General features: G+C 41.5%; 4 protein-coding genes, 1 long non-coding RNA gene and 1 other non-coding gene across 6 annotated transcripts; 3 read left to right on the forward strand and 3 right to left on the reverse strand.

Annotated features, from left to right (window-relative positions):
• The first annotated feature begins 42912 nt into the window (after positions 1 to 42912).
• On the forward strand, positions 42913 to 93591 carry LOC131556482 (bifunctional heparan sulfate N-deacetylase/N-sulfotransferase 3). Its single transcript, XM_058803050.1, has 14 exons — positions 42913 to 43048; positions 49396 to 50513; positions 65559 to 65646; positions 66224 to 66378; positions 69161 to 69346; positions 71788 to 71916; positions 80863 to 81045; positions 82564 to 82660; positions 83500 to 83623; positions 86483 to 86657; positions 87020 to 87190; positions 88252 to 88361; positions 88817 to 88919; positions 90076 to 93591. Exons 2-14 carry the CDS (start codon positions 49542 to 49544, stop codon positions 90193 to 90195), a joined length of 2613 nt encoding a protein of 870 aa, XP_058659033.1. The 5' UTR covers positions 42913 to 43048; positions 49396 to 49541; the 3' UTR covers positions 90196 to 93591.
• A 2358-nt stretch (positions 93592 to 95949) lies between these two features.
• LOC131557335 (small nucleolar RNA SNORA24) lies at positions 95950 to 96080 on the forward strand. The gene has a single exon (XR_009274732.1). It is a non-coding gene; the product is annotated as a small nucleolar RNA SNORA24 (small nucleolar RNA).
• A 2584-nt stretch (positions 96081 to 98664) lies between these two features.
• On the reverse strand, positions 98665 to 131272 carry PRSS12 (serine protease 12). The gene is made up of 13 exons (XM_058804316.1): positions 131215 to 131272; positions 123682 to 123820; positions 121599 to 121777; positions 119959 to 120109; positions 117107 to 117285; positions 116766 to 116907; positions 115623 to 115828; positions 112540 to 112681; positions 108738 to 108943; positions 107978 to 108056; positions 105956 to 106078; positions 102816 to 103096; positions 98665 to 101197 (listed from the first exon to the last, which is right to left on the reverse strand). Exons 1-13 carry the CDS (start codon positions 131270 to 131272, stop codon positions 100890 to 100892), a joined length of 2193 nt encoding a protein of 730 aa, XP_058660299.1. The 3' UTR covers positions 98665 to 100889.
• A 13987-nt stretch (positions 131273 to 145259) lies between these two features.
• Positions 145260 to 162339, forward strand: METTL14 (methyltransferase 14, N6-adenosine-methyltransferase subunit). Its single transcript, XM_058803710.1, has 11 exons — positions 145260 to 145366; positions 145456 to 145544; positions 146717 to 146804; positions 150885 to 150965; positions 151337 to 151424; positions 153875 to 153965; positions 155410 to 155551; positions 156821 to 156913; positions 157623 to 157739; positions 159945 to 160155; positions 160924 to 162339. The coding sequence occupies exons 1-11, from the start codon at positions 145301 to 145303 to the stop codon at positions 161235 to 161237; spliced, it is 1380 nt and encodes a 459-aa protein (XP_058659693.1). The 5' UTR covers positions 145260 to 145300; the 3' UTR covers positions 161238 to 162339.
• LOC131556827 (uncharacterized) lies at positions 156094 to 164062 on the reverse strand. The gene is made up of 3 exons (XR_009274664.1): positions 163806 to 164062; positions 163601 to 163711; positions 156094 to 156281 (listed from the first exon to the last, which is right to left on the reverse strand). It is a non-coding gene; the product is annotated as an uncharacterized LOC131556827 (long non-coding RNA).
• Positions 164063 to 174974: 10912 nt separating this feature from the next.
• Positions 174975 to 218718, reverse strand: SEC24D (SEC24 homolog D, COPII coat complex component). Its single transcript, XM_058803007.1, has 23 exons — positions 218651 to 218718; positions 215296 to 215478; positions 214269 to 214395; positions 212748 to 212896; positions 211131 to 211403; positions 210259 to 210380; positions 207462 to 207573; positions 206029 to 206156; positions 192107 to 192245; positions 190809 to 190924; positions 188373 to 188497; positions 185837 to 186028; positions 185149 to 185242; positions 183652 to 183768; positions 183184 to 183351; positions 182629 to 182725; positions 181883 to 182028; positions 181216 to 181354; positions 180687 to 180805; positions 179847 to 180026; positions 179522 to 179713; positions 178978 to 179067; positions 174975 to 178573 (listed from the first exon to the last, which is right to left on the reverse strand). Exons 2-23 carry the CDS (start codon positions 215432 to 215434, stop codon positions 178433 to 178435), a joined length of 3105 nt encoding a protein of 1034 aa, XP_058658990.1. The 5' UTR covers positions 215435 to 215478; positions 218651 to 218718; the 3' UTR covers positions 174975 to 178432.
• Positions 218719 to 232360: the final 13642 nt, after the last annotated feature.

Consider the following 232360-nt stretch of genomic DNA (forward strand, 5'->3'; position numbering starts at 1 on the left):
AGCACAATAAGTTGCAAGCTTTTGTTTTATGTTTGCTAAGGAAAAAGTTTATCAAACTGTTTTGTTGATCTCTATAGATTTATTCTGTGGAGAAAGCCTGCCAAAATGTCGGTCAAAGCTTAAGGCAAAGCCTACAGCCATCCTAATGTATTAAAACAGGAAATAAAAAAGAGGGTGATGAAAACCCTGATCCACTGAATAACTAGAAAGACTCTTTTTTTTTGTTCACAGTGTTGTGGTATATCCTGGTCTAAGATTCTTACTTGTGATGTCAGTGCTGAGTGAGGAGTATTTGTAAATTGTGCCTGTACCAAGGTTCATTTGGGATGTTTACCACTGCTCACAGTGCTCACCTGGCTTCATGCAAGGGCATCAAAAGGAGCCCTGGTTCCCATGGCCACAGACATTCCTGGCACAGCTCAGAGCTGCAGGGAGAAGCTCCATCAGCTGTGGAGCTCTAGTCAAGTGCTGCTCCTCTCATGGGGCTGATGAAGTCTGTGGTGTTCCCTTCTCCTTAAGGATGGGATGTCACAGTGGTACAGTTAATTTTTGTTGGAGAGGACTGCACCTACTTTCCTTTTGGAATGACAAGTTGGGGCGTGTCATTTATCTCAGGCCCTGTATTAAACCTGTGGGCCTCCTCCAGCCATAGAATTTGTGGTGAGTTGTAGGGGAAGAAAGTGTGTGTGATAGATGTGCTTGTTCACTCTACTGCTCTTGCAGCTTCTCGTTTTTGTGACATTTGGTTCACCAAGCCCTCATTATCTTGTGTTGCTGAGACATGCAGCCAGTCCCTTGCTTAAGATAACTTAGGCTGCCTCAGACAGCTGGGAGGGAGCAGGGAGTGGAGACTCTGGCTTTTGGAGCATAATTACAAGTTCATGTCCAATTCACTTTGTCATGGTGTCCACCTGAAGGAGCACTCTGGCTTCACTGTGATGTGTCTGTCATCTGTTGATTGCTGTCTTCTCCCCAGTCAGAAACAGAATCCCCTGATGGTTTAGCTTGAGTTGAAGGGATGTGAAAAATTGATGGCACCAGCAAAATCAAGGCTGTAGTAAAAATCACTGGTTCTCAGCAAGCATTCATTAGTGTTTTCTTTTCACAAATCAAAAACTTTCCCAGATAATGAGAGCTGAATTTTATGTCATTCGTATTTTTCCATGTCACATTCTAATTGTTTTCTTATCAACTCTGCAAATAATTGGCATGCCAGTAGTCTCTGAATATTTGTGTCAACTAATAGCAGACCATCGTGAGTTCATCTCCCTAGACTGATAAACAAAGACAAAAAGAGGAATTTACTTACTTTTTACACCAGTTTTTAAGTGGAAGAGGTTAACTTCTGATTTAGAATTGATTTCAAGGTTCAAGGGAGACCAGGTTACATATGTGTTAAGGCAGAGATTTATCTGATAAAACCTGAATAAGGATTTGCACAGCTAGGTCCCCAATTACCCAGCTGATTGCCCTGTCAATTAGGAGTCCCATGCCTGGATGGCCATTCTGTCTCTCTCCTATCTGGACTCCTGATGTTCCTTGCCTGCCTGCTCTTTCCTACTGTTGTTGAGGCAAAGCCAGAAATCTTTGCTCATGCCTCTTTTCTCAGAGCCCTGCTTCACAGGAGGATGTACTCAGTGATATCCAGCAGCTGTCTTCCTGCTGATATATTGACCTCCTTTAAAATTCATTTCAATTACTGGCATAAAACATCAATTTCCTCCAAATTCTTGGAAATTCTTATTGGCTAACAAAGATATGCCTATCTAGTTTCTAAATCCTTTTTCATTGTTTTGCAAAAATACATGTGAGGTGTGTGTTTAATTGCATTAAATTTCTTGAGATGGAAGAGCTTACTTAATTTAGTAAATTACTCTGTGGATCATAATAAGAGGATTGACCTACTCATGCTCTGACTTTCTGATGGCATCAGCAATAAAAAGCACAGAGGACCTATTTTAATCATTAAAATTGCAAAGGCATGTCAGAATGCTCAAGTATAACAGGTCTTCTGAGTGGATGGCATATTTATGTAAGTGCTTTCAAAGGAAAAATGCTTCTTATGGTTGTATCATTACACCAACAAAACATGAGGAATGCAGCAACAAGGTTCTCAATCTTAATTATAAATCCGTTCTGTTACAGGTACAATGTAACTTGTATTTCTAGTTTTCTTCCTATAAAATTAAATTATCTTTGTTGATATAAAAGTATAGTACATATCTGTCAAGTAGATTAATTCAAAGCAGTAAGAGGTGCAGATTCCAATTCCTTCTTTTTTTTTTTTTGTGTTTTTAGCTACACATATCTGAACAGTGAACTACCATAGTATTTTTATTGTTTTAATTCAGTTTCTCAAGCATTAACTTACATCCTTCAGAAATGAACTACCTGAGATTGCCATCTGAGTTGTGGGCCAATAATTATTTACCAAGTAGAATTAGCGACACATATGTATTTGTGTGGAGGTGCAAGACATTTTGCAGTCCCAGGTCAGCAATTGTAATCCAAGGGCTCAGATCCTCTCCCTTCCAGAGCAGGGCTCCAACACAGCACAGTGGGGAACACGCCTGGAGCCACAACTCTTCAAGCAAGCTGGGGTACAAGGCATTGGCCAGGAAGCAGAAAGAAACCAAAAATTAAGTGCAAGAGAAAAATCAGAACAAAATGTACAATCAAGAAAATACCTGAAAAAAGTCTTGCTGCAAATTCCAGAGGAGGACAGTGCCAGTTCTGTCTGTGAATACCTTCTCTAATGAAGAGCTCATTGTGAATTTATTGTGTGCCTGCAGTGCATTATTTGAAGTGCATCTCTGTAGTTCATACATGCATTTATGATACTGGAGGTAGTGACAGAGTAGGTGTAGGGGCCTGGGAATATATCTGTCTGAGTCTCTGGCGCATACTGAACATCTGGAATAACAGGCATCTCAAGCACTCTTACATTGCCCAGTCACTGAGAAAGATTTCAGCATCATGGTCTAAGACAGTGTTTCAGAGCAAATAACCAAATAAGCCAAGTTTAAACTCTGAGGTGGTATTTATTACTGTATCTAGATAATTTACAGTGCTCAAGGATGGCAATGCACTGGATGCTCTATGAATAATTAGTTTGGTGAACAAACAACTGAAATTAGGAGAAAAATCTATTTATGGAGGAAGTTCTTTGTGAATTCCAGCAATCCTGTGTTTGCTGTAACAATGTAATCACAGAACAATGTAATTAAGGTTCCATAGGAAAACTGGCTCTTTGATTCCAGCAGGGCTCTGGAATGTACTTGACAACATCTATGTGCCATCAGAAGTACCACACTTGCACTTGCTCAGTGACTTTGGAAGACCAGTTACTGCAAATAGTGTGAATTAAATGTGCTGGAGAAGGTAACTCATGAGAAAAGGTCTGACTGTGTGTGCAGGGGGAGCCTGCGGTGTCCTCAGCCTGGGCAGCGTCTGCAGCAGTACTGTCTCACTTGCAGAGTGATCTTTTCAAGCCTTGGGAGAGGACACTGCTCCTGGATCCTGAGGTGAAGTCAGATTATGGCCAGAGTGTGCATAAGGTCTTGGGAGAGGGAATTTCAGACCTACGAGAGAAGAGCAGGGCTGAGAAAGACTTTACCAAGCAAAAGGGTTTGGTGTGACCTCTCTGTGAGGCCTCAGGGACCTGTGACTTCGTGTTGCTTAAGGCAGACAGCAGGCTGAGAAAGTCACGTTACAGGGTAGTGATGTTTTATTTAGATTGGTTTCCGGAGAGAAGAGCTGTAATAATAGCTCTGGGTCGCAGTGGATAGAAAAATAACTGGGTTTTTAACTGGCTTCTGGTGGCTGAGTCTATTCACAGGCCTCTCATGGACACAGGCACTGTCACTCTCGAGGAGGATTGTGTTTCAGCAAACACAAAGCGAGTAATTTGTGCTGTTTTGGGGGTGCTATCCCCATGGGAGGCTTCAAATGAAGGTTGGTGCACTGCTTGTGTGTAGCATTTGTGTAACTCTTGGATGTAATGATGTGTTTAGCTGGAATTCCAAAACATGGCTCCCAGATCTAGTCAGCAGAATCACCTGAACAAAACCATCTGTGTCTGGGTACAGCTGAGTTCTAGCATCAGAGAAGCAATGCAAGAGTAGGAAGTTGTGGCTGTCCTTAATATTGAATATTGCCAAGGAGCATTTTTTGAATTTTTTTTTTTTTTTACATAACTTTGTTTTCAGAAGTCAGTCCCTGGAATATCTGTTCTTTTGTGGTGAAATTCTCTTGCCTTGATTCATGATACAAGCCCTTCTCTCATGCATCTCCATAACCCAATTATTTGCATAGCACCAAAGAGTTTTGCATATTAACTAAATCCAATGCTTTCCAAGGTTTAGGGAACTGTAATTATTTTCAGTTAAAACTTTTCTTGGCTTTGTAACTGAAAAAAGAAGATGTAAAAGCCTTTCCTTTTTTGTAGTTGGCAGTAATTCTTAGAATTAATCCTTGCTGTATTACTTCAGCAGTCTCCCCAATTGGTTTTTGGGTAAGTGAGGGTGAGCAGTGAGTAAATAGGTAACTATAGGAATAGTTTCTTCCCATTCTCACCCGCTTTGTTAACATACAAGAGAAGTACGTAGTCAGTCTCAGCAGTGTATTCACTGTCCAGTGTTTCAGGAATTATTTCCATGCAGAAATATGGGATTCAGGTATTCCAGAGGGCTTTCACCAGGTTTCTGCAGGACTTCAGTGGTGTCACCATTCAGAATTTGTTTCTCTCCTGTAGCAGAATACTCTGATGGGACCTCATCAGAGTAAAGCATCTCCTCAGGTGCTTTTTGCCAGTGTCCCTGAGAGGTTTCTATAGTCTCTTATCCTTCCTTTGACATTGATCCATACCCTGAGATGGGGAATTATGTGATCAGCTCAGCTGTTTTGCTGCCCTCAGGAGGGCATCCCATCCTGATACCTTCAGTTTGCACTAGTAATTAGAAATGCTGTAGTCCTAAAAAACTCTGGAAATATAATTAAAATCAAACATTGTACTTCCTGGGACAGAAATTGGCAGTGGTACTTTCTGTTCCCTAGGAAATGTCCAAAGCAATAAAAATGAGCCCTTCTTTGTGGACAGATGGGAAGCTTCCTGTGTAGGACAGAGGAGTGTGCATGGCTGTTTTTACCTTAATCTTACCAGGAGGGACCAAAAGGGAAACGCTGTTCCAGTGAGGGAGATGTTCAGTCTACTTTTATCTTCTGTGTGAAATATGCAGTTTGTCTGTCTGAGGGATAATTAGACACCAGATGACAAAGTGAGCTAATTTAATAAAAAGTCTGAGGAATAAAATTTTAGTCTGCAGCTGTGACTAATTTTGTTCTGTTTGCAATAAAAATAATAACTTTCTTGTGACGTGGCCATTTTAGCATCTATGTTGCAAATAACTGGCATAGCAGCTTGATAGAAAAAGACATAAAGATCCTTCCTGTATTGCAACCATTTTGATCAGGAGATAAAAATCACCATGTTGTGGAAGTAGTATCTGGCTCATTGAATCAATCTGACACCAATTCATGACTGTGCAGGGAAATGAAAATGGAAAACAAATAGTCCTAAAGTCCTGTTAACAGGAGATACCTATCACTCTGAGCTTTTCATTTTCAGGGATAAGAATACCATAAGAACTGAACATGACTCTCAGTTCGTAAATCAGTTTTGAAACAAAAATTTTTTGAAGTCTACCAGGAATCTTTACAGAACTGCTGTATAAACCAGTAATACAGATGTGCAATAAGCAGAACAAGATTAAATGTTGTATCTATAACCTTAAACTTAGTTGAGGTTTTGGAAGGGTGTCATCACTCTTGTGGCCTGTCAAAGGCAGAAACATTGTGATCTCTCTCTCGTTTGTTCTTAAGATTTGTAAAATTAGGTGCTAGTAAGCTTTGTCAAGGAGCTGAAGTGCCAATCTACCAAAATAATGGATCCTGCTCCTGAGAATCAGTGATGAGTATTTTATGACTCCATATGTGTGGTGAATTGCACTTGCAGTATCCCTCTGAGTTTCACAGGAATTCAAGCTGAGAGAAGCTCCATAGATTCTGCTTATTGCCTCTCTGGTGGTTAAAGGAAAACATATGTCAAATCAGGCACTGATAGGATAATATGTTGCCAGCAGCAAGATATTTTGAGCTAACATTTATTTATATACAGTATAGAAATGTTAGGCACCAAGCATGTTACTGGTTCCCTTTTTAATTTGGGGTTTTATTTTTTACTGAGATATTGTTCTGCAGTCCCTGTGCATGGTGTTCCTGCTGGAAAGGTAAAGCCAAAGCTTCGTGCTGTTTCTTTGTCCTGGTTTCAGTTTGTCTGTCTGCTTGGTGCCCTGTCTGCTGCTTTGCCTGACCAGGATCACCTGGACTGGGACTGCAGCTGGAGCCACTGGGGCAGGCCATGGAATGATGTTGGGGGGTTTGTCTTCTTCAAGTGTCTTCAAAACACTCAAGCATAAAGGGTTCTGCTGAACTGGGGGCTTGATTTCTGCCTACTTACAGTTTCCTGGGGAATGTGTAGTTTTTTTCCTCATTTCTTACCTCACTTGTTGAGTTAAAGCCTTTAGCTCAAGCTGCTTATTTCTATTCTGGCTGTGGTAGAGGCAATTGATGATCGTGCGTGGGGCAGATGTGGTAACCCTGATCCGTACACAGATGTTTCACTGTCTGTCTTGAGGGGGAAAAATTTACTTTCTCAGTTGTTTCTATATCAATAAATAAAACTATTCTCCAGATCATTAGGCATGACTAGAAGAGCAGTATGTGATGGTGTTATGCAAGAGCAGCATACCAGCACAAGACTCATGACATCTTCTGAGCTCAGCTGGAGGGCACTGAGAGTGCATGGAGTTCTTTTTCATTTTTCATCCCACTGTACTTCCCTGGCATAAACAGAGTCCAGCTATTGCTCCCAGTTTGTCAGTGACTTTCATCTAGAGTCTTCTGGCAGCTTTGTCCATGGGACAAGAGGGATCTGCTGCCCTGAGCACACCTTGCTGTTATGTCAGTGATGCTTTGGGAAGGCTCCATCTCTCACAGTATTCATGTGTGGGGGTGGTAGGTTCAGTGAAATCTAGTCTTGCTTCCTGTGGGATACTCTGAAGTACACTAAAGATATTTGTTTTAAAGCTTCACTTTAAAAAGCATTGGTTTCACTTTGGTTGGTGGCAGACATTTTTGAAGATTTTAAGTAACCGAGCAGATAAAGAGCTTCCTTACCTGTCACACACAGACGTGACTTTGTCCTGGTACAGCATTTGGAAGGGAGCTGATGTGTGATCCAAAAGGGGAGCTGGAGCTAGGGAGCTGTGCCAGCATGATGACAATGGAGCAGCTGAGAGATCCCTAGAAAGAGTCACATGAGGAGAAAGAAATGCAGACTGGCTGGCCATGGTGTGCCAGAGGCACGGAGAAAGGAGTTGCTGGGGAGATGACAATACAGTTCTGACAGCACAGCACTGTTGGGGGCTGAAACCCCTGTTTGCTGTTTCAGAGGCCAGAAGGGCCTTTTCAGGGGGAACTGGTGAAGGAAGTGTGGGAGGCCTGTTCTGGCTGGGAGTGACATCACCTGGCTCATGCATGTGCCACACACACTGCCAAGGAAGCCACTCCTTCCTGCTGCTTTTATGCTTTTCAGGGGTCATGGAGCCTGCAGTTTGAGGGAGTTAATCAGCTGTAGTATCTGGAGGGCCTCAGGCTCCAGGATGGTAATTTCATTGCTGGGACCTCCCACACAGCTGTGAGTTTGGATGCTTGGGGCTCACAGGAGTGGGAGTAGCCATGGTCATGCACTCCATTCAGGTTTCTCTTTTCTGCAAAGACAAGACCTTTCATAGCATGAGTTTGGTAACTTTAGGACTTCCTTTCAGCTCCTGCTGTTTTGGGGTTTCCATTTACAAACTTAGAACCTTCTTCTTGGTTTGTAAAAGTGATGTCTAATCCAAATGCAGAATAGAAGCAGCTTGTATTGTAATGCCCAGTTGTTTTGGTTTCTTGTCACATCTGACTTCTCCTAATTCTGTGACTGTAACTCAGATTACCCCTAAATTACAAATGTTTGACTAACTCATCAAAAGGGATTATAAATTATACATATTTACAGTCAGAAAGAGTGAGGTAAAATGTCCTCTTTTTCCCATTTCTCTTTCAAACTCCAGTTTCCCACTTTCCAGAGTCTGCTGCCCTGTCCCTGTGTGTCTGATCCCCTTTCTGCACCTCTGCCACCAGCTGTGCTTAGGTATGGGCTACCAAGAAGTGATTCTCAGGGCCCTAGTTTAGGAAGGCTGATGATCTGTGTGTGCAAGTGTCACCCATCTCACAGTGTGTGAGTCTGTAACTGGTGTGTCCTAAAGCAGCTGTGTTACTCTTTTGAAAGCTGAGTCCAGCAGAAACAAGCTGTGGGTTATTTTACAGTCCAAATGTGATGCCTGGAGAATGGGGAGCTCCTGAATAACTCTCAGGTACCTCAGATGTGAATCACTGATGCCTTCCAATACTCAAATCATGACTTAGCATGTCTTGAGGGCAGTCAGCTGGGGGTTTTACTGCTCTCCAAGGATTTTACCAGAAATACTCTCTTCCCGAAGCAGTACCTAGAGGAACAATGTTAGCATGTCATGGAAATTACTTTACTGTAATATATCAAAGAATAATGTGCTCAAGTTATGTGCATGCAAGCTATTAGTGCTTCCTCCCCTTCACACAGCAAGCTGTTTATCTTTCAGAAGGCTGGAAACTCCTCATTTTGCTTTCCAGAGATTTCCTTACGGAACAAACAGTGTAAATAACACCTGCAATATGAAGCTTTGGGGATAAAAAGAGTAGCTTTAGGCTGTGATGTCTGTATTCGTGTGTTATTATTATGTTTACACTCAATCCCAAGGAGCAGAGAATGCAGGGAAAGAGTGCATTAGGACCACCATGCATTGTCTATTCACAGGAGGAAGAAGCAGCTGCTGCTGAGATTACTGAACCCTTGCTCTCTGCCTGTGTGGAAGCATAGCTAAGATTACCTGTGAGTTGCTGTTCTCACAAGGATTTAAATACAGGGCTTTGGAGTATCTTTCTTGCCGTTATTTATAGTGAAGTTACACATAGAGCCCCAGTTGAAACTGAGAACCATTTTTACTAAGCACTGTACAGATTTGTCAATGCAATGCTGTGTCTCAAAATAAAAGTGGGAAGCAGCTCTACAGGTGATTTTTGTAATTGTCCCAAAAGCCACTGCTGAAAGCCACAAATAGATCCTGCCTCATCCTTCTCAGCCGAATGCTCTCCCCACTAGAACAGGATGTATTTTGGGCGTATTTTAACGTTCTAGCACAGTGATGCCAAGCCCTCTGATTAATTACATTTTATGTAATTTGTGATTGCTGCAGTATCTTACATTTTTCTTTGAGTGTCAGTTTCTGTACTCAGGCAGCTGAAAAAAGAGCCTCAACATTCTTTAAAAACAAAAGTTGTAAGCATTTTGTCATTGCTTGAAAACTCTTCTATTAGTTGGTTTTGAAGACCAGAATGTTTGTATTCCTTCTTTTCATATTTAAATATTTTTAAAATCTGTAAATACTAATCACTAATTATTGCTGAAATTTTTCAGCTAATTCATGACTGTGTGGTCATTTGCCATGGCTGCATTGCTGAAAAAGAACCCGGCCCTGTAGGGAAAGCAAGCCCATATTTTTGGCATAACTGTTGGATCAGTCTCTATTAAAAGGTAGGACTGCTGAGGCACATTTAGTTTGCATTCCCATTGCAGTGAGACATTCCTGATGGTCCATCACAACTACCATACCATCTGCTTTTTCCAGGCTATTTATTCCATCCTTGTCTAACCTCTTTCTGCTTTAAAAGCAAGCACATTTTCTCAAACCTGTTACCACTCACTAAATTACTTTTTAAGCATGTTCTGGAAAAATTAATCCAGCCTCGACCTTGTCAAGTACTCTGTTGCTGGACCAGCTGTGGCTTCTGAGGGAAGAAAATCTTACTGTGAATTAGGGTTACAGCATGATACATCCACACTGGAAGAGTGTCTCTTGCACTTTCATCAGTCAGTCATCAATTTGCACAGGCTGCTTAAACTTCTTCCTAATTTTGAGTGTGTGAGTTCCCATCATGCTCTACAAGTGAAAATGAGGTTAATCCTTGACTATGTTCTTGAATCAGTGCTTGGAAAATGAGGTGCTCCTCCTTCATCCTATCCTGTAGTATTTTATGGTTGTGTTCTTAGGAAAGTTTTTAATTGTTTTTTTTTTAATTGTTTTCAGGGAGACGTGTGGATTTCATAGCTTTAAAAACAGCAATCTTTTCAAACCTCATTGAGCCCTTGCCTTTGGTGATTGTGGTGATGGGTTCATTATGCAGCACTTCGTGTCCGTTTTACGTTTCTGGTTTTCAAACATCCTGCTTGATCTTGTGTTTTAAGAAGGCCTATAAAATGCAGAGCTTTGTAGCCTGGTATCTCAGCTTCCCTAAGATGTATCCTCTTTAATCAGGGCAGCACTGATCTCCTTGTCCTGCTTCTCATTACTGTTGTGGCTGGCAGTGCATTATAGTGAGCACTGCGCAAGCAGAACACAGAGACCAGCCCCAGAACTTGTAAATCGTCCTTCATATGGAAATGTCCTCATTCCTTTAATCATTTAAATCGATCCTTTTAGAATTTGCTGTCCCATTTCCCCAAAAACTTTGTGTGTGTCTGTTACCAGTGATGAGAAATGAACAAAATGTTTTGGGCAAGTGCACTGTGGATTTGCATAACAAAACTGCAGAGCTGTGTTCCTACCCCATTTCTTCACCATTCTCAGAGGGTTTGAAAAGGATTTAAAGTCCTGCAACACTGACATGCTACTATCAACCTCACTGTGAGAAATTGCTTTTAGAAGCTCTGTAGCACAGACACAGGAGGTTTTAATGGCACTGTCCCTTAGTGACATTCTCTTCTCTTCCTTGGGTGATTAACTCATTTAAATGCACAGAAAGTGCAAAGTTTGAAGTTAAGATTATTGGTTATATTTTACTTTGCTTTTACTCTCAACTAATTCCATCTGCTCTCATGCTTCCCTTCTGCCCCAAGCTTTCTTGGGCTTTCTCTGTCTCCTCCTAGACATGTTTGTTTTCTACATTTTATGGTATCACCACATTTGTGTCCTGCCTGTTTTCCAGATGGCTGTTAAATATATTAAAAGCTTTATTCTAAGGCCAGGATAAAACCCTATGACTCTCTTTAAACATACATGGTTTATGGCTTATTTACACTGTGTTTTTTCTCTTCTGGGCTATAGCTATGCATCTTGTTCATGCTGCCAGGGATTTCTGAGTGCATTTTATCCTGCTGACTTTGACTCATTAATACAAGGCTGTACAGTTTCTGGCACTCTTCTTTCTTCTTACTGTGGTGAAAGTTACTGGAAATGGTAAATTTTTTGCTCGTATTTCAGTGAAGAAATAAGAGCAATAGGCCCATGTGTGAAAACCTTCATTCTTGCAGCTGATCCATCCATTCTTGCTCCAAAGGAGCCCAGTTTCCCTTACACCTGAGGAGACAGTGTCTGATATTTGGGAAGGCGCTCAGGATGTTAGGCTATGCCTCACAAACTGCAGTGAAGACACTGCCTGTCCTCAGGCAGCTGCCAGCACACCTAAAAGCCCTGGATGAACAGTAGGATATGCTGGGCAGACATTAGGGAAATTCCATGGCCCTGTGGTGTTCCCAGGTACAGCCCTAGCTGCTGGATTGGGGCTGTGGGGCTCTGTCTGTCAGAGAAACACCCAGCACAGATACAGACCTGTATCCCACACAGACAGCATAACCTTGCCTCAATATGTGCATGCTTGCTCTCCCCCCCTCCTCCTGCTCTCTAATAGTTTTCCCTAAGATTCCTGAACAACAGAGCAGATGGAAACCTTATTTAAATTTAGAAACCGTGAATACCACATGCTGAGCTCAATGGAGCAATTCAAGTTGTTTTCCTTTAAATGATTTTTTTTTAAATGCTGGATTCCATTTAGAATTTTTAAAACAGCACAAACATGGGATGCAAAGCATTTGAAGGTACCTGTATTCCTTACCGCATAATGCCTCACTTGGATACAAGTGTGAAAATGTGTCCTAAACAGGCCCAACTTCACAGCTAGTCATCCTAAAAGACATTAACACTCCATTATTTATTAGAGCCATTATAAAAGAAACTCCAGCACCGTCCCCAAAGAGAGAAAATCTGTCATGGTTCCCAGGAAAGAGAAGCAAGGATTATCCTTGAAAGCAGTCAAAGGAGAGAATAGTTTTTTACCAACTTGTCAGAGGAGTTGCCATGGGCACCAGCCAGGAGCCGAGGTTTAAATGTCAGATTTCCCTTCCAGTACTGTTTTTTTTCATTTCCTTTGCTGTATTTTTGCATTCATTCCATTATTCTTTCTCCTTTTTCCCCCCTTTTATAAGAATTTCTCTAACCATGTCCCTGTTTTCCCAACACCCAGTTTTGCTTCTTTTTATGCCTGTCCTTGGACATCATGCCAATCCCAGGTATAAAAGTCTGTTTGGGTTTTTTTTCTTTTAAGTAAGACAATTTATTCTTGGATACTGGTTTGAAAGTCATTAGCATATCAATATTTGTCCATCAAAAATTTAAAAAGCCAATAAAATTGCATTAAGAGACTGAGGCAGTTAAAGGAAGAAACTGCAGCGGGGAGCAGCTCAATTCACTGTGCCCGTGTGTGCGTGTATGTTGGGAGACGTGGTACATTTCATTATTTGCTAAAATACTACAAAGAGAGGGATGGGGGAAGGAAAAGAGCAGAAGGGAAAAGCTCACATCTGTGGTAATGTCTCTGCAGGGGGAAAGAAGGCAAATCCTACCATTTGTGGAAGGTATTCATGTGTTGTCGGCTGGTTAAACTGCACATCAATTGAATTAATGTATCCCTTAAATCTAGATAAAAGCTCCGAAGCGGCAGTTTAGAAAACACTTTTTTTTTCTTTTTTTTTTTTCCTTCCCTTTCCTTAATTCCTCTAAGCTGCCACAGGACATCTGGGTTGGTTTTGTTTTGTATGCTGGGTTTTGTTTTGTCTTGTGTGTCTTCACTGTCAAAATCCCCAAACAGGCGCAGCTGCCTTAAAAAACCAACTCCATTTGTGTTTCGCGTACTCGTTAATAGCGTTAGCATGTAAATGAACACACCCGGGCTCCGAAGTGAGCAGCTCGGCGGTGGGCGGGCACTCACACCTCCTTTGGAGCCATTGTCTCAGCCTGTCTGGCTGCGGGCTCAGCCGGGCCGGAGCGCAAGCGCAGCCTTTGACAGAAACTAGGCAGGAGTTGCAAAAAGAAAAGGGAATTTTTGTAACTAGCGCTGTCATGGACTAGGTACCTGTAAGCTCCGTTTGATCACTAAGTTTGTTCTGGAGAGCAAAGACGAAATTGAAGCAGTAGTAAATGTTCAGCTTTGGATCCTGATTTTGGCCTGAGAGTTTATTTTCTCCCTCTGGCTGTGGAAAATAAGTGTGTGTGGTTTTGAAAGCCATTTCTGATCTCACCTTGCATTTAGGGAGCTGAGCATGCTTCCATATGAATTATTGACACATAATCAATAGGTCAGTACTGACTTGAACACTGAGTTATTAATAGAACTAATAGGATGCAGATTTTCAGGATGCCTGTTCTTAATGCAGACTGAAGTTCCCCCAGTGGTTTTGAATTACGGGATTTTTTTATTCCCTCTTGGGAATCATTTCCGTGTTCCTGGTGCATGTGGCAATGGTGCTGGGTGGTACAGAGAGGTGCATGGTCATGGGGTTTGGATTATTTGGGTACAAAACCAAATCAGTGTTTGGAGGCCTGTACTGCCTGGTGTACAGCCTGAGGTGATTGCTATCACATCCAGTCACAAGCTCTGTTATCTCCAGACCATCCAGCCCTTGAAACAAATGCTTCAGGAAGCATCCTGTGCAAGAGGGAGGAAGGTGTGGAAGTTCAGTGCCTACAGCAAATCATCAGGAAGATTAGAACATGGTATCAGTGATGTTCATTGAAGAGCATGAAAGTTTTCATTTGCTGAAATCTGTGAGGTGGGAGCATTGATGTAACCAGTTACTTGATTTAGAACAGGAGTGTCGTGGGTGTACTTGGCTGAAGAAAAGTGCTGAATATAACCTTTCTGTCATGAAACAGTGGGAAGGACTGGGGCCCTTTAGCCTGGGTTTCCATGAAGATGCAGAGTTTCAGACATCTGATGAGAAGTCTGGCTTAATGACAGCAATAGCCTGTCTACCTTTATGTACAGTCAGAAATTATTTATGACCCTGATTCATGAAACCTCCACTCTTACGCCTAGGAGTCATGTTAAAAACAACTCAGAAACCTCTTCTAATTTGTTGGGAAGACTTGGTTTTAAGATTTTTTGCAAGTATGCACCACCATAGTAATTAAAAACTTATATGTATAATGATAGCCTTTCCTTGACATCTCTGAAACCTCTCTCAGAGTGGATATTTTGGGTATACTGGAGGTTTGGGACTAGGTCTTTACCTATTTACTAATAGTTTCTTTCTGAAAAAAAGAAATTAATTCATCCTGCTTGGAAGGATAACTGAATGATTGATTCTGGTATTTTATTTGCCATCTAAATCTAAAGTAATCATCATCTCCCAGTGCAGTGCAAATAGTCATGCCTTTTAATGCTTGTCCAATCCAAAAAATCTGTTTTCATGACTCACTGAATAATATCTTAATTTCATTTTCATCCTAGTATAAACTTATTCTGAAATAAAGTAGATCAGAATATAAACTCAAAGAAAATACAAAGAGATTTTTTTTTTTTTGCTCAAGCCTTCCTGTGTCTTTACACATAAATTAAAATCAAGCTCTGTATGTCATGTGTGCCATGCTAGTGAAATCCATGTGAAGTACATTCTGCTGGGGCATCAGCCTTGTCGTGGAGAGATTGTAGCCCTTCCAAGAGAGACACACGAAGTAGGAGAGTGTTGGTGACCGTAACTTCCAAGATTTTGAAGTCAGAGACTTCCTTTTTTCCTGTCAGTAGATGAAGGTATATCTCAGACTGCATATATGCTAAATCGTGTTTATATAAATTGAGGTATGCAATTCTCATTTTCAGTACGAAAGTGTTGTTTTTCTCCTTGTCTTCCTACCCCACCGCTGTGATCTTGGAAGGGCTTTGCTGTGCAGCAGATGGCAGTGCAGGTGTAGCCATACGTTACTTTTGCAGCCTTGGCCTTCAGCCGTGGCGGAATGTGGAGCAGGGAGTCAGATTACCAGAAGGAAACTAAAGCTGACATACGAACACAGATTAATATTTCCAAGATGAGGCTTATTACCCTGTTGTTAGCACCAGACAAAACCAGGAATTAATATCCTCATCCAACACTTGAACAACCTAAGTGATGAAGTAATGAGAAAATGAGGGACGACTCCTGAAACCTTGGTGAAGGTGTGTGTCTGGTGCATGGGATTCATCTTAAACTTTTATTGTGCAATGCCATGTACATTAGAGAACTTAAGGAAAATACCTGCTAAAAATGGCTTAAAATCAAAAGCTGCACCAAGTCACCTTTTCAGGGATGTTAGAAAGCCCCTGGGTCCAATAGCTGCCTTCACACTGTAGTGGCCCTGGAACCCCCAGTTAATATTGAGGCTCTGCAAAATGTGATTGCTGAACAGGCAGTAAGCACGGGGCTTAAATCATGGTGAAATGATTCTCACATAAATTCCCCAGCCAGACAGTCTCCAACTCAGCTGGCTCTTACGACTGGTGCTTGATGTCAGGAGTGGGAATCTCCCAGTGTTCTTCTACTGTTGTGTGTTGGTCAGCACATGAGGAATTCCTTGTTCATGGCTCAGGACAAGCTTCTAGAAAGCCAGGTTCAAGGAAAAAGAGAGCAGGCTAAGCCACGCTAACATGCTGATCAGAAGTAGAAATTGGCCTTCTTCAGGGCTCCATACATCTTGGTATTCCCTTTCCATCACTGGACATAGGCACATGTTTGGGAAGAGTAAAACCAGGACAATTTCTTACCCGTGTTTCAGCCCTCACCTGATGTGTGCCTCCAAAATGCACTAAAATGATATGGTTTCTTTGTGGTTAGTAATATGTAAGGGTTTCCATGGACTTCTCAAGTCTCCCCTGGAGTCCCATTCAAACTTCAGGATTCACAGTGCCCTTACTGCTCTTACCAAAAACTTCTGTTTAGATGCAGGGCTCTTCCTGCAAAATTAGGCCATTAACTGTGAAAATATAAAGCAAAATACAGGTCTTGCAAAACATGTGAGAAAGGAAAGCCACCTGAAACTGTAGCCCCAAACTCTCAAACAGGGGGTCTGTGTGTTAGCATGTAGTATCCTTAGTATTTTAAATGTGCTTCCTCCTATTGGGTTGACAGTTTGCCCATTAGAGAATGGTGCCATCATGCTCTAGGTAAAACCTTTGTGCATATGCTACAGAAATTGCCAGAAAATTTAACAGACTTCAGTTCACAACAGCTGCCCTTTATTATGATCCCAGTGTTAGAGAGATTAAAAGTACAGAAATGAGAGTGAAGAAAAAATATAAACTGATGGAGGTAGGGGGAGCAAACAGAACCACTGCAAGATCTGTCTTTCTGAAAACTGCCTGATTGCTTTTCAGGTCTATCCTTTTTTTCCCTGTTGACAAGCAAAGCTTGGGAATAATAAGTGCTGCATGAATTAAATGCATCACACTTGACTGACTGGATACCATGTACTGGATTTTCCAAACAACTTGGGTTCTATCAGTGTGCCACTATTGATTTTGGTGCCTTGACAGAATATAGCAGAGAGACGAATGAAGGGGGGGCAGGAATCCTACAGGGATTTTTTGGGATGCTGTAGCTGTAGGGGGTAGCTAAGGTAGGGCCATATTTCCTCCACGTAAAGTACCCCAGAACGTGCAAGCACGGCTTTGTACAGCTCAGTCAATAAATGTTAAATGTGTGTGTTGGTGCTGCACACTGTTCTTCTGAGGCTCTTTAGGAAAGGCTTATTGACAGCAGAGCAGGAGGGTGGTTATTTTTGTCCACCTACACCATGTCTGTTCCAAGGCAGCAGCAGCTTTCCCTTGGCAGTACAGCTGTGCTCTGTCAGAAGTACAGGGATGAGAATGTCATCTCATTGAAATGGAGGTGGGCAGAGATGTTGCACAGGTCTGTCACCAAGTGCTGTTTATTTCACTATGTTTTTATTGCTCATACAAAGACTAGCTTTGAGAAGTTCCAAAAAGCATTTTATTTCCATTTCCTTGTCGCTTTTTCTGGGTTTTCTCTGCTCCACTTTACTTAGAAAGATCCTGTCCTTGGCTGGGCCTAGGGGGAGAGCTGTGACCAGAATTACCCAAGAGCTGGCTTGTATAGGGAGTAGCAGGGACTCCTGATGGAGCAGTGGGGGCTGCCAGTTGTTTTCCTGCTGAAATACATGATAGAGTAGTGAATACTGAATATTCTGTGGAGTGTACTATGGATTGCTCCTGGGCATGGAGCTGTGGTAAGGCTGCTAAGGGAATGGGAGTTTTCAGCTGAAGCTTTCCTGTTTGCCTTGTGCCACACTCAGGTAGGATACAATATCTTTCTGCCTTGTCATTGATCTCTTCATGTTGCCAGTCCTCTCGGGCAGGGCTGTTTCTCCTGTGCTTGCCCAGGACTTGGAATGAAGTTGTCATGAGGGATCTGTAGAAGCTGCTGTAACTCAAAACATCCTTGCAGAAAAGGGAGTTGTGTAGGAATGGCTGTGCCAAGCAGGTACAGTAATAGAGTTCAGCACCTCCTGCATGTGGGCAGCAGAAAGAATAGAGTTTGCACCATGCTGCCCTCTTCTCTCTGGTTTCTGGTGTGCCTTTTGATTTCTTCCTTTTGATTACTTAATTTTCATTATGATCAAGGCACGATATAGGGTTAAAGGACTTCTCTGTAAGTGAAATCCAGTTGTGTTCATCCCTATTAACATCTGTAGCACATTTCACCTGAGTGAGCATGGTCATTTTGGATAAACTGGTTTTCAAAGGTAAATACGTGTTGCTGAAGGGAATGGATGCAGTAGTTACTGTTCCCCAGAACAGGTGACATTTTCTACAGAGGGCTTCCTTAGGGAGAAATGTTAAACCTTGAGATTTCATGTCTCCTAAGAGAAGACTTTAGGTATCTTCTACTGTACACTCCAAGTATAGAAAATAGCTAACAGTAATGAACAGTTACATTTAGTAATGTACTGTAATGATCAAGTTTACCTCTGATTACTGAACCTTTCAGTATCTGAGGTAGTTCTTACTACTGTAGGAGTCTGCTCCAAACCCTCGTTTCTGTAGTGTCAATTTACATACAGTAATTCCTCACAATTCCCAAGCGATGAATTTTAGGAGAAGAGCATCACAGAGCTCTCCAGCAGGTACAGCCTCCTTTGGCTGTGGTGGCTGTTCAGGAATGCAAAGTGCTGCTGGGAGGAGTTCAAGTTCCTGCCTTTTCTATGGTGCAGAAATGTGCCATTACCATATAAAAGGCCATTTCAGGGCTGTTGCTGCAGCTCCTTTACAGCATGCCCATGGCACAACGACAGGTTTGGGCCCCTTGGAGTTGCTTTCCCTCTTAGTTGCTGACACCACAAGGCAGAAGTGGCCCTGCCAAGTACACTTAAGGACCAGCCTGAATTCCCAAATCTCTTCTAGGGTAGTAGCAGCATTCTTTTAGCTTCAGTACTGTGTGGTAGCTGTTGGAGAGGGTGAGCTAATGAGACCTGGTCCGACAGGAATCTTTCTTCCTCTTTCATCCCATGCAGTCTGGTCCAGAATCAGATTTCCAGCCTGTCTAGAAGGCTTTTGGAAAGGTGGAACCTCTTTTTCAGCCCAGCACTGAAAGACAGCTTAGACAGCTTGTGATTAAAAGGTTAAGATTTAAAAAAGGCGATAAAAGCTGTGGTAAAATATGGAAAAATTTTTAAAATATTTTTCCAAGCAGTTTCTACTTTAAAGTTGTCTGTATATTTTACTTCTAGTATTTTGCGATGTGCCTCATTGAAAAAAATAGTTTTGTGGGTTTTTTTTTTAATTTTACACATTCTTAGAATTTAGAGAAGCTCATTATTTCAGTCTATGTAAGAGTTATAACTTGTTTGAGGAGTTATGGACCCTGTGTCACCTTAGAAAATTTGATACACACTAACCAGACATTTTAAATTTGAATCTCCTTTTAATTTTGTCTTTAAAAAAATGAGGATTTCTTTGCCTGTCTTTAGTTGGAGGTGTTTACCTTTGCTGAATTAATAAAATGCCTCCACCTTCAAGAGCAAAGTGACAAAAGGAAGCTCTCAGCATCTCTGGTTCCAGTAAAGAAAACATGGAAATAAAAACAAAGACATTTCCAATTACAGAGCAACTGTTCTTGAGACGTGATTAAAGCTGTTCAGATTTCCAGTAATGTATATATAATATATTCCTGTATCTGCAACATATTGGTAGGAAACTTTAAACAGCAGATGCTCTGTGGGATTCTTACACTGAAGTCCAATCTATATAGAAGACAGAACTTATAATGAGACATAATGTAGCTGTGAGACAAGACTCACAGGCAGTTTCCTGCACAAAAGAGTGAGATTTAATCACTTTGGGCTGCTTCTGCATCTACTGCTAAGCCATGTTAGTTACTCTGTCAGAGGGGGAGATGCTTGTCAAGATTGTAAGCAAATGGAATTGCTGCCAGCCATTTACTCAGAGACAACAGATGATTCTCATAGACCATTTGTTTTATTTCTGTGCTTTTTGTCTTGTGCTTTGCTGTCTCTGTAAAATCCATGGCCTTTTATGTTAGGACAACAGGATATTAGCAATTATGGCTGTTACAGTGCTCCACACATAAGCAAAGCCCCCTCTCTGTCAAGTAAGTCATCAACTGAGAGCTCAGTTCAGTTATTTTCTCTATCACTTCTAAAAGTTTTCAATCTAATGGCTTTATTTACCTCAAGGAAATAACTTCAGAATCTTTGAAATCTTTGATTGATAGAAGTAATTGTTCAGGTACTTGGAGAAGCCAGTCTTGTGTTACATTTAATGGCCTACAGGTGAGTGACTGCTGCTTCCTAACTGCCAGGCACACAGAGAGCAGGGGGATGAACTCCAGGTTATCTCCATGCTTGTATTTTCTGCAGCTCACATAAAATATTAGCCCCCATTAGCATAGTGTTGCCAGCCTCAGCTAACACTCTGTGCAGCAGCATGAAGGAAAAGCCATACCTGGCAGATAATGAGCCAGGTAATTACTCAGGGACTTGCTGGGCACTCATTGCCAGTCCAGAGGCAGGACATGGACTGTCTGACCAGCAGCTCTTGTACCACCCTGCCAAGCTCCACCCTGTGCAGTAACTGGCAGTCCTCAACAACATTTATCCAGCCCTCCTCATCCTGTTGGGATTATTTGCAGCCAGCAGTCCCATCTTGATTTCCAGGTTGATTGCACAGATTGTAACCCAGGGCAGATTTGGCAGAGGGACTATTGGCACTAAGGCAAGGAGAGGCAGATGGGGGAAAACGTCATTGACCCAATTGCCTTGTCTGAACTAGATGGAAAAATTATATCCTTGTCCTATCACTCCCCACATATCAAACAAATTTAGGATTCCTAAGTGAATTCTGTAGCATCACTTCCACAGCCCAGGGATGAGTGTTACTGAGGTGAATTTGTGCAGTAATTTGAAGACAGCCTCACCGTCACCACCTTTTCTTTTCTCTCTGAATACCCTCAGCCAAGCATCTTGCCTGGCTCAGACTCTTGCTGTGGCCCAGCTGCACCAGTCAAAGGCCCAGCAATGGATTCCGTGCTCAGCCTGCATCCTCTGATGTTGATGTACTCATTTCTCGTAGGGCGTCATTCAGGACAGCAACCCAACTGGAATCTTTTTCCAGGATAAACATCACACATACCAGTATACTCCGAAAAAGCAGGAAACAGATCTAAGACAGTTTTTTTTAAACACCTAGTTATTGCCAATAGTAGGACCATATTCCAGGTGATTAGCATCCTGCAGACCACTTAGTCTTAGCCAAGAGCCATGACAGAAAGATTGAAAAGACAAAAAACTTTAGGCTTCCCTGGCAGTGAATCAGGAATGGTGTCACCAGTTTCAGTGCAGAAAATGTGGGAAGAGGAAAAATATGATCCCAAAGGATTATGGCCAGAGAAAGGAGAGAGGGTGTGTGGGCTGGAGACCCCATTTACCAGAAAACATGAGAGAGCACATTTTCCTTTTAAAGCAATAGTTTTCATGAGAAACTCATTTCAGTGCTCATAGATTTGTTCTCAGAAATGTAAATGTGCATTAGGATTGTGGGACAGCATTCAAATGCAGAAAATAAAGTTCTCCAAAGCAGAGGGAGATCAGTAGTGCCTTCTTGGCCAAGAAACCTTGCTCTTGATTTCCGTAAGATTTAATGGGCTACTGAATTGTCGGGGTATCCATAAATCAGGGTAGTGCTTTGTGATTGATTCTTTTTCTTTCATTTTTAGCAAATACCATTACAATAATTCACACTCAGAAGAACATTTTCCCCATTGCATCTAATATAATTTCATCAAGTTAGCACAGTCCAGATTAAAATGTGAACATGATCTGTGTTTAATATATCAAAAGCAAATGAAGTCTGGATTTGAAAAGGTGTTAGAGCTTTTCCTTTCATAAAATAAAATTAGTTCTAATTTGTCTCTGAAGTTTAAACTGAAATGAATTTATCGTTGTAGTATAAACCGATAGCTTAATCCAAACTTAATACATTTTACACTGAGAACTTTTGAAGGAATATTTTTATTATTCTTACAAGCTGAGGGACAAATCACTGCTGAAATTACTAGAGCTACAATGGGTAACCCCTTTGGAGTTTATGCCCATGGAAGAGGCCAGGGACAGGGAAATAAATACACAGTTATATTTTTAGTAAACACACAGATAAATTTTTACCGGTGTTTAAGGTGGGACATGAATATTTTGAAGACATGTGAGGTCCAGTATTGGGTGTACATATGGAATAGCACTGCAGTGATGTTTTACTTGAGGGTTACAAATTCTGTCTTCTGTGTTTGCATTCTTTTGTTTCTGTTCTTCATACTGTGTAATGAATGACTTTACTAAGCCTAATGTGCACACAGTTGGCAAACATGATCTATAAGCATTTGTCTAAATGGCTGAAAACCAATTTTGAGTTTGGAAATGTGACTGTTTGTTCGAGGAGTAATTCAGTTTTAATGGAAAACCACAATACAAGCCGTCAAACTAACTGACAAAATCCAATCAGAAACCATCAGATACCTAAACAAGCAGACTGGGTTAGAAAATACTGAAATGTGATCATCAGGTGACTGTTGATCACTTAATTCTGAATTTAATCCTGAATTTTAGCCATCTGGTTTTTTGAAAAGTTTGCTCTCTCAGCCTCAGTTTTTCTTTAGTAAAGTTGGAGTAGTGATACATCCTCTGCTTACAGAGGTGGTAACAGGATTGCTTCTCTCCACACTGCTTCGCCTGTGGAAAGTCCTGTTAAAGTGTTACCTGAATATTTTCAGAGGGCTCTGGTGTTATCCTGTTACCCACTGACAGAGGCAAGTGGTAGATAATTGGGTTCCAGCTTATCTTCATGGGATAAGAGATTCCTCATTTAACTCCAGCAACAGAAAGATTAAGAGTCCTTGTTATTCCAGGAGAATCAAGTCGTGTAGGACAGGAGAAGTGAATAATTGTGAGTATAAAGCCATGGTTGTAAACCAGTAGATCTGTTGCAATAAAGAAGTTTCAGACAATGAAATATTCTCTCTAACTTTTATGGTCACAGTTACAATTCAGTACATGGAGACACATTACTCTGCATCACGTGAAGCAGAATAAAACAGCCCATTAGTTTCATCAGAATTTTGCAAGCTGACTTCATATATTCACACCTGTCATGGGAAGACAGATGGTGAGGCTCCTGTGAGAGCAAAGCTAGTGGAAAGGCACTTGGAGCTCATCTGCACTTCCATGACCTCCATGGGCTGATAGGCACTGCTCATTGTACCTGTGCAGGATTTGGTGGGTTTGTACTGCACTGCTCTGTTTGCTGGCTGTACACAAGACTTCTACTTTAAGCTTCTGTTCCAATAGAACCTGCTGTTACTTTACAACCTCCTTGCTTTACTTTTGAAAAAGACTGGCCAGAGAGGAAGAATAAAATTTAATTTTCATTTGGGGGTGTGCCAAGTTCCCATTCATGTCCAGGGAGGTGAGGCGCCCTTAACTCCTTCTGTTGTCATGGCCTGTGATACAACTGAAAAGTTTCTCCCACTGGGAACTTGGGGATGTTGCTGGCAGCAGCTCCTACACCTAACTAATAATGTTTCCTGGGGACCCAGAGATGGTTTGTTCTGTCTCTATCAGGCAGAATTTTGTTACAGGAGATCAGTTAGTTCTGCAACTCTCATTGCTTTCTTTGTCAGCTTTTATTTGGGAAGCACATGGAAAAGCACTTAGCCAGCTTCCACACAAGGCTGGTGTCTTTTCAACTGTGCCATCTCTGTAGGAATCTATGGCTGATGGAGTGTAGCAATGCTTTTCCCACAGCTGCAGAACATTTCTAAGCTATTCTCTGCATTTATCTGCAGTGACCTTAAAAAATCACTCCTTCCCAAGCTTAATTACTGTAATTCTGATTTAGTTTGACTTCCATAGGGGTCTCTGTGCTCTAGAATAGCATTTATCAGTACATTTATTCCTTGGAATAAATTGATCTTTATGGGATACTGTAGGATGCTGTCTGCCTACAGATTGTCTGGTAGGCTGTAACTTGGACTGTTAATTTTTAAAACCTGTAACAGAGAAGCAATATTACATTGCAGGGCCACCTTTCTGCAGCACCTCCCTAAAAGCTCTTTTTGTTTTGGTACTTTCCATATTTCTCAGGTTTCCAGTGTCCTTTCTGTAGCAACCAGCTCCCTGTTGCTGCAGGGATGTTGAAAAAGTGATTTTCTTCCAGGTGGTTCTGTCTGTTTTGAAATCACTGGAGGGAAAAATTTCAGGGCATCTCCCCATAGTCCCAGCTGGACCTCCCTAAAGACCTGATTTTTGTCTCCTCCTTTCTGGGTCTTTACTCTGCCGCCACTCTACTGCATTGTTTACCAATTTAAAAATAATCCTTGTCAGTCTCTGAAGTGCGACCAAAATATGCTTTTTTTGTGGCATTGAAGCAAACCCTTAAATAACTGTGACATTGTATTGGTGATGAGAAAAGAAAGCATTTACATAAGGAGCAGCTTGCCAAACCTTAGCAATTTCTTCAAGAGTCAAGAGGAAAATAAAGCCTCTCGATTCTCCTAGCATAGATTTAAGTGATTAGTCTGTGCTATTGTTCAGTGTGAATGTTTTCAGGAGGATTGTAGGAAAAATGTTTCTTGTAATCTCGTAATGAAAAAACACAGGTATGGGTCAGGCACTGTCAAAAGTGGGAATGTATCAGTAGGCTGCACAGGTCAGCTAGCCATGGTTAGGGAAAAGCAGTCAAATTTAGGTTTTACATTGCCATTGACATGGGTGTCTGAGCCTTGCCAGGGAAAATTGAACATATTTTATCCACAGGGTACAAATGTGCACCAGATCCTGTTTTCCAGACTTCACAGTATTGAATTATAGTGCTGTTTTTCACTTGTAAACTTTTCAAATTTATGAACCAGACAAGCTTAAATGACTCTGTAAAATAAATAAATGAGATCTTTCTCATTTCTCAATTGTTTGACAATTAAACAAAATTACTTCTTTAAGTCATTGTTTTAAGAGATCTTGGTATTCTGTAGGCAAGGATTGGTAGGGCAAGATGCTTCATCATAAATACTGAAAAAAGCTGTATTTTGGAGAAGGGTAAAAAGAACATTAATAAAATTTGTAGGTGGTACTGAGGTGACAGGTACTAGAAACACCACAGGAATAGAGACATAAAAGAACAAAATAGTGCCTAGTGAGAAAAGTATATTGCACTGGAAATGCAAAATGAGAATCAACCTGAAAAAAAAAATGCAGAGAGATCTCCCCTGGGAAAATTATTCCTGAGCACACAGGCTCAATGAGCAAGAGAAAATTGGAAATGGTAGTGATTAAAGAGGCCCTGAGGTGAGGCTAGTCAAAAAATTAGCAGCAGCAGTATGATGTGGATGTAGAAAGAGGGAATTTTAGGATACAATGTGCTCCAAATACAGTCATTCCCTGGCCAGGGAGCTGATGCAGGGTTGAGGTATTGCAGCTCACTGATGGCAGCAGCAGGTTGATGTTGGCTTTCTCTGTTGTTGCCTGGAAATGCATACTCTGGCTTTCTGCAGTCCTGAGTTTCCTCACTCCTGCTGGGTGAGGAAAATAGAGATTAATTGCTGATGATGTGAAACACAACAGCAACTTTCCTAATTACTATTTTCAATCAAATCATTGTGATTTTCCTATGAGAAGGGGAATAATTAGAACAAGCCGAGACCCGAACTACATTGCTTTAAATGTATCCACTTAGTACTTCAATCTGTGAGGAGAGCAATCATTTCTCTTTGTCTTTTGATGGAAAACTTCCTTCTTCCTCTCCACTTCACATTTTGTAGTAAAAAACTTCTCTTGTTATAAAGCGTAAGTCATCTCAATAGTAAAGGATTGCAATCACCAGCATTCTCCTGTAAGACTGAGGCAGACATGCACTCATCCAGTAGAAAGGGCTGAATGTGCAAATCCCAGATCCAGCCTTTCATAGCAATAAACTCCCTGGTCCCTGGTGGGAAAAATCAGGTCACAAATTGAGTTAAAGAAACACTCAAATGTCATCCCAGCTGTTTATTTGCAACTTCTCTTATAACTGGGAAGTGTGTCCTGAGCCAAAGCTGTTGAAATACATCAGTTCAGGGGGCACTTGTGCACGTGCCTCATGTTGGACTCTGGGGTGCTGCATTGAGGGCTCCTTCATGGAGTGGTCACCTGTGGCTTCACTGGGAAGCACCTTCACATCCAGGTAAGAGCAGACATCAGCAGCCTGCCCAAGTAAACACTGCCACCCCCAAACACCCAAAATGTGCTTCTTCTCCTCAAAGAACCGGTTTGCTTAGATATCAGCAGTCTCTTGCGGATAAAGGAAGCCATTTAAATTTCATCCTTGACTTGTGGTTTCTTAAGTTTACAAAGTCCAGAATAAATGAATATGTAAGCACTTAATTTTTGTTGGTTTGTTTGTTTCTGTACCTGGGGCTGCTACAGCCCAAATTATTCCAGGGAGTCTGTTCTGCTAAGCTTGGCAGAGATGTTAGTCCTCAGGAAGTCCAAGGTCAGTGCTCAGGCTTTGAAGGGGTGTGTGTCCTTCCCTCTATCTTGTGCTCAGTTCTTATCCTGCAGTGAAAAAAGAGCTATCTGCATCTCCAGTTTATGCTTTTTTTTGTTTGTTGTTTTTTGCACTGGGGAAAAAAATGAAACCAAACCAAATTTTGGTCCCAAGGACTTTGATCTATATCTCTGCCAAAATAAATGGAATCACACTGGAAGAATATTTTTCCACTGCATTGTGCTGTTATGGATTTATTCTCCCCAGCCACTCATGTCATTCAGCCTACCACATTTCTTGTGATGCCTGTCAGAGGAGAGAACAGCAGCCCCCTGTATATCCTGACTGAGCAACATGACAGTCAGTGGATTTTTAATGAGATAATGCAGTTCATGGAAGAGCTGAACCACAGCTGATAAGTGAATGTAAAATACAGCCCTTGCTCTTTTAATCCCTCCTGCTTACTTTACATGAGAACAGAGTCTTTGTAAGCACCATACTAGAAGCTCATTATACAAGAGGAATAAAATTCAGCTCCTTGTTTTTATGTTATTTTTGTTGGAGACATATCCCATGTAGGGGTCTCAACTATAAAGAAGCCTTAATGTAAAAGAAAGAAACAATGGGATCAGTGACAAGCCTAATTGGCTTTTTCAGATGTTTAAAACATGAGGCCAGCACATTTATATATGTGATGTACATGAGATGAGTTTCTGGTAAAGAATTAACAATCTTATAATGGTGTACTGTGTATGTGTGGATTTCCAGGCTTTGGTTTGGGCTAAGACATTAACTGAGGGTGAATAGTCCCCAGTAATTATTAATTCCATTGGAACTAAGAGCATGATGTGTCTCTAGTAGCAGTGCTAAATTTCACTCAGAAAAATCTGGCAGAAGTCTCCTTAGGTGAAGAGGAAAATAATTTGTTACCTGAGATTCTGGGAACCTTGCAGAGAAAGGTACCCCTGTTCTGCAGAGCACGGGACATGGGTCTGTTTCTGTGGGATGCAGGAGGTGAGGAGCCCTGTCCCTGTCCCCTCAGAGGCAGGAACACACAGTCACACCCTGCAGCAGGGATGGTTCTCAGCCCCACATCTGTCCCATGTCCTGCAGGGTGTTCATCAGCACCCCCAGGAAACACAGGAGAGTGGATAACAGGGAATGTCGTCCCTAATGGAGTAATTCATCCTGTATCCACTTGGTCTCCCAGCATCTTCCACTATATCTGCATGTCACCACAGAATCACACTTGCATCACTTTTTTCTTGCTGGTATTTTGTCTCCTGAGCACATTTCTGGAGCTTTGTTGTTCCCTGATGGCTTTGTGTGTGCTGCTTACCTTGATCAAGGTTTGTTTACAGTTGCAGAGTAGCCTCTGAATTTAAGCCACCACAGCCCTGACAAACATTAATTTCACTTTCCAGTGTTTACTTTTAATTTTTCTTGCTTTTCTGTATCAGGTTCCCTTAGTGTAAGAGGATCTGAGCAGTGGGGAGTTTGACATTTGCTCACTGACATGCAAAAGCTCCAATGAACTTGGGTGGATTTTAGATTCAGCTCCCATAGGGAAAAATCAGGGATGCTATTTATTCTCAAATGCAGTTATTTTCACTGCAGTTTGGATGCAGGAGCATAACATCTGTGGAAATACAGCCATGTGTTATTTGAAAACATTTTGTTTGAATCAGACACATATTTTCATTCTTTTCTTTGTCAGAATAGTTTAATTAGATTCAGGTGTCCTTTTAAAGAATGTTACTTGCTGCCCAATTGGTTAACTCACCACATCTGTGAGTTTGATTAATGGGGAGGGGGGAAAAAAACCTGGTAACTTAACTCAAGGTGTGTCCTGGGTGCTTCTTGAGCAGTGCCCCAAGAGCTGAGTTGAAGCCAGCAGTACTGGGAAAGGTCAAAAACCCATTTCCAGAGCCCTGTCTGAAGGCTGTTAGAAATTCTGCTGCAATCTGCTTTTATTGCGCATTAGTTTTAATAAGGATATTATTGGTTTGTGAATACCCTTTCCCCAGATGCTGCTGCAATGTAGTTTTTATTGCATAGCAGTTTTAATGTGATTTTACTGCTTTATAAATACACTTTTCACCATTCTTGCCTTGCTACTGTGGCTGTACCAATATGTTTGCACATTACTGTTACTGCTGTCTTAAAATCAAGGTTAAAGCAATCACAGTAGGGCTGTGCAGAATGAATGATAATTGAAAATGTACCTAGCAGGATGCTCTTGATATTCTATAAACAAACAAAGCAGTATCTTTATTCATTATTTATCACTTGTTCTTTGTGACATTTCTTTACAGGCTGTATCTTTTTCCTTTCACAGAGCTGAGCCAAAACATATGTCAGGCCAGAAGCATACATTTACCTCTCTCCTTTTTCCCACGCTGAATCACAATTGCTTTGATTTTTCCCTAATTGTGCTTTCCTTATGAATTTACTCCATTTCCAAAGCGTATCATACAGAAGGTTTTAAATATTGGCACAAGATTTTAGTACCTAATTGTTCTATCAATGCCCTAGTATTCCAAGATGTATTAAAAAATTTAACTCAGTAAAAATTGCTGACCCAAAATTTTAGGCTTCTGGGTAGAAATAATCTAGATTGCCTGACTAAAGGCATGCATCCCCCATGGTTGTAGTTTAGGATCCTCTTTACAACTGATAGGCTGGAGAACACCTGTTTTCACAGGATACAGGTGCACTGTCCTGGTTTTTTCTGTTTCATGAATATTTATGAAGTAGTTCCAACCCTTCTCTATCTCTGTTAACAGCTGTAGGTATGTACCTCTGGTCATCATTGATTTGAGTCTTTATGTCTTTAGCAAGCCATATGAACTAACCTGTCATTTCTGCTGGTGTCTGTCTCATTTATTCCATCCCTAGATTTACAAGTAGGCTTTGTTTTTATTGTTGCCTTTATTTCTTTACCGAACCAAAAGTTGCCTGGAGTTCTCTTCCTTTTTCACAGGATGGCTTTAACCTTTGATTTTAAACAAGTTATAACTATGTTTTTCTGTATGACTTTTCTTCCCATTCCATCTCTCTCATATTTTCTTCTGCTTTGGAAAGTGAAGCCCTCAGAACTACATATGGATGTGTGTGTTGGTTGGAATGCTTTTTTCTTCTCTCATGCTTGGCAGGGTCAAGATCCCTGTACCTCAGGCAACAGCCTGTGCCTAGTCCAGTGTTTTATCCAACCTTCTGCATCACCCTCAAGGCACAGCTGGCTTACTCCAGGTGAGCTGTGGTACCTTCTAGGTTTGAAAGGGCCTTGCTGAAGTCAGTGGAAAAATGCCAACTTCCCTGAATGAATTCTGTGTTGAAAATTACTTTCTGGAACCCCAAACTGTTTTATTTCTACCTTCCTTTAAAAAAAATATTTTAAAAAAGATCCTTCAGAGCACAATTATTTTCTATGCTTTTTTTTCCTCTTGGTTTGATTGCTTTTGATTGGTATATAGCTTTACAATTCTATGAGGTGTAATGTCTCACTGTCCTTTGCTCTTTCTTACATTCTGGTATAAATCAATGAGGTTCTGCTATGTACATATCTTCTGATCTGTGAAGAAACTAATTTAATTCCAAATTAACTGCTCTCAAAAGTACTTTTTTCCTTCTTCATTTCAACACATTGCAAAGCTACAAGTAACTGTGGACCAATTTTAATCAGAACAGTGGAAGGAGATAAATGTCAGTATATGTCAGATCATCTTAATTTCTGGCTGGTTTAGTGAGCGAGGAGGGCATTACTGAGATCCCTTCCATATTCATAAATTCTGTCTGGCTTCTCACTGCTCTTCAGAAGCCCCCTGATCTTCACCTTAACTTCCTTAACCCAGAGTCCTCCAGCTTTTCTGATCCTCCTATTTCATCCCCTTCAGTTATTTTGTTCCTAATTTTGCCTGCACTGCCTGGGAACATTAACATGACTTCAGGCAGGTTTCTTTTCCTGCCCTTGGCGTGTCTGTATTTATGTCTTCTCTGATATTTGCATTCTTCAGCAGAGACAATCAGTTTTGTTCTCTGTTTGTTAAGCAGTTAACAAAGTGAAGAGGTTCAATGTCAAGGGCTTACAGGCAATAATTTTGGCAATAAATATTAGGATAAAATGTTCAAACACTTCTACACCAAGATATTTTCTTCACTCCAACCTTGTTTTGAGTTTAAACACGAACATTTCATCAGCTTGTTACTTGTAGAGGGTTTGCCGTCATATTCAGTAGGGGTAAGACAAAACAATTAGGGCGTTCATGTACAGCTTAATTTCAGTGGTCACATGTTCTGTTCTTCTGTTTCCTGCTAAGTGCCTCTGCCTTGTTCTTGCAGCCTGCAGGAGGGAAGCCTACCTTAGAGGCAGCCTTGACTATTTGCATAAATCACCAGCCTTCCACATCCGTCATCATAATCAAGTTTGGAGCTGTTATTCCTCTCCTTTTACCTCCGTACCCATTCAGAGCAATTTAGACACCATCCCCACTTGCTCTTAGAGGGAAGCCATCCCAACATTCTGTCAAGCTGGAAAGGTAAAATTCTGTGCAATAAAGGAAATATCACCATGCACATATTTACCATATGAATATAGGAAATTATTTAAATTCTATGCATGGCATGAAAGTACATGGACATACAAAGATGTTATTTCCTACAACTTTCTATACTGACCTTAACTCTGAGTTATCTATCTCAGAGTTAACCTGTCCTCTGGTTCATACCTTGATCACGTGCATCCCTCTTTCTATATTAAAAATAAAAACAATGGAAATAGCTATTTCTCCACCTAATTATCTCCAACTCGCTTAGAAAAAGCAGGAGTTATTTCACAGCTGCATCCCTATTTGTAGTGTTTCCACAGATATTCCCCAAAAACCATGACATTAAATAAATTATTTTTAAGGAGATACATAGTTCATGAACATGAACAAAGACTCTCTTAAGTATTCAAGGGGGGGAAAAAAAAATGTTGTAGTAATTTCCTTTCCTGCAGTGAACTTTTCTTCTGGCTACTCTTGTTGAGCATAAGTCAAATATCAAACAGAAAAAGAGAGTGATCAGCTTTAAGCTAAATATTATTTATGTATTTTTTTTTATGTGTTTTAGAGGTCAAGAGACAGTAGAATTCCTCTTCATTATTTACTCTTGCCTTAAATTCCTCAAAGATAGGAGAAAATAGGATTTTGGGCTGGTTTAGGTTTTTTGGGTGTGGGTTATTTTTACTGAGTGTGATTTAGTCTGATTGCTTCTGCATAGAGTAGATTGAAATGAAGACAAAGCTTCATTAGCATCATGACATGTACTTGTGCTTAAGTTTCATAATTGTTCCAGGTCTGACAGTAGAAAAGACATGCTTTTTGGTCACAGGCAAAGAAAACTAATTAAGTTTTCATTGAAAATGACATCAAGTGTCTACGAGAAGGGGTTTATTTTTCCAGCTTTTGAATTATCTCCAATTCTGGTATAGTTCAAAAGTTTCAGACCAAGGAGACTGAACCAAGCAGAGCAGAACATTCTTGTAAGAACATCTCCTGTGCCTCAGAGATTTGTTTGTATATCTGATGGTAACATATTTTGTACTTACTCTGGTCCCAGCATCACAGCCCGCTTTTAAAGCAAAGCAGCCTGTAAAACTCAGAGGCTGCCAAGGTTGGCTAAAGCTGTCAGGTTGGCACAGCAGAGGCCCCTCCAGTTGTACCTGAGAGCAGAGAGACTGGATGGCTGCTCACAAGGCACCAGGCTAAATTCAAGATTGAGTTAGGAACATCAGGGCTTGGGTTTCAATCATATCAGCTATCAGCAGGTGAAGAGCTTTGCAGCCAAAGAGCTGCACTCTGAAGCATAAATAACCTGCAGGAAGCACCACAGGTAATTTGCCTCTAAAATGGAAATTAGAAAAAAAGAAGAGAAAAGTTTGATGATTTTCTAGGGCACAGTCCTGCAGTAACTATGGCAATATTGTCATTAAAATCACAGGGGTTTTGCTGCATTGAACAAGGTCTACAGGAGCAAGATAATAATGTAAGGAAAGGTAAAGCATATATGAGGAGAATCTAATTTGTCCTCAAGGAAGTCAAGCAAGTCAAACAATTATCTCACCAGTGATTTTTGAGAATGTACAGAAGTTGAGTTTAAGGCATTTGTGACACAACACCCACACAGCAGCAGCAAGTGTAGAGTGAAATCCTTTGGTGTCACAGAATCACTGAATGGCTGAGGCTGGAAGGGCCCTCTGGGGGTCATCTCATCCAGCCCCCCTGCTCCAGCTGTGTCAGCCACAGCAACAGCTCCAGGGATGGAGACTCCACAGTCTTATCTGTGCCAGTGGTTCCCCCACAGTGAAAAATGGGTGCCCATTGCCTCTGCTCCCTTGGACTCTGTTTATGTACAGGGGTGTCTCAGATGAGGTCATTTGTGCATCACAGAACTGGAGGAGGCAGCAAAGATTCAAGTGCCCAGCTGGTGTGACAGACTACAAGAGAGCCATAGCAACAATTTCCATCCAGCACGTTTTTTATCAATCTTCTTACAGCTCACAAGACTCATTATGGATTCTCCCACTTCAATCCCTTCACTCAGGCTGTCCCAGCAGCACCACCCAGTTTCACAGAACAGATCCAGTGTCACTGGTTCCCTGCTATTCTGGACTTTGCTTACTCTTGTCAGTTTGTGTCCTTTTCCACCTGTGTCCAAGCTTCATCTTTTCAGTCTTATTGCCTTCATTTAAAATAGGAATAGAAAAATAGAAAACGAATATATTCTACTATTTGCAATTCCCAGGAAGAAAGACAGTTATTTCTCATAGAGGTAAATGAAATTCAGCAGCAACATGGACATAGGCTGTGCTTATTCTCAAAAGAAATCTCTTCCTGGATTTCTACTATGTGAGGAGATATTGAAAATGAGCCTTTAAGACTTGAACTTCAGTCTCATGGACTGACAGGAGCGGTTTCATTATGTAGGAATATTTGGATAAGGCTTAGTAGATGTTTTTCAGCCACTTGACAGACCAGGTTGTCCTTTTTTTTGTGCCCTACTTTGTATGGAAAAAAAAAAAAAAAACAGAAAAAAAAAAAAGTCCTGGGAATATGAGGTTGGGGGAGCTCATTATTTGTCAGGAAGTGTGGGTGACTGCAAAGTGCAAACTTTGTGGAAAACATGATGCTGATGTTTTTATTCACTTTGATTAAGAAAGATGCCAGTAACTCTGATGAACGTCGGAGAAATGCACATTATGAACATTTTTGAACAAAGACGCTCCCAGTAATGCTGCTGTCTTGTAATAGGATCAAAGAAAGGGTTGTGGTTTTTGACAAAGAGTAGAAGTCCTTCATCTCATTCCTTAGAGGCTAATTGATGAGCCACAGAGACTCATGATGAGGAAGGATCCAAGGATGTTCTCCAGAAAATAGGACCAGTTCCTGAAGAGCAGATTACATAACTGAAGGTTAGCAATGAACACATGCATGCAGGTTGCCATAGGGTTGGTTGTATGTGCAATTTGTTCTTAGCTCAACAAGAGTTTTTAAGGCTCTTGCCAGTAGTTTCAGTTTGGGAAGGACAAAATAGTATCAGATGCTGTGACTTAAAAAGCTTGTCATTGCAAGTGTAGAGGCCTTTCTGATTTGTGTTCTTTTTCTTGTGCTTTACATTTTCTATCATGTCTACACATGTGAGACTGTGCCTACCAGCACAGCTGGAAAAGGGAAGAGAATAAATCTGGGTTCCAGTACTGCCACCCAGCACTGAATGATCTCTGGACACCCACTGGAGATGCCACAAAAGGTTTGAGTATACCCAGACCTCCAGCTAAAAAAGATCTTCTCCCTCTTGTGCACAGTAAAGTGCAAATGGCAGTTCAGAAAATGGATAATTACAAGTAGCACAAGAGGAGAGCTAACTCCTGAAGTCCTACTGCTCCTGGTCAGTGGTGGAAGAAATGAGTTTAACTAAACAGGCACTATAATTTAAATACCCATTTTGCCCGTAGCCATCTGAGCATGAGATGATAGGAGGGTTCATGTGATTTAGCTTCTCCCAGTTCTCCTATAAGAATATTGCCCAAGCTGCCAATTCAGGGCAGGAATAACAGAGCATTCAACATGGTGACAATTTCCCTGCTCCCCAGTAAGTCTCAGATTTTTCCTTTCTTTGCGTCATGGAATATTTTTAAACAGAAAGCTCTTGGTAACAATCTGATTTCAAAACATAAACCTAATGTACTCTGTAAATGTCTAGAGATATAAAAATATTTTATATTCTGTCTACCCTATGAAAATTAACATTGCATTATACTGACTCTTGGCTTGATTTAACAATTTGAATTGCCAGTTGTTAGGTAAAGTTGTATTTCTGTTCTCTTCTTTGACCTGGTAGAAGGCGAATTGTAAATGGCACCTCTAATTAAAAAAAGAGAGAGAGAAATGAAAAGCTTATGTGGGTAACAACAGCATGTACAAGCAAATGCTACAAAATTAAATTAAGGCTGAAAGACTAAACATTGCACTAGGGAATGTCTACTGCAGAACAGGGGGACATTTTCTGTGCAATAGTTCTTCGAAGCATACAGGAGTTGGCATCACTCTTGTTAGATCATGTTGGGAGTGAAGCCTTACAATTATATAGAAAAGTATTGTTCTTTTTATTTGAAGGCTGGGAAAAGGGATGTGATTGATTGTTTTTAAAGGAAAAACCTATTCAGCTGTATGTCTTAAGGGCATCATTACCCTCATAGAGCTTTTTGCTTCTAGAGCTGATGTTTGAAGCTAGCTCCTGTCTGCACCAGCTGGAAATCACACTGTCTGATCCCTGGTCCTATAATACAAAAAAATTCTCTGAGGTCAGTGTAGCTTTGTATGCGGGGGGTATTCATAATGAACCTTTCCTGATTGCTGTTCAATGGATTTTGTGAAGTGAGTGTTCTCAGCTGAGAGCCCAGTGGATGCCTGCAGGAAGGAAAGCACGTGGCAGCACCACAGGGGGTTTGTCTGCTATCTTAGCTGGGATACAGGAACTGAGCAGGTACCTGGTATCTGTGGCCCTGAAATCACAGAATATTGTCTCTTGTAAGCAAAGCTGTACTGAGTAAAATAAGAGTGGAGACTGTAATTAAAAATTTCAGAGAGAAATTAAACTGCTGAAAGGTATTTTAATATTCTGGTCTGAGAATAAGAGGTAGGGACATTCTTCATTACACTGCCAGTTCTTGAAGAGGAGTTGTAGAAATGCTTTTGTAAAGACTGATTTATTAAAAACTGCAATGCAGTTTGTCTCACATGAGTGCTGTCACTGTGTTACCTTCGGAAGAAAGAGCTTGAACATGGATTTTATTCAGTGTTTATATGGCTAGAGTGTAAGATACTATGGGAGGAGACAAATTAAATTTGAGTTTGATCAGTTCATACTGAAAGCTAGAGAAAATGGAAGGAGAATGGGGAAAATTAGCTTATTTGTTGTTAATTTGCTGCTTTGTTGGTTTGAGCAATGGGTAATGTACCTGTCCAGTTACTTAAGGACAAACTGTTTTGGGGTAATTCTGATAGGAGCTGAACCTGTATCAACAATTCATGGGTTTTAAAACATTTTTCCCTAGAAGGAAGCATCAATTCCATACCACAGCCATGCATAAAACTTGTCACAAGATGGAGACCCTTGACTTTCTGTCCAGTATCAACAAAGTTAAATTCTTGCTAAATGTATAAATGGACAGACTTGTCTCCTAAGTGGCTACAAAGGCAGAGAGTGCAGAGCATACAATGAGATGTTGGAAGGAAAGAGGGAGAGGATTCGGTCTTTTGCTTAAATAACGTTATCAGCATGTGGCAGAATTTGGGAAATGACACCTGTCCTGGAACACAAGAGCAGAGTCATTTGGAAGTGATAAACTGGAACTGTATCTTGGAGCCAGCAAGGGAACCTCCCGCAGTGCTCTGCCAGGGCCACTCTGCTGTGTGTGGCGTTAGCAAGTGGAAAGTGGCAAGAGCGTACTAAAATACATTTGCACAAGGCATGAGATTGAGCACCAGAATCTACAAAGATGGATTTTTCAGGAGAATGTGTCCCTGTCCAGCACAGTAATTCATCTTCATCGAATAAGATACAGAGTGGAGTCAAGCATGCATAAATCATTCCTTGTTTGCGCTGTTTGTACTGGGCATGGATGGGATTAGAGTGCTTTGGACACTGTTTATGTCAAAGAGGAGAAACATTGCAGTGTTAAGATAAAGAAGGAGAATGCTGCTTTGCTACAGGCAAAACATGCACCTCCATCAGTCTGCAGTCTGCTTCAAACAGCAAATAGTGTTTGGAAGAGCAAAATACTAATTCTAGAAAAGAATTAACTAACAATGTTCTGTTTGAATTGAGAAGTTCTGATTGTGCCCCTCAGTGAAAAATACCAGCCTCAAAAGTGGACTGGGGGAGGAGCTCCTCAGCAGAATCCCGACTCCTCAGTTCTTTGCTGGCTGTGGTGCTCACTCATGATGAACTTGGGCCTCCTCTCTGAACTCAGTGTGGCTCAGCCTTCCCAGAGCCTCCTGGGTGCAGCCCTCTGATCTCCTATGTGTACAGTGGCACCTGAGTTGTTTGCAGAATCAAGACTTCAAACACTATCGAGATAGTTATAAATCATGTTGTAAGGCACAGGGAGTTGTTACAGCATCAGTCGTGCTGGTGTGCCAGAGATATTGGCTGTGCTCCCCCTGCTGCACTGAAGGATGGCAGGAGCATCCCTCCTGTTCACACGTCCTTAGAATCACAGAGGCCAGTGACACTTGAGAAGCAGGTAGTGGGCAGGGAGCTGCAGCCTGATTTCATGTGAGTCCCCTGAGTTGTCCAGCTGCCTCTGTGCCCTGTTGAGTTTGTGGTCCAGGAGTAGGCACGATGTGCAAGGGCTGTGGCACACAATGCGTAAATCAAATTAAGTGGTAAGGCTGACGTGCCAAAGCAGTATTTTGTAGGCACAGCTCCTAGGAAACTTCACAGGGAGTTACATACAAAATTTCTGGCATTATAAATCATTATAATTCACTGCTATTATATGGCTACCAGCTGCTAGCTTAAACCTACTACAATTTCTGCTCTATAACAACCAAGCTGAAAGGTAGAATTATGATGAGAATCACCTTTTTCATATATTTGCACAATATCTAGTGCAGTGGGGCACTAATAACAATAGGAAGGTTTAGCTTTTAATTTTAATCTTTAGTCCATCTGGGTTAGTATTTGCCTTTAAGGTGACTTAACATTTTGCATGTAATTACAGTCTCTGGATCTTTGAAAAGAACTGTTTCTCTTGAGTTTTCTGAGTGGAATAAAATACACTCATTAGCCTGTAACCTTTTTTAAATCCCTCTCCCATATGGTATTCATGTGGCATCACATATAACAATATAGGATAATACCCTGGATAATATGGGCTATCATGAATATTGATGAACAGGGTAATTAAGATCTCTGCGCATGATGCATAATTATATAGGGGCAATCTATTGACGTAATTTCTTATGATTAAATCAAAATAATATATATCAAACATAAGAGTTCTACCAGCTTATCTGATATTGCAATCCATTTCATGTTTGGGGAGAACTGAAATATTAATAAGCAGAAAGATCTGGTATTCAAATGAATTCTAGCAGGAAAGAAAACAATATCACCTTTTTTTCTTTACCTGTTGACTTGTGGGACAGATGACAAGCTGATATGTTTCCCTGGAGGCTAACATCTTATGTTCCAGAATACAGGCTTTCATTAAAAAATGATGACTTGTGAGGAGGTGTTCATATTCATGTGAACAGAGTGCAGATGCTCATCTTCTCTAGTGCCTACAGACAGCCTGAAACAACCAGTGTGACAAACAAACCACCACAGCTGAAACAGCTGATAGCAACTTCAACATCAGTGATGAGGATTTATTTGTGTTCTTGCTGAATTTGATCTCCCAGCACCATAAAAACTCTGGGGTCACTGATTGATAGATGCTCTTAAGCCATCAAGGCCAGTCTAGCACTGTGATGAACAATGTCTGATTGTCACTCAAGCTCCATCTCAAAGTTAACCACTCTTTTTGCCCTCACTACTCAGAACAGGTCTGCTTCACTCTGGTGATTTAAGAGCTTCTTCTAATTTCCATCCTAACTTTCTGCACCAGTTTTACCCAATCATTATTATGCCAAAAATCTCTTTTCCTTAAATACTTGTGAGCTACCACTGCATATTGATGTCTCCCCCTCGAGTGCTGCAGCTATATCACCTCTCAACCTTCACCTCGACAATCGTGGGACAGGCTGTGTATTCACCTGATCTTCTCTGCACCTCTGCCACTTGGAATCACTTTCCCTGAACTTTAACCAGCCTTCCAAGGGAGGGTGTACCTCAGCCATATGAAGTAGCATCAATACTTGCACATATCCACCTCTCCTTTTCCTCTCTGAGCACTGCCTGCGGTGTTTTCCAGACACATCTCTTTGGCAGCTGACAGAGACACTCCCTAACTTTGACTGGTCCCCACGTCCTTTCTCACCTCAGTGATTCTCAGCTGATGAGCTCTCAGTCTGGAGCAGACAGTCATGTCATTGATCCTGCAGTGTTACCTTGCATGCTGAGTAACTTCCCATTCCTGTGCAAACTTCTCTGGTTCTTGCTCTTTGTTGCTACAGGGAAGCGGGGATGTGCTTTGGGTGCTCAGGAGCATAGAGGGCAGGAGGGATTTTTTTTATATAGAAGGAAGGGAAGGGTATGAGGAAGTTGAAGGCAGTGCTAAAGCATGCTGCTTTTTGCAAGAAAAGTCAGCTAAATTACTCATTTTCTCCAGAGTTACTTCTACTAAGGGAAAGGAAAGATGAAACTATGACAATTTTTCCAGCTGACTGTGAATGGCATTCTGCTTTGGCAAGTGTTTGGATTATTGCTCTACTGAAGAGCTGGGTATAGCAGTTGAATGTTTTCCCTCTCTGCAAATAACAATACTATTTTAGAACTTTTCCTTTGTTATTCATGTGGAAAATGAATTGATTTTAGGGTAATAATACAAATTCTTCTTAGCCCTATTTTATTATATATTCTAAAATCAATTTTTAACAGAAGTTTTAATTGCATATTACTTTCTTTAAAAGGGCAAAGATGCTGCAGACTGTTAACTGTGCTTATAGCGACTGTTTCTTTTTAATTTTCTTTCATCCCCATTATCCTTTTCCTGTAACAAATTTCAATATTGCTAAGGAGCTTTCACTCAAATTGACATACATTCAAAACAACTCACTAAAATTAATACATTCTGAGTCACTGCTGCTTTTTTTTTTTTTTGTATATTTATTAACTTGGAACCTTTGAACCTGATATAATGGGAAGGAAGAGTCTTTTCACTCTTTTCATAAGCAAATTTCCTGGTAAATTGCAACAGAAAATGCTCAGTCCTCCTCATTAATGGATCCGTCTTAGACTTCACATGGCATGACTTGAGCAGTAATGGGTGGGTTTGCAGCTTGCAACAGACACACCTAATGAATTCCTGAGCTGCCCATTTGATCATTGTACAAGATGACAATTGTCTCGATACCCTGATTAACATGGAACAAAACATATTTATAACAATAGTTTATTCTAAGCCTGGAGATAAAAGCGCCTTGCTGCTGCCAAGCAGTCAGCGCCCACGGCATGTAATTAGCAACTTCCTTCCACTGGTTTGAAAGGTATTACTGCAATGTATGCAGATAGTGGGATTTTTTTAGGCTAAGGTATTGAAAATTAAATAGAAAGTTGTGAAAAGAAACAATAAGTGGGTTTTCCATCTGAAAGATAGTGGCTTTATAGGGAAAAATCCATATAAAGTGTGGCTGGCTTCCTGTGTTGTTTGCTAGAGAATAGTCCTTACACACTTCACAAGTGAAGGTTATTGTAATAACAATACTGGGAAAATGTAGTTCAGTTATAAACTTGAACAGTGTTGGGGTTTTTTTCTTCTCTGACATAGCCTCTTAGCCGATTACATTTTTGACCACGAGCATTTCTTAAATCTTAGGCCACGTTTTTCTCCTCATTATATTGATGAAATGTGTAAAGAAAACCTTTCCCAGTTGAACAAGTTTCTGATTAATCCAAAGGGCATTTTAAATCTACAGTAAGTTTGCCTTTTGACTAGTAGCATTTATAATAGCTTTAAAAAAGTAATCATGAAATTACTAATAACAGGCAATTGCCTTGATGCTCCTTGCTTTCAAATACCTATCTCAATTTAATTGCTTCCTGCAAGAAAATTCTAATAAAAATAATACAAATAAAAATGAGTGTTTGGTTAAAAGACATCTCTAAACTTGGAAATGGCAAGACTGGATAAAGTATTTCTTTATTAATGGAAAAGTGTTGCTATTACAAGTAACACTCCAAACCATGACCTTTCTGATGTGCAGTATAATCAGTCTGTCCATTCTATGAGCAGTTTGTGCTGGGAGTTGTAGTAATGATCACCATACAAAAAATAACCAAATTTTGCACAGGTTTGAGTGGGACCAAGAGTTCATTTGCAGATGTAGAACCATGCGATGGTTAGAACAGTTTCCTGCAGTAATTGCCTGAAATTAGTGAGACCCTGAGACAAGGTGGGATTCAGTTCATTTGAGGAGGAGAGGTTGCTGATGATGCACAAGGACATCGTTCAGGTGAAGACTTGAGTTGGAAGAAAAACATGAAAGGGAAAGGGAGCATTCATGTGTAGAGGCCAGCATTAACAAATGCAGAAAGCTGAGTCCTTAGTTCATGGTGGAGAGTAGCAGTTGTCTAGATGTGTCTCTGTTTGCCTGCAGTTCAGTAGGTTTTCCTCTTCCCTAATTTCTTGTCTGGATTTACTACTCATTTTCCTATTTTTTTGAGAAGTGCTGTGTGCCAGGCAGAAATCTTGGCCAAAAGTGCAGTCAGCGGTGCCTTAAGATGTATTTCTCTAAGAATGGCTAAGACATCACTCCCAGTTCAGGCTGCACTGACAGCTCAAGACCAAAAAACCTGAAAAGTAGCACCAAGAAAGATGAAAGTTGTTAATATTCCTGCCAGGAGGGCTCAGTGCTGCAGCTGCTGATGTGCAGTGCTGCAGCCCTCAGCTGTGAGGTGTCTGGCACATCTCTGTGAGCAACCAAGTGCTTCTGAGGACAGGTGCTCTCCAGGTGTCTGACCAGGCTGGCCAGTGATAACCTAAAAACAGCTGCTCAGAGAGAAGGGTAGGAGGGAAAATGTGGCTTTGAACTCACAGCTGAGAATTTCAGGCACTTGTGACTGACTTCCACCCCATGCTTCCTAGCCTGTTGTAGGAAAAGTCTGTCATAATAGAGAGTCCCCAAAACAAGACTATGTCAGGATATTCACCTAGTTGAGAAGCTTAATCGGGGAGGAAGTCCCTTTCTGGAGAATACTGAGAGGGCAACAGGATTTCAGATGACTCTCTATTCCAGGGATTAATAACCTCACACATAGTAAGCCCTTGTGACAAGTTCTCTTTTCTACTCTAAGTCTAGCTTATGGACCTTGCACTGTTTTGTAGTCTAGAAGACAGTAAAATTTGGGGTATTTAGTGTGTCATGAGAATAAAAGGGAGTAAAAGAGGAGCAAGTAAATAACAGTATTCCTGAATTAAGAGCTGTAAATTCTCCTGATGTTTGGAAAAGCAACATTCAGGTGGCTGTAGCTTTTCTCCTTTAAGTTTTTGCCTTGAGTTAGTCACAGAGAGGAAGGTTTGGACAGACAAGCAGTCAGTGATGGAGTTAATCCGATGTATTGAACTGTGAGCCATTAGGTGAGCTAACAATCACTGGGCAATTGTGAGGTAAATTAGCTAGATCAAGAGGGCACTTGTAAAATTTATTCATTTTATTTCCCATTTGTGAAAGCCAATTTAGTTCACACAGGGAATCGTAACTCCTTCACCTGTAGTAATGGAGCAGTTCCATCTTCAGAGCGAGGGATGCAGGGTGTCAGTGAAAAATACAATGGGACTAACTGTGTTTAACATAGGGTTAGAAAATTCAATAAAGAAAAGCAGCGAGGCTGCAAACACATTAACTGGCATTCTCTCAAGTTTTTAACCCTACGTTGTCTTGACAAAATGTAATTGACCTCACGGAATTTCCACCCTTGTGTGCTACCTTTAGACCGGCTCAGAAATCGGCCATACCTAAAGCTGCACCGACAGCGAGAGATTTGGCGGGAGGGTGTGAGTTAAACTTCGCCTCAGCGCGACTGCAGCAGGGGCTTCCTAAATTGGTTTTGGAGGAGAAAAAAAGATTTTTTTTTTTAAATCATACTTTATTTAAGACACGGACTAAGAATCCCACAAGTGAGGCGGCGGCGGCCCCCGTGTGGGAGGGGGGCGCCGCAGGTGCCGTGAGGGGCGGGCGCCTCGGGCCGCTGCGTGCGGGCGCAGCCTGAGGGCGCGGGGCCGCAGCCGCCACCGGCCCGGCCGAGCCCCGGAGGAGGGCGGGCGATGTGGGAGGCGGTGCGGCGGAGCCCCCGCCCGCCCCTCGCCGGCGAGCGCGGCTCCTCCTCCGGGAGGGCGCGGCGAGGCTGCCGGGCGGTGCTGCACCCCCGGCGGCAGCCCCGCCGCACCTCCGCGCCCCGGGCGGCTCCGTGCCCCGGCGCCTTTCCCGGAGCAGTCTCTGCGGAGGGCACAGACGGCGGCGGGATCTGAGGCACCTCGCGGGGACATGCTGGCGGAGCGCGCCCGGAGGTAACGAGCGGGGCCGGCGGTGTCCGCGGGCCCGGCGCGGCGAAGCCGCTCAGCTCCGCGCCCGCCGGCTCCGTGCCCCCGGCAAAGTTGTGCCCGAGCTGCCCGCAGGCTCCCGCTCCAATGCAGGCACCGCCCGGGCCGGGAGCGCGGCGGGACGGGGCGGGTGCCGGCACTGAGGCTCCCGCTGCCGAGGCAGCGTTTGCGGGGTTGTTCTGTGGGCTTTCTTGGGGTTTTGGTTTGTTTTTCTTGTTTCCCGGCGCACTGAGCATCTGCCTGGCGCGGTCCCCGCAGCAGCCCTTCAGGGGCTGGGCTTTTCCCGTTCGCTCTCCTCGCGGAGCTGTTCAGCGGGATGCTGTTGCCCTCTAGTGTCTGCGGGAATTGGTTATGGCTCTGTTGGGGCACACAATTAGTCAGCCTAGTGCAGTAATTATTCATAACTTCGGGTGGTTGTAGCTGCTTGGATTCCCCAAATCCTGTCAGAAATTGATGTATGCTGCTGCTCGGTTCAGCTGTCATGTGCAGCCCTCGGGAAATGGCAGAAAACTTGTATATTACTCAATTCGATGCCTGATATGCTGGATAATTGCTTCAGGTTTTGGTGTGGTGGGGTTTTCTCTTCCTAATGGAATGGTAAGTGAAAGAAAGGGTTTCTCTCACTGTCAGCATCCCCAGTCAGGTGTCATGGAAGAACTGGTTCTGAACTCTGCCTTATTATTAACTCTTCACACTTGGCAGTTGTGGGAGAAAGGAGAGGGGAAGTAATGGTATGGTCATGGACCAGTGTGCTGGACATTTATCTCAGACACCTTGAGCAAAGCATTTGCTCTTTAGATAGTGATGTTTTTGCAATTGCTGAAAAGTAACAGCGTTTATCTCAGAAAAATTGTGTGATGTCAAGAGCTTTAAGATATTTCTGTACAAAGTGTTGTATGAAGGCAAAGAGTAATTTGAAGACTAAACTAAACTTTTGTGTTCTGTTGAAGTCTTTACAACCTTCTTTTAAACGATTTTAAACGTTGTATATTTAATATTTAGAAATATTTTTCCTTGACAAACTGTAATGCTTGAATCCCTATCCTATAAGGGTATCTAGTGCTGCATTAAGCAATGCAGCATGGAGGTTAGGATACCGCAGGTACAGTAGAAACTACAAACTGCTTACCTGAAGGACTTGAAAAAGAATTTCTATCCATCAGAATTGCTGTGCTGCCTGAACCATTCCCTTTTTTTCTAACAGCTGTGAGGGAATGTAAACCTTTCAATAATCACACATTCCAGGGTTTGTTGTTGATACTAAAGGGTTTCAAAGGCTTCCCTTGACAACTCATGTCTCATATCACCTTTTTACGAGTTGAAAATGTCTTTTTAATATGCAGTTGCGAGGTCTCATTCTCAACCTGGATTTACTCATTTGGGCTGTTAATGCTTGAATATTTTAGTCAGTAGAGTAATGCTGTAAGTAGGGGTACTCAGAGGTTATTTTGGTGTTTTCATAACTGATTTAAAAGTCTGAGCCTTGCTGTTCACCCCAGGTTTGGTTGTGTTCGGTTGTGCTTTGCTGTTTCCTACCACATCCTTTGTATATCCAAAGATTTCCAATTTAGTAACACTAAAATGACTTCAGAATATTTCCTGTGAAGTTGTATTTCATAGTGAGTGGCCAGAGCAGACCTTTATGTTCAGAGCAGTTAAGCAGCATTCTAATCAGTAGAGATTTAAATGTCTGTAGTAAAATGCTTAACAATATGCCTCCTTTTTTTCTGCTCTTTGTTTAAAGCATTTAAAACTCATTTTTCATGTAATGCATCCCCAGCATGTCACCAGCACTGTGGTAGTGTCCAGGCTGGTAAAGAACAGAATGGGACTATAGTGATGGGGATTATTAGAAGAAAGTTATTAAAAATATGTCTCTAGATAAATGTAGTATACCTCAATAATATTGATGACTACTCAGTCCAGAACTTTTTAGTAGTTCTTGATGACAAGGGTTTTTGTTACCCTTTAAGAGTATGTTTTTTACCTTTAAGTATGACCCAACTTTATTGTTTCTAATCAAGGGCCGCAGCAAACAGTTGCCTTAGCACAGGCCTGAGGTAAGACTAAACCAGAGTTTTCTTACTGGGCTTTGATAAATTTGATCTGATAAACTGAGAACAATTTCTTGCTTATTTATGGATATTTTAGTTGAGCCTATTGCTTTAATCTTGATATTAGGACAGCAGAAAAAAGTTGCTTGTCATTTTAAAAATTGTGTTGATACTCATGATTCAACTTTATCAGACATTTTTTAAGATTATGTGCACTTTGCAGTTTCTGGATTGAGAACCTCTGTTAAGAATTTAGTAGGCTGCATTTCCAGCCTGTATTGTCTTGTGGAAGAGTTTTCATGAGGGTTATCAGGGGGAAATGATATACAGAAGCCAAGAATTTGGTCATTTATGCTTAGCAATGAAACAACAAACTAAAGAAAGCTGCAAGTGGTAGGAACTCACGGTGTCCTTTGGGTCTTTGGGATTCCTCACAGTATTTGTTCTATGATCAGTGCTACTTTGGTAGTGAATTTAAAAACCCTGAAACAGCGAGCAGAACAAGTTATAAACCCCCCAAACCAATCCAAATTGAAGATGTCTATTCAAATGCATCTGTTTCATGCTGGCTGCCTGCAGATGCCTGTAATTGTGACTGCCCAGCAGTATGTTCAGAATGGTAAATCTACTGCTTAATAAGGTGGTATTTCTTTCCTGTACCAGGAAGATTTTCACATGAGCAGGTTCTGGGCTGCAGAAACAATTTCTGCAGCAGATGACAAGAGCATTGAGCCTTGCTGTCTGTGTTCATAACAAAATGCAAAACTTGCTTCCATGACTCAGCTTTCTCTCAGCAAGATCTTCTCCATAGAGAGTCTGTAAGTTAAAAACCAAATTCTGAATATTCAAAGATGCTAATTTTCACCTTAAGAGAGCATTTTGATACCTCCTGCTTTGAGCAGTAGAGGTAAAAGGTCCTGGTCTGAATTTTAACACAGTGGCATGAAAATGTAAAATAGGAGATGAAATGCAGGTTCTTCTAAAGAAATAAAGTTCTAGATAGAAAAACAAAGAGGCAAATTTTATTGCTTCAAACCATGGAAAAATACCACACAAGTTATTTTATAGGTAAAATTTATTGCAACATCAGCATTACAGAACTCTGGATTTATTAATATCGGATTCCTGTTTTCAGGTGATTTGAAGTGATTTGGGGTACAGGTGGGACCATATTCCTCTGTCACTGAATTCCACATGGCTGTAGAAATCAAAAAGAGCTGAGACTGCTGATGCAGGCAGCTCTATCTATGGTCAGCTCTATCTATCTGTGTTTTTCATGTTTTTTCACTGAAACAATGCTAAAAAGCTTGAACTCTTGTGAAGACTTTCTAGACTTTTTTTTAAATTTAAGCCTTTTTCTTATACTTAGATATTTTTTATTGATGTTGATGTTATCACGACTTCTCCTTTCTTTGGTAAATATTGCATTCTTTGGTCATGAAAGGAAGACTCCTCAAGCACTCCTCTTCTGAAATGCTGCTTCTCACAGCTTACTCACTGTAGATACATTGAGAATTGCACTTTTTGTCTGGTTATACTGTAGGAAATGATAGCAAGCAGGGAGCATCTTCCCTGAAGCCACTTCTAGAGATGTGATAAAGGTCACTGTCATGATCTCCATAGGTCCCTCAGTGTGTGGTGTGGTGAATCCCAAGGATGTCACTGTCAAGGCGGTGCATTGTGAGTTGTTTTAGCATGCTGCTCTAATACAGCACTAGAGTATCCAGCAAGGACTATTGCTCAGGAGAAAATGCTGCTGTCCCTCAAGGAAAGCAACTGTACCTTATCAAGGCTTTGAGACTGTTGATATTGTAAAATGCATGTTCTCTTTGACATTTTTGTTTTCTTCTTTCTGTGTTCTTTGGAACTCCTGCCATGCAAACCAGTCCTTAAGCAAGTGAAAATTACCTAAGCCTCAAGCTGATACTAGAGAGTGTGAGAGTGTGCATTTAAACCTCGTGCCTTGCTCTGTTGCATCCCAATTCCTGACTGCCTTCAGCGGGGAGTGTGCCAAGTCTGGCTGTGTCCTGTGCCTCAGAGAATTCCTCATTCCTCACAGTCGAACCTCACCTCTGTCTTGGCAGGTCCAGCCACTCCTCCATACAGCTGCACTCTGTAGCCCCAGGGGGCACCTGCAATTAGGAGCCAGGATACAATGACAGGGCTTTTCTTGAAGAAAACACGGGTGTCTGGGCTGGCTCCAGATTTTCCTCTCTAAGGAATGGGATTAGGAACCGTGTCCTTGCTGCAAATGTTTCTTGGCTTGCAACCCTTGTGAAATATCCTGTTCAAACAGCTCTGTCTCATCAGCCCTTCCTTGCTATGAGCTTAGGTCAGTGTCAATTCTCATTTTTTCTGTATACAGACCAGCCAGATCTGTGGTTATCAAAGAGAAATAGGTGTGTGTACAGCTTTTCTACAGAATGCAGTCAGTGTTAAATTTAGGCACTAAAATTATGTGTTTCTTGGCATTCAGGCCAAGAAATGCATTTTGGAAATGCATTTTGGAAATGCAAAATGAAGAGAACCCTTCGTGTGTGTAATGAAAAATCATCTGTCTGGAAACCTCTCTCTGGTGTTAACTCATTCAGGATAAAGCTTCTCTTTGTCACCTGACTTGTTACCATGTTAAATAGCTCTGTTATGCCATCCAGACTGATATTCTTGAAGCTAGTGTGGCAAGGATTGGACGTTGCAGTTATTAAGAATGTTGAGTTCTTCTGAAGGTACCTTCATATTGTTGCTTGGTCTTTATACATAAGATAAAACCCAGGAAGTTGGAGTTATGTTATTTTGGTCTAACACTAATTAGTGAGCCTGGGTGAAAGGCAGGTCTCCTGCCCAAAAGCTTTGAGTTTGTGCTGCTGCAGCTAAGGTTCAAGGCTGAATTTAAGACTTCCCAGAAGAGGAGGGGTTGATAAACAGTTATCTGTGAATAGAAGGTGAGGAGACTAAAATCCATCTAAAGCAGAATCTATCCAGACAGAAGGAATCTTGCTCTGAATCTTAACTATGAATGAGACAGCTCTCAGCACTTGCTGGTCATGCTGAATTTTGCAGTTTTGATGAATAGAATGACTTGGAGTTTTTCTCCCTTCATCTGATTTTTCTCATTTATTATTACTTTATGCTCATCATGACACTAGGAAGATCTGTCTTCAGGGTTTAATTAAATTTCTGGACATGACATAGGTATTGTTAAGTATATAACTTTTTTTACCCTTTTTGAAAATCTGGAGTGAAAGACCAGTTTGCTTACAATGTAGGATTAAAAAAAACCCAACCAGGAATGGAAGGATTAACCTCTCAGTATGGAAATGACCGCATTAATGCCACACCTTATCCTAATCCCATTTCCAAATGGGCCTGGGTGCAAACTACACTGAAGTTACAGTGGCATGTTCTAGATCTTGACACACTAAATATTTTTCAAAATCTGCTTTGAATCTTTGTTTATGACTTATGATCATTATTTTATGCTTGTCACACCAGCCAGTTGTTTTACTAGGGAGTTTTGACAGCAGTTGTACTGCTGGTTTGAAAAATTACTCTTTCCTTAAGTACAAGGTAGAACATAAGTATATCCTTAGGTGATCTGCATGTTAGGTTCAACTTTTGATTTATTACTTTCTCTTTTCAAATGTAAGAGCTTGATTGTTCTATGGGTTTTTTTAATGCAAAGAAATGCTTCTAACAGCTTACAAATCCACAGTCCAGAAAAATGCTTTGTTTTCCTCTAATGTTGCAGGAAGCAAGTTTTGCTTAAAAAAATTCCTCTAATAGATGTAATATAGAGTGTATCAGTACATGTTTGTACAGCAGTTAAGATGTGCATGTTCTTGCTTCTTTGAAAAACTAATACAAGATAGAATTTGTTTCATCATGTTGCCCCAGCTTTTTACAGTTATAAATTTTCTTCAATTCTTTGGTTGTTAGCAGTTGTCTACTTGGAGTTAACTTTTTTCTTTAGGTTAAAAGAATTTCTAAAACACTGTAAATACTTTCCTTTTATGTCTTGCTTTTCAGTGCCTCTGCCTGCTTTATTTAATCCTCTTGAGTTGAGGAACCTGTCAGATTTAGAGACCTTCAAATGCACATGGCAAGTAGTGGGAGCAGAAAAAAATATGTTATTGCAAAATGTTGAGCTGTTGGTCTCCAAACGTCTGGCTGGCAGTGATTTCTTTGCTCCCCATTAGTTTAAGCAGATGATTCTTCACAAGGTGGTGTCTCATTTAAATCTCTGATTTTCTTTTCTTCTAGACTGTACCTTCAGTAAAGCTCTGTGGAAGATAGATGTGTGTGCTGCAATGGTGACATAAATATTTCAGAGGACTGGAACAAGTTGTTGAGAATCTGTGTTTGTTTTTCATGCTGCTGTTGAGAGCTGTCTAAGGCAAGTAAACACCATGAGTTTTATCCTGAAACTTCACAGACATTTTCAAAGAACAGTAATTTTGCTGGCCACTTTTTGTATGGTGAGCATAGTTATTTCTGCCTACTACTTGTATAATGGCTACAAACAGGAAAATGAACTCCCTGAAACCTCTTCAGAAGTGGAATGTGGTGATGCTCAACTGTTGCCTTACAAGCTGATGGAGGTGAAGACCATGAAGCCTGTTGATCCCCTGAGGACAGACCTTGTAGTGCTGGTGTTTGTGGAAAGCCAGTACTCAGCATTAGGCCAAGATATCATAACCATTCTGGAATCTAGCAGGTTTCAGTTTCACATTGAGATTGCATCTGGGAAAGGTGACCTCCCGGTGCTTATAGACAAGAACAAAGGCAAGTACGCTCTCATAGTGTATGAGAACATTCTTAAGTACGTGAACATGGACTCGTGGAACAGAGGCCTTCTAGATAAGTACTGCATAGAATATGGTGTGGGTGTGATCGGATTTCACAAAGGCAATGAGAACAGCTTGCAGAGCTTTCAGTGGAAGGGTTTTCCTTTCCATGTCCACAGCAATCTGGGTATTAAGGACTGTTGCATTAACCCTCATTCCCCACTGCTCCATGTGACTAAACCTTCTAAGCTTGAGAAGGGGCCCTTGCTTGGAAATGACTGGGCTGTTTTCCAGATTAATCACACAACTTATCAACCAGTGATATTTGCAAAAGTAAAGACGTCAGAAAGCCTTTCTCCACCTGCTGCTCTCTATGCCACAGTAATTCATGACTTGGGGCTTCACGATGGGATTCAACGAGTCCTTTTCGGCAATAACTTGAATTTTTGGCTGCACAAGCTGATTTTCATAGATGCCATCTCTTTCCTCTCTGGAAAGAAGCTCACACTGTCCTTGGATAGGTACATTCTGGTTGACATAGATGATATCTTCGTTGGCAAGGATGGAACAAGGATGAACACCAACGATGTGCAGGTAAAGTATGTGCACAAAATAATGGTCATTACAGCAACGTGATTTTTGTAATCTGAAAGTGGGTAGCTGTTCATACTTGGAACTTCAGGGCTCCACCCTGGAGCTGTTCATATTTAATGCACGTGTTGAGAGTTTTACAAGCAGGAGGTAAATGCAGTGAGCAACAATAAATGTCAGCATAAACTTTGAAGAGTGGACAGGGTTACTGGCTGTTTGAAATAGTTTGGGATGTCAGGAGTTGCTTGCAGCATTTCACCTCTCTCATCTCTAATTTATGGCACTTGCTTGCAAGGAGGGTTTGTGTTATTCATGGTCTTAAAAGCTCATTCTGTCACTAAATGACTTGACAATTTCCATTTTTATGTTTAGAGTTGTGCATTCCTGAAGGTCCTTTTCCACTCTCTTGTGCTGTTCAAGTGAGGTGATAGTTGTTGGTCAGTAGCGCTAACTAATCTTAACATTATTTCTTCCTGTAAGTATTTCTTCTGTGCTTTTTGTGAGGAGTGTTGTCCCAAATCAGGTAGTAGGTGGTCACCTTTCTCAGCTTGGTCTAGAAGCTAATAATCTGTATCATACTGATTGTTGCCCTAATTGTGCTAAAAATAAGGGAGAATGTTTTCTTAGAACTTGGTTAGTGGAATGAGGAACTGCAAGAAGGAAAGACGAGGACAGCACCGCGTGCAGTGGGTTATTTTTGCTTCATTTTTAACCATGTTTTTTGTTTTTTTCAGTGTTAATATATATGTCAAGCTACAGCAGCTCTGCATACAGTGCTTCCTTAAACAAAAGGCTTGACCCTGCAGTTCAACTTTTAATTTTCTTTAAAATTGCAGCATATGCTCTTTTCCGAAACATCCTCTGTACACGCAATTGTAAATGAGATTTGCCTCCTTGTTAAGTGGGTGCTTTCCTTAGGCAAACAAATCAGGTGGGAGAGAACAGAAATTAAGGTGAAGCTTCCTAAATGGTTTTCCTGTGGAGAGTACAATGGCAGTGTTTGAATTAGATAAGGGAGCATGCTTGGAGAGTCTCCTAAATGGAAACTCAGGTGGCAGGAAAAGGGTCAGATCTGACAAACATCTCTGGCAGAACGTGTGTTGTTCTCCAGCAGCACCACTTTCTGGTAACAAAGTGAGTGAAACAAAGCCTGAATAAATCCATCACTGTGTTGTGCAACAGCAGTCGGAGACAGCATGTTTTGTATTGTTTCTCTTTGTAAGTGACACCTTAGGATTGTCATTTTAAAATAAGTTAGGGTATTAAATTGCCAGAGTTATATACCAGAAACAGGAGACTATTGAGACAAATTTGATTACAGCAGATACAGAAGGATAAACCATATTGTTTGGGAAAATAATTTGCAGTATGTCAGAAAGCAATCTTCCCAAAATAAAACTGTCAAATTAAATAGAAGTAATATCAAAGTGGAAATAACTTTTAAGTAGGATAATTTCTTTTATACAGGACTGTGTTCTGAAACAATGGAACCTAAAAAAAGTGTTCCCTTCTGATTCTTCATCTACGTGTAGTTAAAATGTTGTATTAAACATGTTGTTAGGGCTGTCAGATGCGATGCATCTTCATTACTATTAATATCAAAGGAGTTATCCTCGGTGGCACAATGACATGTGGAAGGAATGAAACAAAATCAATTTGCAGTAGTTAGAAATACATTATTGTAAAGTGTATTTGCAGATAAATGACATCTCATTAAACAGGAGTTTTACTGAGTTCTGCTGCAGTGACTGTGACAGAGAATTGGGTGCTACTAGTGTGAAAAGAGGTTCTAAATGTAGGCTTTGTATCCTTTCAGTACTCAAGATTAGCTCATTTCCACCAAGCTTACATTTTAACTACTGGCAGTACAGAATTAAGGAGGATTGTCTTTTGTGATTTAATTTTGTTTGACATATCTCCTTGATAATATTTTCTGGGTATACTCAACAGCTGCTAGGGCTGTGAGCTGGAGGAGAGCAGTGCATCTGTTAGTGTATGTGTGCATGGCAGTGGGCAGTACAAGGCTCAGGCTGCAGTCTCCCAGCACTAACACTGGAGAAAAGAGCTGTGATAAACATTGTTCTGCTAATGGAGAGGGTTCAGCCAAAAGGAATCAGTTCCTAGCCCTTCAGTCTCCACCCAGTCTCTCATCTCGCCTGGATGTTGAGGTTTATAAGGCAGACACCTCTAATGGAGCTACTCCTGTAAATTCCCCCAGTAGACATAAACACAGAAAAACAGCTGATCTTCAGGGAGGCCCTGGTTAAGTGAATTGCACCTTAAAAGTATGTGGCCTTGTTCATAAATTGTTTCCAGAGTGCCTGCCATCAAATATAAACATTTCTATTTGGTTGGATCAGTCCTCTTCCATTTTCCATAGCCAGTGCTGTCACTTCTTTGTTGCTTTCTTAGTCACATTGGTGGCCTAACCTTTTGTTTAATATAGTTCTGTTTAATAATAGATTTCCCCACTAAGAGCTAATTGTATATTCCCTGTATTAAATTCATCCACATTACTCAGCACTGCTTAAATTATTGCAGTTATTTAAAACCCATTAAGTATCTTTTCACCCTCTGCAGCATGCATGGAAAGGAACCAGAACTTCCCAAGGCAAAGCAGACCACTTGGCTATAAATTTTACAAATGCAGTCATTTGGCTGTTCAGCTTTTCGTGCACAAGAATGACCTAAATATTTTCCTTGGAACAGAATTTTCTCTATATATTGTGTTAAGACAGAAGGACTAAAAGGTTCAGGCAGAAAGCCTGAATTGTCAAGGCAAAGGATGGTCCCTGTCACAGGAGGAAGTCTAATTCTCTAAGTTAATTGCTTCTTTATCTGTAGGATCACGTAGAAGGTTATCGGAAAGAAATGACAGATGTGTCATCACATGTGTCAGCTGCAGAACCACTGAGCCATAAATCTTTGCTTTGGGGATGTTAAAAAATCTTTTTAATCACATCTTTAAATTACATGAGAAATTAATGATGATGAACTTCTGTTGGGCTAAATCATTCTGGGTTCCCAGTTGGTTAGCTGTAATACCTGTATACCATTGTGGAATGTGTCTGCTGTGTGTGTGCATACGTTCTTCCTTAATTTGACCTGAAGCTCCTAAGCTATTTCTTACTCACTTGTTGGAAATAGCAGGTAAAAAGTGCATTCAGTTCTTCAGAAGTGCCAAGGAGAAGGAAAATGCCTGACTAGGGTATCTCTGTGGCTGTCTGATGCCCTAGCAAGACTGGTTTACTTGAGCATATTGTGTCAGCTGTAGTAGTGTGGAATATTGCACACTGTGAGACAGTAGAGAGATAGAATTAGATTTCAGAACTAAAATACAACTTTAAAAAAAAGTTATAAAAATTTTCTTACATATTTTATGGGCTGCTACCAGCATATAGTACGTTCTACCAGTCAGTCTCCATAACATCTAACTTCTAAAAGCAGTTTGGTTTATGTGCCAGCCTCTGTGAATTTTAGTCTAGTAAGATGAATACAACTGCTGCTCAATAGAGCCCAGCTCTTTCTGTTAAAATCATACTGATGTTTGAAGTTAAAAGCATGATAAAAATCCTCTCCCAGAGCAAGAGGACTGCAGAGGGGCCACAGGGGTGCAGGTGAGCTGGTTCTGCTTTGACTGTGACACTTCTACGGCTGCCAGAGCAATGCTGGTAATTCCTCGTGGGCCTCTTCCTCCTGTTCTGCACCTGTGTGAGCTGGACACCTCCAAATCCATGGAATAAGCTTGGTGCTGAGTTTAATTTAGCAGTTTATCCATGGTGGATTATGACAAAAACCATGCATGCAGTTTTGGGATTGCAGCCCTCATTCCTGTAAATTCAGTGGTTTCCATTAGTTCTGCTTTTGATGAAATTCTTGTTTGTTTCATCAGGTATTTTGTGTTTGGTTTTCTTTGAAAAATGAATTTCTGTATTTTTTTCCCCTCTGTTTAGTTTTGCAGTACTGGAGTAACTGAATCTGATGGAGTTTTTTTGTTTAGTTTGGTTTTTAATTGTAATGCTCTGACACTGTACCTGAAAACCTAAAAATGTTTAATGCAGACCTGAGTCTTGAGACAGCAATGTGTCAAGGATTGCACCATCTCCTGCTGTTATAAATTCAGTGGCAGGTAGCTAAGAGAAGAAAAATGCATTTGAGTTGCAGTTTTTTATTGTCAGAGAGACTGCAGAAAGTGTTTCTTGTCATAGTAAATCCCATGAGGTCTTTGAGGGCAAAGAGGCTGATTTGCTTCAAGCTTTTGTACCCCAGCACCTGATCTGACTATTGGTTATACACTCCTTGGTTTCTTCAGGATAGAACCAAAGGAAATCGTGGCTTCTGTAGATCTGCTGGTGCTTTCCCAAGTAAGATGGTGTGCAATGTGGGCTCGGTCATTTGCATCTTTCCAGAAAATCAGAGTAATTTGTTTTGATTTCTAAACTCCCCATATTTCTCTGTGGTGGTGAACACTTTGCTATCCATAGGCTTAATGTGACAATGGTGTTTTCCTGTTCTCAATGGAGTTTTCAGATTCAAGAGCTCTTTTAAATGCAACTTAAGGAATGACACTCACCCGAGATCAAGTGATCTAACTGAATACTTGTAATGCTGTTTCTGGTTTTTCCCTTGACTTGATATATTATGTAGAGATATATTTACTCTTGAGCATAAGGCTTCCTGTGCAAAGAAATCCATAAGAAAGGCTTTTGTCCACCCTGTGTGCCAGCCTGCACTGAGGTAATTCTTGCTTCACAGCCACATGGTTAGCAAAGTCTGTCTTCCTCTGTATACTGAAAAATACACACTTTAGGAATGCAGGTGAGTATTTTCATGGGCATGTGAAAAATATAAAAATGCATGTGATTCTGCAGACTTTGAGTGTTGTCAGCATAACGTAAACTCTGCAGTGGTTGTGTTGATCCATCTGGCCATGGAAACACGAGCTGCTGTCCTGTCAGTCCCTCTCTTTCCTTGGATTGTGAGTTCTGTTGGTCAGAGGCTCTTCTTGTTCAGTGAGCACCTCAATAATACAAACAATAATAATGCATTACAGCTTCCTGCAGAGCTGCCCTGATTCAGCAGCAGTGTACGAGTGGCTGCTGCAAGATTTATTCTGGGCTTTTTCAGTGACAAGTTAGCCATCCACTTCCTGCTGCTAACAGAACAGAATAAAACTTTCACAGCCAACAAATAAAAACCAAACTGCAGACAGATCTAGAAATCAAAGCCATTAACTGTAAAACATGATAGCAAAAGTGAGCCTTCCTGCATCCTGCTCTTCAGTCACATCAGGGGGCACAGTCTGGCGAGGAGACAAAAATGAGAGTGGAAGTCCTAATCCAGTGGGACTGCTAATTCATTTGTTTCCTTCACAGTACAGCAGCATGGGAAGTGGCCTTGCTTCTCCTGTTCAGTCTGGAGGGGCAGTGCAATGACATGACTGATTCTAGGTGACCATGCTTACAAAACCACGTGAAGGAAAAGCAGTTGGTTGGCAGTTTATGTGTAGCCCCTCATGGAATAACAATTCCCTATCTATTTTCAATTCCAGTTTATTTTCTGTGCACAGACCATAAAAACCTTATGACCAATTTTTAGAAGTAGTTATTCTTTAGGAGATTCCTTCTTTCACTTCGCAGTCCTGGAGATGAATTACTGTTGCTCCTTAAAGTGTAGCTTCATATCTGAGATAAGTAATAAATTAAATTTAAAACCACTTTATATTGCAGAAATTATACTGCAATCCATTTGAAAATAGAAATAGTGGTGAGGAGAAATAAAAAAGCCTGTGACTGTGCAGAAGAATGCTCCTCAAATCCATTCCAACACAGGTCAGTAAATCCACATGACAAAGGCTCTCCAGAGGAGACAGGTTTGATTTGGTTTAGAAACATTGGTTGCATTTTTGTGGAACTGATAAGCCACAGCTCTTCCTGAAGTTCCCGTTATTTGCCTTTTAGTGTTAGTAATCCTAGGAATAAGCCAAGTGTCTCTTCTCCATTTTAAAGTGGACTTGGACTAAAGATACCTCAGAGTTGTCTTCAGTAGAGTGCTAATGGCACTCAAAAGGAGGCTGAAAATCAATTCTGCATTTCTGTAAAAAAAACGTTATTCTATGCTGCAAGATGTTCCTCTTATCCCTTGTCCTTTCTCACTGCCATTGTTAAAGGTAATAGAAATGTTGAAAATGGTAATCCTGAGACTCTCCTAAAACAAGATGAACACTAAAATGTATCTAAGTTTGTAATGTAAGCTGAATTTAAATTCAAACAGACTAAGAAAAATATTTTACATCAGTAGTGAAGTACTGCATCTTACTGACTGAGGAGATTGCTAGCAAGATTGTGCTCAGTTCTTCACTACTGGATTAGAAATATTTGGAGAGTGCTTAGAGACCAGAATAGTCAGGAAACATCTGAGCAAAAAAATGAAAAAATAAAGGCTAAAGAATGCAGTAAGTAACGATGACCAAAGCAGAAAGCAATAGGCTGCAGATGACTGCAGGGTACAAACAGTGAGGATGGATAAAAATATTTAATGTAAGGCACAGAGATATTTAACTGTAGGCTGAATAGCCAATAAAAGCAGCAGAACAGAGGCTAATATCCAAAAGGAAGTTGAGGGATTATGTAAGTCTTTAAAAATTAGATTTGGCAAAAGAGTATGAAATATGCTGTTGCAAGGAATATAATATTGGCAGGGATTTGTATTAAGATATGTTCTCAATCTCATGCAGTAAATCAAATGCAGAGCTCAGTTGGATTCCTGTGTGTTGGTTTGAGGCTGCAAGTATAGACTTTGCCAGCTGGGATTTTTATCTAGGCATATCTAGCCTTTGTAATCTTGATTTTTAAGAATGCAAGGACTCATGAAAACAGGTAAGGTGTGCATTAACACTTCTAACAAAATCATTCCCCCCCTTTTTTCACAGAAGTCTTGGTATTTTCTGCAGTTACATCCTTTAGACTTGGTTCTATGTGGAAGCCAATGAAATTGTCAAAGTTCTTATTAACTTGAAATAAGTTTTTATGTTATTTCCGTGTTGGCTCCATATAGTCATGAAAGTATGGCTTGAGAAAAGAGATGTATTTGTTGTTTTGTGGAAACTTTCTCTTGGGTTTTTTTTTTCATACCAGTGCTGATGTAGCTGGGGAATTTCATTCAGCAGCTTTAGAACCACTCATAAAGAGAAGGAGAAAACCATAAATTGTGACCCTTGACTGGTGAGCAAGCTGAACATTGAATTCCCATCTGTATCTTACCTGGCACTTCAGACAGAGTGAGAAAATGAAAATTTTTTTGTTAAGGATTTTTTTATTCTGTCAGTAAAGATGAAACAGGAAAAGAGCTTTTGGTTTTTCTTAGCTCATCTGAAACATAGGGACAGAGGTAGATAGCTATTTTTATTCACAAAGAGTATTAGAAGCAGAGGAATCTTTTTGGCTCTATTAGGAAAAAAAAGGAACATCTGAGAAGCATTTGGGAATGAACTGTGACATCAATGCATTGCCCAGCATGTGGAATGATCTTTATTTAATATGCCAGTAATGTGGTAATTTTTCTTGTGCTTTGCTAAGCAGGGAGAGCCACCAGTTCATTTTGGTTGTTGTCTAGATTACAGGGTTTGAGTCTTCGTGCATTTGCACTCTTTGTTCTCTAGTCTGTAGAACTCAGCAATAACTCCAATGCTGTGCTTTAGTCTTACCTGGGGGGAAAAAGTATCAGCTGAGAGGTGAGCAAACCCCAAGGTGTTTCTTTTTGCTTGGTGTCAGCATTTTAGATATAGCTTGCAGTCTGCAATACTTCTTCCAAGGTACCTAAATAGCAGCTTGCTATACCTTGGTATGTGGAGTTGAGTTTTTCTGTAATCATGTAACAGATTTATATTGTTGATGTGGCCATTGTTACTCTGTGGGGAAAAAAAAGTATAGAAGTTTAAATGATTTGAATTCTATGTTCATTGGAAAAATATATAAATTTCACTCACTCTTGAGTTCTGATTGTTTACATAATTATGTAGACCAGACTTTGAAATCTTATTTATTTTATATTGTGCTGAGCAGGAAGCACAGCCTGTAGGCCTCTTGGGGATAAGTGAGTCCTAGTTTGTCCAGGCTCAGGCTTTGAGGTCCAGAGAATATTGGCACTGAAGATAAAAGTAAGGCTGAGGTTTTTCCAGAAGGCCATATTCACATTCTCTTGGATTTGATACATATAACACTGACACTACATTTTTACTTTCATTACCTAAAAAAATGAATTTTAATTTTTTTATTTCACAGTCCGCCTCTGACAGTCCAGGAATTAAATTTAAAGAGGATAGAAGTGGAGGGACAGAATGTAAGAAAATGAAGATAGTGCAGAAGGTAGTCTCACCCCTGAGGAGTTGCAGCTGTACTGATCACCAAAGATCAGGAACAGCCCTGCCCTTAACAGGCCACAGCTGTGCCCAATGAGAAGACGAGTGCTACAAAAGGATGGGAGAGCTGGGTGAGGAGAGAGTTGGGGTTTGTTGGTTGTGTTGTCAAGAAGAAGGAGTCAGTGCTGCAAGGAGCTGTCCATGAGAAGTCACCAAGAAGGTACAGGATTTTTGCAATATGATGACAACAGGTAGATTTATATTGGACATCAGGAAGGAGAGATTTTTACAGTGAGGGTGGTGAGGCCTTGGCACAGGTTGGCCAGAGAAGCTGTGGTGTCCCCACCCCCTGAAGTGTCCAAGGTCAGGTTGGACGGGGCTTGGAGCAACCTGGTCTAGTGGAAGGTGTCCCTGCCCTTGGCAGGGGGTTGGAGTGAGGTTACTGTTCCTTTCTTATCTGGGTAGGATGTGTGGGGAAGGGAAGGAGGTGCCTTGGAGACCTGACGTGGAGAGCAGGTCCTAGGCAGCAGCATGAAAGGAGCTGTAGGCTATTGCACCTTGGAAAGAGCAGTTTTGGAATCAAATTTGTGATAAGCTGTGTTTTACAGAACATCACCTTTTGTACCCCAGGCATGGTGCGTAGGTAGGCCTGAAGCTGCACCTCTTAGAGATGTCAGTCCTTTGGGCAGAGTGAGGTGGCCACTGACAAACCTGTCAGAGCAGAGCTGGTGCAGTGCCCCAGCTGCAGCTGCCTGTGCATCAGCTGAGACCGAGCTCTACTGCTCAGATTAGGCCTTGATCTTCTTCCAGAGCTGAGCCTTGCAGGTGTTTGCAGCCACTCACTGCCAGTGGCAGGGTGAGGGCCCGTTCAGGGACTGGGATGTGCTGCAGCCCTCCCTGTCCTGCAGCCAGATGTGCTGCTGGGCCTGCTGCCTGCAGTGAGAGCTACAGCTGGAGCTGGCCTGTGAGGGAGCATTAAATAAGGAGCAAATGTGCTGTTAATAATGAATGTGGAGCTGGGAGCTCAGATCACAAGCTGTGTCCCTTCTGAGCTGGCTGACCATAAAATGCATAGAATACCTAAAGCACATGCCCAGTTGGACGGAACAGCCCATGGCAGTATTTTATCTGTGACAGAACGCTGTGCACCCGAGCAGACAGGATGTGAAGCTGCAGAAGCATGGGCTGGCTAATGAGGGGTGCAGAGGTGTAACGCCTAATGTTTCCTGGGAGCCAGGCAAGTGTCAGCACAAATCAATGAAAAACCCTTAGAATTTAGCTGCTGCTGGTGGGATGCAATGGAGACAAGGCAGACTAAGCAGGTGGCCCAGAAGTGACCTGGAGCAGCATCTGAGGGATGGCCTGTGATGCTCGGGGCTGAGGCAGCTCTGGGGCTGCGTGTGACTGCAGCTCAGCTATCAGAGTGCTTCTACTGGCCTAACAAACCTCACATTGCCTCTCTACAACGTTGCCAGTACAAGAACTTAAAAATACCAAGAGATTCTAAATGCATTTTAGAGACACCTGGGTTTTGCTCTGAGTTCTTTTATACTCTGAAAACTCAGTTCTTAATACTTGGTGTCACATGAGCATGTCAAGTATTAGGTGAAAACGCAGCCAGCATGGTTTCTATTGAAAGCTATCTGACCAAAATCCACGGGAAAACAGGTAGCAGCAGGGTGTTTTGTTAGTCCTGTTTCAACTGAGCTAGGGGTTTTTTTGGCCTTTAATTAAAAGAAATGCAGGATTTTATTTCCACTAACTGCAAAATAACGAGATTGTGTAGCTGTTTAGTAACAGTAACCTCTTTCATCTAAGTACAGTGTAATTAACAGCTAATAAAGCCAAAGTTCAGAGAGAACCCTGAAAACAGCATGCTAATTACTTGCCTTTATTAAATGCTATTGGCACCAAGTATTTATAACCTTCAAGTTACCTTGCAGTAATTAGCTCAGTTCTCTTTAGCTGGTACCTCAGCCTCCAAGAAGTGAGAAGTTGGTGAAGGAAGTTAGAAGTGTTTCTTAAATCTCTTGGTTGTTCAAATGATTTACCTAGATGAAAGAGCCTAATTACTTGAAAATACATAATTGCACTATCATCAAGATCATTGTTGTATGGGGTAAAAAAATAACTCTAAAGGAAGGCCCGGTGACATTTAAAACAGTGTATTGTGATGAGAACTTTTTGTTGAAATCATTTGAGCAACATTTTCCAAAGTGACTATATTTTAAGGATCCTTCACTGGACACGTAAATTTGGACCCTGAGGTGAAGTTGTGGCTCCTGAATTTTTTTCTTCTATTGGACACTAAAAACTTTAAGGGGCACATAATTGGGCTCCAGGCTGATATTTTATTGACACTTAGAGGGAAAATTGGGTTACCTGTTCTCTGCCAGCAAAACACTTTGCAGAAAACACCGAAGGTTTTCTTTGTTTTTTTTCTCTTGCTCTCTCTGTAGTGTCAGCTCTGCTAAGAGAGTGCACAAAGACAAATGAAGCTTTCTTGTCCTTTCGTCTGAAGGATAGATAAAATTTTTTTTCAGGTACATCCCTATACCTAAAACAATTATGCTTTCTCCCACGCAGATTAAATGTTTATGGTATTGGGTGTCAAATTGCTAATCTTGGAAATCCAGAAAGAGTAGTCATCATTGCATTTTAATGATGTTCCAAAATACATAATTGATCATGAAGGAATCATTTTTCCTCAGAAGCAAAACAGTCCAATAAAATGCTGATTCCCAGACACTTGGGCTGGACCTTCACTGGGGCTGTGTTCTGTTGCTGCTTGTCGTGCTGCTTCCCAGCAGCCCAGGTTCTGCAGGAGGGGGACATTGAGGGCGGCAGGTGCTGTGCCAGTACCTGAGCAGCAGCTTCTGCTGCAGCACTCCCAGAGCGGGGAAAGGCAAAGGGGTCTCCCAAAAAGTGCAGAGTGAAAGGACATTGCATCAGTTACAGCTCATTAAACCTCTCTACACCAAGACCTCCACTCAGAAAATGGCTTTACTTCTGGTTCTTCCCGCTCTTGCAGGGGTTACAGAAGAAATAGAATATGGAAAAAGAAAAGCTGCTTTTGAATAAGAGCTCCCCTAGAGGGGCTTGCTCTGCTTAGCTCAGGTGCTTTCACATTACACTTCCTATTAATTTGTCCCTCCTTTTCAGAAGGTCCTTGCCTTTATTGAAGAGCCAACACAACATTAGAAATTTTACTCAAATGCAAAGTAGTTCCTAATTTAATTGCTCCTTTGATAGTATTTTCAGACAGTAAAACAGTTAAGCAAGGAAGCATTGAGAGATGATATCTGTTTCCCAAAAGAAGGAGGAGGAAAAAGGGTTTCTGGAAAATGATGAAGCTGCCCTTGCATTTGTTGCTGACATAAAAGCATGTACTGATGTGAAGTGTAAGATGTTAATGCTGCACTACTGTGAGGCTCTCTCTGTCTGCTTGCCAATTTAGTTGAAATGTACATGATTGCAAGTAGAATACCAGCATATTGAACTATTTCTCTTTTCAAGTGCCTGAGTTCTTTAGCAGCTTTTCAGCAGGAAAATAGTCATAAATATGTTGGTGTGACTGCACAAAGAAGGCATCATTCCTATTTGGTGAACCAGAGTTCAACAAGGCAATCTTGATTTATTCCTTTGATCAGTCAAGGCATTTGAGTCTGAATATTTGTGTTGATGCTGAAGAAATTACAACTGTCTGTTTTCTGAAGACAGGCTGACACTTGCAGCTTTTCTGTGGCAGACTCTGAAGTGAAATCACATTGATGTATTTGAGGGCAGGAGGCAGGATGGCATCCTGGCTGTGCAAGTGGGAAGCAGGTTTTAAGATAGGAGTTTTATCTTTAGCTTTTCAGCTGATTTACTTGAACTAAAACTTTTGACAGCCCATGTCATCTGTCCATGCCTCTGTCGTGTTTGAGAGATGAGAAAGTCTGTAGTTTTGCTGTCAGGATAACTTGTGTCTATCCCTTGAATTGTAAGAGGGCCTTTTTCTGAGATTTTGATTTTTACTGTTAGTGAAGAAAAGGGTCTTTCATCATGTATTGAACATTTAAATTTGATTTCTGGCACTAGGAGTTTCCTAAACCTAGTCTGTGAGCTTAGGAAAAGTTCAAAAGAAAGTACTCCATTGGAGCTGTGTACATGAAAGGGATTATGCAGCTAATGTTTTATTTTCCTTATAGTACCAGCAGAAATATAGCATGTACTAAATAATTATTTATAAACATATGGAGACTTGCCGGTTTTAAAATACAATCTTCAGTACTGGTGTATTTATGTAACATCTCATACAGATAGCCAGAGGTGCTGTTCGTAAATAGTTATAAAATATCCAGAAAATACCAGCAGTTTACCTTCAGCTTATAAAGCAGCATGTAAAAAGGAAATTTCAGGCTTTTAGTCCCCCTACATTTCTCTCTTTCTGTCTTTCTGATGGAAACTCACAGTAATACACCCTGCCATCTGCTACTATATATTTTTCATGAGTTTTAACATTTTGTTTTTAGAACCTGAAAGATGAGTAAAATGTCAAGTCACCCAGAAAATAATCATAGGCACGACAACTCAAATGTTAGCTCAGCTTGTTTGTACCCAGAGTGGTTCACAGCTTGTCTGTGGCCTCCCTCTTTGCAGGCAGAGCAGGTACACCCTTGGAATTAGCTGATACATTTCCAACACAAGGCAAGAAGGTGGGGGCCACACTGGCAAAATTAATTCCCGGGGAAGAAGTGAGTTCTGTGTTGCATTATTGCAGAAATGTCTTGGGCCTTCTGCCACCTTTCTCCCTCCTCCCTTTTAAAAGCCTGTTGGTCATTCTGGTTTTTCCATGCTGCTGGATGGAGACCAGATTGGGGGTGACAAGCTGGGAAGTTGTTAGGAAGGTGCAGCATAAAACCTTCAGCTCCAAAAAATGCTCACAGCTCTTAATGTGGAGGGAAAGAAGTGAGCAGCCCTTGGTGCCACCGCGCTGTCAGGCTGTGCCCAGCATCCCTTCCCTCAACAACGTGTGCCCTCAGCACAGGACGGGAGTAGCTGAATTATTTGCCTCCTACCTTTTTAACCATGCAGAGATGAGGTTATTTCATTGAATAGATTCTGAGCAGCCCCGGGTTGGTTTTCATCAAAGTCATGTGCAGATGTGCTGCCTTTTATTAGAATAAGAAGCTTCCTTGGAGATCTTTGCACTCTCAGCCTGTGCAAAAGCCCTTGTTACAGCATTGCAAGATTTTTCACTTAATATTCTGCTTCATAAGTCTGGAGCTTGGGTTCAATTATCTCCATTCTGTGCTTCATTTTGCTCATTCCTTAAGAGTGTCTCTTGTTCACAGGACAGTTTTCAGGCTTTGCAGTGAAAGATGATGATCTTTACCAGGTGAGCCCTGGGAAAGACCTGAAGAAGAGCTTGTGTGCTCTAATAAGGTGGATATTGCCTCAATCTGTAAAATGGGTCATATTTTAAGGAATTTTAAGTTGAGTGTACAATGCTTAATACTTCTACTGGATTGGACTCTCTACTATTTTTTTTTGTCATTGGCATATAATTGTAGGCTGATCACTTATATAATGAAAATGTCCAGGGAAAGTAATTAAAATTACTGGATCATATTTTTAAGGCACTAAGTTGTCTTTGCATTTCAAGAGTAGAGTGCCTACTAGACCTTTCAACCTTTGAAAATCTCCAGTCATTTTAATCAGTTTTGTGCAGTTAAATACATTCCCCATTCATAGCACAGTCATGCTTCTCTGACAATAGAAATGTTTTCAACCAATTTATTAAAACCATTGTGCTATACTAAATGTTGACTTGGAAAACTTTTCTTTGGCCTTTGCTTGTCTGTTTTGGTTTTGCTTTGCCAAGTTTGGAAAACTGGATTTCTGTGTTCCACTTGGAAGGCTGAAAGAGAGAACAGCAGGGTGTAAGAGTCTGGGAGTGAACTCCTGAATGTGATATGTAAATTTTAGGAGTAACAAATCAAGAAGAGCATATTGAAACCAATGAGTGAAGCTGTACCTGATGAATAATGCTTCCCCTTTCTTCTTACATGCTGTTTTTTTTTGTTTGTACTTTAGTGCAAGTACGCAGATGCTGACAGTCAGTATGCTCACTGTCTGAGAAATTAGTCAGAATTTGGAGGAATCTGCAATCCAGTTTTTTGATGTGGAGTAGGGTTGATTTAGCTTCTTGCTGTCCCTCTAGATTTTTCTTTTTGCCTTGCCCATGATTTTGAAACATGACTGAAATGCTGTGGATGTACTTGAGCTGATGCAGAGCAATGTAACTCTGACAGTTACTCTTCACTCTTGTGAATGGAGCAGTGCTGGGGGCACAAGAGATCTGAAATGAATTCCTGGCTCTGGCCCAGCTTTACTGAGGAACTTCTGGAAGGTCTTTTCTCTCCATGTGCCTGTGTTTTCCTCTCTCATGATTCAGGGAGTAACCCAGCATTTAGTAGCTGGTTATCTTCATGAGGAAAATGATGGAGTTTTCATGCGGTCTTTAATCTTTATGTGCTAATAAAAATGTCTGTACTTCTCTGTCATGCATAAAGAGCTGTTTTTAAATAGCAAAACCAATCGAAAAGGCACACAACTGTAAAAATATTTATATTGTTATATTAAGTTTGTGTGCCAGGTTGTGTTCTCTACAGGTATGTTTATATGCTGGTTTGCTTCTTTTTCAGGCCCTGCTTGATACTCAGAATCTTTTGAGAGCCCAGATTACAAATTTTACTTTCAACCTGGGATTTTCAGGAAAATTTTATCACACAGGTAAGAATCAAACTAAAATTACTTTGATTTTGATGGTGTTCTGTGTAGTATGAGGACAAGTAGGAATGATAGAGTCACAGCGTAGAGTGTTTACTACGCTGTGTTCCTGCATTAGTTGCTGGTATGGAACAGATTAAATGCCTCTCCCCTTCTATTAAAATTTAGCTCCTTTCATTCTGCTTTTGAGTGGCAAATTCCACCAATCACTTGAAATTTTGTATTGATTTCACTGAGGGATCTCTTGAGCTACCACAGTTCATCCTTGTGATTGTTTCATCTCTACTGTAGAAACATATCAGTATATATTATCCCTTAAAATAATTTTGTTTTAAAGCTATATAGAAATAGGATAGATAAAAGAAAGAATATTAAATAGGATGTGGGCCAGCCAAGTGCTCCTGACTGTCCCATGTTGTCAGCAGTGCCTCAGCCGGAAGTATTTTAACTGGTTGCAGTTTATTATGTTAACATAATTCTTACTGTTTCCAACATTTGTAAAAATATAATAAAAGTAGAAAGTTTACTTCAGAAATGTTTGGGTTTTTTGTTTTTTTTTTTTTTTTAATTCCCTCTGCAGGGACGGAGGAGGAGGATGAAGGTGATGATCTGCTGCTGAGATCTGTGGATGATTTCTGGTGGTTTCCCCACATGTGGAGTCACATGCAGCCACACCTCTTCCACAATGAGTCCTCACTGGTGGAGCAGATGATCCTCAACAAAAAATTCGCCTTAGTGAGTTATATTTCTGCATTTTTTATTTAATTTAGGTACTCAGAAACCATTATTCTGTTTAGACTAGCAAAAAACCCCCCAAGTTTCTGAAAGAATAAATACTCCATTGAAAGTATTTCACTTTGTGAAACCACTGGATGTTAGGCTTAGGTAAGTGTGCCACATTTTCAAAGATGCAGTTCTGCAGTGATACCCAATAACATCTTATATATTCCCTTTGCATCAACTTTATGTAAACTTGTTTTGAAAAGCATTGCCTTTACTAATTATTTATTGACAACAAAGCTTTGAATCAAAATGTTTCAGTGAGAATATAAGAAAAAATCAAAACCAGTTTTAGGTCTGAGGGTATTGGAGAAACAGATCACAGTTAAATGCATACAATAAACAAAAATTGCCATATATAAAAGATGTTATTTGTCTGAAGAGAGGGTCTGGTGTTAAGACCTAATTGTATCAAAATATCTCAGCAGACATAACTTGTTTGCTGAACTGCTTTTGCTCTTACAGCAGCCTAATTTTTCTTCTTCCTTTTCGAATTCCACTGGTTGCTCTTTAGCTGGCAGGTGATGGCTTTGTTCCTGGAAGGAGCAGGGGGATTTGAAATAGCAGAACAACAAAGAGTGCATTTAATGGTCGTGTGTCAGTGAGTGTAGGAGAAAAGGATAGACCTGACTATCAGCCAATTAAAGGTTTTATTTGAAATCTTGGCTTTTAAGTGAGACATAGGCTTTCTTTCAAACAAAGACTTCACCTAGTTTGCTGTGAATTGTAGTTGTACTGAGTACAGGACAGCTCTGCTTTAATGTTTCCTTTCAAGAAAGCTTTGCAGTAGGTGTTAGATTCCTGAAAATTTAAAAATCTTGTGTCCAGAATTGCCCTTTTAATATGATTCTGTGTGCTGGTGCAAACTCCACTGGAAATCAAATGGTCCTTGTAGTTCTGTGTGGCCTAAGACATCCTCTGGGATTAATGTGCAAGATGTAATTGTTAGAGTGGTTTAAGGATAATGCATTTTCAGCCCTGGTTTATGTAACTTCAGCAGTTGCCATTTTCTTTGCTACTTTCAATGCTCTTAAAGCTTACAAATATTTGCTGTTAATTTTTTTTCATGTTTAGACATACAGACATGAAGCTACTCACTGTTTCATTTGCTCAGAGCCCTTAAATTAATAAAATAGAGAAGTAGCCACTTTTTTGAAAGAGGCCAGAATTGCTGATGCCTGGTGCTTTATTCACTCAAGGTGTGTATTGTGTGGGAGATGCTTTACTGGGGAATATAACAGTCAGTGAGGAATAATGGAGACACTAATTCATTGAAGATGATAGGCCCCTTATTAGAGTGAAAGATTTAGATTATGTTCTTATTACTGCCTATTGTGGAACTCGAGGGGAGAAGCCTTAAAAATCAGACTTTTGTTTATAGATAAATGAAGGAGATGCAGTGGAATGTCAGAGAATGCAGTTTCTAACATGATCTGTGAATATTTTCCTTTCTGATGTTTATGCATGCTTAAGGGCAGTAAGAAAGATAAAAGGAAGAAGAATTGGATTATCTGTGATGGAATTAAATCGTGTGAAGCAGTGTAACTGATGGAGTATCTACTCTTTATCTTCTCATGCAGTACAGCCAGGAGGGCAGATGTTACTCATTCCTGCTTGGCAGATTACACATGGTGCCCTTTATGTGTGCCATAAATTCCTAAAGGCAAACAAGAATTTCACCATTCTTTAAACATAGAGAACTCAGGGTTCTCCACTGTGATTGAACCAGGTGTGTCTGTTACACACAATAAATGGTTTTACTAACAGCACACACCCATTTTTCTAGAGATTTTCATGTTCCTTAGTACCTAGTTGATTCAAAGGAAGAGGTCCAGGTATCAGCCAATGCTTTGCATGCACAGTATGATTAGGAAATACGGTGGAGATGACTGTATCAATTCAAGCCATATTAAAAACTCTAACAATTCAAAGGCAGTACAAAGGCAGTCTTCCTAAATCATGGCAAAATGATGTCTTATGGACTGTGCATTCCTCTGGTCAGACTGAAAGGAATATCTGCTATAAACTGTTCCTTTGAAAAGTCACCTGAAGGAAAATGCATTGGGTGTGAAGAGAATGTAATGGCACCAAGGTATGTACACACAATAAAAGCCAGCAGTCTTCAAAAATAGGCAATGTGCTACGGAAGGGTTTGCTGTACAGCCTCTGCCTGTAGATTGTTACAAGTGGTTATCTGTCTGCCATTTGTAACATGACACTGAAATAGTTCAGCTGCTTTTTGAAAATGGATTTGTCTTTTGAATGGACTAGAGGGGAGATGCAGTAACTCTGAAATTCAGCTCCTCATCCAAGTAATCGTGAAGGGACGTGTAGTGGAAATTGTGGTTTTGCAGTTGTAGCTGCCAAATGCTACGTGTTGTGTTGAGTATGTGCCAGTGATTATCTCTCTGAAATCAGAGTTTGTGAGCAAATTACTTGCAAGAACTTGGAAGTGTGCAGCTTTCTGTTTCATGTAGATTGAATAAACCAATGTAAAATGCATTTATATCCTTCTTCCCTGCCTACTCACAAAAATATTTTCTAAAAAGGTTTTGTCTTAAAATCCTGTGTTTCGCCTTCACCATGCTGCCCTCCATCTCCTTCCACATAATCGTGTTTTGATATTACTGTTTGAATTTCAGACCTGTTCTTGGTCTTTCACAAACAAAGCATTCGAGAAATACCAGAACATCAAGTTTAATTTTTTGAGTGCAGCCATTGTTCTGTCACGTCTTAGGAACATGGTATTCCAACTGACTTGGGCTATGCAGTGGCTCCACACCACTCAGGAGTCTATCCAGTACATGTTCAACTTTATGATGCCTGGAAAAAGGTCTGGAATATCCGAGTAACCAGCACAGAAGAATACCCACATCTGAAACCTGCAAGGTATAGACGAGGCTTCATCCACAAAAACATCATGGTGAGTTGTGTTGCTGATGTTCATTTTGTACTCTGCCATTTCATGAACCATTTCCTTTTAAGTGGAAAAGCAGGGTATCCTGAGAGTTCACACTGCGAGAAGCACACATTGCTGTGCATAAGTAGCAAGGTATATTTCACAGTGTCTTGTTAATTAAAATCAGTCTTGTTGCTGGTGATGTTTCTGCTGATAAAGGTGGCACCCTGCTGACAGCAGTTAACAGGCTGTTAGCTGTTCTAGTCCTGTGGTTAATGCTGGTTCAGAGAGCTCGAGCAACAAGTCAATTTAGCATCATTTAACACACTATGCTGGGTTAGATTTCGATCAGGTTTTAAATTTGCATGGTACCATTAACTGCAAAAGAGTATTGCCAGATTATGCCACCTCAGAATCTGGATCTGGCTGGGTACATATTTTTGTCTTCCCTGTGAACTGTGCATGGTTGCCCTTGTTTGGCTTCCTGCCATACACAAATACGGGCTGGGCTTTGCAGCCTGGTTTAACCCAGAGCCTCAGGAGCTGTGGGGAAGGAAGACACCCCCCACACCACCTCCAGGCTACCCAAGTGCTCTCAAATCCCACTGCTTTGCTGAATTTCCTAACTCTCAGCACTGTCACTGACAGCCATGTTTGCCAAAGGAAGAGCTTTTGTACCCAACTGACATGGAAGGGTTGTGCTGTTTCCATCTGGGCACTGAGATGGAGGCTATTTTGGGTTCACATCTCATCAGTATTACCTCAGAAGTGTTTCAAAACAGCTTTCCAAAATACTTGGTGGCATCTTCCCAAGTAACTTTCTTTTGGAGCGTGTGGGAGAGCAGTAAATGGGGTCCTGTTGTACCTCTGGCTGGAGCAGGCACTTTGGGGAGGTTGAGAGCCTTGGCACAACACTTAGAACAGAATTCTGGTTTTGTTCTTGGGTTGCCATGGATACCACTTTGCTAAGCTAAGCAGTAGTAATTTAGCATTTTGATCTATTTTTGGGTGAAGCAAATGAAAATGATCTCCAGAAATCTAGGAACAAAACTGACACCAATATAGAGTTGAGCTACAGTTTGTACTCCTCAAAGCAATCACTGCATGTGAAGTAATGGGTTTGTGGATGTGCTTAGGGAGCACAAAGCATTTGGGGAAGACAGATTGACTCAGAATCTCCAAAAATCCCTTCCATAAATATTTGTAAAAACATGTCATTTGAAGACACATAATGAGATTTAACACAAGGACACTGCAGCCAAAAATCTATTTCCAAAATGAGTCATATAAAACCACCTGTTCAGGGAGTCTCAAGCTCTCAGTTCTCCAGGGCAAATGCATCAATATTTTACATCTGCAAGCTAATAGTAATGAACACACTCAGTAGAAGCATTGCTATGTAAGATTTGTCAGAGCACCTCCCATCCAGTACAGCTTCATTCCCTGCCTCTGTGAAAAATTGTTCTCATATTTCTTCTGTGAAAAGCAAAGGTTTGTTAAAAACTTAGGCAAGTCTATAGCAGATGTACAAAATCCATACGTTTTCTGACAACACAATTTACAATTCATGATCACAGTATTCTCTATTCACAAGAAAAAACATGTTGAGAAATTGAACTGCAGGAAATAAAAAGTAACTACAAAACCACAGCCAGTGTTAAAGAAGGCATTTGTATGCTTAAAAAGTTAATCTATCATAACAATCCCAGTTAAGCATTATACATGAACATCCATACTCAGCTGTTGATTTTCCATAAGGAATAGACATAATTGGAATACTCTTCAGTAAATTATTTTCTGAATTCAGGAGAAAATATTTTGAGTTTCTGATGAAAAACATAACTGCATTTAGTAGTTCTTCATATTCAAAAGATTTGTTCTTGGAATGTTTTTGAAAATAATTTTGCTTGTACTACGTATTTCAACCAGTCTTAAAAAAATAGCACAGTTGAATGAGAAGTAAATCTTTATTACAAGGTGAGCATTACTGACAAATTTCCCTATTTGTCATAGTGGAATTATTGGTGGTGATGCCTAAGCCAAAGAAAACCCAATTTGCCTTTCCAATTGCAGTTTAATTTTACAACAAAGCCATCATTCAGATAAAAGTGGAACTGATTGATACGATACAGACTGATAATATTTTAGATTATCTTTCACATTATTTTAAATCTCTAGACTTCAAATACTTGGATTTAGGATGAGGTGTTATGGACAGGATGAGTTGGATGAGGCTCTGGAATTGTAATTTGGTGATAGAGATCAGTCTCCAGTTTCAAACAAAAAATGATGAATGTTTGGATGCTATGATTTTAGTGATAATAATTTATCTAGATCAGTATTGATTTCCAGCAAAGTTGAGAGGCCAAATATACCCAGCAATTATCTGTGTTACTTCTCTGACTTTTATCATCTCATTAAAAGTATAAACTCTTGAATTTTTAATGTATTTTTCATAAATTCAGGTGCTTCCAAGGCAAACTTGTGGCTTATTCACCCACACTATTTTCTATAAAGAGTATCCTGGAGGTCCAAAGGAATTAGACAAAAGTATTCAAGGAGGAGAGTTGTTCTTCACAGTGGTTCTCAATCCAGTAAGTACAGTGCAATTTTTAAACGTTTTTTTAAAGTTATTGAAGAAAAAGTCACTGAATGTTCCAGGGCTGTTCAGCTGAGTCTCCTAAACAGTAATGGTTACTGACAGTGAGTTCTTTTGCTTTTTCAGTTATTTAAATTAAGATGTGTGTTCTGTTAATTGTACAAAGCAGTCTCCACCTTTTTTTGATATCTGTGTTGTTAGTAATGCAGCAGTGCCAGCCTGTCTTGTTCTTTACTTTTTGCATGAAATAAGACCCCTGAGATTTAATATTTCAGAGAATTAGAATGTGAAGAACTGCTGTGAGTATCTCAGGTAAAGTTCATTTCTCTGCTGTGCCAAAGTCGTGATGCCAAGTGTTGGGAGCACTTATTGAGGTGAGAAGGCTGCAAGTAAGGAATGCTTGGGCTCCAATCAGTTTTGAGAAATTTCAGTTGCTCTCTCATAGCAGCTTCAAAGAAGAGATCCAAGTAAAAGAATCACACAGTTAAAAGAAAAGATCTGAGTAAATGAACCATATCTGCTTAACCTTTTATTTCTCTTTAATGGAGATAAACAAGAAGTGAGGTGCTGAAACTACAGAGCACTGACAGAAGAGAGCAGTGTAGTATTTCAGAATGGTGTTGGGGTTAGGTCAGCTGCCTCAAAACTGACCTCTTAGACAAGCTTTTACATGAGGTTTTCATTTGGGATCCAAATCAAACATATAAATAAAGTTCTGCTGTTTTATAGAAACGTAGTCACTGGGAACACCAGAGGGAACAAAACATATTTCCACTCAAATCTTTTGGAATAACCTAAATATTTTTTAATAAACCTAAATGTTATGTGCCCTTTTTTAGTCTTCTGCAATGTAATGCAGTCCAAAGGAAAACAATTTCTGAAAGCTATTTCAACAATTTATATGGAGGTGTATTTTGCAAGCCCCAGATTCTTTCAGGCTATAGTTTTGGCTCTTTGAGAGCAGTTACTGTGTTTTGTTCCCCTTTTTCATGTTCACATAGCAGAATTGGGAAATAAGAACTTTATTTCCATAGCACACGTGTGGTTTCCCTTCTAGAGGGTGACAGTGTTGCAGTCCTGGCTTTGATGATGTGTGTCATTCCAGGCACAGCATAGAATCAGTCATGGAATGGTGGAGGGTGGGAGGGACCTTCAAGTCCATCTGCTTCCAACCCCAGGTTAATAGAGCTGAGACCTGGAAAATTCACTGGGTGAGGAGGGCATAGCAGTCCTTTGGCAATTTGTGGGGTTTGACTGGAAGTTACTTGGTGAGCAAATTAGAGGAAGGCACAGAACAGTATTTTGAGTCAGGACAAAATATATTCCGCCTTGAAATAAAGCCACAACAGCCAAAAACTATTTTACAATGTAGGGAAGCAGCAAAATTTAATATGTGTTCTTGAGGCATAAGCCTTTTAAATAATAATAATGAAGAGAATGGAAGATAAAACAAGCAGTGAAATATCCCTGATTTTTGATATTCATCATGGAGGATTGATCATGTCTGCCTGACATCCTGGAATGTGAGTACAGCAATGTCTTTTTACACATTACAGTTAGGTCTTTGATTCATGCATTGCTGTGCAGACTGTGGGATCACCTACTTCTGAAAATTATGATATCCTAAATACAATACAGGCTAAAAGAACAGAAGCTAAAATGCAGTGTTTTCTAAATATAACTGTAAATGAATATTATGCTAAAATCTGCCCAAGACCCCCTCTAAGGAATGCCTTTGGAAAGACAATGCATCTGGTTTCCAAATATCTGCCTGTAAAGAGTTCCTGAGGTTCTAAGCATTAACCTGACACATAGTCAGTTTAAAGACTTAGATTTTTATATTTGTGGAGTTTAGGTTTTGCATATATGTATGTCATAGTTTGCAAGTCAGAGTTGGGCAAAAATATAGGCATTAAAATGAAGTCTAAGTCATTTCAGGATTCTAAGTATGGAGTAGCATTTTTGATTTCATAAGCTTTCTTGTGTTTTCATTAAAATGGCTGTGTTTTCTTTATGTGAAACACAGCTGTTGAGAGGATGCAAAAATTCCATTATGAGGCATTTTCAAAATGTTATTTTTCACTGATACAAAACTAAGAGAAAACACCGCCCATGAATCATTACAATGTCAGCTAAACAATGTTCTCAATAATGAGTACATAAATAGTTAGTTTCCAAACCTGGAAAATGTGAATGTGGATTAAATGTTAATCTTAACAAATTTCTTCATTCTATTTAATTTGGAAGTGAATATCATTTTTGAAGTGTAAGTTACCAGGCTGAGACTTCAGGGGCTGAGTACCCTACTCTGAAATAAGTGCCCCTAAGAACGAAGCCCAGGATTTCTCAGTGCTTTGGCTGTGCAGTGGTGTAAGAGAGTCTCTGCCTGCTTACAGTGTGCTTGATCAACCACCATGTGCAGGATAAACCACAAAAGCCACAGGACTGTGTGTGCAGTGTGAGTTTTTGTCCTGAGAAGCAGGGGGATGCCCTGTTCCCAGAGCAGGTGTTGTGCAGGTATGAAAGGCCTCAGGAAATGCTGCTCTGCAGATGCTGTTTGTGGAACTGGGAACCAGCAGCTGTACTGGTGCAGGAGCAGCAAATCTCATGGCTGGCAGGTTGTGTTCCTGTGGTTTGCATGGGTACCCCTGCACTGGTGGCTGGGACCTGATCCTGACCACTCTTCCTGTATGCCATCCCAAATTCTGAAGTGCCACCAAGCTGAAAAAGAGAGCACTATTACCAATCTTCAAGTAATATTTTTGTGTCTATCTCCTGTTAAAGGTCTTGCTGGCTGCAGCAGCCCTTGGGCAAGATCGTGCTGTATCAGGATCTTGCACAAAATGTTTCACAGGAAAAGAAAAAGCAAGCTTTAGCAGCCTGTATTGTTGGTGTACTGGCATTATTTCTCCCACATTATCAGCTGAATAATTGACTTCAAGGGAGGTTGAGGGACTTGCACTGATTTAGCCAGGGAATTCTGGGGCAAAGCTGCAAAGAAAATGTGCATTGTAGAAGCGTGTAGTGATGAGTATCTTACCCAGTCAGACACATCTTTAGTTTATTGTCTCACATAATTACTGCTTTTCATACCACTGTACTGTCTTTAAAACATTTTAGCAAGTATTTTTCCTGATAAACTAGTTAGAATCTGCAGTGATTTCAGATTCATCTCTCTGCAATGTGCCGTGAAGTTCTTGGATTAGTAAAACAAATTTCTGTTCAGTGTTTCTTAGAACAAAATTGTACCAGTTTCCTAAATGTGTCCCTTGTAGGAAGTAAGCCATTAGCTTTTGAGCTATGTATAATGAAGAGGTCAGTATAGACACTGCTGTCAACTATACCATTGCTTCTCAGATCCTTTGAACTGCAGAGGATACAGATCTGGAGCTTTTCTATCCTATGAGATGAATGTTGAAGGGTAACCAACAGTTCATGAAATTTTTCTGTACCTTTTCTGCCCCTAAGAAGAACAAACAGAATGCAGTAATTGCATTACGTGCACTTACATGCACTTCCTTGCAAAGCACTGTGTGTCTGCAGATGGAAAGGGAAAATGCCCTGTGGAGAGCAATTTGGTCAAAGCCTTCAAATGGTTGACAGCCCAACAATGGAACTAATGTGTAGCCAGCTGTGTGCTCTTGACGTGGTTACAGCAGTGCTGATGAAGAGGAAAGGTTGTTAATGCTTTAGGCACTTTGACTGATCTTAAAATAATTGTCATCTTTGTGTGCATTCAGTTCTAAGTATTATTTTCTTCTAATTTTTACCTCTCCCCAGTTGCAGTCAGTAGAGCTGTTATTAAGCTAATTGACTTGCAGCAAGGGAGGAATTATCTCCTTTAGCACTGAAAATGAGAGGATTTGTATGAGCATCAGCAGAACTTGCTGTGTCTTAGTGTGACCCTGAACTGGCACTTCAGAAGAAAATCAAAATCAAAGACACTCAGACTCAGATCTTCCCTTTCTGTCCATCTTGCATGGCACAACCTCATATTAAACTGTTCTGAGTGTGAGAAGCAGGAGAGATGTTCAGTTTGACAGGCTTAGCCCATTTCATGGGTGAGAAAGGCATCAATTCCATCTCTCCCCTGTCCTCTCATGCCTGTAACTCCAACAATAGTTGCCATCAGGTGGGGCAGGGAGAGAAACCAGTTTGGCCAAGCATTTTGGCTGACTGCAAAGCACAGGTATTCTTTGCCTTCCTATCTATTCTTCAAAATCCACCCATAAAAGCCAGACAGAGTCTGGTATTTTGTGGGTGGAATAAGGAAGGAAAAAAAACTTCCCAAGTGAACAGTCATTGTGCAGGGGCTGTGGAACAGACAAGAATAGCTGTCTGTTTAGAGCTGATTCCTTGTAACAGTGGGCAGGAAATGCATGGAAACTGTGGCAATCAGAAATCTTTACTCTTCTGTGATCCTTAAAATTCTTGAATGGAAAGCTTTGTGCCTGTGGTTTGAAGTGAAGCGAGTCTTTTGAACTACTACTCAGTACTACCATTACTGAGTCAGCAGGGGAATGAGCAGCTGCAGAAAATAAACTTGAGGTTCCTGACTGTCAGATCAACAAGTCAGAACTACATCAAATACATTATTTTGTTTGAGCTTATAACTCTTCCCTGGCTCCATTGTATTTATGGTGGAGACACCACTGTGTAAATGGAGTGGACAGGTCCATGGCAGCTGTGAAAGCAGCAGGACAACCTCAGGGTTAAAAAGGGACTTGCAGGCTGGAATCTCTGTGGTGGAATTGAGCACAGCTTTTCTGCAAGCATCCAGGTCTGAAAGGACTGTCTTTCAGCTATTAAAAATACTTATTCAATGTAGACTCCACTCTGATTTGTTGTTCCATCAGTTTGGCAGTCTAATGGAGCAAAACCTGCTGTTACTGACTCTGAATAGCTGAAACAAAACTGTTTGATGTAACTTGGAAACAATAGCAGAACTGCAAACAGTGTGCACAATGCCAAATTGATTGGAATATAGGTGTTGTGAGAGTTGGATGTACTCTCATGGCCTGTAAACATGTGCTCAGTAGCTAAAATAGCAGCAATATTCCAAATTGGTAATGTATCTGCTGTGAGTACCTAGCTGAGACCACAAAATTAATTGTCAATCACAATTTGAAGGGTCGTGCATAACTTCATTGGGTTGGGAGGCCTCAGTGCTACTTATGTTCTTGCACAGATGGGAGGGTGACATGGGAGGGTGACATAGTGCCTGTGACTAAAGTACCTTGATGACTGGTTTATTAGTAGGAATTTATTCAAGTTGGAATTGCCTGCAATAGATCTATATATGGTAAAAAATAAGTGCCTGGTATGTAATAAGTGTTCATTACCTTTTTTTTTTTTTTTTAATACCAGCTCTTCTAGCTGTCGATTTGAAATGCCAGAGTAATTCAACTCGTCAAGATCATCAGTGTCCTGCGAGTCTCAGACTTCCCTCCACTTCCCTTTCTGCTGCAGTTGATATCTAAAACAAGTCTTCTCTCTGCTCTGGGGTCTGATCCTGGCAGCTTGAGAGAGACTCCTTGAAGAAGCCAGGGGCCCTAGGAAGGGCTAGTCACTCTTGGGAATGCTAATACCATTCCTTTGGGAGTAATATCATTCCTCTGTTTTATCAGAAAACAGCAGCTGTTACTAAGACTCCAGAAGCTTGCTTTGAGTAGTGTTCTTGTTGTATATTTTCAATAGGTGCAGGATCCTAATAATCTTGATTTTGTAGTGATCAGTATTTTTTAAAATACCCAGCCAGCTGACATGCATCATTAGAAGTTGGGTAACTTGCTGCATTGTTTCCTTCTGTGTAAGTTGTTTATCAAGCATCTCTCTGCTCTTGATACATAAATTAGATCATGCTGGTTCATCTTTTCCTGAGACATGATTTAATAGCAGCAGCTCCTTCTCCATCTCAGCTCCGGTTTGTTGACCTAAAAGCTATTGCCTCTAACTGGGAAATGTTGTAGTAAGGAAATACACTGTATGGAATGAGCAGTCAAAAAGATAAAAGCTCTGTCTCCTGACGGCTTGTTCTCATTTCCCTACATTTCTGCACTACCAGTCAGAATCCTAAATAAGATCAGGACTCAGGAAGGAGAGCAAATGAAACTTAGACCCTTTCACTCTGGGCAATAAGAAAATCCTGAGGAGAAGCTGAAGGACAAGGCAGAGCACCTTTGCAGCTCTGATGTGAAATTGTGTGAGAGCAGCAAAGGAGCTGCTGCCCAGAGGCCAGATTTAGTCCCAAAGCATCATTTTAAAAACTGTCTGCATTCCATTTCAGTTCCCTTGTGAAGGATATTAAATCCCATGGAGAGCGTGCATTGAAGTGCAACCAAGATGATGGTTTGTTTGTGAGGAACAGCTAAAAAAGGGTGATCCTTCTGCACTGAAATAAAGAAAATGCTGAGATGCCTGAAAGAAATTACTCGAGAAGAGTGCTGGAAATAATAAAATCAAATCAGCTCTTTTTATCTGAAAGGGAGGTTAAAATGCTTGTTAGAGTAAATATAAATATATTCGCAGCTGCTTCCCTATTGAAGGAGGAATAAAGAAATATATGAAGTTCTGTGTTTTACAGCATTTCCCAGAGGTGGAAGATTTTTGAACAAATGGTGTTATTTACTAGGTCTAGCCTTGGGACATGGCCACAAAGGATTCCCTTTAGAGCTCCTAAAGGAATCCTAAAAGGATGGTGGTTCCAAGAGAGTACATCTTTAGAAGCAAGAGAGTAAATCTTTAGCATGCTATTAGTTGCAGAGAAAGAATAATGATTTTTGTTAATTAGAACTTGTTTGAATTACTCAGAACATGGTATAATAGAGCAAATTACAGCATCATAAACCCAGTATGGAAGGGAAAAAATAATCATTGTGTTTTGTCCTGGTGTGAAATGGCACCACCTGCAGATGGAAGGGGATTGGTGTGTGTTCCCATCCTTCTGCACAGGCAAGTGGGGAGTGATCCACCATCCCTCTCAGCTGATTCTGATATTTATGATGCCATCTAGAAGAGTCTTTTTCTACAACGTAAAGTCATGTATCTGCTTGGCTAAGTATGGATTTCTTTACAAGATTCAGCCATTTAAGTTTTCAACCAGCATTTGATCATTTTTGTGCTGTAAATAATTAACCATAAAGTATTTGACTTAAAAAATATAACTAAAATGAGAGCTTAGGTCTTGGATAATTTTTCCCCTCCACTGACACAGTTTTGTATGCTGGAAATTATTTATGATGATATGTCCAGTCAATTTCTGAGCCTCTTCTGGCATTCTTGAAATTACAGTGATATTCTCTTCAGGGAAATAATAATTATATTTTCCCTGAACTAGCAATCTTTTCAACTTGTTTTGCTTTTTCTTTCATGGCAGTGCAGTAGCTGTTGGCAGGTAAGGAGTTGCCAGGAGATGAATTGACATTAAAATGTCAGAGTTCAGCCCACATGTAGGAAAGAAAGGGGCTGTCAGGAAAGCAGGGTAACCTTTTTTATGGAAACCTGCTGATTGTGACTTTAGTGAGAACAACGTGGTCCTGTGGCTGCTCTGTTCCTGAGTTGAGAACTGAGATGAAAAAGGAAACTTGAAAAGGTTACACATCTGGTGCCTAAAGGGAAGGGGTTTTCAGTCTCAGTCCTACCCACAAAGAAAGATCATCTCCTAGTGATTTAGCACTGGGTATCTTCTGATTTTACTGTAAATACCAGTTTTCATTATTTTCTTTTTCTTTCTTGAAGCTGAGGACTGGAATTCATTTACAAAAGATTAACTTCAGTTCCTGAACTAATTTCAGCATTATGACCATGATAAGCTTTTATTTTATTGAAGCGGCTTCCTTCAGGTTTTACTTTAAATAGAAATTGCTCATTCATGGCATTAGCAGATTTATTTATAAAAAGAGTCATGTTTCTAATTTTTTAATGGAAATTAGTCTGGAGAGTGTATCTTGGGGGAGTTGTACTTCAAAAAAATTTAAATCACTGGTTTGCAGATTTCAGTGCAAGAGCAGACTGTTACATCAGTGAAAAATTTCCTTGGAAAAGGATCACTGTAGAAAACAGGGGGTTCTGTCTGCAGCCCTTTGTCAGTCCGTGAGAGCCCATCCTTGCAGTCTGTGCATCCCTGCTCTGTTCACCAGCTCAGTTTAGGTCCATCCAAAAATGCCCTTCCTGTGAGAAACTTCCATGGAAGCATTGCTTCCCTTGGGAGTGCAGAAGTGCAGTTGGAGCAAGGGCTGGAATGGGAGGGTGTATCTGGGTATCACCTTCATAGTAACATACTGGGAGAGTAACACACCAGCAGCCTTCAAACTTCTGGTGTTTTTTGTTTGGGAATATTCCATGCAGTTATTTGGAAGTACTCAGGTTTCAGATTTTTTTTTTATCTGTTTTGCATATTAAAGTCACAGCAATAGAACGCAGCTGTTTCCCTGGTCTGTGGCATCCTTACTCTTCCATGAAAATAGAAATTATATTATAAAAAGATACTATGTTATATTGTATACAGATATTATGTTATAAACTGATATAGTATATTATAAACAGATATTATATTATAGTATAGAATATACAGAATTTTTTTTTTAATATTTCATTTATATTCCCCTTAAAGTAAAGCAGCAGGCACTGTTTTTGCTGTGTGCTCTGAAGTAAGTGCACATAAGGTGCTGGCAGTGTGGCCCCAGCCCAGGGCAGCACTGCACATCCTGCAGCTCCCAGAGCTCATGGCCCCTGTTCCAGCGATTTCCTCACTGCTTGCATGGAATTGATGTGAGCAGAGGGATGAGATTCAGTGAGGGGCCGGGGTAGTGAGGGCCGTGTGAGTGTGATCCGAGGCTTGCTGCCCAAAGAGCAGAATGCAGTGAGAATTCCATTCCCTGGGGCTGCAGTGCCATCTAGTGATGCCGGGACTCGAGGTGTGCTGTTCCTTTTGTCTCCCCAGATCAGCATCTTCATGACACACCTGTCCAATTACGGCAACGACCGCCTGGGCTTGTACACCTTTGTCAACCTGGCCAACTTCGTGCGTACCTGGACAAACCTGAAACTGCAAACCCTGCCCCCCGTCCAGCTGGCTCACAAGTATTTTGAGCTATTCCCTGAGCAGAAGGACCCTCTCTGGCAGGTGAAGGCTGAGCAAGAGACCAGAAAAAAATTGTCTTGGTGTTTTTTTGGGTTTTTTAAATCTTTGTTTCAGTTTCTTGTAGAGAAAAACAGTATATTTTTAAGTTTGTTCCATAAAAAAGGCAACTGAAGCTTCAGGATGTGATTGTGGTCTCTGTCACTTGTTAAAGGCCATGTAATTAATATGTGTTAGGATGTGCAATTAAAATTATCTTTAATTTGTTTTATTTGTGACACTACTTGCCTTTAAAAATGTGGGGAAAAGCAGGCAAGTCCATGTTGTGTTATTTCTCTTCTCCTTTTGGAACTAACAGGATTAAAGCATTTGACAGGCAGATTTATATGCATCTTCTAGCAGTTAAAGAAATGGGTTTATCTCCAAGTATGTAAGGAGAAGAGGGCATCCAAGAAGAGAAAATAGCATTAAGACCATGGATACCCTAATTAGCCAGGTGGAAGTAGATGAGATAATCAGAAGTTATTCACAGTAGGCTGGGAGCTGCCCAAGGAAGAAGTTTGCCAAGAAGCTGTAGATACCTGAGTCCTGACAGTGATAATATTAACCCAAATAAAATCTTATTAAGGTGGCTTGGTGGATATACTCTAAGGAGCAAACTTTACTAAATCAAACATTAAAATGTATTTAAGCTTGCTTACTAAAATGTTTTTCAGCGTTAAATATTGAATTGCCAACTTAGGACCTGAGCTTGCAAATTTGTACTTAAATATGCATCTTGGAATTCATGCTGGTTTTGAATAAAACATTGAACTAGAGGGGGAAATGTCAAGGATTTCACATAATACTAAGAATAATTTTTAAAATGGAAATTACCCTGTAGCCAAATTACTTGGAAAATTATGATTACTTAGAATTATAATGATAAAAAAGACATTTTTAAGTTACAGCCACTAAGACTTACTGTATGTGGTGCATTTTGTCCATAATTGATGTGATTTTGAATACAGATATATATTCTTAAGCCTCAGAGGGGTACATGAAGATAATTCTCTTCATCTCAGTGCAGTATTCCCAAACAACAGTGTCAAAAATTGTTTGTGAGTACCATTTCCAGAACAAATTTAAACTGATTCAGTTGAAGCAGCAAAGATTAAATATTAATATTAGGTACTGATTTGAAATGGAAGATCAGAATATGTATTGGTGAATAGAAAGCCTTAAGTCATAATCAGCTTACTCTTTTAGTTTTAAAATGCAGCATATATAGTGTGGCAGCTGTTACAGGAATGGGGCAACTATATATGTGTAGGATATATTTCTTCAACATGCTTCTTAAAAAAAATTCCAGACTCTTAAGCGAATCAGGTTCTCACCTGGTTACATTGGAAATCCCGTCCAGAGTCACTGGAATAGTTCTGGAATGCATTGGTTTTCAGTCATAAGCAAAAATAATAATTCCTGGTAAGAATATTTGTACATGGGTGAAAAATAGGTAATTTATATATGAACCTTTTCAGATGTGATTACCAATGAAATTCTGAGTTTTCTTCTCCGTTGCAGAACCCCTGTGATGACAAACGGCACAAAGATATCTGGTCTAAGGAAAAAACCTGTGATCGGTTACCAAAATTCTTGGTTGTAGGACCCCAGAAAACTGGTGAGATTTTCTTTTATTCCAACACGATAGGCTGCGTGGAAGTTCAAATACATAAAACAATTCATCACGGCTGCTCTGTAGAGATCTTGATCATCCAAGAGCATTTTGTTATTTTTGGATACCATGCAAATATAGCTTAAATCATGTAAATTATGACAGTAGTCAGTACACATTGAAAATGCAGGGTTCAGGTGTGTGTCAGGTTTTTTATGTCTAAATGAGTAAACTTGAATAAAGAGGTGAACAAGACAGACAAGCTCTTGTCAAAGTGGAAGAAGGAAAAGGACAGGACAGAGGCATCTTTCAGATGGGTTGGATTCTGAATTGCAAGTTCTTGTGTGTGTCTTGTTCATAGAATATTATTTCTTGGCATTTTTTTTCAAGTCAAGAAGTTCCTAGTGGGCAGTTTTAATTACAAGATTGCACTAGTCTATAAATTTACTCAATGGTTATTTTTCTTCTCTGTAATCAGGAAATTGCAAAATTCCTTTTATCTTCACCAATCCCCAAAAGCAAATGAATGCAAGATTTTAAAAACTTATCTTTGTGACAGTCTCATATACATAAATCATTATTTTTTAAAACACTACTATTTTAAGTTGGAAAAACAGATTTCAACACTGGTACCCCAGTTGTCTGTATTAAGTAATTACAGTTATTTAAATGTCCTAATTCTAAAAGCTCAGGAAGTGCAGGATCTTAGGTGACATAAATCAACATCCCCTAAGTGAATTGAAATGGAATAAAGCTGATTTAGTCCTATCTGCAGCTATGATCCCCCCAAAAATGTGTGTGTGTATATTTTTATTTTAAATCTTGGACTTTTATCCTATTTGCAGGTACTACAGCCTTGTATTTGTTCCTGATCATGCATCCTTCCATCATTAGTAACTCCCCCAGCCCAAAAACCTTTGAGGAGGTACAGTTCTTTAATAGAAATAACTACCACAGGGGGATTGATTGGTAAGATGGGTTATTAGTATAAATATAAAAGTTTATATATTGTGAACAATAGAAAAATGACATTACTGTTGGTAATGGTAACTGTGCATATATAAAGTGAGATAAGAAATAACCTTCAGTATCTTTCTGAAATGAGAAGCAAATGCAAGTGAATAATGATCTTACTACAGAATATCTTAAATGCACTAACTTTTGTGAGGCTTTCTTGTAAATATCTACATATTATGTGCAGAGCAGTAACAAAATAATGTATTTCTTGTTACACATGCCTTTGAAAGTGGGACAGTAATGGTTGGTAGTTGGATATATGGACACAAAAGTTATGTTCCTGCTGAAAATCTCATTTCTTAGGAGAAAAACAAAGATGCTATCAGGAAGAGGCATTTCTTCCTTTAAACAGAACATAGCAGTAGCAATAATGTAAATAATAAAAAATGGGGGCAGGGAAAGCCTCTCAAAATGCTCTTTAAAGATCAGGTAATTAGGAGAACAGGTCTATGTGGCTCAGTGAGTGGTGCTGAGACAGAGTCTGTGTCCCTGCTGCCACACTCACTGTGGCTCCCTGGGCACAGCTGCACCTGAAGGTCACTCCTGATTCCTCTGTTTTCCCCAAGTGCTGCACTGTAAAGCACTGCAGCATGAAAGCTGCTGACATGCTGTAGCAGCTGGGGAGCACCAGGGAAGGATTATTGATTTCTTGTCTTGTTTCTTTATTTTGCCCCCAGTTTAAGGGAGAATACTTTTATTGCCTTTGACTCTGTATTCATCCATAAAATGAGCAGGGTGAAGGCTGTTCTGTGCTCTCAGTGCAGACACATCAGATGCAGTTTGTTTGGCACATAGCTCGTGTTCCCAGAGGTGTAATTGCTGTGGCACATTCTCACTGGGAAGGGTGCTGAGTCAGCTCTTGTGCCAGTGGAGAGGTGCTAGGTGAAGGAATGAGTGGCACTGAGAAATGGCTGCTGAGGCTTTGGCAGCCAGTGAGGAGGACGTGCAGGCGAGGCAGAGCAGCTCCGTGCTGATGGAGCAGCCCAAGTACAGCGGGCCCGTTCTTCCACCAAATCAGTGTTTTCATGTTGCTGGAAAGCTACTGTGCTGCTTCTCCCTTTCCTTCTGCCTTATCATCTTCCTTAAGGTGCAGGTACAATGTCGCTGCCACACACACGTCAGATTAGCTTCACCTTAACGTGGCACTGTGAGTAAAGCTCACAGTGGGCAGCCTGTCTAAACCAGGCACAGCCCTTGGGCAGGTGCTCACCACAGCACCCACTCTGTGCCCTGCCACCCCTGCCAAGTCTCAGATCCTCAGAACTCCCTCTTGGTGTAGTTGCCTAATTGTTAGATTTGTATTCTGACTGCCAGGCAGATCTCTCAGACCACCTAGTCTGATAGTGTGCTTCAATGATAGCTTGTAATGAGCTTCTTTGTAATTAGATACAAGGGCTCTCCTCATTAGTCCATTAATTAGCTGGGATTCCTGCAAGAATCAAAAATAGCAATCAGTTCAAGTTGGTTTAGTTGTGGAAATAGGGCTTTGTCCCTGAACTGCCTCTTAGTCTTTGTCCAGGGTTGGATTTAGAGCAGGGCCAACTACAGAAGCAGAAGAGGATTCTTTTAGCCCTCAGAACCTCAGTATTGCCCTTTTGAAAGCTGTGTAGGTGTAAATTGCAGGCTTTCAACAGACATGGCAGAAGAGTAAGATAAGAACTGACTGATAACAACTTCTTGCTGTCATTTAAATGCAGAAGTCTAAACTTCTAAGAAGTTCTTAAAAAACTTCTAAGGAGTTCTAAGAAGTCTAAATTCCTATGTCTAGACTTCTAAGAAGTCTAAACTGTCCTGCATTTCTTTATGCAAGCTTTGTTACAGGTTTCTTGGACAAGTTTCCCTAAAGCCTTCTCAGTTTCATCATTCTCATCAAATCAGCCCTAACACTTCTGGGAAATAAAAGTCCATTGACTTCAGTGGTTAAAATTTCAAAGCCAACAAGAGCCCATCATTTGTATTGGAAGTAGCTCATCTGTATTAACAGAGCAAAGTCTAAGCACTGGAGGAAATCTGTCCTTGAGCATGGTCTTCAGAAGAGGCTGTTTAAATAACATTTAAACATTAAACATTTAAACATTCAAACATTTAAACATTTATTTTCTCAGTACAGGTTAACTGAAAAGTCAAGAGGGCCAAAATTTTTTATTTATTGTTTTCCCCAACAATAACAAGAAGTGATCTGAGGGCCAGGGATAGAGAAGTCCTTAGATGACAAAGCAATTGCAGGAATTTAACTATAGCTTCATAACAGATGAGGAAAACTCAAACCCTAAAACAACTACAACCCAAATTTCCCCCAAAATGTGACTCACAGAAAAATAAATGAATTCTGTCACTGCTCAGAAACCTTTTACCTGATGAAGCTGTGGGGGATTGTTTCAGTGCATCATCTTCCCATATAAACAGCCTCTTCTCATTGAAAGCATCTGATTGATACTAAGTAGCTTTTTCTTACAGTATTTCCAGTTGGTGTCAGCAAAAGGCCAAATTTGGAAAACTCAATTTATACTTTAGACTTCAGCAGTTTGTTCTGACTGAAAAGTGAGAACTCGTGAATTTGAAATACATAAATACTGTAACATTTTTATCCAGTTTAAAAAAATAGCTGTAATGTCTAGTTACATTTAGTGAGAGGAAGATAGTACTGAGTAAAATATGATGAAAGATACAATGTAAGCTTTGGTTTGCTTTCTTTTTTTTTTTTGCATTTAGGCTTTTATTTTAATTGAGTATAGAATAAAGTATGCTTAACAGATTTATCAGCCTTTGTGTGACTTTTAAGTAATTCTGAGGACGATATTGCTTTCCCAGGTACATGGATTTCTTTCCAACTCCTTCTAATGTCACCACTGACTTCCTCTTTGAGAAAAGTGCCAACTATTTCCATTCTGAGGAAGCTCCCAGGAGAGCTGCTTCCCTCATCCCCAAGGCCAAGATCATCACCATCCTCATTGACCCATCGGACCGCGCCTACTCCTGGTACCAGGTGAGCCCTTGGGAGAATGTGGGCAGGCTGCAGGCCAGGCATCCACCCTGAATCCTCTCAGATATATCCCTGTAGTCACTGACCATCTGTGATCACCAATGGGCTGAGATACCTGGCATATTTTAAGGGTTAAACCAGTAAACACTTCTTCAAGTTATCTATGATGCAAGCATGTAAAAATGATTACTTAATTAATTAATGCAATCAGCACATACAAAAATAATTATATAGACACAGTTATATAGTTAATGCTCAAAATACAGGATAGGCTAAGAAATTTTTGTCAGTAAGAGCAATGAGTTTTGCCTTGTTTCCCAGCTTTTGTGGTCTGTAAAGTTGCAGCAATGTCACTTCTTTTCCAGCATCAGCGATCCCATGAAGATCCTGCAGCTCTGAAATTCAGCTTCTATCAGGTGATCACAGCTGGCCCTCGAGCCCCCTCTGAGCTCAGAGCTCTGCAGAAGAGATGCCTGGCACCTGGATGGTATGCTACCCACATTGAGAGATGGCTCACTTACTTCCCACCTTACCAGGTGAACAAGACTCTTGACATCCTCATCCTCTCTCTCTCTCTCTCTCTCTATATATATATATATGTATGTGTGTGTATATATACATACATACATCTATATATATATATACACACTGTCCTTAAAGTTTACCTTTGTAAAAGTCTTGCCTGCTGACTGCTGATGTTGGGGATAATCCTACAAATCATTACCCTCCTTCTGGCCCCGTGTAAGGTCAAGCTTCAAAAGATGCACATCCTAAGCCCTGAGTGTCATGTGATAACAGCAGACCAGGCAGACACTATCACATGATTGCTGTCTCCTTGGGGATTTATTTCTGGAATGGAATTTTGTGACATTGGCAGCGTGTCTGGCACTGCTCCCCACCCAACAGCTAGAGGGAGGTTGGCTGCAATCCCAACCTTCTGTTTATCCAGGGCTCTTGTAGCTGAGACAAGTTGGCTGGAGTCTGCACCTTCTGTTTCCCCAGAGTGTGCCAAGGAAGCTCTGATGACTCTAGCTGCTGTTTTTCCCCACATACTCTCTTTTCAGCCAGCCTTGTATATCTCTTCATGAGATACACAATGCTGTAATATCCTGACTCTTGAATGAAATTCTCCTCATTATGTTTTCATTAGCTTTTCTCCACAAGTAACCCATGAATATTGAATAATATGCATTGTCATGCAGATTTTTGCCAGATTTATGTCCCACAGCGATAGTGAAGAATCAGCCCTGATGGCCTTATGTTTTATCTGGAAAAGTAGTAGCCATTAATATAATTTTTTCTTTGCTGGGCCAGTCTCTCTCACTTTCCTGACAGTATTTCTTATCTTTCTAGATCCTTCACTGCTATTTCTCTGTTGTCACAACAGCTTCCAATGCAATATCATTTCAGATTGAATTAAAATGCTATTTACCCTGCTCCCAGGTCATTAATGATGATGACAATTAAGACTGGGCCCATTATTGTTCCCTGGGGCAGTACTCTTCAAATAGTGGAGCTTTACAGCGGTGGAAGTTGCAGTTGCAAGCCTGAAATAATGAATTTCAATTGAAGCCTCCATTTATTTTGTCTGTTGTAGTTGCTGATTATTGATGGACAGCAGCTGAGAACTGACCCATCTACTGTAATGGATGAAGTACAGAAGTTTCTGGGAGTCTCTCCTCATTATAATTACTCTGAAGCCCTAACGTGAGTTAATCAGTTCATCAAGTTCACATGTTCCTACATTCCTAAAATACCAGCTAGCCTGTAAGTCATCTCACTGCAGAACAAAGCCCTTCACAGTTCCTTGAGCTATCAGTAGGGTGAATTGTTCAGAACTCAGTTTGGGGTTAAATTTTCTGTGCATCATTCACTGAGCCACTTGGCTGTTAGGGAAGTAGAGCAGCACAGACAAAGTGCTGCTTTGTGAGAATTGCATATGAATTTTGCAATGGATCAAAATGAATTTTACTTCCATAAGTGGAACATGAAATGCTGATATGCAGAAACAGAAAGCAAACAGAATAATTTCTCTTTATTTTTGGCATTAGCTGAAAAACAGATTCAGTTATATCAATCAGGAATGTAGCATTCACTCTCTTGGATTCTGACTCCTAGATTTGATTACACACAAATTTTACAGTGCACAATGTTTGTTTCAGGTTCGATTCTCATAAAGGATTCTGGTGTCAGCTCTTGGAAGAAGGAAAAACCAAGTGTCTTGGAAAGAGCAAAGGCAGAAAATACCCTCCTATGGATTCTGAGGTAAAGCATGCTGGTCATTGGCATTGTACAGGAATTCAGGACATGACACAAGCAAAATCATGAGAAGGGAGAAAAGACAAAATTAAGTAGGAGTTACTTGTTTGGCTACCTTTCCTGACAAAGGATATGTTTTAGATGGCTGTGAGCTGCATAGACATTCAGTTCTTTATTTCAGAGATGAAGATGAAGTAATTAAAAAACAATAGCAACAAAAACCCCCCACAAATTCTAAAACTTGGCACCCCTTAGAAAACTAAATGTGCTGCTCCTGAAGTCCTGTCCCTTTTACCTTATGGACTTAAGCAGCAGAAGTTTCACAGTGCAAGTTTCTATCATCAGATAGATATATTTGTGTGATCCCTTGTCTATGAGCCTAGTTAGACTGTGACATAGAATGCAGGCTCTCCTGTAATCCAATTTTAAGAGAGGTTAAGTTCTGTTTCTATGAATTTTAAAAATACCTTCCCCAGACAAATGCTCAAATAGGGAAATTTCAGTCAGATGAAATGCTGCAGTCTGTACACAAGGGCAGTTCAGTCTCCCATTCTAGCTCTAATTTCCATGTTGATTCTGTCTTGCATTGCCATTTCACTTGACCTGGCTAAAATGCACATAAAACCTGCAGTTTGAACAGCAGCAAGAATTAATGTACCCAGGACTTTTTCCTCACAGCACTTAGATTATAAATAACTTCACATCAGTAGAGTCATACAGATACAAAACCATTGGGTGAAAAGGATTTTGGTCAGAGGTAAGACAAGTCTGTGTTTGTGCAAACTCTTGTCTTTTTCAACTCTAAATGATTCTCAAAATAGAGGTTGCTAACTGATACAAGTCTACATACATAGATATTTTAGTAGCTGTTATTTCAATCACACTGTAATGTAAATATTTCCATCATATTCAGTATGATTCCAAATGTACAAGACTAAGAGTAGAATTCAGTTCTGCTTTGACTTGGGTGTTCATTTTGAACAACCTTTGTTTCCCTTTCAGAGTTCAGCTCCTTGCATGCAGTAGATAGCACAAAACAATATAAATTGCTTTAAAGGAAGTAGAGTTTTCACACAGGTCAAACCAACTTTGAAACCTCAAATTCACAGCAACTGCAGTACAGTGTTCTATTAAATAAAACCTCTCCTTTTGTATCCCTCAGTGCAGGGCCTTTCTGTCGAGCTACTACAGAGATCACAATGTGGAACTGTCAAAACTCCTCCACAAACTGGGACAGCCCCTGCCATCGTGGCTGAGACAGGAACTACAGAAAGTGAGATAGCATTGGAAAAGAGCTTTTTGAAATCTCCTTCCACACTTCAGCTGTCATACCTGAATTTTCTAGTGGCTACCAGAAGGTCTTGTAAGATATACCTCTTCAAAAAAGTGTAAAGGATAGAAATTATTTCCATATGCTGGCATGTGGATTGTAAAAATACATGTGTTCCTTAGAGCTCTGGTGGGCCAGATCTTTCTCATAAACATTTCTGGGCCTGTGGACTTGTGGACTACTGTGCACATATGTGGGAGTTACTTACAGCTGGTATAAACATCAGAGATACATGACCTGTGTGATTTCACAGTAAATATTCACATTTTTATACATCAGTTTTAATGTATTGTGTCTCATGTAGGTTTTGTAGCCCTTTGTTGGACCACTGGCAGTTTTTCTTAGGATATGATTATTGTGTTGCATAGGATAAGATAATGAAATGTAGCACAAAATGCCCAGAGTACTTCTGCCTTGGGAATCAGCTTGCTAATGCCCCAAGTGTGTGCAAACACTGGGGAGCAGTACAGTTACCACCTGTCATTGAGCTGTGCATGGCAGCAAATGCACCCAGCAACATCTGCAATCCACAGGTGTAGAAAGAAAACTACAAAGAAGCCAAAACCAGATGATATCTGTTAACAGCAAACCCTCACAGTGCAGGAAGGGCCCTTTGTCTGTAGTTCAAATGTCTGATTTTGTACTGACCAAGATGTGAATTATCTGAGCAGAAATTGGATTGCAATGTGAAGCACACACGTTGCAGTGTTAGACTTCAGCAGTTGTGACCCAAACTGGAGCAGTGCAAGGAAGAGGCTTTCACCCCTGGTTCTGTGAGCAGCCAGGTCCAAGCATTGCACTCTGGGCTCTGAGTCACTGAAATGAATTAAAAACTTATAAAAAGCAGCAACAGATCCTTACTTTAATTGCCTTAATTTGCACCACTATTTTTTCTTTAATTTATTTGTAAGCTTAAACTGTGCTTTTCCCCCCCTCAACCTCTTAAAAATTGTAGCATCTTTTCTGCTACCTTTAGATGACATCAGCTGCAAAAATTACCAGACTTCCAGATGAAAATACCAGTTCTGTTCCCAGATACATTAAACATGTTTGGTATTAAATATTAGGAATAAGCTTTAAAGTGGACAAAAATAAACACCGTGTGTAGTCATGGTAAAAAATTACACTCAAATCATGGGAAAATACAAATGTCTACCCTTGCAGGCAGATATTTGTGATAGGTCTCAACAACACATCTCTCAGTGCATCAGTTTAGATGTGAGATAAAGTCTAATCAATAGTGCTTAGCAGTTGAGAAAGATAATTAGAAACTTCAGCTAAGTGTGGCCTTAATGCTGCTCACAGAATTTTGGCTCTGAGTGTTTCTAAAGGCATGAAGGGTTAGTGAAAACAAAAAGGACCCCAGTACTAAATGCAAGGCTTTATACAGGAGCTCTGTAATGTTTTAATCATTTGTTTCAGGGTGAATATTTAAAAATGTGCATCAGATGGTAGAAAAACTTCCTATGTCTCAGTGCTGTTTTACAACATTTATGTAATCATGCAATTTAACTTTCAAGGTAATGGAATGGAAACCAGTCTGTTATTCCCTAAATAGAAAACAGATGTTGAGATCCTTACTGTACCTCTAACTGGTAATCTTTATTATTTATTGATTTTTGTCTATGTAATAAGTGGTTTTGATAGGCCTGTAAAGAAAAAAACCTAGACAGATTTGCTGTATATAACAATATTCTTTACACAGCACATTTTTGCTAAGGGAATATGCATGATTAAGGATGAGGACCTACTAGAGTAGACATTTTTTAAGATGAATATTTCTATTATTTATTAGAATGAGAATTTCATTTCACTTTAAATATTCAGTCATATGGATTTGTCTCAAAAGCTGACTTGTGTTAAAGTATTTCTTCTTTGATAAAAGAAATATTCTGGATTCTGAACATCTGTAAAAGCAAAAGCTCTGCATGCTATGGACTGCTCATGCATCCTGCAAGCATCCACATAGATTTGTTACAGTTCAGTTGAATAACTGGAGAAAATACCTGGGGTTTTCATCCTGTCATGATTGATTTTACTCTTGATACAAGAGTAACATCACTCAAATGTTTTAAAAATGCAGGGATTGCACAAAGCTCCTGTTGTGCATTGCTGCCTCAGTTCTCCATGCTCTTCAATGAAACAGTGTTATAAAATCGAGGAAAATGGGAAAAACCTTGGGCACTGTCAAGGGCCTGGTGTTTTCAGGGTGAGAACACAGACTGAGTGCCTCCTACATGCAGGAGGAATGGCCTTCAGCATCATTCCTAGTTCATTCTTTGTTTTAACGAATTGCCTCTCTGTCTTCTTGCCCTGGGAAAGCAAGGCCCTGACAGATTGAGAATGAGTGGGCAGTCAAGGACAGGGTGGTGACATTGGTCACATTGTCCCCTGGGGAATTGTACAGCCCATCTGTGGTCACCATGAGGTACTGGCACAATAAATCCTCCACATGCATGGCCTCGGCTGGATTATTAGTTGGTTGTAAAAGGATGGTATGAAGCCATGGGGGGTATTATTCCAGAACTGTTCTATGGAAATGTGTTCTTCCATTTAACAGGAGCCTTTAAAAAGCACCTGTAACATGCAGCCAGCTTGGTGGAGGAGGAGGCTGAGCACAGCATGCAGCCAGCAGCTGGGTGTGTGTCAGGGGATGCACCTGAGCACAGGGGAGTAACCAGGTCACACCACACAAGTTACCTGACAAAGTGTAACCTCTTCTGTTCACTGCTTACCTGCAATCAGTGTTTGATTCCCAGAAGTACACCATCAGTATTAATTCTCTTAAAAAAGCAGTTTTGTACAACAAATCTGTTTGCTAGTCCAAGTCAGATGTTTCCTTGTGGCTGGAAACACAGCTGTGGTTTCTGTTCCCCCAGAAGGTAACTGCACAAGCAATGATTTCTTTAACAACTGCTTGATTTTGTGAGTTTCGTCTTCATTTTCATAAACATGATTCTGAAATTTGCTTTATGTGGGTATCAGTGCCATTAAAAAACAATGTGTGGTTCTGAGCAGATATTGACCATTTGGGGGTGTAAACACAGAGCCTGATCAGAAATCACCTAATTATTTGAGCTAACATTCCTGAGAATACTGTGACATTTTCCCATTTCTACTTGTGCAGAAAGAATGAGTTTGGATGATTTGCAGACTATCTTGTACAGAATATCCTTTTTCATTGCTTAAAAATGTGAAACTTCCTCAGGAAGAAATTAAATAGATATTTCAATGTTTATAGACGTAATACTCTTGTCATTCACATTGAATGAAAATTGCTGGAAACATGTTTCTCAGAGTTTTTTTTTTAAATAAAAAATAGATATTATTCTGATAGTGGCATGGTATTTGAAGTGCAACAATAAACTCTGATAAGAAAATGTAGTGCTGTGTGGAAGTGACTTTCATGTTCACAAAGTTGTCCTTTTCCAGGTTGGTTAGCAGCCATTGCAGCTTGATGCTGAGCTCTAACACGGTCCAGCAGCACAGGAGCAGCATGAGATGTTTTCAGAAATGAAAAGTACTGCTTACTCTTGCTGTGAATGAATATTGCTGCTTTATGCAGCTGCTTGTTTTACTGCTTTTGCTTCCTGCATACTTTTTATTTCTTGTGCCAGCACTTGCTAATGCGCTGGAAAAACATCTCCAGAGTTTGCTTTTTTTAAGATAACAAGGAAAATGTATTCAAATCATTTGCCTTGGGGATTCAATAGCTGTGCTAATGCATCAGCCTACACAGACATGAGAAAAGCGTTCTTTGGAGAAACCTTAGAAGATGGTATGAATGTCCAAATGAAAATTCACTGTTACCAACAAATTCAGAACAGAACACAAAATTGTACTTATCTAGCTGGGTAAAATCTGCTTAGGGGAGTGTGGGAGATACGAAATCTGCATTAACAAAATATTGCATTCGTTACAGAGAAATAATGCAACTTAAAATTAGGAAGTTCTAAGCTTTGTGTATAATACCCATCTCTATGAGCTCTTATAAAACCAGTAAAGTAGTAACAAGTAATAAGAAAAGGGGAAAGATCCTTGCTACAAATAATTATAGCTTTTTGGCCTCTGTCTTTATCTACTTTCATATAATACTTCTTTTCAGTTCTTCCTAGAGCTCAAAGGCAAAAGATGCTCTTTTTTTACAGCAAAGAGCAAATCCCAGGAGCAGGGAAGTGATCAGCACTGAAACCAAGGGCCAGGGAAACCTGAGTGGAGGAGGAGAAATTCAGACCAAGTAAAGGTGATCATCTTCCTTGGACTGAGGATGACTTGTAATAGTTCAATAAGCTGCTGTGGTGTGAAAGTTACAGTAATTAGGGGAGATTTAGATTCCACATTAGGAAGCATTTCTTTATGAGAAGGTGTTCACACTGGAACAGGCTCCCTGGAGCGGTAGTTGATGCTCCAGGCCTTGTCAGTGTTTAAAAATCATTTGGAAAATGCCTTTAACAGCAGGCTTTAACTTCTGGTTGGCCCTGAGGTGGTTGGCATTTGGACTAATGATCCTTGTTAGCTGGCTCCCAAGTGGAATATTCTGTTCTATCTTGTTGTAATTCCAAATTGAGGTGTGGACATTTGGCCGGTGTGCAGTTGCTTACATAGACTGGAAAAGTAATGTGTTCACCTAGAGGGATGACTTCATTTTTCTAGCACATCTTTCACGACCTCTGATTTTTCTGTTAGTCCATGGTTTTCAAGTACCGAGCAGTGTTATTGTAACACTTAAGGCCACCTGGTGACTGGACCAAGCGTACACGCACGTGTATCTACACAGACCAAGCCGCATCGCTGTCTCAAACCAGCTGAAGGTCTCTGTTTGCTTTTGGAGAATGCCTTAACCCCTTCCCCCGCGGGGATGCGGTTCGGTATATTGGGGAAGGAGCCGGAATCAAAAAGCGAGAGGGATCGATGCCATTTCTCTCCGCGCCTTCCCCTGCGGCCGAGCCAATGCGCGTGCGCTCCGTGGCCTCGCCCAGCGCCGTAAGCCCCGCCCCCAGCCCAGGGTCCCGAAAGCGGCCAGTTCCCGCCGCCGGCGCGTGAGGATGGGGCGCGTGCTGATGGGGCTCCGCGTGGGCGGGCGCGCGGCGCGGCCGTTGGCGCTGAGGGGGGCGCGCGGCGCGGCCGTTGGCGCTGAGGGGGGCGCGCGGCGCGGCCGTTGGCGCTGAGGGGGGCGCGCGGCGCGGCCGTTGGCGCTGAGGGGGGCGCGCGGCGCGGCCGTTGGCGCTGAGGGGGGCGCGCGGCGCGGCCGTTGGCGCTGAGGGGGGCGCGCGGCGCGGCCGTTGGCGCTGAGGGGGGCGCGCGGCGCGGCCGTTGGCGCTGAGGGGGGCGCGCGGCGCGGCCGTTGGCGCTGAGGGGGGCGCGCGGCGCGGCCGTTGGCGCTGAGGGGGGCGCGCGGCGCGGCCGTTGGCGCTGAGGGGGGCGCGCGGCGCGGCCGTTGGCGCTGAGGGGGGCGGCCACGCGAAGCAAAAGGGTGAAGGTGAAGTGGCAGTGACGGCGGCGGATCGGGTGCCTTCTCCACGGCGGCAGAGGAGAGGAGCGTGACAGGCAGAAGGTAGGCTCCATGAAGGCGTGGGATGCGTAACAAGGAGGACGGGTAGGAGCCGACCGCCCGGGGCCGGGCCTTGGCCCACATGATGAAGGGAGAGAGGAAGGGAAAATGGCGGCCGCCACGTGGCGACGAGGGAGGTGGTGAGGGGAGCAGAGATCCATGAATCCATGGGAGCTGCCGTCTGTGGCTGACTCCCTTCCTAGACATGGAAGAGCAGAGCCTTGCTAATTGGCATAACTTTTATCCTCTTGTGGGTATGAGTCGTTGACTGTGGCAAGTAACAAGCCGATTCTGCTATGGGGTTAGCCGTCTCCCTCTTTTTTGGGTGTTTTCTTGTTGATTGGTTTTTCAGGTTTCTCTCCCTTTTTTCCTTTTAGTAAACTATTACAGCCCAGTTCTTAAACTTTTTTATTCTTTTTTTAATTCCGCAGGAGCACAGAAGCTGAAAGCGTGAAGACGTAGTTGTTAAAGATCCTCTTCCCAGAAAGTATGTGTCTGGCTGTGTCTAATAAGCTCTTCAGAGGTGAGATTTAAGGCAGGAATAATACCGATTTAATAATTTATGTTTAACGATTACTGTGACTTGTACCTTGAAATCTAGGTAACATGGTGTTTTGTTTTAAGGCATGTTTCATTTTTATGTGTTTCTGGGACAGAAAAGTGTAATCAAGTGCATTAGTGTGACCAGGAGGAATTTGGTTTGGATGTAGAGACATTAAAAAAACATAATTTGCTATTCCTAGCATAAAAAACACACTACCAGTACTTTACCTGCCAAACTAGAAGTATCTGAATGCACAGATTTCTCAGGGATATCCTGGGCAAGAGGAGTGTCTTTTTTTATAAGCATGTGAGTGCTAAGAGAAGTCTGCAGCTGTGGGGACAAGGGAGATTAGAAGTTAATGCAAACAGTTTTGTTTCAGAGCAGCTTTACAACTTCTGGGAGAGCATCCTACTGTTTAGTGATGATTGCTGTTTGTGTTTCCAGTAGCAATATTAAATTGCCTTAAAGTTGTTTTTACAGGGAAAAACTCTCTTGAAAGAAAATGGGGCTAAATTCCACATATGAGTTCTAGGAGTAGTTGTGTCTAAACCTGTTCATTTTCAGTTAGGGTAGGGTAGATATGTTTAATCATCTGGAATCGATGTCTTTTGGGAGCAGTAATATTTCTGGTTATCAGGCAGAGCTAGTAAAAGCTAATTTTAGGCTAGGTCTTTATCTCAGTTTTTAAACTTTGGAACTTTAATGAGAGCTTCTGCAGTCCATCTCATCTCGATGAAGAGGGGCTGGAACCCAGCTTACTGTGCCTACAATTGGCTTTGACTGCTATACAGACAGATAGAGTTAGGATCTCATTGTGTGCTGCTCCTCTCTTTGGGCTGTCACTGGGCCTTAAGCTATTACAGTACTGGTTTTGGTAGTGGAGTGGCTGTACTGCACCCTCAGCGATGGCTCCTCTGCTCCCACCGTATTAGAATGGTGTTTCAACAAGTGTACCTGTGCTGCAGAAGCTGCGGGTAAGTTTTTGAAGTCTGGAAAATGAAAGTGGAAAGTCCAGCTGTAATTTTGGTGTCTGTGTGAATGTAAAGCCTTCGAATGTATGAATAAGTCAATAAAGAGACATGACTGGCTGCAAGTGTGGTTCCTTTCTTGAAAAACTGCTGGTAACTAAGACTTGACCTACACATGTTTGTCAGGATTACTTACACATGCCAAATCTGCCAGTTCTGGGGTTCCTTTTGGGCAGAATTCCTGGTTTCAGGTGGCTGATGCATTGTCTGGAGACTGCTCCAGAAGTGGTACAGCTTGAATCAGAGGTAGGTGCTGCAGGGCAGAAACAACAACTTTAAATAGAGTTGATTTTTGCAGTTGCTGAGGATCCATACTTGAGAAAATGGATAGAGATCCAGTAGATGGTGCATCATTGCATACTCAGATAAGATACTTTAATGTACTGTCTTAGTGAACACCAGCTGTGCTGGCACAATCTCTTGTGGAATACCTTTCAAATAATGTATTTTTTGAAAATAGTTAGAACTGGAAAGTTGGAGGGAAAGGGAGGGTTTGAAAGGACTGAGAAAAAAAATCTGTGAGGCCAGAGCTGAGATGATCAGCATGCGGTGTACTTGCTGCTGGGTGTTTGGCAGCTGAGGTCAGCATTCCTGCTGGAAGTGAAGGGAGCAGAACTGCGGGCTCTAATTACAGCATGCACTAGATCTGAGGAAATGACTTTTGGTGGTTGTGTGTGGTGGGCAGATTAGAGCTGTCATAGGAAACGCAGGGGTTTTTAAAGCATATACTTTTTCTGCCCAAGTGGAAGTACATGAATGCGTTTTCTTGTGTGGCACTGTAACAAGTGATAGCACACATGTGTAACTGGTGGTGCATGGTTACTCTGCTTTTAACAGCCCTGTCATATGGCTTACTGCTCTGCATTCCAAGGTGGTGGCTGCCAAGCCTGGTGGCCAACAATCAGGAGTGTGTACTCTGAAATCTCTTTATCTCCAAAACCACTGGACCTCTGTAATAACCTCAGCACATCTGCTCTGCAAGGGCACTTACTTGCTTAACTTAAATAGGCAAATGCAAGTGTTTTCATGGTTTGTGCCATCCTTAACACAGTTACTAGACAACTTTAAAAGTGTAGGATGAATTTAGGACAACGTAACTGGTTGGAGTTAAAGCACTGGGAATGAGACAAAGCTCCTTTAGGTTTATATTCTTTTGAGGAAGATGATTTCAAGAGTCCCCTTAATCAGGTACAGCTTATGTGAGTTTTACCCAGCTGATGTTCTGCAGCAGCTGCCTGTACATCTGTGGTATTAACATACAGAAGTTGCAGTCAGTGTGGCAGTTTTTATTGTATACATGTACACCATCAGGCTCACTGAACAAAAATGAGAATGGTATAAGATGGAGGCAATTTCATTTTATGTTAGAAACTGAGAAGACATGCTCGGCATGGAAACAGTGCAACATTTTAAAATCTAACAAAGCATTCTATTAAAAGCAAAAATAACGAAGTACGGTACTAAATCTAAATGTTTACTACACTTGGTGTGCAGGTTTAGTTCCCACACACACACACAAAGTATCCTGTTTCTGTGGTGCAGCTATTAAAAGGTGATTATGTCCCCTGTATATAACACGTATATATTGCACTATGTAGCCTACTTCACCACAAGTCTCAGTGGGTCTTGTACAGCAAAACTTGGATGTTACATGCAGATACTTTTGACAGACTGACTTCTCTTGTAATTAAGGGCTATATAGAAGTAAAAATGCAATGGTTTTGAAGTTGACTGGCACAGTGTTTTGCATTGGTCTAACAGTAGGTGGTCACAGTACAGTGATTTATGATGTTTTAAAATATTTTACACTATTTCAAATAGTGTGGAATTGCAGAGAACTAAAATGTATTAAAGCACCTCATGTACTAGTTTAGCACCAGTTACAATAATTAGTCCTGACCCTTGAAAACTTAAATTTGAGGTTGGCGATATTACGGGCTAAATGTTCAATCATATGGGCTTCAGCAATGTCATTGCCACTTCATATGCAAGTGAGTCTTGGATATTATAACACCAGAGAGACACACGACAATATAAAAATGAATAATTGCCCACTTAAAGCATGAATGCAAGCACCCCACTTTTTCACAAAACACCACACAACACAGTCATAGCCAGTTTGGGGAATAGGAAACTGGGAAACAGTCACTGGTGGTCGCAGTTTGCACAATCACTATGTGGTGACACTCATCTGCCACACTTGTCACACTGGAGTGTTTCATGGTCCACAGCCTTCAGTTGTTTTTACGAGCATGGTTGTTACTGTGATGCATAGAGCACACTTGTGTGGATTGTAGTGTCGTGGCTCCCTCCCCAGTGAGTCAGTTCACAGGTGATTTCCAGACTGATGCTTTTCAGTGTTACAATAAGGTGATTACCTGCTGTGTTCTAGGTTTGGTGTGGTGGCCCTTTCTCAATGGATCAGTAAGCTGGTTATCAGTGCTTTTTTTTAATAAGTTGCTAGGGATTTCATGGCATGGGGAACAGTATTTGGAAACGTAATTAAAGGAAATTAAGATGTGTTAGTGCTTTAGAAGCCACTGAAAACTAAGCTTTCCTGTGAGATCAGTCTGAACCAGTGTTGCAGCTAAGCAGGAGAGAGTTGTCTAAATCTTGCTTTATAGAAAACATGGTTTAAGACTTTATAGACCTTTTCAGACAAGTTTCGGCTCAGCAACTCCATTGTATGCATAACTTTGTCTGGTAGGATTGACCAAGGTTCTTGGCGCTGCTTGAGCAAAGCCCAGCAGTGAAAGGATAGGGATGTCTGTTAGTCTGACACTGTACTGACAGCTAGTGGTAAATAGAGTGAATCTTCAAAATGCTGTATATACTCCAAACTGTGAATTTCAGAAATAGGACAAATGCTACCTAAGTCAAGTAAATAAGTTGTTGCTCTTGCAGTTGTGCCGGATGTTGTGGGGAAGCTGTCACTGTACTACCTGTTTTACTTGGGAATGTACTTTAGGCACACTGAACTCTGAAGACATTTAGCCAATTAACTGGGAATGTGATAATTGACCATTATTTTCCTTCCTGCATTTAATACATACTCAGAATTACTTATCAAGAATCAGGCTATGAATGGTCTCAGAAGCTACTGAAACATGAGTCAGATTTAGCAGACTGAGCGTAAAATCATAGGAATAATAGACTAAATAAACTAGACTGAAGATTAATTGAGATCTGTAATTAATTGTAGAGAAGCTTGGAGCATAAATAGCTTGGAGCAACAGTCTTGTGGGCAAAGTCTCCAGCTGTCCTGCTCCAGTATTAACTCTAGCTGGCTATCACTTTTCCCCTTAGATACACAGTAGCTTGTTCATGCAATATTTAAACTTCTGCAACAGGAAGGACAGTAATCCCTAACTGGAAGGCTTGAGTGTATACAGCTTGGATTTAATGAAAACAAAAACACATGAATCAGGCAAATGTCTGTTTCCACCCACTGTGGGCCCCAGCTGTGCACTGCATGTGCTGTTCAAGTTGTCCTGCCTCAAAATTTGGTTTTCATTATGGGCATTCATAGTTTGGTCACACTTTTAATCCAGGGTACGAAAGATGAAACTTTTGTGTAGACACCTGGGGAATCTTTGACCCCACAGCCGTAGCCCCAGGAGGTCACACCGTACACAACCCAGCTTTCCCCTGGGCGTTCACACATCAGTGGTCCACCGCTGTCTCCTTGACAGCTGTCCACTCGTTTCTGTTCCTGCACGTTTCCAGCACAGAGCATTCTTCCTGTGAATCTCCTTTTGTAGCGCTCCTCACACACCCTCTTGGGAAGTAAGGGGATGGCAGCCTGTTGCAGTGTTCTTGAATAAGCCCGTCCTAAAAAGGAGATAAAATTTGTCTCATTACAATGGTCAGTCTTGGAAACATAGTTGTGATTTAATCCGATTTTTGCTCTCAAGTCTTCACACTGCTTTGTCATTACATAAAATTTCCGGAAGCAAGACTACTGAAAAAAATCTCTGCATTACATACAATATTAAAATATGGTAGATATTGTAAATGTAAAATGTAGATGCTTTTTTTAAAACGTAGCTTTTCTTCATGTGTTCTCTGGATTTTTCCAAGGATGAGGTTTGGTTTATTCTGAGCACTTTGTCTTCTACAGAAGAGCATGCTCTTTCATACCTCTGTGGAAGCAATTTTGGGGAGTCTTGAGCAGCTGAGAGTAAAGCAGTAGAAATTCTTTATTTCTGTGTCATCAGTTCAATTCTAGTGTAGCTCAGCCTGAACAGGTGCTGCATCTTCTGGTGGCTTCCAAGTAGATCTTTCTACCTTTTTTCCATATCTTGCACCTCTTTCAGTTGAAAGCATGGGAAATGAAAGCCACTGTTGGTTTTACCTTTTTTTAAGTAAAATCTTATAACTTGTGAAGCAATTATGATTCATATAGTAAGTGTGAAATGTCAGCTGAGGTACTGCAATGATGTAAATTCTTACTATAAATTGAAGCCAATTACTGCAGTGGTTAATGTTTCCTGAAATAGATGTCCTAAGTTAACAGTATTGCAGGACTTTGAATTATGTAAAAAGGCTAGACAGAGCTAGGCAATGAATTAACTATTGTTTTTATCAAAAACCCACCCTACACATCTCTCTCATTCATTGTAGTACAGTGACCCCGACATCTGTGCACACAGATTAGTGCTTGCAAAGAGGAGGGGCAGATACTTGGCCTTGCCTTGTCTCCTTGGCAGTTCTAGTGAGTCACTGGAACAAAGGCTCAACTGTGGCTGCTGTCTTGCACTGTATTCAGCACCACAAAAAGATAAAAGTAAAACATGGTTATTAATTTGTGAAACATTTAAAGGCCAAAGACCTTTGAAGAGGAAGAATCTTGTATTGACCAAAAAAAAGCAAGTAGAAGCCTGGAGTGCAGATTGCATTAAGGCTCTTGTAAATTTTGGCTAGATGTTCTGTTATTTAAATCAAAGCTGGTTGAAAATGTCAGTGGTAACAGGGAACACTAAAATGTTATTTAAAATTCTATCGTGCATATTTTCCATCCATTTTTCTATTGAAGTATTATAATTTCAATAACCTTTTTAAAATTAAAATATTCATGGTCCTTACCTTTGAAGCCTTACATCTACTAGAGCTGTTATGTACTGAGGCAGGGGGTGATAAGCTGCTGTGCAGGGTGTGCCTGGCAACAAATAAGCTTTTTATTCCTGCTTGTCATTGTTAATGAGGCCACTTTACTGACAGGGTCTGTGATTTAGAGTGGCATGGTTAATCACTGCTTGGATACGAATACAAACTATAATCAGTAAACAAAATACTGTCATTCCTGGTTAAGGATCAGGAGAGAAAATATTTGCCCATGTTAAAGAAGAGCAAAATACTTTCATTTTGAGCATTTTGTTCTTTAATTATTTGAAGGGTTTTTTCTAAAACAGCCTCAGATAAGCAGACTGGTACATGGAAGTGATTTTACCTGTGTCACCCCATCCCGTGATGAAACAGTTGGGAGCAGTTTTCTGTGGTCGCTCCCTCCTCAGTGGCAAGCAGGCAGGTAGAACGTGGGTGCTGAACCTCGCACACTGTTCCTCGGGCCCCTGCAGCCTCAGCAAGGCAATGTCGTAGTCACTGCTGTCAGGCCTGTAGTCCTTGTGCACCACAATCTCCTGCACTCCGATCTCCTCCTCGTACTCCTCCAGCACCAGCGTGTGGTAGTCTCCAACCCGCACTACGTAGTTGCGAGTGTTGTTGCCATACCTGAGATGGAGGTGAAAACAAACAGGGCTGGCTCGGGCACAGTCACATCCTGAGCATGCTGAGTTCATCACTTTCTTTATTGTTCACATAACTAATGTTAGCAAATGATTTTTTAAAGAGCAAAAATGCTTTCTCAAATGTTTACACTGACATTTCAGTGTGTCCTAAAGAATATAAAAACCTTCTGAGGTTTTAGGTTGTGCCATGTTCTTTTTGAATATTTTCACAGGGCAATTTTCTTACGGCCATTTGCCATGACTGGCACTTCAAATGTACAAGGTGTGCATTATAAATTTATTTAGGGAGGGTAACACAAACTGCCAGTAATTGCAATGACAGCCTGAGTACTGACATCACTGGGATTCTCCAAATAATTACTGGAATGACAGTAGTGTTCAGGCCTGCTTCTTGGGTTGATTGAGGAACTTTAGAGGTGTAGGTAACTTAATAAAAACCTCTTACATCAAGTGAAATTATAATAAGGATGACAAAGTATTTGTGCATCACAAGCACAAACTATTGTCAAACTGATAGGAGATCTGTAAATCTTAGGCTTGTTTTGCATCTGATATAATCCCAGTTTCTTTCACATCGTGGTCTAAATGGTAAATACATTAGAGATTACTACTGTGGCTGAAATAACAATTTTCTGTGCATGTCTTTGAAGATTTTTGTATTATGCACACACCTTCCCAGGCAAAATGTAAACATGAGAGTACTGTTGGGTACATGTATTTATTTTGAAATATGGCTAAGCTAACAGAAATATTTTTCCTTTTATTTCTCCCTTAATAGCCTTCAACAGGAAATTTCTAATGTGCTTGGAAAAAATAGTACCCACAGTGGCCCATCGCCTTTCAACCTATGCCTGTTCTTTTTATACCATCCAGCAAGGTTCTGGTCTGCATAGCTTGTTAAAGCCTGCTTGAGGAGCAGCAGGCAAAGCAGAAAAATTACAGTTTTCTGCACAATATATAGCTGTACCACTGAATATTTCTTCTAGTTGTGGGTTGCATGCCTGGTTGTAAAGCTTTCTTGGTCTAATCCTTGAAGTCTTCCACAAGCAAAATTTCTCTTCTAGGCTTTATGGAGAAAACTGCAGGCTGTGAACAGACATACATCCCTTCATCCAAAGATGAACGTCTATATAGGATACATTAAGGGTTTTTTCCGATGTTTCCTCATGTTTCTAATTATCCAGTTATTTTTTCTAAATGTATGAACCTTCCAATTTCCCTATAGCTGTCAGAATAACTCAAGACAAGGATGAGTTATAAAACAAAAAATAGCTTCAAACATTTTATCTTAAATAATGTATCTGCCAAAGTATAGAAACCAATAATTCCCCTGTAGTACTGGTGAATAATTCTAATAATCGTGCATTAAATTAAGCTTAATTTTTATTCCTAATGTAGATGAGCCCACATTGGTTACTTAAGCAGTGTTCCAATTTCCAGGATATGAGAAATGGTATACTGGCCTTTCTGTTGTCCATCTGTGGAAAATATGTGAAGAAGGCACTTGATCTATAGATAGCTCTTGGAAACCTATCCCTGAAAATCACTCTGAGATCATTTGGAAGTTCAGCCCAGCCTGTCCAAAGCCAGCTTAGAGCTAAAGGCTTCCCTCATTTACAGTGAAGAGCAGTGCATCCACCAGGTGTTGGAGCTGCATCCTTAGGTCTAATTGCAGTTTAAACATAACTTCTGGGACAAAACAATACTTTGGTCCCTGAGACCACAGGTGACAGTTTCAGGGCAGCCTGGGACAGCCCCTCGAGTGGCTGCACCAATCTGGAAGTACCACAGTGTCCTTTGCTCCAGCCATGCTGCTGCCCCATCCTGTGGGTGCTTCGCAGAGTATCCAGAATTGGCACTCTTTGGCACCACATTCAGTTTTCAAGCCTGTAATCAAAGGCTTTCTCAGGATTCTCAGGCAGCATCCCTGGCAATCACTACAGAGAAAATGAACAGGGAAATAGGAAGCCATAGTCTATGAATTTTGACGAAAGCAACTTCAAGAGCTTCCATAGTTCTGCAGAATCACCTAGGACGTCAGTGGAAATAGCAGGTGATTTTGCTTACTTTGACTACTTCAGCTTGAAATGTTGCCAAGGAAAGTCCTCCGTGATTTTAGGACACAAGAAAAGATGTGCATCTGGTGTACAGCATAGGTAATGCACACCTGTATTTGAGTAAAAGTATATCTGACTTTTCATTTTTGTTACTAGTGTGCAAAATTAAAGGCTCAAAATACAAATTTAAAACATTTGCAGCTCACTTGAGTGAACTCTAGCAAATATCCTCAAAATTGTAGTGCTCCTCTGTTTTTTCCCAGCCCATTCCAATGAAATAGTCACTAATCACAAGATTAGCTTCCTTATTGTGCAAATTGATACTTTTATACTTCAGTAACTTCATCAGTAGTGAAGTCCTGCATTTAGTTACTGCTGTGATAGAGTAAAAATGTCTACCATTGTCTGTTGTTACCAAATTTAATCTAAAATATTCCAGTCCCTATGTTTGGTGTCTGCTCACTTGTCTTCACTATAATCTAAAAGCCATAAGCTGCATTTTTTTTTGAACAGAAAGTTAAAATGGCCGAAGTGTTATCTCTAAAATACTGAAGTGAATATAAATCATATGAATGATAACACCCAAATAATTTCAATGCATTAGAGTGTTTAGTTTGTTTGAGGGAAAGGAGGTTGAGCGGTAGGGTTTTTTAAAACCAAAGGCCAACTCTTGGCCTTTCAAGCCCATGGAACAGTTTTCCACGGGCTTGAACTGTAATGGTTTTGCATATGCCCAGAAGAACAAAGCGGTTTCAAACACGGTGCCCTATTGGAGAGAGACCCACCTTTTAAAGCAGTGTGCAGCAGTGAGGACCCAGCAGCTGCTGATGAGAGTAGCACCACACAGGAGTCTCCCGTCACCATGAGAGGATTTCAGGCGCAGTGCCACCTGCCACGGCCAGCCGCCCCTGCAGGAGTGACACACGGTGCTCAGTGTACAGCTGTGGGGAACTCGGGTTACCTGCAATGTTGGCTTTGTTTGACTGACACAGCTTACTTACAAAATGTACTCTTTATTAAGGATGGTGAATATTTTATATCCTGGCAACATTCAGAACTCCTTTTAACAATGGTCCACATTACAGAGAATTTGGGCATCCAGCACTCTTAAGTGCTTCCTCCCACAGTCAGCTATTTGAATTTTCTCTTCTCAGATTGCATTCATTGAGCCAAAAATACATTCTGTGGGTTGCTTGCCAAATACCGTCCAAGTCAACAAACCAGAAATTTCCTGTCAACTGCAGAGGGGAAAGGGGAATTTCTTGAAAAGCTGAACCCAGCATCCATCCCTGTCTTCAGGAGAAAGGGAGGTGGCAAAACAAGAAGTATAAAGCGACTGCAAAAGTCTCAAGTATAGAGGAGCACCTTTTTTGAGCCTGTGATTATCTGTTTTTTATAGTAGATCTGGCCATATTTGCATACCTATGAATACAGGATTATTTCTATTTTGCTGGTTTAATATAGGAGGAGTCAGAGAAGAGAAAGGGAGAGAGATGCACCTATAAGCAATGTCAGCATCCCAGAGTAAGTGACAGGTAGTCTGTTTTCTGAGTACTGTCCACTTGAATGGGTGTGCTGGAAAACAAGAGCTGCCAGGGGCCATCTAGTCCAGCATCTCAGAGTTACCCTTGCCAAATGTTTTAAAGTAAGGTGGAGGAGTTTACTTCCCATAAAGAATAAAATAATTTAGATACTTCTCCATTTTAAAAGGTAGGATTTAATATGTTTTTATAAAATGAGGTGATTTAGACAGCTTTGGATTTGCTGGTACATATGTAAGTATCCAGTTATTTTCAAACTTCCTCAAGTTCCTTGTCTTAATGATTTCTTGTGACATTGAGTCCTTTTCTGATACATACATATGCTCCCTTTCTTGAATTTGAAGCATTTCTGCATGCACTGTTGGATTTTCATCACCTTTTTGCTTCATTTAACATTTCTGTACTGATTTATGATGAGACCAGCTTCTTTGCTCTTGACTAAATTGTGCAATACATTTATTTGTCACTGTTGCATTTCAGCAAGTGTCCTTAGAACTCATATTCTAAGGCAAGAATTCTCAGTCTCCTCCTGTGCTGTGCATTATCTGTTATCTCATTTGTGTCTTTACAAAGGTAAGTCATCCTACTTTACTTTATCTGGCTGTGTTAAAATATTTTTCTGGGCTCCCTCTTTGTTACTGTTCTTTCAAGCTCTCCCACTTGGGCAGTGTCTTCTTAGAAATCAATTGATCAGTGCTGTACATGTACTCTGAAACAGATTGCACGATGCTTGTAATGATGCTGTTGGTGTATTTTTTACAATGCCTTTTGTAAGATTGTGTAAATATTTTTTTGCGTGTGTTTAGTCACAACTGTTGAAAAAGTAAAGTCAGTGCTTCCTGAATTTTTAGTTGTGTCATCATCAAGGCTTATTTTATGAAAGAAAATAAGGTCTTAGGCTGTGAATCATATTCAGGCCTCTTTTTTTGGTGTAGGTGGCATTTAAAACCTTGTACTACATTCATATCCCTGTTTTTATAGATCCTGATAAAAGTAAAATAGCTATTTTGTAAGTCTAAAATTTAACCCATTCACAGACTTTACCCACAAGATTTTCAATTAATGCTGCAAGTACTTATCAGTTAATACCTTTTAATTTCCTGCAAATTTGTTTTGGGTAGATTTCTATTCCTACATCATGACAAGTCAAAAGAAAAACAAAACAACAAGCCCACAATAAAATTGTAAATTTGGCAAACCACTTGTGGCAAAAACATGTCTTAGAAGCTTTATATTCTAAATTATTTGTCTTTACCAATTATTTACCGTAAAGAATTTTTCCCACCAATTATTCGCTTTTGTCGACGATGGAGTAACCTCAGCCCACAAACAGAAGCGAGAGAATCTAAACCAGAAAGGAGATGTAGAGAGTGTTAAACTCAACATGAAAAGCGGCCAATATTCAATGAGAGGTAACTTGAAAAAAATCTAAAGGTTGAAGTTATTCTGTGTTTCATGGTAGTTTTTAACCGGCAAATTTTGATTGGGGAAAACAGACTTAGGAATTCTTTATAGCTGAGATCTTTTGACTGGGGAAAATACACTGAATTCTTTCAAGACTTAGAAATGCTTTGTATCTGAGTTCTTTTGACTGTGGTCAGAGTATTCACACATTTGCTTCTCACATGTAGGATTTTATAGGGCTCTTCCTTATTTCCTGTAAGTGGAAGCAAACCTTGGCCAACCACACAGATCTCAGTTCTTATCTGAGTAACCTACACCTTGAAAAGCTGAAGGGAGCTGCTTAGATTTTTGCATCATGTCCCTCAAGCGCCTTAATGAACATGGTTGCTCTAAGCCATAGCAACAACTACCCTGTAATGATTGAGTAGTCTTGGTGCTTCCTTTCTGCAGCTGCAAAGAATAAGCTCACAGTGTCAGCAGAGAGAATTCCCACCCCTTTTGTTCTAGAATTGTTTTTGATAAAGCTGTTCCCTCTGTGAGGTGGGATTGCTAAGTCTGTCTCTTCCTACCAGGAACTTGCTCACCTGGACCTGTTGGTCTGCCCCTGGTGCCAGGGCCTCACCTTTATTGCTGTTCCCAGGGACTTTCTTGCTCAGGTGGTCACAGATGACCCCTGCATCCTCGCTGTGCCGGCAGTTGTGCATCCCAATGTCCTGTTTAATGCAGTCTGCCAAGGATCTCTCATTTCCTGTACACTTGACGTTATCCACATGGATGGGGCCTTTGCCCTCACCGAAATAGGCCATTGTCCTTGCTCTAGCTGGACCTCTGCAAACAGATCATTTTTTTTTTAATTGTTAAACATTTTGAGGCATTATTCTACATTTTACTCAAATTTCCAAGTGAATAGTCAAAGACACTGAGGTTTCATTCCAAACCCTGTCACTGTTTCACTTGCTAACAAGCACCTTCCACCACCTCTCTTATTCTGGTATGTAGAAAAAAGAAAACTGTGACAAAATTGCTACATTTCATTAATTTTTAAAAACTGCTTTTGTGTATCTGGTTAGAAGGCAGTGTGCAAAGTATTTTACATTGTATCAGCATTACATTTTGCCATAAAACAAAATATGTGAAAGCTGCTCTTTCATAATCTCTTTAATCCTCGTATAAACTCAGCATCTGTGAAAGCTAAAAATAATTTGTTCAGGTCTGATTCCCTCAGAGAGATGGGCCAGTTAAATACAGTATACTTGCGGTGCAGTAGGAGCAATGATGTACAGACCTATCAGTTGTTAGTAGTTATTAAAATATTTTAGTATCATGTTTTTTACAGGGCACCCCATATTTGAGGTCTAAAAATGTCATGTGACTGGACACCAGTTCAGTGTCTGCACCCCCCTGTTCTTGGGAGGAACCCAGTACTTGGTGCTTTTGCAGCATTTAAGCATCTCACTTGGCAACTCCTGTGATAGAGTATTACTGTTAATTACTTAAAGTAATCTTCTTAATTTATAAATAGATATTTTGTTGTATATGGTTTAAGAGGCAGAAGGAAATATGAGTGAGAGACCACCCAATTGGCTATATAGATAAGTGGGGCAGGAAGCCACAGACACCTCTAAGCATGCCTGAACTACAAGTTTACCTGCTGGTTAAGAGCAATTCACTGACATTTTACTGGGATAAGGATACGTGGAATTCCAGATAATTAAAATACAGGTTTCCATTTTAAAGGATATTTTATAATTGTATATTGTGAAGTATTGCTTCTGTGCATACAGAACTGTAACTGCAGATGTGATGAAATGGTGGAGCAGAGAAAGAGAATTTGACTATGAAACTGTACTAGGCAAGAAAGTATTTCTCTCCCTTTACAGCTCTTTTTGTACCTCTTTAATACCTGCAGTGTTGGGGAAGGTAGGTGAGAATGGCATGGAGAGTTTGCATCCCTTCTTGAGCTGGGTTTGGTCTTCTGGGGAGGAATCCTGATTTGTCAAACCATTTTCAAAGCTTCCTCACAGTAGAAATGTGACTGGCTCAAAGTGAACCAGCTCTCTATTGCCACATCCATGTAACTGAAACATGAACGTAACACAGGAGCTTCCTCCCTTTGGAAACTTTTGCACGTGGATAGCTTTGCCCGTGGATTTTTTTACTATGTGCTGAAGGGTAGCTGGGCAGGATTTCCAAGTATGGAACATTGGTTAGAATGCAGAAATTGTAAAAAGCCAGGAAAGAGAAGCTCATGAAACACTACGTGAGAGACGATACCACAAGGTCAACTGTCCTTACACATTTTCAATTTCCATGGTTAGGAGGTATTTGCCAGATAATCCAAAGCCTTAACTGCCTTTGGAACCAGTATAGGACAATCTCTGCCTAAGGAGTTTACTATGATTTGATTTGTCAGTCCCAAATAGTGTGACTCTTGCTCCAAATGTTTTTCTTTTGTGAGGGATACTCTGATTACAGATAACCACAAAAAAAATAAGTCCAGCTCTCTGATACCTGTGGGCAGCTCATGTGTTCATGTTTGCTGTTACAACACAGTGACACAGTACAGGCACTCATTGTAAATTCTTACCTGGTTTTGGTTTCTCTGTCAAATAACAAAGTTTCTGCTTTAGGGCATTGTTTTAAAGTTCCTCAGGATATTGAAAACTACTTTGTTATCAATCACCAACCACAGTATTCTTATCCTTCCCCAGAGAAGTATTTATTGCAGTCTAGTGCAGAATTCTCTCTCCAGATCTTATCAGTTACTTAGTAAAAGGGCACTACCTCCTTCTTCCTACCTTTCTATGAAAACAATCTATCTCTTACTGTGCATCAATAATCTCTCAGCTTGCTGATAATGGAAATGAAAGCTTTTCAAACCCAACCAACCAACAGCACCATAGAAAACCCAAACCAACCCCCACTGAAAAACGTCTCAGGAAACAATTGTAAAAAATCGTGGTGTTCTTGAGCAAGGAGTGCAGCTTAAGAGAGGAAATTATGTCATATAATTGGGAAATCTCTGAAGGTACAAATGCTACATCTATGTTTTTGTTAGATGCAGGAATGTGCCCTTACAACTGGCTTTAGTGCACCCCTAACAAACACGTGTCCCTTAATTGCTGCTTTCCAAGCCAGCACTGATGACCCTCAGGGAAACAACCTTTTTGCCAGTTCAGATCTGTCCCTGGAGAGAAGTGGCTTCCGATCTTTTCCTCTCAGTTCTCATAAACCAAGGGCCATGCAGAATAACAATGCTGAGTTTTTCAGATGCAGTACTATTATTATTTTTCATGATATTGTTAATGAGAAAATTAAGTGGATTAGGATAGATGGACACCTATCCTAGAATTAACAAGTTAGGTACCTTTTAAGAGTGATATATTGACTTGTCAAGTTTTGCCATTTTGAAGCCACAGTGTAGTACTGCTTTTAAACAGGCTTTTACTAAATGAATACTAGGCAGTTTTTACAAGGTATATATTTTGTGTTCAGGCATAATGTGATATTTGGTTGGACAAACTTCACATGGTTAGATACAACAAACAATACGATTTGTATTTCTTCAGCTCAAATTTCTTTATAGATACTTTGGAGATGACATTTCACTAATTTCCTGTTGTATTTCACCACTATTCTGGGTATTTTTCAAGTCTTATTAGTACTGCTATTTATATATCTCCCCTATAGTTATCTTTTTGCTGCTCTTGGGTGTCCAGAAAAAAAATGCTGATGACTGGTGTAAGCCTGATTAAGTGATTTCTTTCAAAAGTCACACATACATTGCAGTGCTTTTAATTAGAGGGTGGGTTTCTTCTGTCAGGTCTATTGCTGTATTAAATGAAGCTTATTGAAATTACTGTTGTGCAGACTGGAGCTATAATCCCTTGTGTAACAGTTTCATCAGATCTTCAAGCTACATCAAATCCAGCCAGATCAGTAAAGGAAGGAAAAACTCCATTAAATCAGGAATTCAGTAGCTGGTGTGCCTGCATCTGAATTTGCAGTCATCATATCCATGCCTTGTGACAGTAGACACTGACCGGTTTTTGAAACTAATATGACAACTAAAATTTTGTATTTAATTAATAGATTCTATAATTTGGAATGTTTAACTTATAATGAAAAGTATTTAATAACTGTCACTAATGCGCATTTTTGTTGTCAGTCAGACTGACACACTTCTGAATACTAACATTCCCATTCCCAGTTATGCTACTTAATGAACATTCTTTTTGAAGACATGGCCTTACTACTTTTCATACAAATAGTAGGAATGCATTTTTCTAAAAGAATGCCAAACTGACAAGTTTTAAAAGACATACATTATCTTATTAGACCTGTTGTGGTATTTGGTTGCAGAAACTTAAGATTTTTAGATACAGAAAACATAACTTGACAAGCAGCCTAATGAGTTTTCTTACTTGTAGCCAAGCTGTCGGCAGACTACAGCTGCATCCTTATCAGACCATCCATCATCACAAATTGTGCCCCACTGGCCATTGATAAAAATCTCCACACGTCCTTCCTTCTTATTCTCACCATCCATCAGCCTGATGGGAGGACCTGGAATAAATTACTGCTGTCAGCTCACAGCAACAGAGGCAAGAACTGGTACTTTTAGTTATTTTCATTATATTTAGTACAACTGATATTTACATTCAACAAGCCTAATATCAGTGGTTAAAGTAGTCATATTCACCCTGGCTGGCAAAATGAAGCAGTTTGTACAAATTACAAGACAAATACTAAATACTGCCGTACTTTACTCTTCAGCTGATTCCTTAATTCCAAGTCAATATGTGACATAGTTCAAAAATTGACCACAGTTCTACACAAATGGTAGAAAACACCTGAGATACCTTTGATACAATACCCATACAAGCTGGACAGATTTTCCTTAGAGACACTTTATGGGTGAATGTAACTGTATCTCATTCCATAAATCCATTCTCAAACTGGTTGCTGCTGCTCCTCCTAGCCACTGTCTCAGCAAAATAGTACAGCATTGTGTTGAACTTGAACTATTCCTCATCACTGTGCACATTTTTCTGCAGCATGTTATTCTACATTATTTTTCTAGCAATTTGAATTGATTGTTTAATCAGATACTTTCATAATATGAAATTTCAGTTATGTGGATTAGTCAGACTTAGTTGATCATGGTTTCTGCAGTGCTTGGCCTCTAGTTAAGTTTTCACTCATTAGGCAAAGTACATACTTAATTCTTACTTACTCTAAAATGCCTCTGTAGCCTGCAAGCAATGCAAATACCCTTAAACAGTTATGAATTCCTCAGTGGCCTCTTTGTCATGTTCAAGGGAGGATCACCTTCTCAATCTTTTTGTATAGCATACTTGGTAATCTTTAATATGCTCATGAGAGTTGCTTTTTAGAATAATGGAAAAGACTCTTCCTCATTCTTTTAACCTGTTCCCAGTCTTTTCTAAATATGTGAGGATGAGGAATTGCTTAATTGCACTCTTAAAGCATTATTTTGAGATAGCTGCATTTGCTGTTTAATTCAGGGTATGCATAACTTCTGTATACCAAACACAAATCTGGTCAGCGCTAGTTAAATCCGGCCTAAGTCATTAAATGGATGCAGAAGTATTCAAGTAAGAAACATCCAAGTATGTTTGCTTGCAATGTAATTTAAAGTATATTGTGTTGGAGTTCATACTTTATGGACAGTTACATGGATTAACCTCACCAACATTCTGTTTACTTATGCTGTTGTGATCTTACTGAACAAATGTCATTACTGTAGTATATCCTATCTCCTTTTCAGTGCTCCGTAATATCTGTGTTTCCTTAAGTCCTATCATCTACTAATTTCTCTTTTTTTCCAACTGAATTTATCCTTACGGGAAAAAATTCTTTTTCAAATGCTGGGAAGTAAGTGGTAACAACACTTTGTCCACTTTCCGATCAGAAATTTCCTAGGAAATGTCAGATAAACTCCTATTTTCTTATTGAACTGATATGTTCAGGAAGAATACAACTTAGGTGAGAATTATACTTCTATAAACCAAATAGAGGCACAGAATAGTACTAATGTTTTATTGTTATTTATTTATTGTTTAAGTAACGTTTTATTGTTATCTTCTTGTGGTTTAGAAAACATATATATATATATTTATTTATGAGCACAAAATTAATATAGCATTCTGGTAGTGGGGATGTGAGAATGTTACCATATGGATATATTTAACTGAACCAGACTCCTTCAGTAGAGATATTTTATGGGAATTTGAGCAAAGTGACACAGATGGTTTGCATCTGTAACGACAGCAGTCATGGACTGAATTCATGTTAGTTTTGGTTTGAGAAAATTCTTTCTAATAAATAGGATTTGATATATGTACTGCAACACAAGACATTTATTGGATGCTGAGAGGGCTACATAGAATAAGCCTGTAAAGAGGGAGAGACTCAGAAAGTACATGTGGAAGTGCTGAAGTAGCAACATTGTGCAGTAAAACTATGTTGTAGTTTGTGGGATAATCCTTCAGTCTGTGATTTCAAGGAAACAGGCATATAATACCAATTTCAAATTCAACAGAAATAATCTTGGGTAAGCTAAATGGCATTGGCAGCAGTTTTCTAAAAGGCTACATACTGACAAGCTACACACTTCCTGTAGCAAATTGTAAAAATGAGACTTTTGCAAGAATTGCTGTGCAACCCATTGTTCCCCTGTAGTTTCTACTGCAAATATCTCACAGCCAGCACTATTGTTTAATTATCTGCATGTGGATTTAGGAATCTTTGAAATTTACTTGTTTCTATTTTATTGTGTTTATATTTTTATCACTGTGTAATTGGTATTTTTCCGTCATTTCTTATCAGTCTTTTTCTTCTCTTTATTTTCATACAAGTTTGTAGGCCTTTGACATTGAAAGTAACTCTTTTATCTGGGTGTGTGGTATCATTCTGTCCTGGTCAGCGACTAGAGCTATTCACCCAGACACAATATAAATGATAGGCAGTAGTAACACAGAAATAATTTCATGCTTCTCACCCTACCTTCTTGCTGTCTCTGAACTTCCCATCTTCTTCATATCCCTTGTTTTGGATTGTTTGAATGCAAAGCCATAGGAGGATGTACTATTGATTTTATTCCTCAGTGCTCAGGTATGTCTAGAGCATTTGACACCAGGCATTACTTGGAGGTTGAGAAGTGCCAAGTAAAATCAGGTGTATATATCATGAGGTGCTGAATGGGTTCAGAATCTAGTGGAGACTGAGACAACTGCATCACTGGACTGCGTTAGCTTGCAAATCTGGGTTGAGCTTTAATGTTCTGGATGCTTACATTCTAAACAAAACTTGATTGCTTCCTGTGATCTTCAGGAGAAAAGTTAGGTTTTTTCCCTTCCTGTTCTTTCCTTGCACCTATCTGACAAATACTAGGATTTTGAGAATCCTTAAGCATCCTGTACTTTGGTTGGATCTGTATCCACAGCAATACTCATACTGTGACTTTAGCAAAGAGCTTCCTTACCAAGTAAGCCCTTGTGGCTGTCGTTTTCTGGGTGGCAGATGAGTCTGACGTCCTCCTGATGGTTGCAGTCGTGCTTCCCCCACTCCCGCCGGGAGCACTGCAGGAGGTTTGTCTCCTTCCCAGAGCAGATCACATCATCCAGCCAGATGGGCCCGGAGCTTCCTTCTGAGTAGTTCTCTTTTTCCATACCTGCATTTTTTCCATACCTGCACAACACAGAGGTATGTTTTGGTCCCCAGTGATCAGAGGACACTGATCATGATGGACCATGATGCTTAAGCATGAGGAAAGAAAGTGATATCCCTGAGGAAATAGATTTCTTAAGTATTCTCAGTACACAGGTTCAATTAGCATTAAATTCAATGAGAGCACCATATGCTGCCTCTTCAGTAATGTTTTTTTTTTTAAGGAATTACTGTTACATTAGTTCAAACTTAAGAATGTAATGCCTTTGATTAAGGCTGCTCTTCAACCAAGCATATGGCTGGCTCAATGACTCTGAAGCTTTAAGTATGTTCTTAGTATTCTGTGTACATTTAAATGTCACACTCTGAGACAAAATCCTTTTCTGAATGTCAGCTGTCACAGTTTGAAGGCAAGATAAGAGCCACCTACTGAGAGTGTATCTTTGTAGCCAGAGATGAGTAGGAAAAGTAGAGAATGCATGAAACAAATTGGATTTTTCTAAAATGCTTTTCAATACATAACTGTTCTAGGGCCAGGCTGTGGGAACTTCTGAGGTAGTGCAGAAGTACTTACACCTTGAAAATGTCTGTCATTAATGACTGTACAACAAGCAAAGATTTAGAAGAAGCAAACTTTTATAGGGAAAATAGAAATCAAACTCAGATCTTCTCTATAGCACATGCATTGATCTCAGCCAAAAAGAGAATTGGAAGGAACTCAGTGAATAAAGGCTGCTAAGTCACGCTTGTTGAAGGTTTTTCTACCTAACCTAAGGCCTGCATACCTCTGTGAAACTGAGGAAAGCAGGCTTTAATGGATTTTAACTTGGTTGTTTCTTTGAAGCACTCAGCTAATATTAAAAAGCAGACTCTTAAAATAGGGTCCATGTAGGGTTCATGTAAGTGTTTGTCATCATGCTCAAATGACAGTCAGATATCCAATATCAAGTAATCTTACTTAAATCCCAGCTGCCAGCAAACCACCTGCGTGTTGAGCTCCGTCCAGCCGTCGTCACAGACCGTGCCCCACTGGCCTGTGTGATAGACCTCCAGGCGGCCCTCGTGACTGCCCTTCCCGCCTGCGAGCCGCAATGCACCATCTGTGCCCAGAACAGGGGAAAGCAAAAACAAGGATCACTGTTTCTTACACCTCATGGTTGTTCTAAAGCAAAATCAGTAACATTGCCTGTACTGCATCCAGTTTGGATTTGTGCCTCTGCAAACTTTACAAGTTTTTTCCAGAGCTGTGAACTCTGCCTTTGTCCCATTTTTTCCTGTGATGGTTGATGACTGGAGTACCTGTGAGAGGTGTGCAGGAAACGCCAGCATCTTCTTTGTGGCCACAGTTGTGTTCTCGCCAGGAGCTTTTTGGGCACTGTTCTATCGAGAGTTCATTTCCCGTGCACTGTACTTCATCCAGCAGCACGGGGCCAGAGCCTTCTCCATAGTAAGCCTGGCTCCACGCCTTGGCAACACCCCTGTAGAAATGCAAGGAGCACCCAGTCAGAAGGAGGCAAGCTGAAGATTTTCCTTTCCTGTGCCTTTGACTTTTAACTTTCCTAGGAGAGATTACAGATGAACAGCTTGGGTATGAGGATTCTAATTGTAATACTCATTTAATATCTATATATAGTAAAAAAAATCTAATATCTATTCTTTCTGAAGTTCAGCAACTTTCACCTGTTGTCCTCAAAGCACATTAATCAAATACCCAGATAAATGTGATTGTTCCCTATTTAGTCCTGTGAAAACCACAGCAAAGAGATCTTAAGTGACTTGACAAATGTCATATCACCCATCAGCAAGAGAAGTAAGAACAGGAAGCAGATCAATGACTAGCCTTGTATGGGGGTATATTCTCTGTCAGCAGAACAGGTTTTGAGCACAAAAAACTATGTTGATTGAAAACATTGTTTTAGAATTACAGAAATTATGCAGTGTTTAACCCTTTATCATCTATCAGGATTTTCCCAATTCTATTTCAAATATCATGTCTTTTATATATAAGTGTCTGCCATAGTTTGATTTCTTTCCACTCAATATTTTCCCTGTTCCTATATTCATTCTAGATTGAAATGTCTAAAGTTTGGACTGTAATGATTTACCTATCTAAAGCATTAGCTTAAATTAACTAAAAAAGCACCTTGTTTTTCAGTGTATCTGAAAAAAATGTTGGCAGAAATGTATAGAAAATATTAAGGAAAAAATCCTTATTCATTAAGCCGCTGGCTGAAATCAAAGAGATAATGATGGAGTGCTCTGAATGCTTTTACAATTTATACCATATTCCCTTAAGAGTCTCTGGAGTTAGGCAGAGACAACACATCCCATCATTATAACCAGGGGAATTTGTGTCAAGCAAAAAATTATTTAGGAAACCAAATAATAAAAGACGTTGCCATTATTCTTCACCTATTAATGGCAGATTGAAATTCTGGAGTTTTACAGGAGCGCTACAGAAAAGTTGAAGGGATGTGGGAAGCTATTTACTAAGAAGCTTTACTTTTACAGTTTCTGGCATGTTTCCAGATGGATTAACAGTATGCAAATTTGGATTATTTTTAGTACTTCAGAAGTGGTCTACTGCCACTGTTGGTAAGTTGATTTCACTTCATATTAATTAGCATGTTTGTTGTGACATCTTGCTTACTTGAGAAATTCTGTAACTCTCTAGACATATTTCAAAAAGACTAAGCAGGTTTAGCACCATCTTAATACAATTAATTTGCTCAGAAAAATCAAATTAGAAGCATCACAAAACTGCAGTTTGTGACGATTAAATATAAGTAATAAAAAGTTTTAGTGTCACCAGGAAGGAGGCAGGCTAAGAGCATTACACTTGTCATTAGTATACAGAAATGCAAAGCAGGGCTTAGTAACTCCCTACACCTATTAATAGCAGCCCAATTCAAAAGCAAGAAAAGCCTGCAAGAAGATAAGACTTTCCAATGGGTATTCCCAATTGAAAATGTGCAGGAATATACTAATACAACATAAAATAAGCTGGGGAAAAAAACCCTGATGTCAGAGAAGCATATCGGTTCCTATGCTGGCTCAGCAGGGAATCTACAATGTTTTACCTAGTCCAAAGTTCTCATCCTTCTGAGCTAATTTGGGTGGCATGGGCAGCCCAAGGCCTCAGTTACAAAAGAAGTACACTCTGGGAGTCACCCATTAATGCCACAGAACTTTGACCTTCAATACCACTTCTTTCACTTCACTGTAGTCCCAGCAGGCTTGAACAGGCAATTTCTGTTCCAGTCTCCTCTGCATTTACCTGTCTAGTTCTCCTCCAGTCTGTCTCAGACATAATCCCCTTCTCCTGCATGGGATACAACCCAGCATCTTCTCTGCTTCTTGCTCCCAGTTCTTTCCCTCTTCAACCCTACTGGCCTTCCATCCCAATTGTCCTCATCTCCTTCCTCTCTGGTCCAGCAGTCTTCCTCTTAGTCTCCCACCTCTGCAGCATTTTTATGCAAATACCAATACTTACCTTCCATGGGGTATCAAAATCCCCTCTGGCTGTTAAGAAAGTGAATCAAGAAAATCCTCTTCTGCTGCTGTAGCCGTATTTCGGACCATGCTTAGTTCAGACAGAATCATTGACAAGCTTAACTGTCAAAACCTCAAACAGATCTCTAGCTCAGTATATGCAAACTGAAAATCTTCAGAGATGCATGGTTTAAACAAATCTAGAGAGATTCTCACCAGCATGCCAAAAAACATATCCTTCCTGACAAAGCAGAGTTCTTGTGCCAAAGCCAGGAGGCTGTCAGACTCTGCAGTAAAATGAATTGTAAGCATTCAAACAGTCAAAAATTTCTTTTCTTCACCTACAGGTTTGGATAGAAACTTCACAGGAATTGTAGTGAGTTTTCAGTAGAGAGTTAACATTTATTCTGAGACATTCTTTATCTGTCTGGCCAAACAGACAAAATTGGCCCTCTCATATGATACTGAAAACTGGTTCTAGGGAATTGAAGTTACACAGCACCTGAATCTTCTATAAATAAACTCAGTTACTGCTCCAAAGTATAGGTATGATTTTAAAGGAGCATTTTTTTTACAATTATGCTTCTCCTAGCTTCAGCTGAGGGTCTGATAACTCTTCTGCTTTGCTGCTGGAATAACAAACGTGTAGAAAAACAAACCCAAGGCCAAGCTGCCGACAGACAACTTCAGCATCTGCATCATCCCACTGGTCATCACAGACTGTGCCCCACTGGCCACCATGGTAAACTTCCACTCTTCCTTCGTGGGCATTGCTCCCACCAGCCAGCCGGATCGGAGTGAAGACAGGGCCTGGCAGCAAACACAGGGTATAGAACAGGTCACTCATGTCCTAAAATATCATTCTGATAGTAGAGGGAGGAAATATGGCTTAATGGTTCCTCTGACATCACTCAAGAACCACATTTTCTTTTTTCTACTAGATGGAAGACCTGAGAGTAAAGTGAGTTCCTTTATGCTCCACTCTCACTAGCTGAAAAAGCTTACACATACAAGTAAGCATTGATCTTGAATTACCCAAGTGTCACAGCATTCACATACACTTAGTGCTGTAAGGCCAAATACTGAATCAGTCAGGAGAGCTACTTTTCTACAAGTAAGAGCAAAATTGGGTAAAATCTGAAGTAAGAGGTAAAAATTATGTGATGGACAGAGAAATTAATCCTTGGGTTTTCTCATTCCATTAGAAAATGTGGTCAGAGCTGTGAAATCTCTTTGACTGCGGAGTTTCAGTTCAATTGTGCAACTTTTGTTCCCTGCTTGCTTCCAGTCTTTTAAAATCAGTAGCTCTCTTCTGGTGTACGAAGAAACTGTCTTGAAAGCATCACTGCTAAATAAATCTATAATAATGGAAATAGTTTAAAGCCATATAAAACCCCATAATTGCTGTGATGTGAACCAGGTTATTTTAAAGTTCCACCATATCTAACATCCAAATTATTTAAATTTGAGTAATATTTGTGTAACTTTCCAGCCAATTAATGCTACTATTTAATTCTTGGTTATTAAAAAAAAAAAACCCAAAACAACAGTACTGAGGTCATTTCTCCAATTTCGTATTAGTGTGTCACTGATGGAGGGGGGGATGTTTATAAATATTTTAAAGGCTATTTGCAATAGAACCTGAAAAATGTGAAAGCATTTATAATTTTCAGTTTCTTTAGGTAAAACTCTCTTGTTTTCATTCTTTAATTTGTCTCTTATCTTGAAAAGATTCTCCCTTCCCTCTACTCAAGAATTTTCTAAGACCAAAATTTTCTTTTAAAAGCCACTGAAAAACTAAGTAGGAGAAGAAAGGCAGAAGCCACATGTTTTGGTTTCAGCTGAAGAGATTGGCCTTGCCAACTCCCCAGCACTGTCAGCCTAGCCCCATTTGAAGCACCACTATCTTACATCTGATAGTATGTCTGCCCATTTAGTTAGCATCTTGATTAAAATAATATCAAATACCTTAAAAACATTAATGATACTTGTTTTCCTAATAATATAAGTTTGACATTAAAAAAAGTGGAGAAACTCTCTTCATTTTCAGGCGGAGATTCTTACTCTTTCTCACAACCTACATCTGAAAGAAACAATTTGTTGTTGATTAGGAAGGGTAAAAAGTTGTTAAGCTAGGTGCTGCTTGAGGTATTTGGAGCAGTTAATAATGCAGTTATTCAATCTGTATAATCTGTTCCAAGAAATCTTAACACTTTTTTAATCATTTAATTATTGTAATTATTACAACTTCTACTTAAACAAAACAAGGACTTGAGGAAAACATATGTATTTTTTTTACCCAGGGAGGAGCTACATGTGACAGCAGCTGCCATTTTTTGAGGACATGTCCCATCTTGCCAGGTGTCTTTTTCACATAACAGTATATTTTCTTCATCACCACGACAACGCACTTCACTCCAGAAAACAGGAATAAGGCCTAATCCAGAAAAGGGTATGTGTTTTGCTGTACCTTTTTCCCTGTAAAAATAATCAGGATAGGATATCAGAGTGGGAGGGCGGAAGTGGGAACATTTTCTCATATATAAATCTTAGAGTAGAAAAGAAAGGGGTTTCTTCAGTAGTGTAAATTCATCACATTTTCATACAGTTCACCATTGTCTTCTGCACAAAGAAAAATAACAGATGTGACCCAGTTCTCACCATTTTGTTGTGGGATATTTTAGTACAATGACTGTGTTGTTGCAGAGCCAGCTACATTCCTGCTCTCCCAGTTCTTAACTACAAAAACTACACAGACTCCACAGTCCATAGGTGAATCTATAGTACCAGCCCACTATAGTTACAGTTCCAGGAGGGGTAATGCCACCAGGTCTTTGTCCCTTATTCTGTCCTTTACTCCATGCAGACATACCATGCTCTGCCCATAAATGCCTTGTATTGTGGCTGTGATGATGGGGCAGTCCCACCACCTCACAGTCCATCAGATCAGGCCCCCATCCATTTTTCTCAATTCAGCCATTCCCATCCACCCAGAACATTTTATAAACAGCTCTCTTTCCTTCTCATGCTGAATCTACAGCAACACTTACAGAGCCATCTTCTCTTCCTTGCAAAGCAAAATGAAGTTAAAACAAAGCCCAAATATGGTGGTATCAAAGGAACAGATAGATGGAGTGCCTGAAAGGCATCAGTAATGCCTCGAGAGTTCACCTGGTGGTACAGAGATCCAAATTTCTGTGAAACATTCAAGACAGCTCCAAGTTTTAGCTACTGTTTGCTTGGGGCTTTTTTGGCCTGGGTTCAGCTTTTAGCAATTTCTGTTGAAAAGACAAAACCACTCACCCGTATTGCTGAACTACTTTTGCTAACAGCAGCCTCGTTCAGCTGAAATGTTCAGGGTATAGAGAGCAGATAGGACTCACATGAAAATGAGGGAAGGAGCCACTGCACGTAGACAGCTGAAGTCATAAGCAAAATCACAGCCTCCAGATGGCTGAACTTTTATCTCATCTAATCCTTATATTTTTATAAGTTGGCATGGTATGTCCAGATTAGTATTGAACATTATAAACCAGCTTAGATTTAGTTCTGGCTAGCAGTCTTAAAAAGTGGATTAATCATTAGGAATGTCACAGTGCAAGTCTGCTTTAAAAGCCCCTTACTGCTTGTAGCAAGCAAAACCAGTGCTTTGGTATGTGAGTGAAAGAAATGTTAGAAAGTCAATAAAGGCAGACACATTATGCTAAAGGGTGCTGTTGATTAACTGCATTCTGGCAGCAGTGGGAAGTAATGGTCAGCAAGGACAGTGCAGGGATTTTCAGCCTGTCCAGTATGGCTGTAGCTCTAAAGTGTTGCCATTTGCCAAAAACGTAGAATGAGTTCCAGGTGTCATTTGGCATACTACAATGGGTGATTACTAGGATAACCCATTGCCCCTGAGAATTAGGAATTTTCCTGTGATTAGGAGCCCATGTAGAGTCTAATCCTGGCTCCATTTACATTGTTATAGATTCAATAACCTAACGGGAGCTGTTAATTTACACTTAGATGTGTGAGATCAGGATCAGACCACGTAATTCTGTCCATGTGGACATCTCCCAGATGTCCAATAGAGCAGTTTGTTGAAGCTTGCTGCCCTGTTCACACATTTCACTTTGAAAGCAAAGCATTTGCCACAATCTGCTCCTGTCCAGATCCTATCTTCAGCTTTCTGAGGAAATATTGATTTCCTCTTTGACGTGTTATGCGGCTGAAGCCAGCAAAGTATTCTGGGAAGAACAACTTCAGCATTCAAATACATTCAAACGGAAAAAAGCAATCATCAAACACAAAAAGCCCCCAGGATTTAAAAAGCAGATTGTCCTTTATACTGAAACATCATGAAAATGAGTTGACTGATTTTTACTTGAACTGAAACTTACCCAAGTGCAAGCTGTCGACATACAACTGTAGCGTCATTATTGTCCCAATGGCTCCCACAGATTGTTCCCCAGATTCCATTCAAATAAACCTCCACTGTACCTTCAAACTCATTCTTGCCTCCCCGGAGTCTCACTGACCCTAGTTACCAAAAATTAAAAATAAAACAATTACACCTCCAAGATACTCTATTGCTTGGTTAATGCATCCCACACAAGACTCTGAACTTCATTTTCCCTGAGTTCTTGTTTCATGGATACTGAGCTGTTTCCAAGAAACATTCTGGCACACCTAACATTCTCATGTAGTGATACACAAATTAAGAGAACCCTTTTTGTACATGAGGAAAGCCTTATTCTCCCCATACTGAAACTGCATCGTCTTTCTGATCCTTCTGATGCTATAACTTAAAGATCTAACAAAGTACTTATAGACATATAATTACTGAAATGTGATTTCCTCTACCCAAATTGAGCAAAACATATATATGTGTGTGTGTATATATATATACACACACAGTGCGTGCGTACGTATATATCTATTTGTATAAAATATGCTGTACTTTTATCTTTCACAAAATTCCACTGACCTTAAGAGAATCAGAAAATAACCACATGGACTGCATAGCTTTTGCTCTGCCCCAAGTTACATTCTGCATGTCATAGATGACAGCAGTTCATTTTAGCCAAAGAATGCATTTGTTCATACTTTTCTCAGACAGAAAAACACTGCATGTAGTTCTATTAATTCATGAGAGGTCTTTACCAAACTCTCAGACAAAGCAAGCTAAAAGCCATAAGGAATTGTCTGAAAGCAGTGGGAGGGAAAAAAGTGTTTCTTGAGAGCTACAGAGCACAGAAATCCAAGAAAATTAGCAGATTTTGCATTTTTGTATTACAGTAGTTTTACTTGAGATGTCTGATATATCTACTGTTGAAGGTAGCCAAGTGGCCCTGGCAAAGGTGGAAACACCTGGTTATAGGGATAGCTACAGAGAAACAGAGAAAATCATGACAGAGCAGTAATTCAACAAGAAACATTTCTGTTAAATTATCAAAAACAGCCCAGCTATATTCAGACAATTCATATTGTCTGAAATTCCAGTTAATCCATCTGCTTCTGTTCTGTGATCTACTTAGAAGCTACACCATCATCCAGTCTGCAGGTGTTTAGCAATGGGATGGAGACAGTCAGTGTTTGTGCCTCTCATTTCATTGTGTCTGTGTTCATCTTTGTGTAAATAATAATAATAGGTAGATCCACTTTTTCTTCTCAGCCTCTGTCCTGGGTTTAGTTCAGTGTATTTTATAAAACCACAAAGCCAAACAATTGCCAAATAACTCAAGGAATTAATTAACCTCATGTTTGGCTTGGCGTGTTCCTTTTTGCCTCCTATTTACTTTCTCAGCAGTAACTTACTGTGCAGTAAACTACAAACAACATTTATCTGACTCATGTTACAGAGTGAGCTATCATTTTGAAAGAGGAGTATTTGAGTCAAATATAACTATACTGTAGACATGTTGCACATCATTTATCTGTCTTTAGTTTTTTTATCTTTGTGTTTTTTCTGTATGTCACAGACAGACAGAGTTTGGAATTCTGTTTATTTCTGCTCTTCACCAGACTTTTTTATAGACTATTATTTTCACTTGAAACATCAACTGCACTCATAGCAAAGTGATTCCTGACATACCAGAAAGCGAGTTTGAAGATGTCATCTCCAAAAATAAGTATATTTTAGTGCATGATTGCTTACAGTGTTGCATGACACCTACTGAAATCAATACAGTGCTTCCTGAGTACACATTACACAATGTTTCTATTCAAATATTTGAATGAGGGAGTACTTGAAGAATAAAATTTTCTTCTAAAGTCTCCATGGCAGAATTTGGCTCACTCCTCTTTCTGTATTTACAGATTTCCCAATGACAGTGATGGAAGAACTTAGTAAACACGTAAACACAGCAAAACACACAAGAGGATTGCTAAAGGTAATTTTGTAACCAATTTTAAATATTCTTGATTTTTCACCTGATAAACTAATATAGAAAGAAATAAAAAGAAAGCCTATTTTTACATGTAGGTAATATTAAACCTGCCATTTAATAGAGGCAACCAAATATAATGTACATGTACTTTGAAGTATGTATCAACCTCTGTCATATGACCAAGTCATAATTATATAGCAAGCATATCAAAGGTACTAATGAGAAAATTATTTCTCTGTTGTTTACTCAAAATGTTGTGGTGTTCAGACACCTGGTAGTTATATTACCAGATCAAGAGAGACATTAGTTACAGTAGTGATACCTCATAAAACAGAACCTCAACATCAAGACTTTCATTACAGTAGCTTTGTTTTTCTTTCCAGTATGTAAAACTCTTTCTTCATGATGAAACACAGCTCTGTGTTTCCTGTGTCAGTTGATCCTAGGGAATTGCAGGATAACAGCATGATCTGCTATGGTGTGTGTTTATGCTGTACTACCAGCTATCTCTTTATGTGCTAATATTTTAACTGCAAGATAGTGTTTGCAGTGTAAAATTGCCAGGAAACACTTTTTCACTTCATAGGAAGCAAGAAAGCTAATATTTAGCATGATTGAAAGGATACAGGTTAATTCTTATTTTCACTGGTTAAGTCTACTGCTGTTCCAATGTAACACCTCAAGCACCCAAACACGTGTCTCAGGGGCTTCCTTTGTGCTGCCCCTGGAGCACAACAACTCTGCAGAGGAGTGTCTGCATTCCCTCTTACAAAGCATGTCTGCCTTAAGTGTATGCACTGGAGGCTCTAGGTTTCTGGAGTCAGAGGTACAGTAGCATCTCAGATTTTTGAGCATAATTTTTCAGCTCTTTTACTTGCTGAACAAAACTCTAAACCGTTGGGAGTAGAACTAATGCAATAGTATCTACTCTTTCTGCTCTCCACCAGTTCAATATAGTGTCAGACCTCTGCTTAAAGTGCTTATCAAACCTACCCTGCCTCAACACAAAGCTGAACAACAGGGAACAGCAGCACCAGGATCCTGCCCATGGCTCTGCCCTCCTCAGCTCTGGTTAGGAAGAGGGAGGATGAGGAGAGGTGACGTGACCCCACAGTAGTTAGAAACAGGGGCACAGGACATAAAGCAGGCCTATGAGACAGCTCTAGACATATACTGTGCTCTTAGGACAGACTTCATTCAGCCCTTTATCAAAAAATACAATCTGCTGTCTTGACAGAAATGCCTTCATTTATAAAAATGAGTATAAATACTCAGAAAGTATGTATGGATTTACTGTAATTTTGTTTTAGCTGAGGTTACTGACGGTCAATTCCTGTTGTTTACATACAGTCTAGTAATTTTAGTTGTCCTGGTATCTGCCCAAGTCAGAGTCTTTCCTATCTGCTATCACTTGAAAGGAGATTAAGTTATACTTGCAATTGAAAGGAAGTAAGGGTATCCAGTGGGTGCTGCTGAGACTTGCTCCAGAACACCTGCCATATAGGCTGAAGATGAGACACTCAGGAAAACAGGGAGAGGAAAACCACCCAGCCAACTTTTAATTAACTCAGAAAAACAGAAGAGCTTCAAAGGAACTGCACTGTTGCGCTTGGCCTCTTTTCCTATACATTCTCATGTGCAGAGTTGCTGGGTAACTTCAAACTCTGATTTATTTTTTATGTTTCACTGGGAATGAGCATTGTTACTGTGTGGCTGAATTGCAAATAGGATGGGAATCACTTCCACTTCTGCTGTATGTGTTAGTGCTGCAGCAGTAGTGTTTATGATGTTGGCTAAAGGTGTGCCATAGTTTCTTGGTATACATTGTCCAAAGGTTTGCAATTTGGCTGTAAATGTAGGCTGCGAAAATAGGAATCAGAAGTAAAAATTGCCTTTCACCCTGGTGCAGCATGCTCTGAAATGGCAGATTTAAACCAAAGCAAAAGTAGTAATTTCAATTTTGGAAATCGGTAAAAACAACAAATATTTTTATTTCTGCACTAATATTCAAGGTGTTCCAATGTGGAACAGTGCTTCAGAAAGGCCCTGCACTGACAATTCATCTCAGTTGTCTTGGACTCAATTAGGTCAGTCCAAATTGACATCAAGTGTGAGGGTTTCCCACTGATACATGCTCTGTATCCCATGGGATCACACTGTTACTTGCAGTATTTAAAGTACATGGGGAGGATCCATAATACATATAAAAGGGTCTATCCCAGTTTCAGAATAAAACTAATTCACTGGTTTGTATGAGGTACTTGTAAAAAACTGCATGTAGCACAGGTAAAACCTAACATTGGTTCAAATCAATGGAAACTTCCCTTCCAGGATCAGGCCTGACTAAACTCAAATAAATTAATCCTGTTACCTTCAGCAAAATTATGCATGGTGCTCACTGTGATCAATGAATGCTATTGTCTATCACTTTCCTGAGCACTGCTCCTAGACTAAAATTACAGTTATTTTCTCCAGGCATTTTAACCTTGACAAAGGGTGCCTCCAGCAGAACTACTTTTTAAGAACTGTCTTGAGGATCAGTAGCAGTATTGCATACTCAAGGATTCTTATATTAGAACTTTCATAAATATTGTATACACTGAGTGTGTAATGTGCTGCGTTGGTTCCTCTGAGAACCAACTGACTGAGATCCATCATGTCAACAATCAGTGGTTTAAAGCTCTGAGAATCTAAACTGGAACTGAGCAATGTAACAGGCTCTGAAGGACTGCAGTTGTCTTATGTGGGCAGAGCTGGAGAAAATGAGGGGTCTCACTCTGTGCAGCTCAGGTAAGAATGGTTCCAGAGGAGCTGCGTCTTAGAACGAAAATATGGGCATTCATGTTCCACTTCTAATCATAAGCTATTGGAAAAAACCAAAGTCCCAAAGGTCATTCCATCAACTGCTTGGACTATAGTATAACAGGTAGGGAGAATAATCTAGTGTTTAGATTATGAGTCTGAGGCTTGAGTCTTCTCTCACAAAAGTTTAGTGAACCTTTATGTGATCGACATTAGTGGAATCACCTTTTGGTAAAAGCAATTTTAATGGAAAGGGTCTAAAGTGAGGCCTTCCTGGAGATGTGTACTTTATTTCCAGTTCTGCCACTGACCTCTGACAAAGGCACTTAGCCTGTTTTGTATTGGTCCCTCTTCGTAATAGAAAAGCAAATAATTAACCTACTTGATTCAAAGTGCTTTAAATTAGATGTGGAACAACATAGCATGAACAACATATGCACAAAACTGTAACCATGTGCCACACGAACACTGTGTGGCAGCACCTGCTCCCAGGTACTGAGCTAGGCCTCGTTCTTGGAACCTGAGTACACCACAGGTAAGTTGTTATTAGTAGCAACTAAAATAGTAAATTGTGGTGGACGTATACGGGCTCTGTGTAGAGAGTATGCTCATATTCATTTATTGTCCTCTCTGGTATCCTTGGTTAATCATGATAAGTTATATGTATTTGTATTTCGTTTACTTGCTTTCAAGGCATGAATAAGTAATGTTACCCAGATATTTTTAGAAGGAAGGAAATGAAAGACCAAAACCTATTAGTTTAAACAGTAAAACTGATTTTAGTCTAGTACTGTACAGTATAATTGCAAAGGTGCTTTAAAAATATTTCATTGTCACTGTTTAAATATAAAACAATTTAACATATGCATAAGGACAAAGTTTAGCCAATTAACTTTGCAGATAAGTTATAATATTTAAGCTAGACAAACCCAGAGATTTACAGGTAAGCCTTTGAATATGGTATTGTATTTAGTTATGGCAGGTGCCTAACACTGAGTATGGGCTTCCTTAGCCCAGGTACTAAAGCAAGAGGTCTAGTGAGTTTCTCTCTGAGCAGTCTGTCTCTCTCTCTCTTGCTGTAACCACATCATGACATTGCCTCACTGGCATCTTTTTGCCTCTTATAAGAAAGGAACATACTTCAGGGGGAATGTTACAGTAGTCTTTTATTTCTGGACAAATGGCTTGATTTGTGTCCATGTTCCACCTTTAGCCATCTAACAAACACTCTAATTCTTTCATCTTGCCCCACAGAGGCTTTTGGGCAGACATTGGCCCTGGTGATGCCACTGGAGTTTACCACCAGTGGCATGTCCAACAGGAACAGATGATCTGTCCATTACAAAGTATTGGCTATTGTTCAGTAGCTGTGTCTTCCCTCTTAGCAGGGGCCAACCTGGATTTCCTTTTTCTGGGGGAACAAAGCACCATTCTGAAAAGACTGGAGAAACACAGCTAAACCCAAATCAGGTAGTATTTTAGTGGGTTTTTTTTGCTTAAATCCCCTTCATGCTGAACTTGGAGGGGATTCTGAAACTTACTAAGTGCAAGATTGGGTTCTTAGCAATCAACTACTGTGTTCTTCACTATTATATTATATTAAGTCCTCATAAAGTATTTTGGGAACCAGACTGAAGAATTCTAAGAAAACTATTAATATGCTGGGCTAAATTAGAGAAGCAACTGTGGTACCCTTTCTGAAAGCGAGATCAGTTAAAGGGCATGAAGCCTTCTGGGGTTTTTTTCATCTGTGAAAAAAAGGTATCTGTTTTCTCCATGCCAACAGCTGCCTGGTATTCTTCCCAGAGAAACATCTGTACTGCATAACATCATTCTGTCTTCTTGAAGGAGTAGATTTGACTTGGAACACAACTTAGGAAGCTGCATTTTTTGATGTGCAAATGATCAATAGGGACCTTGGTGTCTCCATATCCTCTTCATGGGGTATTTTTGTACCAATACATATAATTGTTCAAACTACCTTTTTTCACACCCCTTCTATAGGTAGTGTTGGAAGAGAAGGATAAGAATCCTTTTCAGTCATCTGAAAGTAAATTAATTTTAAAAAACCCTCACAACACAAAGTCAGCTTTCTCAATTAACAAAAAAGTAATATTAACGATCAACCTCCTTGCTGACTTTGTGCTATTACAAAAGATGTAAAAGGAAGGACAATGAAGCAGGGAATTTTAATTTTCATTTCAACAATTATGCTTGGTCATGTTTAGTATAGCTATAGATAGGACACAATTCTTATTTAGGTAGAAGATAATACCAGAGTAATGTGGGAGAAAATGTGAAGTCACTCAAAACCAACTGTACATCAATTTATTTAATGCCAACACTGATGAAATGTAAAGCTGATCAAGTGCTGGATGCAGAAATTGCTGTTCAGTCCTTACACATTGAAAACTTCCACTGAAGTCAGTGGGAGTTCATCTGGGAGTGTGTGAGGAGAGCACAAGTCTCTTGTCTCAGATCACGATGTTGTTGAGCACCAGCACTAACTTGTGAACTCCATTATGCTAAGATTGGGGGGAGGGGGCAAAGAAAGTCATACTGTGTAAACATCTCATCTTTGGAGCCAGGCATCCTTCTATTTCTCTTTCTGCCACTTCACTTCTGTAGGCAAAGTGTTTTCCCAGTAAGTGAACCCAGTAACAAAAAAGGAATGCCAGCCAGCCCTGGCAAACTGAGCCTACTGAACGCTTATGGCGCAGCTTTGAAACGCTGTTCACCTACCCAGTATTAGAATAGCGGAGAAACAAACCCAGGCGGGACCTTCGTCTTTCCGCTGCATCCTCTGATGCACGAGTTTAACTCTCCTCTGCGAACAGCTTTGGCTGTCACTGGCAGACGGTGTCCGTCTCCACGTTCCCCGTTTCCTCCAGCGGCAGGGAACCGGTCCGGGATGGGAGAACGCCGCCGCCCGGCCAAGGCTCTCTCAGTGTCCGTCTCCCCCCGCGTCCCTCAGCCCCTCGCACTCTCCCGCTCCGCCACCACCCCTGCCTGGGGCTCGCCCCCTCCCCGCTTACCTCGCTCGCAGTCAGCGCGGCCGCGCTCCGCCGCGCCCCGGCCGGCTCCGGCGGCGCAGCCGGGTCGCCCCTCGCCGCCGCCGGGTAGGGCGCAGGAGCTGCGGCGGCCCCGCGGCGCCCGGCCCGCCGCCCCCCGGCGCGGCAGAGGGGGCGCCGCCGGTGCCCAGGGGCGCTGGGCCGCGGGGAAGCCCCCGGCGGGGCAGCCGGCGGGGGGCTGCGGGGCGCGGGCGGCCGGGAGGCTGCCGGAGACCTGCCCCGGCCCGCGGGCTCCGGGGATCGCCCCTATCACCAGCGCCACCACGAAGGCGGCGAATGTCATGGTGCCAGTCCCGCCGGCTTGGGTCCATCTCCCCCTCTCATCGCGCCCAGGATGCGAGGAGGGAAGGCGGGGCCGCAGCGTCCCGCTAATCCCCCTCGCCGCACACCCCTGCCGCCCCCCCCCCCCCCCCCCCCCCGGCTGCTCGGCCCGCGGGGGCAGGGCGAGCCGGGCGCGGGGAGGCGCAGCCGGCTCCCTACCTGCCGCAGCCTGCCCAGCGCGCCGGGGAGCGGAGCGGAGCGCCGGCCCGGCCACGGGCACGGCCCCTCGGGCAGCCCCGGCGGGGTTTACAGGGAGTGCGTCGCCCGAGCCCGGCCCCGGGACTCCGTCCCGCTCCCCCGCCAGCCTCGGGGCTACCACGCCTGTACCATCCCTCACCCTCGCCGGCGTCCCTTCGAGTTCTGCTCTGCCCGCGGTCTCACCGCAGGCTCACCCCACCCCTCGCTTTGAGGCTCCCCTAGCAGCCACCTTCTCTGCCCTGTCCCGTGCCTGTCTCTCCCCGGACCTCCGATAGCCTCACAAAGAACAGAAGGAGCCGGGACGGAGCCTGGCCTGGGGCGCGCAGCTTCGGGGCGAGAGGCCCCCAGGCCCGTCTGGGGGCACAGGGGATGGAGAGATCCCCAGACGTGTTAGCGGGGAACAAAGGGGCTGGAAACAAATGCCGTGAAATGTCTTCGAGGGTTTAGCATTATCCCAGTCTCATGTGCTCTGAATAGTAATCTGCTTATTTCTGAGCGCTGCAGAGGTCTGCATGACCTGATCATCTCTGATTTCCTTGTCCGATCGGGATGGCTGTCAGTCAGATGGCTTCTTTGTCTCACATCATTTGGTTGTTAGTTTGGGTTAGTCACTGTGTTTTACTTTACTGCTGGTTTTAATCTATGCCCTTCATTCTTGAGGTCCAATTCCATCTCATGGAGCATGTACGCTTTATTTGGCAATTTGTAATGTGAGTCTGTTGATTCACCTCTCCATAAGGTCCTTTTTCATCTCTAATTTTTTTGTCTGGAAAGTGTTAATTTGGTTCTTGAGTGAGCACATGAGTATTTCCACTATCTTTTGTTGAGACAAAAGTCTAAAAGAAAGAGAGTGATTTTGCTTTCCATGCAGAATGCCACATGTATCCAGTGAACTGTGCCCTTCCTTTAGCAACCTCCAAACTGTTCAAAAGGTGCAAAATGCAACTTTATCAGTTTAAACTTTGGTTTATAAGAACAAAAGAGCTCCAATGCTAAGGAAAGCAGGTAACGTAGTGTTTGGGATTGCCCGTGTTCATCTTAGTTCTGCTTATCTGTGGTTAATTCTTTATGGCAGCGTTACAGTTTGTATTTTAATCACTCACAAAGTTAAAGCATACTCTGCTGGAGTTTCTACAGCAACGTGAAAGCTATGCTATCACAGTGTCTGTTGCACTTCTTTGTGGACAGAAATGCACAGATTGTTCTTTCTTGCTGAGATTTCTTCTGGGGATATGGAAATGCATTATTTAACAAAACATCAGGACTGGCAAGAATTTAATTTGTTTTCAAAGTATTTGACTATATACAAGATATTAGCCTGAAAGCAACTCATTATGACCATTTTTAAATTGTCTCAAATTCTGTTTCTGTCATGACAAGTTGCTTACTTTTATCCTTTGTGAAGGACCAGTTAAAAGCATGCTCAGCCTAGCTTGTTAAGGTTTCCTTCATTGCCTAGTAAACACTCTTTGGCATCAAGTAACAATGTCTCATTTTCCCCGACCTAAGCTCTTTTTCCAACCCCTCTGTAGCCTGGAAGAAAAAGGGTTCTCCTGATCAGCACAGGGGAAAGAAAACAAATGACTATGGTTATGGTGAGTCTTGCAAAGTGCTTCAGGCAAAGCTCTGAGCCTGGCACTTAACTCGTGTATTCTGATTGCATTCGCCTTCCCAAGGTGTGTGGGCTGTGCAGTGAACCTTCTTTACCTGTTTGGGTAGAGTTATTTATGCTTGAGCTTGCAAAATGGTACTCAGCAGGAGGTGGGGGAAAAGAGGGTAGGGTCCTCAGGGAAAAAGGTTTGGAAGTAACTACAATTCCAAAAAAGCATCAAGGAACAAAAAAACAGTGTCATAATGATTCACTCCCAAGACAGGGTTCATGTTTAATGGAAGGATCCACATGTACAGACTGACTCTTGAAGATTTTAATTTTTATAATGATTCTTCTTTTTGATGTGGCCTTAGAAGGAGAAGGAGCCTTCATTTGTTTTAGAAACTATAAATGAGCTTTCCCTATGATATGAGGTCTGTTAATGCTACAGAAAATAAAGCTTTTGTTACAAATTAGGGACTCAGACTGGTGTCCATTCAAGAGATTGATAGTAAACTTACTGTAAAGAGGAGGGGGGCACTCTTGTAAGGAATCCTGGAGCTGATGGACGGTTTTTTGCAGGCTGTATGCTTTGCACTTTGCTTGCAGCGTCTGTCTTGGCTTGAGCATTTGTGAGTGTCTCCCCCATATGGTTTCTCTGGTGTCTGAACAGTCTGAGCACATGCACAGTTTGTCCTGTGCCTCTGGCACTTACAGGTGCCACGCAGAGAATCACTCTGATCTGCTTGACTGCTTTTATCACACTCAGAGGAAGCTCATCTCTGTGACTTCTACCTCTGTCACATGCAGTCACAATCACTCAAAAGTTATTGGAAAGAGCAAAGACAAAGCAAGAGTTATATTTATAGACTGTGGTCTGGAGAAGCTTGATTCTTTTGGATTTAAAATGGACTCTCACACTTAAAAGAACGGTAAAAAACTGCACTAAGCTTTAAAGGTGGACTTTACCTTCACATATTTAGAAACAAGAAACAGAGGATTATTACTCTGATATAGCTTTAGAAAGATTCCAGATATTAAATACTCTTAGTGCATTTAGCCACCTTAAAAATTGTTCTCTCTACTGTACAAAACTATTGAAAACTCATTCACAAATTGAACTGCTTTTGAAAAAGGAAATGCAAATGAATAAGGAATTGCAAATGAAAAGGAAATCAAAAATATGTTTTCTTAGTTAGGAAAATAAGCAAGTAGTACTTTGGAAACCTCAAAATCAATCTGGGTGTTACATATAGCCTGGATTCTGAAATTACAGCATCCAGCTTTTTAGGAAAAAAAGGCAAAAAATGCTGAAAAATCACAAATCTGTGGAAACTGCAAGTTAAACTCCTGCTGCAGCACTGGGGGATTTCAACTCAGTAATCTGTGTTTAACGAAGCCTGTATTTATATAGGAAAGCAAAGGCTTGTTATGGTCTTTTGGGATTGGTAGGGAAAATAATGCATTAAGATGACATTACAGAGGGTGAACTGGCTCCAGGTGAAGCCCATTCCTGATTTTGCAGAATGGTTCCAATACTGTTGCTTTCTGATGCAAGGCAAGGCGACTCAAACTCTGTAGAGTCACTCGTGCCAAGAACACACGCTAGCACTAGTATGGTGGACAGTTCAAGACTTTTATTGTCCCGTCTCGTCAGGTTTTATTCTCGGGAAGGTTTTTCTCTACGTCAGGGGGTCTTACCTTACTGTAATTGGTTAGTAAGGAGTAGAGGGTTACTAGTGTTAGGGGGGACTACATTCTTGGGTGATCCCTTATCACTGGGGGTTACGGGGAGAGGAATCCTGCTGCTTTCCGTGACATCGTGAGATTTTCCGAGTGCCTGACCCTATCTACTACACAATACTCAGTCTCGGTATTTAGCTTGTTTTGACAGCAGTCCTGTAGACCAACACTCGTGACCAAAGCTGGGGAATCTGTGCTGTGCACTGGCAACTTCCAAGACAGTAGTTGGAAATCATCTGCCAGAATAGGTTTTAGTTTCTGTACAATTCCACAGGGTTGGCTGCTTTTTTCTCTGCTGATTTTAGATAGCCCCAACACCAAACTGTTGATAAAACAAATAATAATAAATAATTCATAGTTATGAATGGATCTGACCACTTCAACACCCCCTGCTCCCCTCATATTTCTGTGCATAGATTCCTTAGGTTACCCAAGAAATGGAAATAATGGAAATACTCACATAACCCAGAGCAGTGTGGGTTATTCATAATATGCAAGGCTTTAAAGGAAACTTACTCAAGAGCTTCTTTCATCCTAATAGCTTTCTAAAAGCACTTGATAGTTCTTCCCTGTGGCTGGCTCTGATTTTGCGTCGTGTGAGGATACAGGTTATTAGAGGACTAATTTTCAATGAGTGGTTCATGTGAATAGGTGAAAATATCTGATGTGTGTGTTAACTGTGCAAAAATAGTAGTCCTGCATTTCAAAACATTTAATACCCGGCATTTAAAATTCTGCTGGAGAATCAGTCTAATTCTGCTGCCATTTGAATCAATAGGAAAATTCACTGATTAGCCTCTTCCTGTGTTCAGTAAAGCTGCTTACCTTTATTTTTGAGTCACTCATGCAGTGTGCTGTCAGCAGAGATTTTATAAAAGCTGAGCACTTCCAGCTGTTGATGGAATTCAGTTAAAATACTGGTGACAAGTAAAGGCCTGACTCAGTCCTGTCTCACTGCCACTGATAGCCCTATCCAAAGTATTCTCTCCTGCATTCCCTCCTGCCCATGTTAGCATCAAGCAGCAGCACAGATGGGACAGCTCAGACCAAGGGCTGACTTCAGGCAATGAGCTATTTGAAAAATTCCCCCAGGAAAGAAGTACAAAGCAGAGAAAATGTAGTCAAACAGCCAGGCACAACAATGAAATTATTTCCTTACTGTCCAGCTAATAATTCTGTGCTTTTTTTTTTTTTCCATATAATTAACTAGGCTGGGGCAAATAGATCAAGTGCTGGAATAAATGGAAAAACTTGTACACATGACCTAGCGGGCACTGGGTGAGATCAAACACCAGGCTGAAGTCAGGACTAGGAGAAGAAGCAAGGCTTCTCACAAAGGAGACTTCCATGTGCAAAATGAGCCATGGAACGGGCACCCAAATGAGTCAACATTTTTAGTATGTAAGTCAGCGCTCTTATAAAATAATTTTATTCATTCGTGTCATTCTTTTTAACTACATGGGCAGCAGAAATTTGAAATGCTGCCAAGTCTGACTCAAAATTAATTTGGGTTTGTGCTTATGTGGAAGAGAATAGGCCTTTTGTCCATAATTCCATATAAGCTCCATAGGGTGACCCTGCATTGCACAGGATGTAGCTGAACAGCCGGTAATTGATGAGGTTTCCATTAACACATAACACAGTGGGCACAGTAATGAGATCACAGGAAAAGCTTTTTTAAAGTGTTAAGTACTTTCTTGTACAAGGGGCCAAGTTTGTATTATAAGGAAATAAGGAACCTTGTTTTCCTGGAACAAGGCAATAAGAAACTTGATTTCCTGGAGGACTTCAATACATAGGTGTATATGTGCTCAACACTGGGTTCCACAGACACGATGAAGTAATTGCAGTTAAAACAGAAAGGCTTAAAAATGAGGACCAGTTCCTGTTGCATGTGTAAAGCAGGTGGAACACTTTGGAGCACTGCAGACAGGATGTGTCCGTGGTGTTTCTACTGTTTCAGCAACACCCAGGAACGGGCAACTGGCACAGCATATGGGCCTGTTCATGCACTCCCTGTTCTGTGGAGTTTGAGCCTGGTTTGATATTGCTTCCCTGAGCAACCTCCAAGCACTCCTTATGCTCCTGTCACAGCAGGAGCGTTCAGCAGATCCCAAGTGTGCGGTGCCATGTGGTAGAGTGGGGAATGAGACTGGAGTGGGGAGTAAGAGCAGGAGAGCCCCAGCCTGTCTGCAGAAATACAACAAAGGTGCTGCTTTAGCTCCTAAAGCTCACTATGGGAAGTAAAGGCAGCATCCCATATGTTGCAGTCCATTAACTGGGTGAAAGGGGAGGCTGTGTAGCCAGCCTATAAATAAGTATACTTAAAGAGGCAAGAATATGCTAAGGAGGATGTTTTAAAGAAATGGTATAGAAAATCACATTTGCTAAAAAACAAGCTTAGTGGAGTTTTGCTAAGAAATGGAACTTCAGTTCCAAACCTGACTACCCTCAGTCTGTGTGGGATCTGGTAAGTGAGTCAGTCCTTTAAGGGACACAAAATGTGAAAAGAAATTTGATAAATTCCTCATAAAGCATACATTTTGGACTCTTTTTCATATAGAAGGTGGCCTTGCAAACATTAGGTAAGCCTGCCACAGAGCGAGATTAAGCCTTATTTATACAAAACATCCCCTGTCATTGAGGACAACTGGCTCACAGAGCTGAGATATATGACCTTCTACAATTTCCTCTGACATTCATGTGGAGAAGGTTCCCTGAGGTAAACAATGCTTTGGAAATGGACTTGTTTAAATTAGTTCCTCTCTCACAAACAATCCAGGTAGTTCCCTCCAATGATTTATGTCTCGAATGGTAGCATCTGTCTTCTCTTTGCTCAGAGATAAATTTCTCAAAACATTTCTTAATAATACCTGTTTCAGAATTCTGCATTTCATTGTTGTGAAGTGTAAGTGCAGTGAAAATCCCAAACCACAGAAAGTGAGTGAGGCAGGCAGGGTTGTTTTGTGTTTTTGTCTTTCACCTCACCCAAGTCCCACCTTCCCATTAACAGTAGTGCAATGAGTCATTTCTGCTATTTGCTACACTACCTCCAACAGCAACACACAGAGTCTGTAAAGATTTTTTTCTGCAGAATTTCAGAGGAATGCAGGAATTTATTAGTGCTCAGCTACATATATGCAATGACCATTAGTCAACATTAGCCAGATTTAATCCTATCTGTTTTATATAAATTTGTTTTCTGAGAAAGACGGAGGCTTCATTCTCTCTTCATTCTCTTCTCTCATAATAGTTTTGGATAAGAATATTATTATTATTTTTTCAAAGGAACACATATTCTCATACTTACTAAAAGGAAGGCCAAAAGAATAGTTTATACTTACTTGACTCAGGGAGACTGAGATTTACTGGTTTGTATTGAAAGCATGAGGACTAATTTCAAATTGCCTTTTGTTTTACTTGAATGATTTGAGAAGTGTAACTGTCAAGGAGGGGAATATATTGATGAGTGTTCATAATCATGGTCTCTTGGCTGTATAGGTTAATAATTTCATTGAAACCAGTGAATCTTCTCATGTTAGTGAGAAGATATTGTGCATTATGAATACATGTCTTAGTTTGGTTGCCCATATTGGTACCATTTTAAAAAATACAGATCCCGGTAGTTCCTAGCTTCCTTTCACAAATATATGCAGAGCTGCAGCAATTATTTCACATTGATTGCTTTAAAGTGATGCACAAAGATATACTTGATATTTGTGCCTCCTTTCAACAATGTAGTTGAAATTTTACAATGCAGACACATATACTTTAAAATAAATAAGGTGGTGATCCTGTGTACAGTTTTGAGGAGTTTCTGTACCAGGTGGGATCGGAGTTATCTTTGCCCTATTGAATTATGTCTCCTGTAGTTAGAAGAGCGCTGGCATTGTGCAGACCTGTGACAGACACTGGCACTTAGATTGCCTTCATTCCCACGGAATGCAGCTGGGAAGGGTGACAGATGACAAGGGCACAAAGCAAGAAAGTTCCACTGCTGGAACTACTGGCAAAACAAAGAGCTTTCTTATAATCATCATTGTTGGGTAAGCCCTCCCTTATTCATCTTCACTTCTGACTTTTTTATCTCCTCGGATCCCTCTTGTCCTATTTTTGTGATTTCCCCATTGCTGTTTCCTTGATAATCTAATGGTTCTGTGGAATTACACATTCCAGCTTACTGGTTTCATACTTGGCCATCTTGGCTGACATAATGATATGTCAAGTAAAAGGAAAAATTAAAATGAAGCCCATTGGATTATGAAGAATACTATTTTTTCTATAGGTACAGCTATACAAAACATAGTGACTTCTGTTTTCATATTGATCTGCTTAGCACTCTCTTTCTTTTTGAATAAGCGCTGTATTCCACTACACTTTACTTATTTTACTTTAAACTTTTAAACATTATTATTTGACACAATACTTCCTAATGGTAAGTCATTAAATTCTAACAGACCAATGTCCAGTTGTCTGAAGTAGAAGTACTGCTAACTTTATCAATTGTAAAATTTCAAACTTCTCCTTGCTTTATTGTGATTATTACTCTGTTTTGGAACCCTGTCTCAGAATGGTGCCATTAGTTTCAGCAGAGCCTTCATTTAGCCCTTACAAATCAAGTAAGTAACTTGTGCTGGGAGCTGTAGGAGGTGAACTTGCAATTTGAATCATAGGATCATTTGAATCATAGGATCATAGGACACCACGTTGGAAAGGACCTCAAGGACCATCTGACCCAAACTTTCCTGGCAAAAGAACAACCTAGATGGGATGGTTCAGCACTCTTACAAGTGTCCAATGTTAGGAAATCCACCATTTCCGTGGGGAAATTACTTCAATGGTGTGTAGTCGTCCATGTGCCCACTTTTTTTTTTTTTTTTTTTTTTTCCCTGTATATGTGGGCTTTTCTTCCTGAATTTCTCTCTGAATTTCCTAGGATCCAGGAAAAGTGAAAAACTCCTTTCTCTAAGATTTCACTACAAGCCATATTCTGGAGTAACAAGAAGATAAACAATAAATTCAGGGCTATATTTAAAAATATTTAAAATATTTTGTACAAATAACATGCTGATGGAAAATACCCCATTTAGTTAGCTGTGGAGGTTGTCAGGAGACACTAAATAATACTGAAAACTAAAGTACCGAGTGTGTCAGGTAATACATAAAGATGAGTTTTCTGGAATACAGAGACATCAGACACAGGAGGTTTTCAGTATACCAAGCTGCCATATCCTGTCACATTCTGTACAGGATCATTCAGTCTCCTTTGCTGCCAGTCAGCACAAACAAAGCAGCTGAGACAGAGCATGTGTACATGTACCCCAAGTAAACAGAAAATGAATGGGCTTGTTTTGCAAGCATGATGGGACACAGGGTATGGCTGGAAGATAAAATTGGCAGTGTAATTTTCATATATTGTGTGAAAAGCATAGGGAAAGCAGGGAAGTGATACATAATATTTTCTGATCTCGGTGCTTGTAGAGTTAAGTCTGGAAGTTGGTGAACACTGCGATCTATAGAAATACGGCTCTCTGTTATTCACAGCATTACCAATTCCCACTTCAATGCTTTGGTTTGTAACAGTAAAGCCAGGAGACAGAGACATCATGTCATTAGATCTGTGCTGCCCTTGAGTGGATCAAATTCAGCTCAGTGGTAGAACAAATAATAACACTGAATTGTATAATTAGTAGAGATTTACTCCTGCCTCAATAAGGGGGCAGTGTCTAAGTGAAAAGAAGTCAACACAAGGCTAGATGCAATGCAACATAAAGCTGCACTCCACCCTCTCTTCACCTGCTGTGTTTTAAGGCATACACACAGACATTTCTGTTGAAAAGCATTCTCTGAATGTGGTGAGAAGCCTATTGCCTGGTCTCCAAATGAAGTGGGACTTGAGGGAAGAAATGTAAAAAGGCAAAGTCTTATCTTTTGCAATACAAATTAACAATTGAATTTGTAGATCAGACTGTTATGTGGTCCAACTGCCCGAGTACCTCAGGGCAGACCAAAGGTTAAAGCCTGTTGTTATGGACACCTCTAAAACACTGACAGGTTGCCTGGGGCATTGATCCCCTCTCCAGGGAGCCTGCTCAGTGTTTGACCACCCTCTCCTAAAGAAATGCTTCCTAATGTCAAGTCTGAATAGCTGTAAACAAGCTTGAATTAAGAATATAGACTATAATTTTGATGGTTTGTGACATTTCTAGAACAAAATTTATTAATCAGAAGAATTTTTAAAAGCAGAAATTATTACTATTCCTAGCAGTTAAGCAAATCCAGTGCAAGGTCCTAAAACCCTGTCTTGACCCATCCACATTTTTCAGGTAAACAAAGTTCTGTTCAAAATGCTTCTCTAATTCTGCTCCAATCCTGCTGGTTTTCTTTCAGCAATGTTGGATGCTGCTTGTGAGGAGGCCAGAAAAATGTTTAGTTCAGGCCATTAAATAAGTTTCTTCCTTGTAGGGGACTTAGAAATATTTTATAATTTTTTTAACTTTTGTGTGCAAGTCACTTATTGTTGCTGCCAAAATAGAATGAAATATGATGCCATTCAAAAGCAAAGGAGTTACAAAATCTCTGAAAATTCCTGTCAATGATCACATCCAGGTATGACCAGTTGGTGCAGGGGCAGCAGCTCCAACATCAAGGCTCTGTGTCCATCACAAAGGACATGTCCGAGGCTGGATCAAGTGGCAGTGGAACTTGATCTAGATAAGTGTGAAATGGCAGCACATGCCGGGCAAATTATCCCCAGGCAGCCGCAGGGTGTTTATGGAGGCTCTGTTTTGGCTGGATGCTTGTGGGCTTACTAAGGACAGGCAGTGCTCGCCTGATAGACACTCTGCTGCTACTTAGTTCCTTCCAATCGATTTTTGAAACTAAATTGGAGCTGCTAAGTGAGCTTGTGCAGACTCCTGGGTGTGGTGTTTTTGCAATAGACTCATGAAGTGGGATTTGCCTTCTGGAGGGGACACAGGCTAAGGCAGGGGTACAAAATCAAGCGCAGCTGCGGTCACTGGGTGTTGGGATACTGTCACTTGTTCAAAATAGGCTCCAAGATTGAGGTAACAATTTATAAAGACATTGCTAAAGAGGTACATCTAGGTACTTCATTCAAAGCATGGGCGAAAGGGACATTAAATAAGAGTGTGATGTTAGTCCATGCTAAGATCTGTTTTTCTATTATAAAAGGTTCTTATATTTTATGTTTTTCTAATCATCCTTTTTGAGTTGAAATAAACTTTCTCATTTCATCTATTTGATCCATTTGGTGCTTTTAGTTTATTAATTTATTTAGCATCTAATAGGGCACAATGTGATGTGAAGAACAATTAAAATGAGAGAACAGTGCTAAATCAAGCCATTTGTGTCTAACTCTATCTAGCTTTTACAATAATTTCTACTGACACAAAATAAGTAGCAGTTTTTTGCTAAATGGACTAGTTTAGACTTGAATATATGTCAGTGTAACAATTCCCAAATGGGTGGGAATTTGTGTTATTATAAATACTTTATAATACTGTAAATGGTTAAGCAAAGTGGCAGAGAATATCTGCTTATTGCACAGCCACTTGACACTGGAAGTAGATACAGTAGGCTGGAGGACAGTCTTTGAATTGAAAATTATTGCAACAATAGAAAGAACTAAAAAGATTGAATGCGTGTCATAAAAGAGAAGTGAAAGGTAATGTACTCAGGAATAATCAGCTAAATAAAAATAGGATGTGGAAACAATTGGCTTCATAAACATGAAGGAAGAAGTCTGGATAATAGATCAGAGTTGATGACAGTTCCACAAACTCCTTAGTCACCATTAGAGGAGTGAGAATTCTGTCTGATATTTACCTTAACTGACCACAGCACACACAGAGAGGCAGAAAAGCATGGAGCATTCTGCAAAAATACAACTTTATTGTTTTGAAAGAGTGCATGTATACAGCAGAACATCTTCTTTTATGGCTTCTTATATAGCCATTAATGTTTGTAAAGATCAGCTCATCTTAGCAACCAGTTCTAAAAGTGGAGTGCAGGCTCCCACAAACCTCATCAGATCACATCCAGGAGGAAGTGATTTTGTTACTGTGCAGAGGCTTCTACTGTATTCATTACAACCAACAATGTCAAAGCAGTGCACAGTAGCACGAGACAGCTACTGAGCATTTCTTTCCCCATAACATGTCTATGGATAGGACAGTATAACTAGTTATGTATTCCTTAAGGAAATTTAAAAAAAAAAACTTTTGGTATTGTAGGGTTTTGGATCAAATAGATGAAATTTCAAAAGCTCCCTCCTAATTCTAGGATATTGTATCACTGAGAAATGTGATAGCTGCAATGGTTTCTTTTTGTATTTCTCGGGTCGGCTGTTGATGTTCTCTGCCCCGAGATGTGCAGGATGTCTCTGCTTCAGCCCACGCAACAGAAGAATGAGTCTGGACTCTTCGCTTTTTGGTCTTGAGGTTGTTTATTAATTCTTATCTATAAAATTTTCTTTCTGTTCAGCTGAGGGCTGTTCAGCAAGGCAGCCACAAGCACTCTGACCGCCCCTGAGGCAGTATCGTCTTTTTATACTACAAACTACGTATAAAATATTTACTCTAAATTCCCAATACCTATCACCTATGTTTGACAGTGCACTTCTATTCTAAACCAATCTCAAAGGATGCCAACATCACTGCAGAAAATGGAGAACAAGAAGAAAGAAGGACTAGTCACACCCTGGTTCCTCCATCTTGTCCCCATAACCCATACCAAAAATCCTAAAATCTACATTTTCATCCTGTGAATACTTTATTATTACACCATTCAAGCCTCTGTGACTTTCACGTCCTCATACAAAACTGGCAATTGGCTGCAAGGGTTGAAATCAAGCCACCAGGTGTTCTGGGCAGCATGCCAGGGTCTCCAAGCCCCCCGACGGGGTTCTTGGCAACTCTGGACATCCAAAGGGATGTGCTGAGTTCCCACAACATTAGTCTGGACTTCTTTAATTTCCTTCTCTTCATGCATCTTTCTCAGTTTTCAGTGTGACCATGTGACCTGCATAATGTCATTGTCATGTACACAATATTAAAAAAAGGAGAATATTCACACATTCAAAAAAAGGAGAAAAACATCTTGTATCACTAAAGTGTGTCAGTATCTGGCACTCAGAAACCAGCAGAGGAACAGCATGCTGTGTGTAGCAGGGACCTGATCGTCACTTCTCAGCTCTTGCTGCCCACATCGCTGCGTCTGGCAATTACAGTGTCAGGAGAGCAAACATCAGCATTAATTATAACTGTGGGATAATTGTAATGTTGCTTTATTCTTTCGTTAAGTTTCCTTTTGTGAGACAGTAGGGACTGACATTTGTTGCAGGCCTTTATTTCCATCTTTATTGTTCACTGCATTCTGAATAGTTCTCAGAAAGTCAGCATGAAATATGGATTAGATACATTCCCAGACAGATAGTACAGAGGAGCGGGGGGACAGGAGGAAGCAGGAAAGACACCAAAAATCAGATTAAAAGAGCTTCAAAGATTCTCTTTCCTCTTAGCGGAAGTTTCTAAAGGATCAGAAGATGAAGCAAAACATGAAGGTTAACCTACGAATAACCACGCTGGATACTGGAATTGGATACAAAGGACGTACTTTAGAAAAACCGACCAGGTGCTTAAGTGGTCACAGCCGTGACACGGGCTGAGCCGGGTGTCGCCTCAGGGGTGGTTCCGTGCACTGCAGCGCCCGAGTGAACGTGAAGCTGACATCTACACCAGAACATCACCGGCATCCCTCGGGAACGGGCGGTGCGCCGACACCGGGATTTCCCTGCGGGAATTGCTCGGCACGGAAGTGACGCGCGGCCGGGAAGTGACGGCGGCGGCGGCGGGAGCGCGGCAGCGCGGGGCCGGTGCGGGCCATGAACAGCCGCCTGCAGGAGATCCGCGAGCGGCAGAAGCTCCGCCGCCAGCTCCTGGCGCAGCAGGTACGGCCGGGAGCAGCCGAGGCACCGGGGCGCTGCGGGGCGGGGGACCGGGCTAGCCGCGAAGTGACTTTGTGTTTGCCGCTGTGCAGCTGGGGGCCGAGAACGCCGACAGCATCGGCGCCGTGCTCAACAGCAAGGATGAGCAGCGGGAGATCGCGGAAACCAGAGAGACCTGCAGGTCTGTATGGGAGGGCGGTGGCTGTGCAAAACTGGGGGGCTGCATAGGAGAGCAGGCCCGGCAAGCGCCGTGGGATTGCCCTCGGTAGAAGGAAACTCAGTAATTAGTCACATCAGAGCCGCGACTAAGGCGAGTAGGGTTTAGTTATTCCCTTCTAAGAGCAGGTTGGAAATGCAGGCTGACTTGTTTCTGGTGTGAAAAAGCTACTGTGTAAGAAAACAGATCTGAGTTTAGAATGGGCCGTCTGCTTGGGTCCCAGAGCCTTCATGATTCTGCTGAGCACAGTTCAGGGCAGTTCAGTTTGAAAGTTCGCATGAAACTACAGATACGTCTAGGACAGAGCATGTACTACTTATCATCTACTACTTATCAAATCAAATAAAATCTACTGCTTATCTTCCCCTCCAAGCTGTGTCTTCCTCCTTGATTTTTTCCCCTGCTTTTACAACATCTGTCTGGTTAGTTTTGGCCTGTTTTGGTCCTTTGCACTGCATCAGATGTAATCCAGATGTAATCCCAGTCCATTTTTTCTTCCCAATTTTTTTTCCCCCTTCAATTTAAATTCCTTTGATGATATCTCCATTCCAGAGTGTTTGTAAGTCCTTCTTTTCTGTTTCGGCCTTCAATGGTGAAATGAAATTGAAGGGGAATTTTGGCAAGCTTTGGTCCTGCACTTGTTGGCATACAGGCCTTTTCATGGCTTTTGACTTTGGCAAGGATTTTTAAGTACCCATGCCATACCCATCCTCCCTCTCAAGTTGTGTCTTCCTCCTTGATTTTTTTCCCCTGCTTTTGCAACATCTGTCTGAACAGGCGTAATTTTGTAAATAAACTGCTTTGGGGTAAAACAAGGTGTACCTTTTAGAACAGAAAAATCCAGAGAACTGGAAGGGAATGAGCTTAATTCTGTAGATATACTGCGTTGGTTAAAATAAGCTGTACTTTTGAGAGCAGAAAAATGAGAAAGGCAAGGAAATTATTCTTTTCAAGAGTTCTATTCTTAATAAGTTGTGCTGAACTGAAATATACTGAGAGAGGAATAGCTTTTCATGTATGATGTTTTGAAATAGTTTCAAATTTGTAACATGCAGACAAGGGATATTATCAAAGATTCCTGAACATTTTTCTTTGGAGACAGAAACTTTCTTATGAGGAATTTTGGCTCTTCATAGGGCTGCTTATGATACTTCTGCACCAAATGCAAAACGTAAATATCCAGATGAGGGAGAAGCTGATGAGGAAGAGATTGAAGAATATAAGGTAAGAAAAGAGGAAAAAGTTACTTTTCTTTGGTGTTGTGTCCCCGAGATACTTAGAAAATTTTTGTGTACATTAAAATAAATGTGATGTGTATGCATCCTTTAATATGTATGTTCTACAGTGGCATCTCCCTTGATGCCTTGCACTGCAGAAGTGTAAGAGAGAGAACATAGATGCTACATTGTTCACCTCAGGTGTGCAATGAGCTGTGCACTCACCAAACCCCAGTGTGTGGAGGCTTAATTAATGCTGCTCCTAGGAGGAGGCAGGCCTAGGAGTCAGTGCCCAGGGAACAGCACTGAGCCATGGCTGGCTGTGGGAGGAAGCAGTAAAATGTGTGTGTGCTTGGGGAAACACAGAAAGAAGCTTGACCAGAATTTCATTGTGTCAAAAGAAAAGTTGTGCAGTTAGCAGCAAGCACAGGCCATGGGATGAGACAAGGGAGGCTGAGAGTGTCTCCTGGCCCATCTGTTCAGTGCCAAGGAATGCAGTTCTGGATGAGTGGAAGAAATAGGGGATCCTGAGGGAATTGGAAGTAAGAGGCTTGGTTCGGGATGTTCTTTTAAGGGTCCAAGATGTCCAGCAAGAGTTAGGTTAAAAAAAACAAACCAAAATGCCTCCATGGTCATTGAAGTGTCAAACTCTCATGCCCTTCACTTTTCAAATGCTCATCCCAAAGCTATGTGACAGCTTTCTCCTCATGTGATGTTTTGGCCAAGATAAGAGGTACAAAGGCATGATTATGATACAGCTGTCTTTATGATTTGGTTTGGGATCTGGTTGCAGTGTGTGTCCTCCTCCCTTTTTTCCATGTCCTAATAGCCTTTTTTCTGTGGTTAAATCCAATCACTGTCAGTGTATATGAAATAGTTCAGTGTCTGCTACTCTCTTGGATGAAATAGTAATTTTTTTAATACAAAGCCTTCGTCATGTTACACTTGTGTACAGTTTTGTAAATCTTCCTGTAATAATGTCTACCTTTTATCTTACTAAACTAAAAAGTTAATGTATGATAGGATGGTTTTTGATTGTTTACTTTGAAAATCTCTCTGTGAAGGGACAGACACTATTTTTAACATGATGTTAGTCTGTATATCCTGTTTAGTAAAGAAATTGTCACCATGAGGTAGACTGCTGTTTGTGAACCAGTGTTTTAATTCTTGCATTAGTGATCGGTTAATATAAATTAATTTTACTTCTTCATCAAGTACATGGTAAAGAACTAAATTTTTACTACCTATAAAGTATATGTGGGTAAGTTACTTGGGTTGGCAAAGTACATGAATCTTATCATTAAGATTTTCTTAATCATTGTGGAGAAGACTTACCCTGAGGTGAGCTGTAACCACTTGCAAGTGGCCAGACTTTTTCTATGTTGTTGAAATGGAAGAATATTTTAATAACAGTAGCTCAGACAAAATTCAGTTAAGCAGATGAACAGACTTAAGAAACTTGAAACCCCAGAGCAGAACATCTATTGTGGAGTCATCAGCTGTTTCCTGCAGGCATTGCTAATTCTCTATTGGCAAGGAGATAAGAACAGTAAAATTCCATCTGCATTTTCCTGAGCTCTCTGAGCCTGCTTAAATTTAGTCTTCTAATATGAAGTCATACAAAAATCTGCATCCTTAAGGTGTCAAGCCCTATTGTATTGTGTTTAATGCAACTTAGACAAAAGCAATAGTAGCCTTAACTAGAACTGTTGTGGACAAGTTTTGCCAGTTTGCCAGTTTTGTTTGGAAAATCAGAGGTATTTCTGATGTGAAGGGACTTGTGTCTATACCCTTGACTTGCAGTGTTGGGTTCTATGTGATGGGATCGGGAAAGTCTTATGAAGTTATTTCAACTTTTTGTGCCCTGGCTTCACATTTGGTGGAAGTGAATGTACCCTCAAACCTGTGTGAGAGCAGTTTCTAAGATAAAAGGTGAAGTATTTTACTTTTCTTAGCCATGTAGGAAGATCTGATTAAAAGAAAAAAAATAAAGGCAATGTGTTTTCATTTTGGTGGGTTTTTTAATTTCTGTGTGTCTGTTTTTGGCTTTTTTGTAGCCTAAGTGTGAATTTATAGTGGTGATTCTTCATTAGGCTCGGGCTGATGTGAGAACAAAGGGCATCACTGACTCCAGTCTGGCAGCTTGGCTCTGGTCTTGGAGCCTGGCTCTGCCTTGCCAGCCTTGGGAGGTGGGTGATAGGGAAGAGATGCACTATTGGAAAAAGGAATCATGGATATTTTTAAGTCAGGAAGTTCAGTTGTGGTTTTGGAGAGGTCCTAAAATACTCCTTTCTTGTGGAATTGTAACAGTTGTCCCAGGGTTAGCTGAGCTCCCTTATGTTTATTTGGAAGTGAGAAGCAATGGGATTAGAGTCTGCTGCCACTGTGAGGCCCCTGTGGGAGCTGTGAGTGCTGCTCCACCTGCTGCCTTCCCCAGGTGATTTGGTTCCATTGTTTGAGCCTGTCTGAGTGTCTGCTGTGTGGAGTACAAAAGCGCTTGTGGTTCTATTTTGCTGTCAGCCAACCTAATTTGAGACTGCCCCGTTCTACTTTGTTGGTGCAAGCAGAGGCCTGCAGGCTTGGGATGCTTCCATGCCATTGTTGTGGAGGCTGAAGAAAGCTTTCTTGGTTGAATCATGGATTCCATGTATCTCCACTCATTTGAAGCAAGCTATGTTTGAATATTGTGGGGTGTTCCTGTTTCCCTAACTCAGCAGCTTCTATAGCAGATGCTTTGGAAAACACAGATAATTAATGTACAAGAACCTAGTATCTTGTGTTACTGCTGGTGTCATTCTGTCTCTGCTGTGACTGTTTCCTTTCCCTCTGAAAGTTGGTGGTGTGGGCTTTTGTTTATGGCCACAAGACTTTTTAAACTGCTTACAAAGGCATAAAAGAGAACTGGGATCACTCGGGTATCTAACTGGTACTTATCATCAAAAGGACAAGATTTAGAGAAAGATGAAAGAGGGAAACAGGTGTAACTTATGATGGCATAAGCAGTTTTTAGTAAAATGCAAGCTTTCAGCTTTTTTTTTTGACCTGAATAACACTTGCTGCTGCTTTTCTGTGCACTTCTTTTCTTGCAAACACTGTTGCTGTTTCTGATTGTAATATTTTTTTTTATCTGGTTAGACAAGCAAAAAGACGGTGTATCTCTAAGTTCACCACGTGAATGGGGAAGGGGAAGCTGTGACCTGTTTATCCCATCAGGCATTTCAGAAGTCAGTCCAAAGCTCCACCTTGGAAATAATAGAAGTTTACTTGAAGATTTCAACATTTAGAGGGATCAAAATTGGGAGGAACAGCACTTAATTTTTTATTCTGCATTGAGACAGCTTATGTAGTAGCATAGAGTAAATACAGCTGTGATAATATGGCAAATTATATCAATTTAGTCGTTCTTCAGTTGTACTTCTGTGTTCTATAAATCTGTATACTGGGTTGGTCCAGGGTCAGTGGGAGGGCAGTGATGTGAAGTGAGTCTCTCTTGAGTTTCTGTTCTCTCTGAGTTCTGTGTTGAATGTTCAGAGTATGTCAGTGTTAACAGATCTCTTGAGTCCCAGAAACGGTTGAATGAACAGTTAGTGGCTCTCTAGGTGTTTTAATGTAAATTCTGGGGCTATAGAAGAGAAAGTTATATTTAAGGGCAATCCAGATGCAATACTGACCTGTACCATGAGCTGTTTCTTCAAAGTGTGGACTTTGCTAAGACTGGGAAATAAGAGATGACTGTCCAGATATAAATGCTCAAAAGTTCTGCTGCAGAATAATATTGACAAAATCTATACTTTCAGTCCAAAGAATAAAAGTTTTGTGGGACAAAAATGTAAAGCACTGTCAGGGGCTGCAAGTGAAGGAGTTTTTACTTTTTTCTTCTTTCAGAGGCCTTTCCCAATAACACTCTCCTTGTTGGTGAGAGAGGTGCAGACCTTTTGGGGAATAGGTATTTTTTTCCCCTGCTTGAACAGTGGAGCTGGATCTGCTGTTTGTACAGTCTATTTCTCCTTATGATCTGCTTCTTAAGCAAAGGACAGAAACAGCTTGATCTTGTGTGCACGCTTGTAATACCTGCTTTATTTCCAAGGATGAAGTAGAGCTGCAGCAAGATGAAGAAAACCTGCCTTACGAAGAAGAGATTTACAAAGATTCCAGTACCTTTCTTAAGGTGAGGTGCTTTTGCAATTGGAAGTGTAGTCAAAGCTGGCCTAGTTGTCTTAAACTGTTTTTGCAACTGATGGGATCTGAAATACAGCTTTAAAGGCTGAAGTAGTGGCTTGGAGCTCACAGGTACAGAAGTTGCCTGTGACAGTTCTGACTGTAACTGGTGTTTGCATTATTCTGAGGCACATCACACTGGGCTGCAGGAATGGTGGGCCTGGGTTGGAGCTAAAAGAATGGTCTTGACCAGGGGAAATATAAGGGCATGTTGAAAAGATAATCTGCTCCTTTCTCATTTATCAGACTAACATGTACAATGTGTCTGTGTATGTCCACTTGTCTCCTGTTGTTCTCACTGAACTTCTTCCTGTTCTCCAGGGCACTCAGAGCTTAAATCCACACAACGATTACTGCCAGCACTTTGTGGATACAGGACACAGACCTCAGAACTTCATCAGAGACGTTGGTATGTTGCAGCCAGGAGCTGTTTGAGGATGACTCATTTGATTCAATAGCACTTCTTTTTCCTCCCCTTTTGTAATTCCTTACAGTTTCTGAGAAGTGTAGGTACACAAACTCTTCCTAGTTTTTTGTCTCAGTGTGCATACTACCAGTATAGGCATCTACATGAATGGTTTTATTTGCAGTTACTTAGGAGGTCATTACTGCCAAGGCTGTTCTTACCCTTAGTTTTATTTGAAAGTATTGCACCAGGAAGACTTTTTTTCCAACCTAAGCTATTTTGATTCCAGAAAGTAGACAGGTTTAATGAGGAGATCTTGAAAGCTCTGGAAGTTTACAGTTCAGCTGTGTACTGGGCTGTATTGCCTCTTAAGCATGTAAAGTATGGGAAATAATGACATTTAAGTCAGGAAGCAATATGGATAATGTTTCTCAGCTAAGTTAGGTAACTGCTGACAGCTCGTTAGCATGCCCTGGTATAGAGGATGTTGCTTTTCAGGTTGACATTTATCCAGACATAACTTACTACTCAAATAATGCTGCACTGGGCCTGAACTTAAACTTGCTAAAACTAAGGCACGGTTTGGTCCTGTTTCCCAGAATAGGTGCCTGGCATTTGGCTTTTAAAAGGAGCAGGACATCTCCCTCTGCAGTTTTATGCAACAGTTCTTTATATTTTTCCTAGTGTAAGGTTGCCAAGGCAAGGGGGTTGTGTTTTTAAATGGCAGCCCAAAGAGGTTTGATTTGCCTCCAGAGGCTTTTCGTTTATTCTTCTCTGTTTTGTGAATGGTTCTGTGAAACACATCTGGGCTGTTTTAATTCAATTGGATCTTTATGCCAAAAGCCCTTGGCCTTCACAGTTACGTACTTGAGGCAGTCCTGCACTCTTCTCGGAAATGGAGGAACAGCAGCCCCTGTTGTATGCCATGACTGCTGTGTAATGGATGGGGAAGGAACAGGACAAACAGCCAGTGTTGGTGAGGAGATGAACAGGGAAGGGACAGGACAAACAGGCAGAATTGGTGTGGAGATGAACAGGGAAGGGACAGGACAAACAGGCAGTGTTGGTGTGGAGATGAACACCGCAGCAGCAGGGCCAGAACCTTTACCAGGGCTGAGCAGTGTCAAGCTGTACATTGGTGAGCACACGTTTCCCACACCATGATCCCAACTCTGCTGAGGTGCTGTGTGTTAGTGCACGTGGCCCAAAGAGAAACAAATGGTTTTAAGAGAACACCCAGCTGTATCTTTTTGATGTTGCTGTTGGAAAAGAGGGAGAGACCTGTGGCTCTACGTTTGGTTAGTTTGAGGGTTTTTGATTGAAAATTGTTTTGCGTCTATTGCTTAGCTGCTGTTGCCCAGGGGTATTGGACTCACAATGGCTGGGAGCAGCACAGTAGTGGAAATTGGGAGAACACGGCAGTAGCTTTAAGCTGCTACATATGCAAAAAAAAGGATGAAAAGAACTTTTGGGTGTTTCATGCACAAGTGGAAAGAGATAATAAAGGTTAGGTACTGAGAACTTCACTTTTATTGTTGCATTCCTAGGATTGGGACTTAAGAAGTTTGAATTTAAATAAGGAGAGAGATGAAGGGTTCGTGGGTTTGGGTGAAGTTTTCCCTCCCCAATTTATTAGTACCATTCCAAGTTGTACTTTTAAATGAACATGAAGCCGAAGCCTTTTAAATCACTCCTACTTAAGCTGAAGTGATACTGCTTGGGAAGCAGGAATGGTGCCCTGTTGGTCTATGCTGAACCTGCTGCTGGCAGTAGCAAACCCGTTGTCTCTAAGCGAGAATGAAATATACTTCAAAGAACATTTTCCTTTTTACAACGTTTTCTGCAAAAGATCTAATGAGGGCTCTCTCCTTTGCATTCTGTGCACATGAAAGGTTGGAAAATTGACATCATAAAGCTAAATGTCGGAGCATGTGTTCAGATCTTCATGACTGCCAACACAGCACCAAATCTCAGTGTGAGGGTTGCCTCAGGGAACCTGCCACACCCCAGGTGCCACTTTGGAAACAGTCCAAAGATTACACAAAGATTACAGAGACTATGCTGTGAATTAATATTAATTAGATCTTAATAGAAATTTTAGAGATGGGGGAAAACCAAAATAGTTTCTTTCATCATCCTGGCACTTTCAGTTTAAATGAAAGGTTGTTTCCTTCTGGTAACAGTTGTTGTGAATTCCTGATCAACTGTAGTGTTCTAGAGAAGATCAGAGCATAGACACTGCATCAGTAACAGCCCTGCTTGGCTGGGTGAGGGCAGGAGGCTTTTGTCAAGTACTGAACAAAAACTGCTTTAAAGGGTTTGCTTTGTTCTAACAAAAATTAAACTTAGGCTAAGTATTAACATTTGGACCTATTTAGAATACTGGACAATGCTTAATTGATAGAGATTTACTCTGTTAAGTAGTTGTTAACTTCATGTTTTCTTCTTCTTAGGCTTAGCAGATAGGTTTGAAGAATATCCAAAACTTAGAGAGCTCATCAGATTGAAGGATGAGCTGATATGTAAATCTAACACTCCTCCCATGTAAGTGTTCTTGTGGAAAATGCCTTTCTTCTCCAGACCTGTTTGAAGTTAGCTGTCTGCTTTGCAAATCTCTATCTTCAGCACCTGCTTAGAATTTACATTTTTTCTTTCTGTTTGTGTATACAAATGAATCAATTGAAGCATAGAAGAATAAGTTCACTCTGGTGTTGTTAGTTTGATCTAGATGTTTAATACTGTGTATAAACCAGATTTTCTTTCCAGTGTGTGATTATTTATAGTCTCTAAAGCTTTGATTTTTTTAAGGCCAAATTGTCAACTGATTTGGCTGAAGGCTTTAATTTGAGAACTAAGAATATCATGTGGTGGTGAATCTCACGTTATCATGTGGTTTATGATAACAAGAGCTTTAAAAAATTTGCCTCTTAATATAACCTTAGCTTTTCTTTTAGCAGCTGGTTTCTGTATAGTGTTCAGCTATTATCTCAGTGTCCATCAATCACCTGTTATTTTGGAATTGAAGACAAAAATGTTTAGGCTAACTAAAAGTCCTTGTTTTTGCTGAATGCCAGACACAGCCTCAGTGTGCAGCCTGTTGCTGCAGGGATTCAGACCTCTCTGAACTTAACCTTATGCTTGTCACATGCAGTAGTCTTGATCTGTACCGCAAAATCCCCCTTATTTAATGATAGTCACATAAAACCCTATTAAATAGTTGTCTGAACAACTGAGGGCAAACTGCAAACTCAACCTGCTCTTTTAAGCTAGGCATGTGTTTTGGTCATAAAGTACAAAAGTAGGAAAACCAGTAATCAAATGCTGCCTTCTGACAACACCTAGTACACATGGAATCTTTTTTTGGGAAGGGGAAAGGTGGTGGTCTATTATTAGCTTTACTAAAGTTAAAGGAATTTAGGGGAGAGCAGTGTCATTTTTTGGTAGTGGTGGAGCAGTGAGTGGTGTGCAGGTGTGAAGGAGAGTCATAAGAGTGTGCGTGAGCATGTATTTAATGGAATCAGTGGGGGGGGAATTCCACTTGGTACAGGAATAGGGAAATACATGGAATACTTGTATAACTATATAAAAAGTAACAATGTTTCTAGTATTTAGAGTCTTTGGAATAATTCTAAAAATATGACACTTTCCCAGTTAGCCAGGCAGTGAGTGTTTGCTTCTGAAATGTTTCCTCCTATGGATGTACAGAGAGTGCAATGAGTCTGCACTAGGTATTTTTGTACAGTCTGTGTGGACATCTTTTTCCTGCTTGCTAAGTTAGAAGCCTAAAAACTGTTTATTAAGACTAGTTAAAAACCACAATGCAATAGCATCTAGCCTTGATTCAAGTGAGGATGTGTAATGTATCTAGCATTTGAGATGTACAACCCACCCAGGAGACCCTGCTCTTAACTGGCTGCACAGAAGTGTGTGGAGTGTAGTTCAGTGTTGAACCTTGTCTGATGCAGTCTGGCATAATCTGTTTAAACAGGTATTTGCAAGCAGACTTGGAAGCCTTTGATATTAGGGAACTGAAGTCCAAATTTGATGTGATTCTCCTGGAGCCACCATTGGAAGAATATTACCGAGAGACTGGCATTACTGCCAATGAAAAATGCTGGACCTGGGATGATGTAAGTACCTGTTTTGCTGTGAAGAGCATTTCATACATTTTTTTAAGCAAATAGTTTCAGGGTTTAATTTAGCAAATACAACTTTTTGTTCTCTCTGAGCCTGGCTGAAAACTTGAACCTAGTAATAGTGGGTTTTCTGTCTGCCCTTACCTCCACTGAGCTTTCTCTTTGATTTTTGGCTGTTGAAATACTGACTGTCCTGAATTGAAAAGATTCCCTTGTTTCTTGAAATTCTTGAGATTATTAAGGCATGTTTTTTAATATGCTGCTCTTCTAGTAAAAAGTGCAGGTTAGTTTGCTTTACTGACATTCCTCGATTCTCCAGGTATTGATTGGGTAGGAAATTTTGATGGTCAAACCAGTAATAATCCCTGGAAACAAAATAGATAAACCTCATTTGTGGAAGTCTTTCTCTTGTATTTATTCAAAAATGGTGCCTGCAAGTGCTGCCCAGCGAAAAAACATTCCATCCTAACAAAAAAATTAGAGTGTGGGAGGCGGGACTCATCTTCCCAGTGTGAACTTACATCCTCCTAGAATGGCTCCTACTGCATTATTTTTCCTCGGAATGGCATTGAATGAAGCTTGATTTGATGTGTTAGCAAGTTAGAGATGAATCCTTTCAATTTGTGATGACTAACAGATGCTTTGCATTCCAAGTTATTTCATCTTGAATGTTACTCATTTGCCATTGTTGAACCACTGTTCTCATAAATTCTGGCTGCTTTTCCTGAAAGTGAAAATGGAGAGAATGTCTTTCCTATTTAGTGATAGGAATTAAGCTGAGATTTTTAGAATGTCTTCACAACCTTCATGTGAGTACTTACAGAGAGGAAAAGAAACAGAGTACTGTTGCTTCTGTATTAAATATTTTTGCTGTCAGTGGAATGATAAAACAAAGCAGAGATTTGAGGAGGAGACCATGTGGATTGCGTTGGCCTTTTAAGTCTAGAATTTCTGATACAGGTAGAATTTCTGTTTGTGATGGTTTCAGCCTAGCCCCAGGCAGCCACTCGCTCACTCCCCCACCAGTGGGATCAGGGAGAGAATTGGAAGGGTAAAAGCTGGAAAACTCAAACCTTGAGACAGACAGTTTAAGCACACAAGTAAAGCAAAACAAGGAATTAGTTCCCTGCTTCCCTTGGGCAGCCCCCAGCTGTGCTTCCTGATGGTTTCTGTGACAATGCCTCAAGACTTAGTATTCTTCCTGATGGAACTGGTGATTTGTATTTAATTGAGAAATGTTTTTATTGCACTTATTATTATTAGATCATGAAATTGGAAATTGAAGAAATTGCAGCCCCAAGGTCATTTGTGTTTCTGTGGTGCGGCTCGGGCGAGGGTCTGGATCTCGGCCGAGTGGTAAGATGTTGTTTTAATTCAATTTATCAGGGACAGGCTTAAGAGTTTATTTTTATCTTTGACTTTTCCCTGTATAGAATTCTCAGCCCTAACTACTGAGGGATGTTTTGTTACTGTGTTAGAGGATATGTGATTTTAAATGGCATTAACTGTTTAGATGCTGTAAATGTCCAGCTGAGTCACTGACTGTGTGAGGAAGCATAATTCCTTGGCGTTGTGGTTTGGATGTATGTGTGGTAACAGAGGAGTAGGTTGCCAAGTTACAATTTTTTAATGGAACTCTCAGTAGTTTTCTGCCGGAAATGGCATGAAATGGCATGAAATGCATGCTAGGAGAAAGGTCCTACTGTTTCATAAATTGGGATACAGTTGTCGTCTTTCTACATGGGAAACGTTGCTCGTGTTGGGGATGCTGCACTAAGAATTCCCAATTGGCTCCTGCAGTGCTGAAACCTTCTTTATTTAGTTCAAGCAGTGCTTTGCATGAAAACAATTCACAGACAACTGTTTAAGGGTAGCTGTGATTACTGATCTCTTTGCTTTGGCTGTTTTCAGTCTGAAGTTGGCCACATAGACTGGGCTTGGTCCTAGACAGGTTTGTAGTAGCTGTCCTTGAATAAGAGAAGTCAAGGGCCTAAGTGAGTGTTCAGTTCAGGTCACTTGATGTTTTTATGTAGTGTGAACTGGTTTATTTATTTCTAACATTTAGTGTCTGCGCAAATGGGGTTACAGAAGATGTGAGGACATTTGCTGGATTAAAACAAATAAGAACAACCCTGGCAAGACCAAGACTCTAGACCCCAAGGCTGTCTTCCAAAGAACCAAGGTAAAGGAAAGGATTGGCTCCATTCCTCCTCTGTTTCCATTCTGTCTCTGTGCTGATGACACAGCCAGTGTTGGTGACAGGCTTGTGAGAAAGCCAGCAGGAGGACTTGCAAGTTCTGTTCTGCAAAGTACATTTTATGGAACTAAACTTAGCAATAGAATCTGACTAAAGTCAATGTCAAAAGTCTTTTAAATCTGTAGATTTTAACTGAATCTATTAATAAAAAACAGCTATAGAAGATTGGCTACTGGTTCTAAATGCACACAAAGTGTGCGCCCGAGTTTGGACCAGAGAGAAGCCTGGAGGAACCAGAGCATCTCCTGCCTTCCTGGAGATGACTGTATAGCACAAGTGACAGAATGGGTCAGCTTGGTTTAAACCAAACTTTTGTTTTAAGATGTTTTGTAGAGGATGTGTATTGAAGGAGGTACAGAGAAAAAAAAGTGTTCTGGTTTGTGACTCAAATATCTGTTGATCAGAAACTTGGAGAAATGTTAATGAGACTCATAAATAGTTAATTTGGGTATATGTGAGTGTAACTGGAAGTTTTACTGAGTATAGAGAGCTGATTGGCAATTTATTCATTTCAAGTTGTCCTTCCCTTCCATTTCAAGGGCTCCTTCCCTTATTCATTAATCATTCATTAGCATTAAACATCCTCAAGTCTGTCTAAAATTGGCCATTGTTAGGAGTATAAACTTCCCTTTAGGATATCTGGAATCTTTCTTTGACTTGCATTTACATTAATCTGAAGTTTGTTTGAAGGTGTGTTGTATTAGTTATAAATATTTAAAAGTATAAATATTGTGTGTTTATTGCATATAGTACTGCAAATGTGTGCAGTTTGCTCATGAGGGCAGGGTTTAACACAGGAGGATTTGAGGGGACTTATGTCTTTGTTTAGCACAGAAAAATAGTTTCTGGTATGGGAGAATTCCTGTTTATGGAGCGAGAGTTGAGCTGAGGTCACTGTTTGTGATAAACACTGAAAATGGAGTGAGTTTGCTCTGACTAAACACTGTTTCAAGCTGTGTTTGCCAGTGCTTAGAGCAGAAATGTGTTCTGTTGTGTTTGGCTGAGGCCTCTCTCCAGGGATGCTCAGTGCTGTGCCACCTGTCAGAGAATCCCAGTAGTTGTGAGTGACATACCCTGTGGTATGGAAGTAAACGGTTGGGGATAGTTCTCCTAAGGACTAGACTGAGGAGGCTTGGCTTGGTGGGTGATTTGCTTAGCAGTATTCTGCCTTTCCCTTAGGTAAATTCTAGGTCCAAAGCCGCGTTGCGTAAGTGCAACACCATCTGCACAGATGTGACAGGTCTGATATTGTGCCTTTCATGTTTACCCACTCACTCTGCAAACCCTTTCCAAAATTCAGGAATGGTTACGTTCTCTTGTCTGCAGCTGTTTCCTGAGCCATCTGGTGGCACTTAGTGAGTCAGAGCATTTGATCCTGGGAACATCTCTCATCCAAGATTGATATTCCCAGAAACAGAGCTCTGAAATGACTATGTAGGAGCCCCTTTTCATCCTGGAACAACCCTCATTCATGGGTGCCACATTTCACTCACTCAGATGTCTTCAGTGTTGTAGAAGGAAGGACAATGATGCATGTTACAGCTCAAGAACATTTCTAATGCTGATGAGCTGCCTGAGAGTGTGATGGTGGTTGTGGGGTTTTATGCAGTAATATCTTCTAGAAAGGAACCTGAGGGGAATTCTGAGGGTCCCTTTACTGACAGAGGTACAGTATGAAAAAGTACTTATTATTTCCACTGCCTGTTTCATGACTGAAAACTTTTCAAGTTATTATATAAATAAAGTTAGGATCAGAATGCTAAGACAGGTATTAATCAGAATTAATAACCATTCCTTGCTCTTGTCATCATGCTTTTCTCTTTTGCCTTGTGGAGACTTCTCAGCCTTTCCAGCCTAGAGTTCTCTAATTGAAAAAGTCCATGTAGCTGACTTCAGCCTTGATTTGAGTTTTACCACCTCTTAGTGGAGTTTATCAAGCTTCTGCTTAAAGTACTGCTCTGCTTTGTTCTCAGCTGGCTCCTTTTGTGGCTCTGGCTTTTCTGCTCTAGTTCTTGTTTCAGACTTTTCTCTCCTGTAAGAGTGGAATGTGCTCAGAAGTGTCCTTGCTGTCCCTTGTGCTCACCTGGCACAGCAGTGGGTGTGACAGGTGACAGCTCTGTGTGTCTGCAGGAGCACTGCCTCATGGGCATCAAGGGCACCGTGCGCCGCAGCACCGACGGAGACTTCATCCACGCCAACGTTGACATCGACCTCATCATCACTGAGGAGCCTGAAATCGGCAACATAGAGAAACCTGTGGAGATTTTTCACATCATTGAGCACTTCTGCCTCGGGCGGCGGCGGCTTCATCTCTTCGGGAGAGACAGCACAATTCGACCAGGTAACTGCTGTGTTGTTTTTGACCGAACAGCAAAATTCATTGCAGGGTCCTAAAGAGGTTTCCATATGTATGTCGTAGATCAGACAGCAGATCTGAAGGACATAGTTTTTTGCTGTTTGTGAAGATTTGTCAGTCACAGAACTGTTGTTTAGAAAGTTTATGAGAACTCTCATTTCTGTAATTTTTCCAGAAGAGAGATTCTTGTTTACCAATATTTTTGCCTATCCCTGCGTTTAATGCATCAGTGAGCATAACAAAATCCAGTTGAGATTCCTTTTCTCCCATGTGTTTATGCTTCTCAGAAAAGTGACTTCTTTTTCCAACTGCTTTTCAACCCCTATGAGCTTAGTGCTCTTGCCTGTGTCTGAAGTGGCAGTATCTCACAGTGGGTGCTGCATCTGGCATGATGCAAAATGCAAGAAATACATGGATCAGGACACATTGTTCAGGTATTCCTTCAGTGCTGCTGCCAGGGGATTCTATATGTCAGTGTCTCACAGTCAGGTTACTCTGGTAGAACTTCAGAGTCTTTTTTAAAAGCACTGTTGTGGTGTAAGGACAAGTAAGAAGAAGGGGTAGGGGTTTGTGAAAGCACAGTGTGAATGTTGCCACAGCCATGAGTAATAAAAAATTTTAAAAAATAAAAGAAAAGCAAGGCCTTAGAAATACCCAGATAAATCTTAACTTTGCAGCAACTCTAGAGGTGACTTTTCATTCTGTTCAATGAAGTTTGTTGTTGCTTCTGCTCACTGTGGTTTTGTTCCCGAGGTTGGCTGACGGTGGGACCCACCCTCACAAACAGCAACTTCAACGCAGAAACGTATTCCTCGTATTTCACGGCTCCCAATTCACACCTGACCGGCTGCACCGAGGAGATCGAGAGGCTGCGGCCCAAGTCCCCGCCACCCAAATCCAAGTCCGACCGGGGTGGCGGTGCTCCCAGGGGAGGAGGAAGAGGAGGGACTTCGGCAGGACGGGGAGAAAGGGGCAGGGAGAGGAACAGAACCAACTTCCGCGGTGAGCGGGGAGGCTTCAGAGGGGGCCGTGGAGGGACCCATCGAGGGGGCTTCCCCACCCGCTGAGGAGGTGAAGGCTGCTTCCCCTGCCTATGCCTTGACTGGGAATCTTTCCTGTAGTCTTGTTTTTCCTACAGTGAAAAACTTCCTCCTTCCTCTGGGGACTCAAGCTGGATGACTTTTACAATTGTTTTTGGTGCACACCGTTCCAGATAGTCGGCCTTGCAGTCTCAGCCCTTTACACCACGGGTAGGATGGAAATTACCCCCTTGCTTTCCACTTAGGAACCTTGCAAGCTGGAGACTTCTATTTCAGCTTCATTTTCTCCAAAACATGGATTCCTCCTCCATCGTTGGAGGCTTGGGTTTGGATTGACTTGCATTAATATGGTGGAGTGGGCATGAAATGCAGTTCTTAATTGCATGGCCACAGCAGACTTGCTGTCCTATGGAAGAAAAAGTGCTGTGTCTGTATTGACACCTATTTTAACTTCTCTGAAACCAAGGAGTAAATGAAATAAATAGGAATCTATTTTTTCTTATTTGGTTTAAACTTCCCAAATTATTCCTGGGAATAGGAAAAAGTTAATTTTTAATTTGTGGTGTATATGCACTCACCTATCGTGTCAGTAGTGGGGACAGTGGTAATTCTGTGCAGGTGTATGTTGTCCTTCCTGGAAAGCACCGAGTTGTGCATTTATGTGCAGCCCAGAAGTTGTGCACAGGTCTGGGCTGCTGCTTGAGTGGGGATCCTCCCCCAGTGTGTGTCTGTAACACCTTGTTCCTTGGGAGGGAAGAGCAGTGTCACTGCAGAGCCGTCCCAGAGACCTCGCTGGAGGGAGGGTTGCCCCGGGAGGTGGTGTGTGTGTGTGATTCCTGAAACAGGCAACGCTGAGGGAACGGAGTGCTGCCTTTCCCTGCGGGTGTTGCCCACATTGGAGAATGGCTGTTGCCAATCCAGTGCAGTGTGGAAAGAAAGTGACCCCCTTCCCTAGGTACAGTGTCTGTTTTTAGCAAAACCACAACTCTGAGCTTCTTGTGCAGTTCTTGGTAGGCTGAACAAACCCAGCTTTTGATGTCTCAGTGTCTTAGGTGAGGGTTTTGGAAAACTGGCATTTAAGTCTGAATATTTCTCCTGAAGCCCAGCTTTTAAATGACTGTCCTGTAAAGTAGTGGATTATTAAACATGTTTATCAAAGCTGATGTTTAAATATCTTTCTTAATATTTTGTGTGTTTGTTGTCTTTGAGGTTTTGGCATTGCTAAGTGGTTTCCTCTGTGCTGTTGTAGACAGGAACTGTTCTTTTGATTTTGAAGATTTTGATGGGCTGGGGAACCCTCTGGCTTTGGTCATGTTTAGCAGGAGATTGCTGTAGTGCCAATGGAAACTGCCTGTTGTTTACAGCTTGTTTCTTCCTCTGCCATATGTGCATATCTGTAGAGTGACTGGATTTGGGAAGGGGAGTTTTAAAGTTGATGTGAAAGTTGAGGGGAGTTATGAAGTTGATGGTCATTGGTGAAGTCTGCCACGGGCTATATGGAACGCACCTGAGAGAAGGTAAATGCCCTAGTAGGGACACTTTTGGTGATTTTTGCTCTAATTATGTTATTTGAAAAGTGAAGACATTTTACCTTAGGACCCCTGCTTTTGTGCCAGGGAAAAGTATTTTCTTGTTTTTCAATGAGTAGAAAACAATCATTTCCATTTCCCCCTTTTAATTACATGCCCAATACTGGTAGTTCAGTGAATGAGCTGCTTTTAACATACACTTAGGCTAAAGGGAAGAGGAGGGTCAAAAGCTATTGGATCTGAAGTGCCTCTGTATTAGTTTGTGGTGCTGCTCAAGACTTCACTGACTGAAGAAAGTCCTGACAGGGCAGGACAAGGATTGTTCTCTGTGTGGTGCCCAGATTTGGGGTTCCCTGTCAGCTGTGCTGAATTACACCCAGAGCCCCAAATTCCCTGCTCCATTCCCACTGCAGTAACCTCCCAGTGCCCCATGGAGTGTGGGCATTCCCATGCAGAGCTGCTGCCTTGGACAGCAGCTGTGCCAGGAGCCAGCAGAGCTTCCAAGGAAGCTCAGCAGCAGCACAAGGACAAGGACAGGGTTACATTCCATAGAACTGACTGTTTATAACCCTCCCCCCAGTGATGTCCCTGGGGGCACTGGACAGAGCTGCCTGGAACTGAGCTGGTTTCACCCCCTGAGCTCCAGGATGGAGAACATCCAGTTGGTGTTTAAAGCAGGAGAAGGCAGTGGCCAGATGTGCTCCCAGCCTGTGCTGGGGCAGCCCCTGTGCCCAGGGGGGAACATCTCTCCCTGCAGAAGCTCAGCTCCTCTCAGAGCCTCAGCAGTGGCCTCTACAGATTCTTTTCCCTCAGGAAAGGGATGCACATCCCTATCTTCAGCAGATCTCCAGTGGGACCTACCTGTGAAAGCTTTCCATCACTTGTGCACTTGCAGCTGGATCCTGAAAAACTCCAAACTCCATCCCACTGATTTTCAGGTATCTCTGAGGGCTCCTGTCTGGGATTCAGTATCTGTGGGGGAAGATTGCCTTGGCTTCAGTGCTGCTGATGGATGATGGCCTCAGGCTGGGCAGGAGGGAAGGGATTTGGGGTGGCTGGGACATACCTGGCAGCTGTGTGGGAGCTCTGAACCGGGAATTGCTGCGTGAGCCCCTGTGCAAACGGGCCGTGCCTCCATTCCCAGGTAATGCCAGCTGCTCCTTGGGTTCCTTCTGGGCTCCTGGTGCTCTGTGTGGGCTGGAGCATTTCCACGTGCCTGCTCAGAGCAGCCCCTGGCCCAGGAGCCACGGTGCAGGCACAGCTCCTCCTGCAGATCCCACGGACACGAGGGGCTGCTGCCTTCAGGAGCTTCTGGCTCCTCCTACCCTGTGCTCCCAGCCAGCTGGGACACCCTGAGGGAACACCCAGGAGCACGGCTGGCAGCGAGCAGGAGACACCGAGGCCTCTGGGCCCAGAAACAGCCCCGGCCCCAGCAGCCACAGTCACTTTGAGCTGGCAACGCTCACCTGCAGGAAACGCCCCCTGCCACTCTCCAGAGGAACCCTCAGGAGCTGTCTGGTTCACTTCTTCCTGGGGAAACAAAGGGACATGGTGTGAGCACATTTACAGCTGCTGGGTAAATCCTGGAAAGGGCAGAACAATCAGGGTCATGGGGAAGAGTTTGGTGCTGACAGGTGAGTGCCAGCCACCAGTTCTGCCCTAGAGCCATTGCAGGGGCTGGTGTGTAAAGCAGCATTAGCAGAAGGGAAGGAGCTGCATTTGTAGAGGAGCTCTCTTACTGGCAGCAGTCATTCCCATCCCACGCAGGACTTTGGAACAACCCTGGCATTGGCCCAGGTGTTTGGAGCAGGGTGCTGACAAGGCCAAAATTCTGTGATCAATGCACAGCTGGGCTGGTCACTCAGCATTTGACTCGATGATCCTCACAGCTCTGGAAATAAAGAGTAAAGAGTTTTCACTGAGTTTTCCCTCGTGTTTCCCTGGGCTCCAGTCCCACCCCAGGCACAACGGGAGCGGGAGCAGCAACGCCTCGGCCCCAGCGGCCATCCCAGAGCGGCTGCTCCCGGCCGGGGCGCGGCAGCCCCGGGGTGCGGGCACGGAGAAGGGGCTGCGGGCGCTGCGGCTCGTGGGGGTACCGGGCTGGGGGAGGGGGGCTCGGTGTCCCCCCGGGGTTACCGGGCCGGGATGGGCAGCGGCGCTGAGCGAGCGGCGATGCTGATGGGATCTCGGGGCCGGTACGGGCGGTCTCCGTGTCCTTCCCGCTTCCAGCCGCGATCCAGTGGCTGCTCCCGGGAAGCGTCGTTCTCCTGGCGGGCACGGCAGCGGCACAGCACCGGCTCCCTGCCGCCGCAGCCGGATCGTGCCTGGAGCCCCGGCGGGACCCAGCCCCGCGCCGGCCGCAGCCAGAGCGACAGCGCCTGTCCCGGAGCGGCTCTTCCCGCCCGCGGTGATGCCGGTCCCGATCCCAGCCCCAATTCCCCCTCGATCCTCCGGCCCCAGCACCCCGGGTACCTACCCCAGTACCCTGGCGCCGAGGAAAAAGCGGCTCGGCCCGGCTCCCACAGGAAACACCGGCGGGACCGGGACCCGAATCCCCGGGCCCAGATCCCGATCCTACCAGAGCGCCTCGGACCCCGCGCAGCAGCAGCAGCCGCCCCCGATCCGGATCTGCGCACAGCGCTCCGACCGCCGCTCCCGCCGCATCCCGAGCCGAGCATCCCCCGCAGAAAGCGGGACAGGCGCGGATCCGCCGGCATTTATGGGCGGGGGGGGGGGGGGGGGGGGGTCGGAAGGGGAGGGCCGTTCGTGTGGGTTTTTTTGTTTTACACGTGTACGTGTGTTTCACGGCGCAGAGTGACCTGCCCCCCTCTGCTTTCTCCCCTCCCTCCCCCGGGGCCCCGGCTCCGGAGGGGGGGGTCCCCGGGAGGGGGCCGCGGCTGGACCCCGTCCGGAGGAGGGGGTCCGGGAGGAGGGGGTAGGACCTGGAGGGGGAGTTACCCCCCCCAGGCCCCGCCCCCCTCCCCCGGACCCCCCCCTCCGGAGGGGGCCCTCCCCGACCGCCCCCCCCCCCAGGGACCCCCCCCTCCGGAGGGGGCCCCTCCTAGCCCCCCTCCCCCCCGGGACCCCCTCCTAACGAGGGAGCCCCTGTAACCGGGGCCCCCCACCCCAGGACCCCCCCAGTGTGATGTAGGGACAGCCGGAGCCCCGGCACTGTGGGGCGCTGTGTTGAACTGCAATGGGGGGACCCGCAGAGCGGCTCCGGCCCCGTGTGGGGACCCCAGCGAGGGCGGGGGCGCCGGGCTCCGGCCCTCGGGGCTTTATTATTGCCCGGCACCCCGAGCCCCGCGGTGCGAGGGAAGGAGGAGAGGGGAGGACGGGGAGACAGGAGAGATGGGGATGGTGAGGACGGGAATGGAGAGGGGTCGGAGTGAGGAGGGAGGCGGGAGAGGAAGGGAAAGGCCGGGAGGGGAGAAGAGGGACGGTGGAGAGAGGAGGAATAGAAGGGAGAAGCGGAGAAGGGACAGGACAGGAAGGAGTGTCGGGGGATAAGGTTTGGGAGGAGAGGAAAGGAGCGTTTCAGGGCGAGAGGGAAGGTGCAGAAAGAAAGGGGAATACGCGGAGAAGGAAGGAGGGGTAGAGAGAGGGACAGAAGGGGAGGCCAAAACCTCCGCGCCTTACCTGCGGAGCCCGCACAGGGAGCTCCGTCCGCACCGTGCTCTGAGTGAGCAAATGGCGGTTGAGGCGATTTCCGGGGTCTAAATCACCTCGGCCCCGCCCCGCGCAGCCGCTCTGGGGCCCCGCACACCTGAGCTGGGTCCGCCCTGCACACCTGAGCTCGGGCCCCGCCCCTGGTACCGCCTCTTTTACCGCCCGGCCCCGCCCTCTTTTCGGTCATGCCACGCCCTTTTACCGCCCGGCCCCGCCCCGCGCCCCCGGATCTGTCAGGCCCCGCCCCCTGATCTGTCAGGCCCCGCCTACTCTGCCGACCGCCCCCCTCCCCGGGATGGGGGCGCGGCCATCTCTCACGGCCCCGCCCCTCACACCTGTGCCAGCTCCGCGCCCGCACCGGGGAACGGCCGCGATCCCGCAGCCGGCAGCGCCCCGTGCCCGCGGCCATCCCGGGCCCCAAACCGATCCCCGGCCCGGCCGCTTCGATCCGCCCGGCGGGGGAGAGGCGGCACGGCCCGGCACACCCCAGCGGCGCTCTGCCCCCCGGCCCGGGCACGGCGGCGGTGGCCCCGCCGCAGCGCCCCCTGCCCGCGCTCCGTGGCCCCGCCCCTCGCACCTGTGCCGGCCCCGCCCCCCTGTCCTCGCTCGGTGCCGTGCGAGCCCCGCCCGACGGCTGCTCCCGCGGGGACCGCTCGGAGCCCGGGGCGCTGCGGCGGGGCCGTGACCGTGGCCCGGGGTGCGGGGGCCGAGCGCCGCCTGGGTCTGCCGGGGGTCCCGGGCGGTGCCGCCTCTCCCCCGTCGGCATCGGGACCGGGATCGGTATGGGGCGGGGGGAGCAGCTCCGGGCGGGCCTTGGCGCCGGGTCTGACACCGCCGCTCCCGCCCCGGAGGAGCGGCGGGGAACCGGGCCGGGACGGCGGCGGCCGTTCCCCGGTGCAGACTCGGAACCGCGGCCAGGAGCGGGCCCGGCGCGGGGGCTCCGACCGGCACCGTGTGCTCGGGGAGCGGCCCGGCCTGTGGGCTCTGTCCCCCAGCTCCCCGGGCCGTGACATGAAAGTTTGATAAGGAAGAGTTAATCCAGGAGAGGAGGCCGTTCCATGAGTCCGTAATTATTTATTTTCAGCTTTCACACATAAACCATCACGAACAGGACGTGGTCATCTCCTGCATCGGCAGGATTTAGTCCCGAGCTGCAGCTCACTGTCAGTGCAGATCCCTGGCAGAAAAGCCGGGGATCTTCCATAAAAACCAGCTCTGTCTCCGTCCCGGGGGTGAGGGCTGGGAGGGAACACCTGGCCTCAGGGGGAGTGCAGGGTGGATTTGGGGCCAGGGGTCTCCCTGCAGCATCTGGATCTCCATCCTTCCCTCTTTGCTTCCCTCTCGTCAATTGCCCGGCAGGACTCATGAGGATCCGCTGGATCTTCTCCTCTTCCTCTAGAGTCTCTTAGGACCCAGAGGATAAGATGCTGAATTCTCCTTTTTCTAGGGACAAAGGGAAAGCTGCACTGTAGGGAGACCCCACAGAGCTCTACAACACTCCCAGCAAAAGTCTGGCAAGGGGCTGCAAAGCAGAGACCCCAACCCAGCAGCGGCAGGAGTGAAATCCGAGGTGCAGCCTGGAGCTGAGCTTCCAAGGACATTTGGCATTGCCCAGCAGCACCGGCGGGTTTGGGGTGCTGGCATCCCAAAACAAGCGTGTCTCCTTCCTCAGGACCAGCCAGTATCCTAAGCACACAGGGCTTTCCACTCACTCACTCACTCACTCACTCACTCACTCACTCACTCACGGGGTGCACGGAGCGCTTTTCCTCCCCTTATGGCCCGTGGTTCTCCCGCATCCCTCACAGAGCCCGAGGTCTCAGGGCCGCCCATCCCCGTTTGTCCAAGTTCATGATTCAGTCCGGAGCTCTGAGGCCCCGGCAGCAGGCCCAGGGCCAGGCCGAGGATGCTGCTTGCCCTCTGGCTTAATCCTTCTCCCAGCTGCTGCCCCTGCCTCCATAAAACCCCGGCATGGGACTCCCGGTGCCGCTTTCCTGCCGGCAGGAGGAGGAGCCGGCGCCAGCATGAGGGCAGCCCTGGCCCTGCTGCCGCTCTTGGCCGCGGCACCCCGAGCTAAGGGAGGTGATCCCGGGGCTGGGCCGGCCCTGGGATCAGGGGCAGGCGATGGGGCCTCAACTCCAGAGGTTTTCAGTGGCCTCCCCTCTCCCAGCCTGCAGCCAAACCGCTGGGCAGGAGCAGAGAGGGAAGGGAAGGGAAGGGAAGGGAAGGGAAGGGAAGGGAAGGGAAGGGAAGGGAAGGGAAGGGAAGGGAAGGGAAGGGAAGGGAAGGGAAGGGAAGGGATCCAGGATGCCGCTGTGGGGTGATGCTGGGGGGACGTGGGATGGGGAGAGGACAGAGCCACAGGGATTGGTGTTTTCCTTCCTAAAGGAAAATGGGATTCCCTGACCCCCCTGGCAGGCACCATTCCTGTGCAAAGCTCACCCTTGGTGGAGACAATGCTCCGCCATCCTTTGCTGCCTTCTCAGCTCCACAGGGAATCCCCCAGCTGCCAAAACCACCTAAAACTTACCTTTGCCACATGGCTTTGTACAAGCGAACACACATGCCACAAGCTGGGATCGGGAGTATTTTAAATTTATTTTATAATTCAGTTTATTTTCCTTTAAATCGTTCCTTGAGTTAGTTTGGGATGACTGGAACAGGAAGCTCAGTGCGCAGAGACTCTGCCTGTGGCCTTTGGTGTCCTTAACCTCCAGCCGGGACAGCAGGACACGAGTGCGCATCCCACGCTCAGCTCAAGGTCTCCACTCTCTCCCGGAGCCCTCCTAACGAGGGGCCCATGGGGACCCCCCGGCCGGGACCCCTCCTGAGGAGCGCCCGGCCTGACCCCGGTGCGATGCAGGGACAGCCCAGGGCGGGCAGGGCGGGGCCGCGTTGGCATCTGCGAGGGGAGAGCCCAGAGCGGGCCCGGCCCTTCCGAACCCAGACAGGGGCGCCGGCTCCGGCCTAAGGAGCGGGACTGCCGCACGCGGTGACCGCAGAGTCCCCCATGGAGATCGGATCCCGCCGGCAGGAGCAGGTGCAGCCAAGGCAGCCCATTCCTGCCCACTGAGAGATCTCCAGCACTGCAGCCTGGTGAGGCTGGCACACAAATCCCTGCTCTGGGGCACAGCAGCGACTGCAGCGCATTCAGGAGAAGGCACATGCACTGATCGTGGCTCAGTCCTGAGGCTGTGATCGAGGCAATTTATCTTGGATTAATCAAAATTAACTACCTGAGAACAGTAACTGCCGTGTTTTTTAAGATAAGATACTCTTTGAATTTGGTTTACTGCACTTTTCTGAATTGAAAAAACACATTTCCTTGTCATTCCTGCCAGTCCCTTCCAATATTTAAGTACTTGAAAAATAAGTTACCTATATTAAAGTAACTTCAACTTATTTACATACTTATTTGCTTTCACAATAAATATATTTTCTAAAATACTCTAACACCGGTATAATTTCATGTGGAATTTTCAAGTCATTCCCTTCAGGCAGCAGGGGGAATGTTACTGAGTGCAGTAAAGCCAGCCCAAGTTTTGTACTTTCCCAGGAATCAAATCATCTGTCTTGATTTGATTTCTGGACCCAAGCAGGTTTTGGTGGGATGGCATTTATTTTGCTTAGACAGTGAGAAAACACAGCTCAGAAATGAAAGTATTTCAAATCATTCACAAATAACTGCAGGAATGTCACTGCAAAAGGAGCTCAATAATGAATTAAAACAGCATTACCATTCCCAGTTCCTTACATGTGGTATCCACAAACACATCACAAATTGGCATTACAAAATCCTGACCATCAGCAGGAACTCGGGATTCCCAGTGAGTTTTTCTGCCCAGAAATCTTAAAACAAAAACTCTTAAAAGCAAACAAGTGGGAGTTAAGTGTTGGTAACACAGACATTACTCATGACTTGGTTTGAAACACAAAAAACTCCCAAGCAAACCAAACCAACAAAAACAAAGAAACCCAAACATATGAACAAAAACCCCACAAACTGAATTGTGTTTTAATTTGGGCTGCTCATACCAATCTAATCCCAGAGAAGTGTCAGGAAAGTCAGAAGCCATCAGAATTTCAGCTTCAGTCTGGAGCAGAAGCAGAAAGGGCCCTGCCTTTCATCTCCCTACAATTCCAGAGTTCCAGCACTTGCCAGACATCCTACTTGGGATGCACCTAAACAATCTGAATCCTCAAATAACACCATTACCTGGGCAATAAAATGGAATTTGTGTAGGTTGTTTAGGATCTCCAGAGAGTACAGGGCAGGGGGAGGGAGGGGAAGCCCTGTGAATGGGAATACAAAGTGAAATTGGAACTGAGGCATTTTGGGAACATTGCTGAGCTGAATGGCAACTCAAAGAGCCCTCACTAAGCGATGGATAAAAGCCCCAAAACTGCTTTATTTTAGGCTTGGCTGCACAGGGAACTGTGTGCTAATAAACTGAATCATCAAAAATAAATTGTTTCCATGTTCATTTCTTTAGAATGAACACCTGCACCACGGTTCCACCACATTCATTAAAGCTTGTGCTCTGACATTGCACAGGACAAGTTTGGAGGAACTGTGTTCTCTGTGCAGAACTGGGCTGCTTGCTTTTCCACAGGGAAAGTTTTCCTCTCCCAGAGCAGCAGCTACCCACAATGATGGGGTTTAATTAGGGACAACTTTGTGTACAGTGCTCAGCTGCAGGGGAAGAATTCTGAGAGGACACCGAGGAATCCAGGCACATAAGGCTAATGGATTTCAGCCATTAACTGAATTACTGAAGGATATTGTTGAATTCCCTTATAATGAATTAAAATTTGCTGACCAAAGACAGCTATAAGCTCCTTTTTGATAGAATTTAAAAGAATATTAAACAAGAGATATATTAAAAATGTTTGGGGTTTTTTTAAACTAGCACAAACAAAAATAAACACACCAATATTTTACAATAGTTTTACTTGAAAGGAAAAATGTGAGTTCCTTTCTTCTCACCTGTTATGGAATTAAAATATTTAAGTACCATCTTCAGATTAAAGCTTGTTATTTCTGTTTCAGACTGGAAATGTATTAGTGATCCAAACAGGATTGTGCTTTTCCCAGCTATGTATTTTACTCTAATAAAAGTTTTGTCTCTTCACAAACCCTACCTGCTCATGCACACAACAGCATTCTCACTAATTACACAGATCATGCCTTGCTGCCACAAGCAGGGTTTTGGAATTCCCACAGGTGCTGAAATGGTGGCAGCAGAGCCTTTGGACAGGGACATTGTTTGCTAAATACAATTGTTGATTTTTCAGTGATAAGCAATGACAGTTCCAGCACATCTCATGGAGTCTGATCCGGTGATAATTTCAACCTGTCCCAGCAAACTGAACTTCCCCCAGCAAGGACACATTTAAAGCCTGCCCAGTACTTCAGGCAATTCTCTGCCCAAGTCTGAGTTGTGCTGGGAGCCCTGGAAAAGGACATTTACTGAGCACACACCAAGGTCTAACTCCAAGGCTTCTCTGCCGGAGGAGAGCAGCAGATGCACTATGCTACCTCCAGAGGCATGCCATGCCCTGCCACATCCTCACTTAAATACTGATTTTAAATGTCAAAAGTAGCCTCTTTTTCTTGGAGTTCTGGTCCAGTTTTTTTCCTGTTACAAAACAAGTTTCCTGTTGGAAAAACCAGGATGATCCTTTACATGAGAATGTACTTTTTTTTTAATCTGCCATTTCACCTCACTAAATACAATATTTGAGAAGGGATTTCTTTCAGTAATTTACTCCCTCAAGAGAAATTTACAGCAACTCAACTGATTAGGCATGAGTCTAAGTAAACATGAAAATGCTGATATGCTTCCAAGTGCCTGCACCCACTTAATTAGGTTTTGGTTTATGTTTATCTCTCAGCCTGTGTGCAGGTCTCGCATGTGGCAGGAGCCCTTCATTTCCTTCCCACGTTCAATGCCACCTCGCCCTGCACAGCTCCTGTCCCAGTCAGGAGGGGACAGTGCCCCAGGCTGTGCCCCAGCAAAGACAGAAAGGATTCTTTGGCTGAGAGCTGCCCAGTCACGGCTCAGGAACCGCTCCCAGCCCAGCTCTGCCTGAACCATTCCAGCATCTCCAACCCTGCTCATCCCGGGCTTTTCCAGCACAGCCCAGCTCGGCACAGCCGGCCCGCGGAGAGGCTCCAAACGCGGCTGCACTGCCGGCTCTGGGAGGCGGGGATCGCAGGGAAGGGCTGGGAACGGTCAGGATGAGGTGTGGAGCCGCAGGGAACCTTTAACACAGGCACGGAACCCGAAATGGGCACCTGGCAGCGGCGGGACCGCGCCCTCCCAGCCGCACATCCCAGAGAGGCACAGGGAGCATCCATGGGGTGTGGGTGCACCCGTGGGGAGCCCCGGACCCACTGGGGGCTCTGTGAGCATCCATGGGGTGTGGGTGCACCCGTGGGGAGCCCCGGACCCACTGGGGGCTCTGTGAGCATCCATCGGGGGGTGCCTGCACAGCCCCAGCCCCACTGGGGGCTCTGTGCCAACGCCCACAGCTCCGGCCCAGCTTCTCCTCTGCCCTCATTCTAAGGAAATGCCACAAAGTTCTCTGTACCAACAAGTGAAACTGGCATTCTGTAACTCAGGAATCCCAGCTCTGCTACTCCACATTTTTCACAATTTCACAGACAAACAGAAAAGCATCACTTAGCTGGATACCTCTAATTATCTCTTTTACAAAGATATGTAACACAAAGTCAAGAAATGCAGCCACAAAAGAAAATAAAAACAAATATTTTTGCTAGTTATTTTCCTTTCAACTGTATTAAAAAGCCCACAAAGGTGCTCCTGAGGACACAAAAACATTGAATTTCTTACCTAAGAGATGTGCAGAGTCATGAATCAGGTGCTTTCCTCCTTGCCGAAGCCCTCCCTCATGGTTGGATTCTCTGGCAGGTTTCCAGTTAATTTTAAATACAACTACTTACCTGTGCTCACCTCTTTTTGCCAACTATTAGCTGGCACTAGTGCTAACACACCATATACACCCACTGTATACAACCTTAAATCCCAAAGGGCAAGATTTCATTCTGCAAGTCTAAGTTCTTTAGGGAAAAATGACCTCTCCTATCTTCTACCTTCTAATCACGTTCTCAGAACAGCCCCTAAATGCCAATCATTTCCATAATGATTCCATGTTTTTCCAGCCTGTGACTCTCAGCCTTGCCAGGAGAGATGGTGGCTCCCGACCACTGGCTCTCAGCAGGGACCACTGTGTGCAAAACAGTGACATACTAAGGGCAGAGCAAGCATTTACACAATAAAGCTTAATTAAAATCTTCCCTTCTCAAAGTATAAATGTTATCTGGAAACACTTGGTTTAAACATTAACATCAATTCTAGGGGGAAGAAAAAAGATCTCTTGATATTTTTGAAAGGGGAACGTTGTTTCTTAGTCAGCCTTGTTTAAATTGTAGTTTACACTGGCTGTTTGGTGGAGATTTAGGGATGGGAGACAATTTAGCAATTAAAGCCTGAGACATTTTCTAGCTATCTGAAGTTCACATTCCATGAATTAGAAAAAAATCTTGTGCTTAAAGGAAAAGTTGCTGAGAGCACCTGAAGGCAGCAAGTTACCATCGCCCTCAGCCTCCGTTAAACCCTCCCACACCAAATGGAGACATAATACTGAAACACTTTCATAAAAGCTTTTCTCCTACGGCAAAATAATTATCATATAGATCACACAAAACCATCAGAACTATTACAGACCAGAAAAATTCCAATAAACTTTTGAAGTTTGAGCATATTTACAATTGTTTCCTTTCTCAGCTGTTGCCCATCTATAATTAACACTACAAAAACAAAGCACCTTTAAAAAAAGCAGCACACACCCGGTCACGGTGCCACAGTCCCGGCTCCAGCAGAAGGCAGAGGCGGTGGATGAGGAACGCTGGCGTGGGATATCATTGTCCTTTGCACCTTCACCCCTTGGATCTATCCAAAGCATTTGTAGCAGTTTTCCAGTCACGTTTCAGTGACAGATATAAATAAAATCACAAAATCTACAAACTCAGTGGGATTTCAGGAACAGTCCTCGGCTGGGGCTCCTGCCTTCCCCTCACGCACACACTGCGTGTCTTTAAAGCTTGCTGATGATTCAGGCAGAAATCATTGAGTCCATTCACATTTAATGACTTCTTCAAGGGCTGTTTTACCACTTTTCGAGCTATAAACTCAATTGTGTATATTTTTTCTCCACACTTGACGAGGAAATTTCCGCTCTGGAGCGGGGCTGTAACACTGAGCGCAGCTGACGGGGCTGCGGTGATGGCGGCGATCCCGAGGCAGGGCCGGACGGGCTCGGGGCGGTTTGAAGGGCAGCCAGGGCTTCCACAGGATCCTGGGATCCCCCACATCCACAGCAATGAGGTTTCCAGGGAGGCAGCCCGGGAGCAGAGCGGCCAGGGACGGCAGCTCCCACACCTCGGTCCCGTTTTCACGGGAGGGGCTTTTGCCCTCGAGGCTGAGGCAGCTCCGAGCCGGGCCCAGGGTTTGGCTCTTTCCAGCCACAGCAGCTCCCACCGCCTCAGAATCCAAGCTTTCAGCAACCAGCACTGAAATATGGTGGTTCCTTGGAAAATTCCTCCATCAAGAATACCAAGTTTTAGGTGAAAAACACGAGATTCTGAGCGTGTCACAGCCACCTCTACACCTACTGCCCTTAGTGACACCCATCAGGCCTCAGAGTCCCCCAAGCCCTGAAACAGCAGAACCAGCTCTTTTTTTGCCACTGAAATGACTTTAAGTTAGATTAGAGCTGTCTGGATAGGCAAACTTTGCCAGCAACTTGAGATATCCATGTTGTTAATGAGCGACTGACCACATGCCCATTAGACTGTAAAAACATCATTTTATTTTCTCAGTCTCTGGGATTTGGACCATACAGAAATGGTGATTAGAGATGAAAAGCTTTTAATCCCAATAGCAGTTGTCAGGAATTTCTCCCTTGTAACACTTGCAGAGGAAGGGGAGGATAAAGTTCAGAATCACTAGCTGATGAGTATTTCATTTGCCACAAGTAAACGAAGGCTTAATTTGAGCATGCTCCCCTGGAAGATAAAAAGCCTGATGAGTTTCTTCCTTTCTGCTTTTATTAAATGCATAATGCCTCCAGTCTGATTTGTGCTGCCTGTCTAGACCTTGTCACGCCTTTCCATTCTGGAGCAGGCTTAAAATCCTTGGATTATTTTATACCCTGTGAATTCAGTGAAGGATTCAACACCTGCACTGACAAGGTACTCAGGATGTGTCAGCATTTGGCTTCAGAGGGAATTTAAGACCCTGGTCACATATAGATCATTGTGTGTAAATCAGCCATCAGCTGGAGAATTCTGTGCACTCTCTGACAGTGCTGGGTATAAGAAGCTGGCTGGAATGCTGGTGTGCTGTGCAGGTTGGCAGTCAATGCTCTCAGGGGGTTGTTCTTCCCCAGCACCAGTTCTTAGTGTGTGTTCACAGGTGCTGAATGCTCTGTTCAGAGGAGTGGAATTCAGGCTCCAAAACTGAATGGGCAGTTTTGAGATGATCATGGAAGTTAACTGGCAGTAAATAATGGAATTAATTTTAGAATATTCAGCTAGTTTTCTATGCCCTGCTATAGATTTTAATATCCTGAGAGCACTCTAAAAAAGGATACATTAACATTTCAAGCCCATTGCACTGAAAAAATCTGAATCCCATGGCTTTATAAAGATACACTGAGTAATCTGAAAACGACAGATAAATGAACCCACTCTTTCTGTATACAGTAGAAAAGGTCTTTTCTCCTTGCAAAATTACTGAAATTGGTGGCAACTTTATTGCTTTAACAGAAATGGCAACTGTGTAATGGGCTCAATATTAACTTAATGTGGAAGAGAGATGCACTAATCCTTTTCATAACAGGGTCATTTTCATGGGCTGAAAAGAAAGCAATGGGCAAGTTCTGTGAAATACAAAGTAATTCTGAGTATAATTACTGCAGCAACGAAAAAGGAAAAAAAAAAAGGCCTAATTTGTGTAAAACTGAGTTAAACACTCCAGGCCTGCAGTTTATGGTGAAGCCAAGAACTGCCCTTGTAGTACGTGTGTGTGATGCTTGTCACTGCCATGACTGCTGTCACCATGTGCTGTTTTCTGCACCACGTGACGCCTTACTGCAGGTAACACGGCCCAGGCAGGCCAGAGCTCTGCTGCAGTAGCTCCGCCAGCAGCAACAGCTTTGGCTTACCTGAGCTTGGCTCTGAACAGCCCCTCTTTGAGACACTTTCCTTCACTTGGATTGTGTCTTCTCACCATAGCCATGGGTGGTGACAGCAGCACAACACACTGAAAATGCCTGAGGCCATGTAAGCTGCCTGTCTTGAGAGTCACAGTAGGAGCAGGTGACCTACAGTGAACTCACTGCTGGATGCCATGGCCATAAAACCATGGAGAACTTGGGATGCATGAAAGAATAAACACACACACAGATTATATATTTAATAATTACTTATTTCTTTACACAAATGTTGCTGGTGTCATTTTACAAATGAAATGGCAACGAATACTTTTTACAGGGTAATGTCTACAGCTAAAAAGTGCTTCTCTTGGCAGCTGAATTCAGGCTGAGGACCCTTTAGTAATACAGCCACTTATTTCAAGAGCTCTTGAATGGCTGTATAGGTAAGCTGTTGAACCAAAAAACTATGCATTTTTACTGCTTATTGTGGATATTAAATAATTAATATAAGTAGCAACACCAACATGTTTAAAGGCACTTTTTTCTTTACTGAGGCTTAGCCTTACTTTTGAGTGTTTTTTGGCTTTCTTTGAAACACTAATTTATTTATTAATAGCTTTCCAAGCTTGGCAAAGTTCAAACCTCATGTTCAGAGGCATTGGTCCTAAAGAGACAGAGAGACTGATGAAGTATCTGAGGTAAACAGCCATTCCAAAGGCTCTGGCTTTCCAAATACTACCTTCAATACTGGTATGAGCAAAGGCTAGTTTTTCAAAGCAGTGACCATTGATTAAATCAGTCATGGGAGAAGAGGTCACTGTAATAGAATTGGTATTAAATAAGAGGTTTTATAGCACCACAAATAACCTTTGGTTAATGTGTCAACTGTCTCACAGCTGATCTGCCACAGAAATTTTGAGGGACAGGTTTTTCTGAGTTGTGTTGGGAATATTCCAGTTAGCAAATGTACTAAATAAAGCCTAATCTGTGCAATTTTGAAAATGTAATTAAGTAGTACGCTAAGCTAATTGCTGCCCCCAAGTGGACAGAATTGTACCATAATAGTGTGACATCATCTGCCAAAGGTGGCAAAAGGATTGTTTGATAACTGTTCTTCCTGTGATCCCTGTTGTGATTACACTTACTCAAGTCCAGTTACAAAACTGAGGCATTTCTGTCTCCTGGATAACCCTGGCTGTGGAAGGGTCCCTAGAGCTCTACTTCCTTGTAACACTTGTCCCTTCCAAGGAAAAAGGGATTTACTTTACAGAGATTTGCTTCACAGGAAGGACTTTGAAATCCTTCAAACTGAACTACATGTTTATTTCAAATCTGATTAAACTCCATGTCCTCACTTAGAAAAAGAAGTCTTTTGTCTTTTTTTATCCTCTGTACAGATTCTGATCATCTTTCCCAGCTCTGGTACAACTTATGACTAGCAAAAGGAATAACTGAGAGTTTTCTAAATTGTCTTTTAAGAAAGGTATACCATATATGCTCTTAAGCACTGGTAGTCTGAAATCTGGCAATTCATCTAGAGAGTCACTACTCCCAGAAGATTAATACCTGAGTGCAGAACTTCCTATTCTACAGCTTAAGAAATAAGCAGAATACTCAGGGAGAGGTGAGATCAAATGAAACTGTACAAAAAGAGCACAGAAAAGGGTCAGTAAAGCACAGCAGAAGGCCTGGGTCTGGTGGAGCTGTGGGCCAGCCTTCAGGCACCAAAAACTGTCCCTCCTGCAAAGGCAAAAAGGAACTGAACATTTTACTGGAGTTGCCTTAACTGAGCAGCTGGCTGATCTCTTTGTGAATGCACACGAGGAAATCCACATACGAGGCTCCTCCATAAATATTCTTGTCTTCTACCAGGAACTGGCGGAAAAGCATCTCTGGCTGCTCCCGCTGCTTCACTATCATCAGCTGCAGGGATAAAAGATACAGCCAGATAATTTTAGGATGTAGTCAGACTACATGGCAGCACAGTTCTCCTATGTAAGGAAAACTGTGACATAGTAAGAGACACAGTGGATGCTCTTGAGTTGGGGAAAACCCCCAAAACTAGTAAATCTCCACATTGCAGAAGCTGGATGGAGAGACTAAGGGAATTGAAGAGTGCAGAATTAAATGGTTATCCTTTAAACCTGAGTACCTTTGAAAATCAGTCTTGATTTGGAATAAAGCACATTTGAGATGCCTGTGCCTACAAATCATGCTGGAACTCATCTACGAGCAGGAAGACTCCTGATACCTAAAAAACCTTTTACAGCCACAGGAACGTTCCTTTGAACAAGTATGAAGAAGGAGTTGAGGCAAAAAGCAGTTACCTTCATAGTGTAGGGCTTTTGGCTCTGGATTTGCTCCAGGATATGCTTCAGTTTCTTAGAAAATGGATTGTCCAGGTTAGGCAGGGATGTCTGTCAGAAGGAAAGCAAGTTTTTATAGTCCACATCTTTAACCAAGACTAGCTGCTGATAGTTACATGCTAACTGTGGATTTCACACTAAACCAGGAAAACCCATGTCTTTCACTAGAAGGTGTCATCTTGAGGACTCATTTTTCAGTTTAAAATAATTACTACGTGAAAATGCATCACCAGGAAAACTTAACCATTGCAAAGTGTTTTGTTCTAATTTTAGTAATACACAGTTGAAAGGACTGTAAGAATATTAAAGAAGTTGTGAAAGCTTCTGTCCTCTTAGTGTTGGTCAAAGTGTCAAGTTTTATGTAACTAAAAAGCAATTGTGGTGTCTAAACACCTTCTGCTGGTCACCTGTTCTTGCTTTTAAGGCTGATGGATGAGAAAAGACCTCATTTGTTTCTCTGACCTGGTCTTGCTAAATGCTCAATTCCTAGCGTGCATCTACTCACGGCCTCGGTGCTGATGTGTGCGAAGGATGGCACGTTGAAAAGGCCCTGGATGAGCTCTGGGGACACGCTGGCTCCCAGCCACAGGAACATGCTCAGCCCGTTGGCCAGCAGGAAGGCCCCTCCCTCGGAGAGGCGCTCCTCGGAGCAGCGCACGGCACCTGGCACCGCGTCACTCTTCAGATCCAGGCTGTGCTGTGGGGCAGGAGACACAAGAGCTGTGCAAATGACCTGAAAAGTAACTACTGAAAGGCTTGGTACATCACAGTGGCTCCCTTCCAGGTCAGAGGGGTTAGAAATTAAAGTGAAAAAATGACCAGTGACTCACAATTGGCAGCAGCAGGGGGTAGAAGTAGAGCTGTGTGTCAGCCACCCCCATGGCCATGACCAGCTGGCGGTGGAAAGCCCTCTCATCCGTGGGGATTTCAGGCCTGCCGGCCAGCACACAGCTCTTCAGCAGGCAGTTCATGTACACGGGCAGCACCTTCATTGTGTCTGGCAGGATCAGCTGAGAAAACAACACATTGAAAAAGAATCCAACAGAAATTATTTGCTCTATAAGCTGTAGTTGCTGTCTTGGCTGCTGTCATGTCCCTGGAACACTGTTAGTTTTTGGGGCATTCTCTGGAGAACTAAGAAGAGAAATAGTGGTCCACAATAAATGGCTCTGGTTTTTGACATATTTGGTCCTCATCAACAATGAACAGTTCACTGCCCAGGCTTGTGGTTACTGGCAGCACCTCTGGGATAAAAAAGCTTGAGTCTTTCTTTGAATTGAATCACTAAAATGTGACTGAATAAATTAAATGGAAACAAGTAAGTCACTCTGCTTAGTAAAAAATTAGAATACTACAACCATCCATAACAACATAAGAATTAAAAATGAAAGCTTTGTGAGTCAGTGCGTAATTCCAGCAGGAAGAAAAAGGCTGGCTGAGCTCCTTTGTGAGTACAGGCGTCAGTTTCATCAGTGGCATTGCCTTTTGTTCCAGAACAACAGCTTCTGTGTGCTCTAAGTGCCACCACGGAATCCCACCTGTCATTAATTCTGTTTGAAAGAAAAGGACAAGTCTGTCCTGCAATTTTGCTTTCTGGCTCTGCTGATGTTGTGGGGTGGTTGTGCACTTGTGGCAAAGCCTTGGTGGGTAAGACTCAATGCAGGTTTTACCTGGCTGACAGCTGCTGGGCTGGCACAGTTCTTCTTGTAGCAGGCCAGCATGTGAGCAGTCTGATTCATCAGGATGTCCCTGACAGTCTTCAGGGGCTGGCTCAGAATGGCTTTAAAAGCTACAAGCACAGAACAAAAGTGCGTGGTAAAAAATACACTCTCTCAAAGTATCTTTGTCTGGTGCTAGTTTCTGATTTTACAGACCTGAGGGCTGAGGCTGCTTTTCAGTCTCTTCTACAGACATCCAAAAACCCCACCAAACCCCCAACACTGCGATAGGATGTCCATTGCCACTTACTGTACCCTGCCCTGTTCTGTATATTACCTATACACAAGTACTACTGTCATGGCAGTTTGTCTAAAATCGGTAATTGTTTGTTTTTTCAATTTCATAATACTTCAGGAATTGCTCAGGCATGGAGCAGCAAATTATAAAAAATTATTTCCCACTAGGTAATCACTTCAGCCCCCTTTCCTTCCCCTCATCCATGTCAAAGTAAAAAAGGGAAAACCTGCTCTGCTGCTGTACCTGACTTAGCAAAGAAGTTCATAAGGGCATCAGTCTCACAAGTCCTGTAGACATCAGCTAACTGGGAGCTGCAATTCAAACCAAGGTTGTGGATGCGGATTCGCCTCTGCCCGCTCATCGAAGTGTACAGGACAGCACACTGCAACAGAGGCACAAAGTGTCACCACGGGCCACCTTCTCTGGGCACACAAGGCAGATGACAACTTCTGCAGCCAGGGCAGCCTGGCAGCACTGGTGGTTCTTAGGGACATCTATCAGACATTACAGAGTAAGTTATTCATATTAAAATTATTCAAAATCCTACAGTCCCTAGAGGGGGAAATGAGGTTTAGCAATAGAGCTGCTCTTGAATAGAGAGGTCACAAGGAATGCCACAGCAATAACAATTGCCATATAAGTAGCAATGAGTCTCTGTCTCCACATAAACCTAATTACAGAGAAATGGAAAAAATGAACAGCTGATGAGGGCTCAGTAAGTGTTTAGAAAGGATTTGGGTACCCCGGAATAGAACATGCAGCACAAATGTAGGGGAACACACTTTTTACTAGTGGTGTTATGGCACAAGAGTCTGTGCAAGTTGTGCCTTGTTCCACCATCACTTTTCTACTCTGGCTGCAGAAAGTCTTGCTTACCATTTTAAGTTATACATGAATTAGGGTTTTTTACCTGAATTAAGGCCCCAGTGTCTTCATTCAGTTTGTCATCATGTTTGAACTCCACTGTCACTGCTTTGTCACAGTCAACCGCTGCCATCTCCACATCCGTGGTGTTGTTCATGTAAATGGCCCCAAAGAAGTCTGTAGCCCTGAAGCCTGGAGCCAGATTAAAACAGAGCATTTAATTTAAAAATGGCAAATTAAATTGACATCACTTACTGAAGCAGGAGCCATTTCCCTCAAGGCTTTACAGCCTCAGGAGCCCCAACAACTGTCCTTGCTGATGGCATTTATGAGAGTTGGAGAAAGAGAAAAAGCTGTCACTTGGACACCCAGAGCTTCTGCCCTGCTGGTTTGGCTTCTGGGTCTGTCCCTTTCTCTAATACTTGCATTTGAGCTAAGAATGAATGAAAGAAGCTGGATAGACACAGGAATGTCATTTGAGTACGACAATGAAGGCACAGGGCAGCATCCAGCAGCAACACCTTTTTATACAACTTCCTTGCAGTCAATGCTGTGTGTAGAGTGAGCAGAAGCCTTCAGATTTGTAAATCAGTTATTAAGGAGGCACATACAGGAAGTGTGTGTGTGTGTACATATATATGTATACAAGTACCAATATATACATACACAGCCATGGATTTTGTCAGTCTATTAATTTTCAAGAGGTACAAAATGAAAGTAAACCAGCCTGATCTTACCAGCGATTTGCATGGCACTACATTATTTCAAGTTCATTCCCATGGCTCCTATTACCTGTACTTGTCCGAACCCTCATTGTTGCATCAAATCCCATCTTTTTCTGGAGGTCCTTCCTGAGGTCACTTAAGAACTGGGGGCTGTCAGTTTCAAGCTGCAAACACAAAGCACAAGGTTCAGAGGTTCAACACCCAAGGGCAGCAGCACAGCAGTGACCCAACACCCCTGCCATGATCCCCATCTCCCCACAGCAAATCTGCTCACAGCTCTCGAGTCCTTTAAAAAGTATTTCAAATGTGATTGTTAACAGAATCAGTATATGCAAGTGTCCATCACTCATCACCAGGCCTGAACATTAACTGGACATTCCTGCACTTAATCTTTCAGCAAAATTTTAGGATGCCAACCAGTTTATTGCTGCTTCAAGATCCAAAGTTGAGCTTGACCTGCCATTGTTAAATTTGGATTTTAAACCCTGTAATTGATAACCAGGTTTTCCAGACTCACTCTGCTTTTAAGTTAAATGTCCAAGGACACACTGAAATGAGATGAAAAACAACAGCAAACCCCCAGCAGTAACCATGTGAGAGGCAGGAAACCCATGCCACTGACCTGGAAATTGTTGTACTTGTACAGTGTTCCACCGGTGTACATTGTGACAAGGCCCATGGAGGCTACATCCATGTACTGATTTGGGAAGAGGAATAAATTCACACAGCAGCCATTGGCCACACAATCCTTGGCTAAGGCCTCATAATTTCCCTGTGGCTGGAAGAGGGTCTGCACAGGAATAAAAATACAAGTGCCATCATGTTAGATATTAATCACAACTCAAAGGGCCAGATGAAGACAAAAAGATGAAGTGGAAGTTTGAAGTGAGACATGGCTGTCATCCAAAACATGCTTCCCCTGCCCATGGATACAGGGAACACCTCAGTATGTTCCTGGAGAACCCATCACTACAGAGGTATCATATAAACAAGCATTTTTGTGTGAAAGAAAAAGATTAAAAAGGACCAATGCCCTGTTAGAGAAATGCAGTGTAATAGCAGTCCCCTCTTTGCTCAGAGCAGAAAATACCTTTTCCTTATCTGTATTGAGCAGTTTTTTGTCATCTCTGTTTTTCAGCTTCCCTGGCGCTTCGGCAGTTGGCAGAGAAGAGTGGAAGATGAACAATTTCCCAGCACATTCTGCAGCCTGTTCCAAAGACACCACATTGGCACGTTTATTCCTGCAGGGTTAAGGGGCCCACATTCACACCCTGGGGGCTCAGGGAACAGTGGGTGCTTCCTGCAAGCTCCTCTCAGCTCAGGGATCCATCTCCAGGCTCACAGCCTGATGGGATAAGTCCCCAGGGAAAGGGGGCCTTTTCTCTCAGGAAGTAGCACTCCAGCACACAGGTTTGCTGCCTGAGCCATTCCAGCAGCACTTTCTCCAGAGGCAAAAGGAGGAGCTCCTCTCTTAGAGACTTTCCAATTGGACACAAGCATTATGCAATGGGCACCACAATACAAACAGTCAGATTGGATCAAATTAAAAGGAAATGCAACTGAACAGAAAAATTCAGTTCAGGCACACTGGTGTTCCATATACATTTTTATAAATGGGTGACAATTCCATCCCTGTACCAAGTTCCACATTGAAATCTACACTGCCAAGATGCAGGCACAAATCATAAATCACCATATTCACAAAATATTCCACCTTTCAAAATCAGCTGTGGCATTCTGGCAAAACCAGAAGTCTCTCTGCTATGGCAGAAACACAACTGAAGGTAGCACCTGACTTTTCAAATGGCTGAAATTTCACCCCTGATATTTCAAGAACCTTTACTTTTCATCACCAATGACAATTTCTTCAATTTCTTTGAAGAAGACTTCTGCTGAAGGCTGAAAGACTGTTTGTCCTGATATGCAGATGAATTAGTGATACCAGTTTGACAAAATTTCTAAAACACGTATTTTTAACAGAAGCTATTTATTCTTTTTAGACAAGAACTGTTTTCTTGAGCAAAGGTATTTGCAGATTAATAATTCAGAGAGAAAATCCTTAGAAATTATAACTTAAAAATCCTGAGCTAAATAAAATGTTTAATTAAGAGCTGCTTTCTTTTATAGCCATCATCAAAGGCAATTTAGATTTGTTTTGTAGAAGTCTATTATTATTATTATTGGTATTATTATTATTACTTTCCTGCCCTTCACACGTGCAAGGACTGGGTACCTGGGCAGACACAGGAGTATGGATTTGTTCTGCTGTGGTAACTGAACATGTCTTTATTTTTCTTAAACACTGAACAAGAACCTGACTCCTGCTCCTCATCTTCTCCTAAACATCTCTCCTACACAGAACAGACTCTGGGGACTGGTTTCCCTCAATAAGAACATCTGGGAACAGATGTTATGCTTGTCAGTTCTTATTCTGACTGCAGTGGTTGGAAGGTACTGTTAGAAGAACGGAACATTAGTGCTGGAAAGACTCAACAACCTTTTCCCCCCTAATTTCCAGTTGTGATGGGACTGGCTTTTAGCAAACCTGATTTCAGGCTGCTTCTCTGACAGAGAGGAATGTTCTAACCTTTAGTGCCTCCATGCCAGCCTGGATAACTGGAGCGAAGATGGTCTCACTCTCGTTAGTGTCTGCAAACAACTCTGGGATCTGGTCCAACAAGCTATGAAAGAGAAAGGATCAGTGTCTCAGCTGCTCAGTGTAAGGTAATCCCCAAACACACCTTGTCTTCACACAGGAAGATGTTGATCATGAAAATTTATAGTGCAAAAAATAATACAAATTTTCCTTGTACAGTTTCTTAGGATCTAAGCCAGAATAAAAGAAAATATGCATTTTTTATATCCATGAGATGCACTGTTTCAAAGCTTGAAACCTAAAGGAACATGCAATAAATAAACAGCTAACCATTAAAGTAGTTCTGCTGTGCTGTGAGGACTCCAGAGTTCCAACATCATATCCAGGTGCACATCACGTGCATTGCAAGAGGGAAAACACCACATGGCTCAGAGCCTCACGCCCCTCCCAGCTCTGGGGCAGCACAGCTGAAAGGTGCCTTACACCTGGCCTACATTCCAGCTTGGCACTGGAACGCCATGGCTATTGCTTTTTCTTTGCCTCAGAGGAGCAAACACAGGGCTTGAAGCATCTGCAAGCTTCTGAAGTATTTCAATAGTCACCTGTATGCCCCCAAACCCAACTAATGCACATCATAAGCATTGACATCTTACTCTCATGAAGTATAATTGCACTTTACTTGGTAACAACTGATCGGGATTCCTCAAAGTCAACCAGGAAGCCATCCAGCAAAGGAACAAAAACTTCTGCCACATCTGTGACCACCATCATCTGAGGCTGAGCTAAGCTGCTTTTTACATTGAAGAAGTGGAGGACCTTGTTATAAGTGACAAAACCAACTCGAATTGCTGAGGATTCTTCTTGCTCTTCTCTGTAAGAAAAAGAAAACCCAACTGGTTAATTCTGAAATCCTGACCTTGCAATAAAAGCATCCCTTTGACATCCAACCCTGCTCTCAGATCATTATCTGTACTGGGAACAACAAAGCAAACAACAACCAAGCAGATGTAATGGCCTCAATCTTGGCCTTAGGTCAAATTCCAACACCTCAATAAAATCAACTCCTATATTGTTTACTCTTTAAAAAAAGGTAATAAAGTTACATCAACCCTATCAATGGTGCATCCCATTCAAACAGTCAAAAATCCCAAAGATAAAGAATAAAACAGGTTGACATCATAACATGGCAAAGAAAGAGCAGCACAATTAGTTATTGAGCTTGATGAGGACAGAGTGCTGTTCAATTTCTGTACATACAGCACTTTGCTACTTCAAAGAGAAGCATCCACATCATCCCTGTCCCAAAGGTGTTACAGAGCAGGTGTTTGGGACCTTTATTCCAGATATTGATCTTACCAGTATCAGTCTGCACTGCCCCACTACCATCAAGTTCCATCATTGTTTTAAGGGTTAGCTTTAAGCAGCCAATTGTCTCTGCAGCTCACACTCTAGTTATTTTAGAAGACTCATAAGGAGAAACCTGACCCACATGCACAGAAATGCATAAAAATACTTTTTGTTTTATATTTTTAATTATATACCTAAAAATCATAATTGCACAACTCATTACTCTGGTTTTCTGAACTCATAAGCACATTTCTACAAACACATTTCTCAGTATTTCTCAAGATACAGTCAGGGAGGGCGTTCTGGTTTGGAACACAGGTCTGAAAACATCTGCTCCAAAATTTCAGCAATTCTTTTTCTGCACAGATTTCTTTGGTACCCCAAGTCCTTCCTCTCAAAGATACAAGCTCAAGGTGAATTCCCTGCAGAGGGCTTTTCCCTCGTGTGGGAACAGCAGAATATTTCTGTTGGTGTCTTTGCCCAGCAACAGAAAATGAACACACAGTGACCTCTGTGTCTAAGCAACATAGTAAAATTTTCACCATACATTTTGGTGGAATGCCTTATGTTTGTCTTCTTTTAAATTAATATTGCTTAATCCAGCAGAAAAATCTGAGGAAAATGAAGGGCCTGGCTTTCTTTTTTTAATTGCTTTTTTCAATAGACAGGAAAACTTTGGCCCAAATTATTTCACAACAAATCTCTCAGAGTGCTGGTGAGAAGGATGAGTATGTCTCTCTTGTGATATGGATACACTTGCTTTCATTCCTCTTCTGCTTGCCCCATTCAAATTTACAAACTGCCAAATGTTTTTGTTACCCCACTCATGCCTCTTATTCTCTTCAGAGTCATGACCACTCCTGATGGAAAACTCTGAGATATGCCCAGGATAATATCAAACACTTGTGTCTCCAGTGTAATCTTCAGTGAAAAACTACTTGAGAGATGGCCTTACATGGGCATCTGATAAAATAAACCCCCACCCTGGACTGGAATTTCTTTACGGCACAGGGATCCCAGAAGGCCATAAGAAAAAAGATTTTTAACATATCCCACATTGTCCCAAGGAAGTCATCTCCCACCCTTCTTCAACTGATCTCTTAATTTCTTAAGTCTGTTCTCTCTCTGCAAGCACTGTTATTTAGAAAGCATTTTCTTTATGGATTTTTTTTAATATGCTTTTATATGTAGACAAGAAACATCTTGTCTGCTTCATTTTTCAGTCTTTCGCTGCTCTCATTTCCCTATGTGTCTGTGCTATTTAAACTCTATTGAAAACTACATTAATACATTCAAATTTACACCAAAATAAACTAAAATCATACACTATCAATAATGCTGATGAGCAGTAACACTGCTGTGTGTTTCATGCTCACAAAGCACATGTGCTCTATTTCACAAAATTGTTGCTGCCTACAGATACAAACCAGGACAAAAAAGTCTCACAGTGCAGCAAGAAGCTTTAAAAGTTTTGCTAATTAACAGTAAGAGCTAAGACACAAGCCACAAGCACTATGGCTTTGGGTGTTTCCCTGTTGAATTCAGTGAGAAAAGCAGGGCCCCAGCAAACACAACTGCTGCCACTGAAGTGGTAACACCACTAGAGTTCACTGCAGGCAAGGAAAAGAATACAAGCTCCACGTGCAGAAGGCATGGCAGATTCTTTCTGTTCATACAGTAAGGCCAGATATCCAAGCGTAACAATTGCCGGCAGCATTAAAAACTAACATTTGGTCACTATCACTCAAAAAAACTCCTGTTCTGGGAATTCTGACATTTTCCACAGCTTGGTTTTGCCTTTCACCCTGCAAAGCTGCATGAGAAGTGCAGCATAGTGAGTTAAGCCAAGCACACTAACGCCTCTTTACCTTGGAAGTTTGTCTAGCAGAGTCTTCAGTTCATCACATATGAGTTTCACTAGGCCACTCTTTATGTTTCTGTATGATACATCAATCATGAAGATAAAAGCTGGTGGCTTAGGAGGCTTCTTGTCCTACACAGAAAAAAAAAGACCATTCACAGGGAAAATTAGACAGTGTCCTGTTATGAGGAAAACATTTAGAGGTGGTACCATAAGGCAATGCAAATATAGTGTTCAGTTGTTTGAAAAAGGTTGTGAATCATAAATAGTAATTACTGCAGAGAGCTGACACATATTGGGTAAAGTCCAGCCCTGGAAAAGAGCACTACAACTGGAAAACAGCATCCTAATGGAATAAAATATCTAAAGGGTAACAGCTCATCAGATAAGATGAAGCACCAACTTTTCTGCTGGAACTCAAGTGTTTAAAAAATTTTGTATTTTGGCTTTTTTCTGTACCCCTGCTTTCCTTGGGGAGTTCCTCTTATCCACAGTCTAAGTGGCACACAAATTGTGCCTACACTACTGACACAAGTCTCTGTTAGTAAGAAAAAGTAGAGGACGGTTTGCTAAAAAAAAAGTAATGCCAAGAGATGTACCTTGGAAGTTAATACAAAATGAACAGAGGAAGAGTGAACATCAGATTCCCTGAAATGGGTTTCTTTAATTCCCATTAGATGAGTAGTTGTCATTATTTGGTATCAAATTCAGGACAGCTTTTTCATTACAGTTTCGCTTCCTTCATAAAGAGTTCTGACCCCTTAAACAAATTATACTTGTTAAACTAAACCCTAAAAAATTCCAGTTAAGAAAAATTAATCTAACCCTTGAATTATGACTTATCCTTAGTCCCTGGCAAACTTTAAACTGAACTGAACATTATATCCTTGATCTCACTCATTTGACTCATGCAAATCAGGATTAATTCCAGTGAACCAAAACCAGGCAGGATTTTTCAAAACTGTTCTGTTTACTGTACTTGGATTCAGAGACTGCACCAAAACCTGCTTCTAAACTCTTGTATCAGATCAGCATTTAGAAAGGATCTCTAAGTTCTGACAAATATATGGCAGAAACATGGACTTGTACTCTCACCACATCCGCTTAGCAGGAATGCAGTAATGCAAACCAGCTGGGATTTGTTAACATTCTTTGTAGCTCTTCATCCTTGTCATTTGATAAGCACAAAAGGAAATGACTTCTCAGTTCTGGTCTTGTACTGGATTTATAAAAGAAGGGAACCACCGCAACTTGGAGCCAAGTGAAAACTCCATTACAAAATAACGCTACATTTAATGACTTAGCATTTCCAGAGTGCTATTTTGTAAGAGATTTCTTTTTTGTAACATTGCAGTAAGTCTGAGGATGCATCTTTGTAGCAAGCAGGCAGACCACACTGGGCAACCTGTAGAGGAAACTCCCTGGTTTAAGATAGGTGGCAGAAGTTGAGGCTTCAGAATTTGATGGAGCTTCACTGGACGTACACTGAGTGTCCCACACTGTATTTCTGCAGCATTTCACCAAAATTCTCTCCTGCTTTGGGGTTTAACCCAGGTTTCAATCAAATCTTATAGGTTAGCTCAGAGATCTCACTGGATTTTGGAGCAGTACTCAAGTGAGCAAGCAGACCCAAACCTTTTCATTTTCTTCATTCCAGCAATAATGTGATGGTCTGAAGAAGATACTGGTAACTACTCCAAGATTTTGTATGACCCAGTTGCCTTTTCTAACCTTATGATGGCCTCAGCTCCACTCACAGGAAAAAATTCTGCCTGATTCCAGCAAGAACAGAAAAATGTGTCCGTGCTGTGGTCAGATGATGTCAGACTTGCAGTTTTGTAAAATGAACTGAAGTTTAAAAAGATTAAGTAATTTATGCTTCCAGAAGTATCAAATAGAGTTCTGTAATAAAACCAACTACAAATATTTAGAGTAACATGAGTGGGCTTTGGATTGAGTTGTTCAGTGAGTTGATATTAAAAGAGAGAACCAATTCCACTGTAACTTATTGGTCAGAATACTAAGAGGACTCTTGCCAGGAACAGATTCCAAGGTCAAATTCCCTTGCTAAGGTTTTGGGTATTAGGAAGGCAATTGAGGGACGTGTTGATCTTCAAAATCAGTAGAAGACATACATCCAAAGTGCAACAATGCACCAGAATTTCAAAGCTATCCCCTGAACAGTGCAACATGCTGGTGAACATGTGCACATATCTTGTTTAAAGACTGGTCATCCATGATTTTGTTGCACTGCTTGTTATTCTTTCTTGCTTGTATCATGTTCTGCAGCACAAAAGAACAAACCATTGTATTCTCCACACCTATCCTTATTTCCTAGACTGTTCCTGGAGACTGATATGCAGCTCATGAGTGCATTTACTCTGAGGAGCTTGACTGTTTTGCCATAGCCCTGTACACTGGTTTGCACACTGGCAGTACTCACTCTGCAATAATCCAAAGTAGCCACGTACTCATAGGATCCCAGGGACAGCTCAGGCCTCTCATAGTGGTCTATCCTTCGGCCCACGTGGTCCAGGTGTTGAAAGAAGAATGGGGGGACTACAAGCCAACACAAGAACAGGAACAAACATTTCAAACTGGGCAAAGAGAGGAACAACGCAACAAATCCTCCCAGCAGATGTGATATACTCCAAAGCAGGAAGAAATCAAGTGGGTTTGCACCAACAATTTACACAGAGCCAGTCTTATGGTTCCTCAATGAATAGATATTCAGAATGCTTATTTTTCACATTTTTGCCTGTAGAAGTGCATGTGTGTGTGAGTGAGAGGAACATCAGCCTGGGTTCTTAGCCATTGGGCTACTTTCTTAGCCATTTTTAGTCCTCACCAATGATTTTGTATTTGGTAAGTGCTTTCTGACTAAGACACTGTAGTAATACCAGCATGATTTAAAATGATACTGCAACTTAAATGTCTTTCTTGAAGTGCTCCCAGTGCACCTAAATTTCCCTTTATGAGAGTTTAAATTGTTAGCAAACGATGAAATTTATTATCTGCTATGCCTGCACAAACATTAGAGCTCCAGGCAGCAAAGCAGTTGGAGGGAGTCTGACAAGGTTCACGTTTCAGAGTTGAAAAGATGACTGTATTAGGGAAAGCACCACAGCCCTGTGATCCAGCTGAGGAAATGCAGCTTGATACAAATGTCTAGAAAGGCTCATTCTGGCCAAGATTTGGGATTTGGCCAGGAGCACAAGAACAGCTATGAGTCACATGCAGCACACTTGAACAAATATGGCATGGTATCTTCTGTGAAAACCAACACTTGTCACAGCAAGATGAATAGATTATTTAACCATTGCACCCACAGCTATACACAGGAAGAAGCTAACACGGGTCTAAATATTTGCTTCTTGCTGTAAATTTGCATTTCTTAAAGGAATTAATGTTTTCTTTCAGCACAAAAATTGCTTTCAATTAACAACACAAGCAGTTCTGTATCCTGTGCTGTCACAAAATTTTTAAAATAAAGTTTTGATCATACCAGGCTGGACTTCATGAGTCAGCATTATTTTTCATATATTTTTTTTTTAACTGTACTGAACAAATATTTCCCTCTACTATTCTTACCCTCTACTATTTTGAAATAAGCCTAGTTACTGCATCTCCCTGAACTATTTTTTGTTAAATCAGCAAGTCAAGAAAATAATTTTAGAGATGCAGTTTCTTTTTAGTCTTATGGAATTGATATGAATCCCAGATGAGAGAAACATGACTTACCATCATTTATACAGGTACAAAAGCCACACTGGTACCTCCTGCCCCCTTCAATGAACTGCATGAAGGGACACATGTAAGCTTTGCAGCGGTTGCACCGGATGGGGCCGGTCTCCCCGTGGTTTACAACATAAAGAGGGGTCTGTGGAGGAAGAGATGAAGAGAGAGCAATGTCAACACGACACCGAGGGCTACAAAGAGTTAATTCAGATTTAACTCCTTAGAGACCACCTGATTGAGAGATCATGCATTGTTCAGCACTCACACAAAAGCTGTTGAGCCCCAGAGATCCCCTCAGGGGCTATGTGGTGGTGTTCACAGGGGTCTGAGGATGAGAGAAGAGACAAGAGTCTTGACTCCAGGTTTCAGAAGGCTTGATTTATTATTTTATGATATATATTATATTAAAACTATACGAAAAGAACAGAAGAAAGGATTTCATCAGAAGGCTAGCTAAGAATAGAAAAAGAATGATGACAAAGGCTTGTGACTGAGACAGTCTGAGCCAGCTGACTGTGATTGGCCATTAATTAGAAACAACCACATGAGACCAATCCCAGATGCACCTGTTGCATTCCACAGCAGCAGATAACCATTGCTTACATTTCGTTCCTGAGGCCTCTCAGCTCCTCAGGAGAAAAAATCCTAAGGAAAGGATTTTTCATAAAACATGTCTGTGACAGGGCTAAATTCACAAAAATTTCTGATGTTTACCTGAAAAAGAACAAGGATTCAGACTAAAACCCCACAAGGTTTTGCAAGCATTGGAAGTTTAGGGCTCCAGGTTGATTTTCTCCAGCAAAGGGTAATTTTTACAGCTCACTAAGAAAAATCTGTTGGAGTCACGTCTTTTGGCTTCTGTTAGATGGAACTTTTCCTGAAGAAATCTACTGCTGCTCGTCAGGTGCAAAAGGGTATTTGCTGAGAAAGCCCTTAATATTTTGTCCTAAATGCTGCTTCCCATGCTGCCTTGTTATATGCTACACTCCAGTTGAAATGATGTCAGGGTCACCAGCTAGAGGGGGAGATTTAGGAGAAACACTAATATTTCTTGAAGGAAAGTACATACAGCAAACAAGTACAGCACCTCAAGAACTTTTCAGTTTAATTCCACTGACCACGCTCGCTTACAGCCCCTGCCAAAACCCACGGCTAAGGGAAGACATTTTCCAGATGCTTCCTTCCATAAAAACTGCAGCAACTGAAAAACTCCTGTGATTATTCTTAGAGTTAGAAAAGTCATACTTGAAACCATTGCAGAAATGGAAGTTTGCTCAATTTTTGGTGAAATGCTACTTTTTAATCTTTTTTTCCTTACTCCTGTCATCCCCAGCTAAAAATCTCAAAAGGCAGGAATAAGAAATGTCCAGAGTTTGGACACAGCAGATCCCTACAAGAAGAAAAATGCTGACAATGCCTTTCAATGCTAACACATCACACTATCACCTTCTTTTTTTTCTTTAAAATAATTATTCTGTCTCTTCTTAAGGAATGGGTGTATTTCATCTATTATACAATTTATTTTTTACTGCTGCATAAGGATGCATTTTGCCAAGGATTTTCTACATACAAGTAGATTTTTACTACATGGGTTTTAAGTGCTCCCTCCTGCTCCACTGAGATATTATTTTACTTTGTGTTCTTTCCTCTTTGTAAATTGAGTTTAACCCAAATTAACCAATAATGCCAGCTGGCAAACATCAGGGTCATTTTTCAGACATTGAAAAGCCTTGGCCATGAAACTTGCTCATCAGCCACAATGGCTTAATAAGGTTTAAAAGTTCTGGGTTTTGTTCATTACTTGGCAATTTTCTGATTATCATTCTGCTGTATTAATTTAATGAGACCTGGATCTGGTTTGCAGTTAATATTATCATAACATCTGACCTGGTATGGGAAAAAAAACAAGACTAAACCAACTCCTGATGTATTTATACATACTGATGCAGTAACTTTCAACCTTGGTTTGATATATTTAATATTTAATATCCAAGAAAAAATTACTCCCCAAAAATGTTCACATTTTGATATATCAAAATTAAGACTTTTACATAAAAGGCATAAACAAGAACAATTAAAAAAATAAATGCCATGAAGTTCAAAGCTCAAGTATCTACATTCTTACACACATGTAATAAATTACCTTCTTGAAGACAAAAAATTAAGAGAAAAAAAAATAAAACAAGAAATGACAACTAAAAACGTACATGACAGAATTAAGGAGTTTGTCTAAAAACCATTATTTTAAAGCAGCCCTATTGGCCTCCTAAACTAATTTATTAATCAGAATTTTTAGAAATTAAATGAAATTTACATCTTTAAATCTGAAGTGTTTTCTTTAACACTTCAGAACATTACTTCAATAATTAAAATATGTAATGGAAAAGCTATCTGCATGATAACTCAGACCAAAAGCACTCAAAATTCACTTCTTGATGAGAACAATGAAGTTGTGAAAGAAACTTCATCTCCAAAAAGCTGCCTTTCAGTGCACTGCACTGCAGAGCCCAGCATCCCACCACCCAATCGAGAAAGGATTTCTATTTCTGTGTGCAAACTGCTATTGCACTTCCAAACATCAAAGTCATTTCTGTCATAGTAAAACAACTTTTAAAATAAAGTACATTTCTGTGGGAACGTACAGAGATAAGTAATACTGTGCATGTAAAAAGTCCTGAGTTTAAATTAAGGATACATAAAAGAAAAAGAGTGAAAAAAAAAGTGATACAGAATGGGAAAGTCTTGTTTGGTGTGCTCCACTCTCTGTAGATGTCACTGTACACCAGAGGAAAAAGCAGAGAGATCTCTTTATGCTCCCATCAAAATCAGTGGCAAACTCTCATAGCAGCAGGGGATGGGGTAAAATTTAATAAGAGTTTTTTATATTTGTGGGGGGGCTGGTTCTCTTTTGGTTTTGGTGGGGTTTTGAATTGTTTTGGGGTTTTTTTGTTGGGTTTTTTTTTCAGTAAATGCAATACTCCTGTTTCTTTTGCCTTTCCACCAACAAAGTATCAGCATTTTCTCTCTCTTGTCTCAGAACAAATCTCCCAGTTTTGCTGGGAGGCACAACACTGTAATTTTATGTTAAAGCAAAGGAGGATTGGGCAGAAGATGGAAAATGCTGCAAGGGACCTGCACAAACTTATATTTCTCTGGAACCTTGAGGCCCCACTGAAGTGCAAGCCCTGAGCACTGATCTGATAAACCATAACTTTACCCCAAATGTAGCTGCAATAAGAGGAGTTTTATTTTGGAAATATTTCAGGAAGACCATCTCTCAGGAGTCAGAAAAATATCACAAAGCAACAGACATTGGTGGCACAGCTCCAAGATAAAACACATCCATAAAAATTTCCAAAGGGACTTGAACCTGCACTTTAAAGTCTGAGAAAGCTGAATTTCTATTGCTTGCTATAAAAATGAAGTCCTGACATGCTCCTGAGGGTGATGCCTGCAAACTATCACCATATTCTTACTGCAGGACGTAGACCACAGCTGCAAATTTTAAGTGTAGGAATAAGGACTGTGCTAAAGCTCCAGATCATCATGGCACACCTCTGGGAAAGCACTGGAAAGAGAAAAAGTCCTAAGGGAGAGATCCTCTGGAGAACAAGAGAGGCACATACAGATACTGAAGAAAATGACCCATTTCTCAGACAACAAAATAAACAGATCAGTGTCTCTATGAGACCCTTACAGTGTAAGCAATGATTCTAGAGTTGTTACTGACAGTTACATTGATGAAAATCTGGTCACTAAAATATTCCTAGGAAAATGTCAATATATGCCAGACAACATAACTTTCTAATGAACAAAGGAGAAGGCTTTGTCCAAGCATGGCACTGCTGCCCCAGGAAAATGTTGGGTTTAATTAGCACAGTAAAAAGATGACAAAAACCTCCACTGGATAACCAAAGAGAATTCTGAAATGTAACACTGATGTTTTTGGAAAAAAAACTAGGTCATGAACCAAAGTGTCTCTGTTTCCTAGCACTGTTGAAGGGGTTTGTTTTCTTTTTTTCTATCATCATAGATTGCTTTTGAGAAAGATTAACCAGTCTACAAATAATCCCTTGGTTTTGAGTCGCTTTACTGATTCACATTAAAACGTCAAGAAAGCATTTCCCTTTGTGATGTTCCCACTGTGTTTTATCAGCAGCCATTCCCTCTGAAGGCATGAGTTATTCTGCCTACTCTTGGTTTTCAGATGTTGAACATGCTCAGCCTCCTCAGCTGATGATTCAGGCCAGTTTGGACTACCTCATCTGCAAGGTTCAACTATTTATTGTACCACACTTCTTTTCCATTGATTTCCTTGTTTGCTTGCAAGACTGCAGCAAGGCTAAGGCATCCCCCATGTGATGCAGGCTCTCCCGGCTCTAGCCTGGTTTTCTCAGACCACGTAAAAATGCCAAAAGCATGTTCAAACCTTCTTGCTCAAAGTCCCTCTAGGCCCAAGCTGCACATTCCTCTGCATACACAGCACTGCAAAACACACCATGGCATGGGAGCTGAATTTCAAGTGGACCCTGCACATGGGATATGATCCAGTATGTAGGAAGAAACCCAGAAAACCATTTATCACTGTCTGTGTATCATACCTCAGCCTAGCCCTGAAATCCTTACTCAGCATTCCCTTTTTAAGGGAAATATGGCAATTAACTGAACAGAGCTGGCAGTGTGAAGAGTGTAAATACAGACTACACTCTATTCAGCATGAGAGGGATTTGTGCAAGTTTGGGGATGGGGGAAAATACACGTAATAATGATACATGTATCATACAGGGGACAGAAGGAGAGAAAAGAAAAAGGACAAAAGTTCATTATCCATGCCTGAGAGGCACCCGAAGTTCCGCAGTCATGATCCCAGGCTGGGAGCCCAAGCACTAACAGGGCAGTGCTCTGCAGCCCCTCTCAGCTTTGCAGTGCTGAGTGCTCTCAGGATGCAGGCACAGGCTGTACCTGGAGGCACGGCCAGCAGCCAGGATTAACTGCTGACAGAAGCAGGAGTGTGGAATTGCTAACCAAGAGACGGTGCCGCACAACACACTTCCAAAACGTTAGCACTTGGAACCCATCAGCTCAGCCAGACCTGCCTCAGCCCAGGGCACCTCAAGCCAGCAGGAGGGAGTGCTGCAGAGGCACAAACCCAGGGCAAGAACAAGGGCCAGACCAAAGTCCCCCAGGACATCACTGCTACTGCTGTTAGCACCCCTGAGGGTGATAAGCACAGGTTCTATCACATGCCAGGGCTGAGGCTCAGGGCTGTGCCAATCCACAGCTCCACTTCCCCCCTTATCAGTACCACAGGTGGTGCAGCACTGCACTCCTGCTCCGAGACTCTAAGGAAGGATTGTCACACCAGCTGTAAAACCACTGACAAGTAAGGCAGCAAGGCTCAAGGGGCTTCTCTACAGAAATGCTAAGTAGTAATTACAAGGGATTAGCTTTACTGGTCATAAGATTTTCACATTAAAATTGAAGTAGGATTTTCAGTGACATGATAACCAAACAGAACTCTTAAAGACACCTCATTCAGGTATGATTTCTGTTTTTCTGCAAATCACTGCTACTGAGTTCTAGAGAATCTTCAAAATGTCAGACTGAATTTGGGCATGAAATACCGATTTCTGGACAGAACCAGTCTCTTACTGTATGGTGCTGTATGATTTATCAAGGTGAGTTTGTCCTCTCATAATTTTTTTTAAGCTAGCTAAATAAATTATCAGGTCAACACCACAGTTTAAAACACAGGCACAGCCTGTAAAATACAAAGATAATTGCTTACTTGGCACACCAATTCTGTTTTAAAAGTCCAAGACCATTTAATGCATACAAAGCTGTGACTATTTCTACATCCTTAGGACAGGCAATAAAGCAATACTGCAAACAGCACTCAGTGAACGTGCAGCTCTAGGTTTACAAAACAACTATTTCAGTTTATACATGAATCTAAGTGTGCTATAGTGACCTCTGAAGCAGCACTCTCCTAGAGAAAATTCTGTGAAAGAACATTATCAATGTTGTTCATATCTTCACAGCAACAACAAAACCAAAACTCCACGTTGGATTTCAGATCCATTTTGGCCAGCTGGGCTATCAGCAACTTGAGGGACCAATCAGGTGTTGGGAATTTTTCCTTTTTATGCACACACAGATGGACAGACAGATGTGTATCCATAGACATAAAGTATTTTATCAGCATATGAGAGAAGAGCAATTGCTGAGCTGAGATCATGCATGAGAATCTAATGAGTGGAAGGTTTCCCTCCTTCTCAAAACCAAGGCTGTTTCTCTTTTATTAGAAGACATTACTTTGACTTTTTAAACTGACTATTCATGTTTGCATTTCTGAGAACTTTCACAACAGGAACTGTATGGTTCCTATCTTTGCCAAATATATTAAAGAAACTTTAATTAGGGAAAAAAGCATAGAAATGTTTAGAATTATTTTAATTAGAGATGGAAAGAACAGTTCTGCTTATGTGCAGCCTTTCCTGGACAATATTTATTAGTGAAAATACCCCTAGGGATAATTAATTTATTTCCACAGTGATCAGTAAGAACTGGGCATAGTTAAAGCATCATGCTGCATTCCCAAGCCAACCAGAGCTAGCCAATTGCTACAGGAGAACTTAGAAAGTACAAGGAGAATTTTTGCTATGTGAACAAAAAGCAGCACTGAACAATTTCAGCTCTGTAGCAAGGACATTTGGGATGAGTTTAATGGCCTTTATAAAAAAGTCAAGTCCTTTCTAGGATGGTGGTTTTGAAGGTCAATAGTAAAACTAACTGTTACTTCACAAATACCACATCAGGTCACAATGTTCCCACTCTGAGTCTCTCTCTCATGAATATTTTTGCTACTAGAGTAGCTGGGATGCTTCAAGCAGACTCCAGAACCTTCAAACATTAATAATATTTGTATGGGACTTGCAACCTTCCCCTCTTTTATTAGCACAGCTGAGTGTCACAACTGGGTGGAACCGAGTTCTGGCAGTGTGCTGCTTTGGGCTGGGGTACAGTTACTTTGCAGTTACAGTTCAGTTTCAGTTCCAGTTTGTTTTCCTCACAGTGCCTGGAATGGATATGTGCTGAACATGGGAGATAACACAGAGATGGTTCTGCTCCTGCTCAGCAGGGCTCACCCAGAGCCAAGGCCCTTCCTGCTTTCCACAGTGCCACACTGGGAGGAGACTGAGAGGGGAGACAGCCAGGAGAGCTGATCCTGCTGACCACAGGGATATTCCAGACCTCATGGTCAGTAAATAAAAGGGGGGAACAAGGAGCAATGGGGGGAACAAGGAGGAAAAGAGACACTTGAAATGCTGGTGTTTGTCTTCCCAAGGCACCATTACTGTGATGGGGCCCTGCTCTCCTGAGGATGGCTGAACACCTGGCTGCCCATGGGAAGTGTGATCATATCCTTGATTTGATTTGCTGGCATGTGTGGCTTTTGCTTTCTCTATCTTTGTCTCAAGATTTCAGTTTTCCAACTTTTACCCTTCCCATTCTCCCCCTGATCCCACTGGTGGGGGAGTGAACTGCCTGGGGTTAAACCATGACATGAGGAAAGCAATCCTGTGAAGGACACAGAGCTGCCCTACTGAGGACATGGCCTGTGCCTCTATTTAGCAAGCACACAACTTCCATGTAATAACACCCTTTACACAGTGCATCCAAAATACAACATTGCATAATATGCATAGATAAATAAAATATGCAAGAACAACTCCAGTTTAAAAAGCAAAATACAAACCTTTCCTCTGGAACTTACTCAATACCAGTGTGCTCTGAATTTCTCAAGTTCAAGGAACAGATCAATGGCCCAAATGATTTTTAACTTGAGCATCATTTTTGTTGGCAAAACAAATGATCAGTATTATTGGCCAGTTAATTAAATAGATATAACTATTACTTTTATTTCCTTTTTATATGTACTACTGTAGAGTCACACTTTTCTTCTGCCATTACAATTCTAAAGGACAGTCACAGTCTCTGACTTACCAGAAACTGCATTACATCATCCTTATAAAGGCTTCTTCTCGGTTTAAATTTCAGATTTGTATAAAATCAGTCAGGAACTCCGATTGGAACACAAATAAAATTTATATAAATGTCACATTTTCAGGTCACTGCTCTGAGCTCTATCAGAATTACATCCTTACCATAACACCAGTGGTGCAGGGACCAACATACCACAGAAGTATTTTAAATGGTACATTTTAGGACTATTTTTTAATGTACATTAAAAACCTAAAGACAGAAGAAAGTAAATTAGAAAATTTGATTCAATTAGAAGAAGCTCTGCTGCAAAAGCCATTGCTAAACCTGCCTCTGAATGCTCATTCTAGTTACAGAGTGCAGTTACAAGCTAACAGAAAACTTTCTCCTTGATGATGAAGTCTTGGGAAGCAATCCAGTTCCAAATGATTCACTACCAAGTGCACACTAGCACAGGGCATACTCCATAAAGAAAGCCTCATCTAATACAGGATTTATGCACCTCTAAATTAGGCATTGTGAAACCAAGCTTACAGGCACTAATTTCCAGAGGGGTGTAACACTTTCTGGGTGAAGCACCTGCAGGTGCTTGAGACTTCTGGGCTCTCCACACCATGAATGGCAGAGTCAGGCGCCTCAGAGGAGCTTAGCAAAACCCCCAGACATTGACCTGCCACTAGTTAGCTGAAAAAATGAAAATAAAACAGCTTTGACAGAGAAACAAAGTTGGCCCTGCCCCAAGCAGACTGAAAACTATGAGCCCAAAGTCTCAGTCCTCTCCCAAACGAGACCACCACCAAGGATTCATTGGAAATGGTTTTACTTTAATACCTGGAAAATGTGTGTTTAGGCTCACACCAGCATGGCATGCAGCAACATGTATTACATACATCATATATGCAGGGCTTCTACTCCCACCATGTTTTAGAGCAAACACAACAACCCAAACACAATGACAAAATCACCCCCTGTTGGATCTTGGACAATCCAGACACCAGAACATGCAAAATAATCCATTCTGACAACACGACAGAAGTGTCAACAGCAGCTCTTTTCTTCAATTTCCTTAGAACTATCATCTTACCAGCACTATGGACAATTTTACTGGCTAACTCTGCTCTCATGGAGGGGTGTCATGACAGATGTCCTCATTTGTGTCAAGCCAGCCATCATGCAGATAGGCATGACCTGGTTGATATAATGTAACCCTTCTGAAGGAAGAACCTGTCACCAGAATCCCTCCTTAAAAGCTCTTAAATGAGCCAAGCTCCCATGCTCTAAGCAGTAACAGCCTCCTGCGAATCAGTAACCAAATAAAAGACACAAATCAAAGGGTAAACCCCAAATGATGGCTTTTTACAGTGCAGAGGTGTTATCAGCAAGCACCTCTGCTCCTCAGAGCCAGCTTATCAACACATTCCTTACAGAAAGGAGCCCTCAGCAGGATGTTTAGGTGCAATCATTTCACCTTGCAGACTAAGCATTCCTCACTCTCTTCAAATCCAAGTTCTGCACAAGCACAGAGTTGCTAATGAATGTGAGTGTCTGTGCAAAGCTGTGCCTCAAACTGCAGCCACAGCCTGCCTGCCCTGCTCACTAGCTTGAAACCAGGGACAACAGAACCTGGGTCCCACAGAGTCAATCACATTTTTAGTTATCCACCTTACTCAATTTTAGCTGCTGCCGACCTTACAGCTCCATCCTGGAACCCATACTATCATCTCTGTAAAAATCATGGCTTTCCAAACAGCTCAGCTGCACCGAGCCTCATCAAATTTCACTATTCTGAAAAGGTAAAATGGCTTTTAGCTCATGAACCAGCATTTCTGAGAAGCAATTCCATTCTCTTAACTAATTAATTAACTGAGGAGAAAATGGAAGTGATATATTAGATTGCCACCAATAAATATTTCTAAAAGCTAATAAATTTAAATAAATAACAAAGAATATGGCAAAGCACAATGACACAAAACTATTAAGGAGCAAAGAAGGCAAATAACTAAAGCTAGAGATAAGTATTTTGAATTGTTTATTTTGGATTTTACAACATGAAATACTCTTTTAACTAACTTTTGCTATCAAGTAGTATTAATGCTAAATCAAGATCACATGGTTTATTCAGGCTGTGGAAACATTCATCCATCTCCAAAACAAATTCATGCAGGGCTTGGTCTAGGATGATAACTGTGAGAGTTAGTTTATTTTTACAGACTGTTGCTAAAGCACTGGTGGACTAAAAATAAGTTCTGTCAAACAATGATACTGTACTCTCAATCTATAACAAATAAATACTTTCCATAGATCATCCAAATCAGGAGAGTGAAAATGAACTGTTACATTTGAGAAATAATAAATATGGACTTGGAAAGATAAGACTGTGAAATTTGTGGTGCTTTTAAGACACTGGCAGAGGAGGGAAGGCATGAAAGTTTTAATAGCCTTTGTTTCCAGTGATAAATAGTGCACAGGCAATGTTCACTGGTTCATGATTTTCTAGATTGGCTGCAGGTTTTTTGTAGCAACGTCTAAAAGACTCTGTGCCCTCCATGCATTTTCCCCCACTAACTTTCAGCTTGAGGGTTTTCTGAATAAATCCCTTTCACCTGCCCTTCTGAGGCTCAGTGCCTGCATGCCAAGTGCTGCTACCTCACCTGTTCTTGGGGTATCAAACGCAACCCTACAACCATCTTTACCCAGTGGTCCCCACTAATGCCTTAAATTCATTCTCATGTGTGATTTCACACTTCTCAAGTAAAGCTTCATTTGTGACCTTTTCCTCAGTGTGACCTTTTACTGTCTCAATTTTAATGATGGCTTCTCCACAACACTTGCATTGTGCAGCTTTACCAGGTTACATTTTTCATTTTTTTCTTTCTCACTGCAGGGGCAAACCCTGTTTGTTTGGGGGATCACTTGAAACACATTACATTTATTCAAAGACATGCATGACATCCTTCCATTTACCATCCTTATCTACCAACATTATGATTTCACTTTCTGCTCTTATTTTCTCCTACAGAGATAACTTGTATCCCATTCCTTACTAGAAATGGAGGTAATTGGTGTACACCTCTTAAAAAGACATCCCTGTTCAATTTTTTGGCAATTTTTTGCTCCTGACAGTTTTTTATCAGATCTTAGCTAAAATAAGTTCACTTTGCATGTTAATATTCACTTTTTTCCACTTCACTTTTGGAGGCAGGACACCAGTCTCTCTGTGTAGACATTCCACTTGGCCAAAAAGAACCCACAGTGAATAATGAACTTAAATCTGCCTTTCAGACTTGTTGAAATCCCAAATTACCTTCTCCCCTTTGGAAAAGCTTCCAACTGAAAGTGTGAGAATACTGTCAAGTCCCCAGATTGAAACCTTTTAGTTGAAAGTTCCCAGGATCTTTTATCTCCATCTCCTCTTGTATCCTTAGTGAAAGGAAGCAAATCCCCAGAACTCAATTTCCAGCTGAGTTACTGTCTCCATGAAGGCAATTGACAGTTTATTTTCTAAAAAAAATCCATTACATTTACAAGTTATCCACCCAAACAGTGACAGTGTTCAATTAAGAAAGAGTTAAGATTTGTTCAACTGGGCTCTCCCTTTCATACACTTTCCTAATTCTGCTACTGTCAGAAGACTTAGCTATTTCTTTTTTCTTAACTAAATTTTGCTGCAGTTATTGTGTAAAACAAATTGCATATCAAGAAATAAAGAAATTAAGACATAATTTCACCTTGTAACCCAATAGCACGTGATGAGCATCACCTGTAGATAGTACCTTTTAACAGTATCTCTAAACTAGGGTGGATATTCTGAAACAAAGAACTTCCTGTGCCTTGCAGTCACCAGTTTCAGGCAGAACACACCGTACTAGGAAGTTCAGAAACACAAGCCCCTGAATGTATTTTACCTCTATAAAAAGCCCAGTTCTTTCAAATTAAGTGGCTTTTCAAAATTAAAGTAGTTATAAATCCCATATGGAAGACCATTTTTATTAGGATATCTTAAGAGTAAGAACTTATTTTGGCAGCAGCAGTGAAGACAAAGGGCACATGCAAAGCCATGGAAAAACTGCCTCAGCTAAGACTGCCCAGCTCTTCCCACTCCAACACTATCTCCTTAGTTCTTACAACTTTACCAAGCTAGAATTGTTCTGACTAGAATTTTCCACACTGGGCTTTTGCCAATTTTGAGAGCCATTTTTCAGGCTCCTCCAAAGGAGAGGCTAGGGAAAAACACACTGCTCCTTCCAGATGAATGACCCCACTGACCTTTGCAGCAGCTCGAGGGCACTCACACTTCACAACGGGTGGCTCACTGAGCACATCTTCTCGGCAACCCCAGGAAAACCCCCCTGAACCTGTCCAAGGACAGATGTTTGGGCATACTGCAAATTGATGTATGCAGAAGAGATTTAGATTGTAGCAACTCATTGATCACCCTGTCCAAACACAATGCAGGAGATAGGGAAGCCATGTGTGGGAAATGTAAAGGACTAGAGGCAGACTCTGAGTGCACGATGCACAAATGAAGAACCAAGGTGAAAATGGATTTTGTAAATGCCACTTGGGCACAGAATCTGGGATCAAGGGTGGAAGAGAGCAAAGGTCGCCTGATAAAGTGAAGGGGTGGAGAAGCAGCAGCAGGAGCTTCATCTAGGAGAAAATGCAAAGGGGGGGGGGGGCAACAGGCCAAGTGTGCACATTTCCCTCAAGAACTGGAATAAAACCCGAAGTTGCTGTCTAGCAGACAAATGTTGAGACTTTGTATCTGCAGAGCCATCAGTAATACATCCTATTTCCCTGTGGACCACAGAGAAGATAACTGCAATCTACCCTGCTGAAATAATACTCTCAACTCAAACTGCAAAGGTCTGCTGGACTGGAAGTTATCCATCCTGATAAAGAGCAACATCTGCTTTTTTCCAACATATATTAAAAAAAAAAACCTACCAAGAATTTATAAGCAATAAAACAAAGTTAAAGAAAAATCAGACTGCAAAACCAAGCACTGAATGTCTTAGCAATTTTAATTAGGCTTTCCTGTGCAGGCAGTTTATGAGGAGTTTTTGAAGACACAATCACATACTACAACTTTGATGTAATCCCTGCTTTTTCCCTCATGACACAGCACTCTGGAGTAAATCAATGTAAGACACGAAAAGGAAATGCATTCTGCAGACCTTGCACAATTTAGAACCTGAAGAATTTAGAAGCAATGGAGAACACAGCAGATGAAAACCAAGCAAGATAATCCCACAGACGAGGTAGCTAAATGCTGCAGTAGAAAAATGGATTTATCCCTGCCACTGATAGAATCCTCTGGGGTGCCAGGAAACCTGGGTAATTGTTTGAAGACCAGAGAATACTGCAGAACAGATCTGCAGAAGAACTAGGGATATGTTTTGAATACAGAGGGTCATTAGAGATGGTTATGTGAGAAAAGGTTAGCGCCTTCAAATGAGTGCTAAAAATGGCTGGTTACATTTGTCTTCTTTCTATGACTCAGCTCATCCAAGCAGAAACCCCAATTATCTTCTTGGTCTATTGTGAAATTATTTTCTAAAGATCTCAACAGAAAAATGTGTTTCATCAAATCCAACTCTCCACATCTTAAAATTAACTTCATGCAGTTTGTGGTCATCCTCTTTTAATACCTTTGCCTAAAACTACAGAGTTTCCAGCAGAGTAAGCAACTAACAAAGCTGGCATGAACAAGAGGCAGTTGGGGAAACACCAGGAATCCAGGGGAGTCATCACTACTGTACCTTTTCCAAATGAAAACTTTTGTCCTTTGAAGTCAGACCATGACCCCAGCACACCTCAGTCTCCTGCCACCTCTTTAGGAACTGGTGGTACCAATTCCCAGTGTGGCTAGAACACCCTCCCTGCCACCACAGAGGCCCGCGGAGTGCAGTGCCCCGTACCTCGTTCGGGGGCACAGCAGCGAAGGGCTGGATGACGGCCGCCAGGGGGATGCGGGCCTGCCGGGCCATGTCTGCCGTCAGCGGGAAGCAGTAGGTGCTGCAGCGCAGGTACCGGGGGCTGGCGTGGCCTGCAAGCACCACAGAGAGCTGAGAGGCTGCCAGGAGGAACCTGCCCAGCCCAGCACCCAGCAGGACAACCAGAACACAGAGCAACAAGTGCACGTGCTACATTCAACACATTCCTTCTTTTCCTCCCATGCAGGCTTTACCCATCTTTGCTCCTTATATCCCAGCCCATTGCCCCTCCCTGTGGTTCAATCTTTTCTTCCTGAGTTTAAAGCAGAGATTTAAACATGACAAGAATAAGCCAACAATTACTTGCAAGAACAATCTCAGTAGAGATTACTTGGAAACATCCCATATCTACGATCTTAGAAGAAAACGTGGATGCTATCCCAGTGGACGTGTCAACAGTGTACACAAAGGGATGAAGCAGACTGATCTCTACTGTTAAGACTTCTCTCATGTGCTACCTCTGATTCAGAAAACACTGTGTCTGTCTTAACATCACCATGCTCACCTACACTGCAAAATACAGGGTGCAAAGTCACCACCACAGTTCCAAGAGGACACTCAGCACAGGCCCCTCAAGGAGAAACTGCTGTGAGATGCAGGCAAGAGCATAGAAACGAGTTCAGGAATCAGCTTCCTGATGCTCCCTTTGTAACCAACAAACTGCAGCTCTGCTCAGTTTGTTGAAAGGAATTTCTTGGATCATCAGAATAGATTTATCCCATTCTCAGATAATGCCAAAAAATCTCAGTGCATTTGTACATTTTATTCAATTTATCTCAGCATTGATAAATTACTGCTGGGCTGAGTAAGACCACCAGTTTAACCTATATTAAAATATTGAGCCTGCTGTCAAGAGCAGCACGTGGAAGATTGCAACCCCAGGCTCCAGGCAGAAACAAAGGCAGATAAATTTTTCCTTTGGCCGGTGTACATCAACTAGACAGCTTGCACACTGCCTCTATCACTTGAATAGAAATTAACATCCTAAAAGGTAACAGTGCTAGTCTAGTCTTACTGCTTTTTCTAATGTCCACCTTTCAAATTTTCAGAAAGGATTTTTAACTTGAAATGTAATACCTTCAAAAATTTTAAGTTAAAAAGCAAAGTTGTCTCAATTACTCATATTCTTTGAAAGGCCAGGAAGGGTAGAGGAGGTGTTAAGTCAAGGTGTAAGAACTCAGCTCCCACTTCCCTCCTCCCCCCTTTTTTCCTGTTCAAATGAAGTTTGCAATTTCATGTACAATTTAGAGCAAATACCATCATTTTCAGATGAGAAATTTGAGAATTTAACCTTTTTTAAATTTAATTATATTAGATTTCCCCTAGAAGACTGCCAAAGCAGTAACGAAGACAGTTACCTTGGTCCTGGATCACGCAGTTGGTGGTGACGAGGGGAGGAACCTGTCCTCTCGTGTTTGTGGCATAGACCTGCCCTCCCCTGGCAGCCTTGTCATTCTCAATCACTTGGATCTGATGAGTGAAAAGCAAGAACAGCATGAGGAAGGTAAGTCATCCAGCTACACTCCTGAACAGGCTAAGATCTACACAAAGAAAGACTCTGGTTGAAGCCTCATTTATAACAATTTACAATATAATGTCAGGAAATATTTATGCAGCTGACTTGGCTGCCCAAATTCCTTTCCCATAGGCTGCTCCCTGTTACTTCTGCACATCCCTCACTCAGGTTTAATGCTGACACTTTTCAGGATACAATCAAAGTTATGTAAAACTGTATTTTGTTCCACACCAGAAATCCAATCACTGATACCATCACTCCTCCTCTCTCCTCAGCAACCTGGTTTAGAGTGCAGCCAAACAGCTGTGGGAGGCAAGAGGAATGAGACGGGGAATTTCTCAAACTGGCTTTGCCACTGCTGCTGGTACCTCATGGAATTGTGTCTTTACAGTGCACATGAACTTCTAATAATAGCTAGGGAACTTCTGTTGGAAAGCAAACAGAGAAGAAAAATTAAATTAGTTGCATGGAGTCTACTGATCAATGTCCAAGAGGTATTTCCTAACACACTGAAAATAGTCTGGGGCCTATAATTTTTTTTTATCAATAAAGTTTTCTGTGCTGCAATTTAAATATACAAGACATTCCTCAGAGAGCTTGTTAGATCTTCTGCTTGATTACTTTTCCCTGCCTCCCTGGCTTGTATACTTATAGCTAACTCTTGCATTAGAAGGAAAAAGGTTTTGCTCTAAAAAGGTCCACTGGCTGAAGAAAGCAAACCACTCTGAGACTTAGCTCTGCAAAGGATCAATGTGCCATGCTATTCTGCAGCTAACTGACCTAAATATATCATTGTTCTTGGAAATAATTGTTGACAAAGTCCAGATGCAAGTTTTCATAGAAGTTGTCAGGGTACATATCAGCCTCTAACATATGTAAGAGAAATATAAATCAACAATGGCTACAGATAAGAAGTAAATTTATCTGGCAACACTACTATAATTACATAATGTAAATATAACAACAGAAATACACATGGTCATACTTATTCCTCGTTCTGAATTAGCTTTTTGTCCTTTACAGACGTTGACCCAGATCATGTTTCTTTCAAACATTCCTTCAGATCCTCTCTGTAAGGCTTAAACAAACCTTTTAACCTATTTTAACATGGCTGTTGCAGTCAAGGCTGTTTATACTGTGTGCATAATTGAAACAAGACATCAGCCCATGTTTTCATGCCAGACCTCCTTCCCTCCCTGCCCTTTTTTTTTTAATTACACAAGATCATTTTATCCCTCTACTGTAAAAAGCATTGCACTGAAACACTAGGAATGATTGACTTAAGGGCATTTGTTATTTATACAGACACTTGATTCAGGGTTTTTTTAACACAGTGTTTTTCAGTTAAAAATTGCCTTTAACGAGGCAATTGCAGTTGTTACATTAACCCCTAAGGGATTATCAACAAGTACTTTTCCAAAATTACTGGAGGTTTGCATCAAATTCATCACTGGGTTAAAAAAAAAAAAAATATTTTCTAGAAGGACAAAAGAATACCCAAATTTAAAGAAGCAAGATAGTTTCATACTAAACAGTGTGAGGCTTTTGCAAAAATGTTTCTCCTGTACAGCAAATTTGCCTCAGTGAGAAGTGTAAAATTCCTTCACCCAGACTAGCCTGCTGTGCAGTGGTGAAAACATTTTTTTAAAGTAGCAAGTTCTAGGTTGAAGCTGCTTCAAGAACTCTGACTCTCTGAGGACTCTCTGACCCGTCCAGGTGATTGCTAGAACCACCCCAAGTGTGGGCACCAGAACATTTTCTCCATGAGTTTAGCACACTATTGCTTTCTATTTCCATCAGCTGTTTCCAATAAAGAAGTAAATGCTGCCTGTGCCTGAGCAGCCCTTTCACCAATTAGACTGTTTCAGAAAGATGGATGCAACCATAACCTCCTTTTCTCTAGCACCATCCTGAGAAGAGACACTGTCCCACCAGTGCTCAGTGTTCAACAGCTGAGCCTCTCCAGCCTGCATGCAGCTTAAGCACCAGGTATATTCCCGGCTACTGAAATCTTCACGAGGCTGCAGCAACTGAAATGATGGCTCAGGCAAATAATTCCAGTTGCCTGAGAAACTCTTGAAATCAAAAGGCAAAGTGGCTTCTGAGCACATGACTTCTCAGCCTTGCCAGGACTGCACTTCCAGAGTTCATGTACCTGTATGGTGTACAAATCCTACTTCTGGTATCTGGTACTAAGTTCAAGCCTTCAAACTTTTCAGATGAAAAGGAAAGGTGATAAGCTGCAGTGAACACAAGCAGTTCTTCAGTACTGGTCACTGTCTCATTAAGAATCCTGTTGGGAATTCCTAGTGAAGTATTTCCTACAAACTATTTGGGACATACTCATGTACTAGTATCCCATGTTAGATAAAGTTATAAAGCCTCTTCAGTACTCCAACTAATTTCATACACTAATTGATCCAAAACTGACAGCACAGTGTACAAAACTGCATTAATTAGAAACTGCAAGAATTAGAAGGTATGTTGAGAACCAAGCCATGTAAGTCACATGTAAGTGCCGAAGTATGTTACACAAAACCTGACCAGCTAAAACAAACACAATGTGAGCATTTATCATTGCTTTATTTTAAATGCAGCAGCAAGTTACATTTATAAAAAATTAGAGCCACATTACTTACTGGGCTTGGAATGGAGTCAGGATCAAGCTTCTTCTGTGGTGGGCCTGAGAGCTGTGCTGGACCACCAGGAAAAGCACCAGGATAGGACAGCTGAGATGCTGCCATCTGAGGACCATAGTTTGCTGCAGAGTTACAAATGATAATTCATTTGAAGTATTCAAGTTCCATTATCAATGGTTAGCATCAACTTCTGCCATGCAATTAATTCTTACTCAGCTAAGTGCAACTCCTCTTTCCCCTCTGTTCTCAGCAACTAAAAGAACTGGATTTCTGTGGCTCAGTTTGGCTTTGTGTTTTTAAAAAGTAAGACCAACACCAGATGTGACAACTTGGGCTCCAAAGTTTTCAGGTTTATGTCAAGTAGGACAGTTAGTAGAGATTAGCACAGCTACTCACACCAGGCCATTACCTCAGACAATCTCTCCACTAACATCAGTCAATGCAAACTGATATCATTAGTTGGCTTTTTGTATTCAGTTACAATCCATTATTGCTATAGCAAAGCATTTTTGAAAGCTACTTATGACACTACTACAAGACAGAAAGCAACCTATACCTTAACAAAGTGTAAGAAAAACACCTTCCTGTAGTGTGGTGTGCCTTCACCAATTACTAACCACTAATTCTGATTCTGATCCTAATTAATCTCCTTTTTCTTGTACAGTCTCAACAGAGTGGTAAACTTGTGAGCAAAAGCAGAGCCTGTCTCAAGTGTACTGACTGACAATGCACATCCTTCCCTTCTACAGAAAGGGAGCTCATATTTCATTTTCCCCAGTCAGCTGAAGATTCAGTCATGAATGGACACAGTTCCACCAGTGATTGCTCCTGCACACTTTGTTTTCAACCACATAACAAACATCCTTCCCTACCTTGCTGAGGATGATGTCCAGGCCCTGGAGGCTGTCCCGGAAGGTGCTGCAGGTTGGGATTTGGAGGGACAGGCCCAGGGACTGCACCCTGCCTGGCCACAGGAGGCAATACTGGCTGGGCACAAAGGCCATTGGCACTGTTTGCTGGTGGAGGAGGCAGCTGTGCTGCAGGAGGCAAACCCATCTGCTGCTGGCCTGGGGGCAGCAGCCGTGGGCCCTGGAAAGCCGCCGGGTGCCCGGGAGACACGGCAGAGCCTGGAGCAGCGCCAGGACCTGAGAGAGAGGTGACATCAGGTGAGTCAGGAATGAAAACCTCCCAAACCTGTGGCAAAGGTGCTCTGGTTCTGCTCAGCACATTTCTATGGCATACAGGCAACACTGGATCCCATGCTGACAGCGCTGCCTGGGACTCTGTGTGTCTGACCACAGGACAAATCGTGCTTTAGGCCTTGGCTGATTCAGTCATTTTATTTCTTTTGGGTCTACTTGCAATAAAACCCTGCAGCTGGGGTACATGGGGAAAGAGTGAGAGAAGCCAGAGTTGGACAGTTCTTCACTACAACACACATAGGTCACTCAACTTTCAAAATACTACTTCATTTCAGAATGTGAAACAACACTCTTTTTGCTCAATAATCCATTCCTCTTATGTGGCATGTTTTTGTTAGTCTGCTACTGGTATTTCACCATTACAGGTTTGATGGAAAATAAACCCACTTGATACTAAAAGATGAAACATGTGGGAATTATTTTGTAGACACTGGCAAGGAACTGTTTGTTGTTTATAAGATTCAGATTTCAATTTGAATTAAGAGGACTCTGAAAAGAGAAATTTTTTGAGACTTACAATCTGTAAACACTTATTACTTTACAAAACCTACATTTTAAAATCAGATTTTCCCCCAAAGACAACACAACTTTAAAGAGACCTAGAAGAATAACCAATATTAAGTTTGAAGCAAAAGAACAATGTGTTCATATACAAACACTGAAATACATCTTCTGTCACATATGTTAACTGAAAAAAAATCTTTACATGTAAAATTCAAGCCTCCCAGTACATAACATGAGAACACTGTATTTTATACAATTGTTTTAAAATTGTTTATATAATATATTTTGCATAATTTAAATACATATCAGCATTCATTGCTGGAAGTCATTTACATGGAAGCATCACATGATCACATCTTTATGGCCTAGGTTTGAGATGGTATAACATCAAAATAAATGTAGATAAATTTAGATTAAAACTCAAAAAGTTTAGACAAGAAAAGAAAATATTTTTGTAACTAGAGAACCCATAAAAAGTTGAGAAAAATTAAATCCTGTCTGCATATTATTGTTCATGCCTTGGCTGCTACTGACACATTCACTGAGTATTTTGAGAAACAACTTTTGGGCTATCAGAATTTAATGGAAGGTTTGTCAAACATCAATTGAGACTTAACCCAATACTACTCATTTAAGGAACTGGATGAGATAAAATGCTAAGAACTTAAGCCAATGATGGTGGTCAAAGGTCTCATTTTCTGTTTATACAGAAGTTCAGTGAGTTTTAATGATCATAGTGTTAATGCTGTAACTGAGAAGAAGTCAATTAGATAAACCAATTACCGTAGCTATTTATCTGCATGCTGCTGAGCTGGTCAGCAAGTTGTGCTGGAGGGGAAGCAGGTGCAGTACTTGGGAAGGCTGCTGGGGACTGATGATTGTAGGGAGGATAGGAAGGTCCTGTGTTACTTGGAGGTGAAGGGCCTTGAAACCTAAAGGAAAAAATCAGTGCAGTTTTGCAAAAAAATTACATCAAACAATCACAACTCTCAAAAGATCTCATACCTCCTCAAGATGGTGCTGAAACAATTAATTAGGACAAAACCCTAATGGAGTATGCCCACATTCTGCTCAGACACTGTACACTTGTATTGAAATACACAAAGGACACAGAGATTGCACACTTGTTTAATAAAACCAGGCAGTCCATGTTTGTCTGCACTTGTTAGAAATGAAGCAGAGTGGTATTGCATGGCAAAGTGAGAGCAGTAATAACTATAAGCCTGAAGATTAAGAAACACAAGCTTCTGAACATATCACAGCACTTCATTGCCTTTCCAAGCTTATAAAGAAAGACTCCCTACCAGGGATGGATGAAGAAGATTAGGAGAAAAATCTGTGAAGAGAAGAAAAGGAAGTGAGGAATGTTTGAGGATTTCTCTGTAGTAGAGGAAAAAAGATGATGTGGGTAGAGAAAAACTTCATGACTATCAGATATGGAAAACATGAATGCAGGAAAAATAACCAAAGAAAGCAGTAACACACACATGGCTTACAAAGGCATTTTCTACCAGACTATTTCACTCTGGTAAAATAAGATCCCAGGCTATGTCCCAGAGACCATCAACATGGATTTTCCATGTAAAACAGAGGATGAGCCCAGCTATTTAAAGAGAAGTAGAGCTTGCTGTACTCGAAAATTTATCTAGATACTTCCTGGCCTAGAACAGCAGCTCTGAGCAATTCTGAAAAAAAAACCAAGACCAGGTGAAGAACAGAAGACGTGCAGCTGTCAGGGCAATGATGGGAAGCTACAGTAGAGAATCAGTATTTTGCTAGATCCATGTCAACCTGACTCTATTTACCCTGTTTTGTCATCTTCAGGACAACCACCACTTCTCCCTATGCATGAGTACATCATCTTGAACAACTGATCACCAGTCTTTTTGGGTCCTCCTTCCCACAGAGAAAATGAAATAACTACACAAAAACTAAGAACCACAGAAGGAGATTAGGATTTCAACCAACTACAAGAAGAATGTTGTTAAATGGTGTAAAGTTCACTAAAACTGAAGGAGCTATGGGTACACAAACTAATTTTGCCACTCCTGGGAAATGTGGAAAATAACTAATATTTGACAGAATTAAATAAAAGAGCTGCATATTGACACAAATATTGACTTATATTTACCTGCAACACAAATATTGTGTAATAAAGCTTGGCTACCCCCTCATACAATCTTTTTGCAAAGATTTCTTTCTACAGCTTTCACCTGTCCCTGTTTTCTCCCCTGCCCATTCCTGCCTCCTTCACAGAGAGGTAACAGAGGTCAAACAGCTCAAGTGTTGATCCTTCCCAGTCACCTGTGTGGCTGCTGTCCTGGTGTACCAGAGCCATTCTGGAAACTGGTCTGGCTGAATTGCTGTGCACCAGGTGGGGGAGGCCCAACAGGAGCTGGAGATCCAAAAGGCACAGTTGATTTGGACACACCTGCAAAAGATTAAGCACTTTTATGTAAAACCCTGTAAAAAAGAACAAGATGGGCAAGAAATGCAAGTGTGCAGCTCTGCTCTGGCATTAAGAATAACAGGTTTGGGTCACCCTGCTTAAGTAAAGGGGTTGGACCAGAGTTCCCTTCCAATCTCAGTGATTCTGTTGGAAAGCACAGATTTCTGCTCAGTTATTAAAGCAGATACAAAAAACTTAGAGAGAGTAAAAAGCAAACAAACAGCAGTTCATAACTTTCCAGCAAAGAACCCAAGAGGAACAGTAAGAAAAAAAAAACAATGAACAAACAGACACAGCAATTGCCAGTTTGGGGCAGTGCTAATTCCTTGTCATCCAGTTATACTTCAAGGCAGAAACAAGAGGTCCCTTTGATTTCAGAGGCCAAGGTAAGAATAGAAACTTAAGACAACTTGTTAGAGTAAAAACAAAAAGAGCTTCCATATGTAGAATCTCTCTCTGGGCTGAAAACTGTTCCTAATTCAGACCTAGTATAGTGACTGTGGAGAAACTGTGATTTATGTAAACAGCAGTGTTGAATGAGCAACCTTTCAAGAAACTGTATTTCTTGAACTGCTTTCCCTTAGAGTACTTGGGGTAAGTACTGGTTTTCATACCAGATGATTTTTTTAATGTTAGAGTAATTTAATACCCCAAGTATTCTAGTAAGTCAATTACCAGAAGCATCTCTATCAGAATTCTCACTATATTCAGCAATTGATTAGAGGAACGCAAGTCCTGCTGTCTTTTTAGAGAAACTGGGTAAAACTTTTTTTCTGTTTCCACTTGCAGTATCAGTGTAAAATTTACACATGATAGAAAGAGATGCAAAACACCAGGATACCAAGGTAGAGTCTGAAAAAAAAATTAAAGCCAAAATAATACCTGGTGGAGGTGCTGAATATGAAGAGTTAGGGTCCCCATAATGTCCATAATGAATTGAAGAACTGGGTGGTCCAAAACCTCCTATTCCTGGCTGGGATTGGGAATATGGAGGAGCTGCAACATAACCTTGTTGACTCATGATGGCAATTTTCTCATTCCAAGTATTGTGTCCTCTACAGCAACCTGCAAAAAGGAAAATGACATTCACTCATATTCATCACTCTCTGTATTTTAAATGGCTGTGAATTGCATTGTCCCCCCAAAAAAGATACAAGACACATTTGAAGGCAAAAAATGACCTGAAGTCAGGGGCAAATATTGTTTTTACTTGATAATTTAGTTTCCACAGCACTACCACATGCTGCATTTAAATGGGATTCACCTATCTCAAGCTCACAGAGAGAACTGTAAGCAATGGATGTGCAGATGGAAAAAACTCTCGAAGGAAATTCCCAAACTATTCTTTTTACTGGAAGAGCCTTGACTTCAACATTTGCACATGGAAAATACACTGTGACTCCTGCTCCTCAAATACCAGCCATGCCAAAGAAGCCAAACTCACTGAGAAATCAGGAAAGGCAGAGTGACCAGAGCAAAAAACTCCACCTAGCAAATGCTTCTCCTGTGCTAGCACACCTTATTTTAGCACACCTTTAGGAGGTGTGGAATACAACACCAGTTTTCCACCAAACCTTTTACAAACCTTCTGCATCAACCCACTCCAAGCAAGTGATGGAAGACTCCTTGCTTTTGATGCTGGTGAAACAGAGAATAAAGTACAGGATACAGAGAGTTCCTAATTCTGGTTGTCTTCTGCATTAGTGGCCCAGGCCTGAGCAGCCTTTTTACTGAGGAACTCCCCAGTGTGCCAAAACTGAGCACAAGGCATTCCATGAGGGACAGCTGAGGCAGTATGGCCTCAACAGCACTGCATGCTGCCCTTGCTGTTAGCAGGCATCTTCTCCACAAGTTTCACATCTTGATCCTGTTGTTGTTAAATAAATGAAACAAGCAACCCCTAAAGTCTGATAGACAGCAATTCAGAGAGTTTTTTAATGGTGAGAGTATTCACAAGATATGTAATTTCTTTCATGGAGTCAGATTTTGTTTAACAGGACAGGGTAACATTTTAGAAAACTTTCAGGAAAGAGTGTCCTGGTAATTGCCTTCATTTTTAGAAGCAAAAAATCTGAAGAATCCTGCATTGACAAACCATATGATTGTATTTCACCAGATTAGTTTTCAGATACAGTGCCCTTGCCTCCAAGGATCTGAAAAGTTATTAAAGTTGTACACTCTGCAGCCTTGACAACAAGATTCCTCTTTTCCATGAGAGCTTCCATTATGATAGCAGACTTAATTTAACAATAACAGAATTCCACTTTCTTGAGGCCCACATTAAACTGTTATGAGAAATGCTGAGGATACAACCTGAACAAGCATTTACTACTCCTGTAGTGTCCCAAGCACAAAAGCCAGTCATCCCAAAGAAATACACAACATAAATTAGCATTTCAGGTGTTGAGTGTTCCTTTGAAACAGCTTTCCCAGCCACCTGTACTTGACATTCTTAAACTCGAGCCATGGAGTCATCTTTAAACATGGAAATTGGATGAAAATTAAACATGAATTGGGTTTGAACTGGGTTTCAGAAGCACACACAAAGGCACCTTGAAATTACAGCTCCAAGAACACACAGATGAATTTATGCTGCACTGGCACATGTCAGTAGAGAAAAGTTACCCCTACCAGAAAGCCCATTTCTAGGCTTCCCAAATTAAACAGATTATTTCTGAAGAAAAAACCTCAACAGTTTTACTGATCATCCACATCAGACAAGAAATCCCTCTGAGCTGGTTACAGGGCCTGGCCCTCTCCACACTCCCCACTGCAGCACAAGACTTCTCAGTTGCAGTGGTTAACTGCTCCCAGGAGTTAATCCTATAGAGTTTTCTCCTATTTATGGGCTAACAAGGTAAACACAGGGAGAAGAAAGAAAAATGTTTAATCAGAGGCTTGCTGAAGCCAGCTGCAACTTCTTCCCTCCCCCACCTCCATCAGAAAAGACATGGCAATGAGAGTTTTAGTTGCTCCAAAAAACACTAAATTAGCATTAAATTACCTACACACCAGCACAGACATATACATACTTTATATCTATGTAAAGGAAGAGACTTTCACTTAGAGGCAGCTGCACCTTAAGATGCAAGAACATTCAGAGGAAATTACTTCCTCCACAGCTTACTCACACACACACAAGAAAAAAAAAAATCTTGCCACGTCAAACTTCCCACAGACAGTATAAACACAGAGAGGTTGTGCTGAAGTGAGACAGAAGCTCTAAGCACAGATGAAATAATACAAGTTCTTCAACACAGTTCCAGACTCTATTTAGCACCAAGGATACTTATTCTCCTCTCAGGATAGGTATATATACCAACTATCACAAATGAGTGTTTTAAGGTTGCCTGAAGGACTGTGAGGATTTCAGAAATTAACCGTGGGGGTGTGAATACACCGCCACACCATGAAGAGCTCATACAGAAGGTCATGAAAACTTTTCCCTCCCTGTTTCAACACTAGTTTACCTTATAACCCATAACCTGGGGAACAACACCAGCATTGAGGAACAGCTGCAGAATTTAACTGGCCTCTATTACCGAATAGACTGTCACCTTTTTCAGAGGATCGCTGCACCTATGCAACGCTCTGCTCTCTCTGGGAAGATGTAAAAGTTAACTACGCGCAAGCAGAAGTAGGACAACAGAAACAAAACTCGAGTCCTTAGCTCCCTGAAGGAGAAGTATCAACTTTGTATTTGTTCGGAGACACTGCGCTCCCCAGCACGTCCTGGGGCAGCGGTGCGGTGCCCGTCCCAGGCAGGGTCGGTGCGGTGCCCTCCCGGGGCGCGCCTCCATCTGCAGGGGCTCACACAGGCAGGGCGAGCATCGCTGCACGCACACACCGCATGCAGCACAGCCACACACCTACTTCTGGGCTCTTCTCCGGTACCACATCGCCAACCAAGCTAGGAAAGCAAAATCTAATTTTTTCCGTTCCCTGCCAAGCCTGCCGAGCTTTACTACATCTTTGCACTCGTGTAACTTTTCTATCCCCATCGCCTAGGAGCTTTCAGCCGCCGTAAGCTCGAAACAGGTCCGGCCCCGCGCTCGGAGCCACCGCCCGCCCCGCGGCAGTCGGTACCTGTGCCGGGCCGGGCTCCGCCGCTGGCGGCCGGGCGCAGCCCCCGGGCCCGGCGCTGCTGAGGGCGGCCGCAGCCCCGTGCCCGCCCCGCCGCCGCCCGCGCTGTCCCCGCGCTGTGCCCTCAGCCGCCGGGGCCGGTTGGGACCGTTACCTGCGGCCGCGCGCCCGCCGCCTCACGCGCCCGAGTGCCACGTCTGAGGCCGCCCGGCGCGGGCCGCGCCTGCGCAGTGCGGGCAGCGAGGCCGCGCCCGCGGCCGGGCCGTGCCCTCCCGGCGGGGACGAAAGGCGTCCCGGGGCGGTCGGCCTGGCACGGAGCTTCCTTCGGCCCGGGGTATCCATCCCGCTCCAAACACGGAGCCCAGTTACTAAAGGGATACTTGTTTTTCTTCGTTATGTGCTTAAAAAACGGAATCGGGTTGGAAAAGACCTCTGAGGTCGTCGAGTCCGACCTATGACCGAACGGCACCACGTCAACTAAACCATGTCCCTCGGTGCCACGTCCGGGCTTTCCTGAAACGCCTCCAGGGACGGGGACTGCACCGCCTCCCCGGGCAGCCCATTCCAATGGCTGATTATCCAACCTGGCAGAAATTCTTCCTCATGGCAAACTTAAAGCCCCCTAGAGCAGCTTAAGACTGTATCCTTTCATCCTGTGGCCAGCTGCCTGGTCGAAGATGTATATATGTATATTTACAACTACATTTTACACATATATATCTTGCATATCTGCATGTAAAATTATGCCACCTGAATATCTCCAGTGAAATATGATGCAGGTACTTTACCTGTTTGCATACTCTGGTTTTAATTACTGTCCAAGTGCATTTAAAAATGCTGCCTTGGTTACAGAATAGGTAATGTTTTTCTAATTAACAAAGTAGAAACATGGGAGTAACATGAGAGAGATTGGAAGTAACATGAGGAAGATGTATTTGTAAAGCCACTTTTCTTCCTGATCACAAATAAACATAATTGTGTTAAGGTAAAATAAAAGCAGACTGGCAGATGAAAAAAAAAACAATCACTCAAAGAATCACAGAATATCCTGAATTAGAAGCGACCCACAAGGATCATCAAAATCCAGCTCCTGGCCCTGCACAGGACAGCCCCAAGAATCACACCACAACAGCTGATATCTCACGTGTATCTGGAATTCAGGCTCCAGAGGCTTTCCTATCCTCGTCCTACAACCTTACTAAGTCTTCTGAAAGTACTAAACAGTTTACCTAGAGCTATACCTCAGTAATGGCTGTGAGCTCAAAACAAACTGTCCAAAGCATTTCATTTCTGAAAAAAATCCCGGAACTTTGAAGCAGATATCATAATGAAGATACACAATGGCATCCTTTACATGAAAGACTAACTAGAAACCTCAACAAGCAACACAAAGCAGGCAAGAACAGGGCTTGATCTGTCTCATTCTTGCTAACCAGAGCTGGATTCACCACTAAATAATATAAGCTGGTTTTCGATGTGTTATCAGAACCAATACATTTGATATGTCAAGGGAAGTCTAAAAGCTTCCAAATCTCTCTCAACTGTCTAATCAGAATGGAAAATGTCATCCCAGAGGTGACAAGCATCGGTTAAACTGGATGTGGTTTTGTGGTTTTGATACTGCAGGGTATCAGTGACTCTTTCATAAGCAGGATGCAAACCAATGCCTTTCATCATTGCTGTGCTGTAGTTCCAGCCCTCACCCTTATCTCTTTTCCTGGTTGTAACAGACACATTAAAGTTATGCTTTATGCTTTAAAAACTCTTCTGAAATACCATGCCACTGAGGAAAATACAGGTTTAAGTTTGGACATTCCCTATTTTGCCAGGGAGACAGGCAGCCACTGTCCCAGCAGTCCTGCTGTGTCTCTCTCTGAGCTATTAACAGTGAGCAGCTGTGGATAACTCAGCACTGAGGAACCCTGCACTTTCTTGGCCACTGAATCCTCACTATCAGATTTCTCCTCCCAGAAATCAGCTCCAGTGAAACTGAAACATGAGATCAGCAAAAGATACCATGGAGAAGCCATGGCATTGGAAGTTCCTCCCTTAATTCAGGCCCACTCTGGAAATGGATCCAGAAGCCTCTTTTTTGCAAGGATGCTCCTGTTCTCCTTCAGTCTGGCACACTGAGACAAAAGGCATGCAGCATGTCACAGTCTGCATGTTTGGAACTACAAGTAGGATTTATCCTCTGTTTTCACCTATAACATTTAAAGTATTTTAAGGTTTTCAATTTCAGAAACGTGGAAACATCATTAAAGACTAAAGTGTGTTTTAGGTCTGGAATATAATTTCACATGAGAATGTGAATGAAATGAGAATGCAGGATTGCTAAACTATTGTAAGTAATTGTATTAAATAATTTTAATTGAACTCTGCCATAAAATCTGAGAGTCAGACTGGTTTGGTCTCAATCATTGTCAGCAATGATGAACTTGTAGGTTAAATTAGCTTTCTTAACAGAATCAATTAGGTTGGAAAATTTATCCGTAGTGGTACCTATGCAATGCTGCTGAAAATGAATGTGATTTCATACATTTCAGACCTAACTTGGAGTAGTACACAGGCTGTACAGAAGGCTACCTCAAATCTTCCAGAGAACATTATAAAATTTGGGTTTTAGTTGTTATTATTATTTTTCAAATAATTTGAGATTGGACTGTTCCCAGAAATTACTGAGGTCTATAAAAAGCCCCAGTTGAGCAAACCATGCAGATCTTCTGTCTCTATCTCATAGCACAGCCCATTAAGACAATGTGTGTGTGATTCCAGGAAACCTAAATCCTATCCTAACCTGTTCAGTTAGTGCATGTCCTTAAAATACAGCATCACTACAAGGTGCAAGGAAGAATCAGAACAAACCCTTCCCTAGGGGAAGATGTGGGCAATATTTGGTATGTTCTTTAAAGTAAAGACTATTTCATCACAAGGAATAATTCATAAAACTCCAACGATTATACCTTTTAAAAGGTGCTTCTTTTTGTTGAAACTGATTTTCTTCTTTTATTTCATTTGTATGTCCTTCAGGCAAGCTACAGGTTTGCTTTTGCACATCAGAAGGGTCCCAAGAGCTATTTACATTAAAAAATACTTTGTTTTCTTATCTTCTTATATTCACTAAAATCTTCTTTAATGCTTTGCCTACTGTATATTTAAGGTCTATGAAAAACAGCTTACTGCTCAGTGTAAAGTGCTTTACAAGAAAAATGGAAATTATATTTAAAAATATTATTTGATTAAAATGAAGGCAAGGACTTTGGTATAAAAAAAACAGTGAAACTTTGAACGAATTCTGTTCCTCTCAAAAAATCATGTGTCAGATTAGAAAATGCTATATGAAGAAAAAGAAAAGATGTAATATTTCAGAAATCAGAACATTACTACCAGAAGAAACACATCAGTGCTGTGACTCAGCTACATTTCTAACATAAAAAGCTAAGCACAGGAGAAACCTGAAAGAGGGTACAGCAGAAGTGAATACTGATATTTTGATTCAACAGTCTCAAAGTCAATTAGAAAACATTATTGGAGTGCACCCTTTAAACACTGCCCTACAGGGAATGAAAACATCCAGGGGTTTTCAGAATACCAGACTGATGTCTGTAGGTGTTGTTATTCAGCACAAACAATACAGAAATGTTAAAGTTCTGGCCATGCATTTATTGCTGTATATTTTATGTACCCCATGTTAATAGATACTTCCTACAGGGACTGTCCACTATCACAAATTTCAGCTCAGGCCACAGTAAAGGAAGAATAACTCCTGACTGGTTTGTTGGGCTTTTGTTTACCAAGGTAACTCAGGCTGTGGATCAGAGCACCCAGAACCACGGTGGGTCCTGGCCAGTTGAGGAGGTCACTGGGAGGCCATTAGGGATTGCTGAGCACATGGATTATGCCAGTGAATCTCCCTTTTCCCTTCTGCTGAGTGCTGACCTCCCACTCCACAGTGATGGTAAAGCTGTGCTACCCCTCAGGCTGCTTCCAGCATAAAGACATCCTGGCACCTTGTGCTCATTAAAGTTTCCAAAGTATTTTTGGATGAGAAGTGGTGTGAATCCAATTCCAATTCATGAACTTGTATTCTGTTTGTCTGAATTCACCTGCAAATTCTTTAGACTGATTAATACATTTTATTCCCTGCTGTGAACTGGGATGTTTTGTTGGTTGCTGGTAAGCTTTAGAGCAGTTGCACTGTTTTACCCTAGAAATGGCTGGATTTTGTTATATCCTGCAGAGGATGGGAGGACTGGGAGTGCTTCATTTCTTCCCTGCCCCAACTCTTTTCAACATCACTGGCAACTGGGAAATCCACAATGACTGCCCCTGTTGTCTCCATGCTCCGTAACTCCCCCAGAGGACAAAACCCAGCCAGCACAGGGGGCATTCACTGCCTACCTCAGAGACTGTTGGTAGAGTTTGCTGGCACTTCTGCAAAGCAAAAAATTCTATTTAGGCATGAAAAACTACATGCAAGTCAAAGAGTACTTAATGCTGTTATTTACTCAGGAGATACTCTGGGTCTTGAGAACAGGGTACTTGCCTTAAAGCCCAGGTCCTGATCTCCTGTTAAGTAGATCCCTTTTAGCTAAAACCACTTTCTTTCCCTGAAACTCAGTTAAACAGAAATTTTTATAGAATGCTTTATGGTCCACATGTGGTAAGTTCTATGCAAGCCACACATTACAAAAGCAAATGTGCTTTAGAAAAATGACTGGCTGTTTTCTCCCAACAAATACTCTCTGGCTAGTACAAGCCTCTGGATTTCCCAATACCTGCAAGCTGTGAGACTCCTCTGCTTACTCTCACTGACTGTTGCTATTTTGGTTTTCTAATGAAATCAACATTCTGGCAACTTGATCCGGAATATTTACAGGAGATAGATGTGGTGTTCTGAGAAAACTGCTGTGATGTTTCAGTTGGGGAATTTCAATTATTTTTAAAATTCATTCACTACTGTCTAAGATGCATGAGAGTGGAAGACTGCACTACCTGTGATTAACAAAAAAAACCCCAAGACTTGATTATCCTGCTGTAACTGCTACTTAATGAACTCTAACATAAAACCAAAGATGAGGTCTTAGTACAATCTGATTAATAATGTATCCCTTATAAAGAACTGTGAATAAACATTAGGCCACCAGTCTGAAAGAACAGCAGAAAGTTAAACCAGCCTTTCTGTGTTTACCTGCTGAATGTATGGAATTTCTTAAACATTGATATATTTCACTTTTACACTCAAAAGCATCTGAAGCAGCTTTATTTACATTGGGTTTCATTTTGTTTCCTGCTTGTGTTTAAAATTTCTGATGTAGTAGTGGAGTCTTGCTATACAGCAGTACTCAAACTTACTAGCAATAAAAAAAGAGTAGCTGAGCGAGTTATTCATAACAAACTGGTGATTTAATTGAGTTACTTAAGATGCAAATACTTCTATGTGTGTTCTTACTTTAACTGTGCTTCTGCTTTATTCCACCATTAATGTTAAATATTAGTCTTGATCACAAAGTAATCTGTAAGAAAACCCAAAAATACTGGGTTCATGCTATATGGATACCTTTAGTATAAAGCAATTGATGCCTTTCCCATGATCAACAAAAATAAACATCAGAATTATTCTTTTAAAAAATCCATCATGTTATTTTTACACCATAGAAGCAACAGAGGGATAGGACATGCAGCTGGAGTTAAAATTAAGGGCAGGAGCAAAATTCCACGCCATGCTTGGTGTCACAGCACGTGTGGTAGCTTTGCCTTGTGGAGGCACATAAACCCCTTGTTCAGCATTCGCAGACATGGGCAGTTGTCTGGAAAACAGACAGATCCATGTCAAGGCCAACTACAGAGTACATGAGCACCAAAGCAGAGGCCTGAACCAGAGGCAGAAGGAGCCGAGAAGTTTGGAAACTGGTTCCTGGCAAGAAGATGCAGCACAACAGGCAAGGCTGCAGGATCAGCAGGGGTTAAACATCAAGGTGTTCTTGGAGGGAAGATTTTTCCAATAGAATCTGCTCCACTTGGAAAGGAATTAGTTATCAAAGAGTTGGAATTCTTGTTCCTATTGCCAGGAATGAAGATAGCTGGATTGCTTTTTAATCTATTGCAGTCATTTGGATGGAAGGCAACATTTCATGCAGGAGGTCCTGGTTGTGTCACCTCTGCTTCTCTGGTAAAGCCTGACCAGAACCATTCAGAGGCAGAGTGAGCAATGCTGGCTGCCTTTTGCAGGCAGGACTTGATGCCAAGGTGACTTTTTATGCCCTGTCCTTTTGACAGATGCTGTAGTTGGAACCACCAACATCAGACCCACTGGGACAGACACTGAGCAAAACACTTCCCTGCAGCTGTGAGTGTTAGAAACTGCTTCACAAACCCTACAGCTTAGTTTGTAGTACAGAGGAAAGAGGGAAGGAAAGGATACTCCAGGAGGACTCAAACTATCAAACTACCAAACTCCAAGCAGAGAATTTCAGAAGTTATCACATTTCTCAAGGTTTCTAGCAGCTATTTCTCCCATTTTCCAGGCCAAGACCAAAAAATGAGAATTTTCCAGTGAAGTAACAGAACCCAAACTCCCTGAGACCTGTACTGCATTATAGCTCAGTTTTTCTCTGCTTCTCCTGTTCTTGTTTTCACTATGGAAAAATTCATTCTTAGGAGACTTCCAAGTAAGAAACAATACCTGCTTTAAACTGCAATGCAAAAATAGTTGATTTTTCTGCTGGACTGCAGCCATGCATGTAATTGAGCTCTTTCAAAGCAACCAGTCAAGGGGAGTGAATTGCCTCTACACTTGCTAACAGGAAACAAAATTTAAAAAATGAAATCTGATGCAGGAGAGTATTCATCAGACTAATTTTAAATATTTGTATTCAATCCTAAATTCCCCACTAAACCGTATTTCAAAATTTAGTAGATTATTTGGGCCTAATTCATATCTCAGCTATGATGAAAATATATTTTCTAACTGAATATGATGTGATTACTCTTGATTAATTTCACTGTTGTACATCACAGGAGAATTTGGCATGGTGGACTTCTGTAGCCCAACATACTTGCATGAAATGTTTTTTCAATAGGAAGAGGGGAGACCATAAAATCCAACAGTTTCAGATGAACAGATGGTTAAAAGGTGCTGTGTTACTTAACTGCCCCCTTTAAATGACAATTCAAAGAGCAGGATGAAGCATTAGGGCAGAGGTGAGCAAAGTGAAACACCTGCTTGCATTACTTACATGCGTGTTCCATTCAAGGCTCTTCCAAGCTTTGGCAGAGAAGATCAATTTTGATTCTCATAGGCTCTGTTAGGAAGAATGTGATGCAGCATCTCCCTGCCAAAACCAGAACAAAAATGACATGTAAATAGCTTTCTTTTTACTTTAGAGGCTTTTATCAGAATTTTTCCAACTACTGAAGCCAAAAATGTAGTCATCCCATCTTCTGGGAATCAAAATGAAAAGGAAATACACACCTAAGAGTCTTTCCAAGTCCCCAGAGTAAATTAGTTCTTACTTGCTAAAACACAGGGATAAGTAAAACCAGCAGTGGAATGGCACCTGGAAACATGAATTCTAGCCCAAAACATTACTCCTAGATTAATAAGAAACAGTAATTCCAGCATCACAATTTTTCTCCCATGTTCATAAACCTTGCAGTGAATGTGTTTTACTTTCTCTCACAACAAAGTCTTGTAGCTATTTTGTGAATTAATTTTTGGACACAATCTGAAATCCTTGTCATTTCATAAAGGAAAACCTCAAAAGAATTTTCTCCAAGAAGTTCAGGGGAAAAAAAAAAGTTAACTTCTCTTTAGCTAGTTTAGGAAAGTATTTCCTGATTATCCGAGACTGGCTGTGGTAGGAAAAGGTAGGACAAACACGAAGAAACATGAGAGGTCTCTTCCCCCAATTCTTGTCTCTTTGAGTTATCTATACATTTTTTATACATTCTTATGTCTTATATTTAATGGTGCAGGTCTCTGGCTGCAGAGGCCCTGTGTACATGATTTGAGAGCTGCTCCTTAATTGGACTGTAATTACATTCTCTACACAAGTTTCCATTTTCTCTTGTATAATTCAGCAATGCTCAATGCTAACAACATTGTTTCTGTGTTTTGGAGGAAAGTGGCTTCTTTTGCCAATTTATTTGGATTTTCCCTCTCACAACAGATCCAAAACTCCTAATCTAGGATGACACCCACTTACCGGAATGATGAGAAATACCCTCCTGTACTTTTCTGTGCTTCTTCCACTGTGCTTTATTTGCCAGTCTTGAAGCTGGGGAAAAAATCAAGAAAGCAGGGCTAGTTCTAAAATTCCAACTCATCGTACAGTGCCTTGCCTTATAATCCACATTAGGGATTAAAATTAAAACTTTTTACCTTTACTGGCGAGGAACTACTTATGCCTAATATGAGTGTGAGCAGAGTTTTCCTGTCTAGCCTTATAGGTAGCTAAGAATTATCTATGACCTCTGTATTTGATTTGTTTTCACTAAGAACTTGGTATTATTGGTTTTGGTACCTTTGCCACTCAATGTCTGTACTTCCAGTGAGCAAATCCATCTGGCAGTGCGCTGCAAGGCTCCTCATGCAATTAAAACATCTGGATATTATTAATTTGTCTTGTAGGACAAGAGAGTTTTGTTGGGAAAAGATGAAGAGAATCAGCTTTAATGGATGTTAGCTGGAGCCACGCATTTGAACCTTCCATCAATATATTTAATTCACATTGTCATTTTATACCTCTTTTGAAAATTAAATCTTTTCCATGTGTCTCTGTTCCTTGTTGCTTCTTAAGTCAGGAGAAAAAAACTTAAGGGTAGCAATTAAGCAGAAGTTTATTTTTCTACTTCTGTAACATTTGTGGAAAATGATGTTTAGATCTGCCTTCAAAATTTGCTTTTGCCTTATGTAACTACTGAATTGTAGGACTATGAAACAAGGTATGCTATTAGGCAATGATTTGGGAAAACAACATGTGCTGAGGTGCCTGACACTGCCCAGTTTGCAAAAGTCACATAAAAACAAAAAAACTTGAAGGGATATATTGGAAGAGGTTGTCTTCCCTTCATTTGGAAGAGACTATGTGCCATGATTTATTTAGTGGCATGGCTGTGATTTTATAATTTTTCCATTAAACCAGCTATATATTTACAAGTGAGGGATTTTCTCCACATAATTAACAACACAAAACAAAAACAAACAGAAAAAGCCCCCCAAATCCAAACCAAACCAAACTAACAAAAAAAAAAAAAAAACAAACAAAACCCACCAAGAGCCCACCAAGCAAATAAGCATCAGCTTTTTTTTTTTTCCCCTGCTGATTCTCCCATTTGGCTAAAATCACATTCTACAATAAATTGGGTATTTTGTTAAATTGTTTACAGATGATACAGTTAAATCTAAAAAGCTGTGAAAATAAGTATTATTGGAGAACTAGCTTATGTTGATTTTAATGTGGAAAAAAATCAGATATGAAAGGAAAATGAAATGCAGAAAAAGGAGGAAGCCAGACCATCTGGGTACTTACAGTAAAATGCTGCCCATAAATTAGAGATCATGATATCCCCTTTCCCTCTGTCTCTTCCTCATTACTAAGGAATGGGTGGAAATGTTTGCATTTTTAAAGAATCCACAGACCTAGGATACTACTGTAGGTGAAATGAAAGCTTTGCTTTTATTGCGGGATGAAAAGACAATAATATATCTTATTTCTTCTCACATTTGAACAATGTATTCTGAACTCAGCTGCAGAAATACTTGATTATTGGATTTTACATTAATCCACTTGTAGTAAAACTGTTCAGTATCATAAATTATGACAGCACAAGGAGAAAATATATGGACAAGTGGCAGCAGATGAAGCAAAACAACCTTAGAAGTGGTCACCAAGACCACACAGAGCTTTAGAGGAATTCAAAGCTGAAATAGCTGACCATTACTGAGATTAGAGAGTGCCATTTTTTAACTAAAGTGTTCCAAGAGAGACTCAGAAAACAAGAAGTCTGTCAGCCTGATATCTATCCAAAACAAAGAGGTGGAAGCTGTAATATGGAACAGTGGACATCTGGATAAATATGACTTATCTGGGAAGAGTTCAAACAGTTTTCATAAAAGGAACTCCTGCCTCACAAACATAAGGCAGCTCTTTGAAGGGATCAAAAAACACGTGGATAAGGGTGATCTGATTGATCTTGGATTTACAAAAGGCTTTCAACAAATTCCTTCACCAAAGGCTTTTAAGAAAACTAAGCAGCCATACCATAACATGGCTTAGAAGTATAAGGTGATACACATTGGGGAAAAAAACATTAATTCACATATAAAACTATGTGCTTTGAACTAAGCAGCAACAGACAAGACTTGAAGATTTTTAAAGGTAATTCCAGGAACACATTAACTCTACAGTGTCTGAAAAAGCAAATTAGGAGTGTTGGGGTTAGCAACTAGAGAGCAAAATAGATATCATTGTGTTATTGCACAAATCCCAACTTTGTCTGCTCCCTGAAGCACATGTGGTGTTGCAGACCCTCATTTCAAAAAGAACTTAGAACTAAAGAGGAAGTAGAGAAGGAAAATGAGGAAAATGAAAGGTGGAGATAGTAAAGAATGATTATTCTATTCTCTCTTTGAAAAAAAGGTAGATGTGCAAAAGGTCTGTAAAATAAGTGCCTAGGGATTGCTTGGTCACAGTTTGCCTTGATCCATGAACCAGGGGACATCAAATGAACCTACAGAATCCAGATTCAAGGCAGAGAAGGTGATTCTTTATGTCACTATTTAGTTAGGGATAACTTCCCACACTCAACTAAAGATACTAAAAGTTATGTGGGCTCAAGAGCAAACAACTGCAGAATTCATGGAAGAGAAATTCCTCTTACAAAGTACAGAGCTGCCACAACAAGCTGAGGAAATCTTTGAGTGGAGGCTCCCTGGGGAAAGACATGCACCGTTTTCCATGTTTCACTTTCCATCTATTAGAGACAATATTTCCGGATAGATGGCCTCACTTTGGCTATTCTACAAGTGTGGCTATTCCTACCTTATCACAGTTCATCCAGGCTATTGTGCTGGGTTTCTTGACTGGCAGTTCTTGAAGGGAGATGAGCAAGAGGAAGTTTGACCTGGAAATGTTGCAATACAGATCTCATCATACAAGATTAGATTGAAGCCAAAGCTTTCCCTGTATTTGGACACAGATAGATTTTGAGTGAGTTCTGCCACTTGTCATTTTCCCAGTTTATAGGATTATTTGTGACACCAAAGTTTTATCACTTGTTACCTAAAACTGGATCTTTAGGTTTTAGTGAAACAATGGAGATGGTGGGAGTGGTTAAATGGCTGTAGTTAGCATTAGCTTGAAATTTTCCAGTGTGTTTTGAAAATAATCTCAGAATTTATGCAATTTATTTAAGATCTACAAATTACAGAGACCAAAAGTCATAAACTCCATTATGGACTCCACTTTAATCTTGATGTCCAGTTTCTGACCAGCATTCAGAAATCCCAAAGGATGCAGGAGTGTAAAAAAGGATATGAGTTATATTAAAAAGCAAAACATGCTTCAGTAAAAGCATTTAAGAAATTCATATAAAGAACTGGGAATTGTTAAGGCCTAGGGAATGTTCTTTGAGAGATTAAGACATAGGAAGCTTTGGGTGTCCCCATCATAGGAATAGTTACAGACTTCAAATGGTTTCCTGCAGAGCAAACAAGAAATTAGCCCTTAGAGGAAAGCAGCAATTTGATTGAAATTGTTGTTAGAAAACTCCCTCAACATGCTGACAAGACAAAAGTTATTTCTCCTATTTTTTTTGTCTCCTATCAGGATCACAGCTCTTGTCAGTTCAAGCAAAGAGTCCTGTATCACCTTAAATGGACCAGGTTATAGTATCCCCAAAGTTTTATCATACAACAAAATCACACAGATCCTGGTGTTCTGACTGGTCATTTTTTCAGCTGAGTAATCGCTAATCAAGGTTGTTCTGTTCTAATAATATACACAGTACAGTTATGTGGTCAAAAGTGACAGAGACGTCTGTATCTAGTACAAATTACCATCACGTGTGAGCATCCAAAGGCAGGGGTGATTCTCTTTAATTTGGTTTCTCCAATAAGTATATGAAGAAGTTCAGAAGCAGAGATCAGATTTGATTATTCTCCTTTTTACCAAAATGATGAGAGACTAATACAAGCTCAAAACACCCTAACAGTAATTAAGCATTTTGTCAAAAACTTGTAACATTTGAAGGACTAATAATTATGTGATAAATTCTGCTCAAACAGATTTCTAATTTTTGTATTTAACAGAGTGTCATAGAGCATTTGTTGCAGCTATTTACTGAAGAGATTTATTGCCATAAAATCTTTAAATACTTGCATCATTAGGTTAAAAGGAGAGAATTTTGTCTAAAGCAAGATTGTGCCTAGAGAAAGACTAAAAATCTGTCTGCTACCACAACACATCAACACTGCAGAAGATAATAAGCAGTTAGCTACCTTCAACTATTTCAAGTGAGGTGTCTGCACTCAAAGGTTGTCTAGCAAAGTCCCTTTAAAGGCCATCTCCTTTCCTAGTATGGCTTCTCTGATGGTGTTTTCCTAAAGTATTTCATTATATGGCAACCTTTGCTTCTCCAGAGCTGTTGACTTGTAGTCAATAAAGCAAGCACTCTTCCTCCTACTAAATCCTGTTGTTGAGAGAGTGACATTTTCCTCTGTTTGATCAGAGATCTTCTCCCCACCCAGCCTTTGTGTACCTTGGTGTCTTAGAAGACTAATGAAGTGTTCAGGCTTCTAAAAGTCTATTTTTCCAGGCAGAATATTTTAGTTTGACACAAGATCCTGTCTCTACCTTGATATTTTTTCTTTGAAGCATCATTCAAGGGGTCACTTAATTGACATGCACTGGATAGATTTAAGCCCTCAGTGCTTACCTGCTGCTTAGATGCAAAGTCATGTAATTTAAATGATGAGGGTTTCCTGTAACCCCAACATATCTGACAGCTTAGAACCAACCAAGTGGAAACACTTCAGAGAGGGACTTGAGTGAATTTATACTGTGAGAATCTGTGTCCCAGTACCCTGGGTTCAAAGCAAAAGGTGTTTCTTTCAGAAACTTGTCCAGACATAAAGAGTGCTCACCTGCTGAACTCTCCTTTAGAACCAGCATAGTTCAAAATGCAATGTGATTTAAACCAGGCTACCTGACTTTGGGCTGAGGTGATATGAGATAAAGCTGTCAGTTTTTAACACCCAGCTAGAGGAATATTCATCCAGCACTGAAGAACAGTCACCTCTTAAACCATCCCGCTGAATTTCTTTTTTTTTTTTTTTGGTGCTCATAGTAAGGTTCCCCTTTAACAACATATTGCAAACCATCCATGATAGCATCTGTAGAGGGATCTGATACTTCATTTTACTAATCCCCTTCCCCTCTCTGGTAGGAAAGGCAGCAGGCTGCATAAGAACAGGTATTATTAGGGTCCAACAGTAATTCAGGTCATTGCTAAACTGCAGTACATGTTAAACTATACTGAGGCCAGAGAGAACTAGAAAAAGAAGCAATTCTATGACAGGGAAATCACACAGCTTTTCTCCTGCAGTGCTGCAGAAAGTACATGCAGAGTAGAGATGAAAATCCTAAAGCCAGTTCAGTCTAAGTGAATCAGTTATTCAGAGGATGTACATGGTGTTTCACTTGAGATTCTGCTTGGAGTAAAAATGCAAGACATGGGTAAATTAGAGTTTAAAACATCTGGCACCATTTACTAAAGTAAATTGCCACAGGGAAACGTACACTTCTTTTTGCTGTTGTTTTGATTTAGCTGGCAGGATAATCATGTTCACAAAGCCAGCCTT

Source organism: Ammospiza caudacuta, chromosome 4 (genome assembly GCF_027887145.1).
Source record: "Ammospiza caudacuta isolate bAmmCau1 chromosome 4, bAmmCau1.pri, whole genome shotgun sequence".
NCBI lineage: Eukaryota > Metazoa > Chordata > Aves > Passeriformes > Passerellidae > Ammospiza > Ammospiza caudacuta.

Bases quoted from the DNA above. Each gene is read 5' to 3' on its own strand.
- LOC131556482 (XM_058803050.1), top strand. From the start codon at position 49,542: ATGAGTTTTATCCTGAAACTTCACAGACATTTTCAAAGAACAGTAATT. The intron at 65,647-66,223 runs GTAAGAATCAAA...TTCCCTCTGCAG, and splicing joins AGGAAAATTTTATCACACAG to GGACGGAGGAGGAGGATGAA. The intron at 69,347-71,787 runs GTGAGTTGTGTT...TCATAAATTCAG, and splicing joins TCATCCACAAAAACATCATG to GTGCTTCCAAGGCAAACTTG.
- PRSS12 (XM_058804316.1), bottom strand. From the start codon at position 131,272: ATGCAGCGGAAAGACGAAGGTCCCGCCTGGGTTTGTTTCTCCGCTATT. The intron at 108,057-108,737 runs GTGAGGCCCTGG...TTTCTGGTTTAG, and splicing joins CCCTGGGAACAGCAATAAAG to ATTCTCTCGCTTCTGTTTGT. The intron at 101,198-102,815 runs GTAAAATCACTT...TCTCCTTTTTAG, and splicing joins CACGGGATGGGGTGACACAG to GACGGGCTTATTCAAGAACA.
- METTL14 (XM_058803710.1), top strand. From the start codon at position 145,301: ATGAACAGCCGCCTGCAGGAGATCCGCGAGCGGCAGAAGCTCCGCCGC. The intron at 145,367-145,455 runs GTACGGCCGGGA...GCCGCTGTGCAG, and splicing joins GCCAGCTCCTGGCGCAGCAG to CTGGGGGCCGAGAACGCCGA. The intron at 155,552-156,820 runs GTAAGTACCTGT...TATTATTATTAG, and splicing joins AATGCTGGACCTGGGATGAT to ATCATGAAATTGGAAATTGA.
- SEC24D (XM_058803007.1), bottom strand. From the start codon at position 215,434: ATGAGTCAACAAGGTTATGTTGCAGCTCCTCCATATTCCCAATCCCAG. The intron at 212,897-214,268 runs GTGACTGGGAAG...TTTTTCCTTTAG, and splicing joins CCAGGACAGCAGCCACACAG to GTTTCAAGGCCCTTCACCTC. The intron at 186,029-188,372 runs GTAAAGAGGCGT...TTTTTCTTACAG, and splicing joins CTGCTAGACAAACTTCCAAG to AGAAGAGCAAGAAGAATCCT.